At 35.5% G+C, this 288,358-nt stretch overlaps 4 protein-coding genes, 1 long non-coding RNA gene and 1 pseudogene across 10 annotated transcripts; 3 read left to right on the top strand and 3 right to left on the bottom strand.

Moving 5' to 3' along the window:
- Positions 1–7,182: 7,182 nt before the first annotated feature.
- Fancf (FA complementation group F) lies at positions 7,183–29,924 on the bottom strand. 3 transcript variants are annotated; one of them, XR_016538064.1, is made up of 3 exons: positions 29,078–29,924; positions 10,910–11,061; positions 7,183–7,280 (listed from the first exon to the last, which is right to left on the bottom strand). XR_016538064.1 is itself a non-coding variant. In XM_090347991.1 (2 exons), the coding sequence occupies exons 1-2, from the start codon at positions 29,897–29,899 to the stop codon at positions 26,503–26,505; spliced, it is 858 nt and encodes a 285-aa protein (XP_090204117.1). In that variant the 5' UTR covers positions 29,900–29,924; the 3' UTR covers positions 26,417–26,502. The 3 variants fall into 3 exon arrangements, 2 of the variants coding, with proteins under 2 accessions (XP_090204117.1, XP_090204116.1); XM_090347991.1 differs by lacking the exons at positions 7,183–7,280; positions 10,910–11,061 and adding an exon at positions 26,417–26,538; XM_090347990.1 differs by lacking the exons at positions 7,183–7,280; positions 10,910–11,061 and having other exon boundaries at positions 27,833–29,924.
- A 28,908-nt stretch (positions 29,925–58,832) lies between these two features.
- On the top strand, positions 58,833–169,333 carry Gas2 (growth arrest specific 2). Of its 2 annotated transcripts, none has more exons than XM_090348936.1 (7): positions 58,833–59,057; positions 68,511–68,632; positions 95,587–95,728; positions 105,538–105,601; positions 116,283–116,424; positions 122,889–122,996; positions 168,101–169,333. In XM_090348936.1, exons 1-7 carry the CDS (start codon positions 58,913–58,915, stop codon positions 168,317–168,319), a joined length of 942 nt encoding a protein of 313 aa, XP_090205062.1. In that variant the 5' UTR covers positions 58,833–58,912; the 3' UTR covers positions 168,320–169,333. The 2 variants fall into 2 exon arrangements, with proteins under 2 accessions (XP_090205062.1, XP_090205064.1); XM_090348938.1 differs by lacking the exon at positions 58,833–59,057 and adding an exon at positions 65,089–65,167.
- A 2,893-nt stretch (positions 169,334–172,226) lies between these two features.
- Positions 172,227–182,326, bottom strand: Svip (small VCP interacting protein). Its single transcript, XM_090347987.1, has 4 exons — positions 182,120–182,326; positions 179,246–179,296; positions 178,415–178,528; positions 172,227–175,341 (listed from the first exon to the last, which is right to left on the bottom strand). The coding sequence occupies exons 1-4, from the start codon at positions 182,171–182,173 to the stop codon at positions 175,327–175,329; spliced, it is 234 nt and encodes a 77-aa protein (XP_090204113.1). The 5' UTR covers positions 182,174–182,326; the 3' UTR covers positions 172,227–175,326.
- Positions 182,327–184,833: 2,507 nt separating this feature from the next.
- Ccdc179 (coiled-coil domain containing 179) lies at positions 184,834–191,112 on the bottom strand. 2 transcript variants are annotated; one of them, XM_090347989.1, is made up of 4 exons: positions 191,003–191,106; positions 189,873–189,917; positions 188,532–188,636; positions 184,834–184,996 (listed from the first exon to the last, which is right to left on the bottom strand). In XM_090347989.1, the coding sequence occupies exons 1-4, from the start codon at positions 191,045–191,047 to the stop codon at positions 184,985–184,987; spliced, it is 207 nt and encodes a 68-aa protein (XP_090204115.1). In that variant the 5' UTR covers positions 191,048–191,106; the 3' UTR covers positions 184,834–184,984. The 2 variants fall into 2 exon arrangements, with proteins under 2 accessions (XP_090204115.1, XP_090204114.1); XM_090347988.1 differs by lacking the exon at positions 184,834–184,996 and adding an exon at positions 187,650–187,885 and having other exon boundaries at positions 191,003–191,112.
- Positions 191,113–191,227: 115 nt separating this feature from the next.
- Positions 191,228–234,211, top strand: LOC150053056 (uncharacterized). 2 transcript variants are annotated; one of them, XR_016538147.1, is made up of 7 exons: positions 191,228–191,404; positions 191,753–191,969; positions 194,092–194,144; positions 224,626–224,719; positions 229,343–229,534; positions 231,975–232,078; positions 234,145–234,211. It is a non-coding gene; the product is annotated as an uncharacterized LOC150053056 (long non-coding RNA). The 2 variants fall into 2 exon arrangements; XR_016538148.1 differs by lacking the exon at positions 231,975–232,078.
- An 11,346-nt stretch (positions 234,212–245,557) lies between these two features.
- On the top strand, positions 245,558–288,054 carry LOC150053055 (ubiquitin-ribosomal protein eS31 fusion protein pseudogene; annotated as a pseudogene).
- Positions 288,055–288,358: the final 304 nt, after the last annotated feature.

Raw genomic sequence — 288,358 nt, 5'->3', positions numbered from 1 at the left:
AAAGACTTAAAGAGAGTCTTCCCTGAAGAAGACATAAGAATGGCCTATAGACACATGAAGAAATGCTCGGCATCTCTGGCCATGATCAAGAAATGTAATAACAACAGATGCTGGAGGGGATGTGGCCAGGAGGGATCACTACTACACTGTTAGTGGGAGTGCAAATTTGTTCAACCACTATGGAAAGCAATATGGCAGTTCCTCAAAAGACTAAACATAGAGCTCCCCTATGACTCAGCAATTCCACTCCTTGGCATTTACCCAATTGTCCAGAAAGAAGGAAATACTAAATCCACTAGCACACTGATGTTCATTGCAGCACTATTTACAATAACAAAGATATGGAACCAACCCAGATTTCCCTCAGTTGATGAATGGATCAACAAGATGTGGTATTTGTACACAATGGAATTCTATGCGGCTGTCAGAAAGAATGACATTGCCCCATTTGTTAGGAAATTGGAAAGACTTAGAAAAAATAGTATTAAGTGAAGTAAGCCAGACTCAAAGGAACATAGGCTCAATGGTATCCCTTATTTGTCATAATCAGTAGAAACCTTGGTCTTTCCTAGCAGAGATTTACAATAGAGCAAAACCTTGATACATAAGGCCATATAGGATGACACTAAATGAAAAGACCTCCAGGATATAGAAACAAAAGCCATATAATGAGTGATTATTGTCCTTAATGTACTATGTTATTTTTCATCTCTTTTGCTGTCCCTTGGTTATCTCATATTGTCACAACATTTTACCTTACTATCTAATATATTGCATATATGTTTATCTGGTTATTTGAAATCGAATAGGGAAGGGGGGAAATCAAGATGAGCAGGGGAGAAGGAGGAAGGGAAATGGGGACCATGTTATGAGAAAGGATATCAATATTTGTGAAGTAATGCACCTTCTATCTGGTGAATATAATGTAACCCTTCTATTAATTACAACAAAAATTATATGAAAAAAAACAGATCTTGGATTCTTGCTTATCTACATTGCTTATTTTTCTAGCTGTATTTCCAGTCTGCATTTTGCTAGTTACCTGGATATGGAGTCTCATGTACTTTTCTGCCTAGCTTGGGTTTGAACCTTGATTCTCCAGGTCTCAGCCTCTTGAGTAGCTAGGATTATAAGAATAGGCTATCATTATGCAGCTCTAATAATCTTTTTCTTAAAATGCCTGCTAATTATTCAAAGGAGCTTGAGCATAGTAATTTTTACCCAGTCATAGATGTATATATGTCCATATGTGTGTTACATCCATATTATCTTAGGCCTAGATATGCATGTTTTATAAAATCATTCATTCATTTAAAAAAACTTGGATAAAATAAAGAGAAACTGACAATCAAAGTGAGTTAGGTATGCATAGCTATATTTGCATATAAAAATAAATACTCCTATGTCAATTTAAAAATACTACTTCAGTACAATCCACAAGCATTTTGCATCTTCAGGAGAATGAAGACACAGCTAACAGCATAAAGAATAGCCCTCTCCATACCTTTTTTTCATAAACTGCATAGCACTAATGTTTGCTTTATTGAATGTAAAGCAAACCCAACTATAAACAAAGCAATATATAGAGATATATATGTAGATATATATTCCATTTTTTTCTTTTGTTCCCATAAAGCCCTAGTGGCCGACCTCTTTAAAAAAGTATGTCTTAGATCTCACACTAGTTAACTGTAGTTTTTATTATAATCCAGCCTCACTGAGAATATTTTCTCTTCTACAGAGTTGAAAGTGTTCTGAAGATAGACAATACCGACACATACTCATCTGTATATTTACTGCTTTTCTACAGCTCCCATGGTGAGTTGGAGAGTCAAATATGAACCAGGGAGCATCCTGGGAGTTAAAGTCCAGAATGTGTAACTGCAACAAGATCTGTCTTAAACATCACATTTTCATACTCATCATTTATACTGATTATTATAGCATTGACATTCTGTGAAAGATAGAATTAACCTTACTCATGAAAAATAATATTGATGTTTTGGTTCTTACCTATTATTCCTCTGGGAAAAAAGAAAAGTCCCTATAGCTAATATTAAAGCTGAAGTAAAGCTTGGATGTCACAATGGACAGGATTTATTATGATGAAGACTCCCCTGTGAATTTGTGTTGTTTTACAGTTGCAGAGCTCTTAATATAATTTTTGCCCAGTCTCTCCATAGGAATGATACAATATCATTCTTTCTGATGGAAGAGTAGAATTCCATTGTGTATACATACCACATTTTCTTGATCCATGCATCCACTGAGGGGCATTTGGGTTGATTCCATATCTTGATATTAAGCAAAGCAAGCCTGATCCAAAGAATCATGTGTTATGTTCCTTTGGATCTGGCTTACTTAATATGATTTTTTCCCAAAGGAACATAAGTTCAATGGTTTCCCTCATTTGTAATAATTAGTTCACACCTACGACTCTCTTAGCAGAGGATTACAGTAGCACAAAACATGGATACATAAGGTCATTTAGGATGAAACTAAATGAAAGGATCTTTAGGATATGGAAACAAGAGCTTTATCTTGAGTGATTGCTGTTCTTAATGTACTGTGCTATTTCTCTTCTCCTTCGTTGCCCTTTGGTTAATCTCATATTGTTACTATATCTGACTTTGTTACCTGATATATTGTATATACATTTATTTGTTCATTTGAAAGGAAAGGGGGGAAAAGATGATTGGGAGGGAGGAAAATGAGGACCAAAACATCAGAAGGGGTATCTATGTGTGAGAAGTAATGCACCTACTATCTGGCGAATGTAACTGTAACTCCTTTATACATTACCTTGACAATAAAAATAAAATGAAAAAGAAAACAAACAGCAATGTAATACAAAAACAAAATGAAACATAGGTTATATATTTTCCCACATTTGTGGTAACAAATCTGCAAGTAAATACTTTGGATGGTTAAAAAACTACACTTGGACATGATAAATTTTACAAGTTTCTAAATAGTCACACAATGAGATCAAAGGAGGATATTTATAGAAGTGGATTGCAAAAATAATAACTATGTGCACATGATCACCTAAAATAGTATTTTATGAAATGAACTCTAAAAAAAAGAAAGAAGAGATGTTTTTGTCGTTGCTGTTTTTAATTCTCTCTTCCTTTTGTCTTGTCTGTTAGTTTATTTATCTTTGGGAGGTAAGCAGCAGCACAGAAAAGGTGAAACAAAGGGTCAACAAATACAGCACTGGGCCTCACTAGAGACCAGTGGTCCTCATTATGTGTAAAATGAACTATAAAACTTATGGATGGGGACTGGAGGGAAGAACTGGGAGAGAGCAAGGGAAGGAATGACATTTTCCAGAAAGAAATGTACTCATTACCTGATTTATGTAACTGTAACCCCTCTGGATATCATCTCTACAATAAGTATGAAATGGATTTTTAAAAAGACATGACCCTGTTAAAATTAATAAAAGCTAGATGCTATTTTTGTTAGAATAAAATGAAAAGAAACAAAATTGTAGAGCAGATTCACGTCTACAATTCACCTCAGCTTTTGGATAATTTGTTCATTAAGGTGGTAAGTATTTACTGAGGCCTCATTCTCTGCAAGGGTTCTACCAAAAGTTTGGGTTATAAAAATGAATTGGAGAGAAAAGTATCTAATCCTTGCATAATTTGTGATACAATAATAGGAAGGAAGAGTTTAGGAATAATTGAATATTCATAAAATACCAAGTCAAATGTGATAACTTACAGAACTATGCTTAAGGGACTTAAAGAAAACAAAATATTTACATCCTGTTTCTCACTCTCTCACTCTCTTTCTCACACAAGTTTGAATATAGAGTCTTGCAAGTACTCTACCTCACTGCAACCTTTCTAGCCACACCTCAATTCTTTTCTAGTTTATTTTACAAACAAGTACTCACACATTGTCTAGGCAGATTTCCACCATGATCTTTCTACCTGTTCCCCTAACATTTACCTGATATTACAGGCATATATCACCATATACAATTTTTACTTAGAATAGGTGCTCACCAAATTTTCTGCCCAGATTGTCTCTGAGCTTTTTTATCTCCATTATATTCATTTTCTAATGAAAAACTGAATATTTAATTGTTATAGCTATTACTTAATATTTAATCACCATTGCCAATTAACCTCAGTGTTAAATAGTTCTGAGTGAGGCTTATACATCTCAGGATATTATTATGGAAAGTAAAGAATCTAGGTTTGGTCTGATGACTTGATAAAATGCTGTGCATAAAGCACTTGGCATTGGTGCCTAGAACACAGTGGTTCTCAGTGACCTCCTATATGCCAAGCAATCTCCAAATTTGTATAATTTTTTTTAATACATCATGACCATTTTGAGATTAGAATACTGTGTTTCTTATGGCTTATCTAAGGTCACCAAGAAACTTGCAGCAGTGAAGATGACTCAGTTTTGGCTCATCTTTATCTAAGTAAACAACAGGTTTGGGGGATGATCCTAGGATTTGAAATTAGAGCATGGTATTGCTCATTCTGCTTCTGCTCTACCACTTGAGCTTGGCTGTGTGAGTGTGAGTGAGTGTGTTTGTGTGTGTGTGTGTGTGTGTGTGTGTGTGTGTGTACTAGGGATTGAATTCATGGCCTCAGTTTGTTGATTGTTTTTAAATTTAGAGCTAGAGCTCTATCAATGAGCAGAGCTTCACAGCATCTTGCTGGTCAATTAGAGTCTCCAAGATTTTTCCTCCTTGTTTTGAATCTTAATCTATAGATTTTAGCCTCTTGAGTACTAGAATAGATTGTATATATGAACTGCTAGCACATACCTAGCCTGCATTTTTAATTGTTATTTACTGGAGATGGAGTTCTATGGCTTTTCTTCTCACCCTGGCTACATTCGAACTGTGATGGCTCTGGATCTCGACTTCCTGACTAGCCAAGGGTAGAGTTGTGAACTACTGGCATTCTATGATACTTCCTTTGTTGAAAGATCTTTTATTTAGTCAAAGATATTCAGGTATTTTGTTGCCTCCTTTCATGAAGTAGAAAACTCCTATTCATTTCCAGTTTTCTACTATATATCTTACTGAGAGTACTGGGAAATCATTTTGATTCTAAGTTCTATTCATAGTCATTTTTGCTTTTCTGTTTTGTTGATTTAATGTGATGTATCTTTGTTGTTGTTGCAGGTGGAGATAGTTTGAACCAGGATGTTATACTTGCTTAGCTTCTCTCACAGTTGAGATCGATCCACTTACCTCCTCTGCCCAGTCGTTGTGTTAGCGTTTGTTTGCGAGATATGATTTCAAGCTTGTGATCCTCTTACCTCTTTCTTAGAAGTAGCTAGGATTAGTGGTGCATGCAACAACACCTACTGTGTTAATTTTTTTAACATTATATTCTACCCACATCTTTTTCATTACTTAGCATTTTGCATTTGTCATATTTGAGTGAATATATATTGTACCAGCCAATACCTGCATCAAAGTGTTGTTATAAGCCCATGGCAGTGAATGAAAGGCAGGGATGTGTTATTCAAGTTCATCCATGCATTTGATTTGTCCAGTCTTATAATCACTGTAGCATTCCTTAGGGTCATGAATTCTCAAACACAATTTAGTCAAACACCTCTGTGGCTATCTATTGGCCTCAGTTTTTCATGTTTTTTTCCCTTATATTATTCCTCTGAGCATGACTTACACAGCAATTTTTCACTTACTTCTCACAAACAGCCATGATGTTCAAAGACTGAATGTCTCTGAAAAGTTAAAATACGATGCCCTAGGAACACAAGTGAAATAAATTTACAGAAAAAAATATCAAAGGGACAAACTCTCAGAGTTCTATGCACACTAGGTAATCTCATTTGGCTTCAATTATTCATCAGTAAAATAACACCATGTAAAATACAGTTTGTAATGAGGAACAAATTGAAAGTTAGCTTCAGACACTTCAGAACAGCAGTTGTTATTACAATGACTTTCTCATAGCTCAAAGCCCTGTACCATTTCTCTTTAACTGCTTGTACACATGCATAGGATTAACTTTTTATGCTTTCTAGAGTGAATTTTTTTTTTTTTTTGCCAGTCCTGGCTTTGTGCTCCAGGACTGAGCACTGTCCTTGGACTTTCTCAAGCTTAGCTCTTTAGCCACAGCACCACTTCTAGCTTTTTTTTTTTTTTTGCCAGTTGGGGCTTGGATTCAGGGCCTGAGCACTGTCCTTGGACTTTCTCAAGGCTAGAGCTCTACCACTTGAGACTCAGCACCACTTCTGGCGTTTTTTTTTTTTTTTTATATATGGTACTGAGGAATTGAACCTGGGTCTTGGTGCATGCTAGGCAAGCATTCTACCACTAGGCCAAACTCCTAGCCCCTGGCTTTTTTTTTTTTTTTAATAGATATATGAGGAATAAGAATCCAGCTCTTCGTGCATGCTAGGCAAGCACTTACCACTAGGCAAAACTCCCAGCCCTCTAGAGTGATTTTAATTTTTCAGAAAAATATTAAAATGATTACTTTTAGGATTGTGTTTTCAGGTAAGCCTTCTGCTATGGTCCTAATTTGATTCAGTTACTTAAAGGGTACAGGAAGGTTATTTAGTGTTCTCAGACACCTTATACAGGTTCCAAGCACTATGTAATATATATATTTTTTCATGTATTTTTATTGTAATTAATAGAAGGGTTACATTATATTCACCAGATAGAAGGTGCATTACTTATATATATTGATACCCTTTCTCATGTCATGGTCCCCATTTCCCACCCCCACCCCCGCCACTCATGATGTTTTCCCCCCTTCCCTATTTAGTTTCAAATAATCATCAAGCATATATACAATATATCAGATAACAAGGTGAAATATTGTAACAATATGTAATATATCTTTTGGTGAAATGGTCTGCTTTTTTTGTCCATATCAGGGTTATGGAGTTTCATTTCGTAAGATCAAACTCTACCTGGGCTACCTACCAGTTAATGATAAGTTATTTAAGGACAATGAGCCTCAGCCAATTTACAAATCATGTGACATGGATAAAATAATATCACCTGCTTCACAGGGGAACTATTTTTAAGGAAATTGAATATAGTGGACATTGAATATACAATCCCTTTCTTGGGACAAAGAAAACATGGGAAAACATTAAGCATAAAACTCCCAAGGATGCATTGCTGCTGAGAGAGTGGGATCTTTGTGTCACTTTTGTCATTTATTCAATTCGTTATCTCTCTTTTCCCTTGTCATTAGGTGAATGTCTTTCACCAAGATTCTTCCATAGACTGGAGCTTCGAAATGTACTTATGGTACCACCTAGGAAAACAATAAGCCAAATTTTAGCCCAAATTTTAGCTCAAACTGAAAAGAACCTATTACTCAAACAGTTCCTAATAAAGAAGCCCAAACTATAGTTAGTGTTTTTTGTGTGCGTTGTAATTCCGTTTCTGTCAATGTCATAAATTGCATATTTCATCATCTTTGATACCATTGCGTTCAAGAAGTTTATTCCAGATGATCTTGGAGTTAATTAATTATAATTACAGCTTAGCAAAGATTGTATGGTGTGTGTGTATGTGGGTGTTTCAGTGCGCATGCATTGCTCCTAATATTTGAACTTAGGGACTGGGCATTATACCTGAGCATTTTTGCACAGAGCTAGTGCTCTACCATTTGAGGCACAGTTCCCCTTCCAGATTTTTTGATAGCTAATTAGACATGAGTTCCATGGCTTTTCCTACCCAGTCTGACTTAGATCAATGATCCTTTTATCTCAGCATACTGAGCAATGTAATCCACCAACAGGCAGTAGCAAATACTTTTTTTTTTTTTTTAAGAATTTCCAAGTAAAACTATGTGTTAAATGAACAGGAACTGGGTTAAGTCCTTGGATGTTTCCTTGAGAAACAGCATCGGTAATAAACAGGATTATATCAGCAAAACCCTGGCATTATTGATCAGTATAGCTCAGATCCTGTATAAGTTGTGTGAAGTATTATCTGTATCATTGCCATTTCTTCTTTTCTTTGTTATTGTTTTTTTTTTTTTTTGTGGGTCATGGGCTTGAACTTGGCCTGGGTGCTGTCCCTGAGCTCTTTAGCTCAAGACTACCACCCTACCTTTGCACCAAGCACCACTTCCTGTTTACTGGAGGTTAACTGGAGATGAGTCCCAGGTCCTTTTGTGCCTGGGCTGGCTTTTGATCCTCAGAGCTCAACCTCCTGAGTAGCTAGGATTAGAGGTGTGAGCCCCTTGGCTCGGCTTGCCATTTCCTCTTGTTGCAAAACTGTAACAAAGCTGGTGTCCTAAAGACCATGGTTGATAAAAACTTATCAACTTAAAAAAGTTATTGTTTTCCTGAATCAACATGCTGTCCTGTAATTAGCATTGTTTACCTCCAATTCCATAAGCAGAACTTTGTTGAACCAATAAAAAAAAGCTGAGATAATAGAAAGCAGATATGCTTATTCTTTTAATTCTGTAACTTATGATTAGAATGTATTCATGACATTAGGATAAACAGGCTGAGTGTCACCACACTGATCAAACCAGTTTCTTAAGTTTATTTTTATGAGAAACATTAAATTAATGCATCAATTATCTTTCTCTCAAGCTCATTATCATTCTTTTATTCCCTCAAAATGCTGAAGTCATTGTTCATCAATATACCAAAGGAAAAGAGCCACAACGGAAGTGTTCTGTGTTGAACCCATGTAGACCACAATATCTGTGAGCTGAATCCACATTATCCTAAACCATGAATTTGTTTGAGCTGTGCAGATATGATTAGTACAAATGAAGTCTCTCTGTAGTAGATTAGTTGGGACCCTTATTGAATGTAATTGACATCCATATTAAAAGTATCTTTCCTGATTGCTTGTGTCTATAATCCTAGAAACTGAGGAGAGTGAGATAGAGGCCATCATGTTTGAAAGCCAGCCAGGACCAAAAGACCTCTATTGACCATTTCAATTTTTATTCTGTTCCTGCACAGGGAATACATAAATTCTATAAAGAGTAGTCAGACACTCCATTGTTTTGGTCTCACAATATAAGGGGAAATAATGGTCAGTTTATAAGTGAATTTTAAGTGGGTCTATAGGCTGAATAAAATATTTTAATATTATGAACAATTATGAGTGAATAAATAACAAAAATAAAAGATTTTTCATTTTAATGCTGTATAACTAAACTAATGATCTTAAATACAAGGTAATAGCATTTTAACCAATCAAATTTTTCCTCTTTTTTAGAGATACAATTACCTGTTCCTATTTTCACTTGCTTCTTTTACTAAGGAATGATTAAAATGTATTTACATGGAAATCTAAAATATGTGTCAAATGTGAGCCAGGTTCTAAAATGATAAATTTCACTATTGGAGGCCAAGCAATAGAATTGCAATTATGGAAAGTTCATGGTTATTCCTTTACTTATGATGAAACTCCTCAATCACAAAGAAAATCCATCAAGTAGAAATACAGCCTAAAAAGAACAAATATTATCCTATACATTTAATAAAACAATGAGTTATAATTAACAAGGGAATATTCAGGAAATGGAATAGAGAGCAAATCCACAGACATGAAACCCAAACTCAACAATGGAGAACCAACACTCAGTGGAGTGGAATGCTCATTGCCCTTGCCAGAAATATTGGCAGGAAAAGTAATCACTGTTAGGAGAAAAATATAACAATTGGAGAGAATTTTCCAAAGGGTTATGCCAAAGTCTATAAATGATACTATTTTCTGTATAATTATATGTCCTAGAAAAGGTACCTTGGGTGATTAATATGAGGACCTGATTCATTAATGATCCAGTAACTAACAGTGGTGACAATAACTTTTACCATACATCTCATTATGCATTGTATTTCATTTGTACCCATTGGCTCTAACTAGAAGTGTCAAGTTATTAGTTTTGAGATTTTATAGACTTGTTTTAGTAGATTCAATATCGCCAAGGGATACAAGTTGGTATTGGAATTTTCTCATGTAATGTTTCACTGACACTCAATGGCAGATAACCCCAGAAATGAGTTATTATAATTCATCCATGACTCTATCTTTATAAGCTTAAAGGGATAAAAGTAGTACTGAGATAAGGTGCTGGGTTTGAATTGTTTCCTGAATAAATTATAAACTGAATGATTCTTGAGTATCATTAAAATAATGAATGAATCAAATATTCATTTATTAAACCAATACTTGAGTAACTACTATAATGTCATATGTTGCTAAAGACTCTGGGAGACCAATGGGGGACAAAAGGAGAGATTAAAAATCAATTCCTGTGGAGATGATAATTTGTTAGCGTGAAGGGTTCTAGTTCTTTAGCCACAAAAGAAGAAGGAGGAGAAGAAGAAGAAGAAGAAGAAGAAGAAGAAGAAGAAGAAGAAGAAGAAGAAGAAGAAGAAGAAGAAGAAGAAGGAGGAGGACGAGGAGGAGGAGAGGGAGGGGGAGGAGGAGGGGAGGGGGAGGGGAAGTGGGAAGGGAAGGGGAGGGGGAAGGGAAGGGGGAGGGGGAGAGGGAGGAGGAGGAGGAGGAGTAGGAGGAGGAGGAGTAGTAGGAGGAGGAGGAGGAGAGGAAGAAGAAGAAGAAGAAGAAGAAGAAGAAGAAGAAGAAGAAGAAGAAGAAGAAGAAGAAGAAGAAGAAGAGGAAGAGGAAGAGGAAGAGGAAGAGGAAGGAGGAAGTGGGGTGGAGGAGGAGGCAGGGAAGGGGGAGGAAATTTGTGGCAATGGTACAAGGATAGTATGAGAAATAAAATGATGTAATGGAAACCAAAGTTTCAAGAGGTATAAGTGGCAAACTTACAAATTGCCAGTTCAAAAAATGATGCTACTAAGATTTAAAAGATCATAAAAGGAAGAGTCAAATATGTTGACTGTAGAAATTATGCTTATTTCCTGTGTTTTCATCTCTAGTGTTGTCCTTATCACTTACCTTATTTGAAAAGTTTTACTCAGATCTAGCTTTCTAGATCTGAATTTTGAAATGTCTCAATGCATAAATCTGTTCCTCCATTGAATAACAGCAGATCGGCTTGCATACGTAGAAAAGCACTTTTTTTCAAATAATGAATCATTCATAATATTCTACAAAAGGGGAAAAAAGAGATCTGTAAATCCATTATTTTACCTCATTACACATAGAACAAAAATTTCTTAGCCAAAACAAAAATCAAACCTTAAAGTGGAGGAACAAGAACATGAACACTTTATTAACAGACTCAGTTTAGGCATTCTAAATTTTTGCTGCACTATATATTTCCATGTTTGGAAGCTATATCTAAAATATAGCTTCTTAGACAAGAAAACAAATTCATGGTGGAGATTTGCATTTTAAAATATATCCCTGGATAATTCAATCATGCTTGTCATTAAAAAGGCTGAAATCCCTGCTCAATGATGTATAAGATAAATCATTAAGCAATGAAAATTAAAAGATATTCTATAATTCCCAGAACTCATTGTGGAAAGTATAATGAATAGAAAAGGTTCATTAATCATTCAGGTAATTTCCTAATTACTAAGAACGCAGTCTACTTAAAAATTAGAAGATTCTATGTTCTTGGTTTTTAATAATTTTTTTTATTTTGCCAGTCCTGGGCTTGAGCTCAGGGCCTGAGCCCTGTCCTTGGACTTTCTCAAGGCTAGAGCTCTACCAGTTGAGCCTCAGCACCACTTCCAGCTTTTTTCTACGCATGTGGTACCGAGGAATCGAACCTGGGTCTTTGTGCATGCTAGGCAAGCACTCTACTACTAGCCCAAACTCCTGGCCCCTGTTTTTAATAATTTTTCCAGTGACATTTTCTGTATCTTTTATTTTTGAATTTCAGGTTCTCACCCATTCTATACTGCCTCTGAGGCATAATCTACATTTGACATAATGATGTAGCATTTTTCACTTCCTTTACAATAAATGAGATAATAAAATGTCAACATAAACATATGATACTTTAAATATTTAACTACTCTCAGTTGTGGAGCAGAGTTTTGAGACTAGAACAGACTCCCTCCTGTTTTCTAAATTCCAAACTCCTTTCCCAGTCTTCTTTGTATAGTGATTTCTAACAGAATTTGGAAAGGTAAGTATACAACTTTGTCCCTAGATTTTGATGCAATGTTAGTTTTGACAATCTGATGAATCAGAGTAGTCAAAAACTCAAACACAATGATTTCAAGCCTTTGAACCAGCACACACACACACACACACACACACACACACACACACACACACACAAACATACTATGTCATTTGCAGAAAGTGGAGGGAATTGGAAATCAGTATGTTAAGCTAAATTAGCCTGAGTTGGAAAGATAAGTATCATGGTTATTTTTTTCATATGTGGAATCTAGAACAAAATAATAATAATAATAATAATAATAATAATAATATAAAAGAGAGTGTTTACGAGGAACTAGCATGAGATGGGAAAGCGAAAAGAGAATATATTGGGAGTGAATACGACTGAAGTATATTATATACCTATATGAAAATAATACAATAAAAGCAAAGTAGTACTTTTCTTTTTTTGTTGGTCATGGGGCTTCAATTCTGGGCCTGGGCACTGTCTCTGAGCTCTTCAGGTCAAGGCTACTCTCCTACCCCTTGAGCCAAGTGAACTTGTGGTTTTCTAGTGATTATTGGAGATGAGTCTCACAGTCAGCCCTAGCTGTTTTTGAACTTCGATCCTCAGATCCCATTCTCCTGAGTAGATAGGATTACAGGTGTGAGCCACCTGTTCTGCCTAAAGTAGCACTTAAAAAAAATGAGGAGAGATGAAGGACAGGATAAGAAAAAAGGAAAGAGAAGGTATCATCAGAGTACATTATTGCACTGGAAATACCATAATGAAAGCCTTTTGTGAAATTAATATATACTAATGAAAATAAATAAATGTCACCACCAGCCAAACTCAATACTTCTAAAGTTTTATGGATGAAAACAGACATTTAATCCTAAATGTGTTAAAGGTTTATAATTCTAAAGGTAGAAATATTTTATATCATTAACATGGACAAGGTAATGGTTGCTCTTCACTTCTTGGTGACAATATCACACATAAAAAGCAATTTACCCTGAGGCCTAAAGAATTCAATTATTTTTCCAGTATGATAGTTTCATGGACCCCTGGCAACTAAGATTTGAGTTGTACAACAGAAAGTAACAGTGTTAGTGAATCTAAGATAAATATCCACTCTTAGCAAGATGATTTTTGCATGAATGCTTGACCTAGTTAGAGAGAAATAGATTTGGAACTGTCAGGCATCCGAGATTAACCACAAGGGAGTTAGCAATAGCATGTATATAAATAACTAGGACTCCATCACTTGTAAAAATGTTGCCTCCTACTAAGTTCTCAATATTTTTGTGGTATTCCACCTTTAAATGTGTGTGTATGTATGTATATACACATACATGTATGTATCTACACACACATATACATATCTGTATCTATAAATCTATCTATCTAGCTATCTATCTATAAAGAGAGAGAGGATTTAATCTGGTATATCAAGATAAAACATGCTCTGCTCCTACTTAATGTACAATGGTGGTACCTGGTCAGCACAGTAATATATGTCAAAATGCTAACATCATTTATAATGAGTAAAGTTAATCTAAGATGAAAGATTATACATTATATTTATTGATGCTCTTGATGGTTTTAAAACACCACATTATATGCATATACATATATATATATGCAAACATACAAAACACAGCAGGTTTAATTTTTCTAGGTAGATTTCTCTGTCCACTCTGTAGGAAACACGATAGCTTAGAGTGTTTTTCCCACTGACAATCTTATCATTCCTTTGACTCATTCAAACTCCAACTACAAATATCCTAAGAACCCCAGTGTGGTGGCTCATGCCTATAATCCTAGCTACTCAGGAGACTGAGATCTGAGGATCAAGGTTCAAAGCCAGCTTGGGAACAAAAGAACCTGAGACTCTTATTTCCAATTAACTTCTAGAAAACAGGAAGTGGGGCTTGGCTCAAGGGTAGGGTGGTAGCCTTGAGCTAAAGAGCTCAGGGACAACGCCCAGGCATAGGGGTAGGGTGGTAGCCTTGAGCTGAAGAGTTCAGGGACAGCACCCAGGCCAAGATTAAGCTACCATGAACCCCTTGTGGTCTGAGGGATAGCAATATTTATACAAGGTATGTTTTGCTTGTTTGTTTTTGCTAAGAATCTGAATTTTAACAAAGTCGTCGTACTTACATTGGTTTAAGAATCACTGTGATAAAGCTTTTGTTGCCATGCTTAAACAGTGATTCAACTGGCAGCTATCGTGTAAAATTTCATTGAAATTTTACTGATCACTAGCTTTATCATGAGGAAAAATGTGAAATAGATGGCTTTCTTAATATTTGCCAGATAGAAGGTGCATTAATTCACATACATTGATACCCTTTCACATGTCTTGGTACCCATCACCCTCCCCCCCTCCACTCCCCACCCCCCCCCCGTCTTGGTTTTCCCCCCTTCCCTATCAAATTTCAAATAACCAAATACAAATAAATTCAATATATCAGATAACAAAGTGAGATACTGTAACAATATGAGATACCCAAGAGACAGCAAAGGAGATGAAAGATAACATAGTACATTAAGGACAACAATCATTCATTATATGGCTTTTGTTTCAATATCCTGGAGGTCCTTTCAATTAGCTTCATACTATATGGCCTTATATATCAAGCTTTTGCTCTATTGCAAATCTCTGCTAGGAGAGCCCAAGTTTTCTACTGGTTATGACAAATGAGGGAAACCATTGAGCCTAAGTTCCTTTGAGTCTGGCTTACTTCACTTAATATGATTTTTTCTAAGTCTTTCCATTTCCTAACAAATGGGTCGATGTCATTTTTTCTGACAGCAGCATAGAATTCCATTGTGTACAAATACCACAACTTGTTGATCCACTAATCAACTGAGGGACATCTAGGTTAGTTCCATATCTTTGCTATGGTGAATAATGCTGCAATGAACATTGTTGTGGTAGTGGATTTAGTATGTCCTTGTTTCTGGATGATTGGGTAAATGCCAAGTAGTGGAATTGCTGGGCTATAGGGAAGCTCTGTGTTTAGCCTTTTGAGGCACTGCCATACTGCTTTCCATAGTGGTTGAACGAGTTTGCACTCCCACCAACAGTGTAGTAGTGATCCCTCCTGGCCACATCCCCTCCAGCATCTGTTATTATTCGTTTTCCTGATCCTGGCCATTCTAATTGGAGTGAGGTGGAATCTTAGAGTTGTTTTGATTTGCATTTTTTTATGATCAGAGATGTTGAGCATTTCTTCATGTATCTATAGGCCATTTTTGTTTCTTCTTCAGAGAAGACTCTCTTTAAGTCTTTGGCCCATTTTTTGATGGGATGGTTGTTACTTTTAGTTTTGGAGTGATTCAATTTTCAACGCAATACCCATCAATATCCCAATGACATTCTTTAAAGAAATAGAAGCGGCAATTGAAAATTTCATATGGAATAATAAAAGACCCCGTATAGCAAAAACACTTCTTAGCAGAAAGAACAGCGCTGGAGGAATTTCAATTCCAAACTTTAGACTCTATTACAGGGCTATAATTATCAAAACAGGTTGGTACTGGCACAAGAACAGGCCTGAAGACCAATGGAATAGAACTGAGGACCCAGATATTAAACCACAGACCTATCGCCACCTAATCTTTGACAAGGGAATCAAAAAAATAGAATGGAAGAAAGACAGCCTCTTCAACAAGTTGTGCTGGCAGTACTGGTTAAGCACCTGCAGAAAACTAAAGTTGGAGCCTTCTTTGTCACCCTGCACTAGAATTAACTCCAAATGGATCAAAGACCTGGAGGTAAAAGCTGACACACTGAAAACTTTACAAGAAGGAATAGGAGATACACTAGGCCTCCTTGGCACAGGTCGAAACTTTCTTAATAAGGACCAAGAATCACAACAAAGCAGAGAAAGGCTGGATAAGTGGGACTGCATTAAACTGCAGAGCTTTTGTATGGCAAAGGACATAGCTAGTAAATTAAATAGGAAGCCTACAGAGTGGGAGAAGATCTTCACCAACCAAACAACGGACAAAGGCCTCATATCTAAAATATATCAACAACTCAAGAAGACATTTCTTAAGACAGTAAAGCTATTTGAAAGGATTCACAGCATGTCATTTAGAGAGTGAGAATTTCTAAAGCACAGAGAAAATAGGAATAGGTGAGAATGTGAAGACAAATTTCACTGTTTTTGTTTTCTACGTGAGTTGGAATCATTTCTGATATTTGAAAGTGGAAATATTAAGAGCATCAGAGAAGTTGTGAAAGACAGCCTTATCCATGGTGCCTCAAAAAGATGGTGGCCCTTAACGGGCCTTCGGTGGTCACACTATGAGATCCAAATTAGAGAACATGCAGACCCAGCACGCACAAGAAGAAACCCTAGATGACTGACAGCTAGACCTGCACACACAGAGGCAGAAGCCACTTTTGCTGGTGTTTGTGGACTTCCCATTCTAAACCTGCTCATTAGCTCAAAGCAATGCATTTCATCTTAAATGACAAAAATCAAAGAAGGAGGTATAGCCACCCCCTTTGCAGTTTTTAAGTGATAAAATGTGGTAACTTTGGCAGAATATATTAAATGCATTTCATATAAGACAGAGAAATGTACAATGACTATAAATAAAGCATTTCAAAAGTTATTCGATTTGTAGTTGACTGCTTTATATGATTCTACCAGATGAGCCTTTGCTAATAACTTATAAGCATGGGAAAATAACTAAATCAGCGGAAGGGATTTCTTTTCCTTAGTGAAAGAACCAGATGCCAGATAAAATATAAAACAATCACTTCAACCATTGTTGCTGTGAATCCCCTTCTCTGCTCATTAACAGATCAAAGCTGTGCACCCATGGCTCACGCCTATAATCCTAGCTATTTAGGAGGCTGTTATCTAAAGATCACTTTTTGAAACCAGATGGGGCAGGAAAGTCTGTGACACTCTTCTCTCCAACGATTCAGCAAAAAGTGGAAGTGGAACTCCAATAGTCGAGTGCCATCCTTGAGTGAAAAAGCTAAGGAATAGAGCCCAGGCTCCATTGTTTAAACCTCATATGGACACACACCCACACGCACAAAACCTATTGCTCAATCACACCATAATAGCACAGAGCAGTCTGCACTACACATGCGAATCAATAGGACAGCTAAGAAAAGAGACTTCCTGTTACTGGTTTGATTGCCTGATAGTCTACACAAAATGAGATGCAGCTCCTCGTACATGTCTGGCAGGCCTGCTCCCACTCTTCCTTTCCAGCAAACTTGACAGATATTAATCAGCAAACGCTCAGCCCCAGCATTGACTCCAAATCCTTCTCAGCTCAGCCCTCCAGGCAAGCACTATCAATCAAATACAATGTCACCAATGTAGCTGAAAGCAAACTTTAAAAATTCAATTTGTCATTTGAATCTTGTAGACCAAGATATGTAGCTCATTTGTTGATTTTCATAGTTTCATAACTTTGATATTTTTATGGTTTAATTTTGATAGTTTAGGGAAGTAATAGAAGAATCCAGTTCAGAAGAAATATTTTCCTTGTAAGTTCTGCCCAGTATACTAAAATTAAATGGAATAATAAAGAGTACAATGATTCATCAATTATCTCTTTAGGGCTCTAGATTGTAAAAATTACCTTAAATATAGAAAATACCTTAAAATAATATTGTAATTTATACTTTCAAGGTTAGAATGACATCTTTTTCTCACTAAGTTAAAGTCTTTTCATTACCAAATACTTATTGTGTTAGATCATGGCTTTGAAAGGCTTGACAGAGAACTTCATTTGTGAATGTCAGAACCAAAAGTAAAATTTCATATGAGGTTTTTGAACTGCTCTGGCTTTTATGGTTTTGAACATGAGCATAAATCATCATTACAGCATTTATGTTTGGATCTTTATTTTTAACAGCAGAATGTAATAATCAGTAACTTAATAAACATCTGTATTCCCAATATTAATTATTTATGTACAGGCAAATAAATTTTAGGTAGAACTTTATGAAAATAGATCAAGTAAAAAGTTCATGTAGCATAAAAATATAAAAATATGTAACTTAGGGTCCTGGCTACATTTCTTTTTTTTTTTGCCAGTCCTGGGCTTGAGCTCAGGGCCTGAGCACTGTCCTTGGACTTTCTCAAGGCTAGAGCTCTACCACTTGAGCCTCAGTACCACTTCTGGCTTTTTTCTATGTATGTGGTACCAAGGAATCGAACCCGGGTCTTCATGCATGCTAGGCAAGCATTCTACCACTAGGCCAAACTCCCGGCCATCCTGGCTACATTTCTTTTGTCAAAAACTAACAAATATACCAAGTCAACTAATTATAAACTATATATTTGTGAGTCAATAAAATATTTTTTCTATGGATTTATGAAGTAATCAAATTGATACTTCATCTTATCTTGCCTTGTTAGAATATATAATAATGTTCATGAATCTTAAGCTAGAATAAAAAAAATCAGTTTTATGCACTTGATAATTTCTTATCCTCATTGGCTTCTTACATCATAGTATTTAGTGTAATCTATTGGTTGGCTGAATTAAGAAGTAAATACACGAATGACACAAGGATAAATGGAAACAAGAGCTTTATCTTGTGGGATTGTTGTTCTAAATGTACTATGTTATTTCTCTTCTCTTTTGCCCTTTGGTTAATATATTGTTACTATATCTGACCTTGTTACCTGGTATAATGTATATATATGTTTATTTGAAATAGGAAAGGGAAGGGGGGAAAACAGGATGATTGGGAGGGGGTTAGGTAAGGGAAATGGAGACAAAAACATGAGAAGGGGTATCAATGTGTGAGAAATAATGAACCCTGCTATCTGGCGAATGTAACTGTAACTCCTTCATACATTACCTCGACAATAAAAAATAAAATAAAAAAAGAAAAACATAGCCCATTATCTAAACAGATGTAAGTTTCTATAGTTACTAAGTTTGAAAGATAGGTATGCACTGACATATAAACCTTAAAGGGTATATTTATTGCACATATTTTTGCTGGGCTCATTCATGTCCTTCTAAATTATCCATGTCTATTTTTAGTGATATAAAGATTACGAATAACGTTAATTCTGAATGAATTCTAGAAAGTGCTAATTCTCTTTTAGTTAAATTCATCCATTGGCCACATTTAACATGGTGGTAAAACTTTCAGTAAATGGCTTCATGTAACTCAAGAAATAGAGCAATTGAGAGAATGTCTTTAACTTGTAGGATTGTAAATATTTTTCTTCAGCCACCTCTTTAATCTAAGAATGTTGAACTTGTAGTCAGCATTATGTGTAGACAGCACTTACACTCAGCATTGAATTATGCTGATGAATGGGCTGCATGACTTCACAGAAAAGGCTGCATTTAAAATACAGAAGAGTTTGACATGTGGTATACAGCACTGGAAATTTGGGACCAAAAGAGTTTTCTTAAATTCGACACTAGATGTTAGTCATACATATTCAGCAGAAATATATCTTCTCTCACATCATCATTTTTCTTTCCTGGAATAATAGACCTAATGATGAGAAAGTGACTCAGAAGCAAGGTAAGTATATAATAAAAATATTAATTATATCTTTAAAAATTAGAACAGAAAGGCCAAATGATGTATAATGTGGAATATTCTTAATATGCCCTCAAATTTCATATAAATACTATTTATATTGATAAAATGACTTGGTCATCTATTTTCTTAGAATGATAATTACATTAGGGTTATAATTAAGCCAATGAATGGAAATTCGCTGCCATTATTTTAAATAAACATCCTTATAAAATTTAAAGAATAATATTTATATCTATAAAAGTATGTCTTGTGGGTAATGTGGGATATTTATCACATTGAAATAATCTGAAACACAGCAAGTCGCTGAAGTTAATGAATGGATATGCTCACTGTGGAGCTGTAGAGACAGCCATTACTTTTTGTATACAATCCCAGAAAAATAAGATTTGATATAATATGCTATTGAATTAATACACTGTAACAAAATTACAGGAAATGGTGCATTGTACTTACTTTGGAATCCATTTATGACTTTAGAAATATTGTACTTATTATGATTGGAAGCCAAAAGGAAAAATCTTATTCAACATTTTCAGATTTTTGATCATCAATGTTTTTTCAACACAATATAAATCAAATATAATCATAACACGGGAATCATTGTTACAATAACAAAAGAAGTACAGTTTGGAAAGTCTTGCGTATTAGCTAGAAAAGGGAAGCACATTGAATCATATTGAAGACTGACCATAAACGGTAATTTAGAATTAATAACTACCCAAATGTATGCATAATAATAAATGAGAGTAACATGTAGATATATTTGAGGGACATACTCCATTTTGTCTGTGTATTTTTCCCTTCTATATATCTGTGTATATGCATATATCTGCATATGCAACATATGTATATATGTATCAGATAATAGATTTTTTTTTTTGGCCAGTCCTGGGGCTTGAACTCAAGGCCCAAGCATTGTCCTGGCTTTTCCTCAAAGCGAGCATGCACTCTACCACTTGAGCCCCAGCATCATTTCCAACTTTTCTATGTATGTGGTGCTGAGGAATCGAAGCCAGGTCTTTGTGCATGCAAGGCAAGCACTCTACCACTAGGCCAAACTCCTGGCCTCTCGATCTATCCATTTAGAATGAATCTAGAAAATACTTTTTTTCCAAGTTTTTATTTCTATTTTTTCACACTTGCATGTGCCCTTTACACATTTTTCTACTTTTAATAAGATATTTATTTACAAATTAGGTCATAAACTCTAGTAGCAAAGTTCTTAGTGATAAGGCAAACTAAAGTTTCAATGATTCAGTTAAACTGTTCAGAGTTTATGTCAGCTGAAGTAATAAATCTTTCAGAAATAGGAATGAATCATCTCTCTAAAAAACTGATGTCAAGTAAAGATAATTCTACACGATTTTTAAAACTATTTTCCCATTTGTGAAAATGAATACATGCATTCTGTTCCATTATAGTAGCTTGACGATAAGCCACTCATTCTGCATTAAGATTTCTTAAGAAATATTATTCTTTTTGGTTTTCCGTTATTCTGTTAAAATTCAAAGGATAACTAGTCTTTCAGTAGTTCTTCACATATCTTTGACAGTACTCAACATATTCAAATTTTTATCTTCCTGTATTTTATAAATTAGCATGGTCATTAAAGTTTTAATGATCAAGAATATAATTTTGTACTCACCATCTGAAAATTAACAGATGTGAGAACATCTCAATATGAAATGATCTTTTCATTATTTATTTTTGATTGGAAAAATTTGGGCTTCATCCAAATTAACTTTACTATTTTCATTTGATTAGGTATTTCTTTGGGTGTGGGAATATGAAATAGGCTTTTACCATATTTCCAACACACAACTTTAAATTAATATCTTGATCTCTTTGGCTTCCAAGTGTCTTTAACCTAAGACAATGAATAAGAACATGTAAATTCTTTTTTTTTTTTTTGCCAGTCCTGGGCTTGAGCTCAGGGCTCAAGGGCCTGAGCAGTGTCCTTGGACTTTCTCAAGGCCAGAGCTCTACCACTTGAGCTTCAGCACCACTTCTGGCTTTTTTGTATGTATGTGATCCTGAGGAATCAAACTAGGGTCTTTGTGCATGCTAGGCAAGCACTCTACCACTAAGCCAAACTCCCGGCAAGAACACGTAAATTCTAAGTTAAAGAAGGAAACTACAATTAAAGAAGCCATTATAAGCCTTAAACTGAGAATATATTACAAAATTTGCATGTGTAACAATTTACCAATGAATTGAAGATGTAATTTAGTATTCCAACCCTTTTATCTTCTTGGATGTTACATATATATCACTAGCCAAAGATGATCGATTGATTAATCTATCTATCAATCTATCTAATTTCAACTGTTTAGTGGGGTAGTTGCCATATGTAGCTGTTTGAATTCAATGTAAAATTAATTTTAATAAAGTAACTCAATTGAGGTGACATTTTAGTAAACTTACCCAGTTGTACAGACATATTTAGGTTTCTTCATAAGTATATATTGCTGCCACACTGGACAGATTGTGTTACTTTGTAATAGAACATTTTGCTATTACAGAATTACATTAAAAGAGAGTTGAGAGAAATCCTATAAGGAGTGGAAAACATCCAGCTTGAGAGCTTATCACGATTCAAAAAATAATGTGGCACATGGTAGGACAGACATCCCTACTTATCAGCGGTCAAAGGTTTTCTGCCTTTCTTCGCTGATCAGTCCAATGGCAATGAATAACGCTCTCAATATCCAATTTCCCTTGGCAGAAAAATAAAATCATTGCCCTATCTATAGGGTACTTTTTCTAAAATCATTGCCTGTGTAGGAAAACAAAACTTTGTCTATCAACACTTCTGTTCCAGTAACAACCACAGCTGATAAGGAATATGTGCTGTGCCTCTGTGACCGATATGACATAGGTGCAATTATTTGTTTTCCATTTCTTTAGGACTTGGCATGATTTTTAGTTTGCTGTGGTTCCTACTTTTCCATATAAACATTCTCTCAGTATGTTTGTTTTTAGTACTTGCTGATAGAAAGCACATAACTTTCACCATTAGTTGCTGCCAGAGGACAACAAACCTGATTAGATAAGGCCAGCTGAAATTAGAATGTCCCATCATGAGGAGGAAAAAGACATTAGAATATTCACTGCACTTCTATCATTTACTCAGGGTTTTCCTGTCATGTAATATAAGGTATTCCTGCCAAGATCTGAAACCCTTTTATGAGTTCTTTCTTTCCAGATGATCTCTCCTCATAGTTATTTCACACCTTTCAGGTCTCACTTGCTTCCCTTCTTTCTCACCTAGAGGGGTGACTGTGTATTCTTTTTCTTTGCTGAGGTTAACACCATCTATACGTGCTTTCACTTTAATGCTACACATTCTGGTCAATAACTCTTGTCCCCCTCCTGCTGCTGTGGTAATCTTAGTGATGAGCCCGTTTCTGTTCCATAATTACATCTTTTCCCATGTTTTTTCATTCTGTCAATCCTATCCTTTCTCAGTGTCTTAAACCTCACACTCCTCCCTATCTTCATTTTCTATCAAGAACAATTATATGGTTCCAAATAACAGATTTTTCCTTTGTCACTTTATTGAAAAATCATGAGTTCCTTGATAAGAATAACTCAATAAAACAGAACAGAGACTAGTAGAAATTACTCAACTTTAAACAAAGAAAAATAAAATAGATACATGGGATGTGGAAAAGGAATAGAAACTTGGAAATCCTTGTGAAAAAGCAAAATATGCCATTACCTCAGTGCAGTCTAGGAAGGAAAGAAGAGATGAAACTGCAAAAAAAGACTTGGGAAATAACTGCTGACATATTTTCCAAATTAAGCAAAAATATAAGCCTACAGATTCAAAAAGTAGTGCAAAATGTAAAATATAATTCTATAGATATCAATACAAAGATACTTGTTAACTATCAGTATTCTTATCAAACTCATGTATGCCAGTATTGGAGCTTGAACCCACAGTCTCACACTCACATTTCCCACCTCTCAAGATTGGCTCTCTATCATTTGAGCCACATTGACATTTTTACTTTGTTTGCTGGTTAATTAGAGATAAGATTATCATGGATTTCTCTTCCCAGGTTGACTTTGAACTACAATTTTCAGTTCTCAGGTTCCTGAGTTGCTATGACTGTAGGCATATGGCATCAATGCCTAGCTTATATTAAACTTCTAAAAACTACAGTCAAATAAAAACATTAAAGCCGTGACAGGCAGATGACAATTTTTCCATAGGGGAAAATAATTCAAATGATATGTTCCTCATCAGACACCATGAATACCAAGAAGTAAACAATACAACACTACCAAAGGCTGAACAAAAAGAAATGTCAGTCTTAAATGCTATATTTGGCAAAATTATCTTTGAAAAACTAATACATTGTCAGAAAGGCAATTCAGTTGATACAATTTTTCTTATTCTAAAAAAGGACTAAAGAGTTTTTTCAAAGCCATGCTTTGTTTTATTGAAAATATGTAGGTTTTTTTTAATTCAAATGAAGCTTAGAGAAGTGATATTATTCACGATTGCTCAGACATACTGTTATATGATAAAATTTAGTCATAAAGGAGCCCTTTCAGTCTAACTAATTTTAGTTTCAGCACCATAAAAAATAGTGGGCATTTAAAAATATTTTATTTTAAATAATATCTTTGAATTGTAATATAACAATTTTAATATTCCCCTCACAGAACTAGATAACATGAATATGTTTAACAAATTTGAGAGACCATATCATTCAAATATCTTGCCTTAACTAATGTCTGTAATGACAAACAATGAAATCATTTTGAACCTACAGGGGCCAATTTGCTGGTACATTGCACAAGGTCTGGTGCTATTCAGCTATAATTAGGAAATGGTGCTGTTCTTGATGAGTTTTGGTTACTATAGCAATTCCATATGAAACCTACATCTGCTGACTAGTGAACTGCATCATGTATCTTCTGTAAATTGCTCTTGTTAGTCACTTGTAATTTATGTTTTCAACAGTAATTTCAAACTGGCACTGTCAGAAATCCATGTTTTTTCAATAACTGGAAAAACAGACCAGATAATATACCATACAACACCATGATCATTCTTGTTATTAATATACAGGTAAACTACTGAATATTTTTGTGCATTGTCTAACAATATACATATAATTCTGTATTTCCTGTTTTTAAATTCAAAATAGTAAACTTATTCCCTTGCAATCAAAAGTTTGTTACAAGACAATACAATCTCCTTATCTCTAGAAGGGATTATTAAACAATTTATAAGCTGCATTGTTTTTTCTATTCTACATTTCAGTGGTTTAACTACTACTGAAAAATTGTTTAAAACTCTTGAATTCAAACCCATTAACATTTTTAAGATATTGAAAGGGTCTGAAATTAGCATAGAAGTTTCATCATTTTTTTTTTATGCCTTGGTGTTCCAACATTTGTTGAAAACCAATACCACGAAGCTCTTATTCCCTTCAGACATATTGTCAATAATCATAAATATATTCATAGCCTCACACAAAATACCCTATGAAAGCATTGATATTATTCCAAATGTATGGTGTGATACTGAATATTTAACAGCTGTCCCACTGAGCCTTCAACAATTATGGAGCCAATATTGGTCTGCATATATACCTATTACATACATATTGGTTTGTATATGCATTTTTTAAATTATAACAATTTTGGTTCCTAAAACAAAATATACATTAACATCAAACCAGCCATGATGATTCACATCTGTAATACTAGTAAGTAAAATTCATGAGTTCAAGAACAGCATATATATTATATATATCCTTATAAATATATGTACATTACACATCTATATATGGGTAGAAAATGTTTCAGTGCATTGAGTCACATCTATATATATTATATATATATATATGTATTATGACCAAATGTTTATTGGATGAATAAAATTTTGCAGCACAAATGTAAGACTAAAACAGATACACTGCCTTTAAAATAAAGGCAAAAGAATCCAACTACACATAAAAATTTAAAATCAAACTCTAACAGTCAGAAATTAAGAGATTATAGTTCAGGTTTGATATACTGTTTGTATCACTGATTTCTCACATTATTTACCTGTGTTTAGATTTCGGAATCACTGTATATAAACAATGCTGAGATTTAAGTCTTGATCACTCATGACAAACAGATAAGGCCGCATGGAATTATAAAATATTATAAGCTCTTAAACCAAACCTTGATGTCAATATTGAGTAATGAAGCTCCAAAAGGTGGTTAAAGACACATTAATTATTGTAATGATTCAAACTACTTTACCGGAGGGCCACTGTATTTCTAAGGTAAAAGGGCAATCTTATCCCACCATGACAATTAGCATCTGATAAATGGTGTAGTGTCACACTTCTAATACAATGATTGATTGTTTCCAATTTGCTCCTGAGAGAAATCAATGGCTCCTTCTTAGAGAGTTCATATTAATTTATGCTAATAATCAATACTTTATATCTGCAAATTTCTAAGAAGATTGTTGTCCATTCTAATACACTTCTATTATATTGCTTCAGAGATACAAACTACGTAAAATGCTAAAATATAGCTAAAAATGGAAACAAATTTAACATTGATGATTATTGGCAACATTGAGTAACAAGGTTTAGAATATTTTTGATTTTTAGACTGTAGTGTGAAAATGGCACTATCTATGGTGAACTCATACTCTTGTTTTTTTAATGCATACTCCCAGTAACCACTACTAAACACTTTACACCTCTAATACACATTAGCTAGATGATAATGTTTTGACCAAATATTTATTCCATTTCTATTTATTGACACATGGCTGTTATCTTCTAACAGTACTCTAGTTATAGGAGGATCTTGGCTCTTCAATAGGTAACAAATCAGAGGCAGTTTTGTTCTCATTTGGTGGTAAAAATCCAGTACAAATGACAGACACATTTAAACCCACCATATAATCCATAGGAGATGAATTTTCTGGAGGAAAAGAAACAATAACATATATTTACAGAGAACAAAATTAAGCTGAGAAATGAAGGACAAGAGAATATTATTAGCTAACAGAATAATGTAAGTAAAAGTACTGAGACAAGAAAGATGCTCTGCAGATTCTAAGTACTCATCAACTCATATTTAGAGAGAAAAATGTTGGGAGATTGGCAGTGACATGGGAACTCAAGAATCTTAAGTTTGTGATAATTTCACTAACACCTATATCCACACAATAAATACTTCCCAGGTTTTCCCTCTGTACTAGGAAATGTTCTACACTCTGAAGATAAAATAGTAAAACAACTTGCTAGAGAAAGGAAGCTGAAAGTAAATAACAGGAAGAACCATCATAAGCAAGTAACTAGTGAATTAGGAGGTGATGCTAAAAAAAAAAATCTATGTGTCAAAAATGATGCAATTGTGCAAAGTAAATGAGCAGAGGGTATGAAGTAGGCCAAGCTTGATACTTGGAAAATCGCCACATTAAATAGACTATTTAGATTGGCCCTTCAAGAGGCAAGAGTTGAGCAAAGACATGAAGGTAAAGAAATTAGCCACAGGGCCAGGAGTTTGGTCTAATGGTAGAGTATTTGTCTAACATGCATGAAGACCCAGGTTCGATTCCTTGGTACCACATACATAGAAAAAAGCCAGAAGTGTTGCTGAGGCTCAACTGGTAGAGTTCTAGCCTTGAGAAAGTCCAAGGACAGTGCTCAGGCCCTGAGCTCAAGCCCAGGATTGGCAAAAAAAAAAAAAAAAATTAGCCACATCAATAACGGGGATACTTTTATACAGAGATTATCTACCCAGCAGAACCATTTCCTAAGAGAAGCTGGGGAGCAGTGTACCTATGTTGGATGGAGCTATAGAAAGTACAAGAGGAAGAACAGGGTACGGTGTTAACCTTACATAAAGAGACATTGGTCATTGGAAATACTCCAAGTAAAATGAGATGCCAGTGCAAACAGTTTAAAGAGGAATTTGCTTCATAGTTTCTACTGCTCTACCTGCAGCAATCTCCAATGTAGAGAGACCAAAAGGAAATCAAGACCAGATTAAAAGGCTGAGCATGGCAGTTCACACTTGTTCCCAGCAGCTTGGTTGGGAGGCAGGTAGGAGGATGAGAGGTGGAGGCCAGTCCATTCAAAGTTACTGGAAAAGGCTATTTGTAAAACAAAGTTGAAAAAAAAAAAAAAAGACTGGTGTTTGCAGCTCAGATGCTACTTGAGTGCTTCTGTAGAAAACTCAAGGCCCAGAGTTCAATGCCCAGTACAAAAAAACACAAAAAAACCCTGAAAATTAGCATTATGTTAAATAACAGATACATATTAATGAAAAGTGGCCTAAAACCAGAAAACTGACCTCAACAATGATGGCAAGGATTTGACATGTTCCTATACTAGTTGATGGAGGCAGGAAATACAAACTGGTACAGGCACTCGGGGAGGTACTTTAGCAAACTGAACTTACACTTATTCACATGTTTTGTGTGTGTTGACATTTTATTTAATCCCTTTTCGTTTATATTAGTAAGAATCCAACAATGGAGCAAAGGGTAAAGACTATGTATGTAACAAACATAATGGAGTTTAAAATATCTTGTTATCTTAAATCATAGTGAGCGATAGCTTTTATCTCTGTATTAAAAAAAAAAACGAGTTCATAATGAGAACAAAACTTTCTGAATCACATCTTTTTAATGAATGTATTGAGCTGGTTAACTCTTTAGAACACTAGGTTAATAAGGTCATAGTCAGGCCTTAAAGTCCAAATAGGCTCATTAGCTTTTCAAACTAACATGTTGAGTAAATGAAACTTTTTCAGTCTGTGAGCAAGGGGGGAGAAAATCAGCTCAAATTAAGTTAATCATACTGATAAAAGAGGGAAGCCTTGTTTGCCATTTTTAAGGTGCTTTTTCCTTTGAAAAAGAGACTTTTTTAGCATTCTTAGGAGATTCACAATTATCATACTAGTGCTAATCCTACAGTTTCAGGAATATTTCCAGTACCTTGCTTCCTAATATTTAGAAAGTCCATGGCATTACAAGCCAAATATTTGAAAACTGACGGTAAGAAATTGCTCACAATTGGTGCCTAACCTAATTATGTTGTGGACACATGAAGTACAGGAGATTCAGTGACCAACACTGGCATTGTTCATTTCTGTACACCACTTATTCACGCAATTGATAAAGAGAATGCGGGCCCAGGGAGACCCCAGGCTTGGCCTGTGAGCTTCCCCTTCTCTCTTCCCACAAGCAATGTCATCCATCAGGGAGAAGAGCCAGCAACAGGTCAGTCCAGATGCTAAGACCAGGGACTTGGAAATCTCCATCCTGGACCTTCCAGGACTCAAGAGAAGTTAGAACCTCATTCTTCAGAGGTGGGGGGGCCTGAGAGAGACTTTGCAATCTATCGTACAGATCCTCCCAGGACATATCTTGGGCATCCTTCCCAACCCAAAGGCCCTTCTGGAGGTCGTAGTGCAGACGTCGACCCCAGTCAAGGAGCAGACCCATATAGACCTGTGACAGCGCTGGGTGGCGACCTGCCACCAAAGTCAAGAGCCCGGCTGGGAGGTGGCGGCAAAAGGCAGTCATGACCTCGGGCTGGCCCAGCAGCCAGCGGATAAGTTCTTGATGCCCCTCGGTAGGTGTCCCGGGGTCGTCCCATTTCGTCCTCCCAGGTGAAGGGGGCCTGGGAGACGGGGGCGGGCGCAACAGCGCCACCGCCGTCACCCGCAGGAAGTGATCGCGAGGCCAGCGTTCCCACAGGCGGCCGAGGAGGAAGCCGCCGCCGGGGTCCTCGGCCTCTCCCGGCTGCTGCAGGCGCTCCAGCAGCAGTTGGGCCTGCGTCTGTATCCACGCGTCCGCCTGGATGTCGGGGTTCTCCCGGCTGGAGTGGGCGCGCAGCAGGTGCACCGCACAGCTGCGGCGCGCGAGGCCCAGCAGGCTGTCCTGCAGCGTGGCCTTCTCGGCCTCCTGCACTCCGGGGTCGGGGAAGACCTGCTGCAGCAGGCAGTGGTAAGCGGCGTCCCCCAGAGCCCGGTTCCGCAGCAGGCGGAGGGACAGCAGCATGTCGGCGTGCCCTAGGGCTCGGAAGCTCAGCAGTCCCGGGACCCGGCCCGGCCCCGGCTCACCGCCGGGCCTACAGTGGCTCTGTAAGCGCCGCTCCAGAGCCAGGCGGATGCGACCGTGGCCGCTAAAGCGTCCGTACACATGGCGCAGGTAGCGAGCCCACTGGAAGGCCCGGCGAACGGTGGCGGGGTCCCAGGTACTGACGTGGGTCGTGCCGGACACCGCCAGTACCTCGGAGAAGCGGTCCAGATGCTGCAGGAGCTGTTCCATCTGCGCGCCATAAGACCTGACTTCCGCTTTCACCTTGGAAAGCCGTGACGCTCCTCGTGCTGATTGGACGGCGTGGCCAAAGACACGCCTTCCTTTAACGTTATTGGACGAGACTCACGTCAATCCTAGGGCTTCTTTATCCGGGTCTTTTGAACCTGAGAAATTTAAATGACAGGGAGGGAAAAAAAACACAACAACAACAACAAAAAACACATTCCAGGGCCAGGAGTTTGGCCTAGTGGTAGAGTGCTTGCCTAGCATGCACGAAGACCCGGGTTCGATTCCTTGGTACCACATATGTAGCAAAAGGCCAGAAGTGGTGCTGTGGTTCAAGTGGTAGAGCTCTAGCCTTGAGAAAAGCCAGGGACAGTGCTCAAACCCTGAGCCCAAGCCCAGGACTGGGAAAAAAAAAAAAAAAAAACAACCTCCGGATTTTAATTTTGCTGTGTTTTCAAGGGTGAGTGGGTGGGGGCTTTGTAAGAATCTGTGGAGCCACAGGAAATATACTGCCAGTCATAAGCGTCTTTGTGCTTCCTTTTACTGTGGGAATATATTTAGGTGGAAAAAAAATTGACTCAAAATTGATTCTTTTTTGTTTTGCTTTATTATACCAGAGACATATAATTTCATATGAGAACATGTTTATTGCATGGAAGTTAAGATAATTTGGAGAAAAACTTATATTGAGGCAGATGCTTTATTAACTTTTCTTTATCACTTAAGGGAATTGAATTTAGGGCCTCTTTGTGCTCTACAGCACCACTCCTAACATCTGAGTGGTTGACTGGACATAAGAGTCTCATGGGGAGTTTTCTACCTGGATTGACTTCAAACTGTGGTCCTCAGAGCTCAGCCTCCTGAGTGCCTAGGGTTACAGGCCTGAGCCACCAACACCTGGCTTTATTAACAACTGTTAAGAAAATTACTTCAAAATGCTTTTTAAAAGTTTTCCTGAAAAATTATATTTTCTCATTATTTCTTCTTTGGCACCGATTACTACAGAGGATATACCATTTTAGAGCACATAACGAAAATATGTTTGGGTAAAGACTTTCAGAAAAGTGATATGGAACTATTCTTGAATGTCATCAGCTTTTATTTTCTACTGTAAAGTACTAAGGTGAATTACATTATTATAATAAAGTTCCCAACATTAAAAGACTTTGTTGAGGTCCAAAGAGAGGCAAACACAGAACATAATACAAATGAGGTTGTGTGTATTTAAAAAAAAATGGAAGAACAATGCATTCAGGGATTTGCTGTCTGCTGACAGAATTCTAGAAATGCTTTATCAGCGACTGATATTTGATTTAGGATTCAGAATGTTTGAAAAAATGAAAGAAAATACTCAAAGGAAAATACAAATGAGCGAAGTAATATAAGGAAAACTGAGGATATTAACATATGTGCTCTGTGCTGTGACTACCAGGAACAATCTCCCATCTCTTGTTTGCCTATGAATTCCTGGAGTGTAGTACATTAAAACAGAAAATAAAAGAGCAACTATTAGGAGAGTTTTTTTAAATTAAAATAGGATATAATTTAAAATGTGAAGAAACAAAAAAAAGAAAGGCTTTCCTAAAGAACTTAACTCAGAGGGCCCTGAGGACCATTACAAGATAGAAAAGAGGCATTCTAGAAGGAATCATGTCCTATCTTGTAATGTTATTGGACTACTATTGATGCATGATGTCTGGGCAGTTTGCCTACTGGCCCCACTTCAGATGAATAGATAAGGCCTTAAAAAACTCATTCGGTCATGTTGATCCAATGGTCTTTTAATTTAGCAAATAACTTAGGAAACTAAACCTAAGTCTATCGGTATATAAGCTGAATCCTATAGTATGGGAATTAGTTCAAAAATAGCTTATTAAGCCTAGAGAATTCAGACAAACAACAAACATGAACACTGATTAATTTGAATAGATAACCATAAAGAATTGTAAATATATATTAGCTGAATGCCAAGGATATTATGAAGTATATTTTTTCTTCTTCACAAATTGTTCATATATATATATATATATATTATATGAAGGCTAAAGCTTCCAACTTCTGCCCAGAACCAAGGCAACCTCAAGGCATGAAGAAAAATTGTTTTAACACAGTCCTCAGTCTAAACCTGTTTAGAAGTATGTTACTTTATATATATCCAACTGTCATTTTTGACAGTTTTCATTGTTTTGTCTATTACTTTCAACTAAATGTACCCAGCTAAAGTGTGCTCAATGTGTGATATGTACAAATATTCAGTGTATACTTGCTAATATTATTAATACATACACTTCTGAAATATATATCATGCACTTCTACTCCCAATTCGGCTCCTTCCAGCTATGAAAGAGAAGCTACCATTATTATAGATAGAAATGGAGAAAAAATTTATTGGTCCTGGAAAGTTTACAATAAATTGTTGATCATTGTAACCTTTTAAATTGAAGAAGTGATTTGTTATAATGTAGGTCAAATTTGGAGGCTACTTTACAATAATCGACAAAATCATAACATACGCAAAATCACTGGACACATCAGGATACATTAGTCCTCTCATCTAATTTCATTATCCTATCATTTCAGTACCAGAGATCAAAAATAGTCTGAGAGTATTAACTAGAAAATTCCAGAAATAAACATTTCATAACTTTTAAACTGAATGTCATTCTTCATTCTTAGTTTTATTAAATCACATGCTGTCTCACATGGTTCTACTTGAGAAATCAATCAGTATCAGTGTCTTTTCCAAGTCTAGGTGATACCGGCCTGTACCTTTATTTGTATTGTAGATGTGTCGCTTATTACATTGAGTATACAGATATGTAATGGAGTGTTTGTGTTCAAGTAACATTTAGTTCTCTTAATAATGTTCCCAGAGCTTAGAAATAATGAAACAAAGGTGCCACTAGAGAATATAAGATGGAAGTGCATGTTAACTGTGCCCTTGTGTGGCAATGCTACAGCACAAATTAGCAAAATAAAGCATATCTAGTGTTACCTAGAACCCAGGGTTTCAATCAACTCCTGGGAATATTGGCTCCTGTTCTTATGGGTTCACAGCCATTTGTTTGGGAAAGTGATGTTTTAACAAGAAATCTTGACCATCATAGAGAATACACAATAGTATAATATTCTTTCTATTCTTTTACAATAGTATAAATTCTTTCCAGTGGATGAGAAACTGCTTTCTTGAAGGAGGTGGATGGGTTTTAGAGTAAAGAATAAATGAATGAAGAGAAGAGGGGGAGAATGCAGTCAAGAATCAATGTATAACTTAAAAATATCTGTAATCCCTCTGTACATCACTCCGACAACAAAATTAAATTTAAAAAATCAAACAACAGGCCGGGAGTTTTGCCTAGTGGTAGAGTGCTTGCCTAGCGTGCACAAAGACCTGGGTTTGAGTCCTCAGTACCACATACATAGGAAAAAGCCAGAAGTGGTATTGTGGCTCAAGTGGTAGAGCTGTAGCCTTGAGAGAACTCAAGGACAGTACTCAGGCTCTAAGCCCAAGCCCAGGACTGGCAAACATAAATAAATAAATACATAAAAATCAAATACAAAACTAAGGAAAAAATAAAGTAAAAGTGAAACCTAAAAAAGTAACAGGGTGGAAGAGGAGGAATAGATGAAAATGTTGAAAGTGTTGATAACTTATCAATATGCTTTATTTTAAAACTGTTTTGTTACATCACATCTCCTATACAACTACTTGAAGATAATGAAAAGTGCAGTTTGCAATGTTAGATATTTTCATATAAATTTAATATTTAAGTTCGTTTCTATTACCAGGTGCTGGTGGCTCATGCCTTTAATCCTAGCTACTCAGGAGGCTAAGGTCTGAAGATTGAAGTTCAAAGCCAGACCAGGTAGGAAAGTCCATGAAATGCTACTCTCCAAATACACACCAGAAAACCAGATGTGGAGTTGTGGCTCAAAGTGGAAGAGGGCTGTCCTTGAGCACACAATCTCAGAATTGTCCAGGCAATGAGTTGAAGCCTCATGACCAAAAGAAAAAAAATCCTCTGTGTTAATAATGTTGTACATAGACATTGCATAGACATTGCTTTCTCTCGACATTTTATATATGCCTCCCATCTCTATCTTGGTTTGCAGTGGAGTAGAATGCATTGTGCTAAGGGAAGCATTTTCTATCATAACCAGTTGTGAAAGGCTACAAGACAAAGAAGAATGTGACCTGAATTAAATTTCTATAAAAAGAACTGGGAAAATTGAGTTATTCTTATTGACTATATTAGCCCTTTTCCCTTGTCCTCTGGCTTTCTGCTGAATTAGCAATAAAAAGGATTAAACAACCAAAAAGACTAAAGAGAAATACATTGTGGTTCTCTTTCCTTGCTGCCTGGTGAGATTTCAGGATTTGAGCTCACTCCTTCAAAAGTTCTATAAGACCTCCTCAAGTTTCTATGGCAGCCATAGAGATGTCCTAATCCATGCATGTCCTAATACAGCATTATGAACAACCTTAACCTTGCCCATAAATATTGTTGTATAAAGATTTCTTCAAAATCCCTGAAGAATAATCCCTTCCTACCAGACAGATTCTTAACGGGCACAGCTGTCCCCTTTCTCATTCATGCTAAGCTATTTAAAGTGAATGTAAATTGTGAGTCATGACATTCTCAGTCAGTGGATTTTCAGGGAATGACACATACTCGAATGGATGGAGTCTCAAATACCTGACATTGCCATCAACTGCTGCCAGTCTATTACAACATCATCCTTGAGAATGACTAATAAGTACTATGAGAGACAAGGTGAAATTTTTCCATATACATACTTAATTAAAGAGGTAAAAACATTTCTTTGTCCTGAGGGAAATGGTTCAAATAGATGGACCCAGATTGTGAAGACATTACGAAGGAACAGAGTTGGAGATGGAAGCCAATAGGAAATTGTTACTGCTATATCCTGTAAGCAAAATAATTGTCACATGGCAGAAATAACAGAAAATAAATTTGAGATATCTCAAGAAAGTCAAGTTCAGATTTGAAATTTCCTTCTGAAGAAGCATTAACTCATATTAAGAGAGAGAGATTCTGTGTTCTCTCATTTAAGTGAGTGGGTAAGATCATTTTATCTTTAGAATGAAATAAAACTGACATAATAGTAGTTGGAAATGGGAGCAAAATTATAGCAGAACATGAATTTCATTGGACAGTCATATTATTATGTGAGCATCACTGGGATTTGAACTCAGGGACTTGCACTTGCTAAGCCGGCCACAACCAGTGCCTTTTTGCCATCTAGTTATTTTTTTATACATAATCTTTTTTGTTTGTTTGTTTGTTTGTTTAGGGCATTTATGAAGTGTGATCATCCTAACTATGCCTCCTTCACAACCTGGGTTCTAGACGTGGATACCACCACACCCAGGTATAAATTTATTTCTTTAGTCTTTAACTACCGCCATACTTCACACTCTTTAGAGTCCTCTGGGTTAAATATTAGGTAATAGAAAAAGAAAAATTAGTGAATATTATGTATTCTTAGGTGTCCAGAGGAAATTTTCTTTTTCTTTTTTCCTTTCTCATTATTTTTAATTTTTTTGTTCAGCAATCAGTATTACTTCAAGACTTATCTTACTTTATCTTATTGGTATCTTAAATTTATTGTATGTTTTTTTTTTAGTCTGTTGTGAGCCTGTTGTCCCTGAGCTCTTAAGTTCAAGGCTAGTGCTCTCCCATTGGAGCCACAACGTCACTTCTTGTACCTTGAATATATGTTAACGGTGACACGTGTTAAGAATTTACATAGACTGTAAAGAACAAGATAATTCCAACTTTTAAAATGTTTGTATTCTAATGCTACTATATCAGTATGCTTTATGTGCATGTATTTGTACAAGCACTTACCTGAAATTTATTCTACTATGTGCTCTGTTTGCAGGTTCAATGTCAGGGAAGGCAATGATAAAAATCAATGAAACTTGCTATTCAACATTTTATTCTACTATTCTTTCGTATGGGTAAGAAAGCTATTAATGATTATTGCTTAGGGAAGAGTCTAAGGTCCTATATAACTTTAAATATTTTGAGTTATGTTTAAACTCTGGTTCCATTTGATACCATTTTTTAATTTTTAATTTTTCCATATGTTTTTTATTGTAATTAATAGAAGGGTTACATTATATTTGCCAGATAGAAGGTGAATTAATTCACATACATTGATACCCTTTCTCATGTCTTGATCCCCATTTTCCTCCCCCCCTTCCCTATCCAATTTCAAATAACCAAATACAAATATATCCAATATATCAGATAACAAAGTGAGATACTGTAACAATATGAGACAACCAAGGGACAGCAAAAGAGATGAGAGATAACATAGTACATTAAGAACAACAATCACTCATTATATGGCTTTTGTTTCTATATCCAAGAGGTCCTTTCATTTAGCATCATACTATATGGCCTTAAGTATCTAGGTTTTGCTCTATTGCAAATCTCTGCTAGGAGAGCCCAAGGTTTCTATTGATTATGACAAATGAGTGAAATCATTGAGCCTATGTTCCTTTGACTCTGGCTTACTGCACTTAATATGATTTTTTTCTAAGTCTTTCCATTTCCTAACAAATGGGGCAATGTCATTCTTTCTGACAGCCACATAGAATTCCATTCTGTACAAATACCACATCTTGTTGATCCACTCATCAACTGAGGGACATCTGGGTTGGTTCCATATCTTTGCTATGGTAAATAGTGCTGCAGTGAACATCGTTGTGATAGTGGATTTAGTATGTCCTTCTTTCTGGACGATTGGGTAAATGCCAAGTAGTGGAGTTGCTGGGTCATAGGGGAGCTCTATATTTAGTCTTTGGAGGAACTGCCATACTGCTTTCCATAGTGGTTGAATGAGTTTGCACTCCCACCAACAGTGTAGTAGTGATCCCTCCTGGCCACATCCCCTCCAGCATCTGTTGTTATTAGTTTTCTTGATCCTGGCCATTCTAACTGTAGTGAGGTGGAATCTTAGAGTTATTTTGATTTGCATTTCTTTTATGACCAGAGATGTTGAGCATTTCTTCATGTGTCTATAGGCTATTTTTGTTTCTTCTTCAGAGAAGACTCTCTTTAAGTCTTTGGCCCATCTTTTAATGGGATGGTTGTTACATTGGAGATTAGTTTTGGAGTGATTCAATTTTTTGAGCTGTTGATATATTTTAGATATGAGGCCTTTGTCCATTGTATGGTTGGTGAAGATCTTCTCCCATTCTGTAATCTGATACGAAAAACCACAAAGCCAAATCACAAGAGAAAAAGACTTTGTGAAGTGTTTGGATCCCGAATTTAATGGAGACACGACTTTCCTATCCTGTCCCCCACCCCCCCCCCAAATTGAAGAATACACTGAAAATTTTACAAGAAGCAATAAGAGATACACGAGGCCTCCTTGGCACAGGTTGAAACTTTCTTAATAAGGACCAAGAATCACAACAAATCAGAGAAAGGCTGGATAAGTGGGACTGCATTAAACTGCAGAGCTTTTGTATGGCAAAGGACATAGTAAATTAATTAGGAAGCCTACAGAATTGATACCATTTTTCTAAGTAACTTAACAAAGGTTGAATAAATGTACACTAAGAAGATCATAAAAAAACTTTTATGTTTATTTGCTAGAGCTTATCATTCTTGAGGTTTAAGGGACAATTTGGTTCAAATTGCATGAGAAAACATCTTGATAAAATTAGATGTTCATGTCTGGAATCAGAGACCAAATTAAGCAAAAAAAGAATTCAAACAATATTTTCTTCTCTTCTTAAGTAGCCTCCAATTCAGTTCCAGAGTCTGACCATTTAACTAGATACTTCTTGGATTGCTCATACTTTGAAACCACTAAAATTCTTGAATTAATCCTGCTGGAAGAAACATCTCTGAGTTTTATCATTTTTATATTGTTTGCCAAAGCATGGACATGTGCTTATTTGAATATATGCATAAAGAAACACCAATGAAATTCATATTGACACACACTACATTATCTGTAGGTAATGTAAACAATTGTACAGTAGTGTGAGGAACTTTTTAAGAAGTTAAATTAAATAATAAAAATTTTTAGTTTTTATTTACCTTATGCCTAGATGTAAAGAAAAATATGCATAATATATCTTTGATAGATTTGTTTTCTCCCTATTGAGCAAATCAAGAAGAAAAAAATCTATGAATTAGTTTATCTTTACCATCGAATTAGAAGTTGGATTTCATGTAGAAGAGCTCTGTAATAATAGTTGCATACCTTTATTTTTATCCAAGAGTTATCAGTATATTTTTATATCAATGTCTGCCAGAAAAGACTTCTTTTCCTGGTTCAATAACTTTTTAAATGTCTGTTGTTCCCATTTTCAAGTCTCCAAAACTTTTTATATGAATTCTTTCTGCACATTGTTTTCATTATTTCCCAACCTTTATTTTTTTCTGGATGGCTGGTGTTTCCAGACATATAACCTGAATTGTCCTAAGAGAATTAATATATAAAAAATAAAGTCAAGCAAATGGAAAGCAAGAGCAAAAAAGAAGCATTTAAAACACATGCATATAGACATGAGGATATGTAAACTCACTTTTATTTTTCTTTAAAAATGAAAGATGGATCTAATTTTTCCTTATTATTCTCTCAGTAAATAGCAAATATGGTAAAGAAATTATCAAGAAATTTCCTTGTTTTTAATCACTTCCAGACCTAATCTGAGTCTTTGATAGTGTAGTCTGTTAACAACATTAATGTCAAGGAATTTTTTCTCCCAAGATCTAAATATTTCAAAATGCACTGGCTGAATAAAGCCAAATAAGTGATTAAGAAAAAATTCCTTATATTACCGTGGTATTTTATGGGAGTATAAGATTTTTTCTGATATTATATTTACCAATTAGTTACCAAATTTTAAGTTTTGGGTAGACTTTGCAGGCAATATTCTATCACATTTAAAGAAGACAGAGAAATATGGCTGAATTCAACTTCCCTATAGCACTCATATGCCTTTTGCTTTATAATTTTAAATAGACAATAAATTTTAAGTGTGCATATCATTCTTTAAGCATACTAGTGGGTGAAATTTCCTATTTTTCTTTTAATCTTTCAACTTTCTCCCAGTGATGTAATTTTATTATTGATACGTTATGTTGATGCTGTGCATAGAAGAGATATTTATCACAAAACAACAGCTCTGACACCAGGATGTTGATAATACCTGGATCCATTTGAAAACTTATCATTCCTTGACCAATTCTGCATGTCACTAAATGCTGTAAGTTTAAAACAGGATAGAATTACAAAGGGCATTATAAGGTAAAATCAAGGAAGATAATGAAAGTAATAAAGATAAAATTTTAAGATATATTTGAAGGTTACATTTGACTTTATGATATAAAATAAGGAAAATTAAAGATTAATATATTAATTAATAAGAATTATAATCAATGATACTTTATGCAAAAAGTAGAGTACTATACAGTGAAAAGAAATGTTACCCCAAATTGCAATTAAAGCAGTATAAGTTTTCTAATTCAAATAAAGTTTTCTGTCTTCCTGGTTGCAAGGACCAATATTAATTTTATTCATTAACCAAGAAAAAATATTTATGTAGAAGTGTTCCTGCCTTTTGCCTAACAAGGGGATTATCAGGTAAAACCTGTAATTATGTATAATAAAAAATGTTAAAATGAACTCCAGTTCCCCTGTAGCTCTCTGATGTGATGATTTTAATTACTTTGTTTGTGGATTTAATAAAAGGGGGAAGGAATTTAATTTAATTTTAACAGAATGACTATGGTCTCTGCAGTGTGCTTTGGGGTAGATTTTTACCTTTTCTTGCACATTTGGGCTGCTCAGGATTCCGTTGTTCTGCTCTGTATTTTGGACTTAAGAGTGCACTAAATCCAGCCCTCAGGTTCCAGTAGTCTAAAGTCTTTGCAACTTTAAATAAATCTCTGTTGTCTGGTGTTCTATAATCTCATTACATATACAGCCAAGAAACATAAACTATGAATATTAATCTAATATCCAGATGATAGGAAACTAAAAGTACTTCTGGCACAGCACTATATGGCTATACAATTGGAACTTCAAAAATATCCCTTTTAAGAAAGCAGGATAGTTTGGAAAGAGAGAGCCAAAGGTAATTGACTAGGTTAAATTGCCTTTGCAATGCAATTCTTTCAGAAGGCAGTCTGGAAAGCAAAACCTGGTTCACACTGTCTATGATAAATGGCTTAATTAACTACTATTGGCCTATTGCCACATTTTTCTAATTCTCAAAACTTTTTCTTCTTCCTTTCTTCCTGCCCTCTTCCCCATCTTTCCTTTCCTTTTTATATCCTATGTCTCCCTCTTCTTCCTGGTCTTACGCTCTTCCTGTCTACCCCCTCTTTATCCCTTTTTCATTTTTTCTACTTTCCCTATACATATATTCATGTATCTATATATGTGTATACATATATGCATTATTTATATATTTGTTTCTCTCATGAGGCCAGAAAAATATGTAAATTTTGTCAGAATATTCTCACGTGTAAGCACTCAGGAAATAAGAGAGCAGGACGAGCTAATGATTACTTAGTGTAATAGAGAAACTCAAAGAAGTCAGAAAGACATTATAGGATGTGTCCTAAAAGTCCATCTTATCTTTCATTAAACTAAACTATTTTTACTTCCCTCTTTTCTTTTTCAGTTGCTTTTACTAATGTTTCTGTACCTAGAAGCTTTGCTTCCATTCTTACTCATAGCATTTGCTTTCTTCTGTGGTACACCCATATCAAATTCTTCTGGTTGCAAATCCTTTAATGTTTAACCTTGTTAAAATTTGATTTATTATTTACTATTTTGAACACAACTTAACTTCTTTTCTGTGAGTCAAATATTTAAAGACATGAACTCAATATATCCATCATGCTAAGTATATTGCCATCTCCAAAATTCAATAGGCCAGGCTAGGTTCTTTGAAGAGTTCCTCTTCTAAAAACAAACAAACAAACAAACAAACAAACAAGAGCAAGAATATCCAGATTAATTACATTTAAAAGTTAATGTATACATAGTATGTACAACTCAACTTTTTGAATGTGAACACTTTATCTTAATATTAGTTTAAATTTCCACAATACTTTTGACATTTTACACTTTGTTCTGCAAATGCAGCATGGCAGAAAAGGAAAAAAAATCATGGGTAGATTTTTCCCATGTGATCTTGAGCTCCAAAAGAACAGAGGCCAAGTCATTGCACTTAAAAATTATTATTATTAAGGTAATGTATAGAGGGTTACAGTTACATTTGTAAGGGGATAAGTACATTACTTCTTGAACATTGGTACCCCTTCCCATGTTTTTCTCCCACTTACTCTCTCTCCACCACCTTTCAAGTTGTAAAGTTCATTACCAACATATTGTCTTGTGAATATCACTGTTACACTGGTTCATCCTTTGGCCTTTGTCTCATTGTATTTTTCCCCCTTCCCTTCCTTGATTTAAAGAAACAAATAAATGTATATACTATACACCATGTACCAAAGTCAGATACGGCAACATCAAGGTATAAACCATAAGGGAGAAAAAAGACAAATATCACAGAAGAATAAAGTAATAACTTTACACAGTGCATTAAAAACAACCACAGGATGTATCTCTTGTTTCTCTACCCTGGAGTTCATTTCGCTTAGCTGTATCCTTTACGGTCATATGTACTTAGGTTTTGAGCTATTGCACTCCTCTGCTAGGAAAATCCTAGATGTAGACTAATTATTACAAATGAGGAAAAGTTGGAGCCTATGTTCCTTTGGGTCTGGCTTACTTCACTTAATAAGATTTTGTTCCCCCCCCCTCCCAAGTCTTTCCATTTCCTTTATTTCCTAGTACAATCCTGTAGTTTCATTCAGTGTTCCTCTGGTACAACCAAAATTTACAGACTGATTGGCATATTTGACATTGAGAAAGGTATTTTATTTTTCTATGTCTGTTCTTCCATTCACATGGAAGAAATAATTATAGCAGTTGTTATGAGGAATTGTTATCATCATATTTGTACCTAGGACAATAAGCAGCATATTTATGTTAATATTATTATGTATCAAGGTGATGAAGTGTTAGGCAATGAAAAGAATTAGGCCAGTATCTTGTACAGATATGATCTGTACCATAATGTGACTTAAGAATATAATGATGAATAAATGTATCAATAAAATTGTGCCTGAGAAAATAAAGAAAACTTGAAATGGTGGACATTGACAATTAGTAGTAAAACAGTTGTGTTAAATGGCATGGAATGCATAGCGTGAAAATCTTTGGCACTCTTTCTTCCTGCTGAGAATCTGAGCTTGTGGCTGGTTCCATGAATGAAGTACACTAGACAGACCACCCTGACTCTTGAGGCCAAATCTCTCAAAGCCATAGAGCTTCCATGTAGTATGCTCTGCTGCCTCCAGGGTCCTTCCTCCTCTGGAAACACTCTCAGGAAGTCCAAGAAAGCCAAGTCCCATGAAGAATTCTTTAGTAATATCAGCTCCCCCCAATACTCCCCTGCAACAAAGACTCTAGTGAGAAAGCCTGGAGATCACTGCAGTCCTCAAAGCTTCAGATTTTCCCATTTGAGTTTCTAGCTGTCATGTAACAACCTCTCCTCTGTGCTTTCTTGTGTCTCTGGAAGCATCTGTAATCATTGTAATGTAGAAGTTATTTTTACTAAATCTGAGATGAGTTTTCACACAGCTAGATGTAATGGAGAGTTGAATGACGTTCAAGTGTGGATGCACAACACAAAATCAGGCTAAAGTCTCTAAGGTCGTTATCACTTTTTTTTTCAAATAATGTTTCTCAAGTCATGTAGTTAGGATTATTTTCATCGTTTTGCTTCTATATAACATGAGGAGTTATGAGAACATGTAAGTGCAAGCAATATACATAGTATAAAAACTAGTAAGAAAGGTGGTGTTTCTTCCTATTAATTATCAGCTGAGAAGTAGATCATAAAGAATCATGGTTAATATAAAAATAATATAAAAATAACATAATAGTCCTTATGATTTAGAAAATGAAATGCAATTCTAGGATGCTAAAAACCTGAATTAGTAATCAAATCTATGAGAAAATTGAGTTGAAGCAGTAGTTACATGATTATGAACCCAAACTTCTCACCGCAGTGTTCAAGATCAGCCAAAAACTTGATCATCTCCCATTACTACCTAATGTGATATGCATCTTGGGGCTAATTCCCCTTTCCTGAGACTGTTTTCAGGTCTCTATGCCTGAGGTCTGTCCTTGCTCCACTTCTCTGAGAAGGATTCCCAAACTGTCCTATCTGCACTATTTCCCAAAAATATATATGCCTATTTTTCCTTTCTTCATTCTCTCACAGGGTATCTTTTGTATCTATATTTACCACTTATTTCATTCTGTGATAGATTGATTTGTCTGGTATTTGCTCCTTTCACATATGAAAAATTCTTCAAGGGAATTGCTATCTACTTGATCTTGGTATTTCCACAGTGCCTATCTTAGACACTCAATAAAGACTCCTAAGTTTGATTACAAATTTAAATGTTAAAAAGAATATGCACATGCTCGTGAAGTAAAGTTAGCCTGCGGAATAAGCCTTCCAGAAGCATTGCTGGAATTGCTGCCCACTCTTAGATTCACAAGTGGATTTGCAGTCCCCCAAGAAACAAACAGTTATGGTATGTTTTGATATTGACAATTGACAATTTGAGATTTGTGACAGTCATGCTTGTTTTGGAAAAAAGTTAATGTATGAATGTGCAAAAATGACTGCACTATTCCCACATATATCATTCTACATATAAACTTGGCCTTGATGAAAAAAATTAAATCATGGTTTGGCAAGGTTCATAAATGTCTTGTCTGCTTGTTCAGTAAAGAAATTAAACAAAACTGTAAGATGTAAAGCATATTCCTTCTCGTTGTAGAGCGTTGCTTTATCTCCTTACCTTCTGTGTATCTAGCAGGGCTTAAAAAGACATTTCACAGTCAGTAAATGAAATGTTATGAATGATTACATAGTTCTGAAGTCAACTAAATATTATACCTTTTATAACTTTGTACTTCCTGTACCTCCCTGAATCATACCTGCTTTCTCTTGTTTTGTATAAATGACTTCATTTAATAAAAAATAAAAAATGTAATGGGTGATGGCACATTGAATGAAAAATGTGAACAAATATATTCATCAGCAAGGAGCTAAAATGTCTCAAAGCAATTTGGGAAATATTTATTTTGGTCACATCTATAATTTCTATGAACTGTAAAACAATAGCATATGCCATTCTCCTAATTCTTGGCTTGGTTTCCTTGGTCTTAAACTTGGCCACATTTTCTGAAACTTGACACTTTTCATGGTCTCCTTATAAGTTTCAGCCACATAAGTCAGCAAGGAAAGGAAACAGTAAAATTTACTTACTCTTTTTTTTTAAAAAAAAAATCGATTCAGCACATGATAGGGACCAGCACCAACTAAGGAGCCATGTCTAAGGTACAAATATTGAGAAGTTAGCCATTAGTGTTACCAAAGGAAAAAACCAGCAGGAAATGTAGAATGCATATTCATCATGTAACTATACCATGATTACCAGAATTAGAAAAACGTAAATAAGAAGGCCTTTTATTACTAAGCCTCATACATCCACAAATCCACAACAAAACAATATGAACAATTAAAAAAACACATCTGTACTTGATTCATTAACTCTAGGACATATAAGCCAGAGGCTTACTACTGTTTTTTTTCATTTGATGAGTTAGTGCAGTACTTATAAATACTTACATACTTTTGTATTTTAGGCTGGATATTTTCCATTTTTACTTTTATATTTTCTCACTGATCATTAATTTTAGTTTGTATAGAATATTTTGAGACATTTACAGAAATTCATGCTTATAGGAAAGTTTGAGAGAGTGAGAAACAAGGAAGCATCATAATAGAGAAAGGCAATGACACTGAAAGAATCTGATAGGCACATTAGAAGAGAAAAATTATGAAAATGTGCACAAAGTTAAAAAAAGATAGTGGTCCAAAAGTCCCAGACTTTTTTTTTAACCCTTGCTTCCTCATTTACAAAATTTACACATCCTGTGGCTAGATGGACTCAATATTCAGACACTGGATAGGTGAAAGATGATATCAAAAAGCCAAATGAGAGAAAGCTACAGGAAATAACACACTGGAACACCTTAACAAGAAGCTGTAACTGACCTCCATAAAAAATGTTTGACACAACATTGTTCCCATTTTAATACATGGACTCATAGCTTTTTTCATTACTTGTAAAACCAACCAAACCAAAGAAAAACGTATCTAACCAGTGGCTCTTGCCTCTAATCCTAGTTATTCAGAGCTTTCTCACCAGGAGGATTACAATGAGAGGCGAACTTGAGCAGAAAGTTTGTCAGAAATTCCCTTCCTTCCTTCCTTCCTTCCTTCCTTCCTTCCTTCCTTCCTTTCTTTCTTTCTTTCTTTCTTTCTTTCTTTCTTTCTTTCTTTCTTCCCATCTTTTTCTTTCTGTCTTCCTTTCTTTCTTCTTTCCTTTCTTTTATTCTTTCTTTCCTATGCTTTAGTTATTTTCCAGGTGAGGTCTCTGTTTGACCTGGGCTAGTTTCAGACCAAAAAGTCTTCTTACCTGTTGCCTCCTGCTTCTCTGGGATCAGTGTCCCGTAACCAGGTTGGTCTGGAATCACCATACTCCTTCTTCATCTCTGCCTCCTGTTTTAGTATTGTGATAAACACTTACAATATCAATATGATTGATATACTTCCCATTCTCTAGGACTTACCATTTAGCAGGTGAGATAGATTTCTAAGGAAATAACTGTGATGCTGTTTCAAATCAGACATCAAAGGATTTGCTATGCCCTCAGAACACTAAACCTAAGCAGTATTTCTGCCAGGGAGATCAAAAAGCCCCAAAGAAGGCAACAATGAAATGTTTCTAAAGCAACAAATCTAATTCTTTAGAAGCAGGAATGAAAAGATAAAAATAATTATTTTGATTTATATGAGCATAGACCATGAGGTGTTAAGAGTGCATGGTCCTCGGATGTGATATAATGACAAGCCTACTGCATATATAGCAGTAACATAGCAGTCTATAGCATGTCCATGCTATATTTTTATGATGAAATTATCTTCCATTAATTCTTTTCCTCAGTATTGAACAATTTTTTCTTTAGTTCAATTTTCTTACAACCAAATTTGTTTCAGACTGTGAGTCACCAAATAAATTTAGCCATTCTCTAGCTAACATGTCTTTTCAATTGAATGGTACCAAAGAGGTTAGCATAATGGCAAACAGAAAAATACCAGAGTGCAATAACGAGTAAGGTATATATTGTGTTTAAAGTTATGTATGTCTGAGTGTGTTTCTATGTGTCTGCTCCATAATGTATGTCTTATTGCAGGTCACAATTAAAACAATATTTGAAAGCCACTGTAGTAGTAATGCTTTCTATTACTTTTCATTTCAATCACATTATGTTGGTTATGATTAAACTTTGAGTCCAAATCAACCTTGGTCTTTAATGAAGTGACAACTGACATCAGCTGACCTCATTTATAAGCTTGGCATGCAGACAAGTGTCTGTTTTAGTGAACTCTAGTTACATTTTACCAGACAAAAGGCTCCTGGCTTTGAAATAAAACCATCAGTTGTTGCATTGTGTGAATATTCGTTTTCTATTCTGAGTTTCAAAATGCAAAAGTAGAGATAGCTCATGAAAATATGCCTCTGAGCAAGCATCCTAAGAACTTGTGCTTTCTTTAATATTAATTTATTCAGCGATTATTTATTGAGAACTACTATGTATTCAGTGGTGTTCTGTATGTTGGAATTTCAGCAGTGCAAATACAGTTCGGCTCATGACATGGTAATACTTCATGCTAAACGTTTTAATTAAATTTGATATTTTTAAGATGACAGAATTATTAAAAATAATTTTAATGAAATCATAAAAATCTACAAGAAAGAAAAATGTTTGAAACATTCAACTCTAGATGTCACACCACAATATATATATTTCATAGACAATTTTAAACAATTTTAAAATTGTCTGAGTCACAGAGCATATTTTATAAATATTAATGTTTCTTTTGAAAAAAGCAAGACGTATGCTTGTATATTTGCAGAAGTATTATTCTTGCACAATAAAGAATGAATGTGAATGCCACTGTTATATTGAATTAATAAACTTTCAAATTCTCTTTAGAGAGTAGATTTTTTTAAAGTTGTATTTTAAAGGGGGAACAAAATGTGAACCTTTCTCATGAAATTTCTCTCATTTAATTTATTCTTGGGACATTTTCTTTTAAAGAATGGTGTGAAAATTAGTAGCATTTATTGCTCAAAATATCAGAAACTAGTCCAGTTTTATTTCTTAACACTATTTGTAAGTATAACACAGGATTTATAAAATTTTAGATTAAATCTCTTTGTCACCATGACATTGAGTAAAACAACATGTGTAGATAAAGGATAGACAGACAGATAGATAGAAAGGCAGTGAGGGTGGATTAAACTGCTAGGAAGGGAAAAAATGAACATATTTATTTCAACAATGAAATATTTCAATGAATCATAAAAAGCTGTCTTACAGAATGGGTTCATGCAATTTTTTTTCAGTTCTGTTCTATGTCTTTGTTATAAAGTAACTCAGCTGAGAAATAGAGAAGCTACACTTTGGGTGGTGGAATTGGAAGTCTGTATTGGAGAGCTGGCATTTGCAGGTGGACTCCTGTCTCAAAGACCATTGGTCCCTAGAAAACACTTCCCACTGTCAGAAAAACTGATCCACAAGAGCAGGAGAGGAAAGAAGGAGAAGAAAAACAATACCATCAAACCAGATCAACTCCAATGGAGAGCTGAAGGGGGATTGCCATAGTGACCAGAGGAGAGCCAGGGGACAGGAGATAAGACCATGAGGGGCATGGTGTAATGGTACCTGCACTGAACCAGGCCTAAATAGGGTCAACACCATCAGGAAGAGTCACAAGTCAAGGCACAGGGCTTACAGGCTCACTAACCTATCCAAGTCCTGGCTCATGCCTGTAGAAATTCAGGCACACTCATCACCTGGAAGGTAGGACTTCATCTTCCATCTCTATGAAGACAAGATGGTGCCAGTCAAATGCAATTCCCTCTCATGTGGCCAAAGGGCACCCATTAGGCCCAGCATCCTTATATTCACTGGCTTTTTGTGTCATCATTCTCACTTGCTTCCAAACTCACTATTCATTCTCTTTAGAAATACCAGGACTTCTTAATCACCTTTTGAAATGTATTTTACATTCTCTAAAATATGATCTTTTCCCCAGGTTTTAAAACATATTGGAAAGTGTTCTCTAATTTCTATATCACTGAATGGAAGGCACGAGTTTATTTTACTTACATTGGAGAGAGTAAGAAAGAATTAGAATAATCAAGTTGACTCCTGCATTCTTCCGGTTATTGGAGATAATGATGTGTATCTGCTTATTGCTTTCCTGGATTTAGGTTTTCTCCACTATTTTATCAAGTAAACTAGAGTTATTTTAACTTTAGCCATGGCTCCCAAGAGTGAAAAGATATGATTGGACTTTACCTAAGTATACAGATTCAAGATACTGTATTTAAATATTTATGAATATTACAACACCAAAAAAGAGAGAAAGAACTAGAAGGTAACAGATAGCTGAGGAGAAATGTAATATTGTTACTCATTTTAAATGCATTTTTAAAAGAAAATATTAGTTCATGTTTGGGACAATATTGTCAGTTTAAAATACCAGAAACACCAAAAAAAATCAAGATCTCTAGACTCTTTCAGTATTAAAATCCTTTAGCTATGATAATGTTTAAAAAATGAACAAGTTTTCTTTAAATTTGGCTTGACATTATTTTCATTATCCTAAGTTTAAAGGATTATTTAGACATTTTCACCACATTATTTGGGGCAGTTTCTTCTTTTCCTTTCACATCAAATAGGCTCTTGTGGAATCTACTAAACTATGATTTTTGAAGGTCAGGAGTTTGTGAAGATTTGATCTAAAGCTTATCTTTGGTAAATGTATCCTTGAATAGAAATACTGACTTTGAAAAAGGAATTCACTGGGAGTCATGACACAGCCAGAAGATTTAGCTGGGCACATATTTTAACACCATTCAGAAACCATGCTTTACATGTCTTTGTCATCAAGAATATATTAATTAGGACTATTGGAGTGAAGAAAGAAAATGTGAATTCTTTATTTTTTTTCTTGGGAGTTTCCATTTCATTTTTCCAGAAAGGATCAAATTATAATGCATAATTTAAAACTAACAATATCTGAAGGGTAGATCATAAAAGGAAGTGATTAAGCTTCTGCAGTGACACACAGGCATCCTCAATTTACAACTAGGTTTAGCTTAGTCTTGTAATCAATAAAATCATTACTGCACACTTTGCTAAATTGAATGGTGTGACAAGTTATAAATATGTGAAAGGTTATAAATATGTGAAAGTCTAAGGTGCTATTTTAAGTCTTATTGTCACCTAGAAAACACATTAATTAATATTTATTTGATGTTGATTTGATGAGCATGAAAAATCACCAAGGATATTGACATTTTCATGTAAATTGAATTGGTTCAGAAACTCAGATCTTGTTATATTTTGAAGCATTGGACTAATCATAGTTATTGACTCAAGTTCACCAATAATATTCACCAACAATAATAATACCAACATGTATCTGAGCAGTTACATATGTCTTTTTGAAATGTTGATTACCTTAACATGAGGAATGAATGATTTCTCTTTTGGGGGCAGTGCTAGGGAGAAATCTGGATCTGGCACTTGTAACCTCAAATCAAATTAAAGTTGAAGCTTGGAGCTCAGTATTCCAGACCTGTGAAAGTGTGTACTTTTCTCTTCTTTAATTGTACTACCATTATGAGCAAATGAGTAATTTCTGAGTGTGTTAGAGCAAATGACTACTTCCATATGAAAGCAATCATAAATACGAAGCACATTTTAAAAACTTTTATTGAAACTTACCTTCATCAATTGCTATTGCAGTTTGACAGGTAGGTTCTATTGTTTTGGTGGGAGTCAGAGAATTAATCTCCAAACACACGGACATCAAAGGAGATTCTGAACACCAGTATGATTCCACCACCATTGTCCTTAGATGAAACTGAACATAAGAAGCATATACAAGAGTGATATTTGCATGAAAATTCTATAGTCAGATATAATTAGAGATAGGCCTCTGGTCATCGGTGGTGAACACAACAGTTGAACATCTGTCTACTTCAGGGAGGGAGGACTTCTCATGTTAGAATACAAGTCCTAATAAACAACAGTTGGATTAAATTGTCTATGATGTCCATCATAAAGCTGAACTAAAGGCTTGGAGAAGTGGGGGCGGAATTATATTTCCTTTTGTAAAGTGAAAACAGCCATTATGTGCAGCCTTCTAAAATCTGATATTTAAAGAGCATTGTAAGACTCAAAATTCTTCACGTTGGAATGAAGAGTGGCCCAAGTTATTGGAAACCTCATGTCTCTGAGTCTGCAAAAAAATTACAGGCCAGGAAAGAAAAAGAAAATTGTTTCCAACACCCAATTTTAATATTGTGCTAAAGCCATTGACTTTTAAAATCACTGGAGTTAAATATGATCCCTTCTCTCCAACTGCCCCCCCAATCCTTTCTCTCTTAGGTTAGTGTTGGGGGGGCAAGAAGGGGCTGGAGGTTGGCCCCCATTCTTGGACTTTCTGCCAAAAAGCTTGTAATACAATCTCTCCCCCATTTCAAGGGTAAATCAGTGTCAATTGCGTCTGCTGTCCACCAGGAAAAAAAAAGTAAGCATTTTCCTTCCGCTCTGTCTTTGTGGACTGATGAAATGTAGGAAATCTGTTTCTGGCAAGGGAAAAAGTTGCCCCCCCCCCACTTTCCCTCACCTACCCCCCTCCCAAACAGCACCAAGAGGAGCCATCACAGAAGTATGAAGAGGGGCAGGGCGGCTGTAGCTGCTGCCGCTGCAGCCGTGCTCGTGGGGTGCGGGGGAACCACGGTTGCAGGACCAGTGCCTGGAGGGGGTAGGTCCTGAGAAGCTGCGGGAGCGCACCCTGCAGCCCTGGCGCCTCTGAGCCTTCGGAAGCCCTGCTCTGGACCCCGGGGTGAGCAAGGGCGGGTTGGGCCAGCTCTGCGCCAACGCAGACCAATGGTGTCCGGGGCTGGCAAGCGCGCAGGGCTCTGCAGCTGCTGGGGTGCGGGGAGCGCCTGCGGGTGGATCTATGGACGCGCTGTGAGGCTGAAAGGGCGGGAAGGGAGCAGCTCATTTACCATAACTTCCCACTGTGTGGGATACGCTAGTGGGGATGGATGGGGTGAGCCAGGGCAATAGAGTTGGTGAGTGGTGGTCCCTGCAGTGGGCGACATTCTGATTTCTTGGAAACAGCCATGTTTCCTTCCTCGGTCCTATTGTGCAGCAAATTCAAACCACTGCAACCCCAAAAGCCCGCTGGGACGGCTCAGCCAACCAGGGGCTGAGTGAGGATTTCTAATTAGCGCGTGATGATGAATGCACATCTGCAGACGCTCACCTGGGGCTGCACACAATGCCAGCTCCTCCGCGTCGTGTGTCTGGATGGGAAGGGTTCAGTGAGAATTATTTTCATCGTTTGATGATTGGTGAATGTTTGATTGAGCCAGTGAGGCCAAGATAGGAGGAATGATTCTGGATACAGGATTTGGGGGTGGGGGGAGCAAGAGGAGGTGTCACTGTTTTGATTGAAATGGGATAGAGTTGAACTTTCTTATGTATGTGAACAAAGGCAAGCCTGTGTTCCCATAAACTCTGAAATGTTGTACGGTTCCTTATTTTGGTCCAGGTCAGAAAAAAAAAATGTAGACTAGAATCTGAAATTTAGAAAGCAGAGGAGCCAGATTGGCTTTGGAAAAAGTAATTCTTCTGGCAAAATTTAAATTGTATCGACTGGGCAGTGGAGGGAAGATCACACTTCTCTTGGCGCAGATATCCCAAATTTTTAGTGTTTGAAGCAGAGAGAGCACAATCATGAGTTAACAGATTCTATTTTCTGCATTCCAACACAAATGGAGTGCCTTCTTCCAAGACCCACCCCCCTCTCTTTCCTGCTGCTCCTCTCTGACTGTAATCTCTGTCTCTGTCTCTGTTTCTCTGTCTGCCTTTCTAGTGGGTGTGATGCTCTCTGTGTCTGTCTCTCCATCTACCCTCTCCATCTCTGTGTCTGTCTTTCCATCTAAGCTCATCCCTGCCTCCACAGCCTTGATCTTTTTTTTTCCATAGCCTTCAAATTCATGTTTATCAGCAAGAATATCCAAAATAACTCTTACCATCTTTCCACCCTTCTCCCCCCAAATCTTCTCCAATAAAGCTTGATGAATTGTGTATGGGAGGTTTTCTGCAGAGGAAATCAGATCTGCATGTGCACAGGAACACCCATTTGGCCTCCTGGTTGTTAAATAAAGGCTCAGACAGGTTGGACTGACCAGCCAGGCAAGGAAGTCCTCCTTTCCTTCCCACCTGTCCCCTGAGATCCCCACAAGCAAGACCCAAAACAAACCCTTGTGCTCATTGCTTCTTTCCCCCAGCCTCTTAGTCTTGTGAATCTAGTTAACTACAGCTGGGATCTGATTTGCCCAGCTTGCCTTTGAAATTGGTCAATGAGCTTCTTTTCAAGGAATGCTTCCCTCTCACTGCAAAGAAGGTGATGGTAGTGATTCTTTCCAACATGGGCGTCCAGGTTCTGACTGCCTAAGAGAAGGTAAGAATCCCAGAGAGAAGGCTCTGGACCTTTCTGCGGTGCACAGGAGTCTTGCTTAGCGATCCTTGAGGGTTTTCTGACAAGCGTTGGTGGCTTGAATTTTAGTCTATACTAAATTTGAGTTCACTTCTTCATTTGATTACTTTAGCGTGGTCTGCGTTTTACTGGGAAATGAATTAATGAGCAAATTTATTTTACTTATGATTTCCACTGAGTGTGCCAGTATTTTGGCACAAAACCTCAGGGAAATATTAAGCTCGTAGATAGAGTGAAATGTTAAGTCTTAAAGTAATCTAGAGTAGGATAGGTATGTTAATGTTCTGTTTCAAGGCTACAAGTTTGCTATGTAAGCTTTAGGAGATTTTGAAGACCTGAGTTACCTTGGCTGAAGCTCTAACAATTTGTGTACATGGCTACTTTAGTGTTAAACTTCTAAACAACATCAACTATGTTTTTTCATTTCCCTTGAGTGATCAACTCCATTATTTTTTTGACTAGAGGTAAGAACTGCAATGAAAGTAGGAATTATCTCTTGGGAAGGTCATGTGTGTGTGAATTTTTGTAGTAAATGTTGTCCAAGTAAATTTAGTAAAATTTTGCTCATTTTTTTATGTACACAAAACTCGTAAGCAAACACACACATATATATGAACTTATATATGTATATTTGTATGTACATTTCCAAGTTAATGACTTTTGTGTAGATTTCTACTCAAGTTACATTTCAAGTTAGTGTGAAAGAATTTTAAATTCCAGTGCCACATTATTTGGAAGAACAATCTAGTGAGACCCAGTTAAAAATTCTAATTCCACTTGGTCCTATTGTTTTGGCCATGATTTGAGAAGGACTTAGTTATGCACAATCATTTCATTTAAATTCAATAATCTTGGAGTTATGGTGTAAGAAAGACATATTTAAAGAGAGCTAGATTTGCATAGATCAGCTGAAGTTCTTGGAAAGCCATTTGATGACTGTCTAACTATTATTTTGTGTGAAATACATTTTTAGGCCTCTAGTCCTTTATTAATTTTGCTAGAAAAGTTGGGTAAGGTTTTCTTGAATTTAAAGGTTTGGCTGCATAATCAAAGAAACTAACATCGAATATTCCTCTATCTTCATATTTGATAGCTGTTAAAAATTTTGAGTTCAAAGTTGTATCCTTGCAGAGGTAGAGTTCTCAGTACAAGGTGCAAAGTGATCTTTTTAAATTGAGAACTCTTCTTTCTGATTGGATACTTAGACTAACATGTGTGAATTCATATAGGTTGAGAATATACATTGAGTGGTGATGTAATTTGTTAGCCAAAAAAAACCACATTAGAGTGAAGTCTTCACAGTGCTGCAAAGGCCATCAACCTTAGTTGTTTATCTTTTGATTCCAACATGAAAAGTGACATTTTCTCTTGCTCAGTTTTGGAAGGGTTTGGGGTTAACAGCCTACAAATTTTGTTTTTGCTTTGTGTGACAACTGAAACCTCTAATGTTGAGTTAAATTAGTGTTACAGAGGATGGGAACCATGATTCCATTCATCCAAACATTCCTTTTATTGTCTACAGCTGAGGGTTTGTGTGGCAGGGGCAGTGAGAGAGGAAGGAGGAGGGAGGGGAAAGGGAAAGAGAGAAGAGAGAGAAGTCAGGAAAAACGTGAGAGGGGAAGGGTAAGGAGTAGGAAGAGAAAGAGAAGATAGATAGATAGATAGATAGATAGATAGATAGATAGATAGATAGATAGATATAGATGGATGAATGTGAAATGTCTATGAATTCAATGCTTCTATTTTAATAGCTTATGATATTTATTATCAAATACAATTTAATTTGTTATCAAATTTATTGTGGAAAGCATAGATTACTTATTTTAGAGCCTAATACTTCATCTATTATCTTTGGGGTCATTTGCTTAACAAGAAGAAAACTTTGGATTAAAAATCATTTATGGGGCTGGGAGTTTGGCCTAGTGGTAGAGTGCTTGCCTAGTATACATGAAGATTGGGGTTTGATTCCTTAGTACCACATACATAGAAAAAGTTGGAAGTGGTGCTGTGGCACAAGTGGCACAGAGCTAGCCTTGAGAAAGCCCACGGACAGTGCTCAGGCTCTGAGTTTAAGACCCAGGACTGGCAAAAATTAAAAAATATAATTTGTGGCTATATTCTTATTTTCTGTGTGCAGTCACTGTTTCTATTTTCTTTCTTCAATAATTTTGAGATATCTATTTTGTGGCAGAATTTGTTTCTCTAGAATAATGTAAGACTTTGAATCTAAAAACTATGTCAGGAAGTGACACAATATTAATGTCCACAATTATCTTTGAAGTGTAACCTTTGTAGTTCACAGTGTAGCATTCAGGTACAAAAAGTCCTATGATAAAACTAAAATCATTTTTAGTTGGTGAGCCAGTGGGGCCATTATTTGACCCTCAGAGCTTTAGAGAGTTTTTGTATTCTATTGAATAATCTGACTTCATCATGGAATTTCACAGAAGACAGTACTGATATAACATTTATCTTGTTTTGCCCTAGTTTTTTTTTCTTTCTTACATAGAAGCAGTTTAGAGATAAGGCAAAAAAAAAGTTGTGGAGAAACTGTGGTCATAATAATAAAAAGCACATCTCTAGGTGGCATAAAAATATCCATTTTCTTCAAAGTCAAAACTATCATGTCTACAGCTGGGATTCTGGAGCAACAGACTAGACAGTCTTTAAACATGTGATATTTTACTTACAATATCATTAACTTTTTTCTTCTTCCCTTGGGTTTGTTCAAGTCTCATCATATTCATAATTGCTATTCCAGAGTCTCTTCTACTGTGGAAAGAAAGAAAAAACTACACTGACAATCTTTGAAGAATTTTTGTATTAAGATTCTGCATATTTTAAGCTTTAAAAAAATTCAAGTCCTGAGGGTAGAGGTATACACATTTTGGTAGACCCAGGAATGTGGAAGGAGCTGTAGTTAAGATGACTCCTGGAAATATTTGAATTCTTAACTCTTTTAAAGTGATTAACTTTATGTTACCAAAGTTATTGATCCACCCTTTAAAATATTTATAGTATATGACTGTTGCTTAAAATATCTTTGTTGTAAAAATATCTTAGAATATTTGAATATACAAAAGCATTGTTTCTTTTTCACTTTTTAAATGTAATAGATTACTAATCATTTTACTTCTCATCTTTAAAAATTAACCCTTGACATCTTTTGTAGTGTAGGAAACTTTGGAATACATTCATAGAAAAGAACCAAAAGATCATTTTGGGTAGATTTTGTTTTTTATGAAAAAAAACAAAACTATGGGAAAAAGCTTTCAACTTGTTCAGATACATTCAACATTTGTTAAAATTTTCAAAAGATAAATTTATATAGTTAGCTTATGTGGATATTATTAATGTATTTATCTCTTGCCCACAAAAATTTTATTACCAGAAGATGCATTCTTCTAAACTCTTCTAAATTCAATACAGTGATCCTGCTAGCTGGCTCCATTTCCAGATTTCCTGTCCTTGGCTCAGACAAATCTCTATCTTAGACCTACACCTTTTGGTCTTCAGGTATCTCCACTGTGTCTATACCAAATGTACTAATGACCTAGAAGAAGAAGAGGAAGAAGAAGAAGAAGAAGAAGAAGAAGAAGAAGAAGAAGAAGAAGAAGAAGAAGAAGAAACTGTTGATAATCATACCTCTTTTCAGAAGAGACAGTAAAAGCAATCATTATCTATGACGATGACTTCAGTTTTCTCCAAATTGTCAAACTTAATTATTTAACTTTTAGTGGATTTAATTACCCAGTAAGACTTTTTTTTCTTTCACACTCATTTCTTGGAAATAGTAACTCTATTCTTCCTTCCCTACCCACCTCCTCACAGATATAAACATTTGATGACAAACTATAGAATTTAAAATATTTCTAACTATTCTTACCATTTTTTTTAATGATTACTGTTTTTCTTTAATGATTACCTGTTCATATTGGATGATAGTTTGAATTACTTTTCTGGCAAAACCCAAGACAGATTACATGAGAAATAAATGTGCTACTGTCCACGAAAATAAAAACATCACTGTTTAGAAGAACTGAGGGGAAGGATTGTGTCCCAGTGGCTCATTGGAATTGTTACACCCCATTAGGCCTTCTGTAAACTATCCCTTGATGAATTCTTTGCTGAACAATGAGCTTAAGAACCTGAGGTGTCTTCTTGCTTTTGTAGGGCAAAATAGGGCTCTGATGCTTCAATGGAAATTGCAGAGTGCATAATAGGGTGTAGGTAAAGTTACTGATGCACCACATCTCACTTTCAGGAAAGTAGTGGGAGAGATTGTGTCTTGAGAAGAAAGGCACTTTAGAGGTAACCCTTTTAAGATTTCAATTAATTATTTAAATGTATGAATCCTGTGCTTATATGTATGCTTACTTAAATGTTTGTTTCCAAGGCCTGACAAACTATGGAATTCCTAACCAGCCTTTGGGAATCTTACAGAAAGACATAGTTTTTGTTGTTAACTGGCCCTATTTCTTAAAGAATTGGAAAGACAACATGTTACAGGTTTTTGATATTCAAGCTCATAGTGTGTAGTAAATCTTGGGACTTTATATATGAATAATACTATTATTATCTTGGAGAGAAAAGATAATGATCATGTTCTGATTCTTATACTTGACAATGTAATACAAATAACAAAGTGTCTCACCTCTATACTACTACCTTGTAGAGACAGAAATATAGAGAATGTGGACAAGGAAATTTTTTGGTAATATTTTCAGAAGGTTATTTTAAAGTGTAATTGCACTGAAAATAAAATGATATGTTTAGGTTACACATTTATGATAAAGTTTAGTTATTTACTCTTTTTTCACAAAATGGTTACATTTCTTTTGTCAAAATTATTTATTCAAGAGTAATTTTTCATAGAAATTAATTTATGCTAAGCGAAGAGTTTTAGATTAACTAGAAATTGGTGCCATATAATATTTTGAAGAATCAAACCCAAGTGAGAATCTAAAATATTATATACTTATCCTTTTAAAATAACCTAAATAAGGAAGTATAGCTGACCTCATATAAGTTTATTTATTCCCTGCTGAAATTTGTTTATACATTGTCATTCAGTCATAATGTATTTGGTATTTCATATGTTATATTTATAGAAACTAAACTCCTACATACTGTTAAACATTTCTACTTGTCATTGAAGTCCTTCAATACTAATTAATACTAATTCTATGGACTCAGGTCCAGAAAGATATGCTATATTTAATGTGAAATACTTTTTCCATAATTCAAATGAGGGTAGAATAGGCATATGGTTACTAGGTTAATGGAATCATTTCTTACATTAGTTACAATATATTTAATTATTGCTACTCTGATAATACTTGAAAACAAAATATGTAAGACAACAGAAAAGGAATGTTATAGAGCAAGAGCAATGTAACAGGAAATGAAAAAACAAGCAAGACTATCTGTGACAATACTTGTTAGAATTATTATATGATTATTGAGTTACCAATCTGGGTTCTTGATTAATTATTTTATAAAAATGTATATTAAGGAAAAATGTTGGTCTTGGAGTAGGAAGACTGTCTCAAGTTTAATTCTATTATAGTCTAGCTATATCATATTGGTTATGTCACATAACCTCTCTGGTTTTATTTTCTGAGAGGCAGGGTCTCTTTGAATATACCTCCTTGCTCTACCATTTCAATACTTTAACTTTTCTTGGGATCTCCAAAGGAATAAGTGTTATGGTAATCTTTTGGACAGTAGTCAAGAATAATGACTACATGTTTACCTGAATTGTGCAAACACAGTCATGACTAATAGTTTTAAATTCTGTGGAAATCTGTTTTCTCAAAAATTAACCCCTAAAATGGTAGTCATCAAATTAAGCATTAAAATTTTAAATCAACTACTTTTCATTGTTCTTGAGATTTCTTTCTTTAGCAGCTGACCCTTACAAAATATATTGCTTTATGCCAGCTAAGAGTTTTCTGTTTGTTTTTCTATTTGACCTTTGATTGCTGTTGGTACCAAGTGGTTTGACTAATAGAGAGCCAGCACAAACCAAGTAAATAACACTGCATGGAGTTAATAATTAATAACCTGACCTGACATTAAAAAACTAGACATCTGTTTCATTACTATGTTATGATGGCAACATTTCAACCAAAGACATCTGAATTAAAAGCAATTACTTTCTTGTTTTTTTATTCAAATCAGGTCTTTTGAGTGGATAAATAATGTGTACTGCTCTGAGTCCAAAGGTACGCAGCGGACCTGGTCTATCTGATATGCATCAGTATAGCCAGTGGCTGGCCAGCAGACACGAAGCTAATTTACTCCCGATGAAAGAAGATCTCGCCCTGTGGTTAACGAATCTACTAGGTAAGGTTATAAGGTATCGTTTTTGTGAGCAAAGATATTCTGGCTGTGTGTGCATGTTTTGTTTTTTAATATTATCTTATAGTTATCAACATTATTTAATATTATCTTATAGTTAGCATGTGATAGCACATTGGAGAGAAAGACTTCTGTTATTCGGATTTTTCATTTGGGAACCTTGAAGCAGATGGAAAATTTAAATGAATTTCCCAGTGTTTCCCAGTGCTTCATAATTCCAAAACCTGCATTGAAGTGTGGAAGTAGGTGGTCAAATACCTCATTTCATTGATATTTAGACTTTTCTTTCATGCAGCTGTCCAACTTGACCTAGTCCTTTGATACTGTTCACAGGCTAGTCTCTGAAATCTAGATTCTTCAAATGGCATTTCTGTGCTTTAAATTTCCAACACACCTTCTAAAATTCCTGAATACTCAAAGTCAGGAACAAAAACATCTATCATCTGTCCAAACAAACTGACCAGAGTCATTTAACCTTGAACTCCAAATTGTATTTTTAGTTTACATTTCTTTTTATGGGCTTGTGTAAAAGTATTGCTGGGAAAAAGTGCTGCCTCATGCTAAATCTGTCTTTTTTTGTCTGGCATATTCACAGAATAACATTTGACAATATGCAGAATAAGTTTATTCATTTAAAAGATCATATGTGTATGGCAAAACTATTTCCAGAGAAGGAAATTGATTTATAACTTCAGCAAAAATTGCCCTTCCAAAGTTTTCAAGGTATATAATTTGAATGTTGAGTAAACATAGAATTTATCATACAGATTTATTACATTTGGAAGTAATTTCAACAACACCTTCATTATTTCAACTATCCCTTAGCTGATGAAAATTAAAAGCAGAGTAAAAAGCATGTTATCTGAAATTTTAGTAATGTCTTAACACTTTTTTAAAGCACATTACTATACAATAGTGAATATCGGATTTTCCTATGCCTTAGATTGATAATATGTAATACTAATAGTATTCATTCCAACCTTAGAGAGCCATTTGTTGCTTGAAGTAATCAATTTATCTTTAGAACAAGTTGGGGCATTTCTTTTCTAGTTCTGGGGGGTGCATTCAAGGCCTGGGCACTGCCGTTGGGCTTCTTTTGAACAAGGCTAGCACTCTTGATTCACAGTGCCACTTCTAGTTTTTTCTGTGTATGTGGTCTGAGGAATCAAATCCAGGGATTCATGTATGCTGGGCAAGCACTCTACTACTAAGCTCCATTTCCAGCCCAAGTTAGGGCTTTTAATAGTCAACCAGTAAATAATTATTACACTTACTATATTCTAGACATACTCTGCTATATTATAGAGTAGTAAGAGTGGATATACCTGTTTAAACAGTTTGGATTATCATTAACAAAGACACACAATGAATAAGCCACTGAATATGTAATCCAATAAGTGGATTTGTTATAAACACTATATTGATAGAGATTGTAATTAGAATATAACTTGCGATATGATAGCATGAAGTATCACAGGGCTTAAGGAAACCCTCCTTAGGGGCTCTATTAAAACTGAGATATAGAGAATGACTACAAATTACCTAGATAAAGCTTGGAATAAGAATTCTGAGGAAAGGGAAGGAAAAACTAGGGAAAAGCTTGTTTGGAAGACAAAACACAGGCTAATCTCCACAATACAGAATAACAGAGTTGCTTGAGATTTGTTGTATCACACACGACTTTGAAGAGATTAACAACCTTGCTAGTATTATGATTACTGAGCTGGGAGCATGATATTTGAAGCAGGGAAAAATATGATTAGTTAGATTTTATCCTGTCATTGTTCAATGTCTCATGATGGTGCCATCAGTGCCATTTAATTTGATGAATGTGATCCTTCACAAAGCAGCTTGATCAACGTGAGCAGCCCCTGACAGTCTGAAAGAATAGGGGTAGTGTGTGTAATGGAAAGATCCTTGGATTAAAAGTCAGGAGACCTGGCTCCTCACTGGGCATCAGGAAACCTGGCTTCTGGTTCTGGCTCTACCACTCAATAGGAAACTTGCCCACAGTCACTCAGTTATCTTTTCTGGGCTCAGTATCCTGAACCATAAAATGAAGGAGTTTGAGTAGATGAGCTCCAATGTCCTTTCTCGCTCCAAAAATCTAAGGTTCCAAGAAATCTATCTTTTGAGATCCAGTTTTAGGGTAGTTGAGGTCATCAGGATACATTAAATAAACAAAGACTATGTGAAGGAATGACTTCATTTGAAGAATAAGGTTATTTCTTAATTTCAGAAAGTGTAACACAAATGAAATTGGTTTGTGGAGTTTTCTCAGAAAAATAATCTTAAAAGGCTAGCGTAGGGTCTCAGGTCCATAATTCTAGGTGCTCAGGAAGCTGAGATTTGAGAATAGTGATTTGAAGCCAGATTGGGTAGGAAAGTCCGCAAGTCACTTATCTTCGATAAACTACCCAGAGTCCAGAAATGGAGCTGTATAGGTCAAGAGATAGAGTGCTAGCCTTGAGCACAGAAGCTCATGGACAGTGTCCAGGCTCTGAGTTCAAATCCCAGGATGGATGCAAAACAAAAATGAAGAAAAAGTCCTAAATGGATATAAGCATGCATTAAAATATCATTTTTTTATTTTTATATACCTTTGAATTCAGGTATCACTGATCTTACATATAAAATGGTAGTTGAAAGGTAGTTTGAAGAGAATGCTTAATTTACATTAACTTGTTTTTTCAGTGTGGGGGTTTTGAATTCATAGGAGACACCCTAATACTTGTACCACACCTCCAGCCATTTTTACTCTAGTTAGATTTTAGATGTCTTGCTTTAGTGAAATAGCCAGCTGGACCATGATCCTCTTATTGATGCTTCTTATATATATATCTAGGATAAAAGATACATGCCATTCTATCCAGCTTGTACAGTTGAGATGGGATTTTACAAACTATTCTCCCTGGGTTATTCACAAACTGTAGTCAGGGGTGAGTCACTGGTGCTTTTCTATATTCATAGTAAAAATGATGTGATGATAAAAACAATTATTTTTTTGCTGGGCACGGTGGCTCACACCTGTAATCCTAGCTACTCAGAAAGCTGAGATCTGAGGACCAAGGTTCAAAGCCAGCTGAGGCACAAAAGGAACTGAGACTCTTATCTCCAATTAACCTCTAGAAAGCCGTAAGTGGGGCTTGGTTCAAGGGTAGGGTGGTATCCTTGAACTGAAGAGATCAGGGACAGCACCCAGGAGGAGTTCAAGCCCCATGACCCACCAAAAAAAAGATGAATTTTTAATCAACCAATATTTCTGTTTAGGTCCCAAATGTAGTTATTGTGTTATAATTTTCAGGCATTATATGTGTGTTTAATCTGTATAATAATAAGTACCACTTTAGAGTCTTAGGCATAGAGTTAAAGAAAAAATAATAAGCTAAACTCTACATGTTCAAGTGTAAAATACTGGCTATACTGTACTAGGTCAGCTTGTTAAAGTGGAAAAAAATGGGTATGGTAGCTGGGATTTGTTCAATCCTATCTCATGCCAATATAACTCATGAGAAGATCTTTGTGCAATACTATCTAAGAGTCATGGGTTAGCTCTATGACAAACACTCAAAAAAGACTACAAAGGAGTTATGAAGATCCTGTCATCCTTCCCTATAAAATTTATCCTATGTCATGTATTAAATATTGCCTTCTGTTGTACATCATTGTCTATTGCACATTAAGTATATGCATTCCAGCTTTGTTTTAGGTCTTCTCTTTTGTTATTTTTGGTCATGAGTCAACTACTGCTTATACTTAACTCCGCCTGTAGAATATGCCAGAACATCAATCATTATAACATGTTACTAAATTAATAGTCTTAGATTACACCAACAACCCACGATTAGAATAGTTAAGGCCCATTCTTCAAATTTGATGGTTATTAGTGGGTTTTTCTTTGTGTTGTTTGAGTTTGTTTTGTTTCTGCTGGTATTCTTTTTGTGTGTTGGTTGGTTGTGGGTCATGAACTCGGCATGGACACTGGCCCTGAGTGCTTTTGCTCAAAGCTAGTGTTTTGCCATTTGGGCCATGGGTTCCACTATCCCTAGCATGTTTTAGTAGTTAATTAGAGATAAGAGTTTCATGGGCATTCCAGATCTCATTCTCCTAAGTAGGTAGGGTTACAGGCATGAGATCCTAGCATCCAGCTCATTAATGGAGTTTTAAAGATCATTGTTGGCTTGGTTTCGAAATGAATCACTTATAATAAATTAGCCCAAATTGTTTATTTCACTTGTGTTTTTTTAAATTATTTTAAATCAATGGCTAGCTTGTTTCCTAGTAGTTAAATAAAATATATACTGTTTTGAAAAGAAAGTAAGTTAAAATGCATGAAAAATAGCATTGCTCTTAGAGATATTTACTGTTTAGATTCAAGGCATATATGTGCATGGATATACTCAAAGATTTCACTCAGAAGATAAACTTAAACTTCAGATATGTTAAATAGATTTGGCTTATATTTAGAAAATGAATTATAGCAGTTGAGGTTAGAGCAATTTTTCTGTATCTATCCTTTCTACCTATGTGGTAAAGAAATTACAGTTTTTCCTACTTAATATGAAGAGCAATTTTCAATTGTTTCTTAATAGCATTTTGCATAAAAATTAAACACCTGTCTAATCAAATGGCTACTGTCAAGCCCAGCTCATGTCTAATAAGTTTAGAATAGTTTGCCTTTTTTTTGTCTTGCTCCTTTATTAGATGCATATTTTGTACCATTCATCATGTTCTTAGTCAGTAAAAATTGCTGAGGAAAAATATTATCCTCTGCTACTTTATAAGTCTAAGGAATCAAGTTTATGTTCACTAGCTGAACATGTTTCAGAGAAGCTATTGTCACTTTTTCAGCAGGACCAAACTCATCTTTGTGCATATAAGGTGGGTCCTTGTGTGTAGGTGCTTGCATAGACTTTCTGCATACAATGAATCATTTCCTGTCTAAAATATTCAAAATTCAGGCCCCAAAAGATTGAATGACTTGAGGTAACAAATGAGCTATACTTGAGTTTTCTAGTATAAGAACTTGAGGCTTTAAGTTCAGAAGACAGGAATAAATTTAAGAGTACAATATTTGAGTCATACCCTTAGAGATTAAAGATATACCTGCTTTGTTCTGCCATGAATCAAGTCGAATACCAGAACATACCTGAGTGATATCTTCAATTAATCTTCTCTCCAAGCTATTTTTTCCCTCAATGGCTTTCTGTGAACTTTATCCAGAGAAAATGACAATTCATTTGGGGTAGAATAAAATGTGTTTATCAAATCTCTAATTCACGAGGTGCAATAATTCAGAGCAAAGACTCTTTAGTTGAAATGGCTAGGTCAAAGTGCCAGAATCCTCTATAAACTATTTGATGTTAGGGTCTTTACTTAATTTATATATATATATATATATATATATATGTAAGTACATTGCTAGCTAGTAGCTAGATATCCCAGCTTCATTAATAAAAGAACAAGTAATACTAACCAGTATATTATTGGTATTAATATATAAATAGGTATTTGTGTCATATGTTTCGATCAGTGCCTTCCTAAAATATTCAAATGTTAAATATTTTTATTAAACATAATCATGTCTTTGAGAATTCAATACCTGTAATTTTCCAAGAAAAGCATTCCTTCTATGCACAAGAGAAGATGTGATAGTTTAATTTTTCCCATATATGGTTCCTGTGTAAAACATTTCTTTGATTGATAATCTTGCTGGCAATTTTAACAATTGTATTTCTGTAACAAATTTAATTGTACATGTTGGTTTCAGTTGCCTAGCCATAAAATAAAATTCAGTAAAATCAGACAGATTCATATGGCGTATCATTGAGACCCACTATCTTAAGCTGAAGTGACTAACCATAGTATTTGATTTGACCTCTGACCTCTGACCTCGTCATAATGGCACTGATACTGTGATGGTCATGCTTCACAATTATAAATGAAGGACGCAAACAAGCAACTTTGAAACTAGGGAATTTTAGATTATCTTTCAAACCAATAGTTTTTACAACCTAGGGATTTCAGTAGTTCAAAATTATTTATTTATATCTGTCTCTTTATTTCCTTAAACTTGAAAACATGGAAAGATGAAGGTGAGGGAAAAATAACTAAATGAATTTGATGGTTCCAGAGTCACATAGATATTTATAATGTGTGAAACCAGCTAATGCAGTTTAGATTACCTTTTTATCTTATTCAGCTTGCCAGATGTACTTAATTTTATTTGACGTCCACTTGAGAAATTGTAATTTAGTTCTTCACAGGATGATTTTACAGTTTGTTATGGTTAAATCTAACTAGTTTTATACTTTAGTATTTTCTTATAAATGCCATTGGTTTTATCCATATTATAAAGAGTGAAGTAATATATCATTCCATTTAATGTTTATAATTGATTTCTTTCAATTACACAGCATAGTTAAAATATATATATATATAATGATTCTTAATGATTGGATGGAAAATACATTACATGTGAAGTTTATTTTTTTAAAGAGCTTCTCAGTCTTGCATTTTTCCTTCACTTGAAAATCTATAAAGTATATAACAGTTTCTTTTAGCCAAAAACATCACACACCTTTCCAAGCAATAAAATATACAGAATTGAAAGTTGACACCTAATATATTTTTCATTAGATACAGATGTTCAATATAAAATTCTTCAAGTGTTCATGAAAAGCAGGATAACTAAAAATCTTCAGGTATAAAGCATAAAAATGTAAAAAAGGGAAAAACATAACTTTTGGTAAATTGCTAATGGATTTTTAATGAGAACCACTTTATTTTCAGAGTTCAGAAGTCCTTTTCAGTATATTCTAATCATCAAGTCACTGAAATTTGCAATAGGAATCTGGAAATTTCCATTAAATCTAATGAAACGAGACTGAAGTCCTTCCCCAAAAGTAAACTTTATCTTGCAATTTAAACATATTTTTGAATTAAGTGATATTGTTTTTTGCTAGTCTTGGAGCTTGAACTCTGGATCTAGGCTAGAACTATATTACCTGAGCCACAGCACAATGTCTTGCTTTTTTTTTCTACGTATGTGATACCGAGGAATCGAACCTGGGTCTTCATGCATGCTAGGCAAGCAATTGAATTAAGTGATAATTTTAAGAAATTATTCTAATTGGCCTGTTTACAAACTAACTTTCTACTTATTAGTAGGAAATGAAAGCCAATGCAGTGACTAGCACACAATATAATCTTTTGTGCTGGCTTTTTTTGTATCTTGAGACACATTTGTAAATTGGGTTGAGCAGCATGCAATTTTGAAATGAAGGTATTTCTTCACTGACTAACCCTCTGTGGTCAGTTCTCAGCTTTACCGGTGCTTTCCCAACTGCAGAAATCATTACTTTAACTAGGGGCTAAAATGTGAACTATCCAGTAGGGAAAAACAAGAATGTACAAAGAGGAAATTCTCATATTCTCTCTTTACCCACTCGTCTCCACAAAGTAGGAGAAAAAAACCCAACATTTTAAATAGATGTTTCTTGATATTTAAATGTGTTGGAAATTATCAGTTAAAGCAAGTAGTTTATCTCTGATTCTGTTAAAGTGTTTATGAAACTGAGTTACCTGTGTCTAGTTGAAGGTAAATACTTTTTGAAAATCTCCATATGAAAATTTAGAGCACTCCTATGTCTTGATTTTGGACTTCCATATTTTTTTTTTACAAAGATGATATCTGATGTTTTGTCCAAGTTTTTAGTGCTTTGTATCTTCATTTGTGAATTCATACACTCACAGAACCTGGGGATTAGATGCCTATTATGTGAATGACATTAATGTTTCCCCCGTGGGAGAATTTTTTAAAGGTAGCCCTCAAGAGGTTTAAATCACATCATGGGAAACAAAAAACTTTTTCGAAGCAGGTTGCTTGCTATAGAAGCAAATATTGGATTTTTGCCAACACAAACGGATATGCTTGAGAATGACAATACAGAAAATAGACACACGTGCATTGGGATATTCTCTTTCTGGAGCTGTGATTAACGCACAAATGAGATCTGGCCAGAAAGATGAAAAAGGAGGACACTGAAAACAAGGGCCAAGGTAGAACAAAAGCATAGCAAGAGAAGCAGACAAACCCCAAAAGACCTGGGAAGGCAGTGTGTGGACCAGGGGGCAGATAGATAGAGGAAAATTCAATTCACAGGGTGGGTTTGAGATAGCCAGGAAGCCTATAGCTGTTGGGTAAAGTGCACAGAATTCATATTTCTAGTCAATAGGATGAGCTTAGCAGCTGGGAATGAAGGGGTCTGAGTGAAGAATCTTGACCCAGTTAATATAGCAGTGAATGTCATATGCACTGGAAAGAAATGTCAAGGACACAGAACTAGCCATTGTCTTCACTGCTAGAGATGTAGACACTAGATCATCAAGGGCTGTGAATTGTTTCTGGTTTTGTTTCATTTTAAGTGATGACCTGAGGTGAAACACAAAATTTGAATTCTATAGTTCAAGGGCTGTGATATGATGAGGGGAGCTGATTAACAAGATATTTTTTTTTATCATGAGTTTATTGTTCACATTAATGTCATCTGTATTTTATTCAAGAAAATCAGATAAATAGAATTTAGAGATATGGTATTGTACACTGGTCATCCTATTAAAGTTGTCAATATTCCTATTCTATTAGAAACCATGCTTCTATTTGAAATGAAAGTTTCTGTGGTAATCTTGTAAGCAGACATATACCCAACATTCAAATGTGTGATCTGATTGGTGGCCAAAGGAACTGAATAATGAGGTTGAGAACAGGAGTCGGAGAGCCTGAGCTCAAAATCGCACATCCAGCTGGTGTTCTGAATTCCATTGGCTGGCTGATATTTATTTTCTCTGATTACTAAGCAATGGTGTTCTTTTACTTAGGATATTATTTGTCACCCTTAATATGAAGTAACAATGTTCTACAGTTATGTTGTATTGTGCAAATATAAAAGATTGACCTACTTACAACTTTATAAATTCATTTATTCCAGTTGTCAGTGGCTCATGCCTGCAGTCTTTGGAGGATGAGATTGTTAAGATCATGGTTTAAGGCTTGCTGGGGTAGGAAAATGATCATTAGACCCTTTCTCAATAAAAATATAGAGAGGGTGATTCAGACCTGTTATCTTATTTCCTGGGAAGCTAATAGGTAGATCTTTCTAAGATACATGCCTAGGTAGGAAGGAAGCAAAAATTATCTAAATATAACAATGAAAAATCAGTGCTGGAGATATGGATGTGTCAAGAGTACTCAGTTAAAAAGCAAGTGGGCCTGAAATTCATTCTTTATGTGAGTTTCCATCTCAAATATATAATTCAGTGGAAATAGAAAATTTAGTGATGATGGTTACATGAAGTATGTTCGTTAGCATGAAACTGACATTTGGTATTAGGGAATGATTATGCCTTTCCAAAATGCTACATTTTTTCTAATTTCAGGGAAGGAGATTACAGCTGAAACTTTTATGGAAAAGTTGGACAATGGTGCCTTGCTCTGCCAACTTGCCACAGCCATGCAAGAGAAATTTAAAGAGAGCCTAGACGCCAACAAGCCTACAAAGGTAATGATCCCAATGGAGCTAGCTCTAAGAAGAGGCAGGTAACATGCCTCACTACTTAGGAATTGAGTATAGTTTAGAATTAATTGTGAATAGATGCATCAGGCTTTGTACTTAGAACACAAAAGGTACTTCCTAATTAACCAGCACATTTGTTCTTTAGTTACACAAATTACATAATTCTTTCAGTAAGTCTAATTAAATAAAAATAGTCATGGAAAAAGATTGCATTAAAAGAGCACTCTGTGTAAACTGATTAAATCTGATGTATTGATTGATTAAAAACTTAGCATAGAAATAACATGTCATCAAGCAATGGATGAAATCTAGCTTAGGAAGCTGCAATACCTAAGTCTTTGTTTTAAAAACCTTGTGGCAAAATATTGGAATCATGTACTCAGAGTATAACTTTTTGGACCAATTTTTTTTCATTTTTGATTGCTCAGACTTTCATTTTGTATGTTGTTAAATATTCTTTTGTAGTTGCTATACTATCATAAAAACATGTTGAAATATATTAGGTATTTTTCTTTTTGTGGTACCTGATTTTGAAGTTAGGACCTAGTAACTAGGAGAAAAGTGTTTTACCACTTGAACCATGATCTCAACCAATTTCAATTGTTTTGCTTTAGTTTTTTTTTTTTCGTATCGAGTCTTATTCTTTTTCCTCAACTACATTCAGACCTTGAAACTGCTATCTATGCTTCCCACATAGCTGGCACTACAAATGGACAGTAGGCAAGTTTTACTGGTTTTCTTTTTGAGACAGGGTCTCATTAACTTTTGGCCCAAGTTTGCTTTGACCTGTAATTGTCCCATCATTCCTCCAAGCATTCACATTAAAGGTGTAAACCTGAAGTAAGAATTGATAGGTTTTCTGCTTTGGGCTTCTTGTTTTGCTTTTGCTTTTGTTTATGTTTTAATAGGAGAGCTTGAATTCAGGGATTTGTGTTTGTCTGGCATATTTGTTTAACTGAAACTCTACAAACTGGATCCTGGACCTGATTTTGCTGATTATTTTAGAGACAAAGTCACAGCCCTTTCTCCTGGACTGGATTACAGTTAAGAGCCATTGTTACTTGGGGAAATTATTGGTTTTTGAAGTAGACAGAGTGGTGATGTTCTCTCTAATCACTTAACCATAAGTATAATAAATAATAAAAATAATGGTTTAAATAGCATTTAAGACATGTCAAAAATAAAATAGAAAACCCACAAATGCTAAATTGCTTCTGAGATTGTGCCAGAAGAGAGCAAAAGTGGTGGTGGTGTTGATTGTGGTGGCTTCTGTGTGTGTATGTGTGTGCGTGTGGTAGGTACTGATGCTAAACTAAGTTTGTAGATATTTCCTATCACACTAAAAATTTCTAAGTGTTATTATAAAGGTGATGTACAGAGGGCTTACAGTAACTTAAGTCAGGCAAAGACTGCACTCCTTTGGATAATGTCATCCACCTAGGATTTTTAAATTCTGAAAAACAAATATGCAAGCTCCCCTCTCCTCAGTTTTTTCATATTATATGCAAAGTGTCAATTAAGTGCCTTCCAAATTTTGTTTGTGCACATTAGAATTACATGATCATCCTCAAAATTTCCTGAGTCCAGGTATCATACCTAAACATTCCAGTAAATCTCTATAGTGGTTGGACATTTAAAAAAAAAGAAAAGAACCCCCCAGGAGCTTGTGACAGTCAGAGAAGTTAGGCATTGCATCCTCTCCCTTTGCCCTCCAAAACACACAACACCACTTTTCCCTCCATCGGATAGATGCAGATTTAAGATGTGACGTGCAAGATATCCTGGATATTAAGTGACTAAGAATTGGACACAGTTCTCTCTCCATCAGTTCACCTTAGGTCGACAGCTATGAGAAAAGTGTGAAAGATCTCCATGTCAAGCTTATTATTAGGGCACTGTTTTCTTTTTTGCTGTGATTTCCCACGTGAGGCATTTGACCTGCACTTGAGATTACTGGTGAGTAAACACGGTGCCTAAACAGGATGGCGAGCTTGGGAAGTATTTTATAAGGCATTAAAAAAGGGAAGAAGGTAACGTGGCTCCACTTATGGAGAGTGCCTGTACACGGCTTGTGCTTATAAATGCTGGTTGCTGAGGACAGAAAGGCCCAAGTCTCAAGGCGAGGACTCCATAACTCCTTCATGGAACCTGAAAATGATCAGTCCCAGCCATACTGTTATGCACTCTATTTTGGTAAATTGGAACCAAATTTTTCCAAATTGAACTGTCCAACATAAGAGACCCAAATGCATCAGCCCATATTCAAAGTTTGAATCTATGGTACTTGAATTCTAATTTTGTTTGCGTTTTAATAGGTTAGGTTCAAATATTATTTTCAGGAAAATAAAGTTAGCCATATCATTTATATACAAAGAAGACATTCATGAATGTGACCTCCCACCCGATCACAGAAGATGGTTAACAGATGGTTGAGAACTTTTTTGATCAGCAAGAAGAAAATTAATATTTTGTAAAAGGCTCATATTTAGCCCAAGAGCTGTTATGTCCGAAGATACAGAAATTTTCTCCAAATCTTAATGCAACTATTAAAGCAATGTAAAGATAAAGTGTGGACAAAGATTTTAATAACTGCTTCTCTTTAAAATATTTAAGGTTAGTGACATTTGTATAACAAAACATATAAGATAAAATAAAGAAATGTTCCTCTTCAATCCGTGTGGAACTGCAGTAAGAACTTATTAAACTTGAAATATTTTCTTAGCTCTTAGTCTTTTTTTTCCCTTTTGGTCATAGGGCTTGAACTGTGGGCCTGGGTACTTTCTCTGAGTTTTTCAGCTCAAGGCACCACCCTACCTCTCGAGCCACAGAGCCACATCTGGTTTTCTAGTGGTTAATTGGAGAGTATCTCGGGGTCTTTAGTGCCGGGACTGCTTTGAACTGTGACCCTCAGCCTCCTGAGTAGCTAGGATTACACGCATGAGCCACCGTCTGTTCCTAGTCTTTTGTTTAGTTGAATGTAACAATAAAAATTTGCTTTGTGAGATGAAATGACTTTAGGGGGAAAAAGGAGAATATTTGTAAAATGTATTGTAGCCTTTAATTTTAGTACTCAGCAATGCAAACCTGAACTTCGTAGGGAATGTTATGATTTTCCTTGACTACCTGGACGGTGGCTACCTTGACAGCATTTCTCTATTTCATAAATAACTTTTAGTGACTAGTAGCCTAAATCAATATACTACGTGCCTTCTTGTGAAAAATGTATTTTTTGTCCTTTTTACATTTTATAAGTATCTTCTGAAGATGAAAAGTGAGATGGTTAATATTATCATGGCCATTGTTGCTCATAAAGATTTTGGTCAAGCATTGGTTATCCATTTTATCCCTAAAAACCAGAAAGTAATTATGTACAATTTTATAACTTTTTATTATGGTATAATCTATCTTAAGCAGTATTATATTAGCTAAACCAGTAAATTTAAGATGACAGTGATTATTTCCCTTATGTAAGAAGAAATGAAACTTTTCAATTGCGTTTAGACAGCAATTGAGTTACAATATTGTCTTTTCCTCTCCTTTCACTACACATCCTCTCCTCTTCGCTCTCCTTCCTCCTGTTCTTTCCTTCCTTTCCCTACTCTTCTTCCCTCCATCTTCCCTCTGGGAATAGTACAATCACCTTGGTTTAAAAACCATAGGACAAAGGAACTTTAGTTAGTTATTCTTTTCTCTGATCTACTAAGTCTACATATAGGAAAATGATGAAATAGAATGAATTTTTAAAGAAGAGAAGCTTTATAGGAAGCCCTATGTAATGTTCATCTAGCAGATTAAATTTCATCTTCTTATTTCCATAGCAATATTTTTGCTTTTCCTGACAGTTTATTTGGGATCTTTACAGCTGTGTAAACATATTTGAACAAGTAAGTTATGCATTATGTATGCAAAGTACCTCCATGCAAAGAATGATTTAAATGTTCTTTCCATTTGAAAGCAAATCTTAATATATGTGAGAGAATTTATATACTCATTGCCTTAGGTATAAATCCATGGTTCTTGAATATGCTGCTCTGGTTTGATTTTAAAAACTCTCAAATATAAAGATTCTTTCATGTAAATGGAAGTAGAATGCTTCTCTAGGTAATAAAATAGCTTCTGTAGGTAAGTTAGCAATTTAGCCTTTGTATGGTGGGCCATTATTTTCCCTAGGCAGGAAGGCATTGCTGGATGTACAGACTTAGCCAGTAGTTGAATGAGGATGTTAGACCAGTGTATAGCAATGTAATGTAAAACTAATTAATTATTTCATATGCATCCAAATGTGACACATGCAGGGTAACTACTAGCATTCATTTTCTGGAGCTGTGATTGCTCAATGGCAAAAAAATCTACTTCGAATCTTCCCAATATCCTATGTTAGGAAAACAGAAACAAATGAATAAGTCCATGGTTAGATTTTAAATATGTTCATTCTTAGTTAATGAACCAAAAGTTCATTTCTCTAATCAAGACTGGGAAAGTGTAACATTTATGCATGAATTGACACTGCCTCATTCAAATTTAGGTCAAATGTATAAGCCCTTTCATATTGTATGTTTACTCTTTTCTTTTTCTACCACCCACATATTCGATGGTTTGTGAATAAGAATCTCAAAAAAAAAAAAAAAAAAGATAGACTGCCAGCACAGTGCAGGGCGTTCACAGGCTTCAAACTTTCTTTTTTTTTTTTTTTTAATTCTTCTCTATTGATTTTGAGTCTCTGACTCAGACATAAGAGTTTTTCTAGGTTCAGAGCTTCCTTTGACATCAAAGGGCTGGGGGATGGTTAGTTAGATCAAGTTTGAAGCACATGAAGAATAGGAAGTATAAAGAAGATCTGTTACCTACTGGAATGCTACATTATACTCTAAGGAAGGAGCTGGACATTCACCATAGAAATGAAAAATCCAATCCTTGCTCAGAGGAAAGAACATCCTAGTCAGATAGAAATACCTGTCATACATTTGCTCATCAAGAATACTTACCTTGAGCTGCAATGTGACAGTGTTCCAGGATGTTGTACTACCTGAGAATTTAATAACATATAAACATTAATACTTTCCTTTAACAAATACTCAATAGCATTTTTGATTTGTTTTGTTTGGAGAATGTCTTTTCTAGTTGAATTCAGAACTTGAGAGACTTGTGCTTATTGATGATAATCGTGACAAGAAAGTATGATATCAGTGATAAAAAGAAGTTTTTAATTTTGGTACTGAGGAATTATATCCAAGGCTTCATGCATGGTAGGCATGCAATCCACTACTAAGCTACATTTCCAGCCCCCAAAGTAAGTTTTTTAATGAAAAGGAGCTCTCAGCTGTGATTAGTTTGGAGTCGTTCATTTATAATTACGTACAAGTGTGTATTTCTAAAACAATCTGAGCTGGGAGTAAAGCTAAGTGGTAGATTGTTTTCCTAGCATGTGTGAGGCCCAAAGTTTGATATTTAGTAACAACAAAACAAAATATTGATAAAATAAATTTAGTTTCTCCTTAGAAGTACATTGTCCAACGTACAAATAGAAAAATAGGACTAAACCAATAGAAAGTATATAATGATGATGAGATAAAAATAATTATGGCAAAATTATATGAAAATCAAACATTTATAGTTAACAAATTGTTAATAAATATTTAGTAAATGGTTTGTTATGCAATACATTATACATATTTAACTAAATGTTAATATTTAATACTTTTTGTTGTTACTTGGAACTAAAAAGAAAAAGGTAAGAAAACATAAAAGTGCTATACTTCAATATTTTGAGATTTATAAACATAATTATTTACTAAAATAAACTTTCTTCTTGTGAAATTAAATTCTCATAACATTTCTCTGATTTCTGACCACCTGGCCAAATCTTTCATCCATTTCTCAGACAATTACTTGACTAGATTAAGTTTCTTCCTTACCAGGACAGTTTCTGGCCTATGCTACCTATGGAGATAGGCCTAGTACAAACTCAATACCATCTTCAGACATGTGCACAATGCAGAATGATAGGACAATGTGCAAAGATTTTGATTGTTTTCACTCAAAACCAAGTGCTCACAAAAGACCACACACTTATAGCACACACATGTGTGTATAAAAAATAGTAGCAATTCTTAAAAAGTGGGGTTGGTAGGGAATGAATGATATCCTTATGAAATTTGCCTAGATCTTCATCCCTAATTAATCAATCTGTATATGACACTTCTTCCCAATGTCAATAGAATACTAGGCACAATTAATACCACATGATCCAAACACGGATCATACATTCACAAAGCTCATAAGTCATGCAGGCTAGGTGGTAATAATATTTTGCTGCATAAATTCAGTTAAAATTACATTATAATTGTAGGTAGAAATAATAGCAAGATATTATTTGCTAAGAAATCAATGTTCCTATAGATTTGGATCCTACTATTGGCCCCAGAAATAATTTAGCTGGTATAGTTTCATTTTCATTTATTAATCCTCCAACTTCTAGAATACATGTATGTTGCGAAAACAACTACTCAGCCAACATTAAACTATTGAAATGTAATATTGTAGAGATTGACACTACTGGGAACTCAAAATACCCATTATCTATTTGATGTTACTGGTAAGTTTGGTGGTCAGGATGGTAAAAGATTTCTCTTGATTGAGTGAAACCTATGCAAACAAGCTTTAGAGATTATTAAAAAGTTTATGGCAATTAAGAAAATGATATTTGCTGGGCACCGTGGTTCATGCCTGTAATCCTCACTACTCAGGAGGCTGAGATGTGAAGATCAAGGTTCAAAGCCAGCTGGGGCACAAAAGGACCTGAGACTCTTATCTCCAATTAACCTCTAGAAAATGGGAAGTGGGACTTAGCTCAAGGGTAGGGCAGTAGCCTTGAGCTGAAGAGCTCAGGGACAGTGCCCAGGCCGAGTTCAAGCTCCACGACCCACACAATTTTTTAAAAAATTATATTTTTAGAAAATTGTATTTTCCAGAGCAACAGATGAGTGCTAAATGCCATAATATTGATTAACATACTTCAGTGAAAAAGACCACACCCGTGAACATTAATTCTGATTGGAATTCCTATTTCTTGGAAATAGGAATAGAAATTGCTGTCTTCCAACACCCACAGCTCTTTTATATTTTCTTGGATTGAATAGAAACATAACAAAAATAATTGACAAAGTTCAAGTCACGAATGGTAGCTTGAATATGATTTCCTTTCAAAAGTGTAAAATGTCATTTGATCTTTTTACTACATAAGAACATTTCCATATGTCATGGAATTAGTATTTCAACAGCAGCAAAGAATAGCCACACTAATTATTAATTCAGAGAAGACTAAAAAAATAAGTTCTGATATATTCAAGAGCATGCCTACTTACTTTCTAAATAAAAAAAATCACCTAATCCTTACAGAGCAAGTCATTTTATAGAAGCCAGAAAAAATTTTCCATGAAGACTTAAACAAATTATTGTCATTCTTTCATTTAATGGATTCAGGGTTTACAAACTTATTTTAACCTGGCAACTTGTGTGCCAAAAGATTTTTATAATTTTATTGATGCTTTTATTATCAGAAACAACTTATGAAGTTTCAATTGCCTTTCAATTAATTTGTAAAGACCATGTGATTATAAACCAGTTGTATTTCTTGTGGTACAGTTTGTTCTACCAGACATGGTTGTCTTGTCTTTTTAATCTGGCAGCATTATCCACCTTGCTGGTAGAAATTAAGTGGTATTAAGTTTTGCCACCCTGAGAATTCCTATCCACTAGAAGAGACTTCTCTCATTATTTTTTGGTAAAAGAAGTGACTAAATTTTTTTTTTAACTTTTCTTACTAACTTGTTCTTTATATCTTAGGTTTTTTTTTTCAGTAGTTTTATCAACCCCGTTGAGTGACATGATTACAAGTAAGCTTGGGTGAAATGCATGTTAGAGATTAAGTGCCACATTTCTTTCTCATTTCACATTAAGCCTGTATGGCATTGAGAATACGATAACATTACATCTACATTTGCACACTTTCACAGGCTAATATCTAGCATGGTGCATTCCAAGCTTCCTTTTTGTATAGAGTTCACGAATTCTACCTAATTTAAAATTATGGCCTGCTCTTTCCAGATATATACAGCCAGAATCTCTTTCATGGGTAGAGAGAAACCCAACCATTATATGTAAAGTGATGTTCATATTTAAACCATATATCAAAGTTATGTATCTAGTTTGCCAAGAATTCCTAAGTCTTGCTGTGAGACGTGAAAAAAAATCCATTGAGTCTAGCTGTAGTATTTTGACACCTGGTCTAAGGTCTCTGTTCTGACCTAAAACATAGTTTCTTAATTCTGTGGCTGAGAGGTTTAAGGACAGAACTCTGGGAATATCCAGAATAATTAGTAGAGTTTTCTAATTCTAGTCTAGAGAAAATGATGGGGGCTTCAGTGAAGATAGTACTTCTTCCTCTTTGTAACTTTGCACTTCCCCACAAACAAAATACTCAAAACTCACTTCATAACAGAACTTGATCAAAGGATAGAATTTAAGCAAGATCAGGAGCCACTACCAAAAGCAAATCATATCACTATCCTTATTCTTTGGGAAACTCTCCAATATGAGTAAAACTTGATGGATTTCTTGGAACTTGACAGTATGCTTGTGAATTTCAGAAATTATATTTTGAAGCTGAAAGCGATAGTCTAAACTACTAAAATATGTGTTTCTATTAATCATGCTAGAGGAAAAATTCCATAACATTTCTATTCTATGTAAATATGTCTACACTTTTGTTTGAAAAGGCATTCTGAAGTATAAATTCCAAAACCATAGGGGAAAATAAAGTAGGATTTTAAGGCAGTTTATAAGAATATGCTGTTTTTAATTCCTGTAATAATTCTGTGGTTTTGTGTGTGTGTGTGTGTGTGTGTGTGTGTGTGTGTGTGTGTGTGTGTGTGTGTGTGTGTGTTGGTTCTGGGGCTTGAGGCTTGAACATATAGCCTGAGACCTGACCCTGACTTTTCTGCTAATGGCTAGTACAGTACCATTAGACTCATAGCTCCATTACTAGCTATTTCAGTAGTTAATTAGAAATGAGAGTCATGGGAAGATGCAGTGGCTCATGCCTGTAATCCTAGTACTCAGGGGGCTGAGATCTTAGTATCAAGTTTCAAAGCCAGCCCAGCACTAAAAAGTTCTTGAGATCCTTATATCCAGTTAATCATCAGAAAACTGAAAGATGTACTATGGCTCAAAGCTTAGGAATGTTAACCTTGAGCTGCAGAGCTCAGGGACAGCCCGCAGGCCTAGAGTCCAAGCCCCACAACTGACACACACACAAAAAAAAGGAAAGCAAGAAAGAAAGAAAGAAAGAGAAAAAGTAATGTAATGAGAGACCCATGGACTTTCTTGTGGAGGCTAGCTCTGAACTAAGAACCTTAGATCTCAGCCTTGTAAGTAGTTGGAATTACAAGTCTGAGACAAGAACACCTGGCTGTAAATCACCTTGTAAAATTTATGAGTTTATCAAGTTAATATGATTTTTATAAGAAAATAGAACATTTAAGACACATGATGAAATGTTTAACATCTCTGGTCATAAAAGAAATGCAAATCAAAACAATTCTAAGATTCCACCTCACCCCAGTCAGAATGGCCAGGATCAAGAAAACTAATAACAACAGATGCTGGAGGGGATGTGGCCAGGAGGGATCACTACTACACTGTTGGTGGGAGTGCAAACTCGTTCAACCACTATGGAAAGCAGTATGGCAGTTCCTCAAAAGACTAAACATAGAACTCCCCTATGACCCAGCAATTCCACTACTTGGCATTTACCCAATCATCCAGAAACAAGGACATACTAAATCCAGTAGCACAATGATGTTCATTGCAGCACTATTTACCATAGCAAAGATGTCCCTCAGTTGATGAGTGGATCAACAAGATGTGGTATTTATACACAATGGAATTCTATGCTGCTGTAAGAAAGAACCACATAGCCCCATTTGTAAGGAAATGGAAAGACTTAGAAAAAAATCCTATTAAGTGAAGTAAGCCAGACTCAAAGGAACGTAGGCCCAATAGTCTCCCTCATTTGTCATAATCAGTAGGAATCTTGGACTCTCCTAGCAGAGATTTACAATAGAACAAAATCTAGAGACATTAGGCCAAATAGAACGACACTAAATGTAAGAACCTCCAGGATATAGAAACAAAAGCCATATATGAGTGACTGTTGTCCTTAATGTACTATGTTGTCTCTCATCTCTTTTGTCATTCCTTGGTTATCTCATATTGTTACAATATTTCACCTTGTTATCTGATATTTTTATATGTGCTTAATTGGTTATTTGAAATTGGATAGGGACGGGGGGAAATCAAGATAAGCAGGGGGAGGGTGGTAGGGAAATGGGACCCTGTCATAAGAAAGGGCATCAATGTTTGTGAAGTTATGTACCTTTTATCTGGTGAATATAATTTAACCCTTCTATTAATCACAATAAAAATTTTAAAAAAAGAAAAAATGGGAATAAAATGGAAATTCAAGAAGTAAAATTTGACACACAAATTATAATGTGTATTGAGATTGGCAACAGAAAAAAATAGAACATTTAATATCATAAATAACATGTGCATGTATTTTTAAAAAAGATAATCCACTAATTATTATAATTTTAATATTTATAAAAATGATTTCTAATCCCTATCTGATATCATGGGCTGATTTTTTTTAATAAAGTCTACAAATTTCTTCCAATATCAGCTAAGACACTAGTTTTAAAGACCTTACATTTTTTCCTGATATTTGATGCTTATACACTGCTATCTAGTTCTAAAGAAAGAAAATCCATTTCTTGCTACATAAGCCAAAATAATATAATAGAAAAATGTGTATTTTGTGAGAAGAAATATGTTTTTTAAAATGTGAACCCAACCTTGGAGGCACTGTGATTTTGACCATATCCAAAATTTATGGAGCGTCAATTCATGAAATAGTCATTTCAAAATTCTTCCACAAGAATTAATTATTTTGGATGGGTTTTACGGACTGGCTTAGCTTAATTGATGCTTGATCTCTTACTATCTACAGACAGTTATGTAAAATCCGTGTTTTAGTTTCCTTGTTTGAAAATATGTAGGTATTAATAATGCCTATGTTGTTGAGTTTTTATTAGCATGCATCAAATGTATACAATTCATTTACTTTAACCATATTCTACCTCCATTACCTGAATATATTTACCTTTCTACTTTAAGGAAGTAAATGCCTTAGTAGAACATAGTACATGTGGGCCTTTTTTCTTTTGTTTTTATTTTATTAGCATATTATTTTATTATTAGGATAATGTACAGAGGGGTTGCAGTTACCTTCATCAGATAGTGTGTGCATTACTTCTCACACATTGATACTCCTTCTCATGTTTCTGTCCCACTTCCCTTCCCACACCCCTCCCAATCGTCTTGTTTTTCCCTTCTTTCCCTATTTCAAATAAACAAATAAACATATATGTGGTATATTTTCAAAGTCAGATACAGTAACAATATAAGAATAATCATAATTGGAAAAAAGAGAAGAAAAATAACATAGTATATTAAGAACAACAATCACACAAGATAAATCTCGTTTCCATATCCTAGAGTTCATTTCAATTAGTCTCATCCTACATGATCTTATGTACTTAGGTTTTGAGCTATTGTAATCCTCTGCTAGGAGAGGGAAACCATTGAGTCTACGGTCTGGCTTACTTCACTTAATATAATTTTTTCCAAGACCTTCCATTTCCTCACATATGGTGCAATGTCATTCTTTCTGATGGCAGCATATAATTCTGTTGTGTATATGTTCTACATCTTCTTGATCCATTCATCTACTGAGGGGCATCTGGATTGGTTCCATATTTAGCTATGGTAAATAATGCTGCAATGAACATCGTTGTGCTAGTGGCTTTAATATGTCCTTGTTTCTGGACCTTGGGTAAATGCCAAGGAGTGGAATTGCTGGGTAATAGGAAGCATTATGTTTAATCTTTTGAGGAATTGCTATACTGCTTTTCAGAGTGGTTGAAACGAGTTTAAACTCCCACCAACAGTGTAGCATTGATCCCTCCTGATGTGGGCCTTTTTTCACATTTACCTGTTTGCTTGAGACTATCACTCCTCTCAAGGTTAACATTTCATCATGAATGATTTGAGGAGTCTTTATTGTTAACTGCTTGGCCAGATTATAACTTCCTAGTTTGACTAAAAGCTCTTCTAATGAAATACAATGAGAAATTGATTGTTGCTTCCACCAGAGATTGATGTAATTCTGCCTTAAAGGGCGGGGGAGAAGAACCTGGAGTCATAGAAACGTCTTGCACCACATGTATGCTCCCAGTGAGAACTGCCATCCTTCTTCACAGGTTGCCTATTTCTTATCATTCCTCACCCTCTGCCATATTATTATAATTTTTTTTGATCTTTGTCTCTTTGGGTTCTCTCCATGGATCTAACAATATGTGGGATATTTTAGGTTGAATTAGTAAACAAAGTAACAACAGCAACAAAAAAAAGTGAAGATATTATTTTAGATCCAGAACACTTCCAGAAGTTTCTAATAATCTTTGGTTCATAATCCTGAAGATATTAACTTGTCCATATCTTGGAAATTTTTCCCTCTTGTTTTTTGCCCCAAAGCCTTGAATGTGCAAAATCTTTTGGAAAAATCTAAATTTTATGTAGCAAAATTGTCAGATTAGGTAATTTTGGATAGCATGAGGAAGGACCAGGGTCTCAGGAAAGACAAAAGATTTGGTGAAGTGATATAACCTGGAAGTCTAAAATGTTTATAAAATTCATCCTAGAAAAGCTTGCTCTTGTGCTTAGTCATGGATGCTATCAAACACCTATAATATCCAATTATTGGAACTTAGAGCATTATCTAAAATTAGCAAATTAACAGCTCATTCAGTGCAATGGTGTAAGGCTGTTTTATATATTTCAGTTTAAATGGTTTATCATGGTTTTAATAAAATAATGACTATATGAGTAATAATCGGTGGTTTTATCAATTTACTCACTATTTAGAATTAGAAAAAGATGGTTGTTTAGGTTTCTTTTTTTATATTGTTTAGGTTTCTTGTAGCTCATTTTCAGAAGGTATTAACCTGAAATAAGGTGTTTTTATAGTAATTAAAGTTGTATCTTTCAGTTCTAAAGAAGACATAATGAAATCATTTTGGTTTTCCCTTCGTATCTTTCCCCATAACTGCCCCCTTTGGCCCAATAAAATAGTTGATGAGTGAAATAGGAATAGAATGACCTTTGTTTCTTCCCAGACCCCTTAATTAGCCATCTATCAAAACACCATTTCACAATTATGGTAAAAAAAAGTAGTAAATCCAGTTTCTGTTAAACTAAAAGAGTGAATCAGAAAATCCCAGTAAAGGGCCGAGACTGTAGTCTAGTGGTGGAATGCTCACTTAGCAATCACGAAGCCCTGGGTTTGATTCCCTGTGAGAGAAGTTTCACTGTGGCACAAGTGGCAGAGCACTAACCTTGAGCAAAAAAATGTCCAAGGTCAGTGCCCAGCTCCTGAGTTCAAGCCACAGGACTGGCAAAAAAAGAAAAGAAAATCCCAGTGCATAGTATTATTTTACTAATCAAATGGCAGTTCCAAAAATGTTTGTGGACTATCCACATTCATCATTTATTATACATGATATAGAACTTTACAATATGCAAACCCCCTTTGAAATTAATAGCTGCATATTATTTATATATAATATTTAAATATGATAGAAGTTTTATGATTCTGTCTGAAAGATGAGACATACTTAGGTAGTTTGTGATTAAATATTGCTGTGCCTCAAGTAGTTCTAAGCTTATACTCAAAACATTTACTATTTTTGAGAGTAATACCTTGCATGTAGTACAATGATAACGTTTGGAAGATGAAGGTTACAAAATGAGTCCAAAAGATGGGCACAGCTGGACACCACTGGCTCACATCTGTAATCCTAGCTACTCAGGAGTCTGAGATCTGAGAAACAAAATTTGAAGCCAGTCCAGGCAGAAATGTCCATGAGACTGTTATCTACAATTAAACACCAAAAAAACAGAAGTAGAGCTGTGACTCAAGTGGTAGAGAGCTAGCATTGAATAAAATAATTCAGGACATTGCCAAAGCCCTGACTTCAATGCCAGGACCGTCACAAAATAAACAAATAAGTATAAAAAGGTTGGACATACTTGTAAGAGAAAGTCCAGGAGCATTGCAGGATAAAAACCATCCCAGAGAAAAAGGAAGACTATATGTCATCAACTAAGCCAAGTACGGCAGTCATTGTCTATAATCTCAAGCACATACGTCCTTAAGTAGAAGGATCACTGCCCAAGTCCAGACCTACAAAACATATGAGAGCAAATAGGAAAAATATCTGATGTATAAGAATGGGCTGGGTGTATTATGCAAATGGTAGAGCACGTATCTCCAAGTGGAAGTCTCTGAATTTAAAATTCCAATATTAACAACTACAAAAAATTTTAATTGAATACAATCATACAAGTTATAAATATAAGGAATGCAATATGTTAGTGTGAGGCTAAATTTAGAAGTAAAAATGTAAGGGAGTATGCATTACATATTTCACCCACATGTTTGTAATATTATGTTTTGAGGTTTTCTCCCTTCATATCTAAGCCAAAAAATACCAATGATAAATAAGAAATAACTAATGGTTTTATAATTTATATAGGATAACCATTCAAAATGAACCTTATTTTCACTCATTAACTCCCAGCCAAACACAGAAATAAAAACTCTTCTTATTGAATAATTTTTCTGATGGGTAAGTGGAAGAGAAAACCTGTTCCTAAACAGATGGCTTGAAATTATTTAAAAGAAGTTTGTAGGGCTGAGAATATGGCTTAGTGGTAAAGTCCTTGTCTAGCATCCATGAAGCTCTGGATTAGATTTCTCAATACCACATAAACAGAAAAGGCCAGAAGTAGGTCTGTGGCACAAGTAGTAGAGCACTAGCGTTCAGCACATAGAGGCTCAGGGACAGAGCCAGGCCCTGAGTTCAAGCCCCAGGACTGGTGAAAAAGAGAGAGAGAGAGAGAGAGAGAGAGAGAGAGAGAGAGAGAGAGAGAGAGAGAGAGAGAGAGAGAGAGAGAGAGAGAGGGAGGGAGGGAGGGAGGGAGGGAGGGAGGGAGGGAGGGAGGGAGGGAGGGAGGGGGAGAGAGAGAGAGAGAGAGAGAGAGAGAGAGAGAGAGAGAGAGAGAGAGAGAGAGAGAGAGAGAGAGAGAGAGAGAGACAGGGAGGGAGGGAGGGAGGGAGGGAGGGAGGGAGGGAGGAAGGAAGGAAGGAAGGAAGGAAGGAGAAAATGAGAGAGGGAGGGAGGAGGGAGAAAGAGAGAGGGAAGAGAAAGAAAGAAAGAGAAAAAAAGAAAAGAAAAAAGGAAAGAGAAAGGAAGAAAAGTATGTAGGTATGTAAAGCAGCAGAAGGCTTGATGAACCATTTGTAGATGGAAATAGACTATGAATCTACATGACTTGTCATTCTTAACCTGATTTGAACAACAATATGTAGGTCCTGGACAAATAAAAAACATTTTTACAATGAGAGGACTTGATCTTTGGGGAAATGTTCATAATTGAGCTTGATTTCCTTTCATATACTAAGCAGCAAGTGAGAAATGAAAGATTAATTTCAGTATGACCCCTCAAACTATGACTGTAAACATTATTTATTGTCACATTTGTTTTTCTTTTTTTCTTCTTCTTCTTAGTTATCGGATAGAATCTGCTAAACCTTCTGTTTGAGTAAAAGCAAGCCATTATTTCTGGTGATCCTTATGCTGTCTCCATACTGGAGTCAGCCTCTGATAAGGTTGTTTGAGCTATGATTGGTGAGGGGGAGTTTTTCTAGCTGCAGTTTACAGTCTCTTTAGAAATTCAATCCCCAATGAGTTGGAAAAAGAAAAAGGAAAGGAAAGAAAATGATCTGGCACCATATAGCCTAGAGTTTGTGTAGGTTTCAATGACTCCAGGTTTATGTGAATGAACAGAGATTTTGTATTTCATCTGAAACACAAAATCAAAAATAACCAGTTTAAACTAAAGCTGAAGCACCTCACAAACCTAAAAAATTCTGATTTTGCAAAGGTGGGTACAGTGTGTGCAGGCACACATATCACACATCTAGTTTCCATCTGTAGGTCTGATTTCCCAGCACCAGCAGCAATTTGCTCCAGGAACATGAAAGTAGACTTGATGGGATTTTTCTGCAGTGAGGTCATCTCTTCCACTCTCAGGCTCACATCCTGCCTTAACCACATGCAGGCCCATAGGCAAGAGAAGATTGTAAAAGGAGTGGAACTGGGGAACAGTGCTCATGACATTCGATAGCCCTAATTGTGCTCCATGCTTTCAAAGAAACCCTGAATGTAGAAGAGTATGTCAGGAAAAGTTGCTCTCACCATATGGAAATGGGAAATTAATTTTTTTTAATGAGCTGTTACTAAATGCTTTGGAGAAATTGAAGTCATTCAAACCAATCAATGATAAATGTATATGTCATTTGTTTAAAAGAAAAGTTCATGATTTTTTTTTTTGGAAATTGAAAACTAAGGGGAAAGGCATTTGAAAATGTCTGAGAATTGCTAATTTAAAATGTGAGTGCTAACTAGATGTGTGTGTGTGTGTGTGTGTGTGTGTGTATGTGTGTGTGTGTGTGTGTGTGTGTGTGTGTGTGTGTGTGTGGTCCAAGGTATATGATACTGGCACATTACAGAGCAATGACATGATGTGTTTCAGATGAGGTAATTGAATTTACACTGTATAGAACTGTTCAACTTCATCTTAAATTGCAGGAGCTCACTATATGAATGCCTTCTATTGTTTCACTTAGCCATTTGCAAATATATTGCATATCGTGCATGAAGCTATAAAGTTTGGGTATTGGGCTTCTGCAGTTTTTCTAGTCATGTCTAATTTCACACCAGCATAAGTTGTGTCTTTTGGATGCCTAAATAATGTTATTGCTCCATATGAAAAATAATGCCTTACTTCATGAATTATAAAGCCAAAAGAAAATAACAAAAGCAGCTCAAGCCAAGATTATTTAAAGCACCAGACCTTTAATAAGAACAAAGAAAGAGTTTAAAGTAGAGATGAATTAACATAACACATTCATGGTGTCTTCTGAGAGTCTGGCTTGTACCAGGTCTTATGAAGAATGTGAAGAAAGTAAATCTGATTATCTTTCATAGCAAGAGTATTTTTTGTTAGTTTTTGTATCAACTTTAATAGATACTATTTTTAAATGGCAATCACAAATATACTTCTCTTGTTTAAAAACAAAATTATCATATCAAAACAAAGTCCACCAAATGGACTTTTTGATGATTCAGAATTCACAGTCTTCAGTAGACCAATTATCTTTCCCATTAACATATTATATAAAAACTATTTAATATTGAAAGAGCTAAATATTTAACTACTTTTATATACAGACTGAGCAGGAATCAGATCATTGTGGATCTGAAGGACCTTTTTTACCCCTCTTTTACTCAAATTTCATTTTGCTTTGAATTTAAGCACAATAAAAGAATCTGTTTTCTCGTCATAGGGATAGAGTGACCTGTTGAGAATAGCAATGTAGTAGGTAGAAACAAGGGTCCCTTTCACCAAAGTACAAGTTGGGCAACTCAAGAGACAAAATTGAATTCTGATAGCAAGAGTATTTAACAATTTCTGTGCCATACTCCCTGTGGCAGCTGACAGAAGCCTACAGATACCTCCTTGTATTGTTATTCTTAAATATGTGACACAAGCAGGATTACAAGCATAATACAAATGAAATCAACTTTTATTAGAATAGATCACATAGTCTAAACATTAAAAAAATAAATCTGAAAGCTCAAAGAAGCTATATGTTTGCATTTCCTAAAAAATTGAAAACCTTAATCTGGCATTGCTCCATTAAACGCTGTAGGATTTTCAACGAATACGAAAGAGTATTTTTGTGGAGAGTACACTCAGTATTTCCAGATGCCAGCAACATTTGTAATTTTACATTGGCTCTTGAGTAAAATGGCCCTGTGACATATTTAAACATACTTTCTTTTTATGGTTGGTCTTTGGGGCTTGAACTCAGGGCCTGGATGCTGTCCCTGAGCTATTTTGCTCAAGGCTAGGGTTCTATCTCCTTATGTCACAGCACCTTTTCCAGTTTTCTGGTAGGTAATTAGGGTCTTGTGGATTTTCCTATCCTGACTGAGCTGTAATCCTTGCATCTCAGGCTCCTGAGTAGCTAGGATTACAGGCATGAATCACTCATGCTCAGTTCTAAATCTAGTTTTATAACTAAAGGAAAAGAAAACTTTAGATGCCTATGAAAAAAAATTTACGTTCATCTCAATATCATTGTCCTCTTGTGTACGATCTTTTTATGTTCATAGGATTATCATCTGGACACAACAATCTTACACAGATTTTGATGGAGTAAACTTAGTGCATCAGGAGAATTAAAGTAGGAGAGATAAATCTGCCTATGTAATAAGTGTATGTGTGTGTCAATCCTTATCTGTATAATATGTGTACAAATACATAAAAATATATACTACTTGAAACTCTGACTTGAAATGTTCCAAATCTAATACTTTCTTTAGCAAAAAGAATGAATGCTAAAATTGAAACCTTACACCTAAATTGACATAGAAAGGGTTCAAATAAAAATGCAGATTCACTGAAAGTAAAGTAAGCTTCAGTTATTCTGTATAAGTGATATACAAAACATAAGGAGATTTTTTTTTGGTTTGGGCTTGGTATCACTCAACATATATCATTATTTATCTACAGACATTCTTAAATCTGAGGAAAAAATTGAGATCTGAAGACACTTTAATTGTCAGTATAATGTATAGAGGGGTTACAGTTACATTTGTCAGGAAGTAGGTACATTACTTCTCCCACACTGATACCTCATCTTATCTTTTTGTTCACATTTCCTTCTTCCCATCCCCTCTCAATCATCTTGTTTCCCCCTTCCCTTCACTAAAAAGGTATATACAATATACTAGTTAACAAAGTCAGATACAAAATGCAATGAATCTTATCAGTGTTTGCCCTTTCAATACACTCACACTCTTCGACCCACCCTTTTGTTTACTTTTCTTTACTTTATACTATATACTTGGAATTATTGACTGCAATTTCCTCCTTTCTCCCCTTCACTCCTCTCTCTATCTGGGTAATTTTGACCCCACACACTCTCTTGCAAGGATCCATGTACTGGCGCTTATTTTGTTGGGCTTTGACTTTATCTTTGTAAAGAATTTCATCACTTGAGTTCTCCCTAGAGTCTACCATATTTCAGTAAGTAGGTTTTTGTTTGTTTGATTTTTGCTTTGTATTTCCTCCCCTGCTAGGCTTGAACTCAGGGCTTGTGCACTGTCCCTGAGCCTCTTTTTGTTCAAGACTAACGCTCTACCACCTGAGCCCCAGTGCCACCTCCAGCTTTTTTGAGTCTCAAGTGGACTTTTCTGCCCCAATTGGCTTTAAACATCCATTCCTAGATCTCAGCCTCCCTAGGAGCTAGGATTAGAGTTGTGAGCCATGGGGTGCTCAGTTAATACATTTGTCACCACTTGCATACCACCCAACATGTTTATGGATCTATAGGCAAACCCTAGCTTTCACAAATGGCGGAAGCCATGGAATCTTTGTCTCTTTGTGTCTGATTTACTTAATATAATATTTTTTAAGTTTTTTTTTAATTTTCTTAAACATGGTTAATGGGCGTATGAAGAAATGCTCAGTGTCTCTGGCCATGAAGGAAATGCAAATCAAAATGAGATTGAGTTTCTACTTCACCCCAACTCGAATGGCCCTTATGGAGAAGCTAACAATAGCTGCTAGCAGATGTGGCCAAAAGGTTATGCTGCTACACCATTGGTGAAAATGTAAGCTTGTTGAACCAGTCTGCAAAATAGTATGGAGGTTCCTGAAAAGACTAAAACATAGAGCTACCCCATAACCCACCAATACTACTACTGACTATTTTCATGGAAGCAGTAGAATTTGAATCAATCAGACCTGGTACACACAGACAGAAATTTATGGAAGTGACTGAAGTAATATCAAAATTGGAAAAAATATGTAATCTGGGTCAATGACCAGACCAATCTGGTTGATGTATAGAGTTTCTGGGAATAAATTTTAGTAGGTTACCCAGTGAGACTGATATGGCTCACTGCTATAACTCTGAAGTACTTAAGTGAGTTTTCTAGGTGGTGAATTGAAAAAATGAGAATATGAAATTTATAAAAATAAGTCTGATGGGGATAGGAAGATTAGGTTTGGCTTTTTAGATTTGCTTAAACATGGCCCATTAATGTGTATAGGATAAAGTTATAGATATTTGAAAAGGGACCAAAAGATAGTGACTAGAAACTAATGAGCTGGTGGTACATTTGCCAGAAAAAAAAGTAGAGAATAATCAAAACTACTACCTAGGTTTTAGTTTTGGGAAAAAATGATGAAAATGATGGTGGTAGATATTCTTACTATCATAATATATACATAGAAATAATGGCTCTTTTTCATAATATAGGAACAGACTTTAATAATTGCTAAAATCCCCAAGGGTGTCATTAAAATTCTAATTTGAATTTTATTTAATTCATTGTGTTTCTTTTGCTTCAGTTACTAACAAATATTTAAAGTTTACTATGTGCCTTTCAGTATTTCAAAGCTTCACATACAAACTCATGGGTTCATGCAAACTTTAACATGCAGACTGTTGCTATGTTATTTCATAGATGAAGTTAAGCACTTGATGTCACACAATTAGGAAAAAAAACCCTAGGAGTAAGCCCTGGTAATCAAACCCCAAATGTCATGTGTATCTCACTTTTCTCTGCTGCCGTATGGGGAAGGACATGCCAGTTTTAGTGATATGTATAATTATTTGCATTACTATTTTTATTCCTAGTAATAATTTAGGTGCTAGAAATAAAGTGGTAAACAAAATCAAACATTCTTCTGTTCCTCATGAAACTTGCAGACAGAAGGTGTGCCTGAAGGAATATAGTAGTGGAAACTCCTGAAAAATACTATTCATTGATGAAAAGGAAATATGAGAGGTGGTATTTTGGATGATCCTTCACCTGGGAACTGAAGTTAAAAAATTGTGAGAAAGCCAGTTACACGTAAGGACCATGTGGTGGCAAATAGCATGAAGAGAATACAGGATAAGAACAAAACTAAGTGGGTTTGTAAGAGATGGGGAAAGGCTATATAAGATGTGAAAAAAGGGGGAGAGAGGAGGAATAAAGATGTAGAAAAAGGGAGGGAGGGAAAATAGAGATAAGAAAGCAATAGAGAGAGTGGGAAAGACAGAGAGAAGAGAGACAGAGAGAGAAAGAGAGAAAGAAAGAGATAGAGACAGACAGGCAGTCAGAGAGACAGAGAAAGACAGCCAGAGAGAGTCAGAGAGAGAGAGAGAGAGAGAGAGAGAGAGAGAGAGAGAGAGAGAGAGAGAGAGAGAGAGAGAGAGAGAGAGAGAGACTTGCATTGGGAAAAACACATTGTTTTTAAAGCAGGGGAAACAAAAAAGATTGCCTTGGAAAGTCCAGGGTTTGATTCAGATAAATATACAACAAAGTAATAAGAAAAACCACATTGAGAAAAGCAATTTATAATTAAATTACTAACAAATATAGAGATTTTTCTTTCACAAAGTCTTATATGTGTATATACATATGTGAGTTTATAATAATTTCAGAGATTATATAATTAAGGTGCTTCTTTCACTGAGAGATTTGATATGTGTCAGTAAAGGTATTAATGTTAGTAAAGCCATAATCTAAGATCTCTACTATGTACTTTCCAGAATATCTTATTTAATTTTTAATATGCATTGTATATATTAGACTTGCAGTTGAAAAAAAGATTAAATATATTAAATACCTCATCTTGGCCACCATTAATCAGTTGACAGGCACTTACAACATGCCCTAAAATAATTCTTCAATATGATGGAAGTTCACAAAAACAGCAACAAAAATATCAACATATCTTTTTTTTAAAGTGCTTAGAAATTTGCTTATCATGAAGCTTCATTTGGTTTCCTGGAATTCATCAATAAAATAATTTAAATTTCTCAAAACTTATTTTCTTTTTTTGGTATTTTACACAAGAAGCACCTATCACTAAAACATTACAAGTAATGACTCTGAATCCAAATCTTGTGGCTAATAATTACAAATTATTATACCTTAGAAGATAATTACAATTATTACACCTGAGAAGATGCAAAATATATGTTAGAAATGAATAACCAAATATATGTGTATGTGTGTGTGTGTGTGTGTGTGTGTATATTTTAAGGTTACTTTTCTTGTAACTGTGTGCTATACTGTATAACTGTTTCCTACACTGTGTGTTCAACCTACTACTGAAGTCCTTCTTGAATGCTTCCAACGTTTAGTAATTATGCAGAAAGCTGCTATGAACCTTCTGGGCAGGTATTTCAGTAGATGAAAGTTTTTAACTCATTTATGACATAATGTTTATGGTTCATCTCATCATTGGACTCTGAGATTTGATATCTGTATCTGACCTTCATTTGTTACATCATTTCCTATTTACATAAGAGATTATTCCAGTGATTCAAAGTGCTTCACATCTTGTCTAGCATGTTTGTTTAAATGATTTTTTCCAAGCTTTCAAAGTCAGTATATCAAATGTTTACTGTAAAAAACGTTTTTCCTACTTCTTTTTTATTATATGAATATAGTTATACTATAGTATGAAAATTACAGCAAAATGTTTATGCATGTTAAGATCTTTAAGGTGTAGAGTTTATCTTGGAAAGGCAGTGAGGTGGGTCCGTTTGGAATTCCAGCTTCATTCTTTCAGTTATTACTATACTAAATCATAGCTGAGCCATGGGGTCCTATGATTTCCCATGTTACAATACCAGAGAAATCTTTTTTTTAACTCCTCTTTAAGTATCCTCTACAATTTTGATCTTAGAGGATGTATATTATCCTTTACAGACCCACTTGGTTATTTATATTTAGACACATTGATACTATGAATGTTCAATGAGATAATTTTAGTGAAAGAGATTACTTTTCAATAAAATGTGTTGTGAAACTAAAAGCGGCAAGGGAATGCAGATGGAGGCTGTGAATTCTATCATGGAAAGAGTGAGTTTATTGCCTGCATATTTGAACAGTACATTCTATATACCCTTTGGAGAAGCAGAGATATTACTTTTTGGCAGACACCATGTCTTCTTCTGTTTTATATCTGAAATGTCTACTGCATGTAATTGAGTGGAGTGCGTCTTAAACTTTAGTGAAGAATGCATTATTTAAGTTCCTAGTATTTAGCTTTCACCTCACTATCTCCAAAAATATGCCATACACCCAGTCTTTTTCCTAGATGAAATAGGGGACAGGGTAAGACATAATACTTTGTTTTAATTCTGCTCAGCCAAAAATGGAGGAAATAAATCAAATGTCAGCAACTATTGAATTCAAGGCATTGTGTAGTTTTCATGGAGTAGTGAAAAAGACTATGCAAGTGAGACTGAATGGTTTAATTTGAACTATGTATATACTCAAGTTTTTCACCTGAAAAATGGTGGTAGGACTATTCACCACACTCCTAATATTGTGCTTTGAGAACAAAAGAGGATAAACCACAGAAGTTAACTGTAGTATGCCTAGAGAGAATGGAAGGATGTCCCTGTATGAATTTCTCTATCCCAACTAGACTGTAAGTTTGAGAAATCAAGGCAGTACATCCTTTAAATAAAACCCTCTATCTGTGCCACAGAGCACTGCACTTTGTACAGGTTATTCTATAGAAATTATAAATAGATTGGTCATTATTGCTCTACTAGGAGAATCCTGTGTTGAATTCTTCATCCTATAAATAAAATCTTGGTAAGTAATGAGTACAATTGCCCATCTCAAACACAACACACAGGGCTGGGAATTTGGCCTGCTGGTAAGAATGCTTGTCTAGCATGCACGAAAACCTGGGTTCAATTCGTCAGTACCACATATTACAGAAAAAGACAAAAGAGATGTCGTGGCTCAAGTAGAAGAGCCCCAGCCTCGAGAAAGCCCAAGAACAGTGTTCAGCCCTGAGTTCAAGCCCCAGAACAGGCAAAAAATAATCAATTACAATACACAACAGAAACTACAGATTTTAAGGGGAAGTAGAGACATGGAAATGATGCTATGGTTTGGGAAGAGAATTTAACATGTAGTCAAACATCCCATTTCATAAAACCAAATGACTATGCTTTTCCTCATTACCTGTGTGAAATCTAACAGAATAGTATTATCTACATATTATCTACATGTGAGTATTAAAACTGACATTGATTGGAATAAAATGAAAGTAAAGTAAATTACTTATCCAGTCACACTCAGGACAGTGCCCTTTTTCTATCAGTGTTTAAAATATTAGCTACAACCTTTCCAGCATTGCTGAAAACTATTCTGGAAGAATACACTTATATGAACGGGAAAGATAAGGAGAGTTGAATTATTTTCCCATGTTTTATTGAACTTTATACTCAAAATGGAAAATAGTCTATGAGAAAAGGAAATCACACATAATTTAATGTGGTCATTTTTTGTTGCTTGTTTTGAGGAGAATGACAACATATAATCTTGGTTGAACACTTATTACTACAATTGAATTATATGATTTAATTTTTAGTTACATAGAAAATGAGGTATATATGCATTCTATGTGTATTCTATAAAAATGCTAAGACATGGCCTTTAATTAAGTTGCCAAAAGAAAGTGCCCACAGCATAGATACTGTAGCTTATATGAGGTCCAATAATTGCACTCTAAATCTCAAATCACCTTTCAGTCGAAAAGTGACTAATGTGGGAGGCTATGGATTGGACGAAGGCCATTAAAATCTAATTTAAATTAGTTATTTTTATTGCAGAGAACTTTAGGTATTGCCTAAAGGAAGTGAGAAAGATGTTTTGAAGCATATAAGCATTCTCTTTAGATGATTCAGCAAACCAATGAGCATTTAGAGGCTACAAGTGCATATCTTTGCGAATATCATTGCGAGGTACACAGATCAAACAGATTGTGTAGTGGGGAGGGTGATTTACAGTAGTAAGACATTCTTCTGAGTGATTTAATCTAAATGTCTATTGGGCGTCATTCACCTCCAGTCATTCTGTTTATCATCCTGTTCAGTAAATAACAAAAATGTTTGAAAGGCGATGTTTAAAATTTTCAGCTCTGGTTCCTTAATTTATAGAATACATTCAGGCACAGCTGCATCATAAACTTATGAATTTTGAAGGTTTTTGAGGATAATACAGAATATGTGGTTGTGCAGGAAGTTAATGAGGTATTAATTACGGCTGTGCTATACATGAGAAAATTATGACACTTTGCTATATATATATATATATATATAGTTTGTACAACGGCAGTGCCTAACAACACACATGTCTGCATAAATATTTGTACATTCATGCAAAAGATTTAATTATGTCTATCCTAATCAATTAGATTGCAGCAAAGAGATGTTGGCGATTAGACAAATAATGTTTGAGTGAGATAGCGGTGGGATATTTTTCTCATAACCATACTGTGTGTGAAATCCAGTAATAGTTTATATCAATAACATTCCAATGCTCTATCCATGTAGGACCCTGCCTTATCTTTAATAACTATTTGTGTAAATGAGCTCAATATTCTACAACATTCATCTATTTGTATTTGATCACATGTATTTGATCACAGTGAATAAAAAGAAGCACCCGGTCTTTGAATATAATAACAAAGTGATTTTATTCCATCTCTTTGCTCTTTGAGATAAAAGTCTGTGTAGCTCAGATTATCCAATTACTGGCTCTGTTTTTTTTTTTTTACAACATATAGAAACATTTTCTATGGCTTCATGCTATGCTCTGGAAACTGGCTCTACACTCCTAAAGAAAGAAAATGGCATCAGTATGGTGCCAATGGAGATATTCTGGCTAAAAGATGTATGGATGCCTAGTCGTATCAGCCTCTGTCTAGGTTCCCATACACCCCTGACCTAAACATTTTTATATCTTCACAGTGAAATGATGTAGAATGTAACTAGTAAATATCAGGATCACCAAGAAGAGTTTAGACAAGAATTATATTCCTACTATATAGTATAGCTATATATTATGGTGAAAAGGGAAAGAATCTAGCAGAAAGAATGCACAAAGTCATTTTCAAGCTTATTTTAATGTCTTTATTTATTGGTATCAATATGAAAACTACTCTGTTGCTCTCTTTTCACTTTATTATCTGTATAGTTATGCATTTTATCATATATACATAAATACTGGATTATATCATTTACTGATTTTATTTCTGTGTTGTGGTTTGTTTCACAAATGTAAAATGTACAAATGTAAAAATATTTGGCCTAGTGGAAGAGTGCTTCTCTAGCAGGCATGAAGACCTGGGTTCAATTTCTCCATATCACATACACAGCAAAAGGCAGAAATGATGTTGTAGCTCAAGTGGTAGAGATCTAGCCTTGAGAAAGACCAAGGACATTGCTCAGGCCCCGAGTTCAAGCCCCAGGACTAGCAATATGAAAAAAGTACTTTGTGACCATACAAGTAGAAAAACTACATGAAATAATAAGCAAAAATAAATAAATAAAAGAAACAGTCAATTAAAGTCTGTAAAGAGCTTTATGTATGTTTACTAGTAAGAATACAATAGGAAAGGATATGAGCTTCTATGCACAGATTTTCAGTGTCTCAATGCCCAGAAAGTCTCATTAATGTAATATTTCTTTTCTATAATTCTCGCAAGCCTATTTATTGTCATGTTCTTTCCAAAGCATTCTGTTGACACATAAATATTTTTTGGCATGTCACTCTGACAACTTTGCCAGCTATTCCAAGTGAAATTCCTTTACTTTTCAGACTCTGCCATTGAAGAAGATCCCATACAAAGCCAGTGCACCATCAGGCTCCTTTTTTGCTCGAGATAATACAGCAAATTTCTTATCCTGGTGCCGAGACTTAGGAGTGGATGAAACATGTCTATTTGAATCTGAAGGTTTGGGTATGTATTTCCTTCAGAAATTAAGATGATGAAATACTGAAATTGGTTTGTATATTGATGTAGTCATCAAGAGATTTTCTTTTATAGTTTGGTGTGGTATCACGACACAGATTTTTAGGAAAGGGTAGAAGTAATAGTCTTTTTCAAGCTAAAGAGAAGAGACAGTAAGGTAAACTTGGTGAATATTTGGAAAACATCAGATTAAAAGTTATTGCCAGGCTGTAATCTGAATTAGAAGGGAAACATTGTAAAATGCAACCCTGAGAACCCTGTTTCTTTTCATCTCTATGAAAGATCTCTATAAAAAGTTTTGTCTTTCTTCAACTTTGTCTCTTGAAACTGAGGTTTGTTAGTTTACAGATTCATTTGTTTTTATATGAAATTATTATATTAACACTGAAGATGATTAAATGAGCAATATTCTACTCAGACTGTTTTGCTTTGTTTTGTTTACATATTAATTTCGGCAGATCCATTTTTAGACCATATAAAGAGGTTTTATACTTCCTTTGAAGAACATATATATTAGTCTATTTACTATTTCAACACTACTCAATACATTGGCATTAAAGTTTAAATTTCTTCTATAAGGTCCAGTGAAGTATAATGCTAATAACACTGGAGGTAAATCCAATTTTAGTGAAATTGAGCAAACTTATGAAATGAAACATCTAATGGGAAAGCTGATTTTGGTTATTCTTCCTTAGGCTTAAAAATCAAGTTTCAAAATCATATGATATTGTAAATTTAACATTCAAGTAAACAATATTCTTTGGAATGAACAAGCATACAAATTGTCACTTACACAGACAAAAATACCTTTGTACCTGAACTTCACTAAACTCTATTGCTCTGCAGAACACAAAATAATTGAGGATAATAGCCAAATTATTTATGACTAAGGTAATTTTTATAACTCTTCTAAGAAATGGTGTTATGATATAGAAAAGATTGCCAGTACATTTTTGGAGAATTCTCCCAGCACTGAAGGAAATAACAAGACATGACCTGAAACAAAAGATGAACAAGAATATTGCCACTGTAGGTCGTCATGTACAGAAGAGAGCTGCTCAGTGCTCCTCAAAGAAGTGAACATTATCTTTTCCACTTCTCACATCAAAGTAAACGAAACTTGCTAGAAGATGTGAGTATATATGTAGATGATATCTCTTTTTTAGTCTACGTCATTTTTATGAGTAGCTGTTAGTGTTTAGGTTTATAGGAAACCATGTGAATGGAAGCTTATAGGAAGGGATTCAAGTATAAATGCATGTATTTATATACATATAGAAGCCCATCACAGACCTAGTAATTATTCATGTGCAAACACACACACACACACACACACACACACACACAACTACAAAATTAAGTCTTAATCACAAAGAATGCACTCTTCACATAATCTCTAGACATGCAGGTACCACTATTATCTAAAAATTTTGGAGTCAACCGAATTGCCAAACAAGTTATTACTGAAATGTTATTTATGAATGTGCAATAAATCTTTTCATTAAAGAAGCATTTTTATTCATATTTATAAGCCAACTTGTTTACACTTGTAAGTACTATATTTTCTTACACTCTGTTGTTTCTAGAATAAATACAACTTTCAGAAAACATCAAAGAAGAATTAACTTAATATTAAATTTGCTCTTCGGAAAATATCGCAATGGTCAATGTCTTAGTGTGGTTATTATACAATATGGACATTTCTATCTTTTAAAAGACCAATTCAAGCAATAATCAATATATTTCATCCAGGAACTTAATGCCTAAACAACTTTCATGCTTGCATTGTTAAGGGAATACAAACATTAGAATATATAATTATATCAAGAAAATTTGAGATGATAAACTTTCTCAATGTGTTTGAAAATCAGATATAAAAAGAAAAATCAATGGTAATTTATGAATATATAACATTATCCAAGTATTTTGTTCTGTGAACTAGTGGATTACAGCTGTAATCCTAGCTACTCAGGAGATTGAGATTCAGAGGATCATTATTTGAGGCCAACCTGAACAGAAAAATTTGCTAGACAAAATTAGATCTGGAAGTAGCATTAAGTGTAGAGTCTCTGTCTCTGTCTCCAACTCTGTCCTCTCTCTCTCTCTCTCTCTCTCTCTCTCTCTCTCTCTCTCTCTCTCTCTCTCTCTCTCTCTCTCTCTCTCTCTCTCTCTCTCTGTCTGTCTCTCTCATAGGACATATACTAATCTATTAGTTTATAACTTGAAGTTAAAATGCATTTAAGAAGATGTATTAGGAAGTAGAACTGTGGCTAAACGTGGTAGAGCAATAGCCTTGAACAATTCCCACGACTGCCGAAAGAAAGAAAGACAGAAAGAAAGAAAGAAAGAATAGAAAAGAAAGAAAGGAGAAGAAAGAAATATAATAAAACTAAGTTTACAAGTTTTCTTTAATTTGGAACTCATATTATCTTTAATCTTTTGAGTACCAAAGTAAGGCAAACAGGCACAGGCTTTCTATATTTTTTTCTCCATTAAAATAAATTTGAAATATTGGCAGCTCTGAACTGGACGTGAAGAAATATATAAATGTTCCTGGTGATACAGCAAAAGGGGACCAGTATGATCTCATTGATTTTAGAATTAGTGAAAGGAAAGGAGACAGCTGTGCCCATAGATGTTAATGATAATCAAGAAAAGGAACAAGAGAAATTCCATTTCCCTCTCTCCCTCCCTGCAGTGAGTGAGGATGTGATTGGGTTGCAGGCTTTTGCCTCTTCAGTTACAGAATTGACTTTCCTGCCACAATAACATCACCTATTCCACTTGATGTCTTTTCACTCTTCAGTTTGGAAAGGAAATTTAAGGAAAGAATCAATCTTTCTTTCTTTCTTTCTTTCTTTCTTTCCTTCCTTCGTTTATTCTTTCTTTCTTTCTTCTTCTTTTCTTTTTTCCTACCTCATTTCAGCAACACCCAAGATGAAGAGCATCTTTTGTCTGCTCGTGTGCTTTTGAACACCAAATAAAATGAAAAGAGACCCTGGTGAGGGGGAAAAGTGTGTTTGCATGATAATGTAGATCACTGTGCTGTGTGTGTGTGTGTGTGTGTGTGTGTGTGTGTGTGTGTGTGTGTGTGTGTAAGAAGAGGTTTCTGTTTGGGATTGTTTCAAGATCTTTGAGAGAATAAAGTATCCTTATCTCTGTGGCAACTGAGAGGCTACCATATCAAAGAAAACAGGGCTTTCTTGAACAATTGTTTGACAGAAGATCTTGATTGACAAACACGTGTCATCTGTGCTCTTTCCACAACAGCTCATGACAAAGTCTCTGTGGGAGAGGGAAGGTGTGTCAGAGCTAAACTTGGATAGGGCAGTCACTGACTTTTTGATGATTGGGAGATTACTTCTTGTGCAAGCACGCATACAGGGTATAATGTAAAATTTACCTTCTTTAACATTTGATGAAAGACATTATTTTCTTTTTAGGCCGTACTAATCAGTAATCTTCCTGCTATTGATGATAATAATTTTCAAATATAAATTTAGAAACTTTAATAATCTCTCACAAGAACATTGGATATTTCCATGTAGCTCAATGTAGCCTCTAACAAAAAAATCAGAAGTTTGTAATATATTGTCAGCTTGAAATCACTTTTAAATTATATCAGAAAATGGATGTTTTCTGTGATATTTTCCTTGGATACTTTAAGGATAAGTTTATTTATTTAGTGATAGTCTTGTTTGTAAGTTTAAATGTAACTTACATGGGAAATTTGGAATCTGTTATGCTACTCATTTCCTGGAGATTATTTATTTATTGTTTTTGTTCACATACAGGTGACCTGGAGATGGAGGAAAATGGGGTGTGGGAATTTTCTAAAAATACACATTTTGCTTCCTATTATTGTGATAATATCATCATGTTATAGGATTTGGAGGCCAGTGACTATTCTCCAGCTATTTCTCTGACAAAGACTACCCAGCAAGAAAAGGGTTTGCTATCTGCTGCATAGCATGCATTTGTGTGATGTGGTGTGTTTGATGATAACTTTTAGCTTGATTCCCTGTGTTTGTATTTGTTCTGTGGTCCTTTCTTCTTTTGATGCATCACTCTGATGAACACATACAACAAAATTTTTTGTTCTCTGGAATATAGGTCAGAGGCAAGCATTACCTATCTGAGTTATTGGTTTGATTTTGCTGCACAAAAATGAAATGGATGTGCTTGGATTTTTTTTTTTTTTTTTGTGGGTTGTTTGGCTTGAATTCTGGGCCTGGGCACTGTCCCGATCTCTTCATCTCAAGGCTATTGCCTGCTCTACCCTTGAGCACAGCCCCACTTCCTGCTTTTCTAGTGATTAATTGGAGATAAGAGTCTCAAGGTTTTGTAGTGCCTCAATCCTCAGATCTCAGTCTTCTGAGTAACTAGGATTACAGGCATGAACCACCACAGCTGGCTTGTGCTTGGATTTTTCAACATTAACACTTTCAATTTTATACTTTAAAGTCATTGGTTGCATCAGAAAAAGAATCTATGCCTGCTTTTATTGTTTGACAAATCACCTCTGTTCTTGTCTTTGTCTATACTGAGGACTATAAGAATCTTTCTGGGAGGGAGGAACTGTATTAGTAATATCAATGTTAATATAAAATAGCAAATTCATGAACATCATTTTGCTCTAGTTTATTGACATTCACCTTCTTTCCACTAATCCTTTTTATTTAGTCTTCCTAGAACTGTCAACAAAGTAACTGTTATCAGTGCTATATTAGTATTTCAGTTTACATTTTTTTGCTTTTGACCTCATGAAGCCCTTTTTCAAATCTAGTCATCTGTCAGGAAAGAGGTAAAATAAAATGATGGTGAAATGGATTGAGGCAACTGAATTGTTCCCTGAAATGAAACATATGTCAAGGACTTGAATGAGTCAGGGTTGGCTTAGGAAAGTAGGTGGCTTTATTTTTTTTGTTTTTATTAGCTTTTCTCTTTTCCAAAATTAAATATTTCTTCTTTCTGTGTCTTGTGATGATAGCCGTATGCTCAACAAAGGACTGCTAAGCAGTGTACACAGGTCACAGTACAGGTGTTCTGCCAACAACCAGTTTTCTTTTTTATTATAAATGGGGAGTGAGGCTCTGAGAATTAAATCACTTGATCAATGTTACTCAGTTTTTAAATGACCCAGACATTTAAAATTGGCGAAATTCAACTGTAGCTAATTCACCTCAAAGATTATGCCCCTTTGTTTTGGAAAGTTATACGTTGGGTAAATTTTTAATGCTTGTAGATTTTTTGAGATAAAAAGAAAAATAAGAAGAAAATTATTAAGCTAACTTAATTAATGCGCTTGCCCTCATTTGCTGTTCTGAAGGCAGAATGATAAAGAAGAAAAGAAACCAAGACATTTCTAATCAGAAGTAGAAACAATTCACTACACAAATACCATCCTGTAGATCTCACATTGCTGATCTGTAGTCTTAGAGTAGGAGTAAATAATTGTATTATCAAGGATGTACCATTTACCTTGTGCCAGCTGCTCTTAACCATATAATAAACTTCATAAGAAAGAGCAAATAGAAAGCATTCTACCTGTTCTACAGGCAAAGATATCAGGCAGCCTTGACTTGAACTCAGTTCTTCAGACTTCTGATTACTAGAAGCTATTTATTTTTCTACAGCTATAGAACTACCTGAAGCAGTAAAATATAATTTTCTCCTATGTCAAGGTAGGGAGCCATTAATTTATGATTTTTTTATAATTCAACAGTATTCAATCAGTAATATACTTCTAAACTTTTCTTCACAAATAAAAAGCTGAAAAATGACCTGCTCAAAATTACTGTAATTATTGTAATCTCTAGCTTTATAAAAACCAAATGGACAACATATTTCTCCTGCTTTCATTTCTTTTACCATCTGTTAAAACTTAGTATGTTGAGCTAAGCTATATGTTCATGCTCTAATGCACTTTATCCTTGTGGATTCCATGACATTGAAATCTGACCCCTTGTGTCAGTGGAAGCTCTTATTTTCTCTTCCTGGAGCAACATTCCAGCTGATATTTGATGCTCAGGAGATTTTTTTTTTTAACAGGACCTAGGTTATGTGATGAATCTCTAGCTACACATATTTGATTGAGGCTCTTCATCACTTTTTCCAGAGGCAGTCTGTATTATGCTTTTTATTGATATGATTTTGAGTATTTAGAGTATATAATAGCCATTGAGAAGAGATGTTTATTCTTTTAAAGCAATTGTGTTTAATGGAAAAATAAGACTATGAATCCCCTCTTCTACCTAAAATACAAAGGAGAAACTCATGTTTATGTTACAGGAATACAGTGGGGAAAAATGGTGCTTATATATTTAATTGTAAGTGGGGATTATTAGTTGTTAGAAAGGCCAGTGACAAAGTATGTTTGAAGTAAATCATTCAACACAAGGCCTCACGTGAAACACAATACATTAAGATTTACCAGTGTAATCATTTTTAGGAAAACCTACATTCAGTTATTTGGTTTTCTAAAAAAAAAAAGAAAAAAGCAAGCTGTGTGCTTATACAATGGGGAGGCTGAGATCTGAAAATTCTGGTTATGGTTTGAAGCCAGCTCAGGCAGAAAAATCCATTACACTCTTGTCTCCAATTTATTTTTAGTGATACAGGAAAATGAATAAGAAGATAGTTTATATTTAAACATCAATAACATATTTTGATGCCATATGTACAAATATAACTGTTTTATAAACTTATACTGCATACAAACTTGTTATAACTCTATTATATGTATATATAGGCAGATATATTTAGTATCTTAAAATATATTTACATTTAGGCTTAATTCTGACACTATAATGATAAAAATAAGTAAAATATACTCAGCACCATATGTCTACACTAAATTATTCTCCAAAAAAATTTTCCCTCAATGAATATAACAAGGAACATATTACAAGTACACAAAAGTATCTATAATAAAAAGGTAGTTAATGGTAACTGACTAAAGCCAATGAAGATAATATTTCTGCAAACTATTTATGACAACAGAAAGGTAAATAGCAAAATGGAGATAACTAAAATTGAATCAGAAATTCCCATGTGCTAGTTATTTTGATAGGCATAATAAATATTATTTTGTTTGATTGTCTTTTACAAGATCATGAGTACTGTTTTTCTTGAGAAAAGCAAAATATGATACAAATAACACACATAGCAAACCTTAAAGTTCACATTCGCACTCAGTACTGGTGCTTATATCACACAACCACTATTTTTTTCTATTTTTCTCTAGAACTTGCTTTAAGCCAAAAGTACAGTGTGAACTCTTAAGTAAACTAGACATACCTAAACCACTTAATGACTTTTAAATTTACTTTTTATTGTAATGGCTAAATTTTTGCCAATGAATAAGCTTTTGTACAAATTGATTTTTTTTTTGCATTTTGAAAGACTCTAGGTAAAACCTTATTCTTTCTAGTTTGTTCACCTTTACAATCCTCGTCATCATCTTTCATGTACCATATAACTCTAACTAAGGGACCGGTCTGTCCTAGGTATGGTGCTATATTTTGAAGCACTTTGGTTGTTTGCTAAAATAAATATTTCTAAGAAAACTTGAAAGCAACTACCTTTCTGCTCATATTTTTCTAAGAAGGGAGGTAGCAAGGATTATTTGTATTGATCTATAGTGTGGTTCTGTGATGAAGATGAAATAGAGTGATACCATCAGTTTTTAGTTAACAATGACTCTCTTTTTTATGGCACACAAAATTTCCTTTAATTTGACAAAATAAAAGAAACAATGAGAAAATAAAAATTCATAATTTTCTCTCTTATATTGCTAAGGGTCTCTCTGATATTGCTTTTTTGTAATAAATTTGATTTTTCATAAAATATACCTATTCTCACACTAATGCTTCACAATACACTAAGTTCACAATATGTACGGTAAGTTAGCACAAGAACCATTGTGGTTGCAACAGGTATCACTTTTCATTGTGAGTTTTTGAATGTGCCTTGACACAATTACATCTCTTCACTAATAGTCCCATATAAAACAATGCATGAACTCTAAAGTGCCTGCCGCTTTAGTCACCTGCCTACACAGCTTTCACATACCAAGAGGGCATTAGCAGAGCCTTAAAAGCCTTCCTCTCTTGGTTTTGCTCATACTTTCTCCCACTCAAACTCCTGTTTGTTTTATTCCATGGAAATCTCTTTTTGAAAAGTTAGTATATGATGAAGTTTATGATCTAGACAAGTAGGTGGCTTTCACGTGCTGTGTTGTTATGCTTGTTATAGTCCTCTGTGTAAAAATGGATGCCTAGAAAATATCAAACAACTTTGTGCTGAAGTTGATTTGTTGGTGAACTTGGTATCTTTCTTTTATTTTCTTTTTTTGAGCTTGGTATCTTTTTCACAGTAGTCAGCTGATAAATTGTAAACTGGAATTAGAAGTTACCTGTGTCACTTTAAATAATTTAAGCTTTCCTTAATAGAGTTTAGTGACAATTTATAATGGTCAAATGATATAAAGAATTGTCTTACAAAGAATGGAAATTGTCTTTTGCCATACTTCTTATAGCCAATTCTCATATAAGAAGCATTGCTCAGAGCATTAGTTAAATGATTTAAATGTGGCATATATGTATATACACATCAAAAGATAATTAATTTTTGTCAGTTTAAAGCCAAGTGGAATCATATATTTTTAAAATAAAAAGAAAATATTTTATACTGATTTCAAGCAAATTCCAACATTTCATCAATAGATATTACTATTGCCATAACCTGTAAAAGGAATTAAATATTAAATTAAGTTAAAAAGAAAAATACTGGACATTGATTCCAAATTCTAAATGGAAGAATTAAAGCAGCACTGATATATTTCTTGGTCTTATATTTGATTGATTAGTGATTTCAAACCTTTGTGATGGCTCTTCTCAAGGCACTTGAGAACATTGTTTTTTTATTTAATTCTTAATTTCACAATGTTTTAAATACCATAAATTTGGTTTTAAAAGAACAAGTTGCACAAACAGTATGTATTTCTTTGTAGACTCAACAAATGTAATTATGAATATCTTCAATGCAGAATGTATCCAAAACAATCAGTAAAATATATTTAATAAGTGCCATTTTATTAGAGTAGAAATATCAACTCAAAGAAAACTTGCAATGTCTTCATTTGATAGACAATACTGATGGCACATTGGTACATATCTATAAAATCCAATCAGTTGAAAATATTTTAGTCTAAAGTACTATTTAATCAAATTTGATCAGAAAAGAGCATCAAGTTGCATTTCCCTCTTCACATTTGTCTTTGTTGGAAAGTAATAAAAACTATGGCGTATAGTTTTCATTCTTTTGCATTGCCTAATACCCATTCTTATGTAGTTCTGCTAATGTCATAGGTCAAGGGTCTTCCTTAGAGTTTAAAAGTTCCAGTCTTTATTCATAGTTCCATGTGTATTATGCATTTTCAAATATTGAGCATATACTTTGATAGTTTCATGCATATCATTTACATATACATTTATATAAGAAAATATTAACAAATTGAGTAAAAATTACTTAGGGTGAATGTTGTTGAGACTAAGCTTTGGTGAGGGATGGTAGACAGAACTCGGAAAACTTTTTCTTTGATTGTAAAGCTATTTGTACAGGGGAGTTGTATTTATGTTTTGAAATGTCAGAACAAATCTAGCTCATCCCTGGCATCATGAGTGATGGGATGAGGATTGTCATTACATGTTCTTAATCGAGGGTTGTCATTGTATGTTGTTAATCTCCTTCAGAGTGCCTTCTACTAAAACAGATTTCTTTACCTTGTCTTCCAGTTCTCCACAAGCAGCCCAGAGAAGTGTGTCTCTGTCTGCTAGAGCTTGGCCGGATTGCTGCCAGGTAGGTCAGATGACTGACACAGACTACCTCAATCTAGGTGACAGAGAAAAGCTAAAGGCTTTTCATTGCTAATGCTTACCTTATGTATAGAGAAAACATTTTCAGGTAAGATTGTGAGGCCATCTTGAGATGGTTAGACAAAAAAGCATGCAACGAATACTTATAACATCTTGTCAAAAGTGCCGTGTCTAGGCATTGTCTAATATTCTTAATTCCAATGCATTTCCTTTTAAACTTTTGTGGACAGAGTAGGTTGATGTGACAATTAACTCAGTTACTTTTTCTCAGTTACCTTATTTACTACATTATGTCTCAGTTATTTCAGTTTATACTGCTGAATGAGGAGATTGTTTTTAAATTATACTCTAGGTTGAGTTTGTTTTAGTATTGTTTATTATCATATTTGTACAATGGTGTTGCCATTCACCAATACAGTGAGTGAATACAGTGCCACTTAATCAATGTCACCCTTTTCAGCTTTCTCACCCACTCTTTCCAATCCACCCATTCCCCTAATTAATTTTAGGATATGTATACTTTTGGCCTTTTAACAAAGCAGTTTATGTACGTAATGCATCTTTTTCTGTCGCATCACTTCTACATCTTCACTCCCTTTTAACCTTTCCCTTTCCCTTATAATTCTCAATTCTTTGATAGATACAATGAATTCTAGCCTGTATGATCTTTCCTTTCTCACTTCATTTTCTTTTTTTATAGTTTTTTTCATATATTTTTATTGTAATTAATAGAAGGGTTACATTATATTCACCAGATAGAAGGTGCATTACGTCACATACATTGATACCCTTTCCCATGTCTTGGTCCCCATTTCCCTCCCCTCACCCCCATCCCCACCCCTTATCTTGTTTTCCCCCCTACCCTATTTCAAATAACCAAATACTCATATATACAATATATCAAATAACAAGGTGAAACAAAGTGAGATACTGTAACAATATGAGATAACCAAGGGACAGCAAAAGAGATGAGAGATAACACAGTACATTAAGGACAACAATCACTCGTTATATGGCTTTTGTTTCTATATCCTGGATGTTCTTTCATTTAGTTTCATCCTACATGGCCTTATGTATCTAGGTTTTGCTCTATTGTAAATATCTGCTAGGAGAGCACAAAGTTTCTACTGATTATGACAAATGAGGGAAATCATGAACCTATGTTCCTCTGAGTCTGGCTTACTTCACTTAATATGATTTTTTCTAAGTCTTTCCATTTCCTTACAAATGGGGAGAATTTTGTTCTTTCTGATGGCAGCATAGAAATCCATTGTGTATAAATATCACATCTTGTTGATCCACTCATCAACTGAGAGGCATCTGTGTTGGTTCCATATCCTTGCTATGGCAAATAGTGCTGCAATGAACATCATTGTGCTAGTGGATTTAGTATGTCCTCGTTTCTGGACGATTGGGTAAATGCCTAGTAGTGGAATTGCTGGGTCATAGGGGAGCTCTATGTTTAGTCTTTTGAGGAACCACCATACTGCTTTCCATAGTGGTTGAATGAGTTTGCACTCCCACCAACAGTGCAGTAGTGATCCCTCCTGGCCACATCCACGTCAGCATCTGTTGTTTTTAGATTTCTTGATCATGGCCATTCTAACTGGATCTCACTTCATTTTCTATCCTTCTCCACTTTGTTCAACCTCCTCTCTTATAATCACTCATTTCCTGATACTTATTTTTGGGGCTTTGACTTAGTTCTTTTAAAGAATTTTGCTATCTATGCTTTCCAAAAAGTCAATTACACTTCAATGAATTCATTATTAACCCATTGATTATACCTAGTGGGTTTACTTGCAGATTTATAAGCACCAGATAGCTACCACAAATGAGGGAAACTATGCCACCTATGTTTCTTGAGGTTTGAACTCTGTTTTTATTAGAGAATGACATTATTCTTATAGAGAATCTTTTTTTAAATTTTTTTCTAGGGCAATAAAACAATCACAGCTAAACTGGCAAAGAAAAGGGATCTTGTTAATTAAATCAATTTGGTTTGGTTTCATGCTTTCATGTTTATTGTTTTGAAAACTATTAAATTGTTTCTAATAGTTCTATAGAATTCAAACAATGAAAAGTGAAGGTATAAAAGATGGAAGAGTCTCGAGAACTCATAAAAATATAGGTATTTTTTGATTCAATTTGAGGTATGTTCCTGTGTTTGTGTGTGTGTGTGTGTGTGTGTGTGTGTGTTTGTATGTGTATGCTTGTCTAAGTACTACAACTTAAGTCAGAGGTCTGGACACTAGAACTTAGCTTTTTCCACTTAAAGGTGGTGCTATACGACTTAAGCCAGACCTCTACTTTGTCTATTTTGCTGTTTAATTAAAGATAGAAATCTTACAGTCTTTTCTGCCAAATCTGGCTTCCAAACATGATCCTCAAATCTCAGCCTTTTGAGTAGTGAAGATTATAGGTTTGAACCACCAGTGCCCTGATTAGATATATTTCTTAAATATAAGATTAAGTGAATAAATACAGTGATGCTGTGAATAGAAAATTAAGCAAAGAAAAAGGACAAGTGTCCAGTAGAGAGTGGACAGATCAAGAAGTGAAAGTATGGCTATTAAACTCTTTTTGATCCATTAGACAATTAAGCTGCAGTCAGAACTAATGCTAAATTGTTTAAATCTCTATAGTCTATACAGTTTTAATGAATTTCATTGGATTTTATTGTACCATTGTAATTGAAATGAGAAAGATTGCCTTAATATTTTAATTCACATTAAATATTACCCATTCTGACCAGACATGATATAAAAATAAGATGCATTTGAGATATCTGAGGACTTTCCTGTTTTCTGTCATACCTTTTCTTGTAAATGACAGAAAGTTTTTCACAGAACTCCATTCTTGGCCCAATCTGTTGTCTACTAATCAGGTATAGTGCAAGCTATTTTAAACAGTATTTCTTTTGGTTCTGCCACATTCCTGAATTTCATGAGGGAAGATGGCAGAAGTCCTGTTTCTTCTAAGACTCTGCTAAATTCTTTTTCTATTAGTCTTGGAGCTTTAGCTACAGAACAGACAACCAAAGTCAAAGAAATACCATGCGGCTTATTTGCCATAACTGAGGGAAATAGGCAGAAAGCTAAGTATCTTATTGAATGAGATATTGCCACTGACCTACTTGTAAAAGCAATGTGAATGGTTTGTAGCTCCTATTAAGAAAACATGACATATCATAAGTATGCATTTAATACTATGTTTTATACCCTAAAATGTATTTTTAATACATTTAATGCATTCTGCTGGGGAAATATTTTTTAATTATTTGAATTAACAAATTGTATAGAAGTGTTTTATTTAATATTTATGACAAGCATATAACATAATTTGATCAAATTCAGCTCATTTTGTTATTCCTTTTTAATCATTTCTCTGTTCTTTCCTTTCTAATAATTTTGGATAGTAAAAACATTTTTTTTGCCAGTCCTGAGCTTGAGATCAGCGCCCGAGCACTGTCCTTGGACTTTCTCAAGGCTAGAGCTCTACCACTTGAGTGTCAGCACCACTTCCAGCTTTTTTATGTGTATGTGGTTACTGAGGAATCGAGCCTCAGTCTTCATGCATGCTAGGCAAGCACTCTACCACTAGTCCAAATTCCTGCCCCTAATTTTGGCTAGGTTTTATTATGCTCTTCTCATACATATACACAATATACTTCTATAATGTCCACACACACACCACACACACACACACACACATACATGCACACACACACCCTATCATATAATGCACGCACACACATACACACACACACACACACACACACACTCTATCATTACAGCCACACTATTAAATGATCCTGAATGATAAATACTTAGGACTCAGTAATCTTTCTGCCAACTGGATTTTGTATTGTTTACCTTTCTATAGGACATAAGACAAATTAACCTCATGGGTAATGAGACTTAATATCTAGGATCAATTTAGAGTCCCTCCCATAAATATAAATTAGTGAATATTCTGGTTGTCTCATATTTGACCATACTTTATTATCATGTAAACAAATAAAGCCAATGACTAATACAAAAATTATATTTCAAAAAGTTACTGATATCATGGTGGAGATAATTTAAATATTGAGATAATTTGAAAGCTTTACTTTCCATCTTCTTTACTTATTTGGGTGGTATGAAGTACTATTTATTTTGTAGTGGGAAAATATACTGTATTTCAATGTTAAGTTTCTTTATGACGAGCAGAATAAAAGAGGAATGATTGACTGCCAATTATGTCGATCATTTAAACATAAGCACCCATTTAAATGTCTTTGTACTTGGAGATATTTGCTATGATTGAGGCCAATTGTGACTACTTATGTGAACTGACTTCTAAGTTTGCCTTACATATTCACATCCATGTATTTGTAATAGAGATGTTTGAATTTTTCTTCCCTTCTTATCTATACCTATTCAGGGGATCACACAAATTGATGAGTCATAACAGCTTTAGCTAAAAATGGCTGTGATTTTTGTGAGAGTACTCAAAACCACATTGTTAATTTGTATCCAGAGGATATAAGTTTGGTCATTCACAAAGTTCTCAATGCCATTTGCGAGTGCTATACTTTTCATGCCAAGGATTGATGTGCTCTTATATTTGCCTCTGCAAATTTCATAAATATTATCTTTAAAGCAATAATATCCTCTGGAAAAGGCTTTCAAAATGTTTCTGATTCTCTGTCATTTTCTTCAGCCTGGTGACGTTAAGTGTGGAGCTCCTTTGAGAGCTTTGTGGGATGCTCTATGTTCTGAGATGGAAGAACGAGACCACTTAGATTTTATCTCATGGGTAAAACTTCCTTTGATTTTAAGCTAAATAGAACTATCATTGCTAGAGAGTGAAATCTCTCTGCACTTATTTCAAGCAGATATCAGTTTCTGAATGTGAAATATATGTTTGCCTTATGAAAAATGAAACATTCCGCATAAGTAATTCAGGATAACCTCAAATATATTTATAATGGTGGTAGTTTGATGATAATTGCTGAAATGAAGGAAAAAGATATAATTAACTCAGTATTTCTATTGACTTGGGAAAAACTTCTAAAATAATGAACATTATAGTGGGAGTTTTTACTTTATTTTTGAGTACTTCTTTGACTTGGAAGAAAAAACTCCTATGACAATTAAATTTTGATTGCAAACCCTGTTCTAATGAAAAGAAATATACATTTGAAAAGGAAATATTTGTGTGTCAAGATTACTCAACTTTATTTTTACCTACTTTGATTGCATGAGCTGACTGCTAAGAACATAATATGCATTTACATGATTAGATTGAAAATACATATAAACCTGTCTTTAACTTCCTCTTTTTTTTTTTTTGCCAGTCCTGGGCTTGAGCTCAGGGCCTGAGCACTCTCCTTGGACTTTTCTCAAGGCTAGAGCTATATCACTTGAGCCTCAGCACCATTTCTGGCTTTTTTCTATGTATAGGGTGCTGAGGAATCGAACCCAGGTCTTCGTGCATTCTAGGCAAGCATTCTACCACTAGGCCAAACTCCCGGCCCCTTTAACTTCCTTTTAAAGAGAAAAATTGGGGAAATTTTTATCGTGCAGGAATCTATAAAGCATAACACACATTAAAAAAAAGAGTTTCTTCCATTTGCCTATAAAATTTGTCCCTCTAGTCCTAGTAACTAGGCCCCAGATGTCTTATTTGAAAGCCTTGTTCTATGAAACAACTTGAGACGGTTTTTCTAGTTAGGTGCTCAGATACTTGGGGAGGGAGGAGTCTCATGTATTTTATGTATTTCAATCACAAAACTTATTTTATGTGTCAGAAAAATAAGAAATCCATTCTCTTTTATTAAAGAATTTATTAACATTGATTTTTACATCATATTTCAAATGACATACTTAACAAACAAGTATTCAAGAAGGGAATCTATATACAATCACTGGCACTTAGATATTAGAACATGGTTAAAATTAGGCTGAGGGTTTGTATGTCATAGATACATATTAGCCTATGTAATAAAATTCTTAGCTTCTTTTTCTGACATCATCAATCATAAGACCCTTTTCCTGGCACTTTAGAAACTTTCAATGAAATAAATACAACGTGTTGTCTTCTGAGTATGTACCCCTTTTTATGTCACTGAGGTTTACAAGTAGAAGGATTTACTTTTAGCAGCTTCAACCTTATTAGCATCTTTAGTTTTTCTTTATTGGGTTTGAGAACAGCTTGCTCCTTTTACCACTAAAATCTTACAGTTGGGAAAGAATGTAAACCATATGAATTTGTTAGAATCTTGCAAAGAGAATTGAAATGTGAAGTAATACAATGTCAATTATGGAAACTGAAGTAGGACAACCCTTTGTGAGAACAGAAAAAAACGGGCTATTTGATGATGGAATTGGCTTGCAGGTGTAAGCCCCCAGCCCCAGGGGACTCTCATGATATACAGCTTGTTGACAACTCCAGACAGACAGGAAGCCAGTGAATGGTATTAAGTGTGCATTTCAGGACTGTCTGACTCTACCTTAGGCAGCTTGGAGTATTCCAATGCCAATATAAGCAGAAATTTTGGACTTAGACTTAGTGTTGATATTCTATGTTCAGTGGCATAGTTAATTTTCAGCTTTACCAGATAAAGAGAAATCTCCAGGGCAAAATTTTCCATGTGTGATTTTGTTCACCAATTTTCTTCAAACTTAGGCTACTTTATTTATATTGGACACAAAGTGGAGCCTGTTGTTACTCTAAGAGTATATTTTTTTATTCCACTTTGGTTTTTTTTTTAAGTCAAATATATGCAACCCACTCCTGAAAGGTGGCAGGCATCCACTACAACCTCAAATGAAATCATACTTTCCAATTGATCTAATATATGTTTTCAAATACGATGGATGCTTTAACTTACGATTAACTTTTGGTTGGCTGTTATTTCCAGGGCACGAAGTACCTCTAGTCTTAACTATCAAGTTTATATTATTATCTTAAGAGCATTAAACATGACTGAATTTTGTACCTCAGTGGAACCAACACTCCACAGATGTCTAGAGAGATTAAACAGGGCTGCCTACTGAAATTCATCCAGCCAATTACCAGAAAATCAAGTTTATCACTTGGGGTGCTGAGTTCTGGTTCTGAGATGTTTCTATTATTACACCATCTAGAAAAATTCCCTTCCCTTAGTAAATTGTAGAATGCAGCTATAGTACTAATACTATTCTCTATCTTAACTATATCTTAATTTTGACTCTGTTGACATTATATCTTGTTTGATACATTTCAAAATAAAAACTTTGGGACTTTGACAGGTGATATTCACTGTTGACGTTTTCTGGTTGTACAGGAAGCTAGGACATTCATTATTAGTTTCTCTATCCACAGAAGTTTTGCCATGTGTAAGAAACTGCACTGGACATGTATGAAGCACTAATTTCACCTAGTACTATCAATGACACAAACCTGAAGCTGATAAATAATGTTTGTCAAGATGCTCCATGGTTCCAGATACTTGGAAGATGTTCAGTGTTGTTGTTTTGCTGAAATCCTTCCTTTTTCCTCCTTTTATTATTAACACAGGCATAAAAGATAAGACATTTTCACCTTTGTTTCTCTGACACAAAATAGAGTTATAAAGTGTAAGTTACCTGATCCATTTGAACAGTGAGTTATGATAGTTCAAGTCTACCACAGAGAAGAGCCATAAACCAGACTTCATATAATATTATTCATGGTATTGAGTTGCTGTGTATAGTTCATTAGGACAAGTGGTTATGCAAACAATTTTTAAATATGTATTTTAATTTGGGGGCAGTGTTCAAAGTCTTTTACAAGAATTTCCTTTTATGGAGTACATTTGTACAGGTTATATTGAGTCAATGTACGTGATACATTTAGGGATCCAAGAGCATGAAACTGACTTCATATTTTGAACCTGGTAGCACTCGCGTACAAGAAAACAGAATTCTCACATTTGTGGGTAGCTCTCATGTACTCAGTGTGTATACATTGCCAGATGCTGGAGATGCTGAGGCTCAGATAGTCTGCTCTCGAAATTTATTGGTTTGCTGTGTTTCCAGTAATATCTCATTAATTGGTTATCATGTGTAAAAGGTGGTTAGGTCTTCATAGCTAATTATGATTCATTATGGAATAAAAAGGACGCTGAAAACTAGAGGCTCTGTCAGAGCAGTAGTTTTTCTGTTGAGTTGTGCCAGTTCAAGCTGTTATGAATTGAATTCTAAGATACGTTTCTACCTCTCACAGGGCACTGGACATGTATGACATCTCTTCTTACAATGGGAATTCTGAAACAAATAGAGTAGGAAATAAATGACTGGCAGGTGAAATAACAAGTCTTGCTTCTATAAGTAAAATGATCTAAGTTGCAGACCTAGGTAACATCTTCAACATAGTTGGAGTGGTAGGCAAACAATTAACTATATAATCAATCACAAGCAAGATGAATCAGGGTGGCCTCTCAGTCAGTGTTCAGTGTCTCACAATATACTAAGAGTAGATAAATGGTTTAGCTCTAGAAATTTCATATTGAGCAAAGGTGTAATGGTATCAGTTAGAATTGCAAGCCATTAGAACAGAATAATAATTTAGGAATTACACTTAATGATGTGTTAAAATAGAACTGAAAGATTTTAAATGCACTATCAATGTATTTTATTCTTTGCCTAAAGATTATATTATTTATAATCTACTTTTTGATCTCTCCTTTCTAATAAAAATCACTTGAATAAAAATGTCAAGGAAAGTTGATAGTATCTCTGACTCAGCAAGTCTGCATGGGTATTTATCTGTTCCCAGCTGGTATCTCTCCTGTAGATTTACATTCTCGTTTATTAAAGTGAATGTGTGTCTGAATGGACCTAGGAAGCAAGCCAGATCCAAAGAAGCATAGATTCAATGTTTTCCCTCATCTTGGTAACTAGTACGTGCCTATAAATCTACAAGGAAACACCCTCGATGGTAAAAGATAAAAAATAAACTGGGACATGATAAATTATATAGGTCTTTAGACAGCCATAAAGTGAAGCCAAAGGAGGATCCTCATAGGTGAGGACCACATGACCCAATAGCTATGTGTATATGATCATATAAAATAATATCTCTTGAAATTAACTGCAAGAAATGTACAAAAGAAATCTTTTGCTGCTGTTATTGTCTCTGTACCTTTTTTCTTGTTGCTAAGTTTATCTGGGGAAGGGCGGGGAGGAGGACAGACATGGTGGGAGAAGGGATGAACAAATACAGAAGTGATAATAAACACTGTGTTGAAAATGAATTATACAACTTGTAGGGAAGAAGGGATGGAAAAACTGGGAGAAACCAAGGGCGAGGTGACACTGTTCAAAAAGGAATGCACTCATTTTCTGACTTACATAGATGAAACAGCTCTGTACATCACCTGTACAATATTAATAAGAAAATGAATGTGTGAGTAACCAGGTGATTTAATAAACACTCACTACTCCTGAACTTTATGTAACCTGGTCCTTCCTGACATCACTACAAGTTGACATTAATCTAGGAAAGGAAACATTAAGAGGTTTACTTAAAGAAAAGGTGATTACAGAAGAAAATAGGGAAAAGAATTTATCTATCCCTTGAGCTCTTTCCTTCCCTCTTCCCCTGGTCCTCTGGCCCTCCCTCCCTCACTCTTACTCTCCCTTTTTTCCATTCTCTTTTCCCTTCTTCTCTCTCTTCCTCCCACCCCTCTGGTTTTCTATTGCATTTAAATTCACAAACCATGATTTTTTTTATGTATTGTTATTCTAAATCATTCTTGCATCCTTTCTGCTCCTTTCTGCAAGAATGTGTATGTTTTATTGTATTTTTCTGAAAAGTTTAATACCTATTACTGAGAACATTGTTCTAGTCCCTTAGGAAACATAATTCACAGTAAATTTTGGCTCTGTTAAATTATTTTAAACGTTATTTGCTATTTGCAATTGACTCTGACCTTTTAATTTGACCTGCATCTTTTAATAAGGGTGACCAAAAGAGTATAATTACAGTATTGATGTTGCTAAAGCTGGTAAACATAAAAGCTAAAGACTGAATTCTCCCCTGGTTATTCATGTTATTCATTCATGAACATGTACATTGAGTATTTTGTTTTGTTTTGCCAGTCCTGGGCCTTGAACTCAGGGCCTGAGCAGTGTCCTTGGGCTTTCTCAAGGCTAAGAGCTCTATCACACTTGAGCTACAACACCTCTTCTGGCCTTTTCTTTTCTATGTATGTGGTACTGAGGAATCAAACCTGGGTCTTTATGCATGCTAGGCAAGTACTCTCCCACTAGGCCAAACCCTGGGCCCATATAGTATATTTTTATTTAGTATGATATCATGTGTGTCTTACATGTATACAGAAAGTGACTGTAATTTTCCTCTTAAAAGATATTGAGTGAAGAACTTTCCATTTGAACACCAGAAAACATTACTCCTTTTGCAAAGGCAATAGTTTAAGGGAGCCTGGCTCAAGTGGTAAAACAATTGCATAACACGCATGTGGTCCAGGGTTCAAATCCCAGTAAGAATAAAAAAGCAGACAGATAGAGACAGAGAAAGAAAGAAAGAAAGGAAAGGAAAGGAAGGAGGATAAGAAGTGAAAGAGGAAAGCGGGACGTGTTATCATACCATTGTAACTTATTCATGCAAAATGATCTGACTTTTTTTTAAAGGTATGGTGTGGAACCTCCTGGTCTGATAAAACTGGAAAAAGAAATTGAACAAGAAGAAACACTTTCTACCCCATCTCCTTCACCCTCTCCTTCATCAAAATCTTCTGGAAAAAAGAGCACCGGAAACTTGCTGGATGATGCTGTAAGTACAGCTGTCCAGATTTCTTGATAACTCTGTCTTCAATGACAACACACATCCTCGACAATCCCATGGCTGTCTGACCTTACTTGATTTCCATTTTCTTGACAGTTATCTGAACATGTGAAAATGTTTACGACCTTACAAGTCGTTTGGAAATTCAAAACTGAGCCTGCCATTTAAAATGAACTGCACTTAATGCTAGCATGGAGAATCTAGAATTGTAGAAATAGTATAAGCCCTAACAAAGTAGCATTTGGAAATACTTAACTCTCCTTGTTGTTTTATGATGCCTTTTTTTGCCAATCAGAAGTCTAAGGAACAAAATCTTGAGACTGTTAAGAGAAAGTAAATCCGTGGTGGGTGCATGCTAAATGTACTCTACTGAGTAGTTTTTGTTGGCGAGTCTACCATTTATTTTCTCAAGATCTCAAATCTTGAGAAAGGCAGAGTTCTTAGTGAAGAAGGGAAACAAAATTTGTGTAGCCTGCTGAAAGAAGAAAAGTAGCTTAGATTCCAATAAAATTTGTATGTGACATTCTGAGGCTCTCTGCTGAGGAACGTCCTTAGGACAGAGTTTGGGGAGTTTCTTGGATAACATCCTAGTGAGAGGAAGTAGTTTCTAAATAAAATAGCAAACAGGTTGATGAAAATTCTCAAGGGAGATTTTCTGTCTGTTCAGTATTTCTTGGTTATAATAACTAGTGTGTTTGATTGTATGGATGCATCTACCATCCCATAAACATGCATTGTAGGGGAAACTGAAAAAGAACAATGAAGGAAGAAATTATGAGAGACTAGGAGGTTTGATTAGGTAGAGGTATAATTACTTACAAATTATCTCAGAATGGTAGAACACAGACCTTCCACTGAAGTATATCCTGCATTCCTAAGCAGGGCCTTAGAAATGATTACCAAGAATGATAGCAGCTCTACGGAAACAGTGTGACTGTGAAGGACTGTGGACATTTAGCTGGTAATTTCTTTATCTGGGTTCTGAGCTAAAAAGGGCTGGAAAAAAATCGCTGAGGGGGCCGGGAGTTTGGCCTAGTGGTTAAAGTGCTTGCCTGGCATGCACGAAGACACAAGTTCGATTCCTCAGAACCACATACATAGAAAATAGCCGGAAGTGGTGCTAAGGCTCAAGTGATAGAGCTCTAGCCTTGAGAAAGTCCAAGGACAGTGCTCAGGCCCTGAGCTCAAGCCCAAGACTGGCAAAAAAAAAATCACTGAGGGGTATTCTAAGATGCAGGTAAGTTTTCTCTGTGGTTTGCATTTCTCTTCCTGAAACCTTTGACAAGATTGAGATGAGCAGAAACATAATAATTTTTCTGCATCATTTAGGGCTGTCATTTCTCTTGAGGATAACCAAGGTAAACATGATGCATCCAAGTATTTTATCCAATATAATTTGTATTTAATTTCTTTTGGGTAGGACTGTTTAACCCACTCAGGACAATGAATTGGAAAGACATTTAAATTTGAAGTATTTTAAAATCCTTTTAAGGATTCATCACACATCTTGCTTTTAAAACTATTTCATTCTTTTATGAGAAAGAGAGCATTTTTTCTTAGGGCACTATATGGATACTTACTCATTTCCTTTGAACTATGATATCCTTTTATCAGTGTCATATAGTCAGGGTTCAAGATCATGGAAAGTTATGTGGCTAATGTCATCTTTTACTCTTAATCAAATGAATCACCTGATCTCATGAATTTTTTTATCCTCAAATGATGAATCTTCTTCCTGGAATCTACACTGTTGACCAGTTTGTTGAAATGCTTCTCTATGAATATTCCTTCAATCAGAATGATCTAATTGTATACAGTGTTCTCTCATAAAAGTAAAGTCGAAGCACACTCATGTGTCACATAAGTCTGCTTGTTCTGGTACAGTGTGTGTTTCCCCACTCTTTTGTCTCTGCGCTGGTTTCATTGTTACTTCCTCATCATATATCGTACTCCTCTTTTATGTCTAATTTTAAATATCTTTTCCTCTTCTAAAGATCTGGTTGTGTTGAAGTTCATATCAAGTTTTTCTTCTCATTTTCTTTTCTTGTAAAGCTGATGTATAGAGGGGTTACAGTTATATAATTTAGGTCATGCGTATATTTCTTTTTGAGCAGTGTCACCCTCTCCCCTCATTTCCGCAGATTTTGTCCTCCCTCCTCCTTTCCTTCAAGTTATATAGTCCATTTTCAACACAGACTCTAGCGAGTATTATTCCAAAATAAAAGTGCCAAATCATTCCTTGCCTTCTTACAGATTTACATTGATTTAATGAGGCATTTCTAAGTTGAGGTATAGTCCTAATTTTCAGAGATTAGGTACATACTTATTTACCTATGTCTGTCTAACTCCATATTTGTTGGATATAGTATCCATGTAGGTAATTAAAGTTTAATGATATTCTCTCTGTCATGTATATATTGCTCATAAGGTCTAGGAGCGTATGTGCTTTTCAGTTCTGTTTTAGCTTTGCAGAGCAAGGAGATGTTGCTACATGAAGTCACTTAAGTGAACCAGGGAGAAATACCCCCAAAATGGGTCTTTCTCCAGCAATCTCTCATTGCTAGCTGTCCCTCATGAGAACTGGAGAAGACAGAAGAAGACCAGGTGTTGGTGAAACAACTCTGAATGGAATTAGTGAAGTTTTACTAACATTTGATGTAGACAAAAGAACAGCAAGACAGATAGACCTATAAACAGAAAGACAGTTATTTTGCCACAGTTTTCTATACTTCAAGATCTCTTCTTTTAACTGGGAACAAATGGAGGACATTCAGAAGGACTGTATTCCCTCTTTTTAGTTTATCAGAGTCTGGGAATGTAACAGATTTGTTAGGTGGGTTGGGAGGGAGTTTGATCAAATGTAGGGTATTTTAGTCCTATTGCCTGCTGAAATACTCCATCCTGTAATCCTTTAGCATTTTTCAAGTGACATTTCACTTTTTTTCTGCCACTAGATGCCCTGAGAGGAAAAGATTTCTATGGTTCCATTAGTTTCAGAAATACAACTTGTTATTGCCTTCATGTAGAGGTTAGAAATGCGCTTTGGCATGCCACAGGCTCTACTGATATACAAGATGAGATCTTGTCTAACCCAAGATTTTTCAAATTTACTTGAGCACACTGATTTTCTAATGACTTCTTCATTCTACTCTAAGGATGGGTACACAGAACACTCTGTATTCTGTTTATGTGACAGCCTGTACTATTTTATTTTAGTAACACTGGAAAAGAGAGAAAAGTAATTCAAGCCTCCCTAAAGATTTCAATGAGAATTTCATATGTCTAATATAAAAAGGAAACAGTTTCTATGACAACTGTATTGCCACAGGTGCAGCACGTATGGCAGTTGAGATTTGAAATCTATGTACAACAATTGTTTTAGAACTAATGTGTAAAATAGAGAGTCCTTTCAATGGTCAGTGTTTAGTTCATATAGGTTATATTTTTACTCTCACAAAATTATTATCTGCAATGGCAAAAAATGAAAGGGAGGATAAGGAAGTAAATTTGTAAAGGAAGAGATCGGAGGAAAAAGAAATGAAGAAAAGGTGAAGACAGAGAGAAATAAAAGAGAAAAACACAGTCCTGGGTTAAGATGTTCAAATTCCAGTGAATGGATTCAGCAAGAACTACAGTTCCAAAACCTTCAATGCTTCCCTCACATTGTTCTCTTTGATCCTTAGGGGAATAGTGGGGAAAAAAAGTAGGTGACATTTTATGTGACTAGTGCAGCCCACATTCCTTAATCAAGTTATCATGAAAGAAGCACAGTGAAATTCATTCAAATTAATTTATTCTCCAGATGTCCTGATAGTGGGATTCTGCTCAGACAAAATGGTTGGGGTCAGATTTAGCTCTCTTTGCATTCCCTTGTGTTGAGCTAGTCCCACACAAAGGACTGAATGCAATTCTAAGAAACCATTCTTACTGTCTTCCTCTTTGCATCTACTTCCTCAGTCTGGGGAAGGGAGATAGTATACTTGTGAGTAATCATGCTCCTCTTGAAATCCCATTTCAACAGAAACACTGGCTAGCTTCCTAGCCAAGAACAGAACACCTGCCAGACTGTCTTATCCCCAGGTAACATAAGAAGCTTAGATGTCATCATTCACTGTTTGCTTAACAATGTATTTCCACTGCCCACAATCTGGTCTTGTCTTTTTCATTTCTTCCAGCATGTCTTACACAACTACCAAAAAAAATTCCTTCACTATTAAAATCATGTCCATCTTCAAGTGAAAAAGACATTAGAAAATGTCATTTAAAAATCTTTATTGTACTCTATTTCATGGGACACCAGCCATTTCTGTGTTTTGTATTATTATAATGCTGCATACTGAAAATCCTTTTCCTGCAGGCTGGAGACTGTCAGTTCTCTAAGGTAGAATCACATCAGTGCCAAGTTACTGTGAAGGGAGTTACGGGCAAAGTGGTGTGAACTTTGTGACTAACTCGATGCATATCTATTAAGCATAAAAAGATGAAAGGAAGGATAGTGTTGCAATGGAATGATTAAATGTAACAAGTTGACAAAAGTCTTATCTCACATGTTCATCATTTTCCTAGCGAGAAGACTTAATATCTACTGTGATATTTTTAGGAATGTATATCATCATTCCCTAACTGCAGGCACTAAAACATGTATTCCTTTTATTTAAGTCTTATTAGATATTTTTCGGCCTACATCTTCTTGTCTCCCCTAATTCTCTAACCTTCCATTATTTATTAACAACAATTCTACTCTACTTCTATGATACCAACCTTGTTTGGATTCCTCTTATACATGAGATCCTCTCTTTGTGATTGCTTGGCTTTTTCTTTTTTCTTTAACACATCACACATGGATATTCATATTGTTGAGGATGACAAAAAAGATTTTTTACTAGAGGAACAATATTGAATTCTGCATAGAAACCATATTTTTGTTAGTCCTTCTACTATGGTCACTTATGATTGATATCTTGGTAATAAACAATAAGGCTACAGCAAATAGGAGAATATAGATTTTTTTCTTTGAGGTACAGATTTTCTTTTCCATGAATATAAAGACAGTGCTGATAGTGGTAAATTATGTAGTAACTCTACTTAAAGGAAAGTATGTAGCAACTCTATTTGAGGAGCTACAATATTATCATCAGAATGGATGACTATTCCTTACAACAAAGGGCGGCATTTTTTAAATTTGTCATCTATCTCCATAATCTCTATGAAAAAAAAACTTTTTTGAGAAAAATACAGATCAATTTATTCAGAATGTCATTTTCATATTTCTAGTTCTCCCATGAAAATTTTCTTGAAAATATAGGCTATAGTTTTAGTTTGTTTGGTTTTTTGGTTGGAAGAAAGGCAGTAATGAGACACAGAATGGTAGATGACTGATTAAGGAAAATTTACACCTGGATCTTACCTTATATGTCCTTCTGATGGTAACAACTATTGTAAGCTTTGCACGTATACCATTCATATTATGTACTCTTCAGGAATGGAAAATACGTATAGATATAAAAATTCATTTTAAGGATTTTTTTTGTAAAACACAGGAACTTTTAAAAGAATTTCTAAAGAAGAAGGATTGAACAAGGAGCGCTGCTTAAAGGTGGTGACTTGTTGAATGACTCTGAATGAATTACATATCATTTCTCTGAAGAAAATAGGAAGGAGTTGGGGCCAGGAATTTGGCCTAGTGGTAGAGTGCTTGCCTAGAATTCATGAAGATCCAGGTTCGATTCCTCAAAACCACATGCATAGAAAAAAGCCAGATATGGTACAGTGGGCTCAAGTGGTAGAGCTCTAGCCTTGAGAAAGCCCAAGGATTGCGCTCAGGCCCTGAGTTTAAGCCCGGGTCTGCCAAAAAAAAAAAAAAAAAAAAAAGGAAGGAGTAATTTAAGTTGAAAATAATTTAAAATGAACACTTTGAAAAAGACCAAGAAAATAAACTTCCTTTGACTATATTCCATTCTATTTTTAGACAAATGCTTGCTTTTATCTTTCAGTAAACTTTCCTTATCAAACCAGGTTTAGCAGTTATTTAAAAAATTTATTTTAAAGGTGATGAATTGGGGGGTTATAGTTACATAACTAAGATAACGAGCACATTTCTTTTTAAACAGTTACATCCTCCCTCATTTTTTCCCACTTATTACTCCCTGCCCACCTTAAATCACCAAAAATGCAAACACAGCTCACTATTCCCATAGTAACAGCGAGGCCCACTTGGTAGGCTTTCAGGTCATTGCAATCACCAATTCTATGCCTTCCTGCAGTCTTTGTCTTCAGAAGATTTCTTCCATACTTGGCTTTCCCCTGTTGTGATGCACTGTGATATTCCTCTGCTCACACAAGTCTGTAGTTACCCAAGTTTAAAACTGTCAGTTAACCAGAGAATTAAGGAATAAAATTGATCTATATGTAAGGATTAAGGGGAATAACCTCACCTTGCTCTTCCATTTCAGGTGAAACGGATTTCGGAAGATCCTCCTTGCAAATGCCCAAGCAAATTCTGTGTGGAGAGGCTCTCCCAAGGCCGATACCGAGTAGGAGAGAAGATTCTCTTCATTAGGGTAAAGTTGTACTTTTACTGATTATCTTATTCTTCATGAGACTATCTTGAGTTTGAGTTGGGAAAAGGGCAAAAGAGATGTGATACGTAACTAAGCAGAAACTTGAACGTAGGTATGAGCATTTAAGCAATATATACATGTTAACATGTCACCAGGGGCTAATACAAGATTTATCTTTTATACACATGAACAAATAGATAGACAAAAGTGATCAAATATAATGTTTGTATACTTATATCTTTCCAAGGGCACTTGTCCCTACCTCTTACATGAGGAATAGAATAGAAACAATGCTGTTCCCTGGTCTTGTACACCTTTTGCTATGGCATTGGTTTTCAATAAATCAGGTTTGTGGGATAATGTAAGAAGAGTGAAAGCTCAATATTATAGGAAGGCCAAATAATAATGGACAGAAACTAACCTAGTAAGAGAGACTGCAAATTTCTTTCCATTCCATAATGGCCCTAAAGCTTAAATCCTAGTTTAAGTTATAAACAATTTCAGATGACAATGGGTAGCTAAATCAACTAGCATTTCAGGGCTTTGAGTCTGAATCAGTTTTGCTAATAATCAAAAGAGGTTAATCACTCAAAATAAGTTTGTGGCTTTCTTGAATACCAGGAATTACTCTATTGAAAAGATATCAAACAAAAACTGTATCTTTGATATATTCCTAGAAATTTTTACTTGATAAAAGTGTTTTTCTGCCTCACAGCTTAGTCATATCCTGAAAAACAAAGGTTAGGAGTCAAAGGAACTATGATTTCATCTCATTTGGATGAATTAAAAAGATCTTGCTTGTTAATTCATAGAGAAAATGTATTGAATATTGCATTAAATACAACAAAAGTTTTCTATATGCTCAAGCCTACACTGATCCAATGGAAGTGGTGTCTGAAAAGTTTTATTAATTTCATATCTACACAGAAGCTTGTGTATTTAATAAATTTTGCTTTGATGATTCAGCCACTACATGTGCCAGAAGAAAATTTTATCTTAAAACATGTTTAAATACCATTTTAAAATCTTTTAAATTAAATAAACCTTACTATTTTAAATTGGTGGGCAAAAGGGTATTAATTTAACATGTCAGTTTGTGAGTAAAATGTAATTCAATATTAAAATACAATGCTAATAATTTCGTATTGTACCCTAATTTTTTAGAACAGTGTCTAGTGAACTCATACATTTCCAGGTATGATTGTTATTCTGTATTGGAAACAAAACAAAACTAATAATAATATATTAGTACTGGTGGATTAAGAAAAAATCTGTATAAATATCCTTAGAAGGGAAAGCATTTGCCAGTGGGATTACTCTTTGTTCTTTATATGAAGTTAATATACATTATCCTTTCAGCTAAACTGTCTGCTTCCATTTTACCTTACAAAAATATCATGATTTTGAATCTCCATGGATATGTTAAAATGTTACCAGGCTGGCTTTTCTCTGGGGAGAATCAGCCTTTGGTAGATTACAAGCATTAGGGCCTTGATTTAGTAAGGGTTTTATTTATTTTAAACAACAAAAATTTTCTTTTTATGATTGAAATGTTTTATCATACATGAGTAATGAATTAGTTTTCCTTTCATGCAGTGTAAATTCTACTATGCATAAAAAATAAAAATAGAAAGAAACTATCCATGAACATAAATCCACTTACTTTTGGCATTCTGCTTGTTAGGTGTCTATTTCCAATTTTGTATTTCAAACTCCTTAAACTGTCTCTGGCTATCCTTAGAGGTATAAGAATTAAAATTTCACAGGTAATTCAAATAAACCCTTGAATGTACAGTGCTTCTACTTTCTCCTCTTTGCTGAATGATCAAACAAAACGCATATCATTTATGTACACATGTTTGGCTAGTACTTTTGATTTGTGGCTGGAAATACAGTAGATTATAACGGGATCCTGTAAGAAATATAAATTTTTGAAATACCCACAAAACTGAACTGAATCAGAAATTTCAACATTAGGTAGGGCCCAGTCATTCATTTTTGTTGTTGTTGTTGTTGTTGTTTCCTTGCTTGTTTGTTTTTGTTTTATGAAACTGGGGGATTTATCACCAGGGCCAGTTAATGAGTGGTGATCTTGAAGTTCAAACAGGCAACTAAGTGCCTGAATTTATGTTCCTTCCTACCAAATATATGAATTTCTTTACTTGTAACTTTTTGGAATAGTCAATGTACTAATTTGTTATGAAAGAAACTCTAAATGACTTTTTTATTATTAATTTAAGTATATACATATACACTTAAATATTTATATGTACATGTGTTTTATATAAATAGATAGAACCACAGTAATAGTTCCTCCCCTTCTGTTTTTACTCATTTATTTATTTATTCATTTTAGAGAAGCACCTGGGCAAAGAAGTCCTGAAAGTATATTTAGGGAAAGGTATTAAACACAGAAGTAACTTTTAAAAAATAATCATTCATAACAGAATTGTATTGAAATGAAAGTTTTTCTATATCTTTCTTGCTTCAGTTCCAAGGCATGAGGAAGAACTCATTAATTTGTGCTAACTCTTACCCTCAGATGCTATTTTAAAATAATCATTTCCAATGATATAGCTAGAAGCCTTTCATTGGAAAGGAATCTAAACATTTAAGCAGTTGTTTATGCTAGATATTTTATCAATTACATTTTATACATTGTTTGAATTCTTTCTGCCATATAATACCTTTGGTTACAGTTTTAAAAGGTGTATTATACAATTTAAAGTCCCATGTAGTTTTTTACTGTGGTGGATCATGTAGACATAAAAAATTGCTCACAAGATTTGTCTCACTAAAAACACATAACTTATGGCATATATAATGTTCAATTGTAATAAGGTATTCCCTGTGAACATTTTTCTTAAAGTATTCAGAATAATTGTTTAATGGTAGTGCTAATATGAAAAAAATCTATTTCCCATAAAGTATCATGAAAGTTAAATATCCATAACAATATTTTAGGTAGTAATTGGAGACCAGGCAATAACCAACAATGTTTTATAATATCTATCTCATTAATGGATCAAAATTACTTATAACTATCAAATTTAATATATGTATTATCTGTCCAAATATCTTTTAATCCTGTCAGAAGATACTTCTCCCTTCAGGAACTCTACAGTCTTGTTGAATCATCACTTGTTAATTATATTTTTTAAATAATCAGTTCATTTCAAGTTTTTTTTTCAGTAGATCTCAACATTTCTATAAAACTACGTGGTACTAACATTCTCAAGGTTGAAGGGCCTTTCCTCTCCCTCCCCCACTTCAGCAAAGAAAAGACAGAAATAATTCAATTGAAAGTCAGCACAGGGATTTACAATATTAGAATTACTGTCTTTGTGCAGCATATGAATTAAATCATCATGGATCAATAGAAAAGTCATTCACATTGTTATCGACTCTGTATGACTTGTTTTTCCTTATCATAAAAATTCTTGACTTAGACCTGTGTGGAAAAAGTCAGCTCAATATAACAAAGCAAGCAAGAGAGGCACTAGAGCCCTGTTTCTATAGTAACATGGCCCTGTCTTCTGAGATTTTTTTTTCTAAGGGAAGGTCCAAAGATAGGGGATAATACCACAGTCTTTTCTGCTAATATGACACCTATTGAATTTACTATGAGTGGAAAGTACCCAGTTTCAAATTCCAAACCTTCCCTGACAATGGAATATGAGCTGTGGTGCAAAAATGCAAAGAATTCTTAAATAGAAAGGAGATTAAAATCTGTGTGCCACACTGTAGAAGCAGCCATTACTTAACAGCAGAAGCCAAAGATTCATATTGTGAAAAACATGTTTATTTGTTCCTCAATGAATCTGAAAACTTATGAGAGCAGTGATTAAGAATTCAAAATTAGTTAACATTATATATTTATTTCTAAGAAAAATATATAGCTGGGTTTGTTTCTTGTGTAAACACGAGCTCATCCATATAGAGTTTCTTACTCTAACATGAGTAACTTAGCTGGTATTATTGCACTAATGTTTCCAAACTTGTTCATTTTTGTGTCCAATTCCCAAAAAAGGACACTAATTCACAAAAAAGAAAAATCAATTGTATTCAAATGCTGCTTTTGTGCCCTGATTTTCATTCTAGTTTTTCATTTAAAAAATATGCTAATAAAAGAAAGAAAGCAAAAAAATTCCATTAAAGACATATTTATTCACTTGTGTTTTATCCATGTTCACTGAGGCTAATAAAGGATGTAATTTACACTTTGGTAAAGCATCTCTCAAAGGAACTTGCAAATGTTATTAAATCCTCTTAACTCCTCCTCTTTGAGCAATGTATTTATCTTGGAGAAATACAAATAAAAAAATGACTAAGTCCTTGTTGTAAAGAATTTACCCAAGAGATGTTTTCTTTCTGAAAGAGATCCCTTAGGCAGAAAGAAAAATTTAAAATACAGAAAAATCCATTCAGATTTACCTAAGATAGCTTCATATCATATATACTCATGCAACTCTTAATACACACACACACACACACATGCACGCACGCACGCACGCATACACAGAAATTTGATACTTATTTCAAAAATAGAATGGATAATATAATTAAGCAGGTCTCTAAGGTGCACTATTTCTTCTGCTTCTATGACTTAAGAGATAAATCTAACATGCAGAACTGAAAAACAAAAATAATTTTTTTCCAGAACTTGGCAGTACTAGCCAATCAATGAAGGGTATATTTTTGTGTCTACCTTCATTTGTCTTGGAAAGAATTCTTATTCGCTACTAACTCTATTTAAAAGTCTTAGTTTGCTTTTGAATTGTGCAATAACACTCATGTTTTTGTTCACCTTGAAGAATTTTCTACTGTCATTATGCTGAAATGGAACTATAAAGTATTTTTCTTTTTCACTAGCCACAGATCAAAACAATTTAAACCTATTTTTAAAATTTCCTATTACTTCACTGAAAAAGCACACAGTTATTATTGTCTGTGTTCCCATTGCCCTAATATCCTTGCCATTAGGAAAAATCGTGTTCCATATATGTGTACATTTCTATAATGATGTGTTGACTGCATACCTATGCACATCTCTGTATATCCATGTATGTATGTGTAATAGCATGGGCACTGAAAATGAATTAGAGTTAAATTAGTGCAATAATTTGACATTTTAATCAATGTTAAGAAGCTGATTTTTTTTCTTTGTTGGAACTTGAAATCACCAAGCAAGGAATTTTTTTAATGTAACATTCTGATTTCTGAGTTTGTCATGGTCTCATTACTCCTGCTAAAGACAGAACATTTTTTCATATATTTTTATTGTAATTAATAGAAGGGTTATATTATATTCACCAGATAGAGGGTGCATTACTTCACATACATTGATACCCTTTCTCATATCTTGGTCCCCATTTCCCTCCCCACACCCTGCCCCTCATCTTGTTTTTTCCCTATCCCTACCCTTTATCTAATAACCAAATATGCACAGGCAGAACATTTTTCTAAGATATCCTCTGAATTTTCAGTAATGTACCCTCTATCTGGCAAATATAAATGTAACTCCTCTATACATTGAAATAAAAAAAATTTAAAGAAAAAAAATCACCAAGCAAGAATCCTGTAAGACAAATTTTGGATACACATGGACACACATGAACATACATTATCTAGCACTTACTGATGTTGTTCTATACATTTAGCTATTTGCATGAATGCTTTTCTTAGATTCTTTATATCATTCTCATAACTTTTTAAACTACACACTAATAATATATTCACTTTAAGAATAAGAAAACAAATTGTACCTAGGAAATAGCAAAGGTGTTATTTGAAAATAATGCATATTTCTGCAGAGCCTGCATTATATGGGATGTAATTAATTAATTTGTTTATTCACTTGTTTATTTATTTTGGTGACAGTCGTGGGGCTTCAACCTTGGGGCTGGGTAATATGTCTAGTCTTTGTTTTTTTAAGGTGCTCTTCCACTTGAATAACAGCTCCCCTTCAGGCTTTGGGTAATTTATTGGAGATGAGAGTCTCATGGAGTTTCCTGCCTGCATGGCTTCAAACTGTGATCCTCAAATCTCAGACCCTTAAATAGCTAGTATTACAGTATGAGTCACCAGAACCCAGCAAAGACCACAGTTTAAATCATGCACCATTCATTCTACTTGTAAACTCCATTGTCTTTTGTTATATCATTTTTAATATTCCTGTAATCTTTAACTTATATTACAAGCTGTCACTCATTAAATGTGTAGTTCCTAATTCTCCTTTTTCTTTTCTGAATGCTTGTCAAATCATGGAATTTTACAGCCAACTTTCTGGCAAAGAGTCAGAAGGGAACTTAGGAAATAGTCTTACAAAAGAGCAGCAACCATTACACATTAAAATGAAATGAAAATTCCCAACAAATATGAATTTTTAAATAACTAACAAACATTTCTTTCCATTGATTGAACATACTTGAAATTTTTATTAGAAGCAAAACTACTTTTTCTACAAGTTGTTTAAGGTTGAGGAATTGTCTCAGTTTGCTTGTGTCACACAGTTTTCTTCACATTTGGCTTTTGTGCCAGTAAGATTAAATTACTTTAAGTTAACTATACACAGAAGAATTTCCTCCATGCGGAAGGTGACTTTTGTACTTTTTATATGTGATCATCAAAGGCTCTAAATTGAGCTCATCACCATGTGCAAATTAAAAGTTTTACTACAGCTATTGCTTCTACTTCTCTAAAATAAGATGTTCAATAATTTTAAAAAGGTTTTTATTAACAGTTATTAATATTATAATGATTTTAGTGGAGATATCTTACTTTTATTTAGTTTTCAAAAGACATTCACTTATACGTTGTCTCAATTGAGCCTTACTTACCCTCATTGAGAAAAAAACAATGTGATCAATCATTTTCATAGGATATTTATGAGGAAAAGGCTTCCAATAGGGAATTAACAACTTCCTTGAGATAAATCAGCCACTAAGGATTTGATCTAGTGTAAGTCAGAAATCTGAATTCCATGTTTTTAAACTTCCTACAGTAAAAAGTCCTTTTAAACTTTTCCTTAAACTTATCATAAAGGAAAATGGTTTGTTGCTCACACTGTGTACTCAATGTATTGATTATTTGCCTTAAATTACAAAAAAAGCCATTTCCTAGTGGAATTACAACACTTGTAAGACTTCTCCTTTTCAATTCTCCCAACAAGAATATTAGTTAGTTTTTATGCTCTATTCTGACAGAAATGGGAATCATTTTTTTTGTAAATGGAAAGAAATGGAACAATTATACATTCAGTGTGGTTCTCTTGAATTATTGACAAGTCTTGTAGCAGCTGGAGAATAAACCTGTGAAATATATTCTTTATTAATGGCACGTACTTCTCCCTTGGGCTCAAGTTACATAAACAGCATGCAGCCAGACTCATTAAGAATTATACTTTGCAAATGTGGTGATCTTCAGTTTGAACTGAATAATTTCAAGCTATGTGTGTTGACATTACAGCCTTCATAATAATAAATTAGACCTATTTATCTGGTGTTATCTTTTGCCTAAAATTAGCAAGTTAAGTTTGGTCATTTTAGACCTGATCTTGCAATTCCCTCTAATATACTTATTCTCTTTTTAAAACTTCAGTTCCTCAGTAAAAGTATGTTACCTTGTTTTTTGATCCAGCAGGTTCTTCCTAGACCACAGAACCTTCCAGTACAGCTCATTTGAATGGTGGTTTCTGACTCTAATCAGTATTAATTATGCTAATTGATACTTTCCCAACTGTAGTAATAATGAATATTTTATGGCATTATATTTAAGTATGGCTATATATTATTTTACAATACTGTCTTCCCATTTCCTGCCATCTTGTTAGAAGCATAAGCATTTATAGAAAGAGTTCATCAAGTTTGAAGAACTCTTTATGTAGATGCAAGGAGAGAGGTAAAATATTTGTCTTTAGGCTATGTGATTTAATTTAAAACAAAACTAAAGAGGACATTACTGACAGTAGTAAAAAAAAAACTTCTAAGTTACTAAGTTGTATTTGTCATGTTTCTTGCTAGAAGAACCCTAGCAAGAAATTACATTAAAGCATTGCTTGTCTCATATTTGCAGCTTTCTTTTACATACTAGCTTCTCCTGTCAGCTTTATTTCCACAACGCTAAACAGGACCAGTTTAACACTATTGCCAATTAAAAATAATTATTTAGCTGAGACTTCTCACAATCCAGTTTATTCTGCAATGTATGTGTATATATATATTTATATATTTCTTGGATTATACATCCCATAAAATATTACCATGATTTAATGCATCACCATGTAACGTGTTTTATCTTTTTTTTGCCAGTCCTGAGTTTGGGCTCAGGGCCTGGGCACTGTCCTTGGACTTCCTAAAGGCTACAGCTCTATCATTTGAATGACAGCACCACTCCTGGCTTTTTTTATGTTTGTGGTACCAAGGAATTGAACCCTGGTCTTCATGCATGCTGGGCAAGTACTCTACCATTAGGCCAAACTCTCATCTTTAAAAAAGTTATATAAATAAATCCATTCAATACTTTGTTTCTTTTCCCAGAAAGTTAGTTAACCATCTCTAGCTTGTATTCTTGAAAAAAAATGTTGTCATATTTTTCTTGAAGAATCTGAGAGACATATGTGAGTAAATATTCTGGAGCCTTTTCTTTTTGTTAGTTGTTGAGCTTGAATTGTGTGCGTGGGCACTGTCCCTGAGCTCTTCAGGTCAAGGCCACTGCCCTACCCTTTGAGTCACAGAATCACAGAGCCACTTCCAGTTTTCTAGTGGTTAATTGGAGATAAGAGTCTCACAGACTTTAGTGCCTGGGCTGGCTTTGAACCACGATCCTCAGATCTCAGTCTCCTGGGTAGCTAGGATTACAAGCACAGTTGAAGTTTTGTATAATGCAGAGAAAGGTAATATCAGATTTATTTTTTAACCTTTGCCAAAGGCATACAGTCTCGAGCATCTTAATACAGTGACATCCACATGAAGGAAATCACTCATTTCTCATTATCTACCAATGTGTTAATCATGACAATGTCACTAATTTTAGGACTGATTTTTATTAATCATGGTCATTTGAAGACCTTGGTGCTTCAAACAAAAGAAAAAAATATAGAAACTTACCCTACCTGACAACCTTGTAGACTAAGCTTCAGTAGGCCTCCTACCTGCAGGAAGAGGTAGCTTTACCACAAGGTGCAAATCACAAAGTTGTTTTCCCACAGTGATGTTCCTCTTTATTGCTCACTGGAGTCGGATTGGTAGCTATGAGGTATTGAGAAAATGTAAGAAATGCATATGATCCCCGAGTCTGTCCATGGAAGCACAGCGTGCTTTGCCCCTGTGAACAAACTTAGTTTCTCCCTTGTTTCTTGACCAGTTAGCTGTAGATTGCGAGTGAAATGGTTGGAAGCTTCAGAGTGAATTTCACACATCACTGTGAGTACAGAGTTTTGAGCACCAAAGGTAGAAATAGGCTCTCTGCTCATGCCTCATATCCAGGGATCTTCTGAATAAAACGTATTAACCTACATCAACTAAAGGAAAGGGAAAGATGAAATAATTCAAGAATGGGATGGACCCTGATGGATAATAAATAAATAAATAATACATAATAAATATTTTCAATTCAATTAAATTGCAACCCTGATAATAGTTACTTGGGGAATAAAAATATTTTTCCTTCAAAGATGAATTTTTAAAATTATCACCTTGCTGTCCTGGGATTTTCTAGGGTCCTAGTGGTAGAATGCTTGCCTAGCATGCATGAAGACACAGGTTCGATTCCTCAGAACCACATGCATAGAAAATAGCCTGAAGTGGTGCTGAGGTTCAAGTGATAGAGCTCTAGCCTATCAGTGCTCAGGCCCTGAGCTCAAGCCCACGACTGGCAAAAAGAAAAAAAAATAAAGTGGTAGATAAAAGATTGTTCATGTATCAGGTAGTTTCCTGAATGCAAATATATACATACAGCTTTATTGTTTTATTTTTTTAAAGACCTGTAGGCTAGGCTAGTCAAAGAACATAGAAAGGTTTTCATGAGAGTTGGAACAAGATGGCAGGATATTTCTCCAAAGTAGGAAGCTTCATAGTGGAAATAAAGATTTAATTTATATAACAACTTTTCCTAGACTTTACTAGACATCTTATGGACTCTGATACGTTGCTCTTGCGGAACTGAGAGCCCAGACTCGATGTCTGCCTCACAGGTAAAATTATTTCCTTACCTGTATCTTTTGTTTTGGAACAGGAGACCAAAGGACTCCAGGACAGTGATAACGTTTGTATATCAAAATGTAAGCTTCTAAATAACAGAGAATATAAATGTCAGAGTATGTATGCATCACTTCTCATTTAAAGTGGATCTATGCTAAAAACATCCCTTGATTGCAGAATGAGAAGAGATACAGAAATACTCATTCTCCTCTTCATAGACAAAAGGTTTTCTTTAATCTTGTCACAAAAGGTCACAGTTTCCCCTTTAGGTGGTGTTTCTGTGCCTTTCTGCAATGGAAATGGAGACTGTATTATGAACTTCCTATCTCTTGTTTCAGTAGGGTCTTCATGGTTGTTACTATGTCTCCACAGCCAAAACAAAGCAGACATTTAAGGTAATTACTTAGATAATTAAGGGGGAAAAAACTTCTCCTTCATTTTCATAGTGGAGCTTTGGCTTCCAATAAAATAAAGTTGGGTGTCCAAGTATTGGTTTTACTTTCACCTAGGTGCTAAGCAGTTTCTCTAGGATTATTAGTAGTTTAAAACAATAATGCAATTTGAGTTTTATTTGTAGTAAGGTGCATTTGTGTCTTTTTCTTGATGTACTTCCCACACAGCAATACTTATTATTAAAATCATATAAAGTATAAAGCTGAGTTTAACTTCTACATTCAATATTACCTCTGACACTATTTTGGAATATGTTAAATAGTGTGTTTTTGGAATAACACTTAAACATGATTTAAATCCACAAGGTTTCCATCCTTTTTCTATGGCATGGGCTGCCCTTTGTGGTTTTAACACATATGGAACCTCGTGGACTCTGGCCAAATTTCTCTTCTCTTGACACCATGCCTAACTGCCAGATGTATTAGCAGCATTTTACTTAGTTAGCATGTGTGATTTATTACTTGAGTGGAATCAAGCTTGGATGGAAGTTAAGATTAAGGTTCTGAGTTGGCCAGTGCACATAAAAGTATTTTGTATTTTACAACTTATTATCTAGAAAAAAAACAGTCTATTGAGAAATTCTTGTATATTGTGTACACCTTCCAAATAATTATTAGGGGACATCCATTTCATAGATTTTTTTCCTTTGAACAGTTTGAACACATCCTTAAATTAGGTTATAAGATTACTAAGAGTGCAGTTACATACATTTCTTCATTTGGCTTATATTTCCCTATTCATCTATCAAATATGTATATATAGGATACATAAAAGGGGATTGGGAAACCTGAGAGTTTATTATCTGTGTGAGCTCTGGGGTTTTGCTTTTCAGAAGGATCTTTTAAAAGGAGCTATGTTTTGAACTAGGCAGACAAGAATAGTTATCTGAAATAAGCTAGTCACAATTCTTCCTATTTTAGGAAGTCATTAAAGGCAACCTCTGGGTAAGTAGAATGGCTGTAGATGGCTGGTTGTACAGTTTGTACTGGAGCTGGCTTGTTCTTTTGGAGGAAATTTAAATCCCCTTTGAACAAGTTAAATGCTTTTTAAGAGTCCTCTTCTCAGCTTTCCCCTTTTTACTCCTAAGAAGTGGAAGTCCTAGTTTTAGGACTGGAGTTTCCATACAGATCCCTTATATTTCATTCTGTCTAAACACAAGCTTAGCATGACAACTGTAGCATTATTTCAGTCAAAAGATAGCTATATTAAAGTTTAGGCTGGTGGTATGGCTTATGTGGTAGGGTAACTACATGTCAAGCACAAGATCTCTTGAATTTAAACACCAATACAGTCAATAAATTGATTTACTTAACATTGGTTAAAATCATGTGTAAGATTTACTTCTATTTTATTTCTCAGAGACCCTGGAATTCATAAAGAAAGAATTTGGGGTTAATGAAGCATAAGACACACACACACACACACACACACACACACACACACACACACACAGAGAGAGAGAGAGAGAGAGAGAGAGAGAGAGAGAGAGAGAGAGAGAGAGAGAGAGAGAGAGAGAGAGAGAAAGAGAGAGAGAGAGAGAGAGAGAGAGAGAGAGAGAGAGAGAGAGAGAGAGAGAGAGAGAGAGATCAGAGGAGATGAAAGGAAGACAGAAGGAGACATTATTGCACTGTAAGGAAATAAAAGCATCATAAAAGACAATTGATGCTTAGTTATGAGATACCTCTGTAGAATGGGAGATACCACAGTACACATAGTCAAGTCATGGAGACTAACCTCTATTATGAACAAGGTGGCTTTCTTATAACTGAACAAGAAGATTCTTAAAAAGTGTAGATTTGCAGCAATTCAAGCATATTACATCAAACATCACTCTGTTTCTACCACACAGGATGACATACAAAGGTAGAAATCAGAACAACTCTATGTAACTAATGCCCTATTGGGTTGGGAATTGGGTGGATCAGGGGCAATGGTGGCATCTCCCCCATATCTGCCTGAAAATAAACACATCTAGATATAATGCATCTAACCTTTTACCAGGCCAGGATTTCTATCTTGAAGTATGATTTTGTTGTTTGTTAAGTTTGATTAAGTTTATTTTGGTCCATTAGATAATAGCTGGAATGCAAGATTTTTTTTTAACTTTGGTCTGTAGCTACTCTAGGCATAGAGGAACTGGCTAGGTTTCAAATGGCCATGATGTCATAAGGTGTTTCTTGGGTGAGAATTTTAAAGTAAGTAAAATTGGAGGCTAAGCAGAGAATGTAAAGAAAACAATGGTGGGTTTTTAAAAATATTTTATGACTGTGGGTTTTAAATAAATCTTTGGGTAATGTCAATTAGCAAGGCAAGTTAATTAACAAGAATGCCATACACAGACTAGGACTCCCATTCACAAGATTTTTAAAAATTTATTTTAGTTTTTGAAATTTGTCTCCTTTAAGTTCTTATTCTCCAGATATTACTCTTAGCTTTAGTTTCAGAATTGTCTGGTAATTTAGGACATGTTTCACATAGTTTGTCTCACATTGCAGTAATTTTTTTCTTTTACTTCCCCCACAAAGCTTTGCAATGAGACCAAGGCATTTTTATTAAAACAGTTCCTGGAGCCAAAATTCCACCCCCTGGAGTATTTTTTTATTCATTTACAAATTTTATTTTTATTGTAAGTGTGATGTACAGAGGACTTACAGTTACATAAGTAAGGAAATGAGTACAATTCTTGTTGAACATTGTTACCTCCTCCTTTGCATTCTTCTGCTATCCCTCTCTCAAGACAAAAAATAATAACAGGTGCAGGCATGGATGTGGCCAAAAGGAAACATTAATACACTAATGATGGAAATGTAAACTTGTTCAACCACTCTGTAAGGCAGCATAGAGGTTCCTCAGAAGGCTAAACATAGAGCTCCCCCTATGACCCAGCAATCCTACTCTTGGACATTTACACAAATGACCCCAGATGAGGCCACACTAAAGCTACCAATACAACTGTGTTCATTGCAGCATTATTTACCATAGAAAGATAGGGAATCGATCCACATGCCTCTCAGACTCAGGCTATCTCTATTGGGGTAATGGGTGTTTTCACCATACCTTTGAGTGAAGCTGTCAGGGATGCCTTCTGGAGCAGGCAATATTAAAACATAAGAGCGGGACTGGGAGTTTGGCCTAGTGGTAGAGTGCTTGCCTAGCATGCACGAAAACCTGGGTTCAATTCCTCAGTACCACATGCATAGAAAAAAGCCAGAAGTGGTGCTGAGGCTCAAGTGGTAGAGCTCTAGCCTTAGAAAGTCCAAGGCCCTGATCTCAAGCCCAGGACTGGCAAAACAAACAAACAAGAGCTGAGCTGTCTTGAGTAGACCAGGGAAAACAGTTTCCATATGACATTAGGAAGAAGTGAGTGTGAAGCTATACCTAAGGAGTGGCATAGCAGATTGCTTTAGCTTCAATTTGAGCAAATCTGAGAAGTAGGACCCATTTCTGAGCATTGTTAATACCTAGATTTTAGTTCATGGGTAGAAATTATGATCTCTCTATCTACCTATTTATCTCTTTATGTATCTATGTGTGTGGAGGGGAACCTGCTTTCTTTGGGTCCTTTTTCCTATTCATAGACTACTTCTGGATTTTTATGCTTAGAATATGGAGGATGCTGAAATCTGTGCGTGCCTAGTTGATCTATGAAGCATGCTCACATTTCTCAATGTAGGAAATAAAGAAGAAAATGTCCTGGGAAAACACCTTCTTTGAAGTATATTTATTTGTTGATTTATTTTTGCAAATGAGTAGAATCGGGAATCAGGAAACAAGGAGTTTTCTGTTGGGGGGAATGACTTGCATATTTACTGTGTTCTGATCATTCTTTTAGAAACTGGGGCAAAACAAAGACTCCCTTCTCTGTTATCTTTTTTTTTTTCATTTTTTTCACTTCAACATTTCAGAGAACTAGGGAGTACTTTGATTCTCTGGTGTGGGTTTAAATTCTTTCTCTTCACCCACAAGAAAATTCTGAAAACTGAGTTGTGGAATCTTCTTACTTATCCCAGTCATCACTGTCATTGTATGCCTTTCTTGCCGGTGTGAGAGTGACAGAGAGACATTAGAGAGAAAATTTGCTGCAAGGGATATGGTTAGGCCTGCTTCTCTATCTCTTATCTTATTTGTATCCACATTTCTTTCTGCATATTTATGTGTGTCTGTGTCTGCTTCTACTTGTTTTTGTTTCTCTGCCTTGGTTTGGACCTGTGGTTCCAAGATCTCTATTTATGTGGTAAACTTTTCTTTAATTCACTCTGCTATTTCCTGCTACTGGGCTTTTTGGAAAGACAGCTCCCTTTATGTAATACCTGCACTCTCATTTTTCACAGCTCTTTGCATAATATGTCATTGTTTTTTAAGCTGTCATTTTAATCTCCCCCATTCCATCCAACCTTCCTCCTTGAGTTGGGTCACACTGAGCCAAGGCTATTTGTGAATGAGTTCTCATTTCACTTATCGTGTTTTCTGACGCACAATTAGTCTTCCTATGGTTTCTTCTTGTTATCCCTGGCCTTCATTGTGCAGCTAATATTGGAGTTGCTCTCTGCTCTCTCCCCAGTAACAGACACTCTATCCTATTCTCTGACACACATAATTACCTGCCAAATAGTTTAAAGTAAAATAAATAAACAGAACTTGTATAGGGTAAGTTAAGGAACGCTGAAAATGAAGATGATGAGAAGGAATTTCATGAGTTACACTGAGGACTGAATAAGACAAATCCAATGAGCTAGCAGTGAGCTGAAGAAGGTACAAGTTTGTTTCCATCAGAGTCGATGGCTAGCGTGGTAACACTGCTCCTCAGTTCCTCTGGCACAGGTTGTCCCTCTCTGTGCTCTGCCCTCACTAGGGGCAAGGAGCAGATCCACAGAGTACTAGGTAGCTTGCTGTCCCAGGCAGAATGAATGAGGGAAGGATGAACACCATATTTGTCATTTAGGAAAATTTCCCCAAGCTGTTGCTTGTCTCATCTGGTAAACATCTCATTAACTGTAACTTAAGCATAGAGTTACATCTAGCTTTATGAGAGACATTTTGTTGTTCTGGGAAACTTTGTGCTTGACTAAAAACCATGTTTCTCTGGAGGAAGAAAAAAGTTAGGCACTGACCAAGTCCCCTCACTAGAAGACTAGAAAGTACATCACAGGGTTAGGCACTCTGACCCTTTGTCAGAACAACAAAAGATAATTGGGCCTTGAATTTAAGGCTTTCATATTACATGTTTTAGCAAATACTGAATGGACAGTAGTTACTGATATTGATGCAATATGCTCAGTTGAGTAGTTTAGGGGAATTCATTAAAATGTATACGGAGTACATATTATGCATTTAAGGATTTGTCACAATAGTTCGTGTTTATATAGTATGTGGTCATTTTTAAAGCACTCTCTATAAAGTCATCCGATCTTATAACATAGTTCTTAAACTAGCAATCCTGATGAGCAAACAAATCAGGTAAGAGGCAACAAGCTTAATTGGTAGCATAAAGCCTGAGTTGTGTTCATGTCTCATGAGCTAAGAGTTCTTTCTCCTGTCCTAAAAGAATATATGATAATATTGTTGATAAATGATTTATTGCCTATGGAATTTTCCAGTAGAGCAGGACATTTAGGAAGGAGGATATATTGTGTTTTTTCCATAAATAACTAGTTTTGCTTTGTTTTATTAATTGTTATATTTTATTTTATTTTATGCCAGTACTGGGGATTGAACTCAGGGCCTGGGTGCTGTCCCTTAGCATTTTTATTCAAGGCTAGCACAATACCAGTAGAGCCACAGCTGTACTTCTGGCTTACTGATTGTTTATTTGAGGTAAAGGTCTCAGGGACTCTCCTAGCCAGGCCTGTTTCTAGTATTCTTAGTCATAGCTCTTAGACAGATTGCAGACAGAATACTGATTAATCAATGAAGCAAAAGCAGGACAGAGTGGCTGACAAACAAGGTATAGCAACCCCACTGTAAAGACATCCTGTGGTCCACACTCCAGGGTCGCTAAGCAACTAAGAGCAGATTATTTTGTATTCTGAACTACTCACTGAACTGATGGTGGGAGTCTCCCAGAAGGCCTTTCACAGCTAGGTCTTATAGAGAGCCAGAGTAAATGCAATGCAAAGATATTGTGGCAGGGTGTTCAGGGTATTTCCTGGCACACGTGCCCTCCTCTGGTATTGAAGCAGGTCAGTTATGAGCGCAGCTACCATTCAGCCTAGTTTAACATTTTTCATTCACTGGTTTAATTAAAATTTCTAGCAGGGCCCATTTATCATTTCCCTTTTGTGTTTTTCTTTTTCCTCTCTCAGATAAAAAGCTTGGTGCCTATTACCTCTCCTGTAGCTGTAGTGTTTTTATTTCTTTATGAAGAGATTAGTAACCCTTTTACCAACTCATATATCTTCATTAGGAACTTTAATGGGAAGTAAATTGTAATTGTTGGTCTGAGTTTTGAGCCAAAATATATGAGAGTAATAAGCTTTCTGATTTATTAACTCAATGTAATAGATTACAAAGTACCAAATATTTGCAGGAATAATTTTTTTGTATAATAATAAAGTAGTTTAGCCTAGCACCAGTAGATCAGGCCTGTAGTCCTAGCTACTCAGGAGGCTGAGATCTGTGTATTACGTGTGAAGGAAAGTCCCTGAGACTCTTATCTCTAACTACAAAAATCAACTAAAGCATTTGGTAATTTTAATTAATCCCTAATATATAGGTTTTTACTAAGAAATTGTTTATAACAATAGTATAAATACAACAATAGTATAAATAAATACATGGTATTAGAAGATGGAGTTCTGACAGTACTTTGGTAAATTTGAATGAGTTATAGAACTACTTAGAGAATAAGTGCATTTAAAGGAGATAAATAATTTCCATATGTATTTCTTATGAAATTCAGTCAAATACAAGCACATAGTTGCCTTCTAATAAAATGTGATTAACAGAATCTCCTCCCCCTCCTCTTATTATCTTCTTCTTCCTCAACCTCTTTCTCCCCCTGTTCTCCCTCCTCCCCCTTCACCTCCTCCTTCTCTTTTTCAACATATGGTGCTTAAAGCAAAAAATAAAAATAAAAGTAAACATAAAAAGATTCTTTCGATGCTTTAGTAAAACAGTGGATTGTCAGAAGGGCTCCAGTAATAGATCATTTACCTAGCAATGTAAGATCCTAAAGTAAAATGGTTTAGTACTGCCCAAAAAGAGGAGAAGTTATAGCAAGAATATTAAAATTATCTCCTTAATTTCAAATTAAATAGATTTAATTAAATAATGATATTTTATCCTTACTAAGCTTTTCTGTGTTTGAGATAAAATATTCTTCCTAATGTTCTTAAATGCTCACAGTCTTTAAAATCTTAGTGAAAAAGTAGTATTTTATGTGTAATGTTACCATACAATAAAAATAATATGTTCTGATCACATTAAAAAAAGATTTGTTGCCAGTCAGTTTGGAAGCATTGAGTGCTCAATAAAATTAAGACTTAGCTGATCTGGGATTTTTGTATAATAAATTCAACATGGAAACATCTCATCATTTAAGAACTTCCTGTTGCCAGCTGGAACAGAAAAGGCGTGCACTGATATCCACTTACACTGGAGGTCCTATAGTTTATTTTTCTCACCACCAACTATCCCTCCTACATTGCCATACTGGCACTTGGAGTGGCAATGATCTTGGAGTCTGTGTTCTCTTGTCCCTGAAACACATATAGACAAGTGCTTTCTAGATTGTTCACATAAAGACAAGCATATATTAGAATGTGCTTACACTGGAGGTGGCAGCTGGTCACTCTGAGAAGTTCCTTTTGTTCTCCACACTCACAGTTTATAAGGGTCCTCACTGTATAGCCATCTGTGTGTTCCCAGTTACCTATACCCCTCCTTCAGAACCACAGCCCTGCAACCCTTCCTACAGTCCTGAGTAGGCCTTCCTCTTCTACTCCTATGTAAGGAATTTAATCTGATTCTGAGACAGCCTTCCTGTCCTTTCTTCCCTACTTTCTAAGATCCCTGTAGCCTATAACTTCATGGACATATGTGATGGTTTAGATTTATCTTCAGACTGGTTTATGTCCTCTGCCATGGCCACAGAGCTTCCTGAAAACATATTATCACTAAACCCTACAGTTTCATTGCAAGGTCATTCTTCCCTTGTGAGGAACACAATGGAAAAGAACAGAGAAAAACCCACCATTTGTCTCTATCTCATGCATGCTGTAGCTCCATTGATTCTGGATACCAAAGACAGCTTGTTTGGCCTATGTGTGTTGGTGGTGTTTTGTCATCCACATCCAGCCCACACTAGATCATAGCCTGCACTTAACAGCCTTGCCAGGGGGGAAACAAAAGCAGAACCACAGCAACAAAACTCTCCACAGCCCTCAGAAGGCACATCCTTACAGCCTGTATGGAAGACAAGGTCAAGTGCACAAAGCATTTTGTGTCCTACCACCTCCTCTTTTCCATCCCTACTGGGCAAAGTGTAATTTGGCCTCTCAGACACACCCACCTAAGCCTCTCTGATTCACTGTGACACTCTACTGAATTGGAATAGGCATTTGTTTCCTCTCCTGACACATTGTTACTGTACCAGAGCTGTGCTTGACCAGGAAGTAGCAGATGGCACTGAATCACTGGCTGTTAATATTCAAGAACAATCACCTATCTAGGCTAGAATAAGGTACATGCTGAGTAAGAGAGGAAAGTTTTCAGTGCCTTCTGAATCAGACTGGGGCACAGTCACCTGCAGGGTTGTGTCTTGGGAATTTGTATAGATTGCAAGATGTGAAGTGAATCTCCAGCTTTATTTTTGTTACAATATTATCAGTACTGATATTTTCTGCTCTGAGCTCTCTGCCATTGAAAACATTGGATGTAATGGTGCTGCACCACATTTATTTTTTCCATATATTTTTATTGTAATTAATAGAAGGGTTACATTATATTCACCAGATAGAAGGACACATTACTTCACAAATACTGATACAGTTTCTTATGTGTTGGTCCCCATTTCTCTCCCCACCCTCACCCCTCATCTTGTTTTCCCCCTTTACCTATCTGATATCAAATAACCAAAGAAACATATACAATATATCAGATAATGAGGTGAAATACTGTAACAATATGAGATAACCAAGGGACAGCAAAAGAGATGAGAGATAACAAAGTACATTAAGGACAACAATCACTTATATATCTTTTGTTTCTATATCCTGGAGGTCATTTCATTCAGTGTCATCCTATATGCCCTTATGTATCTAGGTTTTGTTCTATTGTAAATCTCTGCTAGGAGAGCTCAAGGTTTCTACTGATTATTACAAATGAGGGAAACCATTGAGCCTATGTTCCTTTGACTCTGGCTTACTTCACTTAATATGATTTTTTTCTAAGTCTTTCCATTTCCTTACAAATGGGGCGATGTCGTTTTCTGACAGCAGCATAGAATTCCATTGTGTATAAATACCACATCATGCTGATCCACTCATCACCTGAAGGGCATCTGGGTTGGTGCCATATCTTTGCTATGGTAAATAGTGCTGCAATGAACATCGTTGTGATACTGGATTTAGTATGTCCTTCTTTCTGGACAAGTGGGTAAATGCCAAGTAGTAGAATTGCTGGATCATAGGGGAGCTCTATGTTTAGTCTTTTGAGGCACTGCCATACTGCTTTCCATAGTGGCTGAACGAGTTTGCACTCCCATCAACTGTGTAGTAGTGATCCCTCCTGGTCATATCCCCGTCTGCATTTGTTGTTATTAGATTTCTTGATCATGGCCATTCTAACTGGAGTGAGGTAGAATCTTAGAGTTGTTTTGATTTGCATTTCTTTTATGGCCAGAGATGCTCAGCATTTCTTCATGTGTCTATAGGCCATTCTTATTTCTTTTTCAGAGAAAACTCTCTTTAATTAAGTCTTTGGCCCATCTTTTAACGGAATGGTTGGTTCTTTGGAGATTAGTTTTGAAGTGATTCAATTTTTTGAGCTGTTGATATATTTTAGATATGAGGCCTTTGTCCATTGTATGGTTAGTGAAGACCTTCTCCCATTCTGTAGGCTTACTAGTTAGTCTGCTAGCTATGTCCTTTGCCATACAGAAGCTCTGCAGTTTAATGAAGTCCCACTTATCCAGCCTTTCTCTGATTTGTTGTGTTTCTGGGTCCTTATTATGAAAGTTTCAACCTGTGCAAAGGAGACCTAGTGTATCTCCTATTCCTTCTTATAAAGTTTTTAGAGTATCTGCTTTTACGTAGAGGTCTTTGATCCATTTGGAGTTAATCCTGGTGCAGGGTGACAAAGAAGGATTCAACCTTTAGTTTTCTGCAGGTGCTTAACCAGTGCTGCCAGCACCACTTGTTGAAGCTGTCTTTCTTCCATTCTATTTTTGTGGCTCTATTATCAAAGATTAGGTGACCATATGTCTGTGGGTTAATATCTGAGTCCTCACTTCTATTCCATTGGTCTTCAGGCCTGTTCTTGTACTAGTACCAAGTTGTTTTGGTCACTATAGCTCTGTAATAGAGTCTAAAGTTTGGTATTGAAATTCCTCTTGTCGTGTTCTTTCTGCTAAGAATTGTTTTTGCTATGTGGGGTCTTTTATTATTCCATATGAAATTTTTGGGTTGCCTCTTCTATTTCTTTAAAGAATGACATTGGGATATTGATGGGTATTGCATTGAATTTGTAGACAGTCCTTGGCAAGATTGCCATTTTTACTATGTTAATTCTTCTAATCCAGAAGCATGGGAGGTTTTTCCATTTCCTCGGTTCTGCTTTAATTTCCTTTTTCAGGGTTTTGAAGTTTTCATCAAAAAGGTCCTTTATATTCTTAGTTAAGTTAATTCCTATGTACTTTATTTTCTGTGAGGCTATTGCAAAGGAGTTGTTTTCCTGATTGTTGCCTCATTTCTCTCATTGTTGGCATGTAGAAAGGCAGCTGATTTTTGAAGGTTAATTATATACCTTGCTACCTTGCCAAAGTTTTAAATCAGCTCAAGCAGCTTGGGAGTAGAGTGTATAGGGTTGTTTTAATACAGAATCATGTCATCTTCAAAGAGGGAAAGTTTCACTTCCTCTTTCCCTATTTGGAGCCCCTTTATGCTTGCTTCTTGCTGAACCACATGTATTTAATTCCAATTCCATTGAAGATGGTTAGCAAGATGAGGCAAAATGTTTGCAAGACTCCATCTCAAAACAAAGGAGTGGTATATGGTAACATATAGCTGTAATCCTCGACATGCAGGGGACAGACGCAAGAGGATGGTCTTACCCAGTGAAAATTGTGAGATCCTTACTATCTGAAATACAAAGTAAGGCCAATGAAAGTAGAGCAAAAGGCCAGGATTATGGCCAAGTGGTAGAGTCCTTGCTTAGCATACTTGATGACGTGGGTTTGATTCCTCAATTGTAAATACACAGAAAAAGCTGAAAGTGGTACAATGGAGCACTAGCCTTGAGAAAGCTTAAGGACAGTGTCAAAAGCCTGAGTTCTAGCCCCAGGACTGGCAATAAAAAAGAAAGAGAGAATGCAAGGAAGGAAGGAAGAAGGAAGGAAGGAAGGAAGGAAGGAAGGAAGACAGACAGAAAGAAAGAAAGAGAGAAAGAAAGAAAGAGAGAGAAAGAAAGAAAGGAAAGAAGCAGAGGGGAAGATGGTGGCAGAGTTTAAGTATAGAATATTTGCTTATCAGGCACCAAGTTTTAAGTTCAAACCCTAGTATTGCAAAGAAAGTAAAAATACTAGATAATGTGCTAACTTGTCCCAAAGGTTGGTTAGGAAATCTTCCTCCTGATTCCGTTCTTCAAGGTGTCGAACTCATAGGAAGTGTTATATTTTAAGTAAACCATTTGACAAAGTTAGTATTGGTCTTTTTTAATTTTAATTTATAGAAGGGTTACAGTTATTTTTGCCAGATAGCAGGTGCATTATTTCTCACACATTGATACCCCTTCTCATTTTTTGTCCCCATTTTCCTCCCCTACCTCCTCCCCTAATCTTTTTCCCCTCCTATTTCAAATAAACAAATATATATATGTATCTATATATATAATATCAGGTAACAAAGTCAGATACTGTAACAATATGAGATTAACCAAAGGGCAACACAAGAGAAGAGAAGAAAAAACCATAGCACATTAAGAACAACAGCCACTCATAATTAAACTCATTTTTCCATGTCCTGGAGGTCCATTAATTTGGCCTCATCATATATGGCCTTATGTATCCAGGGTTTGAGCTATTGTAATCCTCTGCTAGGAGAGTTCTAGGTGAATTAAGCCAGACCAAAAGAACATAGGCTCGATGGTTTCCCTCATTTGTAGTCTTATAGGGGAAATGGCATTAAAATTTTGAAAATATTAACATGTTCCACATTCAGGAATTACTGTCCTAATAATAACTGTGTGAGTTATTTGGAGTTAAGACTCCAAAAGGTGTGTCATTTTATAAAGATAGACTTTGGTAAGTCTTTATTGAAGGATTAGGCACTTCTTTTTCTATGGAGAGGTTTGGTTAGAAGCTGAAGCAAACTAAAATAAACTACCCAACATCCATGGTCCTGTTTTTCTATGGACACGTTCAAAGGTAGTCATTTACAGAGGAACTTACAACGTTCTTCAGTTCATCTCAGAATTCTGTTAAAACAACCACAGGGCCTACCAGATGTTCCTTTCTGAAAGCAGATATGCATTTATATATTAGTTGAGTTGAAACCTGTGAAAAGAAGCTTCATCTGAGCCATCACCATCAATAGTATTCTTTAATAACTGAGTCATGGAAAAATACTAGTAGAAGTGACAAAGGATGCCTTGGGGTGAGTGTTTATAGATTAGTCAATGAGATTAGCCATGCTGTTTCATTGCTTAACAAAGATTATGTCCATGTATCTACTTATTCATGAATAAGTAAGCATTTGCTGGCCTTCTCAAGCAGAAAAAAAAACAGTAACAGTAATTCAGGATTATCATCAAAAATGCATCATATGTCAAGACATATTTTGGATATCTAGTTAAGGTACAAATTTGTTTCTCTAGCAACACCCAACTGAATATGTTAACATTTTTATGCTTATAACCTTTTTCAGAATCATTTGGTATGTTGGGTTTTATCCATATCTTTTCAAAAAGAAAGGACAACTAGCTTCCTCTCATAGTTAATGTTCTATAGACTTTCAACCATGACTCCGTATTTTTCTTTACAAATCACCTATTGGTGGGGCACCAGAGGCTCCCTGTAATCCTAGGTACTCAGGAGACTGAGATCTGAGGACTGCCATTCCAAGCCAGCCTGGGCAGGAAAGCCCATGAGATTCATTTCCAGTTAACAAACAGAAAACAGGAAGTGAAGCCTTGGCTCCAAAGTAGCAGAAAGCTCAAAGTGATAGAGCAGTAGCCTTGAGGAAAAAAAAAACTCAGAGACAGCATTCAGCCCTGAATTCAAGCTTCACAATTGACCCCCTAAAAATTACCTATTAAGAATTCACATCTCAAAAGTTATTCTGAATCAATTAATTTGGAAAATGATGAATTCCCATTTTTTATTCATCTTAATAATTAATTTTGTCTGGATAATTTGGGCTCACATCTGTAATCCTGGCTCTTCAGAGACTGAGATCTGAAGATCATGATTTAATGCCAGGCTGGGCAGTGAAGTCCATGAGTCTCTTATCTCCATGTAGCCAACAAAAAGCCAAAACTGGAAATATGACTCATGTGAAATACTAGCCTTGTGCCGGAAGACAACTGAGAGCTTGAGGTCATGAGCCAGCACACAGATACACACACACACACACACACACACACACACACACACACACACACACACACAATCAATTAATCAATCAATCAATTTTGTTTTCCCATATAAATTATTTTTATCCACCACTGTGAAATATGCCAGACTTGTTCTTTTGGCTGGGATAAGAAATCTGTTGAACACATGTCTGTGTTTGTGAAAGAGAATAGAAATTAATGATAACATCAAAATCTCTCAAGCCTTAGAACTTAATGTATTTGTGTTATATGGTCTGTGACCTCTGACCAGGTTGTTCAACAGAGAACAAAGCAAATAGTTATTGAGAGCATTCAGTGACACAAACTACTCAATATAGAGTTGCTTACACTATTATTACTGCATTGTGCATACCATCTTTATTATAAATTTCATGTGCATTAAATATGCAATTTATGAACATATAAATAGTTACACTTACATAATTTGTATGTCTATATACATGAATTTATTTTCACATGGTCACACTTATTCAGGAATGAAAATAGATTTAATCTGAAAACCAACGAATTCATAGATCTGAGCCGAACAAAAGTATAAATACGAGGCACTGGTGAGAAATATTGAGAGGGAAATGTGCTTATTTCTTTTGTTCTAACAGATTATAAACAACACTGTACTCAATTTTTGGTCAAGTCCAAATCCACACACTTATATGCTACTGCCATCTAGTGAGACTGTTCATTGCCTACAATTTTGCTATGTCATTCACTGACAGGTTGGAAAACAGCTTGATATTTTGTGAGTCCTTTTGATAGTAGATAATGTTAGGGTCTATCTGTAGGAATATTTTTATTTGCTCTGTCTTTTAGAATATTGAATATTGTATAGCAGTCTGGTTAAAGAGGAATGTTTTGCTTGTTTCTTGTTGGTTGTGGAGTTCATCTTTCTTTAAGGTCAGAGAGGCATTGCTGTTTCAGTAGAAAAATGAATGTTGCCACAGATTTCCTCTAGTTTTATTGTGCATATTATGGTAGCACAATGGTATTTTGTGAGTCTTATGTGTTAATGAATCTCAAAGAGAAGGTGAAGGAGAAACAAGAAATTATGTTACAGAAAGTAGTTTCCATTTACAGAAAAGGTTTCTTTTCATATGATGCAGTTTCTTCATTTGAACAGCCACATGATACTGAATAATTTACAAACTCAACACCAGAGAGCATAGCTCCTTGTTGGAGTTTTGCAGCTATTGCGTATTGTCGTAAGATTTTGCAAAATATCCCTCCTTTACCTCCTACAAGATATTGTAACACCATTCTCCCAGTGTGAGAAAGAAAACTTCCTCTGAAAAATCCTAGATGCCCTCTGATCTTAAAAATACTGATCTAAAAATACATGACCATTATGTAGTTAAAGTAATATTTCTATTTTAATTATTGTAGGCTTTGTAGTAATTGAGGAACATATTTTGTATGATGCCCAGTAGATGGCTGGAAAACAAAATCAATCCAGTCATTCATATGTTTGGGAGAGCTGTTCATGTAAGGATAAACGATTTAAATTAAATCCCAGCAGGCTCGGTGTTTCAGCAGCCATCCCCCGTCTCCTCTCAGTTTGCCTCAACTATAGAAATAGGAACATTTAGGAACTTACATTCTCAGCTTTCATTCTAGCTGGGTGGCCATATGGCTTTCCTGGCAACAAGCAATAAAGAAATTCCGGAAAGGAAACCAGAACTGTTACTATCTCTTTCTACCTTGTTCTTCCCTGAAATGTAGAATCAATTCAGCTTACAGCCGCCATCTTGTGGCCATGCCATTGATTGTCAGTCACTACTTGTGACTTGCTGAATTTGCAATTAAATGAAATAACCCTGGTTTCCAATGTTAGAGATGGTGATTATACTATTTTATAGAAAAAAAGAGTGTAAAATTTAAATGAGTGTTAAATTTGAAGTCCTTTTCACAGTCTCTGTGAATCACTCAAAGATTATTGCCTGATTTAGTTCCTGAGAGTTGCCAGATTACCCCCCATCCCAATATAACAGTAACTTTATGATTATTTTTAAAAAGGAAACTTGAAGTGTGGATGGGAGAAATTAATACATATATGTAGATATTTTGTTCGCTATTGTGATATACAGTGTCTTATTGGAATTTTATTGGCGTTGTGGTTAACTTGAGGCACCTGATTTCACAGATTCAACTACCAGGCATCAGTGGATGATATAAAATAGAAAAAGCTTATTTTCCAGCTTATTTCCATGTGGCTTTCATGGATGAATATATTTATATCTTAATATCATTTTGTGCATTCTCTGACATTAATTAGAAGGAAGTACATTTAACTCTCCATATTGACTGTGTTGTAGGAGGCACTTTTTGAACAAAAGTTTATATAGGACAGTAATTAGGCCAAAATAATTTCCTAAACTGGCACTCAGAGCTCATTCTGGAAGTCATTCTAAAGTGATTAATTATTTGGTAAGCTGGCTTTCTTTCCATGTCTTGTTTTCTCCTAATTAAAGGAGTTGTATATATCCTACCCACTCTTCATCCTATCTGACATGTCCAAAGTAGCATCACCATCCCCATCTGTATGTCAGTGGAGCATTCTAGAAAGGTGGTGACAGAAATCTGATGGGAAATATATTGTGGTCATTCTATGACATACATAAAGAGATCCTTGGAAATTTAAGAAAACAAGTAGGAGGCATACCAAGCCTACTTGCTGTCTTTCCATTCATGTAGAATGAACTTCTCAGTGTAAACAGAATGCAATTCAAAGAATATACACAGTATTTTGTTATTCCGAGGAATTGCCTCCAATTTAGGACCAGCATCCCTCAATGGCTGCTGAGCTTAGGTCTTCAGGATCCTTTGGTGGCATTGACTCTTTTGTTTTCCCTCATTAGCATCACTACATATAATTCTGTAGTACTTTCAGTCAAGGTCATCTCAAATCATGGTCTTACCCCAACTCGATTTTCATAACCTTAATGTTCCTTGTCTGCTGCCATTTACAACTGTAATTGCCAGCCTAAAAAATACACATCTTTTAAGGTGAAGAATATACTTATCTTCTGGGTAGAATTCTTTTTTTTTAAGTTTCAGAGTGAGACTAAAGCCACATGATTTAAAATGTCCACGGCATTTAAAAATCAGCCCTAGAGGTTGTAATTTGAATATGATTATAATTTGGATATGGACACATCATGTGAAGTGTTTGCTGCAAAGACTATTTCACCTCACCATCATCTTAAACACCTTTTGAAAAGCAAGCAAAAGAAAAAAAAGTACTTTTAGCAATATAATTCAAGCATAAGTACTATGGTATAGATAAGTGTTGCCGTGGATTTAACTTGTAATTCAACTTGAGTAGCTGACTAGCTCCATTTTTTCCATATAATTTTTATTGTAATTAATAGAAGGGTTACATTACATTCGCCAGATGGAAGGTGCATTACTTCACATACATTGATACCCTTTCTCATGTCTTGGTCCCCATTTCCCTCCCCCTACCCTCACCCTCATCTTTGTTTTCCCCCCTTTCCTATCCAATTTCAAATAACCAAATATGCATATATCCAATATGTCAGATAACAAAGTGAAATATTGTAACAATATGAGATAACCAAGGGACAGCAAAAGAGATGAGAGATAATATAGTACATTAAGGACAACAATCACTCATTATATGGCTTTTGTTTCTGTATCCTAGAGGTCCTTTCATTTAGCGTCATACTGTATGGCCTTATGTATCTAGGTTTTGCTCTATTGCAAATCTCTGCTAGAAGTGTCTAAGGTTTCTACTGATCATGGCAAATGAGGGAAACCTTTGAGCCTATGTTCCTTTGAGTCTGGCTTACTTCACTTAATATGATTTTTTCTAAGTCTTTCTTCTGGGTAGATTTCTTAGATTTCACTTCATTGTGAGTTTTTCCTTTGATCCCAAGGGGATTGCATATAACTGCATATGACAGACTACTGTGATGCTACTGCAACATAACAATACGGTAAGGTTCAGAAATCAGTCTCTGATGCTATTTGTTTATTGATAAGGCAATATCATTAAGGACGAAGGACTTTTCTGTCTTTTATTCTGCTGCCCAGAGCATGTGGTTTCTTGGTCTTAAGCAGCTGCTTTGTAGGCAGGAATGATCTTGGCTATATTTGAGCTAGAAAGAGGATGGGCAAGAGTAGTGAAAGTTGTGGGTTTATTTCAAGCATCTCCTTAAGGCTATCAGCCAAATGACCCTTTAGCTGGAAGCAAATATAAGAAAGTAAATTAATAGATTTCCCTGTTTCCAAAGTAGAATTAAAAAAGAATGAGAAAAATTGTTGGGTCTGTGAATCTACACTGTTTTATACACACATTGTTTTGTTCTTCTCCTGTCTTTGTACTTAAAATCTTAGTCTTCTTTGAGACTCACATAATTTTTTCCAACCAACTTTTACAGACCTTCCCCTCCTTCCCTCTTCCTTCAGAAACTAATCGGAAGGTCTTTGTAGTATGCTTCCATGCCATCCTTGGAACACTTTTATAGAAAAAGCCTGACACACTCATATGAGAGAAATTAAAATTGTGCTTGATAAAAAAATTAAGACATGATACATCTAGACAAATCCTATTTTTTTCTGCATGGTATCAAAAGAAAGAAGGCCTATAAACTATACAAATAGAGTTCAGAGAGAGAAATAAAAATAGCATTGGGAACATAGATAACAACAAAACTCCAACAGAGCTAAAGAACTTTAGCCAGAAGTAGCTACTATCAGAGATCAAATGGACTCCAGATAAAAAGAAGAAGAAAAGATAGAGCAGATAACGTGTGCTTTCCTTCTGAAGATCTCATAGGGGAAAGTAGAGAAAGAAGAGAAAGGGTTCATGGGTTTGAGCACTGAGAATGGACACATCAGTGATGACTCAGACAATGCCTAATGGAGTTTCTTATAAAAGTGCATAGCTGTCTCGAAAAGCTATGGTGGGGTTGTTCCCTAAATAGAAAGGAGGGGAAGAAAGAGGAAAAAACATTTTAAGGTTAATGTCATTTGTAGATGACCACTTCTAAATAAATATTGATCTATAGCACATCCTGGTTTGCTAAGAACCATAATTTTGACAATGATTTATAAAAAGCTACAGTCTGGCCAGGAGTTTAGCCTAGTGGTAGAGCGCTTGCCTAGCATGCACAAAGACCCGGGTTTGATTCCTTGGTACCACATACATAAAAAAAAAGCCAGAAGTGGTGCTGAGGCTCAAGGGGTAGAGTTCTAGCTTTGAGAAAGTCAAAGGACAGTGCTCAGACCCTGAGCTCAAGCCCAGGACTGGCAAACAAACAAACAAACAAACAACAACAAAAACCCTATAGTCCAAGATGGACTATCCATCTCTATTAAACGGCATACACCAATAATGTACAGTAGAAGAATGGAGGGGTCTGAGAGTATGGAAACCATTAGTGTGGCTTCCACATTAATAATGCAATTTTAGCTTTGATTTTTATGAACTGGCTGATGCTAGGGGTCATAAAGTGTCGGTAAGTGGTTTGGAGTATCCTTCAAATATAGTATAACCAAAATGATATGATCATTTTGAGATGATCACATAAGAAACAGAGTCAGAGGAGATCACACACCGTTGCCAAATTTGCTTTTCTTCACTTGTACCCGCGATAGTGTGGTAGCTTCATGCTGTTAGCAAGTTATGACTGGGGTTGTATAGATGGCCATTAAATGGACAAATATATTGATGGAGTGTAGCTGAATTGTAAGTAAAGCCTTAGGAATTACAGATTAAAATTGGCAATGATGAGCAATGCTTGACACTCCTGCTTCACTATTTAGCTTAGACTGAGAGAAACACAGGAAGGTAGTTATAGGGAAATGACAGCATTCTCACTGATATCTGTACAAGCAAAAGCTTCTCATTTTATTCAGTGCGTTGTTGGGGAGAGGAACAGGAAAAGGAAGTGGTCAAAGAAACCATCTTTCTTAAGATTTGTTCCCTAAATTTGAAAGAGGCAGACTAAAATGCACAAAAGTAGTTATCTCTGTGTTAGCCAGATTCTACTTAGAAGAAATATGAAACTCTTTGACACAAGTTGAAGAAAAGGAGACAAAGGGTCAGGGATTGATGTATATAACAATTTGTATCCATTAGGATAAATTTATAAAATGTTATGTCTAACTCTATGTTTGTATGGTAACATCTCAGCACACCTATCTATGTAGGGGCATCCCCCACATGCAGAATACTCTAAGAAAACCATGGGGGGAGGGGAAACTACAGAAATGAGAGGTTAAGAATAAAAATCTATGGATGTACAAAAAAGGATGAGTTGGTGAAAATATAAGTGTTAACATTTTATTAAAAAGGGTTACTAGAATTTTTTGGAAACTGAAGGATGACTCAAAAAAAAAGAAAAAAAGTCAACATAGCAGCTCTGAGAGTTCATGCCTGAACACAGAGTGATTCTCCACCAGCAGTTTCTGGTGGCAGTTTCTTTTTTGTAAATTTAATTTTATGTTGAGGTGATATACAGAGAGGTTACAGTTAACATTCATCAGGTAATGGGTACATTACTTCTTGAACACTGTTACTCCTTTCCATGTTTCTCTCCCACTTTCCCTCCTCCTACCCTCTCCCACATATCTTGTTTTTCCCTTACCTTCCCCATTTTCAAATACACAAATAAACATATATAGAATATACCAGGTACCACAATCAGATAAAGTAACAACATGAGCTAAACCTTAAGGGGAAAAGAAGAAAGAAATAGCTTCACATAGCACATTAAGAACAACTCGATCTCATCTGGTGGCAGTTTCTAAAGGCCGTCACTGTGTGTGGCTTTATAAACAGTGTGTGTGTGTCATCCTTCCAGTGCTGCCCTCTGTATGGCCTCAGAAAACAACAGGCTCATTTATCATTTCCCACATGACCAATGCTGAAGCAGTCATCTGTAATCGGGAGTTCCTTAGTTTTCTGAACTTCAACTTCAGGAAGACTGAACAATTTGGACCAGAGCTCCAAGCTTCGCCTACTCAAGGTGGAAAATGAATCGTGGGATTGGAATATGAAGATTTCTGAATTCAGAATAGGCCTCACTGTTCAGAATATTTAGCAAAGATTATAAACATGTCAGAGATGAAAGCAAAGGATCTATTGAAATAGAATATAGTTGGTGGATAATAAATGGCTTCTAGATTTACAGATTGAATATACTGAAAAGTAATCAATAGAATGTTGAAAGAATAAGAAATGAGGATCTTGGAAAGGTTTCTGGAAGAGAAACATACTGTATATAATTATTTTGGATTCAGCTTATCTCAATGGAGAGGATGAACAGGAGTGTGTGGAGTTGGGGGAGGGACCATATGAATGACAAAGCTATGATTGGTAAGTTTATGTCACAAACCTACTCAAAGACCTCATCATGGTTTGGTGTGGGTGATGGGAATATTTCAAATAATTTGTAAAACAAACAGCTTTAAAATAAAGTGATGTTAGAAAGAGATCTAGAATAATGAAGCTATACCAAGTTGGTAGAATATATAGTGAAATGATATGATCTGAAATAATGCATATAAACTATTCCATTGTCTTCAACTCCTGATGAATGTTCCAGGGGATCAAATAGCATCACTGATTTTTACTGATTTCATGTAGAGGTGGATTTTGTTGTTGTTGTTTATGTTTGTTTTCCCCAGTCCTGGAGCTTGAATTCAGGGCCTGACTGCTGTCCTTGAGGCATAGCACTCTACCACTTGAGCCATAGCACCACTTCCAGTTGTATTGAGTGGTCTATTGGAGGTAAGAATCTCATAGACATTACTGCCCAGGCTGGTTTTGAACTGGGATCCTCAGATCTTAATCTTGTGAGTAGCTAGGATTACAGACACGTGCCACCATTCGTACCAGGTTAAAATTGTTTCTTTATAGAGTGAAAAGATCCTGCCAGTTAGTCTACAGAAGAAAGAAGGATGAGGAGAAAGATAAAGAAAAAGAGAAGGAAAAGGAGTAGAGGAAGAGGAAAAGGAAGAGGAGAAGGTGAAAGAAGAGGAAAAGCATAGTTTTAACAATAAATATTCCTAAAGAAAAAAGCTTGCCTATGTAGATGGTTTAGAAATCCTGGTTTATACTTATTTTTGGGTTTTGTTTTTTCTTAGTAGTGGCTCTGGACATTTTTAGTTTAGGTTTTCTAGAAATTCACATATGTATTTGTTAAAGTGGTACCATAAGACTTGTGACTATGTGAGTGGCCTGTCTCCCCTCTTAGCCTTCTTCCTCATCTTATTGCTGCAATTCCCCACAGATAGCTTGTTTCACCTCAGACTTGTTTCTCCTCAGATTTGTGTATAAATTCTTAAACTGTAGGATTACGATGCCTTAACTTAGTTATTTTAACTGCAGACATTTCTCATAGTATAATCAGTAACCCTCTGTTCCAGGAGTAGGAAGGTAACAATTCCCTATTTTCTGTCTCCTGCCTCCCAGGTCTGGTCTCAGTGTCATCTTGAGATTTCCTTAACTTCTTTTCTAGGAATCTCTATCTTCCTAGGCTACCTTCTCCTTGATTTTTCTTTGGAGTACTGGGGTTTGAATCTAGAGTCATGTGGTTGCTCTGCAGGTGCTCTAACCCTGAGTCACACCCCCAACCTAATGAGGTATTTCAACAAGCCCTCTCTCATTGCTCTGCTGAGAATATTAAGGAAAGCCCTAAAGATGACTATGGAAGAGACTGTGGTCATCCAGGTAAGATCAGGGAAACTAGGATTAGAGAGGTGGCCACTGGGCCAGAAGCATGGCCTAAGCTTGCCTAGCTTGCATGAAGCTCTGGATTTGATTCCTGTGTATGTACCACATACACAGAAAAAAACAGAAGTGGTGTTGTGGTAGAGTGCTAGCCTTGAGAAAGCCCAAGAACAGTGCCTAGCTCTTGATTCAAGCCCCATAACTGGTTTAAAAAAAGAGGTGACCATGAAGCTAGTGGTAACAAATGGACATATTTTTTTTTCCTTTATCTTCTATTAGAAAATGCCAGAGTATATGTAAAAAGAATGTAGTGAATCATAGACCGCCCATCTGAGTTCTGTGGTGGACATTCTGTTGGTTGTATTTGCTGTCATCATTGGCCTTCCTTCCCATCCTGTACATCCTACCATTTGGGAACATCGTTGTTGATTCAATTCCTATAGAGACAAACCTCCATTCTCCTGCTATGAGGATATGGTCATCACTGGCAGACGGAAGCCATCCCTGGCTCAGTAGACCTGGGGTGGGGTACTAAAGAATCTTTGTGCTGAATTCCATCTTATTAATTTTCATACATATAAATACACACATGTATGTATGTATGTATGGATGGATGTATGGATGGATGGATGGATGGATGTCATAGGGTTTGAACTCTGGGCCTAAGTGCTATCCCTGATCTTCTTTGTTCAAGGCTAGCACTCTGCCACTTGAACCACAGTACAACTTCCAGCATTTTTAGAGCGCTTTGTTGGTGATAAGTATCTCATGGACTTTCCTACCCTAAAGTTTTCTGTAACTATTTGATATGATTTGGGCAGCTTCGGGCTTTTAGCTCCACCTCTCTACCCCCTGCAACTATTTTATTTTCAAATAAATGTGTGTTGATCTTTTTGGTCTGTGCACAGTCCTGAGTCCTGTGGCTTTATGTCATTTTTTTTCTCTTTAGTCTTTCACTTGTATTAGGCCTTTGAAAGGCAGGAGACAACTATTTTCAAATATTTTGTCAATACAAAATATTGAAACACTTCAGAAATGTTTAATTTTGCATTTTTAAAGATCTATTAGGGCCAGGAGTGTGGCCTAGTGGTAGGGTGCTTGCCTAGCATTCAAGAAGCCCTGGGTTTGATCCTTGGTACCAAATACACAGAAAAAGTTGGAAGTGGTGCTGTGGTTTAAGTGCTAAGAGCATTAGCCTTGAGAAAGCTTAACAGCAGTACCCAGACCCTGAGGTTAAGCCCCAGGACTGGCAAAAAAAATCTACTTATGTACTAAATGTACATTAAAATTTATAGCAAAATAATAGGGCTTATTTTTTTCCAGAATATTTGAATGGAAATTTTTGTTACCATTGAGGAAGACATCTGTTTGGAAACCATTGCTATACATTGTCATCAGCAAATATTACACATGAACTCTCTCTTTGCCTAAGTTAGACTGTTTGTTCGATTTGGATAGTAGTCTTTAGAAATAAGTTCAAATGAATCAAGGAAACAGTGTTTGCTTAGTAGAAGTAATGCTTCTATTCTGTTTTGTTAAATTTTGCTTGTGCCTGTCTGGGTGTTTTGCTTCTGGATCTAACCTTCCTTTCCTAAATAGATTTTATGTCCTTGAAAGATGAAGTTTAGATTCACTCTGCACAGATCAGCTTACAAATACTTCTTCAAGATAGCCCTTCTCTTTCTAGTGTTTTCTACTTCATCAACTTTTTCACTCTGCTAACTGTTCTAGAACATGTATAACTGTGTTTTCCTACCTGAAATTATTCCATGGACTGGTAATTGGGTTGCAGCTAAGCCTCTTAATTTCATTTGGTGCAGAGCTGGGTAAATGGAGATCTTACATAACAAGTAGATGCTAACTAACAAGCTCTGGCATTCAGACCTCCTACACATATTTTCCATCCGATGCCAAGAAAGCTTTTCCCAGTTCATCGTTGCGTGTCATCAGCTAGCTGCCCATCTCATGTTTACTTCTAGAAAGATGTTACCATCGAGTTGTGTTTTCAGTAGATTCTCAGAAGTTAACTTTTCATCCCAGAGGATCACAGTAATCATAGGACAGGAGTTTTTTTTTTCTCTCCAGTCCAATGTTATTTCTTTCTCAAGACCTTATTCATGTCTGAGGATTGATTTCCAACATTTAGAATACTGCAGCAACTTAACATCTGAAGACTAGTATGCTGTGGGTCCCTGAGCCACTCCTTTGACCCCTCTGAGGCTGCCATTCTCCATTCAGATAGTTGTAACAGAGATGCTAGCTTTCCAAAGCACTAAGTAATTCTAATAACAAAATGAAATGAAACAAGAGCTTCTCAGACTTATCTGGGTCTTGACATACTTCATTATGCCATGTAGGGCCCAAGGCAAAACACTTGGAGTATACCTAAATTCCAATATTTTGTAAGGTAACGTTTCTGATTCAAGTAAACTCTTTCAGAAATGAATTACATCCCCTTCTTTGTTCTGGATTTTGGGTGAATTCAGAATTGGGCAATCTAATCAACTTATAGAAATATCATAAGCTAGCAGCACACAGTTCTAAAGTAAGAAGCATTTCTTATGGAAAGAGCCTGGATAAAGATCAGGAAATTAAATCCTCAGCAGAGCCCCGGTAGGATGTCTTAGTTGAATGTGACATTGAACCTTGCCTTTAAGTTCTGAGAGACTCAAAGTCACATCTAAACTGTATGTTTGTGTAGCTAGGACAATTTACTTAACCTCTTCTTGCAATCATTTTCTTACATAAAAAATGTGGACCACAATATAAAACACTTACAACTTCTCTGAGAATTCAAAGAAACAAAATCTGCAAGGACTCCATCATGATCAACAGTAACAGAAGAGGCAGCAGTGTGGGTTTAGATAGTAGTAGTGCTAGTGGTTGTCATAGTAATATAAATAATGGGCTAGTATTGATTGTGCTATCTCAGGTTTCAGGCACTGCTGCTAAGTGCTTACATGCAAAACTATAGGAAAGTATATATCCAAAAGTATAGAAAGAAGACATATTGTGGCCATTATCATTTCATGAAAAGAACTGAGGCCCAAGGAAATTAAATAATCATAGCAAAACATAGGTAGCCATCACTATCATTGAGGTAGAGATCAAGCAGCAATTTCTGCTGTGGTTACACAACTCATCTTTTGCCCTTTGTCAAAGAAAAGGTCAATTAAAGGACAATGATATAAGGGAGTTAATAAGAAGATAAACATGAGAAATGACTGCAAACAATAAACAATAAATTCTTGCACACATTTATTTGGGTTATGATGAAGAATTTCTTAGAACTAGAAAGGTTGAGATGGGATCACAACCTTTAGCAAAGAAGGCTTGAAATGTAAGGTGTTGTTAATTGACTCCATGTTTTTTCCAGTAACACATGACCCTACTTCTTATCTTGAAAATACTGGTATTAGGCTTTCTACCAGGCAAAGTATCACTTGAACACCTGCTATCTTACTCCTACATGTGTCAGGGTGCCATCAGCAGATAGCTGAATTCCCAGGCACCCAATTCTGAACATATGCCATTTCAGAGTATTATTACACAATGACAGGATCTATTTTCTATAAATTAATTTAACATTCTCCCTCAGGAGAGAAGATGACTGCTTTCTAAAAGCAATATTTTCACTCAAGTTATGATGGCTTGTGAAAACACACGGAGAATGAAGTTTGCAGAGAGGTGTAAGGAAGCAAATGCCATCCCAGGAGGCTGAATAAAGACAGAGTTGAAGGTTGGGGAGGGAGGGAAGGAGTGTTTAGGGGGTTTTGTCCTTGTCTTCTCTAGGCAATTAGCATCAGATATGGCTGCCTATGTAAAGTATGGCTCCACTGGAAAGTCGTTGAAAGGACAGAAATCTGAAACTCCTGTGGTTCATTAAGTTGGAAGGGCCTAATGAGAACCAGAGTGCTACCAAATCACACATAACACACACACACACACACACACACACACACACACACACACACACACACACACCACTTTAGCATGATGAGAAGAGGAAGTGGAATGTTTATAAAATGTGCTGCATTTGTGAACTGGTTTTTAGTTGTGTGAGGAGGATTTGTGAAGGAAGATCATGAATAACCATGACTCTATTTACTCTGGTGTTAGTCATGATTTTTCTCTCTTTTATCCTGTCCCTTTTTTCCTTTGGTTCTTTACTTCTCTCTGGATTTGCTGTGCATCCCTGTTTCCCCCTATGATTACTACTGCAGCTTTATTTTGTGACTCCAAATCTGTCTTGAAGACATTCTCTAAGCAAATTTGGGGTAGGGGAGGAAGAGCAGGAATTCTTCCCAAAGTCATCCTTCTTTTTTGTTTCTTGTTTTAATCTTTCCATGAATCCTGCAGAAATACTTTATTTCAAATACACACTGATTCTTGAATGTGATACTTTAAATATCAGCTTGGTTAATTCACTGGTTAATTCCCTGCCCGCTGTGGGGCTTCTACCCCAACCCCCCTTTACTGTGTTTAAATTGGGCAATAGTCTTCAGGTGGGCTAGAGCTAAAAATGACAAACACTGCAGACAATGGAGAACCACTTAAGATGGTTTAAGTACAACAGTGGCATGATGAGAGTTTGTTGTTTTAAGATGGTGGTGGTCAGGGGTGGAAAGGGATTAGTGTAGGGGGACAGATGAAGAGGGCATCCTGCTAAAAGGGTCTCACAGCCACTGGGTTCTAATGGAGATGGAGCACTTGGCACATGTTCCTCAACCTTTGATTGACAATGGTAGGGACATGAACAGAAGATTAAAGCCAGAAGAAAACAGATTTGCCAGCATTATCCTGAGAGGATAAGGGCACCGTTTACATCTTATAGGAATTATGGTCTGGGTCAGATTGATGCCAAGGACTTGCATAAAACTACATACTAGGGAGACACACAGCTTTTAAGTTCTGCTCACTCAATGAAAACATTTCTTGTTGGGTATTTGGGTATTGTTTCTTTTCCTTGAGTCTTTTTTATTTATTAGTTTGCTTGTTGTGATATACAACAAACCTGAAAACCAATTATACTGGTGATAAACTAGGTACAATCTGTAGTTTTCTATGACCAACAAAAATATAGACTTTTTTTTGCCAGTCTCGAGCTTGAGCCCAGGGCCTGAGCTCAAGGCTAGAGCTCTACCACTTAAGCCACAGCACCATTTTTGGCTTTTTTCTATGTATGTGGTACTGAGGAATTGAACCCAGGTCTTCGTGCAAGCACTCTACCACTAGGTCAAACTCCTGACCCAAATATATAGATTTCCTTTTTTATGAGTACTGTGTTGATAAATTTCTGTTCCCAAATGCTCATTCCCACAAAGGTTATCCTTTTTGCCCAAATCTATTCATACCTACACATAATTTGGTTCCAGTTTGCTTCTCAAAGCTATATAGTTAGAGAAGAAAAAGTTCTCTTCCTGAGTTCTTTTCACATGTCATAGGAACCAGAGCCTTGTCTGCCTTGAAATAGATTTAGCCTTTCTAGAAAGCTATGGATTGACCACTTTTACCATGTAAGACATTTCCATTATGTTCTAAGTTTCCTTGGCAAGCTTCACTTCCTGCCTTTTGAACCATGCTTTCCTTCGGGATAACTACCTGGATGAGTACACACATTTTGTTTGTTGTGAGATAGCCTTTTACCAGTGAAGGCTATGAAAATATGATTAAATGGTAGTGCTAGAAAGCAGGCATTAGGTAGACTTACTATGGTCTGACAATTCCTTTAAACAACAATGGTGATTTTCCCTGATACCTCCTATACTGCTTCTGAGGCAAATGATCACAACATTCTTAAATATTGGATTCATTTTCAGAATAACATTTTAAAAGGATGGAGCTCTTTGACTGCAAAGCCATTACTAGACTTGGACAAAAGAGGTGAACTTTTTAGCCTGGCCTTGATGAATCACTTGTCTGACCCTCGCTCTGCCTGCCTGAACACCTGTGAACTAAGAGCATTTCCAATGACCTTGACGGTTTTTAACCTCTTTATATCTTAAAAAATCTTGTATTCTCTTTGTTTCTGGCTTATAGCAGAAAACAAAATGTCACTGTAGACTGTCTGAAGAAAATGGTTCTAATAAGAGACTTCATTAAGAGGAGATAGTGATAAAAGAAAATGCCTTGGATAAGAATTGAAGGATTTTAACTCATTACTGGAAGAAATAATTTAAAAATACAAAGATAACTTTGAGGCATTCTGATTCCTTTCTGTGGGTAAAGCATGAGTGTCACTGACATGTGAACAGAAAAATTATTTGCTGTGTACATGAATACAGAGGTATGTACCTCTAACTGCATTAATGCCATTAGGAGAAATGTTAGTAACACTCTGGCACTGTCTTGTTTCTGTTTCTTCCCTTCCCCTTGGCTATTTAGAAATATTGTCTCTATCTGTAATAATCTTCTCCCATCTGTTAGGATGAAATCATCTAATCTATTTTATAGAAAATGTTAAAGGTGATCTGGGAATGTGGTTCATGTGGTAGAGTGCCTGCCTTCTAAGTACCAGTACCACTGAAAAATAAAAGAAAAATGTAGTAAGCACTGAAATAGTACTGAATATACATATCACTGTTGTGCATTATATATATTATACCTATATATATATATAAATGCATACATATATTAGTATAGAATTAAATAGTGAATAGTCAAATTGATATGTGCTTCCTGTAAAGCCACATAAAATAGTCCAACTTGTGAAGCATCAATATAAAAGGACAATGAAATGTACAATGAAGACTATTGTTAAGCCTGGAACTCCTTATGCCAACAGAAATTTGGGAGTAATGCATTGCATTTTGGAAGTACATGTGGTTTGATTTTTGCAATAATTAAGGCCAATAGAGGATAATCTTTGAAATTAAAGTCAGTGTTTGCCTGGAGCTTATTAGGCTATAACTCTATAAATTAATTTAAATAAGCACAGTTAATCTATTTAAGCTACTTAAAACTATTTTGATATTAATGATGCTTTCTGCACACAAAGTTATACTGATAAATGATTAAGAATAAAGTCCAAATCTAAACATTTTGCAGAATAAGTAAGTGTAGTTAAGGCTTCTTTTCCATTCCTGACTACTGGTTTGTCACATTATCTCACACAGTTTGCTGAGCCCCTCAAAGCATCAGTGTTCCTCCCCATAAAATATAAGGAATACTGAATTGATATCACTGTCATTGGCCAAAGTACAGCCTTGAAAAGATAGATTGCCGGGGGTATTGGGTGCTTACTCTGTTGACCCAATTCTGAGGTCTAAATTTGTGCAAAATTGATTATTTTATTATCCTCTTCAGAGATGTCACAGATTATAAAAAGGAACATACAGATGAAGCAGTCATTTCAATGCAGTAGGGTGGTTATAATATGAAGTCACATCTACACTGAACGACACACAAGATGAAGTTTTCAATGGGAGGTTTTCCATGTGAAAGTCAGAACTGAATATGCCAAGTTTATAACTTCCTCTGAGAACCTAGTTCTCAGGTGAAAATGTAAGAGAAAGCCATGGGAATTAAGATAGTATGGAAAAATCAACCTTGCCCAAGTGGGTTTTATAATGGAATGAAAAAGTAGAGAAACAGAAGACATAAATATAGATTCAGCTAGGCTGTAAAGGGGCAAGAGAAAGAAGAAGCATGCATAATGAAGGGGAGATGTGTGACAATGGCACAGAAGAATTAAAAAGAGATTTGTCTAAAAGAAAATGTAAGAGACAACTAATGAGACAAAAAAACCCCTTACTATCACTAAACTTTATAATGGATTGAGTTCTTGGAGCAAGTGTAGTCTTCCTTCTAATCATTTAATTTATAGCAAGTTAATTAGCATTTAGAATAAGCAATAGAAATTTCATCATAAAGATATGATGAGTGTAAAACTTATTTTCTTTTGAGACTGGAAATACACTTTAAAGATGATGGCGCTAATTCTCTATAATTAGGGTGATCAACTTGTATGACCTTAATACTTTAATCTTATACTTGATTGGCATCTGGTTTTGATCTCGAGATATCTTAGCAAATTATAGGATCTGATAAATAATTTCTACATGGGACTTGAGCAACAATGTCTCAGAACTTAGAAGTCTGTTTCCTCGAGTGCATCCTCAGACAGACACTTGTCTCCCAAAAGACTGAAACAGCTAATTTCTGCAGCTTTTCAATGAAAAGCTAATAGTGTCACCCTTTCCGGTCCCAGAAGTGGCCAAATTGAAGCATGGGGAAGGATAATGGGTTCCAAAATTGCTTTTCTTTATTATGGAATCAATAATCTTCTTTGAAGATGAAGAAAGATCCTTTTTTGTTTTAAGTACTATGGGTATAAATGCATCTGTTCATGGATCTCACATGCCTAAGTTTTAAAGAAATGCTACATCAGAAAAGCACTTAAATGTGTTAATATATTTATGTATGTATTCTTTCTGTTGTTTTATAATACAGCTTAGACACAGGAGTGGGGATCAATATAGCTCTAAATGAAGAGAGGATTGGATCACAGTTCTGAGAATTGCACAGTGAGCCACAATTTGGAAATGTATCTGGGTCCAAGGGGTCTGAAAGAGGGAAAGATGTGTGTAGAAGGATTTGTATGAGAAACTAGCAAAGGAAAACATACAATTAAGTCTGAGATTTAATAGTAATTTTAAGAGAATAAAACTTCTGACATCTGCTGCTGAAAATTAGAAATGCCCTAATTCTTCAGACTACAAGTGAATTGGTTTGATGTCAACCACATCAAAATATTTATCCTTGACAAAGATGAATCACTAATTTGGGGGTAAATATTTTTTAAATATGGGCATAGGATGTACTGTCTGTTCATTATTTCCTTCAGAAGTTTGGTGAGTGGATGGCTATTCAAAACCTTTGGGGAAAAAACACTGACTACAAAGTGCCATCAAAATCAAAGAATGGCAGAATCACAAGGAAGAAGGAAACCAAAATAGGGTTCAGATTACAAATTGAGAAAACAACAAACAAATGCACTACCTTTTCCCACATATACCGTCACACACAGCCATTTAACCAACAAAGCTTTCTGAGTTCTGGAGAAGTAGGTTGGGCTTTAAATTCCCCATTAAAAACACCATTATATGATGCTCAATTTCAGAACATTGATTACAGAAATGAAAGTTTGTCCATTAGCTTGCACTTAGTAAGGCAGAAAAGTGAATCTAGATGTGCAAAACATTTCCTGGAAATCCTTAGTTATTGACTGTGGTAAGAATGAGAAGTCTACTTGTGCCATAGCAAGTGAGTGGAAGAGGAGCTGGGCAGAAATGAGCTTCCTCTTTTGTTCACAGTCAGTTTGACTCTATTTTAGATTGGATGCAATTTGCAGAGTCCTATAAATTCCTTAGAGAATCTGCAAGCAGAACATGTATCTAAATGGTTAGGACGAAGAAGGAGAAGAAGAAGAAGAGGAAGAAGAAGAAGAGGAAGAAGAAGAAGAAGAAGAAGAAGAAGAAGAAGAAGAAGAAGAAGAAGAAGAAGAAGAAGAGGAGGAGGAAGAGGAGGAGGAGGAGGAGGAGGAGGAGGAGGAGGAGGAGGAGGAGGAGGAGGAGGAAGCCGCCATTGTTCTTCTCAGCAATGCTGACCAGTGGTTTTTCTGGTTGAAATAGCCAGCTCTTGGTCAAGTGAACTTGGGTGATTTCCACAGTCAGTATTCATTCTAAGGTCATTTGAAAATAACTCCTGATTGTTAGCAGGGTTAGGAGATGGCAGAATTTCAAGGACGGGGAAAATGAGAGTCTGGAAGAATGGAAAAATGGGTCACAGTACTCTTCTGACACTAGCCTTTATAAACTTTGTCCCAGTAAACATTTATAAAAGACAAATTTTTCTTAATTTTAGAATAAAAAATAAGATTAAGTATTATGTTTCCAGATTGGTTGGCTTGCTTGCTTACTGGGCAAATGTTGTCTCACTTGAGACAACCCTCCATTCCAGCTTGTTGTTTTTTATTTTGGAGATGGAGTCAGGAGGACTTTTCTGCCAAGGCTACTGGCTTTGAATCTTGATCGTCCAAGTCTGTTTCCTAGCAGCTAGAATTATAGGAATGAGACAGTGGCATCTAGCCAGTTTTATGGTTTTGAAGCAAACAGAAGACAAATATAGAACTTACTCAGTATTGAATATATAGATAAATCTATAAAAATATTGTATTTAAATGTTTTACAATGGTTATATTTTATATTGTATTATATATACAAAGGTTATATTCTTTAAGCTATGTATTCAAAGCCTTTTATAGAAAAGAACAAAACATTATTCCATTTTGTTACATTCCAGCATTAACTGAAATCTGGATTTAGAAACCCTGATGCCAGAATTGTGCAGAGAGATGAAAACCTTATCCCAAGGTTTTTTCCAAGTAGCTAGTGTTCACATTTTACCAAGAAGATGGACAGCATGGCTGATGTCCAGATTTCTGAGTGACACTTCTTGCTAAATGGATTTAAAATTTTTAAGCACTCCCCTGGCAAAGCACTAAGCTGGAGTTAGGAAATCTAGATCATAGCAAAGTACAGGAAATGTAGCACTCTCATTGTCATTGTCTGTGGAGAAAGAATATAGAGACACTGGCTATTCCTGGGAAGTTAAAAGTTGTTCCAAGCTAAATTCTGACCACTTTGATTTGCTTTATGATTCTGAGGCTCTTCTTTAAAATGCATGCCGTGGATAGATTCTAGCTCTAACATAAATTTCAAGAATTCTCCTGAAATTCTACAATACATCAATGGGGATAATCTGTAGTGTTATATTCCTTTTTAATTCTCAAGTCTATTTTAATTATTATTGTTTCAATAGTTTGCATAATAGTTGAGTTAAAAACTGCTCCCATCAACCACATTAAGACTTCCAAGATCCTGTAAAGCCTCTAAATACATGCACACAATTTTGTGGCTACATGCACAGAGAAGGAGGATTCAAGTGTTTCTTCAAGTTATCAGATATTTTCAGTTGCTACTTGGTTACTGAGCCCAGTAAATGGGAAATAAAAAACCAAACAACCTTGGCTCTCTAGCAGGAGTAGAGTGAGGAGACTTAGACTTTTCAGACTCGATGATAGTAATACCATCCCAGGTGCCCTTAGATAGCTAGCTACATCTTGTTCCCCAAATTTGCATAGTCAGGATGCATCCACCATACTGCAGCCAGGACAGGGCTCTGCAAAGTCCCTGTTGGTTCCAAACTATTCCTTCTCCTTCTCCACCACTTCCTCCTCCTGCTGCTCCTCATCCTCTATTCAGAGAAGCCAAGATAAAATTCTCTGGCTCTGTGCTACATCACTACAATTCTGAAATATTTCAGTTAGATGGAAAGATGTGTTCTCGAATGTTCTTATTATCTACAGTTTTGATTGCTCCTGGACTTGGAAGTGAGGATTTTTATTTGTTTTTCTTATTCTCAATTCCAGAGGATAAGACTTGAAGCTAAATAAACTGTCAAAAAAAATTGTCTTGCCTTGCATGGCTCTGACAATAGAGAAGATTTTCATTTTCCTGAGCACTTTTTCTATTCTATGTTTGTAGCAAACATCCCTATGGCAGCTAACTTTGAAGTTGACTGAGAAGGTTCTTTGGTCTTTTAAACTCTAGTGGAGAAGGAAACAACTTTACAAGAGGGTGATTTCCAGAATCACTGAGGAATGGGAATTCTAAGGAAACAGTAGCTGTCAGAGTGAAGCCTCCAAACGCAAGCAACCAGACAGTTCATGGATACAAAGTGGGATTCAGAGGGTATTCACTCAGGATTCTCTTGCATGGCAAGTGTAGGAATGTATTTCCTAAGCCATCTGCTAAGTCAGATATGGAGACACAACTGGATAGAAAGCAATAGGGTTTGAAAAATGCCAGGCAAACAGAAAGCCATAAGGTTCACCAGGACTGTGAATTCAGTTGAGCTTCCTTAAGCATCCTCAGAATTTGACCATTTTCCCTTTTCTTTCATTTCAGATGCTGCACAACAAACATGTGATGGTCCGAGTTGGAGGAGGATGGGAAACTTTCGCAGGGTATTTGTTGAAACATGATCCCTGCCGAATGCTGCAGATCTCAAGAGTGGATGGCAAAACATCTCCCATCCAAAGCAAATCTCCAACGCTGAAGGACATGAACCCGGATAATTACTTGGTGGTTTCTGCCAATTACAAGGCTAAGAAGGAGGTTAAGTGAAGCTGATTGGTCGCTACAAGGGGACTTTCATAATGACCTATATCCTCTTATCCAGTGTAGTTAGTTTAGTTCACAGGCTCTGAAAACAAATTTTCTTGGGGGTTAAAAAAAAATGCAACAAGAAGAAAAACAAATCTCCTCATACTGAAAAAAGTAAAATGTTCAAAGAGTAGCACTATTTATTTTTAATGCCTCTGTAGAAAATCACCTATTCAAAACTCCAATTTAAATTAGGTAAATTGTGAGCAAGTGATTGTTTCTCAGTATGTGAGCATAGTATTTAGGCCAAAAGCAATTTTAGGATCACATCTCTAGCTACAGATGCCAAAAGATAAAATCCCATTGAAAGAAAACATTTAGAATTTGTAGACAAATCTGCAGGCCATGCCTGATATATGTCTAAGAGTAAAAGCACCCCAGAAAATTTTATAACTATAGGATCTTAAAGATATTTTTTATCAAATGACAATTGCTGTGGTATTGTGCTACTAATGTATCCAACAGCACCATGAATAAATGCAGAATATTCACAACAGTGATACTTGACTGGACCGACCATTTCAGAAAAGTTTACATGCACTTGAAAGATTGCCTTAAAATGTTTATTTCTTATTTTTGACCAAATATCTGGGGTACTTTTGGAACTTTTTAGTATATTCCTTTAGAGAATAGCTTAAAAATAGCTTATAAATTTCTCACATTTTCCTAAGCACCTGGCTGTGTTTAGAATGACTTAAGTATAATTCACACACATCAACTGATATACTGTTCTGTTTTGATGAGTGAATTGTACAGCCAAATATCATTGACTTCATGTTATTTTTTAATCATTTTCTTATTAAACTCTATCTTTAGTTAATCCTACTTTGCTATGCTGTCTAGTACAGTAAATTCACTGTAGCTAATGATGTTACAGTGTTATGTATACCCTTATATACCCAGACAGGGCTGGTTTGTACAATTAAACAGCAAAATGTTGTTCGCACTTGATTCAAAAATAAATCAATTTAAAAACCATTATGTGTTTGTATTAATACTTGACCCTGAAATAATACTAATAGAATTTATAGTTTTAAGAGTGTTGCAAGAAGAGTCAAATTATGCCTACCTAGAATCTCTTCAGGATGAATGGTTAGAGATGTTGGTATTATTGCTTTTAGCAATGTTTAGACTTTATCATGGGTGCTACCTTAAGTGCAGCCCTGATAGAAGGGTATAAATAGAGTTAACTTGTCACTTTATCCCTTCTTAACACAAGGCAGTTAATTTACCCTTTGTGATGATAACATCTAGGGACAATGGATCTGTCATATAACCAATATAATTAAACTGAACAATAAGCGCTTAGGGAAAATTTTATAATTCATGGTGTAATTTGATGGTACTGGAGTGATTCTGAAAAATGTCACTTAGACTTAAACAATAACACTTAAACAAAAGTCCAATTTAATAAACAGTAGAAAGGCCCAGTCAGCAGTGATCTTGATCCTGAACAGAGTCAGATCTTAGTCCACTTCTATATTCATTTAGCTTCTTCTCTTGTGGAAGTCAAAAAGCCCTATATATTCTCTAACAAGTTGTTGACAAAGGTGCTTAGATTCTCAACATCTAGTGAATGATATCTGAAACTCTACATGGAATTCATTTTGGTCTCTTAAGAAATTTCACCCTATTAAGTAAGAGCTATTGGCTGGGTAGCCTTCGAGGGGTGTTTTGTAATAGCCAGGAGGATTAATGCAAGAATGTGCAGAAACATATTGCACTCAGTTTAGAACAAAGTAAAGAAGACATTTTGTAAAAAAAAAAAATAATGTCTACTCCTAAGATCTGGACACTGTGTCGTTGAAAATTCCTTTAAAATTCTTTTGAACTCAAAAGGTAAAAAGTTCAGCATAAGAGTTGTGTTAATAGAAGTATACAAAATTCAGAATATAACAAAGTATACTTAAGCCAAAGAATTTATGCCTATTTTTTTTTGTGGGTCTTGGGGCTTGACCTTGGCCTGGCCACTGTCCCTGAGCTCTTCAGCTCAAGGCTGTTACAGCCCTACCCTGGAGTCAAGCCCCACTTCCCATTTTCTAGAGGTTATTTGGAGATAAAGAGTCTAATTGGAGATAAGAGTCTCAGGTCTTTTTGTGCCTGGGCTGGCTTTGAACCTTGATTCTCAGATCTCAGCCTTCTGAGTAGCTAGGATTCCAGGCGTGAGCCACTTTTCCCAGCCCTATTTAATTCTTAAAATTATAGAATCATTGAAAAAGCTAAGGGAAGTACCCAAATCCCAGTTCTCCCACTATTGATCAAGAGACACTGAATGAGTCATCTGACATCTGTGATCTTCTACCATTAAGCTACAACCCCACTCCCATTTTGCATGGTCTAAATAATATTTTCTCTGGGAAATCTGAAGTCTTCTGCTGGATAGAAAGGCACTCCTTTCAATATCAGTAAAGTCACATGGCTTGTTGTCCTAGAGTAGGTAATACAATCTCAAGAAAACTCATTGTCCTCCAACAGGTGATAGGATCTCCAGGAAATGAAAGCCCAAGGTCACCCTTCTGGTTCTCAGGAATTATCAGCAGAAATATGGAAGGCTAAGCCAGAAAGGCTATACTGGGAAAGAAACCAGAGGCGAGAAGCCTTTGGTGGAAGTCAAATTAGGGGCTTCAATTTGTGTGTGTGTTTATGTGTATGTGCGCACACACGCGCGTGCATTCTCATGCATGTACCAAGTAGTGGAACCTGAATTATTACCTTACATTTTTCCCTCAAGGCAGGCTCTATACCACTTGAGCCACAGTTTCCACTTTTGGCATTCTAGTGGTTAAGTCTAGTGGTAGTCATGTATGGACTTTACTGCTCAAGGCTGCCTTTGAACCATGACCCTTAGACTTCAGCTTCCTTGAGTAGGTAAAGTTACAGGCATGAACCACTGGTTTCTGGACCATCTGGTACTCTTAAAAGGATAACGTTTCCACATGGCAATCCCCTTTCCCCCATGCAGCTGGGGGCTACATGAAATATCTGGAGGTCATGAAGAGCTACATGAGGTCAGGAGTATAGCCCTGTATGGCCTGGACTGAAAGTTCTGTCTGGGCTGGATTTAGACAAAGATGAAGAAATCAGACAATAGATGGATACTGGCTAGTCATTATCTATTTATTGAGCTCCTACTTGGGTAACTTAGGATATGGGTAGTTGGCAGAGAAGAGGGAGAATGATAAAAGGGATGACGTTGATCAAGATGGATTTCATTTGTAATCTGACTTGCAAAATTGAAATGCTTTGTCCAATTACTTAAACATAGTAATAATTTTAAAACCAAAACAACATGTATTATACTAAACCAATATCCAAAAATCTACATGATAATATTTTGAAGCAATATTTGCTAAATCAAATGTACCTAGATGAGGGAGAGCAACACAATAAAATATCCTATTAGAAATTTAGTGTCAGAGTTTTTGGGATATACATTTCTATGTCAAAAGAAAACTTCAAACTTGCTATACACATAAATATCTTTTGCCAGTGGTTTTCTAGAAAAGCTAAGATTCTCATAACTGTAGCAGAATCAGATTAGGTATCGATCCTTAGAGCATATATAGTATCTAAAGGAATTGCAGACTGTTTCTTGAAAAAGATGGTAGATAAATATTTCTTAACTCTATGGGGCTGTGAGTGTGGCTTAGTGGTAGAGTGTTCGCCTAGCATGCACAAAGCCCTGGGTTCAATTCCTTGGTACCACATATACTTTGTACCATATACACAGAAAAAGTCAGAAGTGGTTCTGAGGCTCAAGTGGCAGAGTGCTAGACTTGAGCAAAAAGTGTCCAAGGACAGTGCCCAGGCCCTGAGTCAAAGCCCCAGGACTGGCAAGGAAAAAAAAAAAAAAATCTTAACTCTAACATAGATTGACAGGCATTTTTTATTGTAATGTATAGAGGGGTTACAGTTATATTTTCCAGACAGTACGTAATTACTTCTCACACATTGATACTCCTACCCCTTCTCATGTTTTTGTCCCATTTCCCTTCCCCCAACCCTTCCCAATCATCTTGTTCCCCCCCTCCCTTTCCTTTCTATCTCTTGCTGATCTATGCATACAGAAATTATTCAAAACTGACAAGACATATGTTCATCTTCAAAATGCCAACATTCTTATCTGTGAAAATAAATGAATCAAAGCTTTAAATTGAAGCGTATGCAAATTCTCATGGGATATCAATGATATTATAAATTTTATTTTGGTAGTATTTCTGTTAAAGAAAAGAAGACTAATGATATAATTTCTCCTTTAATGTATAAGAAAAGAAGCATATCTATAAATCTAGATACTGCACAGTCACCCCAATAGACTAACCCAAAAGACACAAAAGTATTCCTAAATACCAGCTCAAGTCTTCATTACTTAAGATATATCAAAGATACCATTTTGTTAAACGGAGATGACAAAGCTGTTTTTAATAACGGAAGTGTATATTCACAGAAAAACCACATGTGGGAAAACTAGAGCACATTCCAATGTGCAATTAATCAAACAACAGAATCATATGTAAATGTTTAAAAAACATTCAACATGTTACAAAAGAGCTGGGTATTATACCTTTCTTAGCACTCAGCCATATTAATTGTCTGATGGTTAGAATTAAGAAGGTATGGTGTAATCACATCCCATTTTCATGACATTATTTCACATTTTCATAGTTACATATATGCATTCCACGTTATCACTTTGATTTACATATATGCATTCCACATTATCACTTTGATTTAGCTGTAAATTAAGTATTGCACCTTTTTGTCATTTCAATTATAAACTATGGAAAATTCAGTTCTGTTTAAGTACAATTTTCTGAAAGAAACAGCTTAGAGAGATATGTGTATGCTTTCAGTACTGATTCATTTGCTTTCCATCAAGCATCTAGCTCCCCCATCTTTTTTTCCTTTTTCTAAAAATGTTAGGATTTGCATGTCACTTCCTAATGCCTATCACACATATGGTCTGGGGAAAAGTGATACCACCCACAGATGCAGCCACAGCTGGCAGAGAAGCATGTCCCACTTCTCCCAGAAAGCAAAATAGATGCCATTTATTCATCTCTCCACAGTAGCTAGAAATGGAACATTATCCCAGGGAAGTAAGACTTCTGCATGGACAAAAGAGGTGTAAACACCTTACAAGACAGGAAAGATGAACCAGTTTGTGCTAGGTTAATATAGGAGGAATTCATGGATATGTTTTGGTTCTAGGTATACTTTAGCTATTAATGGCCCTTTCTGGTGTTGGAAAATTATCTTCTTAATGAAGTAAACAATTTTACTTATGAATATAATTCAATGATTTGTTCTCTTTTATGAACAAAAATGACATTAGTGTACAACTATGTGTCTTCCCTAAATATTTATAGAACATTTCATATAATAGAAAAGATATCTGTGAGGAGTCAATAGACCTATATCGGAATTCAAACTTTAAAATATTTTATTTTTATTTTTGCCTTTTCCTTTTTAGTACTAGGGATTGAACCCAAGACATTGTAATTGCTCAGCCAGTGCTTTGCCATGGAGCTAGAATTCAAACTCTGTAAGATGACTTGTAAAGTAGACCACTGGTATTCAAGTATACAGAGTTCCCCAGAGACCACTATTTAGGTTAAACCACAAATGCTCAGGATGAAATAGAATTTAAACACACACTGTCCAAACCACAGGACTGAGTGAGAATTGTTCCACTTTTAACTGGACTGTGTAATGCATGCACAATGATTTTTTTAACCTTTCCTGGTCAAAACTACCTGTAATAAGTCTTTAAATAAGGCCAGCATAATATATAGCCTATAAAACACAAGACTGTCAGAGGGTAAGTGAAATAGTGACTCAGTTACTTTTTTTTTAAGTGACTTGTATTTTATTTAGATCTCTATTATCATTTAGTATTCTCATAAATTAAAGCTTGTAGTACTTGCCATTCCTAAGATTTAGCATCCAAACATCCATAACAGTAATTCCTCTTAGTTTATTATGCATTAGAAAGCAAAACAAAAGGACAAATGATATAAACCTCATGTTCCTACTAAATTTAAGTGCATAAAGTTTTTTTTATCAGTAGATCATATAGAATCCCCTAATATTTTTGTTTAAAGAAGACATTTAAAATATATATTTCTCTTTCTTACATTCATATCAACATTAGCAATTTTGCACCAGCATAAACTTTATAATTATTCTTTGACAAATAGTAAAGGATAAAAATGTCTAAAAAATTTGGGCAAGAATATTGCCACTCATAATTCATCCAGATTGCTGGTTTACTTCATTCAATTACAGCATTGATCTTTATGAAACTGAGTCTCCTGTTAGCAATAATGCATCACTCTTTGATGATACAACTAATATATAACTTAATCAAGCAAAGTTTTATTATAATGTAAAACACAGTGCGTTAATAAGCTATGCAATAGAAAATAAATCAGAAGAAGATTCAGCATTTGCCTACAAATATTCATTCCTTAGTAAGTTATAAAAAATTCATAGTGTTCCTGCACATGAGCCCTTCAAATAACATTATAAGATTTCCCCTGGTTATCAGTTTAAAGGCACTCAGTCTATAAGTTCCAGCAAACATCTCCATATGTGAGATGAAGACACAAGACTACTCTGCATAACTCTAAGTAGCCAGATCATTTTATAAAGAAAGGAAATATAAGAATTTCTTGAGATTTATGCAAAATTTTTGCCTCCTATGTAGACCCATAGTTTAAATACAAATATGGCAAATTACTTCCTGAAAAAGAGCAAATACAGCAAAATAAAAGTTTAATGAAAGCTTTGGCCATTTCCTAAGTTTGAAAAATTAAAAAATTACCACTGCTTTCCATGTAGAATTAGCACTGCACTTACAGGCATTCACAACACATTTCATATCTACAAAGATTAAATGGAGCAAGTATATTTGATTGCAGATGCTGAACAGTTATTGGCAGAATACTCTTCCATTCATGCTATGTTCATGAAACTGTCCACTAGAAAAGACAAAAACACAGTGGCAAAAGTTTTTAGTTAAAATCACATGTTACTCCAATGGAAAAAAAGAACATGAGTCACAAGAGATGCAAATGTTTTGTGATGAATAGCTAATAGTACATTGTTGCATTACAGTTATCCTGAAATAAGATGATGCACTGAAGACTAAATATCTGGGCCGATCAGTGGATAGCTGCTATACCCATTGGGTTCTTCTTTGCCTATGGTTCTTAAGAATGGCCCAAAGGATGTTCTGAGAATGTGAACATTCTCAAATAGTAGGGAACTGGCCAGAATGCACAGGCTGTTTCAGTACTCCACTACAAACAAAATGTTCTTCAATGCTTTAATAGTCATTTTGTCCCCAGTAAAATGACCCAGAACCTGCTGCTTTCCAAGGGTCTTCACTGAGGTTCAGTGGGACATAAGCAGTTCAGATGGAGTACATTTCCTGCCTGGGACATATCTAAGGTTCCTGTTGTTTTGCTCAATGCTAGCAGTCTACCACTAGCCAGGTATCCCTTTGGGGAGATAGAGAGATGGTCTGTGTTGTTTTCAAATTTGACCCTCTGTCTTTACCTCTGGCCCTCACTTCTGTTCTTTATTTGCAGGGTTTTTTTGTTTAAAGACTTCAACATTGTTCCCTTTTTAAACTGCATGATGGGGATAGTGTATGATACACTGTATTCAGGATATATTTAACCTATTCTGGATTGTTAAGCTTTTTGTTTGTTTACCATAGGATTCCATTTACTATAATATCTCTCTCAACTTTAGTGTGGAAAAATACTACAGCAGGGATTCTTAATTTGGGTTTACATTCAAATTATTATAGGAAGCTTAAAAATTCAGATTAGCTCCACTTTCAGACTCCTGATTGTGGCTGGAGACCAGTGAATGCTCTCTCAAGAAACTGTTGATTGAGACTGATGTGCCATTACAGCAGAGGACGACCTCATTAGAGAGTCTCCACTACTCCTGTCTTATAGTGTCCTGTGCTGATGATTCTTTATGCCATAATATGGAGATTGCAGGTAAGGTACCTTGCTAGAAGACTGTGAGCAGCACCCATGCCAGCTATAACCTCTGATAGCAGATAGCAGAAAACTATGAAGGTGTGAGGATGGGAAAGGATATGTTTCCTCTCTGGAAGAATCTTGCTAATCTGTGGGATCCTCCAAGCTTGTGGCCCAAGCCCATAGAACAACACTACAGGACCACAGGCCAAGAGATGTGAGGATTCAGACACTTTGTATTTTCTTTACTTTTCTGTTATCTCTGAGCCTCCAAAACACTTCTTTAGAACTTTATGCTCTGATGGTTCGGGCAGGTGTTCAAAAGGACCCCCATAAAGCCAGTGTGCTGTGGGAGAGGTGAGAATGACTCATGGTGGCAGCTATGTGGCACTCTGTGAGACACATCCTCCTGTGTCCTTCTACCTTGCTGGCAAGGGCATTCATTTTTCCTAATGTAGTCAGAGAGATTTCTTATAAGAGTAATACACTGGGGAAAAGCATAAAACTATACTTAACATTGGAAGAAATTTTTAGCCATTTTGAGAGGACTAGAAGTACCATAAGGCCTCATTCTTTTTAAATTTATACGCATTTTTCTTTTTTATGGAAATCTGTAAAAGAACTTTAGCAAAATGGTCATATAACATACTCAATATTGCTATCAATTATTTTACATTGTTAAAATCTTACCTTAAAGAAAAAAAGGCTTATTTTTAATTGAATTGAAATTAGACACAACACAGACAAGTATCCATCTACTTAAAAGTCCTAAGTCAGAATCATCTTCCTAGCATCTGCCTATGTTATTGGCTATAATTTATGTCCATATGTGGGGAAAGGTGAGTTGTCATTTGGAAAGCACAATCAAGACTCAAACAAAATTTCTATGTGGAGCAAGTCAGCTAAGCATTCACAAATCATTTATAAATTAAATATAAATGACTGAGATGGAAGCCATTGCCTTTTTCACAAACACATTTACGAAAGAAAATTGTTTCTTTGAACATGGACAATAAATAAAATTGTAATATGCTGACTATTATTTCCTCAAGCTACACCACATAAAATTGAAACCCTGCTAAACTATAAACATTCTAGAGGGCCAGTAGAATGGCCTGGTTGTAGATGGCTTGCCTAGCATGCATGAAGCCCTGGGTTCGATTACTTAGTACCCCCACACAGAGAAAAAGCCTGAAGTGGTGCTATGGATCAAATGATAGAGTACTAGCTTTGAGAAAGCTCCAGGACAGTTTTCAGCCCTGAGTTCAAGCCCCAGGACTGGCAAAAAAAAAATTCTAGGGCTCAATGATCTTGATTATCTTCCCCTTTCTTATTGATCCACTGTGTAGCACTGTGACAAAAACATGTGATATGTCATTTTTTTTTTTTGCCAGTCTTGGGGCTTGAACTCGGGGCCTGGCACTGTCCTTACACACTTTTTTTTTTTTTTTTGGTGAAGGCTAGAGCTCTTCCACTTGAACCATAGCTCCACTTCAGCCTTTTTCTGAGTATGTGGTACCAGAGAATCAAACCCAGGGCTTCATGGGCTACGCTCCTGGTCCAACAAATGCATTTAAATATTACATGTCATATTCATGTCTCTAGAGTATAAACTGACATGTAATCCTAATAATAGGTAACAATAGGAGATCAAAGACTGTAAAATGTAGCACGAAGTTATTCAGGCTATAATATGTAAGACTAGACATGATGTCCTCCAAAATTAAATTAGGTTAAGTTTTATATTTTCTACACTTTCTATATTACTTGAAATGAAGACTCCATTTAAGATGAACAGAGGTATGAAAGTACTAAGATTCAGGTTTAGGAAAATTAAGGGGAAAAATTGACTCACTCTGCTTTGGAATAAAGAAGTAAAAATATTCAAAATATTCCAATGAATACTAAAATAAATTGAGAATGTACACAACTTATGTTTTTAAAGTACTTCAAAATTTTCTCATATTGTATTTGCAGGGACATTTATTAAATGGATTGCTACATAACTTTTCAGAAATGGCCTTTAATCGAACATCACATCAATGTTAATACTTACTCTAAGTCCACCTGCTGATGGGGGCCCAGATGAAGCAATTTGTTTTTCTAGTTTTTCTTTTTTCTTTCTCTTTTCTTCCACAGATTGAACATCTTGAATTCCTCGAGATGCAGCCTTTAGATTTGATAAGGAAGTAGAATAGAAAAATAACAAAAATTGGTGTCTGATGTCCAAAAGGTGTTTTCTTTTATCTTTGGTGGAGAGGAACTGGCTTAGCTTTGCAAACAGTAACTTTTTTTTGTGTGTGTGAGTCATGGGTCTTGAATTCTGGGTCTGAGCACTGTCCCTGAGATCTTTAGCTCAAGGCTATACCACCCTACCCTTGAGCTAAGCCCCACTTCCCATTTTCTAGAGTTAATTGGAGGTTAGAGTCTCAGGTCCTTTTGTGCCCAGGCTGTCTTTGAACCTTGATTCTCAGATCTCAGCCTCCTGAGTAGCTAGGATTATAGGCATGAGTGAATGCACTCAGCTCTATGGTAACTTTTGATAAAAATAGACTGTCACTTCTTCATTGGATATTAGGTACAATTCCTTTTTTTCCCTGAGCTTACTTCACATTTGTCAGTGAGGAAATTTATTTTATACCAAGGAAGGATGTTAATGCAAGGTCCTCTCATGTTGAGGAACACATCTCTAGCCTAGTTTTCACGCAGTATTATGATGTAACTGCATGCCGTTTATGGAACAAAATCATCTTGAAAAGTTTTATTTAATCACTATTGTTTAGGATATTAGACACAACTTACAGAATTCTGCTGGCACTGGACAACTTGTGGAAATAAAGTGGACACTTATTTATCTGTGCAGACATAATTTTACTGCTGACCTTACCTCCTTCTGTCTCCTCTCAGCAGCCTCTGCAAGCTTTGCTCTTTTCTCTTCCTAAAAAAATACATAAAAAGTATTTCAAGATAAAACTAAACAAAATGTGTGAGAAGTAATGCACCTACTACCTGACAAGTGTAACTGTAACCCTTCTATACATTTTCCCAACTATAAAATAAAACTTAACACAATCATATATAAATCATATATGCTTAATAGGGAATCCAAAAATTAAAATAAAATTATTTCACAGGCCAGTGGCTCACGTCTATACCCCTAGATGCTCTGGAAGCTGAGATCTGCGGATAATGATTTAATGACAGCCACAACAGAAAATTTCATTAGACTATTTATATCCAATTAATCATTAAAAGCTGGAAAAGGAGAGGTGCGGGTTAAGGGAGTGTCAGCTTGAGCAAAAGAACTAAGGGGCAGCACCCAGGCCCCAATACCAAGAATGCTGAAACATGAGGCTCCTTTGACCCCAGGAGTTCTGGGCCTGTCTGAGTTACAAAGCCAGGGCTTATCCCTTCACCCAAACAAAACGACTAGAAAAGTTTCCACCATTGCTATTTATAAAACACCACAAATGCACTGAATTTATAAGTCTGTTTTCTGAATTTCATTCTTCAGATTAACACACCTTCAAATTCATATATGCTAAAATAAATCTAAGTAGGATGACTTGTATAACATTTTTTTTTCTTTTATTCTTTCTTTGTAAGGGCTTACAGTTTGGGCAATTGTAAAGCAAGCCGCAGTTAAAATTATAAGGAAGGAAATAACATGGTTTGGTAGTGGTGGTTTAAAATGAGCCTGAAAATAGGTATGCATTTTCAGAGGACAAATTAATTTATGAGATAGTCCTCCATGTCGGCAAACAGTATTGTTTTTTAATGCCATGTACTGAATAATTATAGAATCACTAAATACATTAAAACAGCAGCATTTTCTTGCAAAGTGGTGGCAATAACTTCTTTGTTTTCATACCACAATTCATACATTCATCCACTGGGAAGATTACTCAACACCAATTTGCTAATGAAACACAAGCAGTGTAAAAACAGAGATACATGTCTCCATACATGAAACTAAAACTCCAAAGAGATCACAAAAACAAATATAATCAAGGTAAGTGTCATATGGTAGTAGTTATTTTGGGAAATCCAGTGTAGTATATGTATTATGGGTGGCTGGTAGGAGAGTGTAGTGGGGAAAATATTGATCTAGGATGATCAGGAAAATCTTCATGGAGATCCAGTGTTAAGCCTGTGGTTCTCAAAGGAAGCATGGGTAGCATGAACTAATGAATGCTGATAGAACGGCATCTTACCAACAGCTAGACAAAATGAACATAAGTTAGAAGTAATAGTGATAAGGCAATAGTGTCTCACTTCTGTAATCCTAGCTATTTAAGAGGATGAGATCTGAAGATCTCAGTCAAAAGCCATCTCTGGATAGGTATGTCTCGCGACTCTCCAGTTACTCAGCTAATAGATGTAATTGGAGTTATGCATCAAGTGAAAAGAATTGAGTGAAAAAGCTAAGGAACACCACCCAGGCCTTGAATTCAAGTCCCTGCACTTATACAAAGAAAACAAACAGCAGTAGCTAATGGGTTGAGACTAATGAGTTTTTAACACCTATAATCCCTTGGCTGAATAATTAATATATTTCTTATTTCTTAAACTAATTGTTTAACTAGATAGCATAAATGGGAGGAATTTAGGGTTTTAATGTTAGTTCTTTCCTAAGGAATATGAATGGAAACATATTAATAGTGTTGTAAAGAAAACTCAGTCCTGAGAAACAGCAAAGCCACCATTGGAGAGGCCAAATTATGAGTACTGGAGAGCTGGAGGCTCGCGTCTACCAGCCTGGAATACAATTGGCACAGAGCTTATATAGGCCCAAGCCACATAAGGTGAGTGGAATTAAATCTATCCAGTCTTACCAATAAAAACGAAGCAAACCAGATGAGGACACTGAAGCCTAATGCAAGTGTTAAATAAAAGCAAATCGTCTAGGCAAACAATACAATCAGGAGAAAACAAGGACCAGTTGTCCAGGGGAGGCATAGACCCAGTCTCCTTACTACAGATCACCTAGTTTAATCCGAGTTTCAGCAAAAAAAAAAAAAAAAGAAACAAAAACATTTACTGTTTCGGGTAAAAACTTTATGAAATGATTTCACCGTTTAGAACCCATCTTTACAAATGTTTTCTCTGGTTTACCTGAGCTTCAAATTTAACTAGATGTTCAGTCTCCTTTGTTAAAGCCACCTCTAACTGCTATAACTGCTCTTGCTTTGTTGTTTTTATTTTTTTTTTAAGGAAGCAAGGAGATAAGTAGTAAATGGAAATCGTTGATTAATAAACTATCCAACGCAGAACGAGCGCTCTACCGTCCCCTTCTGGTAGAGACACAGGAAAACGCGAAGGGTCTCAGGACACTAAGAACTTGGAGGAGAAAATGGTCCCTAGGGTACTCCTACCACCATCCAGGGCGCCGCCCGGACTGCTGCTACCCCACTCCTACAAACCCTCAGTTTTGACAAAAGCACCACCAAAGCCATTCTGGGACTCCCCGCCATCCCCCCCACCCCCACCCCGCCACCCCAATCCCCGCGCCACCCACCCTTTCAAGTGGAGTGACCAGGAAGCTGGCCGGTCCCCAAGGGTCCCACACGCGAGTTCTGATCACCTCGGGCTCTGATCACCCTAGGTTCGCACCCGCCTCCTCTAGGACCCCCTCCACCCGGACCAACGGCGCCGCCTCCCTCCCGGTCGTTCGCAGCCCGGGCCTCCCGGCGCGCCCCGGACGGACGCACGCACGGCAGCGGCAGGTGCGCGAGCGAAGCACGCCGCAGCCCTTACTCACCACATTCGGGGAGGGAGGCGCCGACTCCCCGGGGCAGGGAAAACACATCCCCATGGAGACCGCACCTGGGGTCCCCGACCCCTCCCAGCCCAGGCCAGGGCCCGGCTAGGCGAAGCTCCAGGCGGGAAGGACACTCTAGTCGCGGGTTCAGGGTGCCCGTCCGGCCCCCATCCCCAGGCTGGGCCCTGAATATTAGGCCTCACCCCCTTCGCCACACCCCGCCCTCCGTTGGCAACGCCCCACCCCTTTGTGGCCATGCCACACCCCTTATGGCCACGCCCTACTCCGGCGCCCCAGCACCCAGTGCCCCGCCCCGCCCATCTCCTGGGTCCCGCCCCCCCGCGGGCTCCGCCCCTCTGTGGCCAGCCTCCCCTTTCTAGTATCTCCACCCTCTGCCCTGACGACTGGACTCCGCCTCCTGAGCCCAGGCCCCGCCCAGCCCCTGCCCTGTGTGCTCTGTGCCACCGTCTGGAAAAGGCCGCGCTTCAGGAAGGGAAGAGAGAAGGCCGAGCTAAGGCTCTGCGCTCTGCAGCTCTCTGGGCTTGCTCTCTTTTGGTCGCCTTGTATAAATAAAGAGATGGAGCTGCCCCTTGTGAGAGGATCCTGGAAGCCTCCGAACACTTAAAGCCCCCAATGGATTGATTGCAACAGGTTCATGTGGACATCCTGTGTGCCTTTCACTGTGGGACTCGGCTCTTACCAGTTGACGGGGGAAAAAAAAATACAAAATCTCATGGCTCCTGCGCTATTTATTTGCAATGAACACATATGTATCATTAAGTCACGGAGTTCCTGGCAGAGTCTGAGGCAGCAAAACTGCGCGTGGGAAGCAAGCTGGGGCTACACAGCCTGGCATTGATCAAGATAGTGCACAAGATAGTGATCAAGACCCATTGCACTCATAAATTGACATGCTGAATTGAAATCCCTTTGTCAGACTATTTAAAAGATACTTACATGTGAAAGGGTATCAATGTATGTGAATTAATGCACCTTCTATCTGGCAAATATCATGTAACCCTTTTACTAATTACAATAAAAAAAAGAAAAAAATAAAGGAACCAAAAAATAAATAAATAAAAGATACTTACAAAAAAGTATTGGTATATAATAAATAGTCTATAAAATCTAAGAACCTTTCAGTAACTATTTGCCTTTCTCCATTCGGATATTTATGCCATGATACATTAATTTTGCTTACAATAAAGACAAATCAAGAAGAATGAAAAACAAGATTATATACATTTGTACAAGTATTTCCATTGTTTCACATGTATTTGAGAATCTCTGCAATCTGTTTTTGTTGTTTTCTTCTCCTGGCTTTTAGGGTTTAAAATGTAGGCCCTGGGCATTGTCTTTTGCCCACTTGAACCACAACTCCATTGCTGGCTTTCTTGGTAGTTTAGTGAAAGGTTCACAGATATTCCTGACTCTCCCCCTCCCCCCCAGCTTTTAACCAAGATCTTCAGATCTCAGACTCTTGAATAGTTAGGATTATAGGTGTGAGCCTCAGGTGCCCAGCCGCAATGGCATTCTTCATTCACTAACGATAAATTTACTCTGGCTTTTATTTGCTGAAATTAAAAAAAAAAATGTACCTTGCAGACTTGAACTCTGGGCCTGGGCCCTGTCCCTGAGCTCTTCAGCTCAAGGCCACCACCCTACCCTTTGAGCCACAGTGCCACTTCTCCTTTTCTGGTGGTTAATTGGAGATGAGTCCACAGACTTTGGTGCTTTGAACCTTGATCCTCAGATCACAGGCATGTGTCACTGTGCCCAGCTGAAGAAATACTTTTTGCTTTCTAAAAACCTTTCGGTTGTGGTTGTTTCTGAGACGCCTTGCTCACTGTGGAGTTGTTCTCATTTCGGTTAGGGCTGAGGGTAGGGCAAATATGTTCTGCAGTGACTCAGGAGAAAGTTTGTGATTATTAGTGCCAGGCTAGGTCTTACTGTGGTCCTTACAGAAGTCTTGTGATTGGTGGAACTAGAGGTGGTGCCGTGATTGGTGGGTGGTAAACACTACATTTGCATACCATGCCATGCATCCTTTCTGGCTAAATAACCAGTCTGTTTAGACCGTTATTTTAGGAGATATCTCCTGATTATGTCCCCCTCCCCCCCACACTTAATGTAACTTTGGTTCAATCATAAGTTTCTCTGCACTGTTTTTTTTTTTTTTTTTTTTTTTTTTTGCCTGATTTCGACCCTTCTCATAAGCATAGCAGACTGAGCTGGTAGTATGACTACAGTGGATTAGCAGAAACATCAGCAGCAACACTGGCAGTAGTAGTAATAGCTGGAAAGCTCCAGAAAGCAGCTGATGGCAGGCATAGGAAAGAGGCAGTACGGAAACCTAGGGGTTCTGAAATAAAGAGAAGTTAAGGGGAAAGACCAGAGACTGAGTACTGGCCACTGAGCTTTCAAAAGTGCCTACAGTTATATAACTATAAAGAGCTAAGGACCCAGACCCTCAAGGCCTAAATATTGTAACTACAAATAGGAATGTAATTATAAATGAAGAATATGTATTTATTCTATTTTAATCGTTAAGCATAAAGTTCAATATGTCAGTAAGTCAAATTCAAATGTACAAATTTTATCATGAGCTCAGTATTTTCAAAAGCTTATACTCAAGGTATCTCAAAAATCTACCACAGAAGATAAGTTGTAGTGAGATATATTAGGTCCAAAAAATTAAACTGACAATTTGGATGTTAAATGCATGCATCGTATTTATTTTGCTGCAATGGCCCAGGGTTGCCTTTATCTTTCAAATGAAGTCAAATTATGATATGCCACTTGATGTTGAAAATTCACAGATTTTGGTCTGGAACATGTTTTTTTCCTGTACAGATTCCTGGTTTCTTAAGATTGCCACTAGAGAAAATGAAAATGAAAGAAAAAGAAATTCATTTTTTAAAATATTTTATTGTAATTAATAAAAGGGTTACATGATATTTGCCAGATAGAAGGTGCATTAATTCACATGCATTGATACCCTTTCACATGTCTTGATACCCATTACCCCCTCCCCACCCACCACCCACCCCCCCCGTCTTTGTTTTCCCCCCTTCCCTATCAAATTTCAAATAACCAAATACAAATAAATTCAATTTATCAGATAACAAAGTGAGATACTGTAACAATATAGGAAAAATTATAGGAAAAATTTATAGGAAAAATTATAGGAAAAATTTATTTAAATTATAATCCTACAGGTCTTTAAAATGAAGATTCTATTGTGTAAACAATATTGCATGTTGCATTTGACAATCTAATTCTAAAAGTATGTTCATGGTCAGAAGCCAAATATAAAAATCTTGTTTCTGGAGTCAGATTTGATAAAAAAAAACCCTCTGTGAGTCAGATAACAAATTCTGTAAGTATAAAAAATTTCTAGAAATTTAAGATATCAGTTAGGAGAAAGGTCTTGATCATTTTAAACAGAGGGTCAAAGAGATTTCCTTTTCCAAACCCTGTATTTTGTGATTGAGGAAACATTATACATATCTGTGAGGCTTTATTTTCCCCACCAAAAAATACATTCAAATAACTCAGAGTGAGAGATTGGGAGTTTGGCCTAGTGGTAGAATGCTTGCCTAGTATGCATGAAGACCCAAGTTCGATTCCTCCATACCACATACACAGAAAAGCTGGAGGTGGTGCTGATACTCAAATGGCAGAGCTCTAGCCTTGAGGAAAAAGCCCTAGGACAGTGCTCAAGCCTCTGAGTTCAATCCCCAGGACTGGAAGAAACAAACAACTCAAAGTGAATGTAAAGAATTAGTTTAGTCAAGCCGTAAAGAATATGGAGGAATCTTGAATCATATTTTTAAAGCAAGCTTAAAAGGCACATCTTGTGTTACTTCTACTACATGACTATCTGGAAAAGGTTGTTGCCAGAGTTTGGCAGGAAATCACAAAATGAAAAGCATGTGCAGAGAATATTATTAGTGCAGTGATAATGCATTGTATAGTGCTATAATGGAGGATGAAGAGCTGCATGTAATGCAAACAGTCTGTGACCTTTAAAGGAAATAATAGTTTATCAGTTGTGGCAGCTATATCAGTGCAACACAAGATGACACTAATAAATAAACCAATGGGAAGAAGAGGGAAGTTTTCTATATTCTTAAAACTATTTTTTTTTTTGGCCAGTCCTGGGCTTAAGCTCAGGGCCTCAGCACTGTCCTTGGATTTTCTCAAGTCTAGAGCTCTACCACTTGAGCCTCAGCACCACTTCTGGCTTTTTTTCTATGTAGGTGGTACCGAGGAATCGAACCTGGGTCTTCGTGCATGCTAGGCAAGCACTCTACCACTAGGCCAAACTCCCGGCCCTCTTAAAACTATTTTATGAATGTACTCATTAAAAAAAAAGGAGCCAAGTGTTAGTGGCTCGTGCATGTAATCCTAGCAATTTAGGATGTTGAAATCTGATGCCTGAGGTCCAAAGGTAGCCCAGGCAGGAAAATCTACAGGATTCTTTTCTCCATGTAGCCATCCAAAAGCTGGAAGAGGAGCTGTGGCTCAAATGGTGGAGCATTAGCCTTGAGTAAAAATGTCCAGAAGAGTGCTCAGTTCTTGAGTTCAAGACCCTGGAGCAAACACACACCCACCCCCCTCCCCCCCGACACAAATTAGAGCACAAGAAAATTTGATTGGGGATGAATATAAATATCTTGGTTGTCATAAGGTTTATCAGATGAATTTACATCGAAACAAAAATAACATGCATTTAAAATATGAATATTTTGTTAGATGCCAATTATACTTTAGTAAAGCTGGTAGCATGACTGTTTGTACATGAAATACAATAATGATTGGGATACTGCTAGACAGATTGAAGACTCATAAACAGGCTGAGCAAGAAATAGGTAAGTAAACTGACTTTTTTCATATATTTTTATTGTAATTAATAAATGGTTATACTATATTCATCAGATAGAAGGTACATTACTTCACAAATATTGATACTCTTTCTCATGTCCTGTTTACCATTTCCCTCCCCCCTCCTCCTCACAACTTGATTTCCCCCTTCCCTCCCCTATTTCAAACAACCAATTAAGCATATATAAAATATATCAGATAACAAGGTGAAATATTGTAACAATATGAGATAACCAAGGGACAGTAAAAGAGATGAGAGATAACAGTGCATAAAGGACAACAATCACTCATTATATGGCTTTTGTTTCTATATCCTAGAGGTCCTTTCATTTAGCGGCATACTATATGGCCTTACGTATCTAAATTTTGTTCTATTGTGAATCTCTGCTTGGAGAGCCCAAGGTTCCTACTGATTTCGAAAAATGAGGGAGACTATTGGGCCTATGTTCCTTTGAGTCTGGCTTACTTCACTTAATATGATTTTTTCTAAGTCTTTCCATTTCCTAACAAATGAGGCGATGTCATTCTTTCTGACAGCAGCATAGAATTCCATTGTGTATAAATACCACATCTTGTTGATCCACTCATCAACTGAGAGTCATCTAGGTTGGTTCCATTCCTTTCCTATGATAAACAGTGCTGCAATGAACATCGTTGTGCTAGTGGATTTAGTATGTCCTTGTTTCTGGACGATTGGGTAAATGCCAAGCAGTGGAATTGCTGGGTCATAGGGGAGCTCTATGTTTAGTCTTTTGAAGAACTGCCATACTGCTTTCCATAGCGGTTGATCAAGTTTGCACTCTCACCAACAGTGTAGTAATGATCCCTCCTGGCCACATCCCCTCCAAGTAAACTGAATTTTTAATCTTGAAGAAAACTCTGAAATTGGAGACAAATAGTAGTTGTCCTCAAGTACATGAAGGATTTTCAAGTCTAAGCATTAGAGTGCTTATGTCTGGCTGTAAGAAATATAATTTTATGCTACATGCAAAACATGCATGAACAGTAGAAGCTTTAAATCCCTGTCAGTGAAATGCCAAGATATAATAAATTGTAATGGGCCTAGATAGTTTTCTGACCTTTCAAATGTAACGACATATAGGTTAATTATAACTTCTCCAGGAGATTTTGTGATTTATTTTCTAAATAATAGAACCCAAGGATTTAAGTGAATAATCTTGGTATCCAGTAAACATGACAAAACAGGGACCAAAATCTAGATCAAGACAGATTTAAAAATTAAACTTTAAAAATATATGAAAAAAGTCAGTTTACTTACCTATTTCTTGCTCAGCCTGTTTATGAGTCTTCAATCCATATTATCACTAGGGAACAATTGCAAAAAGAGCTTTGAAGAATGAGAACTTGATCACAAGAGTTTTAGAAACTTTCCCCATAACTTAAATAATGCATTTCTCCAAGGAAAAGTGTATGTGTGTGGGAGGGGGGATAAAATGATGAGTAGCAGGTGAACTAAAAAAGAACGTTAGCATTCTGTTAATTTTGGTGACATGTGTATACTTACATGGAGTCCTGGTTCTGGAAGAGGCATAGGTTTTGCAAAGCGTTTACTTAACTTCCTCTTCTCTTTCTTGATGTTTTGCATATGCTGAATACGTTTGTCTGTGGACTTTGGGAAAAGAGAATAAAAACAAATTATGCCCTTTCTAACATGAAAGTAACGTACTGTTTGTGTGATGTACATAATAGCTGAGAGAAATGAGAAACAAATGGATCTTTCAAATATACAACTCATACATGCAGATAAACACAATTGTTTCTCATCAAGATTCTGTTTTTTAAAGGAGAACATATATTCTCTACTTCTGCATCACTACTCACATGATTCTAGTCCCAGGTATGGTTATGTGTGTTTAATTTTAGGGTAAATGTAATGTACATTAATGACATGGAATAGAACTTGTTTATAGAAATAAGAAAACTTTGTACTTAATCTTACATGCTGCATTTCCTAGACAGCTTTTTGTGTTGACATTGTATGGCACATTAACTAGAAAGCTTTGGAGATATCAAAATTCAAGATTAGAGGAGGATGAATATGAATAATATCAACTTTTGTATTAATTGCCAGTGGAAGCACAAATTAATACACCTTCAGTGTAAGACATAGTGTATTGCTTTAAAACACATGAAATGTTTTTTACCCTATGATCCAGTCATGGTGAGTTAAGCCTATTGTAATATAATGTTGATAGTATCCCAGCCCTTAAAATGAAAATGAGGTAATACCTTAGTTTCCAAACCAAAACAATGAACTGTGACCCATTTTGCTTGAAATACTAAATAGCCATGAAAAGTAAATGAATGCACCTACATAATAGTAGTATGGACTAATCTTAGGAAACAATGTGGAAAGAAGCTAAATCATATGCAGAATTATGTGTGAGATTACATGTATCCAATTCAAAACAGAGCGAAAGAGCAATAATATACTCATAATGGCATATATCTGACCAAAAATTCAAAGAAACAGACTGATGAAAATAAAATCAATATAGACGTTGTCTGTAGGAGAGATGCAGGGAAATTAAATACAGATGAGATCCCACAAGGCTTCCTAATAATATTCATTCTGAAGTTGAATGGTCATATATTTTAAAATAAATATGTTAGATTATAAAACTACAAATAAGCTTTTCAGCATACCCTATTTTAAGACAAAGTCCCACGGTAGTCATAAGAATGACCAGAGTTCCTATAAAGATACTGGTTACAAACAATCCTGGACTAATAGCATGTTTCAGGTGGTAGAGCAATTGCTTATATGAAGGTAGCAACTACCACTCATAAAAGCATAAGCTAAAACATCCCATTGACAAAACAGCCAGATGTATTTAAACATTACCTGCTTGGAAGTCACATCTGAAGGATGATGGATTCTTGGTCCTTCCTGCATAAAGAGTAATATTAACATGATTACACATAAAAGCCAAGAGAAAATGGTAGTAGAAGAGAAAATCTGTATTTCTTTTCTTTATTTTCTGTTCTGCTACAGAAGCTTGAACTCAAGGCCTGGGCATCGTCCCTTAGATATTTGAGTCAAGGCTGGTACTCTATCACTTGAGCCACAGCTCCACTTCCAGCCTTGTGGTGGAGCCTCAATTCTGTTCTCAGACTACATTTGAAACACTACCCCTCAGTTGTCAGCTTTCTAGATAGCTGGGATTAGAGGAATGAGCCATCCACACTTAGATTAACAAATAGGAATATATGTCACAGCTGCAAAGGCAAAATAATATGCAGCTAAGGTTTAAAAAATGAGGGGAATGGAAACAATATTATGAGGGAAACGATTCGGCTATAAATTATTTAACAGGGGAGCTATAACAGGTGTGAGCTTGTGTGTGTGTGTGTGTATGTGTGTGTGTGTGTGTGTATACATGGATGCATGCACACGTGCCATTTCTAGGGCTTGAACTCAGGATGGGGTGCTGTTCCTGAGCTTTTTGCTTAAGGCTAGTACTAGAACCACTTCTCATTTTCTGGTGTCTTGTGGATTTTTCCTGCCTGGGTTGGCTTGGAATTATGATCCTCAGATCTCAGCCTCCAGAGTAGTTAGGATTACAGGGGTGAGTCACTGGTACCTGGTCGAACACTGTACTTGGTAAAATTCACAATTGTTGATGTGTGGTTTTAGTGGTACTAGGGTGCTCTCAGCTTAGGCATTTAGGATTGAAATTTACCAGCACCCCGTCTTTCTTTTAAGTTTCAGACACACCCTTAAATACTACCCCCTTCCCAATCTCATTCAGGTGAGATTCCAGAGTAATCCCTGCCATATCTGTAATTCCCACACCAAGGGGTCAGTCAACAAATGAGCCTCCTGCTTCCTTCCTCCTCCGGGCCTGTCCAGCAGCCCAGAAGCGATTCCACTTCACAAGTGCAGTGATGCAGACGTGTTGGCCTAGTAGGCCTGAAGAGCCAAATCAGGTGCACAGGTGGCTTAAACAACACTAAGGTCCTTGGAGAACTCACAGGGCAGACTTGGTTCCGATCGTCGTCCATGACTCGTAGGCACATCCTGCAGAGCCCAAAGAGGCCCTAGGGGCCTACTGCCGGCCACCTGGGCCTCTCCAAGCCTTCAAGCTAGCGCCCACCTGTTACATCATAATTCTCTTATTCTTACTTCACGAGCCCCACCCCTTTCTTCAGGGTCAGGACCGCAGAACCCTTAGTTGACCCAAACATCTTAGAATTAAGTACAGCCCTGACTGTAATTCCCTATATCCTATCACTCTTGCTTGAGTGAGACCGCGGGAGGTCTGGGCAGTGAGGGTTCAGAGAATGGAGATGACATGGGAACAGAAGTAGGGATATTTGGAACAGAGGAGGGAGGGATGTGAATGCTTTACACTTGAACAGGCCACCAAGGAAAAGGTAATGGAGCACAGACAGTTTCCAAGCATATAGACAGTGACAAATTACGGTCGTGCCAGGCTAGGCTTCAATAGCAGTAGGTAGGAAAGCACTGTGATCCAGAAAACATGCTTTGGAGCAGACTTCTGGATTTGAATAATAATTCCTGTGTGTGTGTGTGTGTGTGTGTGTGTGTGTGTGTGTGTGTGATTAACCTTCAGGTAGTTGGGTTAAATAACAGCATCTTCTTTCCAAGATGATGATCATCCAGTTACTTTCTTGAGCTGTCTAACAAATTGTTCAGTTAATGTACAAATGTACTCAATTTGCTACGTTAGCGTAAATTCCCTCTGTGTGTCTCACCATCAGTGGGTGAAGGCTGGTAACTAAGAGCTCTGAAGTTTGGAGATTTCCGCAGAGCACAGAAAGTTTGGGGTGAATAGTGAAGACCACGAGGGAGAAAGACTAGTGCAGCACACGTCATGTAGGCAGAGCTGAGGACCCAGACAGAGGCAGTCAAGTTCAGCCCATGTCAGTTCCCACCTGCCACACCAGCCTCATCCTTCCTCTTGGCACCAGGAAGAAGGTAAATTTAGGTTATGGTTAGGTATATTGAGAAATGGAGGGGATGCTGTAATTAATCACCAGCGATTCTTCACTGCAAAACAATTTTGTTGTTAATTTTTGTTTGGAATGCACATCCCTTGCAAATAGACTTACTAAATATGTGCTTTGAACACTGGTCAGCTAGCTGGAAAACAAATTAAAAAAAAACAAATTAAAGGAGTGTATCAATTATTTCTTGAGGAACAACATCACTATTAGGAGTTCTATGAATCATTTGTTTCTCCTTGTCTAAGAAAATTGAGAAGAGGAGTTAAAGTCAGAGATTAAGGAAATTAAGTAATCAGTAAGAAATCATCACCTTCAGGTGAAAGTGTTACTTACATGCTGGAGCAAAACATCTCAGCAGACAATAGTACCCAGGCCCTGAGTTCAAGTATCCAGCACTTGGCACACAGAAAAAAGTTGCCTTCATATAAACTATATGATTAAATTTCCAATAGGCCAGATGGCCTCTATTCTTCCCTAAGAATATGTAGGATATGTGATAATTCTTGAGACTATTATATGTATGTCATTTACATCAATTTTAAAATACATTATTTCCCAAAGTGATTAGAAATCTTGGTCCTGAAGTGTAAATTGATTTTCTGATTTCAAAACAATTTGCTATGCATTCATTTTTAAGAAAGACCCAGCAGGTGGCGCCCAAATGATGATATAACCAGTAAAGATTTGTAGTGCAGAGAATGAATAAAAAAATAGTTTTTCAGCCACAAGGTGGTGCTGGGTAACCAATTGGAGCAATAAACTTCAATTGTTTTTTTTTTTTTTTTTTTTTTTTGCCAGTCCTGGGCTTGAGCTCAGAGCCTGAGCACTGTCCTTGGACTTTCTCAAGGCTAGAGCTCTGCCACTTGAGCCTCAGCACCACTTCTGGCTTTTTTCTATGTATGTGGTACCGAGGAATCGAACCCCGGTCTTCATGCATGCTAGGCAAGCACTTTAACCACTAGGCCAAACTCCCAGCCCCTAAACTTCAATTTTTAAGTCCCTAAAAGTACTTTTAGTATTGCAGGAAACATTGTTTGAAAGTCTTTAGATTTAACCATAAATGTATTGCTTTTGGAGCAAATGAGGTCTAATACAGGTAATTAAAGAAATAGTCCCCTAAACCTGGTACTGGTGGCTCAAGTTTGTAATCCTAACTACTAAGGAGGCTGAGAACTGAGGATCATGATTCAAAATCAGTCCAGGCATGAAAATCCATGAGACTTTGAGAGAAAACAGAAGTGGCACTGAGGCTCAAGTGGCAGAACCCTAGTCTTAGGCTGAAGAGCTGAAGAGTTCAGGGACAGCGCCGAGGCCTAGAGTTCCAGCTCCAAGACTGACAATAGTAACAACAATAACAAAAGAAAAATCTCCCTACTAAAAGTGATATTGTCCATGGTCTTTGAAAAACATGTTTATATATACATGCATAATACATATATTTAAATATTTTCATGGCACTATTTATCTTCGATATCTCATTTTTAAGGACATATAAACACTTTTCTATACTTCTGCATCATGTGGCTTTTATCCTGCTCCTCTAAGAGTTTCTTAGTAAGATGGATCACTTATTAAGGAGGTGTGGAAATATGCGGACTCAGTTACGGACATGGACACATTAGAAAGACGTTAAGTTTTTCTTCTATTGTATTTCATGGGCTTCTTGAAAATGTCACTTTGATTTTATTATACATCATCTTGCAGAATCAAGTGTAAATTAAAAAAATAACTAGAAATAAACAAGTCTCAAAGTACATAACTTAAAATTTCACACTACGGAAAGTAAAATTGTTGTATAATCATTTAGCTACAAACACTTCCCTTCCCTATTAACTACCTCTCCAGTGAATCCATTTCTCCTCAGCCATTCCATCCTTCCTTTCCTTGCCATGGCCACTGGGACTTTCCCAATAGCTCCATTCAAAGCTATTCCTGTCACAGTCTGTCCCTGCAACCTTCTGTCTCGAAGTCAGAAAAACACTGTATAACTGCAAATACCTGAGAGGCATTTTTCTGTATGTACTGGTGCTGGGGCTCGAACTTAAGTCCTGTGCTTTGCACATTCATTTCTTTATCTTTTTCTTCTTTTCAAGGCTGCTCCTTGGCTGCTTTTGGTGTTGTTGTTGCTGTTGTTTGTGAACTGGAGGTAAGAATCACATAGAATACACCTGCTTGGGCTGGCTTTATACTGTGATCCTCAAATCTCAACATCCTGAATAGCTTGGTTTACAGGTGTGAACCAATAATACCTGGTTAAAAAATGTACATCTTTAGGCTTATCTTATGCCATTCTTCCCAATCATTATCTCCACTTTTACATGGGAACTGTCTTAAAATATTCTCCTCTGACTCATTAAAGTCACCCTTCCCCTTCTCCAACCTGGCTGTGTACATTCTTCAGATCATATTCAAACATCACTTCTTCAGGGAAGGCTTAGGTCAGAAACATAGCAGAGTTCTGTGTGACGGTCCTTTGGGGAATACCTTTTACGGTGGGATGTGGTCCAGATGAGGTGAACCATGACTATGGTCCTTTGCTGACCCTCACATAAATGTCACAAGGGCCTTGCACTCACTCTGGATTTTCCATCACTTGGCATGCTGTACTCACCCTGTGGAAAGAATTCAACAAATATTAGTGAAATGGTGGAATGAAAAAACTGAGGATACACCAGAAGACTTGGGAAGATGTGATTGATTCACAGGAATCAGAAAGCCTCCTGTTGGCAAGATGTTGACCCTCAGGAGGAAGTTTAGGAAGCAGATGGAGCTGTCACCAGATGCCGGAAGGGCTATCTGAGACAGACTGATGAAGCATATATCTCCAGAGGGTTGATGGAGGACCAAAAGCTGGTTGGAATAATAAATCCCAAATAAACCCCAGATTACAATGAAGAACTACCAGTAACCACAGGCATTCAAGCATAACCAGTGCCTCAGTCTTAGGATTTTGAAGGACAGACAATTTTCCAACACCATATTTCCACTCAAGCACAGGTCATCAAACTCTTGGTGTACTTGAAATGAATTATAAGTAGACATAGCTTTTCTGTTTTGGATGCTGTCTTCTGGGACAATTGAAATCATCTATTTAAAGTTACCTTTTGTGCTAATTTTATGGCAGTCTTGGGTTTGAGCTCAGTACTTCACATAGCTTGGCAGGTGCTCTACTACTTGAGCCATACCCTTAGCACTTTTGCTTTAGCTCTTTCTCAGAAAGGCTCTCAAAACTGAATTTTCTTAGCCAGGCATGGTGGCTCATGCCTGTAATCCTAGCTACTCAGGAAACTGAGATCTAAGGATTGTAGTTCAAAGTCACTAAAGAGACTCTTATCTCCAGTCAATCACTAGAAAACATGAAGAAGGGCTGAAGCTCAAGGAGTAGGGCAGTAGCCAGGAGCTGAAGAGTTCAGGGACAGTGCCAAGGCCCAGAGTTCAAACCTTATGACGCTCCCCCCCCCGAAAAAGCCCAACCCCCCCAACCCTGAATTTTCTTAAGGATGTCTATCCTCAGCCTTGTGCTCCTCCTTTTTACACCTCTTACACAAATGGAATAAGAAACCAGCACTGCCACATCTGACTTGTCTTGTTGAGATGGACTCTCACCAACTCTTTGCCCAAACTGGCTTCAAACTAATCTCTACCTCCTGAGAACCTGGAATTCCAGCTATAAGCTACTGGTTGCAGCCTACTTTTTTATTTTCTAACATTTGCAGAATCATTAAAAAATATTTACTCAGAATTTTTTAGACTATATTCAGATTTTAGATCAATAAACTGTGATTGTGCTTAATATGCACTTCAAATATGTTAAGTCTACTTAATTTTATCTAGAAATGTAAGTGGCTAATGAGACTTTGTTCCATTCAAGGGAAAGGGTTAAGAACTTTATAATCAATGCCCTAAATTTCTAACTCATATCTCAGTACCATAGGTAAAAATATTCATCATCCCGGAAGTTGGAATAAAGATCAGCATATTTTCATGTTCAAGTTTTCAAATTCTTTCTCTTTTTAGCTATCTAGTTTTCATTGACACATGTTAATCACATATTGATGTAGTGCCATGTGATGTTCTGATACATGTACACATGATGTAATATTCAAATTTACCAATTCCTTCTGTTTAAAACTTTGACTTTCCCCCTGCTTTTTTTGAATATATAACATTTGATAACTTTCTATAGTCATTCTACAGTGTAAGAGGCCAGTTCTTATTCTAATCTAACATCATCTATTATCAAATTTCCTACATTTGTCTAGACCTTGCTTCCCCTAGCTCTATCTCTTTTCTCTTATAAGATTAACTTGTCAAAGTTCTATACCTAAGAATGTGTTTGTCTCTTTGTGGCTTATTTCAAATAACAAAATGTTCTATGCTTATATTCATGTTCCAGATGACACGGTTTCATCCTTTGAATAGTACTTCAAAATATTCATAGCTTTTATTATCTTTGCCTACAACTAATAGAAATTTTGACTAATTCCATTTCCTGGCAGTGTGAATATTCCTATAATAGAAACAGAGGTACAAATGTCTCTTGGACATATTAATTCCACTTCTTTTGGATATATGCAAAATCCTAGGATCATCTTATAACAATTATCTTTAAATGTTTGAGGAATCTGAATGCTATTTTCTGTAACAGAAATATACATTCACATTGATCATTCCTATTTTCCAATATCCTCACTAGCATTTGTTTTTCTTTGGTGTTATTGATATAACCATTCTAGCTGAAGTTAGGTTATGCCTCTTTATGACTTAGATTTAATCACTTTTCAAAATTGTCTTACTGATCTGTGAGTACCTTGTATATTATGGATATTAACCAGAAGGTTGCATTTGCAAATATTTAGCCTATTCTATAAGATGACTCTACTTTTTCTTCTTTGTAGAAGCTTTCAAGTCTGATGCAATCCTATGTTCTCTTTTCCTTCTTTGTTTAGGGGATCTTTTCCAACAAGTTTCTGCTCATTTCAATGTCCTGAAATGTTTCCCTTATGTTTATTTCTGGTAGTTTCATACTTTTGTGTCTTACAATTAAGAGTTTATCCATTTTTGTGCTAATTTTTGTGTAACTCAAGGATAGTGTGGCAATTTTTGGTAGATTATAAATGAATTCTACACATCAAGAGTGAATTTTCAAAATCAATTTCTCTGGTAAGCAAACAAATACATGAATTGCTTCATTATTTTCCAAAGCCAAAATCAAGACCAAAAGATGGCAAATATAGTAAAAGATAAAGAAGCTACACACACACACACACACACACACACACACACACGACCACAGTACAGCCATTGAAAGTATACAGGTAAATGGTATTATTTTATTCTTTCAAATGGCTGTGTAAATTTCCATTGTGTTTAGGAACCACATTTTTTTAAATCTATTTTAAGGCATCTGAGATGTTTCCACAACTTGACCACTGTGAATATTGCAACAATGAACATGAATGATGAAGGGTCTTTGTGGTATCCTGGCTGTGACATTCTGGGTAGGTCTATGTCTGGGTCGCAGGGAGTATCTATGTTCAGTTTTGTGAGGAACCTCCAGACTACTGTCCAGCATGAAGTAAGCTAAGCTCAGAGAGAAAAATGGCACATGTTTTCTCTCATATGTGGAAGCTAGCTCTACAATTACTCTGGCATCTGATAAAGTATACAGGACTCTAGGCATTCACACACAATGAGACTAACTGGAGATACCCTTAGGAGAGGAATGCACAGGAGCAATGCCTATATGCATGTGATTATACAAAATAATATTGAAATGAACTTCAGGAAATGGAAACAAGAGTTTTATTTAATTGTTTTTATTATTGCTTTCTTCTTGTCTTGTTTGTTGATTTATATATCTTTGGGAGGGCCAGGGAAGGTCCACAAATGGAGGGACAAAGTGCAAACAAATGCAGCAGTGATCCTTTCTAGACATGATGTCGAGTATGAACTGTATAACTCATGGGTAGGAATGGGAGGGAGGGAAACAGGCAAGAGTAAGGAAAGAAGTGACAAAAAGAAATGTCCTCATTACCTGACTTATGTAACAGTAAACCTTCTGTAAATCAATATCGAATAAAGAAAGCAAGCAAAAAGGCAATGCAATGTACATCAATTTGGAGATAGTCATTAGATACTGTTCAAAGTATCAAGTAGCAAATGTATACGACATGCTTCCATTTGCAACAGAAAGTTAATAGATATTAATACTAAAAATTAGGAAAACTGTTGTCGCCTGTGCTGTGAAATATCAGAAAATGTGTATACAGACTGTTATCAGTGACTCTCTCTGGGCTGTGGGATTGTTATTTTTAAATGACTAAAAAGAATGAAGACCAGCAGGTCCTGTTTTACACATCTGATGCACTACATTATGGGTCAAGTATTCCCGAATATGGAATAGATACTAATTTTTTTTTGCACATGAGCTGTGGAAAAAACAAAACCTAATAAGGACAGAAAAACAATACAATTTATTGTCCGTGTTCTGTAAGAATAAAGAAGAGAAAACGAATCGTAGCCCAACAAAGAGGGAGATGATTTTAATTTCCAATGCCTACCCTTAAAATTCAAATGTCTTGTTGGCAGAGAATAATAATGAAATCATGCATAAAGATTAGAACATACAGCATTCACTTCCAAGTCATTCTTGCTCTTGCTCCTGCTGTCTCAAGGAGAAACTAGACTGTTGGAAAATATCTCTTTCACCCAGAATGATCTGTGTCACAGTTCCATTTCAATATTTTAAAAATATATTTCTCCTGTCATGGTGTAAATGATTTCCTACTCCAATGACGGGCATTTTCAATCATCAATAATATGACTAAACTATCAGACATCTTTACCATGTGATGTGGTTTCTTCCAGTTAGATGGTATAAGCCAAAGGAAGAGGTAGACAAAGCAAATATGTATTTGCAAGAAGGGACAAGCAAGTGACATTCAGGATCTATTTATGAGGAAACTCATGAATGGAGGAAGTGGGCTGATGGGAAGAGAAGAAAGAGAGCATGGGAAAGTCAGAGGAGTTAAGTTGTTTGGTGAAGCCAGTGTATATTACACTTCCTAATCTGTGAATAATTATTCCACAGATATGCTATATACATTATTTAGTATGTAACAAACATTCTCTATAAAATGCAAAAAAGCACACACAATTAACGTAGATCAGACTCATTTTTCATATTATGAAATAATTGAGAGGATAATAAAGTGATGTATGTTTTTATTTAGTAAGGTCTCAGCTCTATCACTTGAGAATTTAAATCTTATTTATTCTTTATCTGATTAATGTTAGCAATATATGATGTTTAAATTAATGCTCTAAGGTCTAAATACAGAAGACAGTTTGTGTTGAATATTATATCAAAAAAGAACAATTTCTATTTAGAAAAAAGACTCATTTTTTACCTTTTTCTAAATTTTTGATTCAAACACTTGGCTTTTAGTTAGTTTAGTTTCTTAACTATATTTTTGACTTTGTGAATGGAGAATAATTGTCAGACTTAGCAATAAGTGATATAGATTTTATCTACAGTTCTTCCAGCTTTTGTTTCAAGTAAGTCACTGAAGTTCTGTAGACTGCAGTTGCCCTTTCTGTGCAAAGTAAGAAGACTGGGCTGGATAGATTGTTTCTGTTTTGAATTCCTTGATATCATTTTGAGAATTTCCCAAGGGAAATTCAAAATCATCCTTCCTTTACATTTTGATATGATGGTCATATGAAAATCTATGGTCTATTTTATATTAACAAAACAAAGAATATTTTAAGAAAATGTATCATCACTGTCCGTTTTCTGAGGACAGTGTTCCCCAAGAATAACTTGTGGGTGATAGTATATTAAATGTCGAAATGAAATTGGTAGCAAATGTTTGTGGTGAAGGTTAGGCACATGACACATTTTGTTTACTATTTTTACTGCATTAAACTTGTCTTTTCAGTAACATTTCTTAAGCGTCTCCTAGTCAACTTCCTTAAAACAAGATTGCTCTTCAAAGGGACTTTGCTTTTTGGATGCCTACACATGCCTACTTAGTGAGGGAAAGAAATGATGCTACAAAATCTCTACATGATTTTGCAGTGAAAAAGCAGCTCTGTCATGTTTCCAAGTTGTGTCATACTTTATTAGAAGTAGTGTTATAAAAAGTGGATAAACAAGAATGTGTAAGTAAATTAGTTTCTATTTGAAATATTTCTATAATTAGTTTTGACTAAAGAATAACTGTAATATTCTTTTTTAATTTTTTGTTGTTGTTGCTGATGTGTGATGATTTCTTCAGAAACATTTCTATGGATGAAGCAATTTATGAGCATGCAGTAAATACAAGATTTTGTAGTTATGTATACCCTTTTTTAGACACCAGCACCATCTTTTTCTAGTTGCACCAGCCCACAGAATAATTTTGAGCCCAAGAGTGAATGATAAAATATTATCAAGTTACTCTAATAAACAAAAGGACAGTTATTGATGCCAATCTTAAAAAATAAACCAGTTGCTGCTGAGCTGGTGGAGTGGCTGAGGAGATAGAATGCCTGCCTGGCACGTGTATGGCTCTGGAATTAAATCCTAGTACCACCAAGAGAAAGGGGCTGATAATACTACTCTGCTCATTTTTCTTAAACTTAGAAATTTATTGGATGTACTTCTTTGAGATGAAATGAGTCTGGTGACTCAGGAATGGGATTGGTTTTCTGTAGCATGGTGAGGGCAAGAAGGTACAAGTTTCCAAAGATATTTCTATCTTCTAAGGGCTTTTCCAATTCATCCTTTTAATTGCAAAGTGTTATGCTGATAGGGGGCTTCCTGCACGCTGACAAATACCACTTGAAATGCTTAACTTACAGCCTTCTATTCAAGCATCTGCCAGCAAGTCAGCAGCATTTTCTGAGGCACAGTCGGTTGGGTTCAGCTGAATGTCTCTCCTTGTTCAAAATTCATCCATAGACTTTTTGTAGCTGCACAGCCCATATACAACAAAGTGCCTTTGGTTCATTTTTCCCCATAGGCAGCATTCAACCCAGAACATGCTGGGATCTGATATCAAGGGGAAAAAAGGCATAGATATGATTCATCTCTTTCACCTGGTTAGCCCAGATCTGTGCTTGCCTTGTACTGCTATGCAGAAGTGATGGAAGGAGGTGGAACAGAAATGCTGGAACCATAAAACCCCTGCTGATTTCCTGGAGGACAGTGGCAGAGGGTCTCTGACAAGCCAGAGAATCTGATGTCTAGGTGCATCTTAAAATTTGCATGGGTGGTGATAATTATTATGTATTTTTGGATAAAATGGATGGCAGTGAGAAAAGAACGGAGGAGTCCACACCCATGGTGCAATGCTGAATGGCCACACAAATATTGATACTTACCTCTAGTCTTCTGACTAGGGGAGATAGCAAGTGGCTTTATTTAAAGACATTATCCTTTGAGTGGTAGGCTTTTCCACAGATAAGCATGATTCTTGCTCATCTTTATATTTGAGGACTCGAGGGGCATATTTCAGTGGATTTGTTCCAGGATACCATGAGATAAAACTGGGTCAAGAGGAGGTAGTGAGAATCTGAAACATTCAGATGAAGAAAAAGTCTATAGTAAGTGCAAGAGAACTTCTTGGAAACTCTGAAATCTGATGCAAAAGGAACCACAATGCCCAAGTGTATGGGTGGCTGGGAATGAAAGATAAAGCACTAAAGATCATAAATCTCCAGGTAGGAAAACAGCATATGTTTAGGTCAGACATGAGCAGTTAATGGGATTTCCATGGGAAGGCTCATAGTTATGGGATGCTAACCTGTTCCCTCAGGAGTGAGTAATCTTGATTTAATAATACAACTTTGGCTAGATAAAGAAGTATCATTTCTAATATCTCGACTTCTTTTAAAGTCACCTATCCCTTAGCTCTGCACCATAAAGGCATATTCTGATAAGAAACAGATTTGTTGACAACCAAATAAAATAAAATGTCTATGACATTTTACACAACAGCTCCTATTCTAAAATAATTCATGATACAGTGTTCAGTTTAAAAAGTGGTAAAATATGATTAGGAAAATTTCACAATCACATAGTCAAGTTAATAGGCATTGCCTAAATGCCTACTGATGAACTTGGCACTGGACCAGTTGCTATTAATTCAGGAAGAAAAGTGACACATTGTACAGAATGTTTATGTAAATAAAAGGAAAGGCACAATTTATTTTCCTACCTAGTTAGATTTTCTCTCCAGATACATGTGGCCATTGATAAATATTTATACAATGGCCCAAATTGTTTTCCTTTGTTTTGACTTTCTGATTTTCATTCCTTGCTCCAATTATTCTTTTATTTCTGTTGTCAGAAAGGACTTTTAAGAAGGCCTTTAAGATTCACTATCAACAAAAGAATTATTTTAGAGCAGTCCACCATTTGAAGTAACAGTGATAATGAGAAACAACACATAGATGTGTCATACAACACATAATCCCAATGCCGCTGACATTGTTCTGAGAACAGCTCAGTTGATAGTGTCACCCTGAATTTTATGCCTGGGTATGACTTTGGGGTCCCTCAGCTAAGCTTGTTTCAGAACAACTCAAGCCAGGACATTACATGTTGCCAAAAGACTCATACACTGAATGAAATGAATAGTTCTGGATGTCTCTTTAGGCTTGGGAGGAGAAGATCAAGGCTGTTAACCAAGAAATGACATTCTAAATGTTGGTGCAAGATGACTCTCTCCCCTCCTCCCCTCCAATCGGCTATTACACTGTGTACACATTGTACTGGGCTCCAGATAGCACCAATTTGTCCTGAACGCATCATTGAGTGAGTGATGGTTCTCTCTCATCCGAACAGATTCACAGCAACTTGGGACAATCATATCATCTGTCACTCAAAAATTGCCTGATCTCCCTCCTATGCTTCATCTAGCCCCACGATATGAAGGGCAGGAATATAAAACAGGTAATCTTTGTGAGAGAACACCAGTGAGAGGAGAGAGGATGAAATGAAATGGTATGGAGAGGATGAAGATGGTCAAAGTCTGGCACAACTATCTAAAATTAGAACAATGAAACTGTTGTGATTGTTACAAAGAGTGGGACGAGGTGGGGAGGGCGCAGATGATGGATGGAAGGATGGGTTTTATCAGATGCATTGTACACATATATGGAAACCACAGAGAAATCCTAATGTACAGTTAATAGATGTTAAAGAAAAATGAAAATGGATTACAAAGGACAATATCAATTAAAAAGAAAATAGAAGATGAGGCTTTTGCTTTTTCTTGTTGGTCATGGGGCCTTGAACTCTGGGCTTGGGTGCTGTCCCTGAGCTCTGCAGCTCAAGATTTTCTAGTGGTTAATTGGAGATGAGAGTCTCATGGTCTTCAGTGCCCGGGCTGGCTTTGAACTCAGTCTTCTGAATAGCTGGAATTACAGACATGAGCCACCACACGGGGTGAGTTCTGAGGACTCCGAGGACTGAGTTATAAACATACATTTTTGACAATCCTGAGTTCAAGTTCCAGTTCTGGCATAGAGAGACAGATGAATAAACACATCTTTTAAAATTAGAAATGCTTTGTTGACAGGTCCTAACATCTAGCTATTCAGGATGTGGAGATTGGGAAAATTGCTATTCTAGCTCATCTCAGACAAGAACTTCACCAGATTGTCATCTCAATCCATCATGGCTATGGTGGCACACACCTGTTTTCTTAGCTTCACTGGACATATAAAGTTAGAGGGTCAAGATCCAGGACAGCTCAAGAATACCATGGAACCCTATATGAAAAATAAGAGTAGCAAAAGGGGCTTAGGGAACCTCTCAAGTAGTGACTCCTGTATATCAAGGACACGTCTTTGAGTTTAATCCCCAGTAGCCACCACACCTCCAAACAAACAAAACCAAACAAAAACTAAAAACTTGTGCCATTATGTTCTCTCTTTTATGTCCAATATGACTGAGTACTAGAGATGTCAGTTAAAATGGCATTATTACACAGTAAATAGAATTTTTCATAGGTCCTCTCAATTTCCAGTCCTGGGCACTTAAAACCTCCATTTCATGCTGCCATTTAGCCCTTTTTTCTTTCATGGCAATCAAGAATGTTACTATGTCTCTTCTGCCTTTCCACACTTTGGAATTCATATATGAATTTTGGAAGTGATCATTCCACTGTCTTTATGGCTTCCCCAAAGACCACCCCTTCAGGATTACATTTTAATTGAAGTTTAATTAACTAAAGATACCCTTAGTATTATGGGCATTCCTTACATCTTAGAGAAGGCCTAATAAAACTAATACAGACTAACAATTCAGCCTCCTCATTAGCTTCAGTTCTCTGTCCATCAAAGATGGTTGCAACTGTGATGGTTTTGGTTTTCTTCTCAGCTTTGGACAACAGTGACTTGTTATGTTTTTTATCCTACACATTCAGAGCCCAGCTGCAGGGCTCTTTTGCTGCAGAGAATATTGACCGTGTTCATAAAAAGTTTGTATTCAACAGAGGCACCAATCCAAGACAGCTGCCTCTCCTCCAGGCTTTTGAATTTTTTTTAAGTGACAATCATAACTCTCTAAAATGTATCTTAAAACCCACTTAGTGGGGCTAACTTGCTGTAAAGTTCCAAACGAATTTACCGCAATACAAAATAGAAAAAATAGTAGATCTAGCAAGTTCAAAAGGAATTTGCCAAAACACAACATAAGAGAAAAGATCAGATCTAGATAGCATGGTATGCTATGGGCAACTTTCCTTATTTGGCAATGCATAGTGAGGTGGCTATAAACACCAAAGACATTTCTTACTGTGAGTTATGTAGCCAATAATTAGTGATAAGCTACCATGAAACTCATGATAAAACAGCTCCCTCCACCATGATCATGCATAATCTTGAGGGAAAGTATAGAGTAAATGGAAGGGGAGTTTCTATTTTAGAAAAAAATAGAATGCATAATATTTTTTGGCCACTCACGGGGCTTGAACTCAATGCCCCTGAACTTTTACAAGACTATCACTTTATAACTTCAGCTAAAGCACCACTTCTAGCTTTTTCAGCTTATGTAGTACTGAGGAATTGATCCAAGGCTTCATGCAGGAAAGGCAAGCATGCAACCAGTAGGCCTCATTCCCGGACTCCCAGAATAAATTTCTTTATGGAGTATTTGGGGAAAATGTAAGACATTACTCTCCCCTCATACACAGAGTGTATTCATTAATTCAAAGTCAATTAAAATAATGATATACATTTTCATTTAAGTCAAATATTCTTCCTTCCCTCCATCTAGTCACGTTCTGTATATTTCACAAAAACTTGTGTTTTTGAGAAAACATCTGCCTCCCTGAGTTCCTTCCTCCTGGGAAAATGGGCTTTGAATCACAGACACAGACATCCTCATTGTTAAAGTGAATACTTCCTATTACAAATGGAAGCATGTGGAATTAGGTTTATCTGTCTCTCATTTGAGTTTCATTTGCAGAAACTAGCCATTAGAAGAAATAAATTATTTGAAAAAGAATAAGAATATGCTAGCCTCTAGACAGACTAGAAGCCTTTTTAGTGCCTATTTCTCAGTGATCAGCAGAAATTTTGGTCCTAAAACAGGTTTTATCTCCTTCAGCCACTCTAACTGGCTGTGTTAAGTTGGCTGAATTCAGTAATGCCAGACAGCTTGGATAGTACACACTTCAGAGCATTTCCTGGGAATAAGCTAATGCAGCAAGATTAAAGCACTCTCATAAAACTAAATGTGTACCTTCCTAAAAACACAGTATAATGATTATGAAAGATGGAATGCAATGGCACACAATAATTACTTTGTGTGTGCCCTAATAGGGCAGAATAAACCGAGTGGATTTTGACATTTGCTCTGAGATAAAAGTATGCAAATAGTGTTCAGTAATGAAGAATGAAGTTGTCAATACCTCATGTTATTTCCTGTCTGCATTTACCTGAACAACATATAACATTCAGGAAAAAAGGCCATATTAGAAAGGAACAAACTATTCATGATTCTGATTGTAATTGTATATCTGGATTGTAATTGTTACTGGATTTCCATAGTTGATTCCAATTCCTTGGTCTTCTGAGTTCTCATTTTTATATCTATAAATTGCATTCAGGAGAGAGGAGAAGATAATGTAAGCAGGCTACAAGATACCACAAAATTGTGTGTGTGTGTGTGTGTGTGTGTGTGTGTGTGTGTGTGTGTCCTGGAAATTACCAGGCATTCAGATGACTTAGCATAAGAGTTTTCATTTTGCCAGCATTTCCTTGATCTTGGCTTATGCTTTCATTTCTTTTGTATCTTCCTCTCAGAAAGTGTCTTTCCAATTAACAGCAAAACAAACATATATTTCCCCCTATGCTCAGTATCAACATAGCCATTCTTTGTCTATTGCAATGTATTTCTTCCTGTAATTCATCTTTATTTAACATACTATGTGACCTTCTTGTTTTCAATATTTTCCCCCTTATTGGGAAGTTGGCTCCATGTTGTCAGACAGATGGTCTATGGTTATTTCTCAGCATCATTTCTAATAGTGTCTGACCCGTGGTAGATACTTGATACTATTTGATGAGTGAATAAACTCGTCTAGCTGACCTTAAAACTAATGTTCTATGAAATAGAAAGTGCAATTTATTATCAACTGGTGTTAGAGTCACCTGGGTTGTTTTAAATAAAGATTGATAGGCCATATCGAGACACATATAAGCTTTACATATGTGGGATACAGTACAGGAATTTGAATATATTCTCAAGTAATACATCACTCAAATGAAGTGTGAGTCAGTACTGGGACTTGAACTGAGGACCTTGTGCTATCACTTGTCCTTCTTACTCATGACTGGTGCTCTGCCATTTGAGTTACAACTCTAGAACCATTTTTTGCTACATTTTTGGACATGGAGTCTCTCAGATTTTTCTGCCAGGGCTGGCTTTGACCCTTGATCCTCAGATCTCAACCTATTGAGTAGCAAAGATACAGACGTTAGCCACCTATGGCAAGGGTTCAGCTTTAGATTAGCAAAGAATTCTTTCAAGATATCAAGTGAGTAGGAAATGGAAAAGTGTTGCCTTAGAGTCTTCAAAAAGGGCCACATGCCTGCAAACACCTTCATGGTTTTAGACCAGCGAGCTCTACTAAATTTACTGCTAATAGAATTGTGAGGTAATGAGTTTGTGACTTTTAAATTTCTTAGTTTCTAAGAACATAGCCTCCATAGAAATCTAATGCATAAATTATGAAAAAATTACTTTCATATTACTTCATCAGCTCATTATTTCTAAACAACATAGTTTTATTTAAGCAAATAATGTACAGAATTATGTTTTCTTTCTGCCTTAGACCCAATTAATGTCTATATGAGTTAAGGGTAAATAGTTCATTCAGCTGCTAGATGGCTCAGTACCTTTTGAACTGAGGAGGATCTTATGGGTTCCTAAGTGAAAGAGGCAAATAAGCCATTTCCCCCTGCCCATTGTTACGTACACACCTTTGGAACTACTTTCCTTTAGTGATGGCCCAAATCCTATTGTTCAGTTTCAGGAAAGTTGCTTTGTGGGTTAGCACTTGCAGCATCCACTGAGATGGTCTTTTATTTGTTTTTGGAGATACCTGCTTGAAAGCTTCAGTAACAACCAGTTAGACAGTCAGGTGCCTCACTGAGCACTGTATTCCTGAGCATGATTATTTTGACTTTTTATTGTTAAACTTACTAAGGTAAGCCACATGTATGTGGCTAATAAAAGAGGTACTGCAAAGTAAACAATTTTTACTCAACCCCAAACCATAAAGAATTTAGAAAAGCTAATTACAATGGCATTTCCCATTTCTAAGGCAATTAGGACTTATAAACATGTTAGAATCTCTAATGTTACATATAAAATTATACATAAGGTGGGTATGGGCATATTTATTGAGCTTCAACTACAGAAATGTCTGGGTAAGTAATAAAAACAAAGTATAAGACTCTAATGAAAGTATTATTAGGCCAATGGTTACAAACTACACTTTAAAATGCTCTACTTATAACACTTTCATATCAGATTCTCTGTAAAATAATTTAATAGTAGAAAAATAGATTGCAAGTATGATTATATACCTTTAACCTAATTATAAAAAATACTCTTTTTGAGTGTGAAAAGGATAAACACACAAATCAGTAGGAGACTATTTTACTAGCTGAAAAAAGATAAAGAAAATATAGTGTACTGACATTCAGTTAAAATATTATGGGATTTTAATAATTTTGGCATATATACATTATTTGTAACACTAAAGATGCTATATATATATATATAAGTATGCAGCAAGGGAAATCTCTCCATGTATCATTTATATCTATGTATTTATGCATCTATCTTTGCATTAAATCCTCATGCTAAGGAATAGTTCAAGGGGTATAGAGCCAAAAATAACTTACAGGCAAAATCAATATTAATTATAAAATGTGGAAAATTCTAAGCCTCACTAATGAATTTGACTTGAATTCACTGAAAGTGTCTAGTGATATCTACTTTTTATTGTCATATTGTAAGCTCGTGGATCAATTTTTTGCACTTAGTACTTCATATTTTCTGACAGAATAATTTAATATTGATTTTCTGTACATCATTCCATCCTACGTTTTACTACGCTTTTCCATAAACATTAACATACCACATGGAATCAGGTGGAATAAAATTACTCTATTGTTAATTAGTTATCTAATGCTATATATTATCTAATAGCTTGTGTTTTGAACATAAGAAGTGCACATAACACTGTAATATGACAATGAGCAAAGAATTCCAAATGCCAAATATGGCTATGCTATTATGTTTGATTTAGCTACTGAACTCTTTGAGAATAATTCTATGTGATTAAACAAATACAAAAAGATATCCTTAAATTGTGTTTCATTACTCTTTGACCCATCTATTACTGTAGATTAAGGATATTATGCTGGTTGCTAGAATGAACTTTGTAATAGTAATGTATCAAAACCAATAATACAAAGTACATAAATTATATTAATTTCCATATTCTTCTCTCCCAATAAAACGATTAAATCCATTAACAAACTTGGATAAGAAAAAAAACTTCATAATCCTATTTATTCAATCTATGGGACTGCCGCAAACCGAAGAGTTTCTGCATGGCAAAGGACATAGCTAACAAGATAAATAGAAGGACCACAGAACAGGAGACAAAAGACTCATATCTAAAATATACTTAGAGCTCAAAAAATTAAACATCCTAAATACAAACCCTCAAAGAAACAATAACGTAATTAATAAATGGAGTAAAAGCAAAAAGAGTTCTCAGGAGAAGAAGCAATAATGTCTGGTAGACACATGAAGAAATATTCAGTATCTCTGGCCATAAAAAAAAGAGAAGCAGCTGGGCACCAGCGGCTCACACTGGCATCCTAGCCACTCAAGAACTAAGGCCTGAGGATCCTGAAACTTTTATCTCCAATTAATAACAGAAAAAGTCAGCTGTGAGGCAGTAGCTACCGTGGTAGAATTCTAACCATGAACAAAAGGAGCTCAGGGCTTCGGGATAATGCCCAAGCTTCAAGTCTCAAGCTCAAGTCCCAGGACTAGAAAAAATATATCAAAACCACATTGAGATTCCACCACCTCACCCTCTAAACATCATGAAGAAAACTGACAGTAATAGATTCTGAAGCGCATGTCCTCGAAAGGGAACTCTAGTACATTTCTGATGGAGAAGTAAACTAGTGCAACCACTTTGGAAAGCAGTACAGAGGTTCACCAAATGTAGAGCTCCCCTGTGACCCAGAAATCCCACTCCTGGGTATTTATCCAATACACCACACAATATAAGGTGACACTAAAGCCACCAACACATCCAAGCTCATTGCAGCAATGTTTACCAAAGACAAGTATAGAATCAACCCAATGCCCCTAAGTGGATGAATGGGTCATGAAAATGTGAGATATATATATATATATATATATATATATATATATATGTAGTGAAATTCTACTCATCTTTTTTAAAGAATGTTATTGTATCTGGTACATTGTATTGTTAACCTGTTTACTTGAAATAGGGAAGGTAAAGGGGAAAACAAGATGATTGAGAGGGTAGTGGGGGAGGAAAAGTGGGAGAAAAAAATGGAAAGGGCTGTCAATGTACAAGAAGTAATGTCCTCATTACTTGACGAATATAACTGTAACTTCTCTATATATCACTCCAACAATATCATACAATTAAGAAACAATGGAAAGACTTTGGAAAACTATATTAAGCAAAGTAAGCTAGACCCAAAGAAACACAGGTTCCATGGTTTCCCCTCATTTTTGATAACTAAAATGTACCTAAACATTTATGAGTACTAAACATAGTTTGGGACATCATAAATTATACAGGTCTCTAGGCATTCATGAATAGTGAGAATAAAAGAGATATTCTTTTTTAAAGTATAGAGGGGTTACAGTTACATTCGTCAGGTAGTGGGCACATTGCTTCTCACACATTGGTACCCTTCTCATGCTTTTGTCTCCATTTCCTTCCCCCACCCCCTGCCAATCACCTTGTTTTTCCCGCTTCCCTCCTTTATTTCAATTAACATATAAATGTATATACAATATACCAGGTAACACAGCCAGATACAGTAATTACATGAGATTAATCCTAAGGGGAAAAAGGAAAAAAGAAATAACTTAGTACAATCACAAACCTCAAAAGAAGATATTCTTAGGAGGAGATCACAAAGCACAAAAGGTATGTGCATCTGATCATATAAAATAATATTTACCTAAAAGAAATTCAAGGAATGGAAACTGATTTTTTCCTTTGTTATTGTTTGTATTCTTTTCCTTTTGTTAATTTATCTTTGGGAGAGTAAGAGAGAGTACAGAAAAAGTGGGACAAAAGTGAACAATTGTAATAGTGTTACTTACTAAACACTATGCTGAAAATGAACTATACTGTTTGTGGGTTGGGACAGGGGGTGGGGGAACTGGGAGAGAACTAGGAAAGGGGTATTTTTTGGTTCATGTATATATATACATATATTGTAAAGGTGATGAACAGAAGGGTTACAGTTGTGTAAGTAAGGAAATGAGTACATTTCTATTTAAAAATTATTTAAAGTGCATTTCTTTTTCAACACTGTTACCACTCAGAAGTTATAAAGTTATAAAGTTCATTTCCATCATAGCATGTAGTGAATTTATCGTTGCTGCATTAGTTCATTCTTTGTCCTGTTATTTTCAATGATTCCTTTTCCCTTCCATGAGTCAGATAAGCTTATAGACAAGACAAAGGGTATAGAAAACTAAAACAGAAAAAAAAATAGAAATAGCTGCATATAGGACATAATAAGAACCTCTTGTTTCCAATTCTTGGAATTCATTTTGATACACTTCATTACATATGGTATTGCGCACTTAGCTACTGGGCTATTGTGGTTTCCAAATCTTGTTTTTTAAATTAATTAATTAATTAATTTTTATTGTAATTAATAGAAGGGTTAAAGTTATATTTGCCAGATAGAAGGTGCATTACTTCACAGACATTTTATCCCATCTCATGTTTGTGGCCCCATTTCCCTGTCTCCATCCCCTCCCTCCTCTTGTTTGCTTCCCTTCCCTTTCCTATTTCAGATAAACAAATAACCGTATATATAATATACCAGATAACAAGGTAAAGATACTCTATGAGAGTAACCAAAGGACAACAAAAGAGATGAGAAATAACATAGTACATTAAGGACAACAATCACTCATTATATGGCTTTTATTTCTATATCCTGGAGGTCCTTTCATTTAGCCTCAACCTATATGGCCTTATGTATCTAGGTTTTGAGCTATTGTAATCCTCTGCTAGGAGAGTCCAAGGTTTGTATTTATTATTACAAATAAGGGAAACGATTGAGCCTATGTTCCAAAAAAGGTACTTTATATCTTGCTCTTGTAACCATAATCCCTGTGCGCAGCACATTTTCAAAATAACTATAAAAAAGGAGAAAAAAGAAAATAATTTCATATTCACATTTCTAGGGTTTGTTACTGTCTTCTGTATGTTCCTTATTATTTTTAAACAAGTTCTAGTCTTCACTTGCTTAAGGTTCCCTTTAATAGAAGAAACTATGAGCTGGGAATTGGGGGCTCATATCTGTAATCTTAGCTACGCAGGAGGCTAAGAGCTGAGGACCAAAGTTCAAAGCTAGCTGGGGCAGGAAAGACTTTGAGACTCCTATCTCCAGTTAATCACACACACACACACACACACACACACACACATACATTTTATCAGGACTACAACCATATATCCCCAATATTAAATCTCAAAGCTCCACATAGTTTCCAGATATCAAAACATATTTTATGATAGAACTTGAACAAGTACAAATAGATTCCCTGTTGTCTTTTACCCATATGTTATAAACATTTATGTTGAACTTATAATAATGTGTTGGACAAGAGCATCTCTACTATCATATCCCCTAGAATGTAATGTCTAATTTAGGTCACCTTTCTAAAAAAAAAGTTCTAAACTTCAAAACATCTGCTTCCAGGGACTAAATATATTTTCACTCTTAAAAATTGAGAATTTTTATTTTTTTCAATTGGGATCCTGCTACTTGTCTAATCTTCATAAGCAATCTTAATGACAATAGTTTCACTCCTTAAATACTGAAGTGTCACTTAAAGTTGAATCATAATTATTTTAAATAACATAGAGCCTCATTTCCTGGAATCAATTATAAGACAAACTTAACAATGATATTACGCAGGTGCAGAAAACTTACGCTCATTCAGACCCAAAGGAACATAGGCTCAATGGGTTCCCTCATTTGTAATAATTAGTATACATCTAGAACTCTCCTAGCAGAGGATTACAATAGCTCAAAACCTAGGTACATAAGGTCATATAGTATGAGACTAAATGAAAGGATCTCTAGGATATGGAAACAAGAGCTTTATCTTGTGTGATTGTTGTTCTTAATGTTCTATGTACTATGTTCTTAATGTACTATGCTATTTCTTTTCTCCTTTTTACCATTATGGTTAATCTCATATTGTTACTGTATCTGACTTTGTTACCTGGTATATTGTATATATGTTTATTTGAAATAAGAAAGAGAAGGGGGAAAACAAGATGATTGGGAGGGGTGGGGGGAGAGAAATGGGGACAAAAACAGAGTAGGAGTATCAATGTGTGAGAAGTAATGCACCTACTACCTGACAAATAAAACTGTAACCCTTCTATACATTATCCCCAGAATAAAAAGGAAAAGTTGGGCTCGTTGTCAATATTATTTTATGCTTTTATTCAATTTCTTATTCATTTAAAATTATTTTAAAATGTATTACACTCTATTGAATTTTATTAGTTTATTCTTCTTTTAATCTTAGTTGTACAAGGAATTGCAATTCAACATGTGCGTTTATAAGTACAATGCAGAGCAGATGTTTTAAATTCGAAATAAATTTAGCAGACTCATATGATACCATAAATGAAATTAGATGCTAGAATGTTTTACAGTCCAAACATTTTAATAGAAATATGAGTAATTTAGTAGAAAAATGTTAAAAATTATTTCATCATGTATTCCATTCTTGGATAAAAGAACTATTTTCTGGTTAAATTTCTTATGCTGTTTCATTTTGTCCTGACACAAAGCATAACCATCAACCTGTATTTAAACATGAAGATTTTGAGGATCATACAAACACATTAACATCGCTTTCTTACAATAATACCATGTTTATGTTGTCATGTAGACAACTTTGTTGATTGTCCTCTTTTCTATTTCTCTTGTCTGTAGTCTTTTTCCCTTCCTCCCTCATCCCCTTCCTTTCTTTCCCTCTCTCACCTTCCTTCCTTCCTTCCTTCCTTCCTTCCTTCCTTCCTTCCTTCCTTCCTTCCTTCCTTTCTTCCTTCCATCCTTCTTTCCTTCTTTCTTTTTCCTCATTATCAATTAGCAACTTATAATCATGATCACATTATGGCTGAAAGGAGGGTTATTTTTACAAAATGCAAAATAAAATATTGTCTTCCCCGCTACTAAAAGATGAGTGTTGATTTTTGTTGTTACAAAAATGAAGACTTACGCAGTCAGGTGCTTTTTACTGCCAGTAACCATTTTCTTCAGAGCTGGAATATATAATAGCACAATATCCTACATAAAGAATTCAAGAAATATCTGAAATATTTAGCTTTTTGTTTGATCTCTCTAAATGTAATATGGAACCTCTTTGAAGAATTAGATTTCACCTGCACTTTCATTTCACCTTTATAAAATAAAAACACCTCATTAAAAAGTGACTAAAACCAGGAAAGTTTGTAATGGGATATGAAAAATTTCAATAATAGATTTTTCTCTTTTCTCCTCAAATGCATGACATTAATCGACCTGGGGTCGCACGAGCATTATTTTTACTTATGTGTGAGGAGGCTTTCTAAAACCCATTTTCTTTTTTTTGCACCTTTCAAAGAATTTAACATTGATTTTTACATCATATTTCAAATGACATGTTTAACAAACAAGTATTCAAGAAGGGAATCTCTATACACAATCACTGGTACTTAGATTTTAGAACATAATTAAAATTAGGCTGAGGGTTTGTATGTAATAGATACATATTAATCGATGTAATAAAACATTATGTCTATAGAGTCATAGATTTTTATACCCATGAAGTTGTGTTTACATTTCCAATACCATGTCCATAGCATTGGGTATGCAAATATTGAGTCCTCACTCTTGTACTATTTGGATCTAATAGCCACATATTAAGGATACCATGCACCTTTTGTTCCTTTGGTCTTGACTTGTCTCACTCGACATGATTCAGTCAAGATTCATCCACTTTCCTGAAAATGCCATTATTTTATCTTGTCTCTTAGCTATGTAGAATTCCATTGTATAAACATACCACATTTTTTTGTATCCATTCACTTGCAGTAGGGCATCTGGATTGTTTCCATCGCCTGTCTATTGTGAATAGTGCAGAAATAAACATAGCTGAGAAGGTGTCCTTATCATATCTTGGTTTATGATGCTCAGGATAGATGCCTGGGAGTGGTATGGCATGATTGTACAGAAGGTTTATTTTCAGTTAAGAATCCTCCACACTGCTTTCCAGAGTAGCTGAACTTGCTTACAGTCCCACCAGCAGTGCAGTAGGGTTCCTTTTTCTCCACAACTCCGCCAGCATCTGTCATTGTCTCAGTTCAAAATCTTGGCCATTCTTATTGCAGTAAGGTGGTATCTTAGGGTTGTTTTTATTTGCATTTCCTTTATGACCATGGATAATGAGCATTTTCTCATATACTTTTCTGCCATTTTAAGAGAGACTTTTGCTAAGTCTCTCTTTAGTTCCCTTGCCCATTTCGTGATTGTTTTGTTGGGTTTGGGGGGGGGGATTAGTTTCTTGAGTTCCCTGTAGATATTGGATGTTAAGTTTTGTCTGATGTATTATTGGTTAATATCTTTTCCCAGTTGTTTGGCTGTCTTTCTACTTTAGTAGCTATGCTTTTTTTCCTCCATATATATTTATTGTAATTAATATAAGGGTTACATTATATTCACCAGATAGAAGGTGCATTACTTCACAAACATTGATACCTTTTCTCATGTTAGCTATGCTTTTATCTGTACAGAAACTTTTTATTTTTAGGTAGTCCCATTTATCGAGTCTCTCTCCAATCTGTTGTGATCCTGAGATTCTGTTCAGGAAACTTTTGCCCGTGCCTATGACTTCCAGTGTCTCTCCTACTCTATCATGTAGCAGTTTCAAGGTTTCCGGTCTGACGTTGAGGTCTTTGATCCATTTTGAGTTAATGCTTGTGCATGGCGAAAGGCTAGGGTCAATTTTTAGTTTTCTGCATGTGGCTGCCCAGTTTTGCCAGCACCAGTAATTGAATAGGCTGTTTTGTTCCATTGTATATCCTTGGCTCCTTTGTCAAATACAAGTTGACTATAGGTGTGCAGTTTTATTTCTGGATCTTCTACTCTGTTCCATTAAATTTCTGGTCTTTTTTCTGCCAATACCATGATGTTTTTATTATTATGGCTCTACAGTAGAGTTTGAAGTCTGGTATTGTAATACCACCAGCCTTGCTCTTTTTGCCAAGAATTGTTTTGGCTATTCTGGGTCTTTTCTTGTTCCATATGCACCTTTGGATTATATCTTCTATTCAGTAAAGAATGTCTTTGGAATTTTGATGGTGATTGCATTGAAATTGTATATCAGTTTTGGCAGTATGGCCATTTTCACTATATTGGTTCTTCCTACCCATGAGCATGGGATGTCATTCCATTTCTTGGTGTCCTTTTTAATTTCTTTCATTAGGCTTTTATAGTTTTCATTAAATAATTCCTTTACATATTTAGTTAAGTTAATTCCTAAGTATTTCATTCTTTTGGGGGCTATTTGCAAATGGGATCATTTTCTTGATTTGGCCTTTTGTTTCCATATTGTTGGCATACAAGAAGGCTGCTGACTTTTGCAAGTTAATATTTTATTTTTTCTATTAAAGAATTTATTAACGTTGATTTTTACATCATATTTTAAATGACAAGTTTAACAAACAAGTTTTCAAGAAGGGAATCTCTTTACAATCACTGGGACTTAGTATTTAGAACTTAATCAAAATGAGGCTAAGGGTTTGTATGTCATAGAAACATATTAATTTATGAAATAAAACATTATGTCTATAGAGTCATAGGTTTTTATGTCTATATAGTTATGTTTATATTTCCATTACCATGTTCATAGCATTAGGTTTGCAGATATTGAGGTCTCGCTCTTGTACTCTTTGGATTTAATAGCCACATATTAAGGATACCATGCGCCTTTTGTTCCTTAGGTCTTAACTTGTCTCACTCAACATGATTCGCTCTAGATTCATCCACTTCCCTTCAAAACCTCGCCAGCAACTGTCATTGTCTAAGTTCAAAATCTTGGTCATTCTTATTGGGGTAAGGTTGTTGTCTTTTCATTGAACCAACTTTTTGATTTATTAATTTTATTTGTATTAGATCTTATTTCAAAATCTCTGATATTTCCAATTTTATTTTGTTATTTCTGTCCTTCTAGTTGTTCTAGAATGAACTTTTTCTTGTTCCTCTAGGTAGTTCAATTTCTTTGTTAGTTTATTTACATGCTCTTCTTCTGTCATTTTAATATGGGCTCGTAGTGCAATAAATTTGCCCATTAGAACTACCTTTGCTGTGTCCGTTAAGTTCCTTTGTGATGTATCTTGTTTGTCATTACATTCAAGAAAGTTTTGAATTTCTTCTTTGATTTGTTCTGTAACCCAGGAGTTATTCAGAAGTGTGTTGTTCAGCTTCCAAGTGTTTCAATGTTTATTTACTTTTTACTGTGTTGTTCAGAACTAGTCTGACTCCACTGTGGTCAGATAGAATGCATGGGAGTATATCAGTCCTCTTGTATCTGCTTAAGTTTTCTGTATGAACTATTATATGATCTATTTGGAGCATGTTCCATGTCCTGCTGCAAAAAATGTATACAGTTTTGCCATTGGATGGAAGACTCTGTGTATACCTGTTAAGCCCAGCTGGGCTATGGTGTCATTTAAGTAAGTGGTGTCTTTGCTTATCTTTTGTTGAGTTGACCTGTCATTTGGTGAGAGTGGCATATTGAAGTCTCCCACTATGATTGTGTATGTGTCTATCTTGTTCTGTAATTCTAAGAGAGTTTGCTTGATGAATTTCAAATTAGTTACATATATTGCCTATAATGAAAATACTATTTTTCCCCTGGGGAATTCTATCTCTAACAAGTGTTTGCTCTCATGTAATTGTTTTTTTCTTTGTTAATTTTAATGGCCTGGTTTGGAATATTTGATTCTCATTGTTCATATAACATTGCTTGCCTGTGATCTAATATGATATTGATCTTGCTGAACAGTTACATTTTGTTGTAAATTTGAATCATTTTTTAGAAAAAAATGCTCTTTCTTTGCTATTACTAAAGTATTTTAAATAAGATATTTTGCTAACCCTACTAATTGAATGTCCATAATATTTATGATGTTTCCATAAGAACCTACCAGCAGAAATTTGCAGGAAGTACATTTCAATTACCAAGTGTTGCAAATAATAGCAGTATATAAACTTCAAATTATTTTATTCTCTCCAACAAACAAGTGACTAGGAAATGACCCAGAATCCTCTTTATGGTTTCCGTGTGTATGTATCTTTCTTAGATTCATGTGTCCTAACCTACTTGGTATTATTAACAATAATACCAATTTAGGCAATAATGGCTTTAGTGTTTTCAGTGAAGGACTGTTGAGTACTCAGTAGATCCCTTTTCCCCTTATGCCTTCCATCAGGTGATAACATAATAACAAAGCATTAGTTTGTTCTCTAGTCTTGTGCAAATTTATGTTCTTATAACTGAACACTGTATAAACTATAAATACTAAGTTTCTTCAGATCATGGTGGTAGTGCTTCGGGGTCTGAGATAGAGGAGATGCTTTGGGTGAGCACCTGGTTTCTCCTGGGTGAGTATTCTGCACAGTGCTGAAGTAGCACAGAGCATCACATGGCAGGAAGTCAGATACAAGGACACAGTGAGGTAAGCTTTTTAACACAACCACTATGGACAAGGTGGATTTCATTAGCCCATTAAACCATTAATCAGTGAATGGATGAATCCATTCCTGAGGGAAGTCCTCAGGGATCTAATCACCACTTAAGTCTCACAACTTAGTAACTTGCAACAGAGTTTACATTGCTACATGACATTGACTGGACAATTCAAATCATAGCAGCCCCTCAATTCAGCAGTTAACAATGATCAACACTGCTCTCTTTCTTCTGTCTCTGTTCATTGAGAGTTTTCTTTTTTCCATAGCTCTAGCTCTTTCTATACCTTTCAAACATTACAAACTTACCATATTGGTTTTAGTTTGTATAAGCACTAATATTTAAAAAATGCATATTTATATAACCCTCAACATAGAATTGTGCTGTGATTTCTGATGTACTATTTGGAAATCTATATGAAGTAGTAACTGGACATAGTGCTATATTTTAATATATCATTTAGAAAAGTTTTTTTTTTTTGCCAGTCGTGGCCTTGAGCTCAGGGCCTGAGCACTGTCCTTGGACTTTCTCAAGGTTAGAGCTCTACCACTTGAGCCTCAGCATCATTTCTGGCTTTTTTCTATGTATGTGGTACTGAGGAATTGAACCCGGGTCTTTGTGCATGCTAGGCAAGCACTCTACCACTAGGCCAAATTCCCGGCCCCTAGAAAAGCATTTTCTCACTATTCACTTTTCTCTATTTGCCTACTGTGAGGAAGATACAGATGCATAATTCTGTAGAAGAAAATTGAGAAGGCTTATCAAATATCTGTGATTCTCTCTGGAAAAAAGAATCTTGTCTCCACAGCAATAAATTTCTTATTTGGTCAAGGAATACATTTGCTCCTCCATTAATTCAAATATATGTGTGCCTATATATGTCTTCTGTAGGACAAGAGAATGTGTAAATACATTTCCCTGTCTCCTCTCCCTCTCTTCCTCCCCCATTTTAGGGTGTAGTTATGGGGCTGAAACTGAGCCTGGGTTCTACCAATGAGCATTTTTTGTTCAAGGCTAATACTCTTTAGCTTTGTAAGTATATTCTAAGGCCATTTACTCATGTGAGCCTTGTGAGTGATGAGATTGCAGAATCTGCTCAAGAATGCTTATGCTTATTGTCTATTGATATATTTTTTAAAGGAGAGAAATTATGTTACTTAGGAAGGAAAGTCTGTATATCATGTGTTAAAGGATAAATCTTCAAAGGCAGATATTATGATTCTTTTACTATTTGTCTTGCCATTAGCAGCATTTTCAAGGTGCAAATATATTTACACCACCTGGAAACATAATTACTAAGTCTATGTGATCACTAAATGTTCTAAGTTTAGGTGAAAGAAAGTTGTTACATAATTTCTGATTTTACTTAACTGTGTTTTCTCTCATAGACTGGAAGTTTTGAGCTTGCCAGTAGGCATGAAATATAGAGAAAGTGTTTCCAATTCAGTTCTGGGACTGCCATGATGTGGTGGCCTATCTGCTGAAAGGAGGGATGGATCTGCTGGAAAATGTGTTCACTGTTTGTCCCAGTGAAAGGCTCCAGATTTATTTCCACTTCAAGATAGAATGCAGCAGCTGCCAGGAATAATTTTATTTGCATTTTTAATTTAGTGTTTTCCTGAAAGAATCAAAGATCATTTTTTGGGATTCTAGATGCATAAAATGAACATTCAATTTGCTTCTGCATACAGGATAATCTGTTCAAAGATTTACCAGAAACAGAGCAAGCTTTGAAAGCCATTTCATGGCATTCATTGCAGACCAAATTTTAATATAATTGATGATGTGTATAGTACGTATTTCAAAACATTTTGATGGTGTTATTTTAAAGAAGACATGGTTGTAACCATATATAGGAGAAAGCTTGAATGAACATCATCCTCAAATTTACATACTGAGTTTTTGACTTTCATCATTAAGCTTACTTATTATCAATAGTTCTTTAAAATATTTTGTAAAATTGTGTTCCATTTTTTTTACAGTTTCATTAAAGGCAGACAGAAACTGGATATGCTCAAAACAGCTATACTGTGAGCAAAATCAAACACAGAATTTTCCTGGTGTCGTCCTTGATAGGAACTTGGTGTATTTATCCAGATTACCTATGAAAGCTTTATAGAAAGGTGGTAACTTTGGAGAAGAAAAAATGATACAGTTCCCCCATCGCCAATCAATGAACTAATGAATTTGCCAGCAGTAATAATTGCAAATTTATTATCAACTGAAATAGCTAATTACTGGAAACTTTAGGCTCCCAGCTGATATTTTACTTTGGTTATTTTTTAAGCTTGACACCAAATGATATACTGTCAAGTGTGAAATCAATAATACACAGTGAAAAATTTGGTGGACTATTGTGAATAAAGTATTGAACAGAAAGTCTCTAAGCTGCCTTAAATGGAACCTCTAATCGGGAAATGTCTATGATACATAGAAATTCAAACAGAACTGACGTGCTTGTGAGGTTCTTACTTTTGGTTGGAAATTTGGATTCAAAGCCATCCATTTTACGATTAATGTCTAAAGATTTTTAAATTACATTAGAGAGTTCAGTGTGACATGTCACCGTATGAATATAATGCATTTTGACCATACGATTTAGCATAGATTAAGTCTTACAGAAAAATTGGGAACACAGTATATATGGTATAGATGATTTTGAGAAATTATTTTGAGCTATTTGAATCAGTTTAGTAGAGTAAATTTAGAATACTAGATTTTGTGTTAAGAGCCTTCACAGTTTTTTTTTTTTATCATTGATTGTCTTAAGGAGCCATATGCTCTTAGCTACTGTGTGTGTGTGTGTGTATGTGTGTGTGTGTGTGTGTGTGTGTGTGAGAGAGAGAGAGAGAGAGAGAGAGAGAGAGAGAGAGAGACAGAGAGAGAGACAGAGAGACAGAGAGACAGAGAGACAGAGAGAGAGACAGAGAGAGAGAGAGAGACAGAGAGAGGGAAAAAAGAGAGAATCTTGTTTGCCAAGAGATCTCTAATATACTTTGGGAATAGGGAAACAGCTATATTTTTAATATTTAGTGTGTATTATCTGTACAATGGATATATTTCATTATGATGATTTCATACACCTAGATAACATATTTCGAGAGTATTTATCAGTCTCTTTTACCTTATTATCTTCTTCATTTCACTCTAGTCCCTTTTCTCCTCCCAAGTAAAACTTCTATTTACAACTCTCCTTTTAAGATTCTGTGGAAGACAGAACATACAATGATTTTATTTCAGATTTTGTTTATTTTATTCAACACATTGATTTCCACTTACACCCATTTTTCAAATACTTAAAACCAACTAGATGAATATTTATGGATGAATAATACTCCATAGACACCACATTTTCTTCAACTACTCCTTAATTGATGGGAACTTAGACTGATTTTGTAAGTTGGCTCTTTTGAATAATACCAGAATAATTTTGGTTATGCTGTTATCTCTACTATATGCTGATTTTGAGTATATTGACAATATGCTCAGAAATGACTTAACTTGATTTTTCAAAAATTATGAATCATTTTTATTACGATCTCCTCCTCTTGTTATGCCTTAACATTCATTTTTTTAGGCCTAATTCTAATCCTACCCTAATGACTGTTGATGAGTTCCTGAAATAGTCACCACATTCATCCACAAAATGGCCCATTCATCTCTGCACTTTCTATTTCTCTTTAATTATTTTAAATTTTTTTTTATTCTTGAGGAAATGTATAGAGAGGTTAGAGTTACATTGGCCAAGTAGTATGTGTATTAGTTCTCACACATTTATACCTCATCCCATGTTTCTGTCCCTCCCCTAACCCTCTCCCAATCATCTTGTTTTCACCCCTTCTCTTTCTTATTTCAAATAAACAAATAAACATATATACAATATACCAGGTAACAAAGTCAGATACAGTAATAATATGAGATTAAACAAAGGGAAAAAAAGGAAAAAAACACAATACATTAAAAACAACAATCACACAAGATAAAGTTCGTTTTCCCCCATATCCTAGAGTTGAGTTCATTTAGTCTCATCCTATATGACCTTACATACCTAGGTTTTACACTATTGGAATCCTCTTCTAGGAGAGTCCTAGATGTGTACTAATTATTACAGATGAAGGAAACCATTGAGCTTATGTTCCTTTGAGTCTGGCTTTTTACTTCATTTAATATGATTTTTCCCAAGTCTTTCCATTTCCTTACAAATAGGGCAATGCCATTCTTTTTGATGGAAGCATAGAATTCCATTGTGTAAAAGTACCACATCTTGTTGATCCAGTCATCTAAGGAGGGGCATCTTGATTGGTTCTATATCTTAGCTATGGTAAACAGTGCTGCAATGAACATGATTGTGCTAGTGGCTTTAGTATGTCCTTGCTTCTGGATATTTGGATAAATGCCAAGGAGTGAAATTGCTGGGTCAAAGGAGAGCTCTATGTTTAGCCTTTTGAGGAACTGCCATACTGCTTTCCATAGTGGTTGAAGGAGTTTGCACTCCCACCAGCAGTGTAGTAGTGATTCCTCCTGGCCACATCCCCACCAGTATTTGTTGTTATTAGGGTTCTTGATAATGACCATTCTAACTGGAGTGAGGTGGAATCTCAAGGTTGTTTTCTCAAGGTTGCATTTCTCTTATGGCCAGAGATGTTGAGCATTTCTTCATGTGTCTATAGGCCATTCTTATTTCCTCTTCAGAGGAAATATGAATAGGTTGATTGTTTCTTTGAAGAATTGTTTTGGAGAGATTCACTTTTTTTAGCTGTAGATATATTTTAGATTGAGGCCTTTGGACTTAATTAGATTAGACAGGAGTGTTGCTCCTCTCCTCTCCGGGGCAGCAACACGGGAACGGGGAGGGACACACAGGGCCAGCCTGTAGTCCCCCGGGAGCCGAGCAAGATGGTAAGTGTCGAAGACCCAGCCCTCCCCCAATCACCGGGGAAGAAAAAACCACGCTGAGTCAGAAGCAGTGTTAACCATGAAAGCGCATCAGATCTCTCTGCTGATCTCTGCTGATCTCTGATGCTCTCTGATGCTCTCCTCCTTTATTGCGTCAGACAATTAGTTATATACTGTTAGGGTAGGAGAAGGTGGGCACTGGGAAGCTAGCCAATAGGAAGAGGGCCTCTGTGCTATCACTAAGGGTCTGGGTGGGGCTTTCAGGTACTGGGCAGGACAGGTGCAGGAAAGCGCGCGAGACTTGAGCTGCTGCGAGACCCGCGAAACTGCGGGGGGTTCAATTGAGTCACTACACAGAGATGCCTTAGGAGAGGTATGCAAAAGACCGAATGCCTAGACAAAGCCCTTTAATTGCAGCTGAGTCAGAATCAGGCTTCAGGGATGGAGGCTAGGCCCCAACACAGGAGCTCTATTTTCAGTCCACAATGTTCCTATTAATTTCCATTCTTTATAAAGCTCCCCTTTCTCCCACATCTTCAAAGGAAGGAGAATGTCAATAAACACATGAAAAAGTACTTGACATTTTTAGTCATCAGTCAAATTTAAATAAAAATTACATTAAGATTTCCTGTCGTGCCAATCAGAATGGGAAACAACTGATTTCAGCATATTGACTTTGAACACTATAATGTAGGAATACTTGCTTTCAATTCATGAAGGTTATTATGGATTTGGAAGTACTTTTTCCATTTACAATTTTATTATCTGAAAATACATATTTTTTCTCTTTTTGTATATTTACCTATATATCATCTATCTATGTTTTATTGTTTTATCTTGCATTGCAGTAGGTGGAGATTTCAGCAGTAAACTGAACAGGATTATAAAGAAATGACATAATTTCTTTGTTTTTAATGTTAGGGGAAATACCTCATTTATCAGTATAAATATAATTCTAATGAACAGTTTTGTTACTTTACTACCTCTCTTGTACTGATTAGCTTGAGGGTTTTTTGAATGAATTTTAAATATTGTGAAATATTTTTAGACATCATTTGATATCATATATCATTTACTCTAGTGGTGTAAGGCTTTGGCTAAGTCTTTCCTCTCACATAAGGCTTGAAATAAAAAGGGCCACTTTCTTCCTCTTCTATTTCAGAATCCAAGGAGAGACATTCTCCATATTCACCTTGAGAACATACTGGGGTCACTGGACATACATAACTGTCATCTCCATAGCTTCCCAGTCTCAGGTTAGTTCATTCTTATCCTGTAGCAATTCATCAGAATCTCCATATGGATATTGAAGCTGTCTGTGGTTGTAGTAACTTCCACATAAATAGATTTATCTTATATCACTGTGGATGAGACTGTCATTCCAGCTTTGGGACTGCAAATTTCTACATAGCACCAAGTTCTCTGATGTGTTCAAGAAAAATAATCTATTTTTAATTTCCTTAATTTATCTCATTGTCATAAATAATAAAGATGTTCATTTATTATTTATTTATTATTATTATTTTAAAATGATGCATTAATTAAATTTTCCAATTTTATATCTCTTGGTATATAAATAGTTTAGGAAATACTACAAATAAAAAGATGTTTAAAGAAATTAATACATGGGCCAGGAGTTTGGCATAGTGGTAGAGTGATTGCCTAGCATTCACAAAGACCCAAGTTCGATTCCTTGACACCACATACACAGAAAAGCCAAAGTGTTACTGTGGCTCAAGTGTTAGAATTGTAGCCCTTAAAAGGCCCCAAAATATTTCTCAGGCCATGAGTTCAAGTCCAAAGGCTGGCAAAAACAAAAACAAAAAGAAGTCAATACACTATTTCTTATTTATTTTAACTTAATTTCTGTTGTCAAGATGATGTACAGAGAGGTTACAGTTACATAAGAAAGATAATGAGTGCATTTATTGTTTTCTTTCTTTCTTTCTTGTTATTATTTTAATTAATAGATGGGTTACAATATATTCTCCAGATAGAAGGTGCAATATTTCACAAACATTGATACCCCTTCTCATGTTTTTGTCCCCCTTTCTTTCCCCATTCCCTCTCCTCATCTTGTTTTCCCCTTCCCTATCCTATTTCAAATAAACAAATAAACATATATACAATATACCATATACCAGATAACAAGATAAGATACTGTAACAATATGAGATAAACACGGGACAACAAAGGTGATGAGAAATAACATAGTACATTAAGAACAACAATCACACATTATATGGCTCTTGTTTCCATATCCTGGAGGTCCTGTCATTTAGCCTCATTTTTTTCACATTTCCCCTCTACTTTCCTTCCCCTTAAGTTGTAAAGTTTATTTCCATCATAGTGTCTAGTGAGTATCACTTGCATTCGCTCACCATTGGTATACAATTTCTGATTCCCTTTCCATATTCAAGACAAATAGTAAAGAAATCAGTAACAGTGACAACAGGTAATGAAACAAAAGGAAAGAAAAGAAAGTAAAAAGAAACAACTTCAAACAGTACAATAAAAAACATTTTGTTTCCATTTCTTGGAGTTCAATTTGCCAAGCATATTTTATACTTTCATATGTACATAGCTATTGAGCCATTGTGATCCTCTCCTAAGAATATCCTCCTATATTCTCCCTCTCACTACGCAATCTTTAGAGTGCTGTTTAATTGATCATGTCTAACTGCAATTATTTGTCTTTTACTACTTGTTGGATTAGGTTGTAGATTTATAGACACATTCTTGTTACTACAAATGAGGGAAAAGATTCATCCTATGTTTCTTTGGATCTGGATTACTTCATTTAATATATTTTTTCTGGGTCTTTCTATATGATTATAAATGGGGTAGTGTCCTTATTTCTAATGGAAGCCTAGAATTCTATTGTGCATGTATGAGGATTTACCCAAATGACCACAAACCAGCCCTTACTATTGCCACCAGCACAACCATGTTCATTGAAGCTGATATATGCCCCTCATTTTATAAATGAATCTAGAAAATGTGATTGATGTCATTGTATTCCTAACCTAGGAATCCTAAAGCCCATGAGAAACTCTCTCTGAGCTCACTGTTCTTATTGTGTATATGACCTATTTTATTTTACAGTTACAGTTTTATTTCTTTTTCCATGTATGTGCTGCTCAGGAATCAAACCCAAGACTTCACACATGCTAGGCAAGCACTTTACCACTAGGCCATGCTCCTGGCCCTTACAGTTTTATTTCTGTAACACATTTTCTTCTATGTTGACTGGAATCATTTTTAGTTATTATATACATTTCAATAAACCTATATCTTTGGATTTCATAGCAATAGATGTTCTTTTAATATGGTTACATGTTTTGTCTTTTGATCACAGAGACTAAAAGTATAAGTATTTATTTAAATGCATCTTTGAGTGATTTGCATTCAAATATGAATCCATTCATTCTCAATCTGTTGAAGTTCAAAATCCAGATAAAATGTTTATTTTATGGTGAAAATTGTCAGGTTGTATCATAATAAATAGATGTTGATAATGTTTTATTTTGTTATACAGAACAAATCCAAAGCAATAATCCAGATATCTTATTTAGATAAATCAGAAATCTTATTTAGACAAATTAAAATATAATTTTCTAAGATAAAAGGGTAAATAGAAAGTAACATTGTTTATGACATTCCAGTCTCTTCATTTATGGAAATTTATTTTGCTTAAAGCAATTCATAAATATGTATGTATATTTACATGTGCTTTATCTTATTGCTTTTACATTACTTATTGTAGCACTGAAACTTTTATTTGTGATTAACCACCAAAAATCCTAGAATTTGAGTTGTGGCTCAAGTCAAAAATATCAGGTACAGAGCCCAGATCCTAACTTTAAGCCCGAGGACCAGCACTTTTAAAAAGTGTATTGTTTTGTATTTTACATTGGTTCCTGTCCTAAAAATCAAGGCAACTGCGGCAAAATCTCTCCAATTCACAGATACGTAGCTTGGCAGGTGGGGCTGAAGAAGAGGCATCAAATAAACATGGAGAATAATTTTCAAAAAAAATATTACTCATCCTTAACCAAAATCTAATAAATATACATATGCAGGGGGAAGGATTCAGAAATAAGATTATTTGAAATAATTCCTAGTACTTCCAGTTTGCCTTACATTTTGGGCAGCGGGCACACAGCTACATCAAAATATTTAAAGTACATCAAAAACGCAGTAAAAATGAATGACATTTCAGTAAATGATATTTGGGAAAATACTAGAGTTTGAATCTAGGGCCTTGAGCTTGCTAGATTAGAAAATACCACAAGCCACGGGGGTTACTGTGTTCCACTGATTGTTTTGGGGGACAGGTTCTTGTTTCCTACCAGGTATACACCTGAGACACATTTTACCTACTTTAGTTCTTTCTTTGATATCTGGAAAGGCAAATATGGGCCACTCCACCCATATTTTCTCTGTGAAAATGGAATCGCCTTGACTTTTCTGCCTGCGCTCTTGCAGTTCCATGATCCTTCCAATCAGCCTATAGCTAGGATACCAGCTGTGAGTCACTTGCCCCGCTTAACAGATAATTGCTTTTTAAATAAATGGATGAAATGAGAAGATTATTAGCTGTAGTGAAGAGGACAAAACTGGGAATGGGAATAGAAGATTATAGTACTCAGAAATAAGTGACAATCCTCCAAGGTTCCTAGGCGATAAACCTGTAAAATTTACATCAATTGCTAATGCTATTGAGGACTGTGTGGAATGGGAGAGTGACAGAATGTAAATGTAGCTGAAATACTTTATGTATTTAAATGAGCAAAACATGGAACAATGGAGCTTGCTGGAATTGGCATGGGAAGGGGAGTGAGAATGTGGGAGTCACAGAGATGAGTTTAGTCAAAGTTTACTCAGTGTATATATGAATATATTTAATTAAGAAGATCCTGGGTCTTCTAATAAAATGTGGGAGTAAATGACTAAGTGGGAAATAAAAAAATTGAAGAATAGCAAATATCCATTGAAGAAAAGAAGCAGGTATGTGTACAGTCCAATTCTGGACTGTTAGAAAATTGATTCTAAGGTTCTTCCTCCATTTAATTTTCTCCTTTCCAGAATAAATTGTTGCTAATCATATTATTTTGATGAACACAGATTACAGGGCAAAGCATAAATTGCATGAATTATTCAAAGAAATATTTCACCTTATGTTTTATCCAAAGAGTACATGACTCTTTTAATTAAGGGGTCCATTTCTTTGAGGAAAAGATTTCTAAAGCTTCCACCTTTTTATAAGAATGCAAAGCACAAGTCAAGACACAAGACTGACAGTGTCAGAATTTGAATTCAGTATCAAATCCTGTCTTCTTAACCAACTCAATACTAGTGTGATCATAGCTGTATTGTTATTCACAACTCCCTGTTGCTTCAGGTTCAACTCCTGGAATAAACAGGCCATAATTTTCATTGCAATGTTCTCCAGATACTGTTTATGGATTTTTGAGCCATCATATAACTGGATGCATGAATTCAAATAAGTGAGTAAATATGTCCATGAAGAGGTGACACAGATTCACTTCATTGTCACATCCTTGTCACTTTTCATGTGAGCTTCTGGCATGGAAAACAGAGATAAGTTTCTGCTTCTCGTTTTCCTTTCCTTGAATTTTATTTCATTATTTTCTTCCCAACTAGTTCCCAGTTCAAAGCAATACACTTGAAAAAATATTATTTTACTACTACCACCAAATATCCAGTTGTATATACATACTAGCAGAGAGTAAAATGATCCATGAGCTAAATGCTTCCAAGCACTATACTATGATAGCTATTTGAAAAAAGAGTACTTTTAAGTGAGCCTAAGAAAAATATAGATCCAGTTACTTAAAATGTGCTTCTCTCCACAGCGAGTACTCCTTCTCTCATTGGATTTTATGAAATACCAGAAAAGATCACATATGGATTAATGATTGACATAACAGCTCATGACCAGGGACAATGATTAAGGAAAGGCCTATATGCATCCTAAAGGGCACAATTCCCATGTTTATTAGGTCTGGCCTATGTTTAGAGGTCTTCCAACGCAGGTGGCAAATAAGGTAAGGACAAGAATCATGTTTTGCTTCCCTTGGCCCGGGCATGCTCAGTACCTTCAAGAAAATCAACATTCTCAAATGAAAACCTGATATGTATGGGCACACAGTAACCTTCAATTCTACTACCTACTTCCTTGTTAAATAATATCGAATGTATTTTACCTCAGTGCTTAAGGAAAGGAGAAGCCACTTTCAAACCAGAGAAAGCACTAGGATAATTGTTGATATAGAATGATTACTGTGGCAATGGACTTGATTTGAACAATATGCCTGATAGTAGAACCAGAGAGTTCTAATAATGCAATGTTAATGGTGATGTAAACTCTCTCCAGGTATGGTAATGTTTCCACAAAAAGGAATAACCTTCGCTACATGTTATGTTGTCGTTTATGGTGTCATATTTATGGGAAACGGCTTGTTCTTTTTCCACTGCGGAGAAAGATAATTTTTTTAAAGAAAAGAATCACCTTCTGCAAAACATAGGTCAAATACAAACTCAAGTGTATTTCAAAAAATTGATGGTGCTGTTATTCTAGTTTTGGAAATGCACTGCAAACCAATTTTTTGACAGAGCCGTAGCTCTTCTGTGCCCTGGAGTAATCCATCAAAGTATCTGTAGGCAAAAGAACTTAGGGCTTTTGTTTTTGCAATTATTTCAGCTGGAGGAAAAAAAATTCCCATGAAAACTATAAGGAAACCTACGGTGGAAGCCCAAAAGGAATGACTTTTGCAAGGTTCTTTCTGGGCATCCTTGAAGAACTCTTTTTGCATAGGACACAGCTAAAAGGCACTTCAAGACTTCAAAACATATGAAATATAAGGTTTTAGAAACTTAATCAGGTTTATTACACCTTAGAAAAATGAAAGTGGTTATTGTTAGGCCAAACAGATGGTCTTTAGAAGAATAGGAATTCCAAAGATAAAAGTGAGAATATACATTTTGATAAGAGTAAATAACCAAAATGTCTAGGGACGGGAGGTGTGGCATCTGTCCAAGAAGCCAAGATAAGACCAGAGTGTAGGCTTTGGTATAATTTGTGATGGCACTTTGTCACTTCTGACATGAAGTTAGGCCTGATTTTGGTTATTTTGTTTACTTGTTGATTGCTTCTTTTCTTAGAAATGCAATCTCATGAATTTTATGGACGTGTGTGGTTGGTGACTGAAATTGTGACCCTTTTTTTCCATATATTTTTATTGTAATTAATAGAAAGGTTACATTATATTCACCAGATAGAAGGTGCATTACTTCACAAACATTCACACTCTTTCTCATGCCTTGGTCCCCATTTCCCTGCCCCCACCCCCACCCCTCATCTTGTTTTCCCCCCTTCCCTATCCTATTTCAAATAACCACATACACATATATACAGTATATCAGCTCACAAGGTGAAATACTATAACAATATGAGATAACCAAGGGACAGAAAAAAAGATGAGAGATAACATAGTACATAAACAATCATTATATGGCTTTTGTTTCTATATCCTGGAGGTCCTTTCATTTAGCATCATACTGCATGGCCTTATGTATCTAGGTTTTGCTCTATTGTCAATCAAGGTTTCTACTGATTATGACAAATGAGGGAAACCATTGAGCCTATATTCCTTTGAGTCTGGCTTACTTTACTTAATATGATTTTTTCTAAGTCTTTCCATTTCCTTACAAATGAGGCTATGTCATTCTTTCTGACAGCAGCATAGAATTCCATTTTGTATAAATACCATATCTTGTTGCTCCACCCATCAACTGAGGGGCATCTGGGTTGGTTCCATATCTTTGCTATGGTAAATAGTGTTGCCATGAACATCGTTGTGTTAGTGGATTTAGTATTCCCAAGCTGCTACCATTACATGAGGAACCTCCAGATCCTAGCCCCTTTTCATATAGAAACACAACTCAGATGATATTAGACATGCCAGGCGTCCCTTGTTTGAAATGGGGGTATTTAGCTGGGTGCAGTGCCTCATGCCTGTAATCCTAGCTATTCAGGAGGCTGAGATCTGAGAATCAAGGTTCAAAGCCAGTCCAGGCACAAAAAGTCCTCAGACTCTTATCTCCAATTAACCTCTAGAAAACAGGAAGTGGGGCTTGGCTCAAGGGTAGGTCGGTAGCCTTGAGCTGAAGAGCTCAGGGACAGCATCCAGGCAGAGTTCAAGCCCCATGACGCACAAAAAAAAAAAAAAGAAAAAGAAAAAAAAGGTCCTTGCTAACTTTTGGCCCATTCTGTCCTCAAATCCCAATCCTCTTGCTCTGCTCACTTTCTGAGTAGCTGGGGATGATAAACCCTAAAATAAAAATGATAGGAAGTTACACATTTCACCAAAATCAGAAAGGCTTTAATTATCTGCTAGACTTACCTAGATAATAATTTAAAACTTAGCAAATTTTTACTTCATATTACTTCTCTGTCATCAGCATTATATTCTGTTTTCCATATAGAAAAAAATATTATTCCATGCTTACTGGTGGAAGGGGTGACACTGAACAAGATGCATTGTACTCATAAACATGTTTACTTGAAAACGCTGCATGACTACTTTAAGGTAATAAACAAATAAATATCTACTTAGCCTAATTTACTTTTTTTTGGCTTGTCATGGGGTTTGAGCTTTTCAGCTCAAGGCTAGCACTCTGACACTTGAGCCACTTCTGGTTTTCTGGTGGTTAATTGGAGATTAAAAAGTCTGATAGGACTTTCCGGCCGGGCTGGATTTGAACTGTGATCCTCAGATCTCAGCCTCCTGAGTAGCTAGGATTACAGGTGTAGCCACTAGGCCTGGCCAGAATTGAAAAGCCACACCAGTTTTGCATGCCTTTATGAGAATGCTAGGCTTCAAGTGCTTCTTGTTTGGGAACACTGAATGTGGCATGAATCCTTCTCTGCCAAGTTGTCTCATTGTCATTCAGGAAGTTTCTACTTCACACTACAATTCTAAACACATTTTTTTGTGTATGTGTTGAGAAAATTATTAATGAGCCCTGTCTGAAGGAGGAAGTGGAGAAATAACTCATTAATCCTTCTTAGAAACAGCAACAACAAAATCAGTTTTAGGAGCACAAACAGGTCATGAGGGTAGGGGGCTGTATGGAGAGGGGTTTATGGGATATCACCTTGACAACCATCAGCCAAATTGCAGCATCAAGGTCATCACAGTGAGAAAGTGATAGGGCACATCTCATATCCCTCAGTCCTTCACTGGGGCTTCTTTCTCTTCCTGTTGTCCAAGGTAGAAAGCAATCAGAGCCTGGATGCGCTCAGAGTTTGGATGAAGAGTTCTCTTAAGTGACTCTACTTTAGACATCTTCAGCTATGTTATTATAGTTGAACTCATTCTTAAACATAGAAAAGGGGGATAGAGGCCTGGGAATATAGCTTAGTGGTAGAATTCTCACTTAGCATGTATGAAAGCCTGGGTTTTATTTCTGGGTATCACATACAGACAAACAAGCCAGAAGTGGTGCTGTGGCTCAAGTGGTGGAGAGGTAGCCTTGAGCAAATGTGTCCAAGGACAGAGCCCAGGCACTGAGTTCAAGCCCCAGGACTGACAATAAATAAATAAATAACTTTTAAAAAAGAAAAATAAGTGGGTAGGTATCATTGTCTCATGCTTGTAATTCCAGCTACTCAAGAAGCTGATATCTGAGAATCATGGTCCAAAACCAGTGGGGCAGAAAAGTTCATGAGATTCTTATCTCCAGGAAACTACTCAAAAAGAGCCACAAGTGATGCTGAGGCTCAAGTTGTAGAGTGCTAGCCCTGAGCATAAAGAGGCTCAGGGATAGGGTATAGGTTTTCATTTCAGGTCCAAGGACAGAAAAAAAAAATTAAAAAGCCCCAAAATATAGCAAAAGGGTACATGTTTCTGTGATATCTATGAAAATTGGAAGACATGATCTTCTTTTGGACAATTCATTTGGGAGGATATGTGCAAATATTCTCAGATCATATAGATTATATAATTGTGATTTTTGTCCAAGCAGTAGATTCACAAACACGGATAGCCATCAATGCTATACAGAACAGTTATGTAAAATTTGTGTATGCCTGGAGAAGGTGTGGGAGAGATGAAGTTTTAATGAAATCTAAATGCATAAACCACTCTAAGAGTGTCAAATAGCATTAACCAAATTACTAATAGTAATGATAATGACAAAGGGAACGAGTCCTGTGTACAGATATAATCTATGTAAAAGATGTGAAAATAATTTCTAGAAGTCATGAAAGCAGCAAAACAAAGTAGCAAATCTGTGGATATTTCCCATATTTATGGGGATATAGTCCAGTACTCTCATATCATACTTGAGATAGAGGTCATTAAATTTTCATCTTCAGGTAAAAAAAAATACCAGAAGGAGAAGGAATCCCTCTTTCAGAGGATTTATCTAACTGACTGAATTTATAGAAGCAGAGAACAAGTGTAAAGTTGAGCTTTCTGTAATAAATCCACCTTGACTCTTTAGAGTGTGAAAAGTTATTACCATTTGTAGCAGATAGGATTTGTAGTTGTGATTCCTTAGGGTACTCTACAACAGCAACATAGACTTGTGCTATAACCTTTGGGGACCTGAAATGGAAATGAAATAAAATTGATATGCTTTTGTTTTCTAGGTGCCTCGCAAAATTACAAACTGCAGATAAATCAATAACAACTAAACAATCTTCAACTTCATTAATGCATTATATGTGTTTTCCAATACTTTTCAAATCGTGAGCTGAGAAACATGAACTTTCATACTCAAAAGAATGATTCTGATTTAAACAAACAGTGAGCATCATTTTGTCAAAACAATTTTCTATCATAAAAGTAAGAACAATTTTAAAGTTTTATGTGTGAGGGACAAGTAAAAACAGAGTGAATGTAAATGGAAACTTTTCTCCAGCCTTTCTCCGATTACGCTGTTTCCATTTTATGTCATCATTCACAACTTCACAATTCATTACACAGAAGTTTATGAATTTTCACAAAGAAAATGTGATGTCAATGGGAAACCTTTGTGTATGTTCATTGCTATTTTCTATTTTCTTCTCCCCACTCCTCTAATTGCTTTACTTCAGAGAAATGGTGTTTAGTTACTTATTATTTATTTTATTTTATTTCACATTTATTTTTCAATTTGCTTTTTACTCTACTATTTGTTGTTTATATTTAGCTCCTTTATTATAATTTTTATTTTTCAAATACTAACATAGCACTATTTGGCTTGTTTAGTTTACCTATGAACCCACTCTACCAGATGAATTCTATTTATTTATTTGTTTATTGTTTGTTTGTTTGTTTGTTTTTGTCAGTTCTGGGAATTGAAGTCAGGGCTTGAGTCCTGTCCCTGAGCCTCTTTGTGCTCAAGGCTATTGCTCTACCACTTGAGCCATAGCACCACTTCTGGCATTTTCTGAGTAGTTTATTGGAGTAAGAAACTCAAGGATTTTCCTGCCCACTAGCCTTTTGAGTAATTAGGATTATAGGTGTGAGCCACTGGTATTCCAGATTATAAAACTTTTTATAATCATTCTATCTCTACAAAGAAATTATAACTGAAACAGTACAGTACTGGAATAAAGAAAACAGACAAGTATCACTAGATAATGGAGTACAGAACCTATAAACTAATGCGAATCCATTCAGCCTACTGATTTTTGACACAAGTGCCAAGCACATATAACCGAAGAAAACAATCTCTTCAGAAGATGATGCTGTCAAAACTGCAGAATAATGAAACTGGATTGCTTTTTCTCACTATATCAAAAATCAACAAAATATGGATCAAAGATCTGAATGTTAAACATGAAATTATGTGATTAGTACAAGAATACACAGAGGAAATACTTTAAGACCTGTGAGTGGTACATTTTAGATTGTTTTCTAAAGACAGAAACTAAGGTAAAAGTAGATGCAGTAGACTGTGTCAAAGTAAAACATGCCTGAACAGGAAAAGGCATAATCAGAGTTAAGAACACATTTACAGAAGTGATGAAAATACTTGCAGCTCATATGCCCCAGAGTATATAATGTATATACGAAACTCAAAGCTTGGATAGTAAGCTATCCAAATATTCTAATTAAAGTCAGCAAAGGATCTGATTATACACGTCTCAAAAGAAGATTTACAAATAACCTGCCACTATATTTAAAAGCCTAATTTCAATATTAATAAGGGAAACACGAATTTAAACCAAAATGAGAAATTATCTCATATAAGCTAGAATAGTTTTGTGATCAAAAAAGCAAAACTTACTATGAAGGATGTGGAAATAGGTGAAGTCTTATGTACTATATTTAAATATATATTAATACAACCAATATGGAAACTCCTTTAAAAAATCAGATAGGTAGGTAGGTAAGGGGAGTTGAGAAGAGTAACAGAGGACTGAATATGATCAAAGTATTTTTCTTATAGAAATATTAAATAAATATGATATACCACAATAAAATCTCCACATTGCACAACTAACATGCTAAAAAGAAGTTGGTAATATGTTTATAGATACTGATATAGTAACATTTTTTAAGAGCAGTAAAAATTAGACATAGAAATACCTTTTGATTCTACTCCTGGGTATTTACCCCAAAGATTACACACCAGAATACTGGAAAGCCACCAGCACAACTATGTTTATTGCACCACTTTTCACCATAGCAAAGTTATGAAATCCATCCAGATGTTCCTCAATGGACAAATGGATCGAGAAAATATGGTATATATGGGAAGAATTTAGATAAAGCACCAAAACTATGATAGGAGAGAAGAATCATTTGTGCATTTTTACAGCACTACAAAGTTACTACTGGCAAACAAACAAACTAACAAATGAACAAACAAATTCTATGATGTATTTCAAAATGATTATAATAGTACATAGTTTCCAAAGCAGAAGTGTGGTTAACCTTTGACGATATGGACATGCTTAATACTCTGATTCTATTGCCCCATGTAGCTACATATTTAATTATCATAATACCCTTAGTCTACGTGTACCAATATCACGTTTGATTTAAAATTCTCCAGGTGTCGATGTAGCTACAGATTAGCTTTAGTTTTGTGAAGAGATAATAAAACTGTGTGATTCTGACAGGGCTGTGGTTACAGATGACAGCAAGACCTTTAGGGTAAAATTTGGGTGACAGGTAGAAGATACTCCTGCTTCTCCGATGTTTCGTCTCAGAGAGGGTTCCAAATCTTTCTTTTTTCATATATTTTTATTGTAATTAATAGAAGGGTTACATTATATTTGCCAGATAGAAGGTACATTAATCACATACATAGATACCCTTTCTCATGTCTTGGTCCCCATTTACCTCCCCTCTACCTCCATCCCACATCTTGTTTTCCCCCCTTCCCTATCCAATTTCAAATAACCAAATACAAATATATCCGATATATCAGATAACAAAGTAAGATACTGTAACAATATGAGATAGCCAAGGGATAGCAAAAGAGATGAGAGACAACATATTACATCAAGGACAACAATCACTCATTATATGGCTTTTGTTTCTATATCCTAGAGGTCCTTTCATTTAGCATCATACTATATGGCCTTATGTATCTAGGTTTTGCTCTATTGCAAATCTCTGCTATGAGAGCCCAAGGTTTCTACTGATTATGACAAATGAGGGAAACCATTGAGCCTATCTTTGAGTCTGGCTTACTTCAATTAATATGATTTTTTTCTAAGTATTTCCATTTCCTAACAAATGGGGCGATGTCATTCTTTCTGATAGCAGCATAGAATTCCATTGTGTACAAATACCATATCTTGTTGATCCACTCATCAATTGAGGGACGTCTGGGTTGGTTCCATATCTTTGCTATGGTAAATAGTGCTGCGAGATCGAAACACACTGATTGTTGGTGACTTTAACACACCACTCCCACCTATGGACAGATTGACCAGGCAAAAACTCAACAGAGAAACCTTAGAATTGAACAACTGTATAGACCAACTAGATCTAACAGACATCTGCAGATTACTCCACCCATCAACAACACAATATATGTTTTTTTTTCAGCAGCACATGGAACATTTTCCAAAATAGACCACATTTTAGGGCATAAAACAAACCTGGGAAGATTCAGAAACACTGAAATTATCTCCTGCACTCTCTCAGACCACCAAGGCATCAAATTGGAACTGAACACCCATCTCCACCAATGAAAACCCTGTAACTCATGGAGATTGAACAACACATTGTTGAATCACCAATGGGTCACCGAAGAGATCAGAAAAGAAATCCAACAGTTTATGAAATTTAACAAAAAGGAGCACACAAAATACCAGCTCATTTGGGACACGGCAAAGGCAGTACTCAGAGGAAAATTCATAGCTCTGAGAGCCTACAATAACAAATTGGAAAAATTGCAAACCAACAATTTAATGTGTCACCTTAAGCTCCTGGAAAAAATCTTTCAAAAGAAACGTTTATGGATTGCATCACTAAACTACCCAATCTTCAAAAATTTTAGATACATAGTAGGAACTTATTCACTGTTTCTACTCTAAGAGAGCAGATTCTGAGATGGGTGTTCAGTGCAGAGTTGAAGGGAGAATCTCTAGGACCAATATGTCAGGATGGTGCAGCTGGACTCTGTGAAGACAGAAAGTAGATAAGGAAGCACTCAGCTAGGCTTCTGAGAAGGCCTGTGCATCTTTAGGCCAGGAGGCTGGGTATTAATCGGAAAGTTTGACTCCCTCTGGCAAGTGTGTGTGAATTGGTTGAGCTGGTTTTCTTCAGAAAAGGACAAGTCCCAATTCCCTCAGATGTCAACCCTAGCATTTGCAGAAATAAGTGCTTCTGTTCCTAAAGGGGGTGGGGATAGGAGACGCAGAATGTCTTGCTGCAGTGTGATTGACATTTTCTGAGATCTCAACTCTATGACATATAAGCATCATTCTTGTATTCTTTATGAATTTTCATTCCAGTTACTTGTCGGTGAATTTCAGGAGGATTTGAAAATAGTCTTTTAAGGATTGAAGGGAGAAGAAATAAATTCAGTTACTTAAAAAACAGGCCATCTGGATTCAATTCCCAATTCTGCATCTTTTATGCCTCCCCTTTCCCCTTTATTTTGGAACTCTTGTGAGTTAATGTTTTGTAAATGTCTCATATGAAGAAAACTTGTCATTTTTGCTCAAAGTGAGCAATATCAAGATTAAATCCATGTCTATCCATTAGCACTGATTTTTTTTCAAAAGTTGATGTATTATAGTTAGTAAGTAATAATGTCTATTAGGCCTCAAGTAAGTGTGATTCTTTTAAAAGAAGATTTAAATATATATTGCAAAATTTTTTACCTAGGTAACAAAATGTTCCTAACCTGTATTTATGAATTTATAGTTACAGGATGAACAGGATCATCTAAAAACTCAGTACTAGAAATTCTTAAATGTCTATTTATGTACTTAATAAGCTTTGTGTCTTAGAACCAGGAAAAGACAATTCTTAATTTCATTGTGTTTTAGAAAATGCAATGAGGTTCTTTTTTGGCCCTGAAGACATCTTAGGGTAAAAGGATATATTTTTACTTGTTTTTGCCCTTACAGCCCATACATTTTATCATTTTTCCTTAGAATTTATAATCCAACTAGATCTGTTCCAGGTTCTAAAGAGGCCTAATTTGAGTTTGTACTTGACTTTGGACAATACCTTGAGTCTATCTACCCGGAGACCTCACTAGTGAACAAGAAGCAATTGATTAGAACTATAATACCCATGTGTATACACTGGGACCTATAACTAGCAGATTCCTCCTACAGAGAGGACAATGAGGGGAGAGATTGAACATGAGTTTGTGGAAAGCTCTTGTGCTGTGCAATGACAGATGGAGGGCAGTGGTCGTCTCTGTCTTACCGTCGCTTTCTGACATGATGCTGGGGAAGTCCTTTGAATTTTAAATTGGAATCTAGCCTTCTAAGTCATATTAGGCATATAACTACTGGAATAAAATGCAAGTTTTTAAATTTAAGCTTTCTCAAATTTACTTAATTTATAGCTTCTGACATTTTACAAAACATACATAAACTTCACTGGTAGCTTTCCTGTATGATTGACACATACTGAATGCATTCTGCTTTATGAATTAGCTCCCACTTCTTTCCCAACTCTGTCCCTCCCCCTGTCAGTCTGAACTCAGAACAGATACACATGCTGTCCCTTTTGTGAGCTACCCACTCTGCTTCTTACCTTCCTATATCTGCAGTTGCCTTAGAGTGATTTTCTCTATACACACAGACTGACCCATGTTGCAAATGCTGTTCTGCCATTTTCATTAGGCCCACTTTCATTAATTAGGCTTCTTAATCTTTTGTTTCCCTTAGATATTTACTCTGGCTCTCCCTTGCATAAATGTATTTTGATCTTAATCTGCCTCTATTCTCAAATAAAAATGTTAGCATCAGTGAAACTACATGGCACTTGTGAGTTGTTTCAGGATAGATGTTATTTCCTAAGACAATGGTTCTAAATCAATAAACACTCATTTTGGAATTAGAAAACAATAAATTGTGTTATTATATATTTAAATGTGTATTATTGCCTTTCTTGTCTTAATATTCCCCTATTTATAAGTCTTTGGATTTCACATATGTATATATAACTCATCTGTATTAATAACTGTAGACATAAAAATAAAATTATAAATCCACAAAGATAAAATATATGATTCTAAATAAAAAAAAACTTATACCATTAGTATTAACTGTGAACAGATCTCAGTAGCATTGTTACTTAATTTTAAAACTTAATTGTAAGTTATTGGTGAAGCTAAAACTGCATGGTGCACTACTTTTATTATAAAATAGTAAGAAAATGTTGCTAGAGACAAGTTTGGTAATACAACCCAAATGGAATTGTGAACATTAATTTCATGAATGCTAATGATAATGATTACAATGCTTAAAACTTCACAAATTTAGTGTCATCTCTATCTATTCTACAACCAGATGCAATTTTCTTAGAATTAAAGAAGAAGCACAGAGTTCAGTGAGTACAGATCATTCACACATATCAGTAGTTTATATTAATGAATTGAAGATGCTGCAGTAAATAAAAATAGTATTAATGTGCTACCTATATAAAAATTAGTTAAGGGTACAATTATTTAACATCCTCTGAATGTTAACAAGTGTGAAAATATTCTCAGTTGCATTTATATTTAAGAAGTAAGCTAACATAGTATCAATCACAATCATACACATGCTAGATTTATTAGCCTATCTATAGATAAAGATATAACAATAGTGTTCTCTTCTTTAATATTTTCATTGCTCCTTTAAATGGTCCTCCCGTACATGGATTTACTCCTAGTGGTTTCAGTATCTGTCGAAGGCAGTGTAAAAATATTAAGTGGAAAATTCTACTAGCAATCAATTTATTAATTTTCAGTGAAATCTTCATTGGCCCATTCCTTCTCCATTATGGAAAGTCAATTTGTCTTGACTTTATAAGGTTGACTCTCATTGTATCACATGTTTCCATTACACAAGAGTAATGGTACAACAAAGTAACTAACAAGTGAAAAAATAAGTTATGTGTTGAGCTGACTAAGATCTGTAATAAGAATAAATCCTTCAATTGTACACAAGTAGAAAGAAACCTGTGTGAGTTTTGCAGTTTCTCATGAGAGGATTGCAATGGTATGTCTGGCCTCCATTGGGGGGTCTTGGAATATAACCTCTGAAGGCAAGTGGTGACTACTGTACAAAATGAAAAGTAATAAAATAAGATAAATGCATGAGTTTTAGAAGGCTTTGTTATAACCTTTTTGGTTACTACATCCTGGCACTGAATCCAGAAGTCTGTCTTCAAAACATGTACTCTGAATCACTATGCAGTTAACACTGACGAAGTCTGAATAGATTGTTGTTCTTAATGTACTATGTTATTTCTCCTCTCTTTTTTTGTCCTTATGGTTAATCTCATATTGTTACTTTATCTGACTTTGTTACCTGGTATATTGTATATATGTTTATTTGTTTATTTGAAATAGAAAAGAGGGAAACAAGATGATTGGGGGATGAGGGATATTGGGACAAAATATGAGAAGGGGCATCAATGAGTGAGAAGTAATGCACCTACTACCTGGTGAATGTCACTCTAACTCCTCATGACATTACCCTGACAATAAAAAATAAAATTAAGACATAAATAACTAAAAAATGCACAAACATGTAAAAAAGTCCAAACAACATTCCAAAATATAATAAAGGAAGATTCACCATATGCATAGGCAATACTAACATCTCAGACTTCTAAGTTTTAAGATTGAGATTTCTCCAAGTTTGGTTCCTATTTCACTGATTGTCTATGGAGAGATATCAAAGAAGTGAATAGAGATAGAGATCTAATGATGAGTTGACAGAGTTTCCCAACTGTTCTATGTATAAAAGTGGCAAGCAGAAAGTGGAAATCATCCTTTTAGTTTTGAATGTTTGTGTAGGCTAGCTACATACTGTAGAACGCTGTCTCGAGATGTGAGAGAAAATGAGTAACATTGTGTTTGTACACATGCTGCAAAACCCCTCCCAGTACCCAAATACATAAATATACAACCTAATAGTGAAAATGGTAGACTCTACATATAAACTATGTATATACTTCCACATACTTCAAATTATCTCTAGGTTGACAAGAATATTCAATGAGTATAAATATTCTTTTTTTCAACTTTTATTATTTTTATTTATTTATTATTTTATTAAATTTTAAGAAAAGTAAATTGAAGCAGATTTAAGGAAATGGAAAAACCTCCCATGCTCTTGGATGGGAAGAACTGAAACCAAAAAAATGGGAATGCTGCCTGGAATAATTTCCAAGTTCAATGCACTACCTATCAAAATCCAAAAACTTTCTTCAAAGATGTAGAGAATACAACCCTAAAATTCATATGAAACAATAAAATGCCTAGGTGTTCCCTTATTTTTTAAAATATATTTTCTGACATTAGTTGATCCACTATTGAAGAACCTGTATGTACAAAGGACTCCCTGAACTCTCTTGGTATGCTAGGATATTCAATAGTTTAATAAACTATTCTATGTTAATATGTTAACAATTATATGTTAATATGTTAACTATTATATGTTAATAAACATATGCTTATTATACTTGCAGAATTTTCAATTTGTAATTTACAGAACAAAATCTCATTATAACTTTTCCTTTTTTACAGTAGAAACCATATAGGATGAGGTTAAGAACTCTATCTCTGTTGATTGTTGTTCTTAAAATACAACTATGAAAACTTATTATTTCCTCTTTTGTTTCCCCTTATGGTTTATCTCACATGGTTACTGTATCTGCCTTGGGTACCTGGTATTTTCCATATATTTTTATTTTTTTATTTGAAATAGGGAATATTGTCTACCTTTCAGAAAAGATGGAAAGACTTGAATATTGAAAAGATAAGAAGGAATAATAAATTTCATGTAAGCTCATTATCTAAAATAGCATTACTTCATGTAAAGTATACATTCTGTTATAATTATTAGTAAAGTAATGTGCATCTTTCATGCTCTTTAAATTCTAGTGAATATTTTAAAGTTAAAACATAGCTTCTCAGTGTTCAAGAGCCACAGTATGTTCTGTGGGACATGGCCCACAGGCTGCAGCCTATGTTCAGTACTAAGATCTTTTTTCCTCCCCCTGTTCTGTGGATTCTCCTCCCAAAGCAGACCCCCTTTTCTAATCCTGTTGTATTTGTGATATGTTAATGTATAATCATTAGATTCATTGAATTTTCTTAGTTTTCCCATGGGAAAGGTTGTTTCAAAAGCTTAAATTTTTTATTGTTGTTTATTTCTAACCATTATATGATAGAAGACTTATAGGCCCCTAGTGAATGTGATTATGTGCTTCATTGTCAATGATTGCCTTTAAATATCTGATATACTCAACTTTAAGTTTCTAGGCAGGCAAAGAATTTTTACTTTTTCCCTACTGTATTCCCACTGTTAGAAAACAGGCATTGAGCAAATGTTTGATTTAGTGAGATCTTTCTGATGTAAAGGATACATCTAGAGGGAGCTGAGAGAATTTAAGCTCAGAGCTTTCTTGCTATTAACTTTTTCAAATAATCAAATACAAATATATCCGATATATCAGATAACGAAGTGAGATACTATAACATTATGAGATAGCCAAGGGACAGCAAAAGAGATGAGAAATAACATAGTACATTAAGGACAACAATCACTCATTATATGGCTTTTGTTTCTATATCCTAGAGGTCCTTTCATTTAGTGTCATACTATATGGCCTTATGTATCTAGGTTTTGCTTTATTGCAAATCTCTGCTATGAGAGCCCAAGGTTTCTACTGATTATGACAAATGAGGGAAACCATTGAGCCTATGTTCCTTTTGAGTTTGGCTTACATCACTTAATATGATTTTTTCTAAGTCTTTCCATTTCCTAACAAATGGGGTGATGCCATTCTTTCTGACAGCAGCATAGAATTCCATTGTGTACAATTACCATATCTTGTTGATCCACTCATCAACTGAGGGACATCTAGATTGGTTCCATATCTTACTTTTTCAATGGAGGATTCACCAATGTATGGTAGTACAGTATTTGACAATTAATGAATTCAGGTGGATTCTGATTGAATCCTTGCTCCTTGGTAATCAGTTCATTATAGATGTGCAAATGTATGCAAAATATTAATTCCTTCTTTTAGGAATAAAAGACAATGTTGATAAGTAGCTCAATAACTGAGCATGTACCCAGCGAGCACAAGACACTGGGTTTGATCAGCAGTCTACCACAAAATAAAATTAAAATACAAGATTAACAAACAAATTACAATATAACCAGCAAGAAACTTTTCATTATGTTTTTAATCAAATATATATGTAAAGACATGATAATAAAATAATTTTATTAAAACATAAACAAATGCTACTAAGTCCCATTTAATGCTTATATTTGTGGTAGCCTGTTTATAATAAAAGCCAGAAAAATACTTAGATAGTATAAATAATAAGATATAAAATGAGCACACCCTTCTACTGAATAGACAAGAAATTTTAACATAGATTGAATTTGTCTTCCTCCTTCCCAAGAAAACCAAGTGAACCAGTACACATTTTTTTAGCCAAGAAAGATAAGATATTCTATTTTACATACAAAAATGGTGCAAATGGAGTCCTTTGTTCCCCAAATTGGGGAAGAGATATACTTAAAGATCACATTTGCATCACACTTTTTTCTTAATCTATACCTGATTTTAGTTACTTCAAACCCTTGAATGAATTGAAGAAGGGCTGGAAAACAGTGGCTCATACAGGATTTGAGCAGTATTATAAGTTCTTCTGCTTTATAGTTTATAAGTAATTAAGAGTGCAAAGACTACTTTAGATTAAAATCTAGAGGGTGAAATGAGAGAGAGGAGTTGTTAAACTGTGTTGATATTTCACGGTCCAGTGATCCTAATTTCTCTACACTGGGGTACTTAAGAAGGTACTTTTATGTCAGAGTATAAAAGTAGGTAAATTCAATATTGAAATATTCTCAGTTATATGTAAGTGCTTGGAAGAAAGTTAATGGGGAGGTATAATAAAAAGTAATGGGGTTGCATGAAAATTTCTATTAAAGAAAACTTGGAATTCCTTTCAAAGTAAATGATATTTAAATTTTAAAACAGAGAACAGATGGATCAAGCTCCGGAAACATCCAGACTAAACCTGGATGGACCAGAAAATTTAAAGTTGGAAGTTCTTGAACCAGGAACAATAGTATCATATTGGATAAGCTGTGAGCTCAGAGTATCAGTAAGGTACATATTGAGTAGTGTCAGGATGTACAGCATTGAAAAGATAAGCAAAGTCTTCATGCATTGCTTAAGGGTGGAGTGAGTGTTTCCTTGTTCATGTGATGGGAATGCACCATATGAGTTTTGACATGATTGTGCTATAGATAGAGTGTGATCCCACTTCCTTATATGTTCAGTGCTTATTCACCTCTATGAAGAGACAAAGGAAGCAATCAGGCTAAGCCTATGGGGATATGTTAAGTCACTGAGACAATGCCTAAGAATAGCAGACTGGAAAGTCACTCCTCATCCTTTGCTTCCTGGATTTCATATAGTGAGCATCTTCCTTCATTACAGGCTCCTCCAGGTGCTGACCCCATCATAGACCCTGAAGCAGCTGTGCTCTTTAACAGTTCAGCCACGTAAACCTGTGAAAAACCATGAACCAAAATAACCTTTCTTCTATCTACTATCTCAGATGTTTGGTTACAGTACCAGAAAGCTGACTTAGTAATATGATCTTGCTTAAATCTGTGAAGAATGTCTGGCTGCTTGTTAGCAGAAGAAAGAATAAAGAAGAGTAAAAGAAAAATGACCTTGGTTGGCTACAGAAAGTATTAATAGGTGAAAGCAGTTCAAGCTAAAGTGGTGATAACAGGTGAAGAGTGGGAAAAAAATCCCCAAGAATTTCCCCATTTTTGCCAAAGCATTTAGTTAACCACTTTTTTAAAAAAAATTAGATATGCATAGCTTCATGTTCAAAGCTATTCTGAGATGCAGCATTTGAAAGGACATAACATGCAGTCTTCATATTCTAAGACATTTCTGCTTTGAATTATTTATAGTGTTTATTATTCAACCAATATTTATCAGGCAGCTGGTGCCCACATTTATTTATTTTTTTATAGATGAGAATTCTTATTTACTGTTTTAACTAAGAGGATATTTCTTTTGTGCAATCTGATTGAGTTTTGTAATCCTCTAAGGGATATTTTAAATTATGTCTCTGTATTTGACAGTGTCCTAAAAAATTTATCCTGGAGGAGTTTAAATTTGCAGTGTTTCAAGACATGTCTTTCTAAATTCTTTGTCATGACACTTGAAATTTTGTTCACTATGCTAAAGAATGTATCAAACATCTGAGAATACATACACATACTTAAATGAAGAAAATATTTTCCTTTATGTCAGATCTATGCTTTGCTTTCTGGGTTTAAAAGATAGCATTAGGGAGGCTCTGAGCAAAAAGGTAAAGTTAAAAACCAAAACCTGCCTTTCTAAACTCCTCACATTTTTATTAAAGAATTTATTAACATTGATTTTTACATCATATTTAAAATGACATACTTAACAAACAAGTATTCATGAAGGGAATCTCTATATACAATCACTGGCCCTTAGATTTTAGAACATAATTAAAATTAGGCTGAGGGTTTGTATGTCATAGATACATATTAATCTATGTAATAAAGCATTGACAGATGCTGGCGGGGCTGTGGAGAAAAAGGAACCCTACTGCACTGCTGGTAGGATGGTAAGCTAGTCCAGACACTCTAGAAAGCAGTGTGGAGGTTTCTTAAAGAACTGAAAATAGACCTTCCCTAGATTTGTTTTACCTTATTGACTTTCAAGTTTTCTTCTCAAGCCTCAAATCCATTTCTTCATGTTTACTCCCTGCCCAAACTGTTTCCTGTGACTAGAATAATATGTATTCATATAAATCTAATAAGTATGCTTTTGAAGCCCACTCTACTTTCACTTTCTAAGCTGCCCTTTCATATTGAACCAGGCTTTTTGATGTGCCTGGATTCCTCTTCTACAGTATGTTTCTGATTTTAGAACACTCTGTACCTTCTATTCTGAGCTAAACTTTCCCCTTTTATTTCTTTGTAACTAAGATAGGTTTTAATTGTGTATTTCTGAGATGCAGGGCATATTAGAGATGTGAACTCTAAAGCTCTGTAGAATATGTTGTGGGGGTGAGTGTTTGAGTTGCTGAAAATATCCGTTCTACAATGGCCATGGGATCTGAGCGATGTAGAGACATTGTCTATTCCCCTATCACAGATAAATACATTTTTAGTGTTCCTTTTCTTCATCTTTAAAATAGTGATAAAAGTGGCTACATTGTGGATCAAATATAGTAAATTTGTGAAAACAGCCTGTCACCCACAAAGAAAAATGTAAGTTCTGATGTCTGTAATGAGGCTTCTTTTTCCTTTCAGATGTTTGATTTCCTTTCATGTGTCCTTTGGTTGCATTCCACAGGCACATTGTTTTCTTCTACATGTAGCTTCTAATAGTCAAATTTGTCTAGTGTACTTCTTCATTCTAATATATGTCTCCCTTGATGATATCAGTAGCCTATTAAGAATTTAGAAATCCAATAATGTTACAAAAAGAACCTGATCCTTTAATTTATTTGGGTAACTATGTGATGATCATTTATGATGATAGTGATGAAATGAAATATAGAAAGTGCATTTTGGCGAGAGCTACAGAAAACGTATTTTCTCTAGTCTTGGTGATGAAAGACACCCTGTATCTTTTTAAAGAGAAGGTGATTATACATCTAGGACTCTCGTAGGAGAGGATTACAATAGCTCAATACCTATGTACATAAGGTCATATAGGATGAGACTAAATGAAATGAACTCTAGGATATGGAAACAAGAGCTTTATCTTGTGTGATTGTTGATCTTAATGTACTATGTTATTCCTTTTCTCTTTTTTGTATTTGTCCTTATGGTTAATCTCATGTTGTTACTGTATCTGACTTTGGTATATCTGGTATATTGTATATACATTTATTTGTTTATTTGAAATAGGGAAGGGAAGGTGGGAGATAAGATGATCAGGAGGGGGTGGAGAGAAAGAGGGACAAAAACAAGAGAAGGGATTCAATGTGCAAGAAGTAATGCATCTACTACTGACAAATGTAACTGTAACCCCTACATATTTTACCCTGACAATAAAATAAATATATCAAAAGAGAAAGTGATTATGAAAATATATTTATATAAAAGAATAGCATATGATCCCCAATCTACTATAGGTTCAAAATTTGAAAGTAACAAAATCAGGGTGTCAGAGAGATACCTCCTTTTTCATGTGTAACTGGGAAGATATGCAAACAATGAAGACAGCCATGAAAAGATGCAAAGAAATGTAGTAAACATGCACAATGCAAATTTATGAAGGATAAAGTGAAATGAAATTCTGTCATTTTTGAGAACATAGATGAAACTGGAGATCATGATATTAAGTGGAGAAAGCCACAGACAAGTACTACAATATGTGATTTTATATGTACATGGAATATCATGATATGCTGATTTCATAGATGTGAGAGCATAATGGTTATTCAAAGTTGGGAGTCACATGTGAAAAGATGCGAAAAGACTGGTTAGTGGTTGAGCACAGTTTGAGTTAGATAGGAACAAGAAGTTCTGGTGCAACAGGGCACTTATTGATAACAATAATGCACTTTATGTTTCAAAAGGCTTCAACTAATTTTTGGTAAAGCTAACAATAATGAATGATTACTATTGAAGAGAAATAGGTTTCATTAACTTCAGTCATGTTATGATAGCTGGAGACTATACAGTGAATAAGAGAGTGAAGTTGAGTCATGACTTGTAGAATATCATTAACTAGAGTCATGCTGTTGTGTAGTAGGTAATAACAGTTACCAATAATATATCATACATTTTATTAAGGCTAGAACAAAAAAAAGTTCAATCCTTTATGATAAAAAAAATAGATACCAGGACGGGAGTTTGGCCTAGTGCTAAAGTGCTTGCCTAGCATGCACGAAGATGCGGGTTTGATTCCTCGGTACCACGTACATAGAAAAAAGCCGGAAGTGGTGCTGAGGCTCAAGTGGTAGAGTGCTAGCTTTGAGAAAGTCCAAGGACAATGCCCAAGCCCAGGACTGGCAAAAAAAATAGATACCAGTGATATACATTTTATTAAGGCTAGAACAAAAGATGTTCAATGATTTATGATAAAGAAAAAAATAAATAAAAAAACAAAAAAAAGAAATGCAAATGAAAACAACTCTGACATTCCACCTCACCCCTGTTAGAATGGCCATTATCAAGAAATCTAATAACAACAAATACTGGAAGGGATGTGGCCGGAGGGATCACTACTACACTGTTGGTGGGAGTGCAAACACATTCAACCACTATGGAAAGCAGTATGGTGATTCCTCGAAAGACTAAACATAGAACTCCCCTATGACCCAGCAATTCCACTACTTCGCATTTACCCAATCGACCAGAAACAAGGACATAATAAACCCACTAGCACAATGATGTTCATTGTAGCATTATTTACCATAGCAAAGATATGGAACCAACCCAGATGCCCCTCAGTAGATGATTGGATCAAAAAGATGTGTTATTTATACACAATGGAATTCTATGCTGCCATCAGAAAAAATGACAGCGTCCCATTTGTAAGGAAATGGAAAGATTTGGAAAAAATTATATTAAGTGAAGCAAACCATGTCCAAAGGAACATAGGCTCAATGGTTTCCCTCATTTGTAGTAATTAGTACACATCTAGGACTCTCTAGCAGAAGATTACAGTAGCTCAAGGCCATATAGCATGAGATTAAATGAAAGGACCTCCAGGATACGGAAACAAGAGCCATATAATATGTGATTGTTGTTGTTAATGTATTATGCTATTTTTCCTCTCTTTTGTTGTGCCTTGGTTGTTCTCATATTGTTACAGTATCTTACCTTGTTATCTGGTATATTGTACTTACAATTATTTGTTTATTTGCAATAGGAAAGGGAAGGGGAAAAACAAGATGAGGGGGTGGGGGAGGGAAATTTGGACAAAAACATAAGAAGGGGTATCAATGTGTGTGAAGTAATGCACCTTTTATCTGGTGAATAACAATGTAACCCTTCTATTAATTACAATAAAATGTTTTTTAAAAAAGTTAAAAAAAGAAATAGAGTTGAAAACAGAGTTCTGGATGAGGTAGTAATGCTTAATCTGATTTAAACAACATGTCCTTATGTTTCTATATCCTAGAGATCCTTTCATTTAGCGTCATACTATATGGCCTTTTGTATCAAGGTTTTGCTCTATTGCAAATCTCTGCTAGGAGAGCCCAAGGTTTCTACTGATTATGACAAATGCGGGAAACCATTGAGACGAAGTTCCTTTGAGTCTGGCTTACTTCACTTAATATGATTTTTTCTAAGTCTTTCCATTTCCTAACAAATGGGGCAATGTCATTCTTTCTGACCCTTAAGGTACTATGTTATCTCTCGTCTCTTTTGCTCTCCCTTGGTTATCTCATATTGTTACAGTATCTCACTTTGTTACCTGATATATCGGATATATTTGCATTTGGTTATTTGAAATTGGATAGGGAAGGGGGGAAAACAAGATGAGGGGTGGGGGTGAGGGGGAGGGAAATGGGGACCAAGACATGTGAAAGGGTATCAATGTATGTGAATTAATGCACCTTCTATCTGGGAAATATCATGTAACCCTTCTATTAATTACAATAAAAAATATATGAAAAACAACAACATGTCCATGTACAATATAAACAATATATATGTATTGACAAATCACATAATACCCTGTCAATATACATTTTTTGATGTATCGTCCAGAAAAATTTTAAAATATGTGCAGGTAAACAAAGTTTTCAATGCAAACTAATGCATTTCTAATACAACATTTAGACATTTAAGTACGATTGAATGTGTCTATGAATAAAGAAAGCAATGAAGAGTGAAAGAAATTGAAATCTAGAAACTGTGGAATCATATTTGAAGATGTAAGGATCACATAAGAAAGGATAACTTGTAGGCACTTCTAGTGGCCAGGGATAGGGTAGTGTTTGTTTTGAACTAGATCGGTGAGGGCAATTGGAGAGAAGATTGTATCCACATTTAGATGGTAAAGTCCCATGCAACTTTGTCAGGGTTCTGAAACAAGAGGCACCAATGAATGCCTCAGTAGTAATGCCATCCCATAGGCTAGTGCTCTATATCAGGCTTATTTCCTTCAAATTCTTTAAAAGTTTTACAAAGCCTCATGGGTCTTGAACTCAGCCTTGTCCCTGAGCTCTTCAGCTCAAGGCTACCACCCTACCCTTGAGCCAAACCCTACTTCCTGTTTTCTAGAGGTTAATTGAAGGTAAGAGTCTCAGCTCCTTTTGTGCCCTTGCTGGCTTTGAACCTTTATCCTTAGATCTCAGCCTCCCAAGTAGCTAGGATTACAGGCCTGAGCCACGGCTCCCAGATCAAAGTCTCTGTTTTTAACTGTATAGGTTCCAATCCATTTTTTGTTTTGAAATATATGAAATACCATGTTCTCTGGACTACCTTCCAGATCTCGGAATAAACTAATCCCTTTTCTAGTCTTGCTGTCAAGATCAAATCCTCATCCATCCTGTTTTAAGTACTTGTTCTGCCTCAGTTTACTCAGAGAAGCATGCTTATATTGTATCTAAATGCTATGGTATTTAATGTGCTATGTTACAATTAGCAGAATACCTTCTTGGGATAGGCACAAATCTTGGTTATCCATAAGTTTATGCAGGTGGTCCATAATGTTCATACTTCTCCAGCAGTTTATTTCACTTTGTGTGGTACAGCTGCATTAGGATTCAGGGTCAGCATGTTTAGTGTTTAGCTCATTCTACAAGTTGAATAAATTCTTTGTTTTTTTTTTTTAAGGGATAATTACCAGTCATACACTTGGGTCTTAGTGGGTTGTGAATTTCCACTGTGCTGTCTCAGTGCACAGGCTAGTATCCACGTGAGGTTAATGGAAGAACACATAGCAATAAAAGAGCTACAGGGGTATACTTTACTTACAACCAAGTGCCATTAATGCAATGGTCTCGGCCAGCATTTATGTGGTTTTCTAAAGTAATATTCACTGAACCATGAGAGCCCATGCTAAAGTTGATTTACACCAACTCCTGTACCCCAAATCTTATTTAGCACATTTTCTTCCTTTAGACCTCAAAGTATCATTGAAAAGAGGGATTAAAAAGGCTTCTTAAACATTCATATTATTGTTTTTATTTTGGATCAAAACCAAATTTTGAGTGAATTATCACATCTTAGGTGCTTAATTGATTATATCCTCGGAGATATATTGATTTAAAAAATAAATTAAGCTGAGCATGGTGGCTCATGCCTGTAAACCTAGCTATTCAGGAGGCTGAGATATGAGGATCAGGGTTCAAAGCCAGCCTGAGCACTAAGGTCCTGGACACTTTTGTTTCCAATGAATCTCCAGAAAATGGGAAGTGGGGCTTGGTTCAGGGGTAGGGCGATAGCCTTGAGCTGATCAGCTCAGAGGCAGTGGCCCAAGCCCAGAGTTCAAGGCCGATGACCCACACACACACAAATAAAATAAACAAATAAAATAGATTGATAAAACAAAATCTGAGGGATGAAAATGTATTTAAAGTAGAAGATAGGTAAATAAGCTGCTAGCTTCCAGGATATATTGGCCAATGAAGACCTTTACTACTCCTATAGAAGAAATCACTTGTCTGAATGAATAAAAGGTGTGTTACCAATATGAAACCGTATTGTCTGAAGGAATATTCAGTTATATCTTCTTTATTACCCTATACATTAGTGTAATCTTCTTTATTTCATCCATATTACATGAAGTTATCAGCCTAATTTAGATGAGACATTCTCATCTAAATTCTGTTAAGTGCCCTTGAATATACTTTGAAACTCTGCAAGCTATTGGATATTTTTCTTATAAATCTTGCCATAGATGATAGGCTATCTTAGTGTTGTTATAGAATTAATTCATGTAAAACAATCATTTGAGGTCTCAATTATATTTTTTGTTGGTAAGGAATTAAAGACAAACATGCTCTGTGTTTATTCACTTTCATGAATGATGTCTCCTGATGAGATAAAGCAGGCATGAACCTCTAAAAGTAGAAGATTAAAAGAAAAGATATTTTCTTTTCATTTAATTAAGCCCCATTCTTAAGATTTCCACAATTTTATTTCTTATCTTTACATGTTAGAATAGAATTAATAAGTTTTCTGGGAAGGTTTTTTGTAGTCTACAATTTTGAAAGAAATAAAATATCTTCTCTGGAAGACAGCTATTCAATTAGAGCTTATTCTTCTGTTTTATTTATCAGCAAATTATGTAGTATGAATTTCATTTTGGTCTATTGTGTTCTCTCGTCCAAAGAATATACTACATATCTCAGCACTATGTTGGTCCTCTACTTTATTTTAGTTTCTAATTAACAAATAATATTGAATATAATGTGATATTTTGAATTTGAATGGCAAATTGATATATGAACTGTTTCACACATTTACTATTTAAATTCTTACTTCCATTGTTTCTGCAACCAACATCCTGGTCTCTACTTCTATGCATTTGTTTTAAATTCCACAAATGAATGCTAGAGTGGCATTTGTCCTATATTACACTTCACATTGCATCCTCTAAATTCATCCACATTGTATTAGTTTCTTTCTCCTACTTTAATACAAGTTCTATTCTTGGTTATTTCATCATGCATTTAATTACATTTATCTGGTGATTAGTGAGGTTGAGCATCATTTTTTAGTGTACTTTTTGGACAACTATAGAATCTTCTCTTGAGAAATGTCTTGATAGGGTTATGCTTTTATCTATTAAACTGAAAAAAATATTGACCATGTAGATTTTTGGACCTTTTTGCTTATTCATTGACTTCTTATTAGGTTACTTCTTAATTCTGGATATTAACCTTTAACTAAATGAACTATCCAAATATCTCTCATTCCGTGGCTTTTTTAAAATAGTTTCCATAATGTTTGAGTTTATTGCCTACCAAATATTTATTGGCAAAGACATTTCTTTGAACTTCCTAAGTCATTTGTAACCAAAAAGTGTTTTTATTTTCATACACATAAAATAATGATTATCACTTGTTTTCTCTCTTACATGATGTTACTTAGATATTTACATCGACATAATGAATTACACTCTATATTTATATCTGTGACTTTATTTACACAATATATTATTAAATATTATCTAGGGATCATTAAGCACTTTACAATATTATATATTTATTTATTTATTTTTTGCCAGTCCTGGGCTTGAGCCCAGGGCCTGAGCACTGTCCTTGGACATTCTCAAGGCTAGAGCTCTACCACTTGAGTCTCAGCACCACTTCTGGCTTTTATCTATGTATGTGGTACCGAGGAATTGAACCTGGGTCTTCGTGCATGCTAGGCAAGCACTCTACCACTAGGCCAAACTCCCAGCCCGCACTTTACAATATTATAGAATGAAAATGTTGATATTTTGTGCTTATGATGCTATGTACTCTTTATAGCAATTATACTATTTTGACAGTTGGAATGTCAAAATTTAGTTAAAAGTGCTGCAAACAAAAGTAGTGTTATATAGTGTGACAGTACTACCAATTATTAGAAAATGAATTTTTCCTTTTCCCAACTCTGTCTTGATAATTCATATGAGTTTAGGTGCTCTTGGAGCTGATATATTAGAGAAATTTTAAAGTGGTTCTAGATATTGGGCCAACTTCAGTTCTGATGATGGTTGGCTGAGCTTTCCACCTGTATTAGGAATGGTTTGAGATGAAAGCTACTTCCAACTTTTCTGCTTGGGCCAAAAGAAACTGAAATATTTAAAATAGGAAAGTTTCACTCAGAGTAATATTGAGAAATAGAATTACTCTAGGGAATACTTGTGTTTTACTTGTGAACATTTGGTGATTTCTTGAATTCACCATGTTTTAAGCACCAAACCAGCATTTTATTAATATGTAAAAAGAACTGGGACTATAACAAAGACAATTCTAGACAAATTTCAAAAATGTTGACAATATATTAAAATATTGACAATGTATATAAAATTTATGTTACACAAATACTATTGTAAATAAAGTTAATATATTAAGTTTAAACATGTTATAATTATTAAACAATGTGTTTATTAATTATTACATTATAATTTGTAATAAAATAGTCTAACTATATAATCATTACATCTGATGAAGAAATAGCTGTAAAATGACTTGAGAAAAATATAATTTCATCTATTTTTGTAGTAGAAGATTCAATTTTATGATTTTATGGCTATGCCTATTACAAAGGCATTAATCATTTTCCAGACAAAGAACGATGAGAAAAGTGTCATTAAATTTGAAATGCTGAGGAAGTAGCTGGAACCTCTGGGTAGCAAGTAACTCTGTCTTTAAAGGTAAATGATTTTTCTCAAAAATAAGAGAATATTTTCTACCCCTATACCCTGGCTCCTTGTTGCTCTAAATACACAGGAGGGAGGAAATAGTTCAGAGACATGATACAGTGCGGTAAATGTTGTCTTTACATGTAGGCAAGTAGGATGGTATTGGCGCACAGGGACGTGTTGGGTCTGAGGAAAGGTTCCCTGAGACACTCAGACGCAGCGGAAAGTCCAGTCAAGCAGCACCTCATTTCGCACACAGCACAATCTTTTAAAGCCACAAACCACAAAAGGCAAAAAGAAACTAACCAATTGCCTAAAGGCCACCCTGATCTGGTGTTCAGGTGCTGTCCATGTGTTGATGTATCTCACCCAACCTTTCCCTATCAGGTTTGCACACAAATAACTCAGGCCTTTCCCTTCTTACTTCCTCTCAGCACCATCTTTTGCTGTACACATGTGCCCTATAGGTGCCTTGGACCTCACAGCACCCAGATTCAGTCCTTTAAGAAGTATGTCAGGTGCAAAAGCAGTGCAAGGATTTCCATTTTGTACATCATTCATATTCAATAAATGCTGCTTCTCTTGGGTATTGGTAATGGTGCTTATCAATCAAATGTTGATTTTAGAAATCTAATTACAATCATATTCTGGCAATTGAGATTTACCATGTAGGCAAATAAGAAAATTAATGTGTAGTGATAAAAAACATAATTAAATTCTTAAAGAATCCAAGTTTGTATTTATTAATAAGCAGCTGTAATATATATATATACCAGCAAGCAAAAAATGTAGATATGTTTCTAAAAATTTCATTGGCTTCATCAATTCCCTTAGATAGATGGTTTTTACTTGTGGTATAGATTTCCACTTATGGATAATTTATGATATAATGAAATTGGTGAATATTAATCATAAAGCTAGAAATTTAAATCAAAGTAGTTTGTGAAAATGAAATTCATGTTCAGTGCGCAAGGAATTAGATATAAGATTAAGGAAAATAGGGACACAAAATTATACCAGGGGAAAATAAACGCCTTTCACGGGAAAGGGTATAAAGAAAAGTTGTGCTTCTGATTCACCAGCGAAATAAGAGAACTCATTATAGACAGAGATCATAGGCCTTGGGTTTTAATAAAATAATTGCTCTAGCAAGAAATAATGGTGGTACAGTTTATTCTTGCTTTGCTCTTTCTTTTAGGGATATAAATATAAAAGAATCTTCACTTTATTTCCAACGAAATGAAACACTTTATTTTGCCCATAGAAAGAGCATCAGTTTTACTACCATTGGCTAAATATTTTTTCTCAGGTCCTGAGCCTTGAACTCAGGACCTGAGCGCTGTCTGTGGGCCTTCTCAAGTCTAGAGCACTACCACTTGAGCCACAGCACCACTTTTGGCTTTTTTTCTTTGTAGTTAGCACCAAGGAATCAAACCCGGATCTTCGAGCTTGCTAGACAAGCACTCTACCACTAGGCCAAACTTCTGGCCTTGGCTAAATATTTTTATTACACTAGCTCTTAAATGTGAAGATATTTAAAGGCAGGTAATGACCTAATAACAGTAAAAGCCTCAGGAAAGGAGTCGGCATCCTTACAAGAAGAAAGAAAAGGTAACTCTCTCCTTTGCACTTTCCCTCTAATCGTTGTGAGGCTATAACAAGAAAGTGGCTGGCTTCAGGCACCACATCTGACAGCACCTTGATCTTGGCTATCTGAGCTTCTAGAACTGTGAAAATATATTTCTCATTTAACTCTCCCAGCCCATTTATCTCATTGTAGCAGCCAGAGCTGACAAAGATTTTGTCATACAGAAATAAAAGAAGTAGCACTGAAAATGATATGTACATAGCCTTGCTCATCCCAATGTCAACATCATGAAGATATTAATTTAAATATGCAGAAGCAGAAACAACAGCACTGAGGGAGAATTCAGAAGTTAAGCATTTGCATTTTCCTCAGAAAGACTTTTCTGTTTTTATGCTAATTGAGGAGATGCATTGTACCTGAAGTATTAAAAAAGCAGAGGATAGTGGTAATCAAGATAATGTGGGCAACTAAACATCTGTAGAGATTTTTGCTCATCTGTGGCTCTACAAATTTATTAACCAGTGAGTCTGGTGGGCAGATGGGTTTTGGAAAGCAAAAGCATTAATTAGTAGTGAAAAGACAAGCCCTAAACCTACAGGAAAATTTTTGACCTAACTATAGGTTACTGTTAGAAGAATGTATTAACTTTGGTGATCTTGGTATGCATACTTACGAAAACATAAATATTAATTAAGATTACAGTACATTTAATTAAAATATTTCAAGTAAGACTTTTCACATACAAAGTACCTTTTCCTAGAATCATGATTACAGCTTACAAGACTTTTATTTTATTCCTTTCAAATATAGTATAATCTATGAATATATAATGAAAATAAAAAGTTCTAGGTATTTTAATCCTTTCATTGGAAATATGAGCAACACAAATTTAAATGCCTTAAGGTTGTTAATCTTTTTTTTTGAGGTTGTGGAAGAGTTTTTAATAGCCATATATTAAAGGCATTTATTTTTTTTATTGTTGGGATAATGTATATGGGGGTTACAGTTACATTTGTGAGGTGATAGGTGCATTACTTCTACACATTGATACCCCCTCTCATGTTTTTGTCCCCATTTCCCTTCCCCAACCAATCCCAATCATCTTGTTTTCCTCTTCTCTTTCCTATTTCAAATAAACAAATAAATGTATTTTAACCCTATTTCTTGGAAATAGGAGAGACATAAACTACAAATACATTAATTTTTTAAACCCTTGCTAGATTCAGGACAAAGAAAATAATAGTATAAAGAATTGATTGAGACCTTAATTAATGATGATTTTGTATTTTTATTTTTTATTGTCAAGGTAATGAATAGAGGGTTTGCAGTTATATTCACGAGATAGTAGGTGCATTACTTCTCACACATTGATAACCCCTCTCATGTTTTGTCCCTACCCCCTCCCAATGATCTTGTTTTCCCTCTTCCTTTTCCTATTTCAAATAAACAAATAAATAAATATACAATATACCAGGTAACAAAGTCAGATACATTAACAACATGGGATTAACCAAAGGGCAACAAAAGAGAAATAGCATACTACAATCACTCTTGTTTTCATATCCTAGAGATCCTTTCATTCAGTTTCATCCTATATAACTGTATGTACCTAGTTTTGCACTATTTTAATCTTCTGCTAGGAGAGTCTTAGATGTGTATGAATTATTACAAATGAGGGAAACCATTGAGCCTATGTTCCCTTGGGTCGGGCTTACCGCACTTAATATGATTTTTCCCAATTCTTTCCATTTCCTTACAAATGGGGCAATGTCATTCTTTCTGATGGCAGCATAGAATTCCATTGAGTATAAGTACCACATCTTCTATATCCAATCATCTACTGAGGGGCATCTGGGTTGGTTCCATATATTTGCTATGGTAAAGATTCCCTCAACCTTATTCCTTGTAGGAAATCCATTGCTTTAACTGTTTTCTTGAATTAAAAACTTTAAACTTATTCAATGTTTCCAATAAATAGTAATTCCAATATCACCATTTTTTATTAAAGAATTTATTAACCTGGACTTTTTACATAATATTTCAAATGATGTATTTAATAAACAAGTATTCAAGAAACGAAGCGCTATATACAATCATTGGCACTTAGATTTTAGAACATAATTGAAATTAGGCTGAGAGTTTGTATGTCATAGATACATACTAATCTATGTAATAAAACATTATGTCTATAGTCATAGATTTTTATGTCTATGTAGTTGTGTTTACATCTCCAATGCCATGTCTATAGAATTGGGTATGCAAATATTGAGTCCTCGCTCTTGTACTGTTTGGATCTAATAGCCACATATTGAGGAAAACATGTGCCTTTTGGTCTTGACTTGTCTCACTCAACATGATTCGCTCTAGATTCATCCGCTTCCCTGCAAATGCCATTATTTTATCTTATCTGTTGGCTATGTAGAATTCCACTGTATAAATATAACACATTTTTTTGTATCCATTCATATGCAGTAGAGCATCTGGATTGTTTCCATCGCCTGGCTATTGTGAATAGTGCAGAGATGACATAGCTGAGCAGTTGTCCTTATCATATCCTGGGTTATGATGTTCAGGATAGATGCCCAAGAGAAAACTCCACAGTGCTTTCCAGAGGGTCTGAACTTGCTTACACTTCCAACAGCAGTGCAGTAGGATTTCTTTTTCTAGACAACCCTCAAGCATCTGTCATTGTCTGAATTCTAAATCTTGGCCATTCTTATTGGGGTAAGGTGGTATCTTAGGGTTGTTTTTATTTGCATTTCCTTTATGACCATGGATGATGGGCATTTTCTCATATGATTTTCTGCCATTTTAAACTCTTCTTTTTATAAATCTCTCCTTAGTTCCCTTGTCCATTTAGTGATTTGTTTGTTGGGTTGTTGGGGGGATTAGTTTCTTGAGTTCCCTGTAGATACTGGATATTAAGCATTTGTCTAATGTATTATTGGTAAATATCTTTTCCCAGTTAGTTGGCTGTCTTTCTACTTTAGTAGCTATGCTTTTATCTGTGCAGAAACTTTTTATTTTTAGGTAGTCCCATTTATTGAGTCTCTTTCCAATCTGTTGTAACCCTGGGATTTTGTTCAGGAATTTTTTTGCCTGTGCCTATGAGTTCCAGTGTCTCTCCAACTCTATCATATAGCAGTTTCGAGGTTTCCCATCTGACATTGAGGTCTTTGATCCATTTTGAGTTAATGCTTCTGCATGGCAAAAGGCTAGAGCCAAGTTTTAGTTTTCTGCATGTGGCTTCCCAGTTTTGACAGCACCAGTAATTGAATAGGCTGTGTTTGTTCCACTGAATATCTCTGACTTCTTTGTCAAATATAAATTGACTATAGGTATGTGGTTTTATTTCTGGATCTTCTATTCTGTTCCATTGAACTTCTGGTCTATTTTTGTGCCAATACCATAATGCTTTTGTTATTATGGCTCTATAGTAGAGTTTGAAATCTGGTATTGTAATACCACTAGCATTGCTCTTTTTGCCTAAAATTGTTTTGGCTATTCTAGGTCTTTTCTTGTTCTATATAAACCTTTGAATTATATCTTCTATTCAGTAAGGAATGTCTTTGGGATTTTGATGGGGATTGCATTGAATTTGTGTATCGGTTTGGGCATTATAGCCATTTTCACTATGTTGGTTCTCCCTACACATGAGCAAGGGATGACTTTCCATTTCCTGATGTCCTCTTTAATTTTTTCATCAGGCTTTTATAGTTTTCATTAAATAATTCCTTTACGTCTTTAGTTAAGTTAATTCCTAAGTATTGCATTCTTTTGGGGGCTATTGCAAATGGGATCATATTTTGATTTGGCCTTTTGTTTGCCTATTGTTGGTATCCAAGAAGGCTACTGACTTTTGCAGGTTAATTTTGCATCCTGCCACTTTGCTAAAGTGGTTTATTATTTCTAGGAGTTTGGGAGTGGAGCTTATTGGGTCACTCAGGTAAAGGATCATGTCATCTGCGAATAGGGATAGTTTAATTTCTTCTTTCTCTATGTGGATCTGTTTGATGTCCTTCCCTTTCCTTATTTCTCTGGCTAAAGGTTCCAGCACTATATTGAAGAGACTTGGAGAGAGTGGGCATCCCTGTCTAGTTCCTGATTTTAAGGTGAATGGTTCCAGTCTTTCTCCATTTAGTATAATACTGACTGTAGGTTTTTCATATATGGCTTTATTTACTTCTTATTCCTATTTTTTTCTAGTGCTTTCAACATGAATGGATGTTGTATTTTGTCAAATGCCTTCTCTGTGTCCAGAGAAATTATCATATGATTCTTATCCTTAGCTCTATTGATATGATGTATTACATTAATTGATTTGTGAATATTAAACCAGCCTTGCATGTGTGGGATGAAGCCTATTTGATCATAGTATATAATTTTTAAATTTGATTCTGGATTCTTTTGACTAGTATTTTATTGAGGAGTTTTGTGTCAGTGTTTTTAGAGAGATAGGTCTGTAGTTCTCCTTTTTTGTTGAGTCTTTCCCTGGTATAGAGATGAGTGCAATATTAGCTTCATGAAATGAATTTCGTGTTGTTCCTTTTGCTTCTGTTTCTCAGAAGAGTATCAAGAGTATAGGTATTACTTCATCTTTAAAACTTTTGTAGAATTCTGCAGTGAAACCATCTGGATCTGGGCTCTATTAGGTTGGCATTTCCCTGATTGCTTCTGCTATATTATTGCATGAAATTGGATTGTTCAATTTGTTTACATCTTCATGGTTCAATGTGGGTAGCTTATATTTATTTAAGAAATCATCCATTTTTACTAGATGTTCCTGTATCTTTTGAATATTGGCCCTGGTATTACTTATTCATAATGGTCTGAATTTCATTTATATCTGTTGTTATTGTTTCCGTGGGGTCTCTAATCTTGTTTATTTGAGTCTCACATCTCCTGTTTTAGATTAATTTTGCCAGGGGTCTGTCAATTTTGATGAGTATTCAAAGAACCAAATTTTGATTTATTAATTTTATGTATAGTAGTTCTTATTTCAAAATCTCTTATATTTCTGATTTTATTTTTGTTATTTCTGTCCTTCCAGTTGTTTTAGAATTAACTTTTTCTTGTTCCTCTAGGTGCTTCAATTTCTTCTTTAGGTTATTTACATGCTCTTCTTCTGTCATTTTAATATGGGTTCCTAGTGCAATAAATTTCCCTCTTAGAAGTGTGTTTGCTGTGTTTCATACATTTCTTTGTGATGTATGTTGATTGTCATTACATTCAAGAAAGTTTTGAATTTCTTCTTTTATTTGATGTGTAACCCAGGAGTTATTTAGAAGTGGGTTTTTCAGCTTCCAAGTGTTTCAATGTTTATTTACCTTTTACTGTGTTGTTCAGAACTAGTTTGATTCCACTGTGATCAGATGGAATGCATGGAATTATATCAGTCTACTTGTATTGGCTTAAGTTTTCTGTATGAACTATTATATGATCTGTTTTGGAGCATGTTCCAAGTGCAGCAGATAAAAATGTATACAGTTTTGCCATTGGATGGAAAACTCTGTGTATATCTGTTAAGCCCAGCTGGGCTATCATGTCATTTAAGTAGGTGGTGTCTTTTGTTGAGTTGTCCTGGTATTTGGTGAAAGTGGTGTATTGATGTCTCCCATTATAACTGTGTTTGAGTTTATCTTGTTCTGTAATTCTAAGAGAGGTATCTTGACAAATTTGGGTGTTCCCTTGTTGGGGGAGTAAATGTTTGTAACTGTAATATTTGGGGTATGGATTGTACCCTTTACTAATATGTAGTGGCAATCTTTATCTTTATGTAGTGATTTTACTGAGAAGTTAATTTTGTCAGAGATTAAGATTGTTATTCCTGTTTTTTTTTCTCATTATGTTTCAGTGGAAAATTCTTTTCCTTCCTTTCACTTGGAGTTTGTCTCTGTCTTTGGAAGTAAGTTGGGTCTCTTGGAGACAACATAATGATGGGTCTTGTTTCTTAATCCAGACTGCTGTTCTGTGTCTTTTGATTGCATTGTTCAGCCTATTCACCTTTAGAGAAATTATGAAGAAGTGATTAGCGTCCTTTGTCATTATTTATTTTTACTTTTGAGTTTCTTTCTCTTTCCCCCCTTTGTTTTTAGCGATTTATAGGTGATAGCTTCTTGATGGAAGTTCTTGCTGTTGTGCAATTTGTTCTTGATTATTTAATATTTTTGTAATATTTTTAGTGTGCATGAATTTTAGGGCATAAAGCAAACCTGTGTAGATTCAGAAACACTGAAATCATTCCCTGCATTCTCTCAGACCACAAGGGGATCAAATTGGAACTGAACACCAATCTCCACAACGAAATCTCTGTAACTCGTGGAGATTGAACAACACATTATTGAATCACCAATGGGTCATTGAGGAGATCAGAGCAGAAATTCAACAGTTTATGAAATTTAACAAAAAGGAGCACACAAAATACCAGCTCCTTTGGGACACGGCAAAGGCAGTACTCAGAGGAAAATTGAGCGCTTATATTAACAAATTGGAAAAATCACAAAGTAACAGTTTAATGTCACACCTTAAATCCTTGGAAAAAGAGCAACAAACTAACCCTAATCCTAGTAGAAGGACGCAAATTATTAAAATCAAACCAGAATTAAATGGAGTCTAAAAAAAGTATAGAAAGAATCACCAAAACAAAGATTTGGTTCTTTGAAAAAATTAACAAAATTGACAGACCCTTAACAAACCTTACCATAAAAAGAAGGGAGCACACCCAAATAAAGAAAATCAAGGATGAGAATGGTAATATCACGACAGAAATTACCAAGATCCAGGAAACCATGAGGGAATACTTTTCAAACCTTTATGCCAACAAATTTGAGAATCTAGAAGAAATGGAAGAATTTCTAGCCAATATTAACATACCTACACTGAACCAAGAAGACCTAATCCAACTAAACAGACCTATTTCAAGCACTGAAATAGAATGGCAATAAGAGACCTTCCATCCAAAAAAAGCTTAGAACCAGATGGATTCACAGCTGAATTCTATAAGATCTTCAAAGCAGAGCTCACCACAATACTCCTCAAGCTATTCAGTGAAATAGAAAATGAAGGCTCTTTGCCAAATTCATTCTATGAAGCCACTATAACCCTCACCCCAAAACCAGACAGAGATTCATCAAAGAAAGAGAACTATAGACCCATTTCTTTGATGAATTTTGATGCAAAACTGGTCAATCGTTTTCAGCAACTCATCACAAAAATTGTACACTATGATCAAACAGGATACATCACAGGGATGCAAAGCTGGTTCAACATACACAAATCAATTAATATAATTCAACACATCAACAGGATCAAGAACAAAAATCACATGATTGTCTCACTAGATGCAGAAAAGACATTTGACAAGATCCAACACTCCTTTATGCTCAAAGCTCTGGGGAAACTAGGAATCCATGGAATTCCTCAGTATAATAAAGGCTGTGTATGACACATCCACAGCTAGCATTACACTTAATGGCAAAACGCTAAAGCCATTTCCTGTAAAATCAGGAATGAGACAAATCTGCCCATTCTCTCCACTCCTCTTTAACATAGTATTATAGTTCCTAGTGAGAGCAATAAGCCAAGAAGCAAGCATGAAGGGGATCCAGATAGGGAAAGAGGAAGTGAAACTTTCCCTCTTTGTAGATGACATGAATCTGTATTTAAAGAACCCTATAGACCCCACTCTCAAAACTTTGGCAAGGTAGCAGGGTCTAAAATTAACCTTCAAAAGTCAACTTCCTATATGCCAACAATGAGAGGAATGAGGCAACAATCAGGAAAGCAACTCCTTTTGCAATAGCCTCAAAGAAAATCAAGTACATAGGAATTAACTAATAATGTAAAGGCCCTTTTTGATGAAAACTTTAAAATTCTGAAAAAGGAAATTAAAGCAGAACTGAGGAAATGGGAAAACCTCCCATGCTCCTGGATTGGAAGAATCAACATCGTGAAAATGGCAATCTTGCCAAAGGCTATCTAACATTCAATGCAATACCCACCAATATCCCAATGTCATTCTTTAAAGAAATAGAAGAGGCAATCCAAAATTTCATATGAAATAATAAAAGATCCCATATAGCAAAAACACTTCTTAGCAGAAAGAACAGCACAGGAGGAATTTCAACACAAACTTTAGACTCTGTTGCAGAGCTAAAATTATCAAAACAGCTTGGTACTGGCACAAGAACAGGTCCAAAGACCAATGGAATAGAACTGAGGACCCAGATATTAAACCACAGATCTATGGCCACCTAATCTTTGATAAGGGAGCCACAAAAATAAAATGGAAAAAGACAGCCTCTTCAACAAATGGTGCTGACAGAATTGGTTGAGCACCTGCAGAAAATTAAAGCTGGACACTTTTTTGTCACCCTGTACCAGGGTCAACTCTAAATGGATCAAAGACTTTGAGGTAAAAGCAGATACCCTGAAAATTTCATAAGAAGGAAGAGGAGATATACTAGGTCTCCTTGGCACATATCAAAACTTTCTTAATAAGGACTCAGAAACACAACAAATCAGAGAAAGTATGGATAAATGAAATTTTAATAAACTGCAGAGGTTTTGTATGGCAAAGGGGGCCCTTTGGTGTTGTCTTGCTGGAGGTTCCTAGCAGGAGGGAGCCCCACTTAGGTTTGGGTCAGTTAGATGCTGGCTCGCAAACTCCTGCACACCCCCACCCGCTGTTGGAAGGCAGGGTCTCAGTGCCCCTCACTCTCCAGTTTAGGTGGCCTGGAAGAGGAGGGAGGAGGGACAACTCTACCCCCTTTGGTTGGGTGCTGGATCTTAATGCCCACCTGCCTGTCAGTCCCCAGTCAATGGCCTGGGGGAGGGGGCTGTTGGGGTAGGGAATGGACTCTGAATTCCTTGCCCCCCTGCACTTGCCAGTCTTTTTTGGGCAGGGTGGGAAGGGTCTGTGTTAAGTTTTGTAGCTCACCACCAGCTCTGGTTTCCCCATGGGTTTGGGGGAACCTGCTGGTCTACTTACTCATTGGGGGTTTGACTGTGAGCTGCTCTGTGGTGTTGGAGGGTCGTTTGCCTCCCCTCTGGTCTCCTCCGCTGTCTATGTAGGATTTTTGCATCTGGATTCGCTGCTTGTTGGAGTTCCAGGCTTCTAGGCTTGGAGCCCACAGTGAGGGGTGGGAAAGGGGTCTTCACGTTTCAAAGAGCGTTGGATATTAGCTTTATCTGTGTTTCTTTTCTGGTTTGTATACTCCTTTGCTTCTTGAATTTGTAATTGTTGATTTCTTAAGATAGTTGGCTTGTCATATAATGAGTGTCTGTCGTCCTCAATGTATTATGTTATCTCTCATCTCTTTTGCCATCCCTTGGTTATCTCATATTGTTACAACATTTCACCTTGTTATCTGATATACTTTACATGTGCTTAATTGGTTATTTGAAATTGGATAGAGAAGGGGAGAAATAAAGATAAGTGGGGGGAGGGTGGGAGGGAAATGGGGACCATGTCATGAGAAAGTGTATCAATGTTTGTGAAGTTATGCACCTTCTATCTGGTGAATATAATGTAACCCTTCTATTAATCACAATAAAAATATTTTAAAAAGATAGTTGGCTTGTGGGTTTCCCTGTTTCTCTCTTTTTGTGGGAGAAAGCTAGTCTGGTCCCTATTGTTTTGACACCCTTTTGCTTCGAATATAACTATTTTTAATGATTGAATTGTTTATTTTTATTTATGGTGTTTTTTAATTTTATTGCCAGAGTAATGTATATTTATAGTGCTTTTGGATTGTGATATTTTCATAGATCATTCATAAGAATAGAGACATAGTAGAAAACACAAAGTGCAATGATGCTAATATTATTGATTCATCATCAATTTTGTACTTTCTGTACTTATCTACAATGTTGCTAAAACTTGTAGTGCATTCCTTGACAATCAATGATTATTTGCATTACATCATTGGTTTCAGCAATGCAATGACTACTCAGGTGTTTAATATGGGTAGCTACACATCAGCTTACCATCAGAACGTGACCAAAGGTTATGTCATGCCTGTTCAAAAATGATTTTGGTAATGTTAGGTATGGATTGTTGCTATTTCCAACCAGAATCCTGCAAGGCATTCACTGACAAGATGCATGTTCAACATGTCTTAGAATGCTCATTGTGTCATGTGAATTGTTTCGTTATTCCATCACTGTTCCACAACCTCAAAGATGCAATATTAAAAATATTTTATGCACATAGGGCAGCTATCACTATACTTTACCCTAAATTATGTCTTTGGAGCTTCTCTGTGCTCTATGTAGACATGAGGAGAAAGGTCTCTATAATCAAAACTTCAGATCTTGCCCTGAGGTGAATAAGGCTGATGTAGATGATATACTATCACCTGAGTTTTTGTATAACCACACATATGAAACTTCTGTGGTTCTGTGTCCTCCTTTTATAAATTGTCTATGATACCAAGAGAGTTCATCATCTCACAAACCTCCAGAAAAAACATATTCAGAATTAGAAATGTTAGTTTTGAATTTCTAGTTACTTCCTGTGTGAGTGTGATTATAATTAATATCATGTCTACATTCCCTTGACTGTAATGAGGCTTAAACCAGAGGAGCCTTAGAAACTGTAGATACTGCCTCATGCTAAAAGACAGTAATTAATAAAATAATTGCTAGTGCTTTTAGAGAGAGAATGTGAAATTAACACTTTGTAAATCAATAACTCGGCTTCCTTAATGAGCTAACAGTGATATTAAATTCACTGAAGACCTTGACGTATAACCCTCATGGTCTTTTACTTTCATAAAAAGGGAATGTTTCTTGGTGTGATCAGGTTTTCTAAGGGCTCTATGGTAGTCTGAAGCTCTTCCTACTCAATTTATCCTCTATCCTTTCACAGGTGCGGTGATGTGTCACAGCTTAAATACTCTCCTTTCCCTATATCTCTCTATGAATTGTTCACCAGCCTTTCTGCCACGGTCTCTCATCTTGCCATGTATTTTTAAAGAGAAGAACAACTGACAAAAATCATGGAAAATGCAGGAATTAACAGGGAAGTTGGCATCACCTCTCTTTCCTGAGCTTTTGCTAATTCATAAAATGAGACAAGAATCACACTTAAGGATAGAAAATGCAGAAAAAAGTAGAATGATCTTGTATGACATAAAGAAATATGATGTATACCAGTGTCTTGTGCTAGTTTGAGCATATTCTTACACAGCACTTTGAACTCATTTTAAACATGTATTTTGATTATAATTTCTTCAAAGATCATATCAGTCTGCTAAAATATTCCATAGCTATTTGCAGTCATTTTCTTCAGCTTTGAAAATCATACCATTAGTCATTAAAATCTAAGAATTATATACTCTCTAGGTGTTAATAGTTATGATTTTGTATGTCTACTTCATTGAATATTTTGATTAATCTTTTTCTCTAAAAATTCCTCAAACTTTGCATAAATAAAACAGGTATGAAAATACCTGAAAGAATATAATTTTTTATCATTATCTTGTCATTTCTAATAAAACTCTAGGTACGCAGCAATAAAAATAATACCAAATTAAAGAAAAATCTGAGTGTTTAAGAGATGGAATGACTAGTGACTCTTCTTTTTTCCTTTTTGCAGTGATACTTCTATTTGTACTATACATATTTTAATATAAAACACTAGGCAAAATAATTGTATATAGTTTTTTTGAAGAGTTTTAATATAAAGCTATAAACGCAAACATGTTTGATCTCCCTTTTAGAAAATCATATTGGATCTTCACTTTGTATTGTTTGTGTGATATGAAATATGGCTAGATTTTGAGTTGAGTACATGGAAAAATCATCAGCTTTCTCTGTAAGTTGCGATTTCTGAGCAGCCTCTTCTCGTGTTAAGAGCAGATAGGTATATGGAGTAGTCCAGACACGATGTCTTTCTCTTAAAGGAATCAACTATAGAGGAAAATTTTTTTTAAAAAAGTCATAATGAAATTCTTTGAAAATATTTGTGATAACCTATGACGGCAATATTTTGTATTGCAATCAAAGGACTCAGGGCTATAGTTACCTGTCAGGGGAGATACCATGATCACAAAAGTGGTTTTCCCAGGCCAGGTTTATCTATTCCTTTGTGTTAACCCCTGCGATTTCCACAATTGAGGGAAACTTGACCCCATATTTTGTGGTAGTGAGAGGCTGAGTTCATACTCTCTCCTGAACCATAATAAAAGGAAAAAAATTCAGGGCTGTATTATCTTTCTAGATTTTAATATAGTACCTCAAAAATATGGACTTTTCAATCCCATTCCTGAAGATATTAATTCATTGGTTTTGAACAGAAAACTCTGAACCATTTTTCCTCACATTATTGCTTGAGGCAGCACCTAGAATTCATTTTGAATCATTCATAACCTTGACATATGCCATGTAAGAGGGACTATAATCTTCAAAACATTTATTTATAAAACACAGGACATTTTTTAAGCCACTAGATTAAAAAACTAATTTAATGATAAGAAAAACCTATAGATGCCCACATTTAATGTAATTTTTCTTGTAACATTGCTACTAAGAGTGTATAGTAAAATGAACCACTTTCTAATAACTTCTCTTTTAACTTATTATTACATAGTATCTCATCAATTTATAATTTAGTGGGAAAAATAGTTGGCTCTTTCATTCTCATATTAGGTCACTTTTATGTGATCATTACTACTCATGCAAAACTAAAAAATCAAAAGACAAAAGTTAACCCTCTTATTCTAGCTCTTTATGATAGTTTCTTTTTACTTTAATGTTAAGTGTCTCATATTAGGTATAATCTCCTACAGCTTGCCTTTCTATTCATATGGCAATATATAATCTATATTTATACCAACACACATAGCAATCTTACTTTTTAAAATCACTCTTCACATTTAATTGTATAGATATTTCCTATAGTATAAAGGAAAAAGTGTGACAACTGAGTATTTACTTATGATAAGACAGGCTTATGCCTATTTCCATACAATAAACTCCTAATAAGTTGACTTGTTGAAACAAGTATGTATGCTACAAAATTACATAGTTTCATGTATGCCAAAGGCCTTATAATTACAAAGTCAGCACAATTTATACTTTTTACTGATACAAGTATATTCAATTTTCTAAATTTTACCTCCCATTTTTGAAAATTTGTTTTCTATTATGCATATTAGTAAAAACTAGAAATCACTATATTATGCAGTTACTTTATTAGTGATTTAATTGGCATTTAAAATTTTGTCTGATTATACCATAAACAAATTTTCCTTATAATAATCATATGAATTCATTAAGATATTATTTGTGTACACAGTAGTATTAGAATGAGGAGCACATCTTTGTCTTTACTATTAAATGCATATTCTTAAGAAAAATGTCTGGCATTTAGTAGTATCCAATAAAAACAGTGCCCCCCCCAACCATGACATGTGAAAGGGTATCAATGTAAGCAAGGTAATGCACCTTCTATCTGGTGACTATAATGTAACCCTTCTATTAATTACAATAAAAATATATTAAAAAAACAATGCCCCCAGAAAAATGTTCACAAAAGTAAAAATGACACAAAATAAGTTAATTATCATATTAGGTAATAGATGGGTCTGTTTTGGGGTAAACTTTAACTATCTGAATGATCTCTTCAATTAGATATCTCTTAAAACTTCATTAGGATTGAGATTGTGCAAATTTTTGCTTTTGAACCTTTCTCTTGAAAGGCTTTTACAATAATGCAGCCTAATGGATTTGGGAGATTAAACAAGGTTCTCATATTTAAAAATTAGAAAATCTTGTGCTATTATGTACTTTCTTGGGTTCTGATTTATAAAAGAAGATCAATAATAACTCTTTATATCTCTAATGACTGTGGACTTCATTAAATATCAGCCCAGCTAAAAGGCAGATGAAATGTTTAGCATAACGACTCACGGCATTATGCAATCAATATGTGGGAATTTAATTCTTCAGTTTATTACTTCATATTGAATAACAGAAGTTTCGAGCTTGCAATGCCAAATCATGCTAAACTTTAACACTTTCCGAGTGGAACTAGTTACTGTATGTAGACCATCTCAACAAGCATGATTATTTAATATAGAATCCATGAGCAATAGTATAAATGTTTTTAAGCTTGCACTTGTTTTTTATTTAAATTTATACAAATAGGTTTAAAAGTTTGCAAAAATTATCATTAATTTGGAATAAAACAATGAATGGTATCTATAATTCATATTTTAAAAGAGATCTAAAAGTAAAATCTCACTGTTTCAAGAAAACGCACACAAACAAGGTCTATAAAAGTAGATGATGATTTAACTGAAAAATAAAGTTTGAGGTGCCATTGAAAATGGACTATGACACTCATTCTACTACAGTGAACACCTATTTTATTTGAAGATGTCTCCTTTATTATGAACAAGAACAAAAAAAACAAAAACCCTAAGCCGATCTAATTGTAATAGGAAATTTAGGGATAGTTCCAGGTTTTGAATTCATACTTGTATTTGCTAGATGGCTAATCTAATACTTAACCTATACCTTCAGCCATTTTTGCTCTGGTTCTTTTTCTTTGTTTTGTTTTGTTTTTGTGGGTCCTGGAGCTTGAAATTGGCCTGGGCATGTCCCTGAGCTCTTCAGCTTAAGGCTATCACCCTACCCTTGAGCCAAGCCCCACTTCCCGTTTTCTAGAGGTTCTAGAGACAAGATTCTCAGGTCCCTTTGTTCCCTGGGCTATCTTTGAACCTTGATCCTCAGATCTCAGCCTCCTGAGTAGCTAGGATTAAAGGCGTGAGTCACTGCGCCTGGATATGTCCTGGTTCTTTTTAAGATAGGATCTTCATTTTTGTCAGAGTCAGCCAAGATTTCAGTCCTCTACTTTACACTTCCTGCTATTGTTGGGCTGACCGAGCTGCACCACTGTGCCCATTTTAATTTGTTGCAATATGGCAACTGGGATTAAATCCCGGATTTCCAAATCTCAGTATCTTCTATAGCTAGGATAAAGCCTTCTCCACTACTCCTAACTAGAAATAGAAATTTATTGCAATGGTTTTTATATATGAGGTTGGTCTATTAAGAAATTTTGAAGCACTAACTGAGACATTAATTGTATTAGTAATTTACCCAGTACGTTCTTAATTCTTCATGCCCCTCTCCTCGGCCTGCATTGATTATCTGACTTTGTTGTTCTATAACTCTGTAAGAGAAAGAAAATATCTTAGTTGAGGATTATACACTTCTTACAATATTATTCAGAGATCAAATAGGAATCTCTTAAGAGATACACTATTTGGTTAGCATTAGCAGGTGCCACAGAGTAATTTGATATGAAGAGTACAGGGTAGAATCATGCAGTAAAACTCTAACTGTATATAGGCTAATTCTTATCTCTGTGGAGCTGGAAATTCCCAGAAAAAGGTAATTGCTTGGGGTTCAATTAATGAAACAGTTTTTTTTTCAATTTTTAATTCCATATTGTTTATTTGAGAGCAAAGGTTGAATAAATTATTTGAACAAATAAGTTTAGATAAGTATTTTCTCATCTTCTCACCTCTATTTATGAGAAGGTTTCATGCATAAATACACTAATTTGTGGCAGAACAGTAAAATGTAATAATTCCTGCTAATAAACTCAATATACTCCAAGAACTGTCGTAAATATTTTACATGTAGTCAATTGTAATGATTCAATTGTTTTATTGTTTCAATCTTGAGTTGCCAGAGATTCAGCTGTATAAAATATTTAATTGCAATTGCAAGACAGTTCCCCAAAGAAATACAGGTATTATAAGGAATGAGAGAACTGATTTTATTTGGTGTTTTTTGAGTAACCTTATTATGTAGTGTTACAGAACAGATTTCTGACTTTCAGCCCTATTAATTTGTTCTCAGTATCTTGAACATACTGATAAATTTTTACTTGTTTACAATGAGATAATTTTCATTCTATGAAGCTGTGACGTGAGGAATCAAAACTGTGCTTATCCCTGGCATATACAAAAGCTAGAATGCAGGTTCCCTGACTATAAATCACACACAGCACAATGATTTTTATCTAGAGAAAGAGTTCAGAGTGAGTTTTACTTTTGAATGAAGTACATTTTCAGTGACAGATTAATTCACCCCCTGTCACCAACAGTGATATTCAACCACAAGCCCATACTTTTCTCTAGAATTACCTGTTTGAGTGAAATTCTGTTTCTTGTAAGAGTGATGCCAGCATCGATGGAATATTTTGAATTTTACTTTGACAGATATGCTTATGTGAAGGAATATTTGATGTTTTGTATTAAAAGAAAATGAAATCATTTTCAGTGACACTTCATGTGGAAAGCCAGAAAAGTCTTTTTTTTTTAAGTCCATCATCTGTCTATAAAAAAAACTGTTTCACTACACACACTTTTTTTAATGCTGAGCATAGTCTGAAAATCAAATGATTATTAGTGTTGAAGTATGAGTTTTATTTCCTGTGATGCAATTCACTTGTTAATCAGGTTGCCCATATAACATGATTGTAAGGAGTTTCTTTTCCTCTCTATTCTGTGCATAGGAATCTACAACAAATTATTTGCTTTCAGGTTGGGTAATAGCTAATGATAATGTCTAATCTTTATTGATAACTTTGATAACTTAGCACTTACTAAGCTTAGTAAAACAACTGTGTGGGTCTCAATCAGTATTATAATATGACATAGATCTACTTCAAAACAGTAATAAATCTACATGTATAAATTAAGCTTTGTCTAGAGTAGTAAACAGACCAAATTGCAGAGATGATATCTTTGTCAATAATATCTTACTTTCCCTCAAATTGAATTCCTCTGTTTTTATGCATTGAAAACAATGGCATAATTTATTATGCTTTTCTAAATTTTTATGTGGGGGTCATCTAACAATTATTTTGCCAGTTATGGGGCTTGAACTCAGGGCCTGAGCACTTTTTTATTCAAGGCTAGAGTTCTACCACTTGAGCCACAGCACCACTTCCGGTTTTTTCTATGTATGTGATGTCCAGGAATCAAACCTGGGTCTTTGTGCATGATAAGCAAGCACTCTACCACTAGGTCAAAATCCTGTCCCAATGTTTACAATAATAATAAAAATGGTGATGATGATGATGATGTCGGTGATGATGAGGATAATCATGATAAATGATTGGTCAGTTGCTGTTGGCTTATACTTAAAATCCTAACTACTCAAGAGGCTGATATCTGAATATTACAGCTGCAACACAAATATCTTATCTCTAATCAACCTTCAAAAACCTAGAAGTAGAGATGTGGCTCAATGGTAGAGTGCCAGCTTGTAGCTTTATACAACAGCATAAAGCCCCATTGCTGGTACACACACACACACACACACACACACACACACACACAGAGAGAGAGAAAGAGAGAGAGAGAGAGAGAGAGAGAGAGAGAGAGAGAGAGAGAGAGAGAGAGAGAGAGAAATAAAACATACATCTCTTACTTTTGAAAATTATCATTTTGAGTGTTGTGATTACATTCTTTTTTATTGTAATGTATAGAGGGGTTACAGTAATATTATCATGCAAGTAGGTGAATTACATCTCACACATTGATAACCATACTCATGTTTTTGTTCTTGTTTTCCTCTCCTAACCCCCTCCCAATCATTTGTTTCCCCCAATTTCCTTTGCTATTTCAAATAAACCTATATATCATATGCCAGGTAACAAAGTTAGATACAGTAACATTATGAGATTGACAAAAGGACAACAAAATAAGAAGAGAAATAACATAGTATATTAAGAACAAAGTCACACAATATAAAGCTCTTGTTTCCATATCCTGGTGATCCTTATATTTAGCCTCATCCTATATGACCTTAGGTTTTGAGCTATTGTAATCCTCTACTAGGAGAGTCCTAGGTGTGTACGAATTATTACAAATGAAGGAAATCATTGAGCCTGTGTTCCTTTCAGTCTGGCTTACTGCACTTACTATGATTTTTTTCAAGTCTTTCCATTTCTTTACAAATGAAATGATGTCATTCTTTCTGATAGCACTATAGAATTCCATTGTGTATAAATACCACATATTGTTGATCTACTGAGGGACATCTGGGATGGCTCCATATCTTTGCTATGGTAAATAATGCTGCAATGAACATCATTGTTCTAGTGGTTTTAGTATGTCTTTGTCTCTGGACATTTCAAAAAATGCCAAGTAGTGGAATTTCTGGGTCATCGGGGAGCTCTATGTTTAGTCTTTTAAGAAAACACCATACTGCTTTCAATAGTGGTTGAATGAGTTTACACTCCCACCAACAGTGTAGTAGTGATCCCTCCTGGCCACATCCCTTTCAGCATCTGTTGTTATTAGATTTCATGATTATGGCCATTCTAACTGGAATGAGAGATTTTTTGATTTGCATTTCTTTTATGGCCAGAGATGGCAAGCATTTCTTCATGTTTCTATAGGCCATTCTTATTTCTTCTTCAGAGAAGTCTCTCTTTAAGTCTTTGGCCCATCTTTTAATGGGATGGTTGTTTCTTTGAAGATCTGTTTTGGAGTGATTCAATTTTTTAAGCTGTTGATATATTTTAGATATGAGGCCTTTCTTTGTCTGTTGTAAGGATGGTGAAGATCTTCTCCCACTCTATGGGCTTTCTATTTAGCTTGCTAGCTATGTCCTTTGCCATACAGAAGGTCTGCAGTTTACTGCAGTCCCATTTGTCCAAAATTTCTTTAATTGTGTTTCTGGGACTTTATTAAGGAAGTTTCAACCTGTGCCAAGGAGATCTAGTGTATCTCCTCTTCCACCTTGTGAAGTTTTCAGAGTATCTGCTTTGAGATCTTTGATCCATTTGGAGTTAATCCTGGTGCGTAGAAGGATCCAGCTTTAGTTGTCTGCAGGTAACCAGTTCTGCCAGCACCGCTTGTTGAAGAGGCTATTTTTTTTGGCTCCCTTATCAAAGATTAGGTGGCCATAGGTCTGTCAGTTGGCATCTGGGTCTTCTGTTGTATTCCATTTATCCTTAGGCCTGTTCTTGTGCCAATACCAAGCTGTTTTGCTTACTATAGCACTGTAATAGTGTGTAAAGTTTGGTATTGATATGCCAAAAATAAAAATAAACAATAGAATAAAAATAGCAATACCCACAGTGATGTTGAGAATTGTAACAACTCTTTATGGAGAACCAAGGTTTGCTTTTGAGTTGTATATTCCTTTCTCACTGATTAAATAAATGGTAAATATCTTTTCTCTCATTTTAAAGGAAAGTTCATGTTTGATGAGTCATGAGCATGGTGCATTGAGAACAAAAATTCAGAAACTTTTACAGAGGGTCAGAATCAAGTAACTTCTAAAGAGAAGAGTGCACATGTACATACATGTTTCTTAAATTAAATTTTCAAAAGTTACCACATTTTATTAGTGTTTTATGTAAAAGTAACAAAAGATATGCATTCTCATTTTTCAAAACTATGGTCAAAGGAAAAAATTATTTTGAAATTCTACCCAGTAGGAATTTATATTTTTCTTATTGCTTTAAAAATCATCTTTAGATATAGAAAGGAATCTCAGTTTAACAAAGCAGTTTATGAATATGATCAATCGTGATTAATGTCATCCCTTTCAACATTCTCAGCCATCCCTATTCATATGCAACCCTTCCCGAACTATTCTTAATTATGTACGACAAACATTTAATTTTTTAAAATTTTTAATATTTTTTATTGTAATTAATAAAAGGGTTACATGATATTTGCCAGATAGAAGGTGCATTATTAATTCACATACATTGATACCCTTTCACATGGCTTGGTCCCCATTACCTTTCCCCCACCCCCCCATCTTGGTTTTCCCCCCTTCCCTATCCAATTTCAAATAACCAAATACAAATATATCTAATATATCAGATAACAAAGTGAGATGCTGTAACAATATGATATAACCAAGGACAGCAAAAGAGATGAGAGATAACATAGTACATTAAGGACAACAATCACTCATTATATGGCTTTTGTTTCAATATCCTTGAGGTCCTTTCAATTACCTTCATACTATATGGCCTTATGTATCAAGGTTTTACTCTATTGAAAATCTCTGCTAGCAGAGCCCAAAGTTTCTACTGATTATGACAAATGAGGGAAACCATTGAGCTTAAGTTCCTTTGAGTCTGGCTTACTTCACTTAATATGATTTTTTCTAAGTCTTTCCATTTCCTAACAAATGGGTCAATGTCGTTTTTTTCTGACAGCAGCATAGAATTCCATTGTGTACAAATGCCACATCTTGTTGATCCACTCATCAACTGAGGGACATCTGGGTTGGTTCCATATCTTTGCTATGGTGAATAATACTGCAATGAACATTGTTGTGCTAGTCAATTTAGTATGCCCTAGTTTCTAGATGGTTGGGTAAATGCCAAGTAGTGGAATTGCTGGGTCATAGGGGAGCTCTATGTTTAGCCTTTTGAGGCACTGCCATACTGCTTTCCATAGTGGTTGAACGAGTTTACACTCCCACCAGCAGTGTAGTAATGATCCCTCCTGGCCACATCCCCTCCAGCATCTGTTATTAGTTTTCCTGATCCTGGCCATTCTAACTGGAGTGAGGTAGAATCTTAGCGTTGTTTTGATTTGCATTTCCTTTATGACCAGAGATGTTGAACATTTCTTCATGTGTTTATAGGCCATTTTTGTTTTTTCTTCAGAGATTACTCTAAGTCTTTGGCCCATTTTTTAATGGGATGATTGTTACTTTGGAGATTAGTTTTGGAGTGATTCAATTTTTTGAGCTGTTGATATATTTTAGATATGAGGCCTTTGTCCGCTGTATGGTTGGTGAAGATCTTCTCCCACTCTGTAGGCTTCCTAATTAATTTACTAGCTATGTCCTTTGCCATACAAAAAGCTCTGCAGTTTAATGCAGTCCCACTTATCCAGCCTTTCTCTGATTTGTTGTGTTGCAGTTGATTTTTGAGGGTTAATTTTATACCCTGCTACCCTTCCAAAGTCTTGAATCAGCTCAAGGAGCTTGGGAGTAGAGTCTGTAGGATTCTTTAAATACAAAATCATGTCATCTGCAAAGAGGGATAGTTTTATTTCCTCTTTCCCTACTTGGATCCCCTTTATGCTTGCTTCTTGCCTTATTGCACTGGCTAGGAATTCTAATACTATGTTAAAGAGGAGTGGAGAGAGTGGGCATCCTTGTCTCCTTCCTCATTTTAGAGGGGATGGCTTTAGCTTTTCACCATTTAGTATAATACTAGCTGTGGGTTTGTCATATACAGCCTGTATTATATTGAGGAATGTTCCATGGATTCCTAGTTTCTCCAGAGCTTTTAACATAAAGGGGTGTTGGATCTTGTCAAATGCCTTTTCCACATCTATTGAGAAAATCATGTGATTTTTGTCCTTGCTCCTGTTGATGTGTTGAATTATATTAATTGATTTGTGTATGTTGAACCAGCTTTGCCTCCCTGTGATGAATTCTGTTTGATCATAGTGTATAATTTTTTTGATAAGTTGTTGTAGACGGTTGGCCAGTATTTTGTTGAGAAGTTTTGCATCGATGTTCATCAAAGAAATAGGTGTATAGTTCTCTTTCTTTGATGAATCTCTGTCGGGTTTGGGGATGAGGGTTATACTGGCTTCATAGAATGAGTTTGGTAAAGAACCTTCATTTTCAATTTCGTTGAAGAGCTTGAGGAGTATTGGTGTGAGCTCTGCTTTGAAGACCTTATAGAATTCAGCTGTGAATCCATCTGGCCCTGGGCTTTTCTTAGGTGGAAGTTCTCTTATTGCCATTTCTATTTCAGTACTTGAAATAGGCCTGTTGAGTTGGGATAGTTCTTCTTGGTTCAGTGTGGGTATGTTAATATATTAATATTGGCTAGGAATTCATCTGTTTCTTCTAGATTTTCAAATTTGTTGGCATAAAGTTTTGAGAAGTTGGGGGGTCATTTGCTCCACTCGGATTTCCACCGCCACCTGTGGTCTGCATCTGGGTTGCGCTGCTTGCTGTTCTGGTTCCGCATCTGGGTTCCGCTGCTTCTGCTGCTTCTGTGGCTTGCTGGCCCAGTCCTATGCTGGTTCCTGCGGCGGTTGGGGTGCCTGTCCCAGTGCCCTCTGCCGCGGCTTTTTGTGGCTCAGTGCCAGTGGCAAGGGGTGGGGGAGGGGTCCTCGCGTTCCGAAGTCTTTGAGAAAGTTGGATGTAAGCTTTATCTGGATTTATTTTCCAGTTTGAGTCCTTCTCCTTTGCTTTTTGAGTTTGTTGTTGTCTCGGCGCCATCTTCCGCTTCCCCTCAAACATTTAATACTTGACTGCATTCTCTCTCACTTCTCATTCTTCCACCTATTTCCTCTTGATCCTACTCCTTTCAAGTGCCTATTTCTTGGTGTTTACTTTGTTGCAATTCAACTTTGCCTTTCTAAGACATTCGACTATATGTTAAGAGCATAACATAGTGCATACCGAAATAGCTAATTGTGATAGGTTCCTTGCTTAGATTAATGTGTTAGATAGATATTAAAAATTCAAAAGTTATCTGGGTGCAGTGGCTTATGCCTGTAATACTACCTTCTCAGGAGACTGAAATCTGAGGATCAAAGTTCAAAGCCAGCAAGGACCCGAGACTCTTATCTCCAATTAGCCTCTAGAAAATGGGCAGGGAAGCTTGGCTCAAAGGTAAGGGAGGTAGCCTTGAGCCGAAGAGCTCAGGGAGAGCACCCAGGCCGAGTTCAAGCCCTACAACCCACCAAAAAAATTTAAAAGTTAGATCTACTTCAGTTTAATTTTTACTTTAAACTTGTGCAAATATCTGTACTGCTTTTACATATTTTGTTTTCACAGAAAGTTAAGATTATTTTCCATGTGAGCATAAAGATAAATTTCAAACATTTTATTAATTTATTAACATTGATTTTTACATCATATTTCAAATGACATATTTAACAAACAAGTAGGGAATATCTACATACAATCACTGGCACTTAGATTTTAGAACATAATTAAAATTAGGCTGAGAGTTTGTATGTCATAGATATACATTAATCTATGTAATAAAACATTATGTCTATAAGGTCATAGATTTTTATGTCTATATAGTTGTGTATATATTTCCAATACCATGTCCATAGCATTGGATATGCAAATATTGAGTCCTGGCTCTTGTACTGTGTGGATCTAATAGCCACATATTAAGGATACCATGCGCCTTTTGTTCCTTTGGTCTTGACTTTTATCACTCAACATGATTTGCTCTAGATTCATCCACTTCCCTGCAAATGTCATCATTTTACCTTGTCTGTTGGATATGTAGAATTTCATATGTATATACATATATATATATATATATATATATCACATTTTTTGTATCCATTCATTTGTAGTAGGGCATCTGGATTATTTACATTGCCTGGCTATTGTGAATAGTACAGAGATGAACATAGCTGAGCTTATTATATCCTGGCTTATGATGTTAAGGATAGATGCCCAGGAGTGGTATGGTGGATCATAGGCAAGGTCTTTTTTCAGTTCTTTAAGAAACCTCCACACTGCTTTCCAGAGTGTCTGAATTGGCTTACAATCCCACCAGCAGTGCAGTAGGGTTCCTTTTTCTCCACAACCCCGCCAGCATAAATTTATAATCACACAAAGCACCAGAATTCTGTATAAATAGAAATATGTTAATATACTTTAGATTTTAGAAACTTAATTTTTGATATCAGAACTGATTGCTCACATCTATAATCCTAGCTACTCAAGGCCCTGAAACATGGATGATCAAGTTTGAAGCTATACATGTCTCCAATTAACCAGCATAAAGCAAGCCAATTAAGTCAAGAAGACTTCAAATCACCATACTGTACCCCAAAAAAATAAATACACTTTCTAGATTCTTGCGTTATTAAGGTTGATGAGTGTTTTGTCCTGGTTGATCCTTGAGTTTTGGCAGAATAATATTATGTGCAAATCATAACTTAATATGTATGTTTTGAATTTTGCTGTTGTGTTTTTATGTTAATTATGCATCTACAGAATTCCCTTTATCAGACCTTCTATTGATTAGTTTTTCCCACAAGAGAATGAAATAATTCATTTGAAATAGAATGGATAAATGATTTATAATTCTATTGAAAAAGGATGGACTAAAGTTTGGTAAACTATAGCTCCCATTAAGAACAATAGAAAAAGTGAATTAATCAGAGAACAACTTATGTAAACACAGTGGTTATGAGCTGAAGAGCTGAACAATCAAGGGAGAAAATTTTATTGTTGAAGATGTCAGAGAAACATGCTTAAATTTTACTACTGTTTTCCCCTGGGTAAATCTGCCAATTTTGCCAGAATGTAGTTGTGTCTGAGATTCATTTAGTTTTCACAATTTGACAGGGTTACTAAAAGGGATACATAAAATGAAAAGAAAGATAAAGAGGATTTTTGAAGACAAATTCTTTGTCTTAAACATATGCCTGATTTTGAAGACATTTGCTGAAATCTGTAGTATGTGTCATGGAGACTACAAGTAAACAAACCTTTGCTACACAAAAACAGATTTTTCAATATTATTAAAAATGGAAGTTAAATGGGACCTATAATGAGAAATTCCATGCAGGCTACAGTAGGCTAATTCTTTTATAGAGATAGATAACTTAGGCAGAGATGGAAACTTTCAGTACCCAAAACAGCCCTTGACTTCCTATGTTACTGAATTAATTGTTCCAACGACTCAGTGTTCTATTACTCTAACAGAAGGATTTGTTAACTCCCTGTTGAAAATTACACAATCTGGAGACAATTGTTTTATAGAGAATTTCTGGCGATCAAGCACTATTCTACTTGACAAAATATAAACAGGCAAAAAAATCGATTGAAAGTTATATAGCAAGGAATTTAAAGTATATAAATATGCAGGAACAAAGTAATAAAGAGTTAGAAAATTGGAATTTTAAAAAAGGAATAAGATGAAAATTTTATTCTTTCACACTAAGGAAATGCTGAAATTGTATTCTTGCAACGTGTTTAAAGCACACTACATAATTTACATATATGTTTAATAATTCAGGACTCATAAACAATCTCTTTAATAAGCACTCTTTTAATTGCGGTCTTTCAAACATGGAACATGGGAGCACAGAACGTTTAGACAACTTATCTCAGGGCACTTATTAATAAGTGGCCTACCTAAAATTCAAATTTTAGCCACCTAGTTTTGAAATCCATACACTTATATAAAAGAGTATTTTAATAATTTAATGCAATATAAAATTAATAATTTTAGCTGGGTGCTAGAGGTTTACATCTGTAATTTCAGCTACTCAAAAGACCCAAAAGTAGAGGATTACAGTTCCTTGGCAGCACAGAGAAGTTCACTAGATTTCATCTCCTATATAACCTAGCCAAAAGCAAGGCTGTAGTAACACATCAAATGTAGATTGCCAGTAAACCTAGAAACAAGTACCCAAGGCCTTGCATTCAAATCCTGGTACTGGCCAAAAATTAATTAGCGATTTTGCCAGAATTTTTTCAATATATTCTTCAAGGAAACAATAGTGATTAATGGAATGCATAATGAATATGGAAGACTGAAATGCCTCTGGGATTTTCTTTTTATACGTTTATATAGTTATTGTGTATTAATGTACTAATTATACAAAGGAGTTCCATTATGGTGTTCCATATGTGCATATAATGTGTAATGATCAAATTCACTCTATTATTCTTTCTTGTCCCTCATCTTCTTTCTAAATCAGTTTTAATGACTTTCTTTGTTCCGTTTTCCTACAACCACACAAAGTACATTCATAATTGTCCCCAACTCACTCCTCCTTTTTCCTCTCTCTCAAATTGGTTTTCCCCTCATACAGTCCTAGTTTTATATTCATATCATATTTCTTTTATTCTTTCCATTTTATTTCTTTTTTAGACTTCATGAGTGAGGGAAATCAAGGAATATTCATCTTTCTCAGTCTGGCATACTTTGCTGAATTCAAAATTTTCTAGTTCCATTCATTTTCCTGTAAATGAAGTATCATTTTTCATAGATGAGTAATAATAGTAATAATAGTCCATTTGTTCATATATCACAGTTTTCTTTGTCTTCACTGGCTCCTGGGATACTGGCTATATGGTTATTGTGGTTTGTTTAAAGACATCCTTGGCATAACCCAGCATTTGCTCCCAATTGCAGTCACTGCTTCTCTGTCCTCTCCTCTCTCCATTTCCTTCTTCATTCATTGTTGTGGGCAGGCTCTCAATGTATCATGAGCCTAGTAGGTTCTAAGTATACTAGGCTCTCTTCTGAACTCCTTTTATGGGAATGAAACATCATCCATCCCCACAGTACTCACCTCTTTCACCAATATTTATCCATATAAACTGAAATTACTCTCTGCTTTGTAAGTTGTTTTATCCTTCATATATCCTTTGGTGACATTTCTCACAATACGGATTTATGAATGTATTATTTTCTCTTATAATAAATACAATATTAGGCATCCTTTAGTCACATTTACATTACTATTGCTTAATACAATGTAACACACACACACACACATATATACAAACACATACATAAAAGAAATACATACATACATAAAAGAAAGCAACTCAGGTGAAACGGAGGAATGGATGAAAGTATCAAAATTTTATGGAATTCAATTATTGGGATGTTGTGTTTTGGCTAAATGTTTGTTCCTGAACTGATGTCTAAAATTCAAGAACTAAATTTACAAAATATATAAGTTTATATATCATGTAGGTGTCTTCATATTTAAAAAGCAAAAGAATAGTTATTTTCATAGTGAATGTACAAATAATAACATTATCTTGGAAGACAGTAACATTATAAGACATGCTCTGATTGAGTGCTAGAAAATTTCATGGATGAATTTCCTAACAAAATGAAGCAAGATTTATTTATGTTAACTCTATTTTCTCAATCTGAGTCAGTAGCAGTTTTACTGAGGTAGAATTCATGTATATGCAAGTGGACCAATTAAAATTTCAAAAATTGAATGGCTTTTTGTATATTTACAGAGTTGTGTAACGGTCATCATAAACCATTTATATATTATTCTGTCATATGTCATATTTCAAGATAGGTAGTAGGCATACAAATTATTTAATATAGCATCTGAATGGTATTGTCATTTACTGTATTCCAGCTACACATCATTGTTCAAATAAATCACAAATGACAGAAAGTCTGTAAAATGTCTTTAGAGTTTTCTGAAACTCTGACTGCTGCAGACATTATTTTTGGAAATAATTGTTGACATCCATTAAATATTATTTAGAAAATAACTAAACAAAAACTGAATTTTCATCAGTCCTTAATATAAGCATTTTACAGGTCAGCAATCAACAAATCTGAGGCACCAGCTAAAATTGACAGCAAACCCGCCAAGGAAAGGAAACTAATAAGCTCACTGCTAGGAATCATTGCAGCGCAAAGGTGATAGATGAGACAGCCAGCCAGGGCCTCCCATGGCTTTCTAATGGTTCCAGGACCTCTGCTGACCCGAAGGCAACAGGCTGGAAGACAGGCCTCCCTGTGTGTTCACTCAGCAAAGCTTGATGATTTTTGAATTTCAAATAAGAGACAAAGTCAACAGTGAACATACTATGGATTATTATTTACTATAATTTAAATTTTAAAAAGAATAAATTGTACTATTTTAAGTGTTTATTTTAATTGATCTTTCTTTTTTTTACTAAATGTATAGAATGTCATGTTCTCTTATATTCACTAAAATAACTACTTTCGAAACACCTGAAAAAACATTTTTGAGATTTTTTTGTTAAGAAAATGATAGATTAACTTGCAGTCACCTGTTATAATGCAAAAAAAAAAGTTACATGAATACCAGGCCAGAGCTGTGTGTGTACATGTCTGTGTTTTCTATTGCTCTTTTGGTGAAAGGCTTCGTAGTTTTACAACAATTCGCACATATCTTATGGCTTCAATTGGAAAAAAAATACTTGTGTATTTTTGGGGTGTCATGTATTGTTTTCATCTCTGTAGAGATTATAGAATGATTTGGAGTGCACATTCATTACTTCATCAGAATTGGTGCCACAAGAAGATAATGAGGAGCTCAATGTAGTTCAGGCATCACTTAGGAAAGTATGGTAGTCAACGCAAATGAGCTGGGTAGTGGTAATTAAAGACAATTTTAAATTGTCATGCAGGTATTATACTTTAAGTTTTGATTTATTTTTTATATGGCAGTCCTGACAGTTTAACTCAGGTTCTACGGTACTGTCCCTGAGTTTTGTTGCTCAAGGCTAGTATTCTAACACTCGACCCATAGCTCTGTTTTCAGCTTTTTGGTGGTTATTTGGAGATATGAGTTTTACAGACTTCACTGACTGGGTTGACTTCAAACCCTGATCCTCAGCTCTCAGCCTCCTGAGTAACTTGTATTGCTAGCTTGAGCCAACAATACCTGCCTTAATTTCTAATTTTTAAATGCACATAAATTTTTCTAAGTCTTGGATTCAAATTGAGTTCTTATTTCCCACCTATTTTCAGATACTTTTGGGCTAGTAAGTGTGAGAAGAATTAGAAAATGGATAACGGGGACTTCCATTTGTATTTAGTAACTGTAAGGGATTGGATTCTGGATTTGTGCATTTGGAAGATTCAGTGAATAGCCTTACCCAAAGTTAATTGGTGAATTGAACAGGAACAAAAACAGAGGGTCTGCTTATTTAACAAGAGCCCTTGGTAAGTAACCAGATATATTTTACACAAAGACAGTTTGCTGGATCTGAAACTGAAATTTTATTGCAAATTAATATAATGATTATATTATTTTATGACCTGTCAACAGTTTGGTTATAATTATAATTTCAACATACAGGATTCTCATTTCTTTTCCTTACAGAAGAACATCATATTTCGTGACAAATTTTACAAGCACTCTAATTAGGAAATGGTGCTTTTTGATTGTTAGATTGTATAAATTCTTTCAAAGTTCAACTTTCCTAGGAATGAAAACTTTTAATTAGCATTTCAGAGTTGTCAGTAGATAACATTCCAGTTTTTCTTTACTTTTGAAACATACATACATGAATATAGTCAGGCAGAAAAAGAACTAGACACATGCTAAAGTATTCACGAAGAACTTTTGTATTAGATATTACCAACTTTTGGAAGATTAATATTTCAAAATTTCAATAGATATTTTAAAACAATCTAAATTGGGAAAGATTTCCACATTACAGTTACACATATGTTCATGTTCATGTTCGTGTAGATATGCTTTAAGGGACAGAATAAATAACAAGAATGAAGAATTGATACTTCGAAATCAGATTTAAGATGTGAAGATGAAAGTACTTAAAACCATTCCTCCAATGTATTGGCCATTAAACTAAGCCACAGACACATTAACACTGTTGCTAACAACTCATCTTGCAGTGTAGTTACGCAAGACTGCTCACTTCTCTACTGTAGTTTATCTCTCTACATTTGTATATGATAATCCCACTGCCCACAGCACCTTTCCAAGTCTCCACTTTTCCTCAGGCTTGGGTCCCTTACATTTTAAATTTGAGCTAAAAAAATCACACATTTTAATAAGGTATTCTAGATTGCAGAACACTAATGTTTGCTTTAGTGTTCTCAGCAAAAAGAAATTATGAATACATGAGATGTGCAAAATATCCTAATTCAGTTAATATGTAATGTATATATGAATCAAAGCATAAGATTCTAGTTCATAAATATGTGTGATTGTAAAATGTTAATAGAACATCAAATTAGTCTCATAGATTTCTCCCAAATCACTGCATACTTCCTTTGAAGTTTACATTTTTCTGTTTCTCATCTATCATTTTATCACATTTGATAAACCCAGGTTTTCATGCATGCTACGCAAGCACTCTACCACCAGGCCAAACTCCAGCCATCACTATTCTGTTTTTATTATGAAGAAGCAGGCAGTGGCCTTGAATCCTTGTTGTAGATATAACAACTTCTAAGTAACTTAGATGTTTTAAAAATAATGTTAGAGTTTTGTATAAAAGCCATAATCTTAGAGATAAGTAACAAATGATACTCTCTTTACTTTGGGATAAGTGGAGGCTGTGTAGAGGAGCTTTTTGACTGTAGGAACAATTACTGACTTAGGATTCTAATGGCTGAATTCTGATTCCATCAATAGCCAGTTCTTGACAAAATCATACTTCCAGCAGACAGCTCACAGTCAGTATTTGGGCCCAGTGGGAGGCTACAGAAGAGCTGTTCCTGGAGGGTGATTTTGGCTAAATGATTATGTGATATCCTTGATGAGATTTCTACAAATTGCACTGAGGGTAAGATGCATCTATACCCAATTACTTTCTTTTCTCTCTTTTGCCACATATGCATTGATTGCTCCCTGTGGCTTTCTCCCCACTCACTCTCCAAAGTAAAGCACCTAATAAATCTCTTGCACATGTAATTATGTCTTGACGTTTGCTACTCAGAATACCCAGAATAACAATTGATCCTAAAGATACTTTAAAAATTCCCTTACGGGAAAGACCATCACACTCAAGGTTGAACCGTAGGATACTATGGAAAATGTAAAGGCCAAGATCCAGGATAAGGAAGGAATTCCTCCTGATCAGCAGATACTGATCTTTGCTGGTAAGCAGCTGGAAGATGGGCGCACCTTATCTGATTACAACATTCAAAAGGAGTCTACTCTTCATTTAGTGTTGAGACTTCGGGGTGGTGCTAAGAAAAGGAAGAAAAAGTCTTACACCACTCCCAAGAAGAACAAACATAAGAGAAAGAAAGTTAAACTGGCTGTCTTGAAATACTATAAGGTGGATGAAAATGGCAAAATTAGTCATCTTCATCGAGAGTGCCCTTCGGATGAATGTGGTGCTGGAGTTTTTATGGCTAGCCACTTTGACAGACATTATTGTGGCAAGTGTTGTCTAACTTACTGTTTCAACAAGCCAGAAGACAAGTAACTCTGTATGAATTAATAAAAAGGCACAAACAAAAAAAATATAGGTTTCACACTTGTCATTGGTGCTATTTCTGGAAAAGTTTCCTCTCTCCTTTTAGTAAATTGACAGGGAAAACAATTTAACATTGGGAATTAAAACAAGAAGAAAAAGCCCCAAATAAAAATCTGCCAGTTATTCTTATTATGTTGAGGATCATTAAAATAATGTTCAGATACAAGCTCATGTGTTCTTCTCTAATCCAAAGATGGCTCATTTCTAATTTTAATAATTTAGTAATCAATGCCAGAAACAAACACATGAAAATGTCAATGTAGTTTTGT

This window comes from Megascapheus bottae, chromosome 16 (assembly GCF_031878675.1).
Source record: "Megascapheus bottae isolate mThoBot1 chromosome 16, mThoBot2.hap1, whole genome shotgun sequence".
Taxonomy (NCBI): domain Eukaryota; kingdom Metazoa; phylum Chordata; class Mammalia; order Rodentia; family Geomyidae; genus Megascapheus; species Megascapheus bottae.
This window is presented reverse-complemented; position numbering and strand designations above follow the sequence as displayed.

What these genes read in the sequence shown, in the direction of transcription:
- Fancf (XM_090347990.1), bottom strand. Translation starts at nt 29,899, where the DNA reads ATGGAACAGCTCCTGCAGCATCTGGACCGCTTCTCCGAGGTACTGGCG.
- Gas2 (XM_090348936.1), top strand. Translation starts at nt 58,913, where the DNA reads ATGTGTACTGCTCTGAGTCCAAAGGTACGCAGCGGACCTGGTCTATCT. An exon ending in GTGGTTAACGAATCTACTAG is followed by an intron (nt 59,058 to 68,510) that starts GTAAGGTTATAA and finishes TTCTAATTTCAG; the next exon opens with GGAAGGAGATTACAGCTGAA. An exon ending in GAAACTTGCTGGATGATGCT is followed by an intron (nt 116,425 to 122,888) that starts GTAAGTACAGCT and finishes CTTCCATTTCAG; the next exon opens with GTGAAACGGATTTCGGAAGA.
- Svip (XM_090347987.1), bottom strand. Translation starts at nt 182,173, where the DNA reads ATGGGGATGTGTTTTCCCTGCCCCGGGGAGTCGGCGCCTCCCTCCCCG. An exon ending in CGCCTCCCTCCCCGAATGTG is followed by an intron (nt 179,297 to 182,119) that starts GTGAGTAAGGGC and finishes GTATTTTTTTAG; the next exon opens with GAAGAGAAAAGAGCAAAGCT. An exon ending in CTGAGAGGAGACAGAAGGAG is followed by an intron (nt 178,529 to 179,245) that starts GTAAGGTCAGCA and finishes TCAAATCTAAAG; the next exon opens with GCTGCATCTCGAGGAATTCA.
- Ccdc179 (XM_090347988.1), bottom strand. Translation starts at nt 191,047, where the DNA reads ATGTGCCTACGAGTCATGGACGACGATCGGAACCAAGTCTGCCCT. An exon ending in ATCGGAACCAAGTCTGCCCT is followed by an intron (nt 189,918 to 191,002) that starts GTGAGTTCTCCA and finishes CTCTTTATGCAG; the next exon opens with GAAGGACCAAGAATCCATCA. An exon ending in CAGATGTGACTTCCAAGCAG is followed by an intron (nt 188,637 to 189,872) that starts GTAATGTTTAAA and finishes CTTTTCCCAAAG; the next exon opens with TCCACAGACAAACGTATTCA.